General features: G+C 38.4%; 1 protein-coding gene and 1 pseudogene across 5 annotated transcripts; both read right to left on the bottom strand.

Annotated features, from left to right (window-relative positions):
- Positions 1-15,361: 15,361 nt before the first annotated feature.
- LOC136122891 (TP53-regulated inhibitor of apoptosis 1 pseudogene) lies at positions 15,362-15,581 on the bottom strand (annotated as a pseudogene).
- Positions 15,582-47,143: 31,562 nt separating this feature from the next.
- On the bottom strand, positions 47,144-268,095 carry TP63 (tumor protein p63). 5 transcript variants are annotated; one of them, XM_065876173.1, is made up of 14 exons: positions 268,034-268,095; positions 185,817-185,945; positions 184,924-185,056; positions 125,702-125,956; positions 75,979-76,165; positions 73,891-74,006; positions 72,741-72,850; positions 71,962-72,098; positions 69,984-70,066; positions 66,903-67,039; positions 55,373-55,530; positions 53,209-53,353; positions 51,809-51,902; positions 47,144-48,506 (listed from the first exon to the last, which is right to left on the bottom strand). In XM_065876173.1, the coding sequence occupies exons 1-14, from the start codon at positions 268,093-268,095 to the stop codon at positions 48,210-48,212; spliced, it is 2,043 nt and encodes a 680-aa protein (XP_065732245.1). In that variant the 3' UTR covers positions 47,144-48,209. The 5 variants fall into 5 exon arrangements, with proteins under 5 accessions (XP_065732245.1, XP_065732246.1, XP_065732247.1 ...); XM_065876174.1 differs by having other exon boundaries at positions 48,210-48,506; positions 71,974-72,098; XM_065876175.1 differs by lacking the exons at positions 51,809-51,902; positions 53,209-53,353 and having other exon boundaries at positions 48,481-48,506.
- Between the last annotated feature and the right edge of the window lie 20,263 nt (positions 268,096-288,358).

Here is a 288,358-nt window from a genome sequence, read left to right as displayed (position 1 = left end):
TGCTTCTGAGCAGGCCACTTTCTCTTTTCTTTCTTTTTTTGATAGAGATACATGGGTAAATCTTGAGAGAAAATTCTTTTGATAACAGTTATCATAGGATACAATGGTACAATGAAATAAGTCTGAGGAAAATAACATTTATATTTTTATCCTGGGACAAGCCTGATATATTTTATTATAGTTAGTCACAATTTGTTTACTAATGTATAATGAAATATTATACAGTCACTTAAAAGTCATGTTTTCAAAGAATGCTTATAGGCATGTTCATGGTGATAAATGGGAAAAAGGCAGCATGTAAATTTATATATATTATGTCCATACTATAAGATACACGAAAAACAAATTAATTCGACAAGTGTTTTTGAGCACTTACTATAAACAATGGTGAAATTTTCTCAGTCTTGGCTCATAAATATAACTTTTGCATGAAAAATATATAGTCATACCACAATTTGCTTGACCAGTCTCTCCTTAACGGCTGTTTTGATTGCTAGCGTTTATTGTTGTTACTTTAGGGTGAGATCTCAACAAAAATCTTCACTCCTCAGAGGATCTTCTCTGGGTCCTCTGAGCCTATACCTCACAATAAGCAATAAGTAATGCTGCAAAATGAGTGTGTGTGTGAAAAAAATATGATCTATTGCTTGGTATTAGAAAATTATAAAGTTATTCTTAGTTAATAGAGTAAGCATCTCTATAAACAGCCCGAGATGATGGAAAGAAGAGCATTAGTTTAAAACGTAAGCCACTCTGTTGAGATTGTGCCTAGAGGGATGAAATGTGAAGAGGGGTGGAATGATCTCAAGAACCTACAGAGAGAATAGAACCCTAATCTCTAACAGAGAAAGTCCACCTGGTAAAACCTAGAGCTTAGTGTCTTGTTAGCACTTGTCACATCAATGCTCTACTGAACTGAATGGATAAAAATTTTGACCAAACTACTCCAAAATGGGGCAGTTTCATAGAAGATTATCCTCCTTGAAACTCTTTGAAGAGCATAGCTTTTGTTTGTTTGTTTGTTTCTGTTCAGCTGCCTACGAGCTGTAAGCCTCCCTAGACTAGTCTTGTCACCCACAGGGAACTCCTTTCTTTGTCAGTTTAAAGACAGGTCACAGAATAGTTGAATGTCTTTCCTTTCTTTTGTCTTCCCTTTGTGGGAGGAGGAGCAAACAATTGAGTTCCTAAATAGATTAGGAGGTAAAATGTGTGCACTAAAAGGAAAGCGAAGGAATCTTAATTACCATCATTTTCAATTCAAGTTCGATATATGGTTCCATGAAAAAAAGATTATTCAGTAACCTTTCTTATACTTAGATATATACCTGTATATTTGATTAGATTCTCTAGAAGATTCTAGGAATTGAAAATTCTAGGTCATAGGGTATGATCATTTTAAAGCTCCTTGAACATGTTGTGGAGTTGTTTTCCTAAAAGATTACACCAATTCATATTCCCATCGAAGTGAATAAAGTGCTCATTTGACCTTACCTGTAAAATAAGTTAACTGTGTCAATTCATAGGCAGCAATCAAAAAAAGAAAAAAAAAGTTTTCTTGTTTTCTTCAAACCCTTTTTTACAACCAGCGCAGTTTTGTCAATTTCTCTTTTTACCATTAAGTATGAAGTTACTTTCTATTTCCATTGGAAATTGCCCTTCATCAAGTTAAAGAAAGTGTCTTCTATTTCTAATTTGAGGAGAGTTTTTATAATGAATGGGTATTGTCAATGTTATATCTGTATCTATTTAATGATAATCTTTTCTCATTTATTCTTTTTATATTATGAATCTGATTGATTAAATGTGTAATCTTCAACTTTGCATTCCTGGGAAAAGCCCCATTTGATGTAGTTTTTATATATTGCTTGGTTCAAGTTGCTAATATTTTGCTAAGAATTTTTGCATCTGTATTTCTGAAGAAGACTGGTCTTCCAGATTCTTCTTTTTTTTTGATAGTGTTTTAGTCTGGTTTTGGTATTAGTGTAATGTTGACTTCATAAAATGAGTAGGCAAATGTTTCCTCCTTTTTATGAAAAAATTTGTGTAGGACTTTTAAAAATAGTGAAGCCATAAGGACTAGGGTTTTACATGGATGAGACTTTCAAATTACTATTTCAATTTCTCTAATAGATATAAGGCTATTCATATTTTCTCTTTCTTTTGTGTTGGTTTCAATAATTTGTATCATTCTAAAAAGTTGTACATGTCATCAGCTGACAGAACAAGGGAATATACTAATCAGTGAATATATAATATGTGTAAGTATTTCTATTTGTAAACAACTATATGTATAATTTAAGCTAAACTTGAGTTCATATTGATGTCTCCAAATATAATCAGTTAAAACATAGATAACGGAAAGCGTATGAGGAGCCCTGAACCAAGATGGCAGAATAGAAGGACGTGCTCCCACTCCCTCTTGTGAGAACACCAGAATCACAACTAGCTGCTGGACAATCATCAACAGGAAGACACTGGAACTCACCAAAAAAATACCCCACATCCAAAGACAAAGAAGAAGCCACAATGAGATGGTAGGAGGGGCGCAATCACAGTGAAATCAAATCCCATAACTGCTGGATGGGTGACTCACAGACTGGAGAACACTTATACCCCAGAATTCCACCCACTGGAGTGAAGATTCTGAGCCCCACGTCAGGCCTCCCAACCTGGGGGTCTGGCAACATGAGGAGGAATTCCTAGAGAATCAGACTTTGAAGCCTAGTGGGATTTGATTGCAGGACTTTGACAGGACTGGGGAAACAGAAACTCCACTCTTGGAGGGCACACACAAAGTAGTGTGCACATCGGGACCCAGGGGAAGGAGCAGTGACACCAAGGGAGACTGAACCAGACCTACCTGCTAGTGTTGGAGGGTCTCCTGCAGAGACGGGGGATGGCTGTGGCTCACCGTGGGGACAAGGACACTGGCAGAAGTTCTGGGAAGTACTCCTTATCTTGAGCCCCCCCAGAGTCTGCCATTAGCCCCACCAAAGAGCCCAGGTAGGCTCCAGTGTTGGGTTGCCTCAGGCCAAACAACCAACAGGGAGGGAACCCAGCCCCACCCATCAGCAGTCAAGCCGATTAAAGTTTTACTGAGCTCTGCCCACCAGAGCAACAGTCAGTTTTACTCACCACCAGTCCCTTCTATCAGGAAAATTGCACAAGCCTCTTAGATAGCCTCCTCCCCCAGAAGGCAGACAGCAGAAGCAAGAACTACAATCCTGCAGCCTGTGGAAGAAAAACCACATTCACAGAAAGATGAAAAGGCAGAGGGCTATGAGCCAGATGAAGGAACAAGATAAAATCCCAGAAAAACAACTAAATGAAGTGGAGATAGGCAGCCTTCCAGTAAAAGAATTCATAATAATGATAGTGAAGATGATCCAGGACCTCGGAAAAAGAATGGAGGCAAAGATGAAGAACATGCAAGAAATGTTTAACAAAGACCTAGAAGAATTAAAGAACAAACAAACAAAGATGAACAATACAATAACTAAAATGTAAACTACACTAAAAGGAAGCAATAGCAGAATAACTGAGGCAGAAGAACGGTTAAGTGACCTGGAAGATAGAATGGTGGAATTCACTGCTGTAGAACAGAATAAAGAAAAAAAAAATGAAAAGAAATGAAGACAGCCCAAGAGGCCTCTGGAACAACATTAAAGGCAACAACATTCACATTATAGGGGTCCCAGAAAGAGAAGAGAAAGAGAAAGGACTCGAGAAAAAATTTGAAGAGATTATAGGCAAAAGCTTCCCTAACATGGGAAAGGAAATAGCCACCCAAGTCCAGGAAGGGCAGTGAGTCCCATACAGGATGAGCCCAAGGAGAAACACTCTGAGACACATAGTAATCACATTGGCAAAAATTAAAGACAAAGAAAAATTATTGAAAGCAGCAAGGGAAAAATGACAAATAACATGCAAAGGAACTCCCATGAGGTTAACAGCTGATTTCTCAGCAGAAACTCTACAAGTCAGAAGGGAGTGACATGATATACTTAAAGTGATGAAAGAGAAGAACCTACAACCAAGATTACTCTACCTGGCAAGGATCTCATTCAGATTTGATGGAGAAATCAAGAGCTTTACAGACAAGCAAAACCTAAGAGAATCTAGCACCACCAAACCAGCTCTACAACAAATGCTAAAGGAACTTCTCTAAGTGGGAAACACAAGAGAAGAAAAGGACCTACAAAAACAAACACAAAATAATTAATAAAATGGTCATGGAAACATACCTATTGATAATTACCTTAAACGTGAATGGATTAAATGCTCCAACCAAAATACACAGGCTTGCTGAATGGATACAAAACCAAGACCCATATATATGCTGTCTATCAGAGTCCCACTTCAGAAACAGGGACACATACAGACTGAAAGTGAGGGAAAGGAAAAAGATATTCCATGCAAATAAAAATCAAAAGAAAGCTGTAGTAGCAGTACTCATATCAAATAAAATAAACATTAAAATAAAGAATGTTACAAAAGACAAGGAAGGACACTACATAATGATCAAGGGATCAATCCAAGAAGAAGATATAACAATTATAAATATATATTCACCCAACATAGGAGCATCTCAATACATAAGGCAACTACTAACAGCTATAAAGGAGGAAATTGACAGTAACACAGTAATAGTGGGGGATTTAACACCTCACTTATACCAATGGACAGATCATCCAAAATGAAAATAAATAGGGAACCGGAAGCTTTAAATGACACAATAGACCAGATAGATTTAATTGATATTTATAGGACATTCCATCCAAAAACAGCAGATTACACTTTATTCTCAAGTGCGCATGGAGCACTCTCCAGGATAGATCACATCTTGAGTCACAAATCAAGCCTCAGTAAATTTAAGAAAACTGAAATCATATCAAGCATCTTTTCTGACCACAACACTATGACATTAGAAATTAATTACAGGGAAAAAAACGTAAAAAACACAAACACATGGAGGCTAAACAGTATGTTACTAAATAACCAAAGATCACTGAAGATATCAAAGAGGAAATCAAAAAATATGTAGAGACAATGACAATGAAAACACGACGATCCAAAACCTATGGGATGCAGCAAAAGAAGTTCTAAGAGGGAAGTTTATAGCTATACAAGTCTACCTCAAGAAACAACAAAAATCTCAAATAAACAATCTAACCTTACACCTAAAGGAACTAGAGGAAGAACAAACAAAACCTAAAGTTAGCAGAAGGAAAGAAATCATAAAGATCACAGCAGAAATAAATGAAATAGAAACAAACAAACAAAAAACAATAGCAAAGATCAATAAAACGAAAAGCTGGTTCTTTGAGAAGATAAACAAAATTGATAAACCATTAGCCAGACTCATTAAGTAAAAGAGGGAGAGGACTCAAATCAATAAAATTAGAAATGAAAAAGGAGAAGTTACAACAGACACTGTAAGAAATACAAAGCATCCTAAGATACTACTACAAGCAACTCTATGCCATTAAAATGGACAACCTGGAAGAAAAGGACAAATTCTTAGAAAAGCATAACCTTCCAAGACTGAACCAGGAAGAAATAGAAAATATGAACAGACTAATCACAAGTAATGAAATTGTGATCAAAAATCTTCCAACAAACAAAAGTCCAGGGCAAGATGGCTTCACAGGTAAATTCTATCAAACATTTAGAGAAGAGCTAACACCCATCCTTCTCAAACTCTTCCAAAAAATTGCAGAGGAAGGAACACTCCCAAACTCATTCTATGAGGCCACCATCACCCTGATACCAAAACCAGACAAAGATATTATACACAAAAGAATTACAGACCAATACCACTCATGAATATAGATGCAAAAATCCTCAACAAAATACTAGCAGACAGAATCCAACAACACATTAAAAGGATGATACACCATGATCAAGTGGGATTTATCCCAGGGATGCAAAGATTCTTCAATATACACAAATCAATCAATGTGATACACTATATTAACAAGTTGAAGAATAAAAACCATATGATCATCTCAATAGATGCAGAAAAAGCTTTTGACAAAATTCAACACTGATTTATGATAAAAACTCTCCAGAAAATGGGCATAGAGGGAACTTACCTCAACAAAATAAAGGCCATATATGACAAACTCACAGCAAACATCATTCTCAATGGTGAAAAACTGAAAGCATTTCCTCTAAGATCAGGAACAAGACAAGGATGTCCACTCTCACCACTATTATTCAACATAGTTTTGGAAGTCCTAGCCATGGCAATCAGAGAAGAAAAAGAATTAAAAGGAATACAAATTGGAAAAGAAGAAGTAAATCTGTCGCTGTTTGCAGATGACATGATACTATACATAGAGAATCCTAAAGATGCCACCAGAAAACTCCTAGAGTTCATCAATGAATTTGGTAAAGTTGCAGGATACAAAATTAATGCACAGAAATCTCCTGCATTCCTATATGCTAATGATGGAAAATCTGAAAGAGATTTTAAGGAAACACTTCCACTTACCATTGCAAAAAAAAGAATAAAATACCTAGGAATAAACCTACCTCGGGAGACAAAACACCTGTATGCAGAAAACTATAAGACACTGATGAAAGAAATTAAAGATGGTACCAACAGATGGAGAGATATACCATGTTCTTGGATTGGAAGAATCAATATTGTGAAAATGACTATACTACCCAAAGCAATCTACAGAGTCAATGTAATCCCTATCAAATTACCAATGGCATTTTTTACAGAACTAGAACAAAAAATTTTAAAATTTGTATGGAGACACAAAAGACCCCGAATAGCCACAGCAGTCTTTAGGGAAAAAAAACAGAGCTGGAGGAATCAGACTCCCTGACTTCAGACTATACTACAAAACTACAGTAATCAGGACAGTCTGGTACTGGCACAAAAACAAAAATATAGATCAATGGAACAAGATAGAAAGCCCAGAGATAAACCCATGCCCATATGGTCAACTAATCTATGACAAAGGAGGCAAGGATATACAATGGAGAAAAAACAATCTCTTCAATAAGTGGTGCTGGGAAAACTGGGCAGCTACATGTAAAAGAATGAAATTAGAACACTCCCTAACACCATACAGAAAAATAAACTCAAAATGGATTCGAGACCTAAATGTATGACTGGCCACTATAAAACTCTTAGAGGAAAACATAGGAGGAACACTCTTTGACATAAATCACAGCAAGATCTTTTTTGATCCACTTCTTAGAGTAATGGAAATAAAAACAAAAATAAACAATGGGACCTACTGAAACTTAAAAGCTTTTGCACAGCAAAGGAAACCATAAACAAGACGAAAAGACAACCCTCAGAATGGGAGAAAATATTTGCAAATGAATCAGTGGACAAAGGATTAATCTCCAATATATATAAACAGCTCATGCAGCTCAATATTAAAAAACAAGCAACCTAATCCCAAAATGGGCAGAAGACCTAAATAGACATTTCTGCAAAGACATACAGATGGCCAAGAAGCACATGAAAAGCTGCTCAACATCACTAATTATTAGAGAAATGCAAATCAAAACTACAGTGAGGTATCATCTCACACCAGTTAGAATGGGCATCATCAGAAAATCTACAAACAACAAATGCTGGAGAGGGTGTGGAGAAAAGGAAACCCTCTTGCACTGTTGGTGGGAATGCAAATTGATACAGTCACTATGGAGAACAGTATGGAGGTTACTTAAAAAACTAAAAATAGACCTACCATATAATCCAGCAATCCTACTACAGGGCATATACCCAGAGAAAACCATAATTCAAAATGACACATTCACCCCAATATTCATTGCAGCACTATTTACAATAGCCAGGTCATGGAAGCAACCTAAATGCCCATCGACAGATGAATGGGTAAAGAAGAAGTGGTACATATATACAATGGAATATTACTCAGCCATGAAAAAGAACGAAAGTGGGTCATTTGTTGAGTCATGGATGGATCTAGAGACTGTCATACAGAGTGAAATAAGTCAGAAAGAGAAAAACAAATTCGTATATTAACACATATATGTGGAACCTAGAAAAATGGTACAGATGAACCAGTTTGCAGGGCAGAAAATGAGACACAGATGTAGAGAAGAAATGTATGCACACAAAGCAGGGAAAGTGGCAGGGGGTTGGTGGTGGTGGTGTGATGAATTGGGTGATTGGGATTGACATGTATACACTGATGTGTATAAAATTGATGACTAATAAGAACCTGCTGTATAAAAAAATAAATAAAATTAAACAATTAAAAAAAAAACCCAAAACGTTGATAACTCTAGTCTCCTTAATCTGCTTATCTGTAAACCCTCATGCCAACAGTGAGAAATCCAGCTCCTACCATTCACTTACTTAATTGTTCAGTTTAAGTATACATATAGCAGCTTAGGAATTAATACCCTTACTCCCATTGAAAACGTTATTAACTAGAGTACAATGCTTATGTGCAATTCCTTTTGCTTTTAGTTTTACGCACTCAACTAATTTCCAAATTTCACCCAACACCTTTTCCCTTAAGCCCTTCTGAGACGTTATTTTATATAGTTGTAATACAATTAAATTTCCTCATCACAGTCTACCCTCCTTCCTGGGATCCTCCAATTTCCTAAGTGATTGCTTAAAATTGACATACCTTAAGGGTTATGTTATGTACTATAAAGTTCTATGGGTTTTGATGAACACATGATGTTATGTATATACACAATATCATACAGGATAGTTTCACTGACCTAAAAATCATCCATGTGTCAATTATTCAACCATTTCCTCCTCTCCCTGAGCCCCTGACAACCACTGATATTTTAATTCTTTCTATAGTTTTGCCTTTTTCAGAATATCATATAATTGGAATGATACACTATGTAGCCTTTTCAGACTGTCTTCTTTCACATAGCAACCAACATTTAAGGTTCTTAAATGTCTTTTCATGACTCAATACGCTACTTATTTTTATCATTGCATAGTATCAATTGCATGGATGTATCACAATTTGTTTATCCCCTCACCTATTAAAGAACATCTCGGCTGCTTCCAGGATGGGTGAAAATGAATAAAGCTGCTATAAATATTTCTGTGCAGATTTTGGAGTAGGTATAACTCTTCATATCAATTGAGTATTAACCTAGGAGTGCAATTGCTGGATCATGTTATAAGAATAAGTTTAGCCTTGTAAGAACCTAACAAACTGTCTTCCAACCTTTAAATACTATTTTGCATTTCCACCAGCATTAAATGAAAGTCCTATTTCTTTGCATTTGCAGCAGTGATCAGTATTGTCAGGTTTTGTTTTCAATTTTTAAAATTTCAGCCATTCTAGTAGATGCATAGTAGTATCTCATTGTTTTAATTTGAAAGTCTCTAATGACAAATTATGTTGAGCGTCTTTTCATGATTATTTGCCATGAGGTGTCTGTTCAGATCCTTTGCTCATTTCTATTGGCTTGTTTGTTTTCTTATTGTTGATTTTTAAGAGATCTCTGTACATTTTGGATATAAGCCCTTTATCAGTTATGTGTTTTACAAGAATTTTATCTAAATCTGTGGCTTGTATTTCATTCTCTTAACATTATCTTCAAAAGAGAAGCTTTTAATTTTAATAAAGCTCAATTGACTTTTTTTATTGAAGTATAGTTGCTTTACAATACTGTGTTACTTTATACTGCACTGCAAAGTGAATCAGCTATACTTATATGTATATCCCCCTCTTTTTGGATTTTCTTCTCATTTAGGTCACCACAGAGCACTGAGTAGAGTTCCATATGCTATACCGTAGGTTCTCATTAGTTGTGTGTTTTATACATAGTATAAATAGTGTATATATATCAACCCCAACATGACCCAGCAATCTGGCATATACCCAGAGAAAACCATAATTCAAAAAGACACAGGCACCCCCAATGTTCATTAAAGTACCATTTACAAAAGACAGGACATGGAAGCAACCTAAATGTCCAACAACAGAGGAATGGATAAAGAAGGTGTGGTACATATATACAATGGAATATTACTCAATCATAAAAAGGAATGAAATTGGGTCATTTGTAGAGATGTGGATGGACCTAGAGAGTGTCACACAGAGTGAAGTGAGTCAGAAAGAGAAAAGCAAATATCGTATATTAATGCATATATGTGGAATCTGAAAAAATTGGCATAGTCGATCTTATTTACAAAGCAAAACTAGAGACAAAGATGTAGAGAACAAATGTATGGATACCAAGGGAGATGGGGGGGTGGGATGAATTGGGAGATTGGGATTGACCAATTGATGATTTTTAAAATTTTATTTCATGGATTGTACATGTGGGGTTGTATCTAAAAATCCATCACATGGATTTTCTCCTGTTCTTTTTCTAAAGGTTTTATAGTTCTGCATTTTACATTTTGGTCTATGATTCATTTTGACTTAATTTTTGTGAAAGGTGTAAGTTCTAGCTAGGTTAATTTTTATTTTCCTTACTTTTTTTTTTTTGCATATGGACATCCAGTACCATTTATTGAAAAGCTATCCTTTCACTATGGAATTGGTTTTGTACATTTGTCAGTTGACTATATTTGTATGGGTCTATTTCTGGCCTCTATTCTCTTCTATTGATTGTAGTCTTCCTACTCTGTTCTTCCTTGTTCTGAAGTCTGCTTTGTCTGAAGTTAATAAAATTACTCTAGCTTTCTTTTGATTATAGTTAGCATGGTATGTCTTTACTTAATAACCTATTTGAGTCTTTATATTTAAAATGAGTTTCTTGTAAAAACAATGTACTCTTGCGTCCTCTTTGTTTTTATTCACTCTGACATTTTATTCTCTTCAATGTGTTTAGACCATTCACATTTAAAGTGATTATTGACATAGTTGGATTGATCTTTGTTTCTTTTTTCCCTCTTTTCTGACTTAGTTTAATTAAAACTTTTCCTGGTTAATTATTTTATATGATGGCATTTATCTCCTCTCTTAGCAAATCTATTATACTTATTCTAAATTATTTAATGATCACCCTATTGTTTGCAATATCCATTTCAAGTTAATCAAAGTCCACTGTCTAAACAACACTATACCACTTACATGTAATGCAGGTATTTTATAACAGACGATTCTTAGTTCCTCCCTTCTATTTCTGATGGCATTGTTGTCATCCATTTCACTTATCTATATGCTATAACTACCCAATACATTGTTTTTCTTATATGTTCAGCAAATGGTTATCTTTTAGATCAATTAAGAAAAAGAAAAATGTTTTATTTTGCCTTCGTTTGTTCTTTCTGTGATGTTCCTCCTTTTACAAATGTTTGAGAACTTTTACTTCTGAAGCCATTTGTGCCTGGCAAGTTTTTTTTGTGAGATGTTTTAAAATTACAATCTCTTTTTTAAGAATCAGATATTGGACTATTTAGATTTTCTCTTTCTTTCTGTGTCTGTTTTGGTAAATTATGATCTCATGAGTTTGTTCATTTTATTTAGTTTGCAAATTTATTGGTCAAAATTTTTTCTTAACACTCTCTTATTATCTAATATCTGTATCAATAATGATGTCTCATTTTTCTCCCTAATTCTGGTCATTTGTCCTTTCTTGTATTCTTGATCAATCTTGCTATAATGTTTATCATTTCATTAATTTTTTTCAGCTTTTTAATATTCTCTATTGTACTTTTGGGTTTTATTTGTTAATTTGTACTCTGAACTTATCTTCTTTCTGTTCTCTTTCTGTTTACTATAATGTTATATTCAATAATGTTATTTTCATATTATGATTTAAGTTTTCATTTGTATATTTATACAAATGAATATAATATACAACTTTCCTTTTCTAGTATCAATACATGCCATGCCTGTAGAGTCAAAAGTTTTTCTTTTACCTCAGTTTTAGCTGCATAATACAAGTTTTCATATGCCACATTTTTCTGTATGCCATTGAAAGTATTTTGTAATTTACATTGTAATTTATTCATTGACCCATGGATTATTTTAGAAATATATTGGTTAATATGCAAACATTTGAGATTTTTTACATTATTTTTGTAAGTATGCTATATTATATTTTTCTAGTAAACATACTCTATTATTTTAATACTTTGGAACATTAAGATCAAGTTTGTTAATTATATAGTTCAAATCTTCTCTGTGTGTACTGACTTTTGTCTGCTTTTCCTATCAGTTATTTAGAGAAAGTTTAAAATCTCTCACCTTGACTGTAGTTATATCAAATTTTACTCTATATATTAAGACTGTGTTATTAAGTACAGGCAGAATTATAATTGTTACAATTTTTATTTCTTATTATTTCTAATAATGCTTTTTGCCTTAATGCCTACTTTGCCTGAGGTTAATAGAATAACACTTGGTAAATTTTGGTTAATATCTTTTTCAACTCCTTTATTTTTAACTTCTCTACAGATTTATGTTTATGGTGTGACCCATAAATTGAATGTGCATTTTTATTTTTATCAAATCTGAAATATGTAGTCTGTTTACAGATAATTTATCACTGATATTTTTAAGTAACCTATCTTTCTATTTGTTTTTTGTTTGCCCAATCTGTTCCTCTTTTTTCCTCTTTTGTTGTCTTCTTTTTATTAATCATTTTTTAAATTATTATTCCATTTTCCCACCTATTAGCTTATTAGTTATAAATTATTTTTCTCTTCTTCTAAGGGTTACAGCATAAATCCTGGAATTATTAGCGCCTACTCTATACTAGCACTCTGTCCATCTCTCAGAAAAATGTGAGGAATTAGGGACAATTAAATTCTATTTTCCCCATTCAGCCCTTTATGTTATTATTGTTGAGTGTTTTAATTATACATATATTTAAAACCTCACATTATATTACCAGTATTGCTTATATCATCAATATTCATTTCTATTTACTTACTTTCCAGTGATTACTTTTTCCTATTTACATTTCTGTAAGATAATTTCCTTCTTGCATTTCTGTTTAGGGTCATTTTCCTTCTACTCAAAGGATACCTTTTAGTATATCATTTAGTCCCTGTCTGATGCCAGTGAATCTTCTCACTATTTATTTGAAAATGTCTCTATTTTATGTTTACTTTTGAAAGATATTTTCCCTTGGTATATAATTTTAGATTATAAGCTTTATTCTTCATTGTTTTTCAGTATCATTTTCTTTTCTTATGGCTTTCATAATTTCCCTTTTTTTTTGCATATAGTGCTGGCTTTATTTGTTTCTGGAATTAAAACCTTCCTGTAGCCATAAGAATTAGGAGAAACAACAGCAATACTTACAAAATCACCCTTAAAGAGCAATAAAATTTCCTCTTCAAAATGTAAAGCCCTTGAAATAGCTGTGATAGTTGGAATCATTTTATGGGCAGGATAAAGTCAAAATAGCATGAGGAACAATCAGAAAAAATATTCCCTCAGTAGCAATTACAATAAAATTTGTTTTATTCTCAAAGCTCAACCAGACAGTTTTGTGGTAAGATTCAAAACGGTGCAAGGTTTTGACCAACTTGTGGCCAGGCTTATTTCAGGACATATATAATTAACTCCAGCTGGCTGCCTGGCCTCCCTCAGCTGGGTTCCAAATAACTTTTGTATCATGGACCTTAACCTGTCAAAATATAAATGCAAAATGTATTGCAATGACAGTAAGGACTGGTCATGTTAAATATGAAGTTACTAATTGGTAAAGTGGAGAAGAGGTAATAGAATCTAGGCCTTCTGTAAATCAAGTTTCACACTATATGGACACATAAAAAATTGAACCACATTACTCAAGATATGCAATTATGGAGACTACATGACATTCTAAAGTGTGTAAGGGCCCACCTGACCCTGACATTTTTGGGGTGCCATTATATAAACAATTTAAGAAGATATTTCGGGACTTCCCTGGTGGCACAGTGGTTGGGAGTCCGCCTGCCATTGCAGGGGACATGGGTTTGAGCCCTGGTCTGGGAGGATCCCACATGCTGTGGAGCAACTAAGCCCATGCACCACAACTACTGAGCCTGTGCTCTGGAGCCCGTGAGCCACAGCTGCTGAGCCCACGTGCCACAACTGCTGAGGCCCGCATGTCTAGAGCCTGTGCTGTGCAACGAGAAGTCACCGCAATGAGAAGCCTGCACACCAAAACAAAGAGTGGCCCCCGCTCCTCGCAGCTAGAGAAAGCCTGCGTGCAGCGGTGAAGACCAAACGCAGCCAAAAAAACAGATGAATAAAAATAAATGAATAAATAGATTTGGAAAAAGAAAAGAAAAGGCATTGTAATAGCCCAGGGGAGACATGAAAGAGTCTGAACTAAGGCATTAAAAAAAAAAAAAAAAAAAAGATATTTGTGTAGCTTACTGTAGAAAGTTTAGAAATCAGTGAGGTTTCCATTTTTTATACCATACTACCTAGCTTAGATAAATCTTCATTTTTAAATTATAAAACTCCCCCCCCATGTATATATGGGATGTATGGGATTACAGGGCGATAGTTGTTCCATAAAGTGCACTGAGTTCCAGGGGCATATGATGGAAACTAAATGTTACAATTTTTTTCAGTCTTCATGACTACAGGCAGGGTGGGTAAACAAGGCAAATGAAGCAAACTCTTCCTACCTGCCACCCCTTAACCAGATGCAGCATTTTGGCACTTCTATGATATACAGGTTGACTTAATTCATTGACTTAAGTTGAAAGCTAGCAAGAGCAAATCTTTTAAATTTAGGATCTTCTTTCATAGCCACTCCAAGGATCTTAATTCCTAAACTACACCATGAGTTCTGAATTGGTGTTCACTGCAGTGTTCTTGAAGCTTTCACATCTTAATATGAGATCTGACACCTCTAGTTAAGGTAGGGAACAGTTAAAAGCTGTCTTCCTCTTAGCTAACCCAGTCCACCAGCAATCTTAACAGTTAAGTTACTATATAAAAATGAAACTGTGCTCTCAAGCACTGATCAAAACTGTTGTGCTGGGAATCCTTTCCAGAGCATTAGCTCCCTGAGAGAAAACAGAGATCCTAAGCAGTTGCTTCCATGAATAATAACCCCAGTATGGTATACATAATGTCCTTCAAAGCATAACTCAGGCAACCATGGTCGTCCTGACAAGCTTATCAGCATTTACACACAAGATATATTTAAAATTGATCCCAGACCAACTATTGCAACCATAATCCCATTATTTAGCACACTACGTTCCTGCTGAGATGCCAAAGCCAGAAATCTCAAAGCAAAGAGTGATGGTTCATCATCTTTTACAAGTGAGACAAAAATATCAAGAAGAAAGAAAGGTAACCCCCCTCCCCCCCCACCCGCCCAAATGCATCAAATCGATGTTATCTTCACAGCTTTAATTGACACGATCCAGAGTTCTCAATTTCCTGATTTGAGGAGTCCATTTTCAAGGTGACTGTCAAGGTCAAGAAGAGCCTTCAGGCTTTTCTTTGCCATGGCCCATGAACTCCAGTCCTTCAATAGGAATCTCCTTCTCCTTTATTGCTTTCTGAACACACTGCTGGTAGCACTTGAAGAGGTAGGTGCCCGGGTCCCCAGAGCCATCCCCCTTGAGGAACCTGTGCAAACAACTGATTGAAGAACTAATTGTACTCATGCTTCATGTTGGCGCAAGCCTCCCCTACGCTGTTCGTGGCATCTGCGTCTGTGGTGCTGGCAGCGGCTCTCAGATGTCCCATAATTTCCTTTGAAGAGTTAACTTATCAGTCTTTTACTTCCTTGAAAGAAACGTGTCTGTTTTTTCTGGATGCTTTTAAATTTTTCTTTCTGCTTTTGTTTTCTTTTTCGTAATTTTTCCCTGATGTGTCTAAGGGTGGTTTTATATAGAACTTTTTGAATCTGTGGATTAATTCCTTTTGTCAGTTTGGAAAAATATTTTTTTTTTCTGTGTGTTTTTTCACCTGTTGGGCTATGTTTTCTTTGTTTGTTTTTGTCTTCACCATTTTATCTTATTCTTGGCCTAACTGGTAATTTTTGACTGAATGCTTGGCCTTGTATATAAAAATTATTGCATCTCTGTATTTTTTTCTTCCTCCGAAAGGTATTTTCTTTTCTTTTAGCTCACAGAAAAAAAGGTTGATCATCTCAATTCTATAAGGGATTGTGATAATTTGAGACTCAATTTCAGTCTTTGTGAGAACTGGTCTAGTTTCAGTTTCCACTTACTCCTATCCAATTCATATGAGTAATCTTGTTCTTTAGCTCTCTTTTTTCATCAGTTGCCAGGAAGTTAATGTTACTTTTAATGCTCCGCTACAATAACTCTATTGACCTTGCTTTATATTTTCATTTCTTGTTCCCATAAAAATATTTCTTTTATTTGTAACTTAATTGTCTTATTGTATCTATATCTATTATTGTAAAGATTCTCAAATACTTTTTATAATCCATTCACTTATGATTTATTATCACCTGTCTACACTGCTTAGGGCACAAATTGGGCTCTAAGTAGGCCCATGGGTATGAATTCCACATTTACTGACTTAAAGGGGTTTGCAATCTAATAACAGGAAAATGACAGACAACCATGTGACTGGTATAGTAGAGAGTAGAAATAGTATGCAAAGGTGTACAAGCCACGTACTGCAGGAATGCAGACAGAAGAATAATATAGTTTTCCTAAAATGACAAGAGAGAACATGAGGGTGACATTTGAGTGCACACTTGAAGCAGGACTAGGATTAACAGGAGAGGGTCATTACTTCAGGCTAAGTAATAAATAAAAATGTAAGAAGAGAAAAATGGGATAAAGGATGGGATGAATAACATGAGAGATATTGCTATGGGAGTGAGCCACGGATGGGTAAGACTGATTCAAAAACTATATTCTGAGATTCTTAAGCCAGAGATTCTGTCACTAGAACTAGTTGTTATTCTTTGGTGATCTTAAGATTTCTGCTGGTTTTTTAATTATCTCACAAGAGATGTATTTACCAAGTAAAAAAACAAGAAAGAGTTGCTGCCTCCAGGGCTAAGAGTAACCAAGGAAAGAGAAACACACCTGCCTTTTTGGTCACCAATACTAATATTTTGTTTTCTCAGGTCTTGAATGGTAAGCTAAAGACTTGGGTTGGAACGGAATGCAGGCGCTCTAGGGTGATGATTCAGGCTGACTGTTAGACTTGCAAAACTGAATGTGGGTGGTTTTGTTGTGTAATCTTTTGCCTTAATCTTTCTGCTTTTGATGAAGTGCTTTGACTGTCTCTTTATGTGTATGCCTGTAACAAGTAGGACATGCATGGAGTTTCTTAATGGAACCTCATCAAATTTAAAGTCATGACAGAAAAATTGGTTTGCCTTAGGTTAAAAAAGTCCTCTTTAGTTATAGAAGAAAATTTTTTAAAGAAGAGAGAAAGGAAGGAAGGAAAAAAAGAAAGAAAGAAAAAAGAAAGAAAGAAAGAAAGAAAGAAAGAAGAAAGAGAGAGAAAGAAAGAGAAATACTAATCATTAAATCCAGGCTAAGCAGTCGGTATTATTTTATTTTGGGAATTTAAAGTCCATAAAATAAAAAAATGTGATCAAATTTGGTTCCCATTCCAAGTGAATTTCAGATCTGGAATATAACTTACAGAATTAGTGTTCACATGTAGTGTTGGAGAGCAAATTTGATATAAAGGGTCAAAAAATTTAATTATATAGTAATTAAATCACAGATTGAATTTTTGTTTGTCATTTTGAAAAGCAAGCAAAGCTAAACATTTCCCAAGCAGAATGTCATCACCTCAACTGTTTCTCAATATTTCAGTCAACATTCTTTCAACAAACATTTACTGAGCATCTACTCTACGTCAGTTTCTCTACTAGCCTCCAGAGACAGTGATGAGCAAAATGCAGACACAATTCTTGATCATTCAGAGATTAGAGTCTAGTGAGGATCATCCAACAGTTGTCAAATAATCACACATATGACAGAATAATTCCAAACATGAGAAAAATGCCCTGAAAAAAAGAAGCAAAATTCTATGAGAGCCATATCATAAAGCGATTGTAAATGAATACCTGTGCTCTTGGTGGGCTTTAGGAGTAGGTGGCATACCGGGAACTAGTAGCATGAACTGTTTGGTGCCACGGACAGAACTAGAGTCAGAGTCAGATTCTGACTCTGTTAGGGCTTTTCCATCATGCCCTGCATGGCCAGAGGTTCCTAAGTGGTTCCTGAAATTAGGTTTGTCTTTTTCCTACCTGGACTAGCAATTCCACTAGGCCTCTGATTTCCTCCAGTCCACGTCCACAGTGCTGTCAGAAATGTCTAAAACTCAGCTTCTAAAGTGCCTCACTCTTCTCAGCAGCTTCTGAAGGTTCTCCTTTACGTGGTTGCAATTCTCTGCTCCATGTTCATATAAAATTCAAAGTCCTAGCAGACGGGGCCCTCCACGATTTTCCCAGTCCTCAACCAGCCTTGCCTGATTTGTCTTTCATTACTCTCCTCCACACCCCTTGCACCCCAAGGTCCAGCCTCAGTTAATATTTTGTAACAGAGTCATTCACTTTCCTGAAATAGGTATGTGCAATTTCCTTTTTCTGGGAAGTATTCCCTCCCTTTTCTGCCTGGGAAGTCCCCACTAATTCTATAGTATTCAGCTCAAATGTGGCTTCCTCACTGAAGCTCTCTCCTATCCCCTAAGGCAGAGTTAGTTATTTCCTTCTTGGTGCTTCCTCAACACTTTGTACTAGTTACGTCTCTCATCACATCGTACTCTATTGGTCTCTGTGTTATTCATAAATTCGATTGTGAATTTTCTGAGGGTGATGGCTAAGTCTAAAGCACTTCTGTAATCATACTTTGGCTCCTTCTAGGTGGGTCCCTACTCTCGTGTTTTGCATACATTAATATATGATTGTGGAAGGAGAGAAAAGGTCTAGGGGTCTCGGCTGTCTGTTGCCTTTTTTTTCTTTAAACTAAATGGTGGCTCTTGGTGTATTCCTAAAGCCTACTGGTATGAATGAAATCAAGAGCTCAGGTAGTTTTTAAAAGCAAAACTTTGAGGAGCAAATTAGAGAGCCCCTAGCCTTTATGGCAACTGTGTAAATTATAAAATGTTGTCCTTTACCCAAGACCCTTTACTTCTTTCTGTTGGGAAATTGTCATCATATGCTGGTTTTGTTACAACAAAACACTTTTTTTCCCCAGCTCACTACAGTTGTTGTCACAAACATACAAGTATATGATATCTACAGTAAAGGTCACAACTTTGGAAGTTGTGCCCACGTTCACTGCATAACTACATGCAGTGCGCTTTGGGAAAGAAGAAATTCTGTTTATTCCAAACAACATCAAATTCCTGGTTGTTTTTTTTTTTGCGGTATGCGGGCCTCTCACCGTTGTGGCCTCTCCCGTTGCGGAGTACAGGCTCTGGACGCTCAGGCTCAGCGGCCATGGCTCACGGGCTCAGCCGCTCCTAGGCATGTGAGATCTTCCCGGACCAGGGCACGAACCCGTGTCTCCTGCACTGGCAGGTGGACTCAACCACTGCGCCACCAGGGAAGCCCCAAATTCCTGTTTTAAGAAAACAAAGAAAATTATAGTTGATCTTCAAATGGATACTATGACTATTGTCATTATCATGATATCTAGTATATGTAGTCAGTTGGGTGAAGCTTAGGGAAGACAAGAGACCATAAAGTGGAATTGATTTCTTCTTTATCTGAACATCAAGAACACATTATCTCTTCCTTATGTATAGTTTATCCCCATCTACTTTGAATTTTTTCATTTGTTTATCCATTCTATTTTTTTCAAGCAGAATCTTCTGGACCTGGTTATTACTGGACCTAATTTTAGGCCGAAGAGTTATCTTTGGCTTTGGTTTCATGTACAATAAGACCAATGGAGATGGGTAAGAGGAAAGGGTCTAAATTGTCTCCCAAGTTGATGAATCAGGTGGAAAAGAAGAAGTTTATGCTAGTTACTAAAATAATTATGATAGGATATTATTTTATACCCATGATCATTATTTTTCCTGGCAATTTATCTATATGTCCACACAACTGCCTAATCAAAACAAAAGTTGTTCTAGCCTTATTGCCTTAAGATAGAGAAGTTTCAAGGCAGAATTAGAAAGTGACTTGCTAATGTTTTCCTGGATTTTGGTTATACATCTCTAAAGGCAACTTAGAGAATTGGGGAAGAGACAAAATATTGGAAAGAAGATGTGACTTGGCTTCCTCCAGACCAAAGATTTCCTCACTCAGAGATGAAGAGTGTATTCTCATCCAGGGCCTTTGCTCTTACTGTGGCCTCTTCCCAGAACATTACTTCTCAGATCTTTTCATGGTTCACTCTTTCAACTCATTCAAGTCTCTGTTCAATTGTTCTTCCCTGAGAGGCTTCCCTTGACCATCATATCTAATGATGAGAAGATAGGCGTTGGTGGGCACTGCAGAGAAGAGCTGTGTTTCCTGCTGTAAGAACGGGTCCCTGAGAAAGTAGCAAGACTTCAGAATGGACATTACGTGTGAGTCTAGGCAGGTGGGGCCCTGAATAGCATCAGAGAAATTACCATGCTTCTGAAACTAGCAAGGAGAGAGCTCAGGCCTGGGATGGGCATTGGCATAGGAGAAAGCAACCTTTCAGAAATGACACCGCATCTAAGGACCAAATAGGGTCATGTCATGTAATTCTTAGTGGGTATCTGAGGGGACAGATGACTGAATATACTTGAGCTTCCCCAAACACAACTTAAACTAAACATCAGGCAAAGAAAGGAAAAAGCCTGAAGAGACTGAGACTGCTTTCATAATGCAAAAGGGGAGCTTGGAATAGAGATTAAGTTAAGGTTTCATAAAAATAAAGATAGATCAATGTCTTGCACAATTCAATAAAAACAAAAAAAAAAGTACAAAAGTAGGTGTGCTGGGGGTAAACAGACGTGTGAACTCAGCAGGATTTAACAATGATGAATCTGATGGGAAAGTCAGGTATAATAGGCAGAGTGCCTGGAGTACAGAGATGTGATCTCAACCTTGAATAAGTTCACAGATGGCCCGTAGAGATAAATGTGTTCTTCAAAAGATCGGTAATAATCCAAGGGATCATATGCAAAGTTTAGCAACTGTAGAAGTAGTTCAGAATGAGGGAATGATCAGTGAAGGATTGTCATGGAAGACCCACACAGAGGTGGGACTAAAACTTGGCATTGAGAGAAGCTTTATACTTAGACAAATAAAAGAAATAAACAATGATGAGGCAGTAAAACTGTGCATGTTATCTTTGAAAGACAGTGGAGAAGAACTGTATGATGGCAGGTGATTCCTTGTGTAAGAACGTGGTTAGCTGAGGCATGTTGGAGAAGTCTGCCCGGTTCAGGAAGAGAAGGAGTGGAACACTCAGCTAAGGACTGAACTTCAATCTGTAGTCAGTGAGGAGCCGTCAGAGGTATGTGAATGGAATAACGTCCTGTGAAACAGAATATATCAAAAAATTAATTTCTAACGGTGTATAATTTTGCTTCTAGCAAGTCAGGCAGGCAGGCTTAACTTAACTCCTAAAGGAGTTATTTTGATGTGAGAGACTATATTCCAAAAAGGCAGAAAAGCTAAAGATACAAACTGGAAACAAGCAAAATAGGAGGAACTAAAGGTTAAAGATACTCTGATGGTGCATCGGCAGCCATAGCTTTATATTAGAGATTACTTATGGAGAATTTCTTTGTAAATGTTGGACAGCATTACTATTATTTTCCAAAAGACAACATAGGGACATGAATAAATGGGTAGCTCGTGTTTGCTATTAGAGATTAGTTTGCCCATTGAGCTTGGGGATTGTGTGAGATCCAGGGCTGTTGCTAGGAAGTGATTTGCATAGACGCTCTTGTGCCCTTCAGGGGCACATGAGGAAAAGAGAAGTCTTTTACAAACATAATTCAGGTTTGTCACCGTCTATGTCACTGTGACCCTGTGATTTCCTATCACAGTCAGATTAAATAAAAGTCACTCTCCTGGGCTTCCCTGGTGGCGCAGTGGTTGAGAGTCCGCCTGCCGATGCAGGGGACATGGATTCGTGCCCCGGTCCGGGAAGATCCCACATGCCGCGGAGCAGCTGGGCCCGTGAGCCATGGCCGCTGAGCCTGCGCGTCCGGAGCCTGTGCTCCGCAACGGGAGAGGCCACAACAGTGAGAGGCCCGCGTACCACAAAAAAAAAAAAAAAAAAAAAAAAAAAAAAAAGTCACTCTCCTTACCATGGGTTACTTGGCTCTACGTGATCTGGTCTGGTCCTTGCCACTGTCTCTGGCTCTATTTCCTAGTACTCTTGGCCTGCTTCATTCTACTGTCGCCACATTGGATTCTTCTTATTTCTTTAACATGCTAAGTATATTCTCCTCCTGTGCTCTTACTATGATCTCTTCCCAGAACACTGCTCCTTGGCTCTTTCCGTGGCTCACCCCTTTAACACATTCAGGTCTCTGCTCAGCTGTTCTTCCCAGAGGGTGTTCCTTGACCATCACATGTAGTGATAATCTCCATCTCCCACTCCACTACTCTTCTTTACTTTATGCCCTGCTGCAGTTTTCTTTATTGCATTTATCAGTAGCTGATATTGCATTAGTTACTTGTCTGTGTGATTATTTGTTTCTCTTACCAGAATATAAGCTCTGTGAGGGCATAATCTTTGTCTAACACCTTTGTAATTCTTGGCCTAGAGGTGGCTCTGATACCTCATAGGTGCTTGATAAATATTTGTTGTGTAAATGAATAAATAAAGAAAAATATTATTATTGCTATTATCATTTTTGTTAAAAATCAATATTCATTGAGGCTTTACCCATGTGCCATGACCAGGTTATTAAAAGTCATACTTGGGGGCTTCCCTGGTGGCGCAGTGGTTGAGAGTCCGCCTGCCGACGCAGGGGACACGGGTTCGTGCCCCGGTGCGGGAAGATCCCACATGCCGCAGAGCGGCTGGGCCCGTGAGCCATGGCCGCTGAGCCTGCGCGTCCGGAGCCTGTGCTCCACAATGAGAGAGGCCACAACAGTGAGTGGCCCGTGTACCGCAAAAAAAAAAGTCGTACTTGGTTATTTCATTTATTCTTCACAACCACTTCCTTGAGTCACACAGAGGTAAAGTAACTTTCATAAATTTACTCAGCTAGTTCATGAACAAATCAAGATTTAAACCTGGGACTGCTAAGCTCCAATGGTCTTGCTATATTATATAATATATGCGGTAACAAACATGGTACCATAAAATGCATTAGCACAGTGCCTATAAATTAGTAAATGAAGGTAACTCTCTTGAACACAGATCTCCAAGTCAAAAGAAAACTTTGGGGAAATGTAGCTGGTAGGATACTATTGCGCTAAGGCATAGATACCTTCAGGCTAATGTGTGTTGTTTTTTTTTTTCCTTTGTTTGCAGATTAAAAAAATTTTTTTTTCTTAAATATATATCCTGGCCTTTGGTATATTTCAGTTCCAACAGCTTGAAATTGTGGCTGTGTTTGGAGGACTGCTCTTGCATTACAAGAGCCCTTTATTGGAAAACACAGATAGCTGGGGGCCTGGAGTTTATATACTCCTTGGAGAGCCCTTTACCAATGATGATAGGTACAGGATTATGAAACTCAAGCTCTCTGGCCTTAGTTTGGGACCTCTCTGAGGCAACTTGATATTCGAGAGTTCAACTTCAAGTTCAAGCTGAAGTTGCTCAGTCCAGGACTTTGCTTGACAGGTACCCTTGCCTGGTTGGCATTCTCTTCATCCCTGTCCTGTTTCCTGGACTCTCTTACTATTTTCTGTTGGAACACTTTGTCAATAAATCACTTGTACATTATGAATTTTTGTTTCTGGGTCTGATGGTAGAGAGTCTAACCTAACATAGTGAATCACCCAGTTTCTTTTAGTGCAAAAGCCGCTACTTTAGCCACACCTCAATTGCCTTTTGATAGGCATCCATGCCTTCCTCTCCATTCACATTCTTCCCAGACTCATACATGTGAAATTCCTACTTACTGGAGCCAGGGGCTAGGGAAGACTTTCTGTAAAGAAATAGCACTTTTTAGCAAAATCACCTTAGGCGTGGATAGATCTTTGCTTCGTAGAGCTCAAGCATAAATTTGACCTAACTCATTTCCTCCCCACATTCCTGGCTGGTAGACCAGGGCAGAGAGGAAAGAGGAGCTGAGTCATTATGGCTTAATTCACTTGTCCATTTCTCAACCCCTAGAGCTTGCTTTAGTTGAAGAAGCTTTCACTGGGATTAACTTTGCTGCAAAAAAGCTTCCTGGGTCTCCTTTCAAGGCAGACTTTGGCTGCACTGAAGCAGCATGAATACTTAAAGGCCTTTGAAGAATGCAGGTATTATCTAGCTCTGATGGGACTGTCTTTCCAATTGGGCCCACAGTGGTCACCTTCCTGTGTGTCATCTTCTCTGCAATAAAAATCTTCTAGGAACAGCAGTATATGGGCGTGGTGGCACAAGCTAATTTCATCAGATAACCGGGAGAGGCCCTTTCCCCTGAGGCCCAGGTGCGGTTACCAACACTAGGGAGGTTTGGGAAAGAACAGACTTGTCTCTTTACCACATAAGACCTGAGCAGTGAGGGCAGGTTGCCCTCATCGAATAACCTAGGAAGTAATTTTCACTCTCAGGATCTTGCTAGTGTACTATGGCTTAGCTCAAGTCAAACTGGAGCATGCTTTGCACAGGAAAATCAGAGAAGCAATTAGGAATGTTTTTACCGTGGGGTGATGGAAAGAGTTTTGCTGTGGCTGTGGAGAAGCACCTGGGAAGTCACTCCAGATTATCACTGGCTGGCTCTGAGACCTTAGGAGACTGACTTGAATTACCTGGGCAACAGTATCCTCATAAGCTCACCATTGCCAGTACTCTATGATTTTGTCATTTTCTCAGTAGTATCTCGTGTTTCTATGGACATCAAATGATTCCTGTATCAGCCAGCCTCAGCACACAAGACTGGACTGTAAGGCCAGCAGGTCCGGGGAAGGGCCCAGGGAGCCAGACGGAACCCCCGCCAAAGTGGCTGATGCAACCGACACCTGACATTGCCACACCACTCGGCCCCGGTCTTCCCGCTCCCTGAGGGGCGGAACCAACGGCTCTGAGGCTGATGCAACCGACACCTTACATTGCCACAACACCCGAGAGATTACCAAAAAAGGGCTGCTTCACACAGCAAGCACCTCCCCTGCGCCCACCCCTATAAATTTTGTTCGCGCGCACACCCGGGCGCGACTTCTCTGGCCCCTTTCTCTCAGACCAGTGAACCTCGCCCGGGAGCGATCCCAAATAAAGCTTGTTTAAGCTCTCCTCCGTTTCTTGGTGCCGTTCCTTACATGGACAACTCCCCAAAAGGCATTGACCCCAAGGCACTAGAGCGTTCCCGCTCATCACCCCATATCCTGTAAAGTGTTAAAACTGCAAGTTACTCCCGAGGCAACTGAGAAATTTTCTGAATGTCCCAAAGGGTGGCTAACCCCACTAGCAATTATTAAATGGTTAAGCTGTAAAGTACCAAGAGAATAGACTTTTTCTAAACTTCTGTAATCCTTTCAGAAAACAGAAAAAAAAAAAAAAAGCCCTGAAGAAGATGCAGTGGTCTCTTTTTCCTGGTCATATACAAATGTGACACTGCAGGTCTGCAGGTTCCCGTTCAGGTCCCCAGGCTAATGAAACCACCTGTTAACTGGCTTCCTATATTGTCATGCCTTGATCGTTTCGCTTGAGATGTTTACCACACAAGATAGTCCAAATGCTGCTTCTTTTCTGACATTGCCTCAGATATCTCCAATCAAAAGTGTTTCTTTTTTTGCTAGATTCTCCTAAGTAGTTCATACCACAATCTCACTCTGAAAATCCTTATAGATATTTGTTTATGCTTCTGTATCTTCCACTACTTTCTCTCCAAACTCTAGACTATATGCAACTAAAGGGCAAGGGGCAGGTCTTATTCACATCTATCCTGCTCCTAAAGACACCTCATAGAGTCTGGAACACATTTAAAATATATGTATTTCCAAGTTCAGTAGCATTGCCACATATTTTATTCAGTCATTTTAGAAGAGGCAGCAAGGTGCAGAGGAAAGAACAGAGATTTTAGAGTACAAAAAGCAGTGTTTCAATCATGGTCTTTCTACTTACTCTCTGCATGGTCTTGGTCAAATTATTTCAAATATTCAAAGCTCTGTTTCCTCATCTGTAACATGGCAATACCATCACTGACTTTACAGGACTGTATGAGGGTAGAGAATCTGGATGTAAAAATAGACCTCAATAAGTGGTAGCAGCTGATATGATCGTGTTTATGATTATTATGTGTCTATGAAATATACATATCTGTACTATGGAAAGTGACATAAAAATTAATCGGATCTAAATTTGTGATACAGAATGTTTTTAGCCCAAGGTAACAGGGAAGTAACAGAGAAAGATATATAGACCTGCAGATGGAAGATAAAGGGGACTTTACCTTTGTTGGAATGGTTGACATGTACACACACATATACATACATATAGGTTTGTAGTAAATTTGAAAAAATGTTAACAATCATACTTTCTGGGGTGTAAGTACAGGAATATGTATCACACTATTTTTTAAACCTGGCTATACAGATCTTCCTTGACTCACAAAAGGGTTACGTCCTAATAAACCCATCATAAGTTGAAAATAGCGTAAGCTGAAAATGCATTCAATACAACTAACCGACCTAACATCATAGCTTAGCTTCACCTGCCTTAAACATGCTCAGAACACTTAGCCTGATTTGGGCAAAATCATCTAACACATAGCCTACTTTATAATAAAGTGTTGAATACCTCGTAATTTGTTGAATACTGAACTGAAAGTGAAAAAAAGAATGGTTGTGTGGGTACAGAATGGTTGTCAGTGTATGGGTTGTTTACTCTGTTGATCATGTGGCTGATTGAGAGCTGTGGCTCATTGCTGTTGTCCAGAATCAAGAGAGAGTATTGAACCACATATCACTAGCTTGGGTCAAAGGTCACTATTCAAATTCCTAAGTATGGTTTCTACTGAATGCATATCACTTTCACACCATCAAAAAGTCAAAAAACTGTTAAGTCAAACCATCATTAAATCAGGGACCATCTGTATTTTTTAAAGTACAAATTCTGTGTATACTAAAAACCTCTGTACACATTAAGGGCTTAAAGTATTCTTTGTTGACACTAAATCATTTTTTTCCTTAATAGGAAGCATGTCTAGCAAGCCAATGGCCAATCAAGGAGAAGCTGGAGTACATGTTAGTGGAGCTTCAGACTCCAGGAGGAAATCCAGGTGAAGATGGAAAGAGCAGGTTAGATTTCTAATCCAAGAAGTTGTTTCCCAGCTAGAAATTGTCACCCCATTGTCACAGCTCTTTTCCTTCTATAATAGAAACGGAACCACAGTTAATGCCCATATAGTGTGATTGAAAAGGTAACCTTTAAGGAAAAAGTTATATATGCATATGAAGATAAATTTTAAATATCCTATCTAATATCTCCTTACCATTCTAGTTCCTTACACGGAAAGCCATTCAGAGAAAGCAAAACATATTACCTGCTTTTCTTTCTTGCATAGTGTTTATAACTTAGAAAATAATCTACCAAACTTTTATTAAACACTTCCTATGTTTTAAGCACTTTATTTAGGAGTTGGGATAGAAAATTTAATATTAATATTTAATATTAAATGGCCACTATGCAGGAGGAACTTTCAAGAGATATATGATCATGAATAAAAGAAGAGGATATATACAAACAATTTAACAACCCATACAGAATGAGCACAGACCACTCAGAAGGTACACACTGACCAGAATGGATGCCTATCCTAAAAATTAATGTTTAGGGTTCTAAGGCAAGAATGATCTTTCTATCTTTCTTGTGTCAAGAAGTACCTGGAGAGGGGGGACCTTAAAGATGGCGGAGGAATAAGATGTGGACATCACCTTCCTCCCCAGAAATACATCAGAAATACATCTACATGTGGAACAACTCATACAGAACACCTGCTGAATGCTGGCAGAAGACCTCACACTTCCCAAAAGGCAAGAAACTACCCATGTACCCGGGTAGGGCAAAAGAAAAAAGAAAAAAACAGAGACAAAAGGATAGGGACAGGACCTGCACCTCAGGAGGGAGCTGTGAAGGAGGAAAAGTTTCCACACACTAGGAAGCCCCTTCACTGGTGGAGACAGGGGGTGGGCGGAGGGGAAGCTTCAGAGCCACGGAGGAGACAGCAGCAACAGGGGTGCAGAGGGAAAAGCGGAGAGATTCCCACACAGAGGATCGGTGCCGACCAGCACTCACCAGCCTGAGAGGCTTGTCTGCTCACCCGCAGACAAGGGGGCGGGAGCTGAGGCGAGCTCGGGCTTCGGAGGTCAGATCCCGGGGAGAGGACTGGGGTTGGCTGCGTGAACATAGCCTGAAGGGGGCTAGTGCACCACAGCTAGCCGGGAGGGAGTCCGGGAAAAGGTCTGGAACTGCCTAAGGGTCAAGAGATCATGTTTTGGGGTGCGTGAGGAGAGGGGATTCAGAGCACTGCCTAAATGAGCTCCAGAGACAGGCGCGAGCCACAGCTATCAGTGTGGACCCCAGAGATGGGCATGAGACGCTAAGGCTGCTATTGCAGCCACCAGGAAGCCTGTGTGCAAGCACAGGACACTATCCACACCTCCCCTCCTGGGAGCCTGTGCAGCCCGCCACTGCCAGGGTCCTGTGATCCAGGGACAACTTCCCCGGGAGAACACAGGGTGCGCCTCAGGCTGTTGCAGTGTCATGTTGGCCTCTGCCGCCGCAGGCTCGCCTCGCATTCCATACCCCTCCCTCCCCACCCCACCACGGCCTGAGTGAGCCAGAACCCCCTAATCAGCTGCTGCTTTAACCCCTTCCTGTCTGGGCGACTGAGGGCTAAGCGTTGCCTGAGGGCAACCTACATGCAGAGGCGGGGCCAAAACCAAAGCTGAACCCCTGGAGCTGTGCGAACAAAGAACAGAAAGGGAAATCTCTCCCAGCAGCCTCAGGAGCAGTGGATTAAATCCCCACAACCAACTTGATGTATCCTGAATCTGTGGAATACCTGAATAGACAATGAATCATCCCAAAATTGAGGAGGTGGACTTTGGGAGCAACTGTAGACTTGGGGTATGTGACTGACTTGTTTCTGATTTTTTTTTTTTTTTTTTTGCGGTACGTGGACCTCTCACTGTTGTGGCCTCTCCCGTTGCGGAGCACAGGCTCCGGACGCGCAGCTCCAGGCTCACAGGCCCAGCCGCTCCGCGGCATGTGGGATCTTCCCGGACCGGGGCATGAACCTGCATCCCCTGCATCGGCAGGCGGACTCTCAACCACTGCGCCACCAGGGAAGCCCTGTTTCTGATTTTTAAGTTTATCTTAGTATAATTTTTAGCTCTTTTTATTATTGGTGGATTTGTTTATTGGTTTGCTTGCTCTCTTCTTTTTGTTTTAAATTACTTAAATTTTTTTTATTTTAATAATTTTTTAATTTTAATAATTTTATTCTTTTTATTATTTATGTATTTCTTTTTCTTTCTTTTTCTCTCCCTTTTCTTCTGAGCCATGTGGCTGACAGTGTCTTGGTGCTCTGGCCTGGTGTCAGGACTGAACCTCTGAGATGGGAGACCCGAGTTCTGGACATTGGACCACCAGAGACATCCCAGCCCCACAGAATATCAGTCGGCAAGAGCTCTCTCAAAGATCTCCATCTCAACACTAAGACCCAGCTCCACTCAACAACCAGCAAGCTCCAGTGCTGGATGCCCCATGCCAAACAACTAGCAAGAGAGGAACATAACCCCACCCATTAGCAGAGAGGCTGACTAAAATAATACTAAGTTCACAGACACCCCAAAACACACCAGACATGGCCCAGCCCACTGCAAAGACAAGATCCAGCCCCACCCACCAGAACACAGGCACCAGTCCCCTCCACCAGGAAGCCTACACAAGCCACTGAACCAACTTTACTGACTGGGGCAGACACCAAAAACAATAGGAACTACGAACCTGCAGCCTACGAAAAGGAGACCCCAAACACATTCAGTTAAGCAAAATGAGAAGACAGAGAAGTACGCAGCAGATGAAGGAACAAGGTAAAAACCCACCAGACTAAGCAAATGAAGAGGAAATAGGCAGTCTACCTGAAAAAGAATTCAGAGTAATGATAGTAAAGATGATCCAAAATCATGGAAGTAGAATGGAGAAAATACAAGAAATGTTTAAAAAGGACCTAGAAGAACTAAAGAGCAAACAAACAATGATGAACAACACAATAAATGAAATTAAAAATTCTCTAGAAGGGATCAATAGCAGAATAACTGAGGCAGAAGAACGGATAAGTGACCTGGAAGATAAAATAGCGGAAATAACTACCGCAGAGCAGAATAAAGAAAGAAGAATGAAAAGAATTGAGGACAGTCTCAGAGACATCTGGGACAACATTAAATGCAGCAACATTCAAATTATACAGTTCCCAGAAGAAAAAAAAGAAAAAGAAAGGGTCTGAGAAAATATTTGAAGAGGTTATAGTTGAAAACTTCCCTAACACGGGAAAGGAAATAGTCAATCAAGTCCAGGAAGCACAGAGAGTCCCATACAGGATAAATCCAAGGAGAAACATGTCAAGACATATATTAATCAAACTATCAAAAATTAAATACAAAGAAAAAATATTAAAAGTAGCAAGGGAAAAGCAACAAATAACATACAAGGGAATTCCCATAAGGTTAACAGCTAATCTTTCAGCAGAAACTCTGCAGGCCAGAAGGGAGTGGCAGGACATACTTAAAGTGATGAAAGGGGAAAACCTACCACAAAGATTACTCTACCCAGCAAAGATATCATTCAGATTCAATGCAGAAATTAAAACCTTCACAGACAAGCAAAAGCTCAGAGGATTCAGCACCACAAAACCAGCTTTAAAACAAATCCTGAAGGAAATTTTCTAGGCAAGAAATACAAGAGAAGGAAAACACCTACAATAACAAACCCAAAACAATTAAGAAAATCGGAATAGGAACATACATATCAATAATTACCTTAAATGTAAATGGATTAAATGCTTCAACCAAAAGACATAGCCTGGCTGAATGGATACAAAAACAAGACCCATATATATGCTGTCTACAAGAGACCCACTTCAGACCTAGGGACACATACAGACAGAAAGTGAGGGGATGGAAAAAGATATTCCATGCAAATGGAAATCAGAAGAAAGCTAGAGTAGCAATATTCATACCAGACAAAATAGTCTTTAAAATAAAGACTATTACAAGAGCCAAGGAAGGACACTACATAATGATCAAGGCATCAATCCAAGCAGAAGATATAACAATTGCAAATATTTATGCACCCAACATGGGAGCACCTCAATATATAAGGCAAATGCTAACAGCCATAGGGGAAATTAACAGTAACACAATAATAGTAGGGAACTTTAACACCCCACTTTCACCAATGGACAGATCATCCAAAATGAAAATAAATAAGGAAACACAAGCTTTAAGTGACACATTAAACAACATGGACTTAATTGATATTTATAGGACATTCCATCCTAAAACCACAGAATACGTTTTTTTCTCAAGTGCTCATGGAACATTCGCCAGAATAGATCATATCTTGGGTCACAAATCAAGCCTTGGTAAATTTATGGAAACTGAAATCATATCAAGTATCTTTTCTGACCACAATGCTATGAGACTAGATATCAGTGAGAGGAAAAAAACTGTAAAAAATACCAACACATGGAGGTTAAACAATACACTACTAAATAACAAAGAGATCACTGAAGAAATCAAAGCGGAAATCAAAAAAGACCTAAAAACAAATGACAATGAAAACACGATGACCCAAAACCTATGGTGTGCAACAAAAGCAGTTCTAAGAGGGACATTTATAGCAATACAATCCTACCTCAAAAACAAGAAAAATCTCAAATAAGCAACCTAAAGCAATTAGAGGAAAAAGAAAAACAACGAAAAAAAACTCCCAAAGTTAGCAGAAGGAAGGAAATCATAAAGATCAGATCAGAAATAAAAGAAAAGTAAAATGAAGGAAACAATAGCAAAGATCAATAAAACTAAAAGCTAGTTCTCTAAGAAGATAAACAAAATTGATAAACCATTAGCCAGACTCATCAAGAAAAAAAGGAAGAAGACTCAAATCAACAGAATTAGAAATGAAAAAGGAGAAGTAACAACTGATACTGCAGAAATACAAAGGGTCATGAGAGATTACTACAAGCAACTATATGCCAATAAAATGGACAACCTGGAAGAAATGTACATATTCTTAGAAAAGCATAACCTTCCAAGACTGAACCAGGAAGAAATAGAAATTATAAACAGACCAATCACAAGCACTGAAATTGAAACTGTGTTTAAAACTCCTCTGACAAACAAAAGTCCAGAACCAGATGGCTTCACATGTGAATTTTATCAAACATTTAGAGAAGAGCTAACACCTATCCTTCTCAAACTCTTCCAAAACATAGCAGAGGGAGGAACACTCCTAAAGTAGTTCTACGAGGCCACCATCACCCTGATACCCAAATCAGACAAAGATGTCAAAAAGAAAGAAAACTACAGGCCAATATCACTGAAGAACATAGACGCAAAAATCCTCAACAAAAAACTAGCAAACAGAATCCAACAGCACATTAAAAGGATCATACACCATGATCAAGTGGGGTTTATCCCAGGAATGCAAGGATTCTTCAATATACACAAATCAATCAATGTGATACACCATATTAACAAACTGATGGATAAAAACCACACGATAATCTCAATACATGCAGAAAAAGCTTTCAACAAAATTCAACACCCATTTATGATAAAAACCTTCCAGAAAGTAGGCATAGAGGGAACTTACCTCAACATAATAAAGGCCGTATACGACAAACCCACAGCCAATATCGTTCTCAATGGTGAAAAACTGAAACCATTTCCAGTAAGATCAGGAACAAGACAAGGTTGCCCACTCTCACCACTATCATTCAACATAGTTTTCGAAGTTTTAGCCACAGCAAACAGAGAAGAAAAAGAAATAAAAGGAATCCAAAACAGAAAAGAAGAAGTAAAACTGTGACTGTTTGCAGATGGCATGATACTATACATAGAGAGTCCGAAAGATGCTACCAAAAAACTATTAGAGCTAATCAATGGATTTGGTAAAGTAGCAGGATACAAAATTAATGCAAAGAAATCTCTTGCATTCCTATACACTAAGGATGAAAAATCTGAAAGAGAAATTAAGGAAAAACTCCCATTTACCATTGCAATGAAAAGAATAAATAGGAATAAACCTACCTTAGGAGACCAACGACCTGTATGCAGAAAACTATAAGACCCTGATGAAAGAAGTTAAAGATGATACCAACAGATGGAGAGATATACCATGTCCTTGGATTGGAAGAATCAACATTGTGAAAATGACTCTACTACCCAAAGCAATCTACAGATTCAGTGCAATCCCTATCAAACTACCACTGGCATTTTTCACAGAACTAGAACAAAACATTTCACAATTTGTATGCAAACACAAAAGACCCTGAATAGTGGAAGCAATCTTGAGAAAGAAAAATGGAGCTGGAGGAATCAGGCTCCCTGATGTCAGAGTATACTACAAAGCAACAGTAATCAAGACAATAAGGTACTGGCCCCAAAACAGAAATATAGATCAATGGAACAGTATAGAAAGCCCAGAGATAAACCCATGCACATGTGGTCACCTTATCTTTGACAAAGGAGGCAAGAATATACAATGGAAAAAGACAGCCTCTTCAATAAGTGGTGCTGGGAAAACTGGACAGCTACATGTAAAAGAATGAAATTAGAACACTCCCTAACACCATACATGATAATAAAATGGATTAAAGACCTAAATGTAAGGCCAGACACTATAAAACTCTTAGAGGAAAACATAGGCAGAACACTTTATGACTTAAATTACAGCAAGATCCTTTTGAACCATGTCCTAGAGAAATGGAAGTAAAAATAAACAAATTGGACCTAATGAAAGTTAAAAGCTTTTGCACAGCAAAGGAAACCATAAACAAGACGAAAAGATAACCCTCAGAATGGGAAAAAATATTTGCAAATGAAGCAACTGACAAAGGATTAATCTCCAAAATATACAAGCAGCTCATGCAGCTCAATATCAAAAATACCAAAAAATCCTATCTAAAAATGGGCAGAAGACCTAAATAGACATTTCTCCAAAGGAGATACACAGATTGCCAAGAAACACATGAAAGGATGCTTAACATCACTAATCATTAGAGAAATGCAAATCAAAACTCCAATGAGGTATCACCTCACACTGGTCAGAATGGCCATCATCAAAAAATCGATAAATGCTGGGGAGGGTGTGGAGAAAAGGGAACCCTCTTGCACTGTTGGTGGGAATGTAAATTAATACAGCCACTATAGAGAACAGCATGGAGGTTCCTTAAAAAACTAAAAATAGAACTACCATACGACCCAGCAATCCCACTATGCGGCATATACCAAGAGAAAACCATAATTCAAAAAGAGTCATGTACCACAATGTTCATTGCAGCACTATTTACAATAGCCAGGACATGGAAGCAACCTAAGTGTCCATTGACAGATGAATGGATAAAGAAGATGTGGCACATATATACAATGGAATATTACTCAGCCATAAAAGGAAAAAAAAACTGAGTTATTTGGAGTGAAGTGGATGGACTGTCTGTCATACAGATTGAAGCAAGTCAGAAAGAGGAAAACAAATATTGTATGCTAACACATATGTATGGAATCTAACAAAAAATGGTTCTCTTGAACCTAAGGGCAGGAAAGGAATAAAGACGCAGACGTAGAGAATGGACTTGAGGACACGGGGAGGGGGAAGGGTAATATGGGATGAAGTGAGAGAGTGGCATGGACATATATACACTACCAAATGTAGAATAGATAGCTAGTGGGAAACAGCCACATAGCACAGGGAGATCAGCTTGGTGCTTTGTGACCACCTAGAGGGCTGGGATAGGTAGTGTGGGAGGGAGATCTAAGAGAGAGGAGATATGGGGATATATGTATACGTATAGCTGATTCACTTTGTTATACAGCAGAAACCAACACGCCAATGTAAAGCAATTATACTCCAATAAAAATGTTAAAAAAAAACAAAGACATATAAGGCTATTAAAAAAAAAAGTACCTGTTTTTTTTAAAAGGCATTTTTGACAGATAGGTAGTGTAATTGGAAATATACTCTATTTGCTTTGTTTTCTTTTTTCTTTTCCATTTTTTCTCCCAGAGGATAAGGGAAGTATTGTTTATGTTCTACATCACAACAATTAAAATGCTGTTTTAACGTTCAGAAAAAAACCCCGGCCAAAAAAGAAAAATCAAACTGAATAGCAGAGGTCCTCCATACTGTATCATGGACACAGGAATGCAACTAAGTGCTATAGAGTCATTTCCATGATGGATACTCAAGGAAACCTTGTTGGGGAGGTGATGCTTGATTTAATACTTGAAAGATAGTTAGCCCTAGATGTAGGTTAAGATGCGTGAGGGAGGGCTCAAGACATTCTGTTGGAGAGAATAGCATAGCAGTGCACAGAAGTATGAAGATTCAAGGATTGTTTGTTCATTCTACAAAGTTATTGAGTGACTGCTGTATTAGGATTCATCAGTGAACAATGCAAAGAACCCTGCCTAGTGGAGATTACATTCTAGCAGAGAATGTTGGTTACTTAAGCTTGTTTGGATGACATTAGACTTAAAGCATAAACCAGTGACAGACTGTAGATGGACTTTATCTATTGGTAATGGCCAGCAATTGAAGGGTTATCCCTCCAACTGGGGTCTGGGTTCATTGAATATAATCTGTGGATGATAGATTCCGAAACTGCCTGGGATAAGACCACAGGCTTCAGCTTCCTGGATCTGTAGGAGTTAAGCCCAAGGGGAGTGACCCACTGAAAAATTACTTGCTTATTTAGAGATATGGAAAAAAGCTTTGAACTAGGATGGAAAGACTTGGTGTGACCTCTGATTCTATCACAAACTAGCTTTGTGAACCTGGGCATGTGTATAACTTCTCAGAAGCTCAGCTTTCTCAACCATAAACTATAGCGGATAATATTCGCTCTGCCTATTTTGCAGGATTGTGGAAGTCAAAAGAGATCATTTATATGAAATTTCTTAGAAAAGTTTGTATTAATGTATGTGAAAAATAGAAAGATTTAATACTTATTTTTGCAATGAATCTAAATCATAAGGACTTTTACCAGATTTTCTTTAGCTTTGTTTTTCTTGGTAATATTTCTCTATGTGTATGAATAATCTAGAACACTTCTATTGCCACTTCTTTTCCCTTGTGTTGACCTTGTCTCTTCTATTTCCTGAGAGATTAGAAAAGGGTGTCTCAGCTGCGAAAAGCATGGTATGAGGGGTTATTGTCATGGAAAATACCTATAGCTATTGCACAAATCTTTGCTTTTATCCCAGCGATTCCCATTAGCACCTCCCATGGATTTTTCCTAAACAGTGTTAATTTTTATGGTCTCTTAATTTTAGCTATGTAATGTCAGGATGTAGTCAAGTCCTCGTTATCTTTCTCAAATGGTGGGTTACCTCATGGAGAACTATATGTGTCTAGAATACTCATGATAGAAGAAAACTTAGAGCTCTCTACTTTCTTAGAGATGGGAATGACTGAGACTGCCGTGTCTTGTCCAAGGATTCCTGTGAGTTCATAGCAGAGGGAGCATCAGAACCCAGGCTCTGGACTCTCCTGTCTGTGTTGTCCCTACTCCCTGTAGTACAGCTCCTCCCATTTCTGTCTCTATTATCTCTGCATCATCCCAGACTGGGATTTATGTGATGTCTCTGAACATGAATGGAGAAAAAACACCTAGTGCTTTCCTTACAGAATGTGGAGGATCTTTCTCAGAGAAAACACTTTGCCAAACTTAGAAATTCAGATTAGGAGCCTTAACCTGACAGGTGCTCAGGACTCACCTATGACAGAGCTAGAGACGTTTTCTATTGAAAATATAAAATAAAATTGATACACAGAGACAATTCACCATGCTTAGGCTTTAAAAAAATACTTGGCAGGCATTAACAGAGTAATGAGGGATCACAACTACCCCATTTTACACATAAGGAAAATCAGGCAGAGAAGTTAAATAATTTTTTCAAGGTCACCAGGTGATGAGTAGTGAAGTCAAGATGAGAATATAGGGGTCAGACTGCAGAGCCTAGCTGTCATTCACCCTTCCATTCAACACATATTCTCTGTACACACTCTTCAGTGCAGAACACTGATTTTTTAATCTATCTATTTATTTATTATTGAACAGGTAATATAGGCACATGGTACAAAATTCTAGAATACAAAGTTATATACAATGAAAAGTATATTTCTCTCCTCCCATGCTCTTTTCCGGCCACTCCACACTCCTTCTCAAAGCCAAACACCATTACCAGTTTGTTTCTTTCTCTTTTTGGCCGTGCCACTGGACCTGCAGGATCTTAGTTTCTCAACTAGGAATTGAACCCAGGCCCGGGGCCCTGGCAGAGAAAGTGCCGAGTCCTAAACACTGGACCACCAGAGAATTCCATTACCAGTTTTTTATGGACTCCTTTAATAGTTGTCCGTGAACGTGGGTGTGTGTATACATATACGTGCCTACACGTATATATCTGTGTATATACGTATAACATACATACATACATAATATTACACACAATCTTCTATACCTTGCTTTTTTCACATAAGTTATTCTTGTAAATTTTTACACATAGATACATATATATCTGCTCATTCTTTATCCCCCTAACATTTCTTTTATATATATATATTGTTGTTGTTGTTAGTTTCTGCTTTATAATGAAGTGAATCCAGAACACTGATTTCTTGATAGTGTGAGAGATGTTATCCAAAACTGGTCAAGGAGAACCTAGGTTTTCCATTGCTAGATAGGCAATGGAACTGGCTACATATTTTTTCCTTAAAAAGAAATTTTGTGTAAGCAGAAATGTTCATTCTTTATCCAAGCACCACAGTGTGTCTTTGCATTCAAAAACAAATTAAAAGAAAAACAACCCAAAAGAGCCAACCAAGTGGCAGAGGCAGCAAGGCCTGATTTGCATAGCCCTGAGAACATCAAAGTCATAACTGGTTCTAATACCCCTATTATATGAATTACAGAGAGTGCTTCAGGTCAGGAGTCTTTATGGCTAAACAAAAGCATGGGGGTGGGAAAACAGTAAAGCAAATAGAGAGCTAGAGAAAGATCGACTTGTAAGCAGCATCCAAAGTTATTAATTGCCATGTTCTATCGAGAGAGAGAAAAACGAAAAGAATAAGAACAAGAGCAAGGGCCTTGCTGTGGTACGGAAAAGAGACCTTTTTGAAGTAGACACTGGGTTGTGTTGCACTGAAAGTGGGAAGGGAAGGTTCTTCCTTGCGATTGGCTAGTTGGATGCAGCCCTGCTGTGAGATGCTGGACAGTCCTATTTCCTGCCTGGACATCAATTTCCTACTCCATAAAATGAGGAACTTAGACTAGATGATTCCTAAGTTCTTTTTGGACTCCACTTCCAAGATCATAGTGCTGTGTCCTTCTCAACCATGAATTTCCCACAGTGCCTTGCACAGATCAGAAAGTATCAAGGGTAGCTGAGCAACCCCTTGGACAGGAAGCACAAAGGGAGTCTTCATAGCACCAAAGCCTACATGCTACCTCTGTGCAGATCTTTGTTGAGCTCAGCCTACCTTTTCAGATTCTCACACCTTAACAGAGTTTACTACGTCTGTTTTCTCACCAGGAATGCACCGACCCATTCAACACAAGGAGGAGAGCCTGGTATTGCATAAGAGTACCATGAAAATCATTGGAGCCGGGTTCATAAGAAAATAGGCTTTCAGCCAAGAGACGGGGGAGTGTTTTCCTCAGGGAAGGAAAGAATGCATTACAATCAGGGGAGAGAGGCAGACATTCACACTCCTGCTACCCTCATCCAGGGAGGTCAAAGTGTTACAGAGGCTGTGATGATGAGCAAAGACTGTGGTATTGTACCCCAGGACAAGAAGTAATGAGGCTAAGGAGATGAAAGATGGAGGGGAGAGGCGGCCAAGCTATGTTCTGTACTCATGGATAGGATATTATAAGAGGGAAGAAGAAGGGCAGTATCTAAGAAGACAAAACACCCATTGATTGCCAAATCCTGATTGAATACCAGCCAACCATGGGACATTATGATGCCTTCTGCTGGGCCTGGGTGAGACTACTTTTAGATGTGGCTCCTTGCCCTGCATGTGACTCTTGAAGGTATCACAAGTCTCAGGGTGAGGGTCAATAGGAATGAAGTGTCAAGCCACTATCTCCAAGGAATGGCTTGGAACACCTGGCCATGTGCAAATAACTCTGGTGCCCTATCCATTGTAGAGGGAATTACCACTTGCCTAGGAACATCAGGTTTGAGTGGAGAATGGAACACGATGTGGGTGTCTCCAGTAGAAAAAAAGAGAGGGGAACAGGCAGGGAAATAGGAATGTTCCAAAAACAACATTCACAGCATTTTGCTGAAAGTTTGTGCCGCTTACAAGTACATCACTTAAGATAAAACACCTCCAGGTCTCTGAAGAAGCAAAAGGCAAGAAGGGAAAAGGACACTGAGATGCCCCTATCTTAAAAGTAGCAAAAGAAAAAACAAAAACACATGTGTACTCAAATCCACACACCCACACACCTCTCAGTGGCCTGAGAATAGTATTGAACTTAGAAATCCTTTTCCAAGGGCTTGGTTTCTCCTGCCTGGGCGAGATTCACAAAAATGAATTTCCAAGAACATTCTTTTATAACCTTCCTGTTGGATATTTATGAATACCAAAATTTGCCATAATATACCAAATATAATATACCTTGATGCCACTGTAATTCTAGAACTCTTGAGAGCAAACATTCTAAACATATCCAAAACGTATTTGGCAGGAGGCCCTGTGGAATGATACAGCAGAATTTCTATTCATTTCACAGCCCAGAATCTGGCAATGGGTTGATCTTTGTCTTCTTCCTCCTTAAACTCTCATTTAAAATTCCAGCTCTCTGTACCCTAGACATAATGAGTGCTTTCTCTAATTTTTACTCATTAATGGAGCAGAGTAGTATTAGGAAGGTATTGGTAAGTTGAAAAAAAAATTGAATACAGCTAATGCGAACTTAGCTAAAATATGGTAGGGCAGAATGATCAACTTGTAAAAGACAGTACCTAGAGTTTAGGAATATAAAACCAATATTCAAAATCATCATAACTTCTTTTACAGATAAAATGGTGGTACTCCCCAAATTATAGAACAAATGTCAGATGAATTAAACTTCCATAAAATTCTTCATTTACTATATATTGTTCTGTAAGCCAAGCTCTCTTTGCTAGAAATTTCTTCTCATCTTTTGGCCCACTGTATCTAAATTTTACTCGAATTACAAAATGCTGTCCCTCCAAGATCCAAGGCCTAGAATTCTGATCAGAATCACAAAAGAGAAATTTACCTGCCAGTACTTGCCACTCACTTAGCACGTAGGTTCAGGATTAGTGTGAGGAGTTACAAATCCCATAAATTTCAAGCACACACCCAACACTGACTCTAAAGCAGCCAAAAATAAATACATTTAAAAAAAAATAATAAAAATAAAAAATAAGAGCACAACTTTAATGAACCGCTATTATCTGAAAATGTATATGTATTATACATATATTTTATATATATATATATATACCTATACACACATTTGTTGAATTTTCACACTATAATTTGTCTTAAAACTACAACCTCATATCTATATTGGCGGAGCTGTTTTATGCCATTCTTCAGCTCTCTCCTAAAGGAAATTACTGAAATAGTAACAAGTTAGGGGTTCACACTCCTCATTTTACAGATGCTGAAACTGTGGTGCAGAAAATTAAGCATTGGGCCGCAGTCATCAGACTTTGGTCCATTGTTCTCTCCACTCTCTCTTTGTATTTCCATGAAAATCTATACATGTGCATAACCATTTTTGGAATGAGTCTGAAGCACCAGAAAAAGAAAAAAAGCCTTGAATTCAGAAAAATAATAATAAACTAATAATAAATACTAAGGCCTTTATAGTTACAAAGAGGATGCTGGGAAATCTATACTCAAGGCTGGACGTATCCTATGTTCAGTTTACCTAGTAAGAGGACTGTGGAATATGAAAAGAGAAAGAATTGTTGAAGGGAGAGTGAATACTGTCTCTTGCCAGTCTACAGGTGTCCTGACTCAAGATTCCTGAGTCAGGAAGGCTCCAATGTATACCCCGCCACACACATACAATCATTTCATACTTTTATTTTGCTATCAGCAGTGTCTTGTATACCAACTATAATCCCTGGGTTACCTTCTAGAAACTTTGGACAGGGCACCAAAACACAGAAATATAGTCCCTGGATCTCAGAAGTCCTACGCAAATTTTAGATAATCCAAGCATGTTTAATCAACAGTAAGTCTTTGGTGTTCTGTATGTTTAGTTAAGTTGTTCTAATAACTAACAGTGTAACAGCAAAAAGTCATTGTCCAATATCATCTGCATCTAATTTCTTTTAAAAATATTTTAGTAACTTTATGAAATACAGAAGTGAAGAGTGAAAAACATCATCAGAAATTTTAATAAGAATTTAAATATAGTAAACCTAAAATTGTGTTCTTTGTTTTCATGATATTAGAGGTATGTATACACAAAATGAGAAATATCCTCTGAATGCAATTAACTGCTCACGAACTATCACTGCAACCTGGGAAATAACCATCCTGTATATACTGATTTCAAATACATCTCTGATACATTCTAGCTTATCATTACTTCTGATTGTTCATCTTGTATTTGCATCATTATTTGCAATACTTAAAAATAATTATAACATTTGATGGCTTATGGTTTTGTTGAGAGAGGATGACCATATTCTTTGCTCCAAAATTGCAAAATATTTTTATTTTTAAATTCATTCAATTAGAATGATCAATTCAGGGGGTTAAATTTCTACATCATCTAGTTTCTTCCAATTTATCAATACCTTCAATACATACCCACCTTCAGTATTTGTCCACTCGTGAAGCATATTGGGTAAATTTTGGTGACAAGAATCATCAGAGCTAAAGAATACTGTCACATGTCCTTTTAGAAAAATAGAATTGGTCAGGCTCTTGTCCCCAAATTTACATGATGAAATTTACCTGTTTAATAATTAACTATATAAGAGTACCATATATCCTTTTTCATCCTTAGAACTATATTGCTCAACCACTGAGCCTTTTGTTTGAGAAAGTTCATCTAAGATATCATCACACAAAGACTCAGTCTGAGATTTAACTTAGACAATTCATTTCACCATCATCGCTAGGGTCCCAGGTGGCACTCTCTATAGTTATCTTCTGATTTAACAATTTTGAAACATCTTCCTCTGTCAATTTTAATCTCTTGGACATTATGAGGAGAAAATTTTTTTAAAAATCTGAATTCTTATAAAAAAACTAAAAGCAGACTACAAAGATAAATGTCTCTCATATTATTCTATACGTTCTTGAAAGATGATGCAAAAGTTTTGAGCAACACAGTAGGAAAACTGGATAATTATACAATAGTAAATTCATTTAATCACCCTCCAGTCTTTTTACTGCATCATCTTTCTAAGCCAGTTGTCCAATAAAACTATAATGAAAGCCACTTCCATAAATTTAAGTTTTCCAAATTTAAGTAGGCACATACAATATAAAAAGAGGTAAAATTAATTTTAGTAATAGATTTTATTTAACCTGTAACATCTTTTAACACATATCTGCATCAAAATTATCAGTGAACTATTTTATATTGTTTATTTTTATTCTAAATCTCTGAAATCTAATGTGCAATCTGTACTTATAGCACTTCTCAGTTTTGAATAGCCACATTTTAAGTACTTAGTAGTCCTATATGTCTAGTAGTTACCATATTAGACAGCATAGTTTTGGACAATTCCACCATTCTTCCTTTTTGTAAATTTTAGTCTTTGGGTTCTTTGATCATTGAATTAATTGATAAGTTAGGATAAAGTAATTCCTAGAATGAGAAAAAGAGACAATGTCTCAAGATATGGGAAAACAAAATAACTAACTCTCCATACTGCACTTTAGATTTATAAAGGCCCTTTGATAATTACAATAGATACATTTTATTCTTTTTTTAAAAAGTAGTTTTGGAATTCTTAAGAACTTTTAAGTGTTCAGAGTTGAGAGAACAGACTGATGAAAAAATCAGCCAAAGACCTTAACAGACATCTCACAAAAGGGGTATACAGATGAAGAATATACATATGAAAAGATACTCCACTTAGGTCATTAGGGATGTGCAAATTAAGACATCGAGATACCACTACACACCTTTTAAAATGGCCAAAATCCAGAACACTACCACCACCAAATGCTGGTGAAGATGTGGAACAGCAGGAAGTCTCATTCACTGCTAATAGGAAGGCATAGCAACTCTGGAACACAATTAGGCAGTTTCCTACAAACTTAAACATATTCTTATCATACAATCCAGCAATCACACTCTTTGGTATTTACCCAAAGGAGTAGAAAATTTATGTCCACATGAGAACTTGCACACAGACGTTTATAGCACCTTCATTCATAATTGTCAAAACTTGGAAGCAACCAAGATATCTTTCAATAGGAAATGAACAAATAAACTGGTTATGTCCTGAGAATAGAGTATTATTCAGTGCTAAAAAAATATATATATATATTAAGCCATAAAGACATGGAGGAAATTTAAATGTATGTGTACTACTAAGTGAAAGAAGTCCACCTGAAAAGACTGTATACTATGATTCTAGCTATATGACATTTTTAAAAAGGCAAAATTATGGAGACAATTTTAAAAAATTGCCGGACAGTAAAAGTTGCTGGCAGGAGTTTTTAGGAGGGAGGGATAAATAGGTGAAACACAGGATTTTTAGGGCAGTGAAACTACTCGTTATGATACCATAATGGTGGACATGTCATTATACGTTTGTCCAGACTCATAAAATGTACAACACAAGAGTGAACCCTAATGTAAACTGTGGACTTTGGGTGATAATGATGTATCAACATAGGTTCCTCAGTTGTAACAAATGTAGCAGTCTGGAGGGGGGAGGTTTGATAATGAGGGAAGCTAAGCATCTGTGGTCTCTGTACTTTTCTCTCAATTTTGCTATGAAGCCAAAACTTCTCTAAAAAAAAAGGCTTAAAGTTAAAAAATTTTGTTTCCATGCACTTCAGAAGACCTCTAAGAAAGAATAAAAGTCATGAAGTACCAATCCATACAAATGGTTAGAACTGCTCAAAAAAAAGAAAGAAATGACAATTCAGTCCAAAGTGGGACTTTGAAATGACAATTCAGTCCAAAGCCCCACTTAATAGTAGGAGGGAGGGAGAGGCAAGAGGGAAGAGATACAGGAACATACGTATATGTATAACTGATTCACTTTGTTATAACGCAGAAACTAACACACCATTGTAAAGCAATTATACTCCAAAAAAGATGTTAAAAAAAAAAAGTGCCTTAATAGTATATCAAGGATTAACCATTTTCACTGCTTTTTCTTTTTCTGGCAGTGATTTTATCAACCATGTCATTTTGATGGATCTAACACCTAAATTTTAAGGAATAAGAACTGGAATCTTTTGGTACCCCTAATTTAAGCTGAAACTGCCTTGCCAATAGGAATGCATTTTTTCATCATGTGATTACAACTATTAATAGGAAAACACGTTTATATATGTAAATACTATATATATGTTATGCTGTAATTTATAAATCTAAGGTACTAAATTGTTTTCATGCCATCTAATGTCAGTCCATAAAAGAACAAACTTACTTCTTTAAAAAAAAATCATTAAACCGTTTTGATAGAAGATATTTCATTTGCTGAATCAATATATATAATTGAAAGGTGATATTTAACACTGAGTTTAATGGGGAACATGCCATAGCCCACCATCTGCAGTGCTGTTCCCACATAAAATCAGGGTGATCTGCATTCCAGCCTGCAGTCCTGAGGAGGTCATTGCTGAGCTCCATGGGAAGGTCATTAAATTAGACATTAGGAATATCTGCAGTCTAGTCCCTGTTCCAAAGCACACTCATTCTGACCTCAATCAAATAACATATTAAATCTGCGAGTATCTTGTGTACCAAATGAGGTGAATATTCCTGGTCTTTAGATTGGCTAAAATAAGAAAATAATGATACTTTGTTTCAGGATTAGAAGTATCAATATTTGAATCTCTCTAATGTTTCTTTCAGTATTTTTTCCTCTACCTCAGTAAAAATAAGGCCAAAGGATAGACAGGCAGGCAGACAGACAAACACACACACACACCCAACACCATTTCTCAATGCATTTTTATTGATTTTTAAATTGTATTGCATGTCCTGGCAAACATAAGTGGCTTGTGGATTTGCCTCTGGCTCACCAAAAGCCCATTACCCAAAATACCAAAAGACAAGCAACTGAAGCTTAAAAAAAAAAAAAAAAAGCATCACATCTATAAGAAAAACTTTTCAAAAACATTAATAAAGCATATAAAACATTTGGCATTGACTTAATTTTTTACAATTATAAAAATAATAAAAAAATGCAACCTTTTAACATTCAACATCCTGCATACTATACTTTAGGGGAATATCAAGAAAACAAAAGGTAAGTGGATTTAATGAAGTAAGTTCTAGTCTCCATTTCCATTTCTAATCAACTCCAAACAAAAATCTATCCATTCTTCAGCTAACTGTGCTGAACTGAGGCCACAAGAACTCCATTAAGCCCATGCCCCCTCTGTCTGTCTTAATATTCTTTCGCCCCTCACGCTAGCTACTCATACACTCAAAAAACGTAAGTCGCCACCAGGATGTGAGGCCAGTAGTTGTGCCTCACTTTGGCTCATGCCAAACCCATGATATACAGTGAAGGAATTTCTGAGTCCTTAGTGCCACCTGAAGAGTGCTGAAATAGCTCAGAGGATGTCCTAGGTTTATTCAAACACTCCTGATAGCCCAGGAAGCCATTTGCCCTCCTAGCATTGCCAAGGCATGGCTTTCATTCTTCCCGTTAATAGGTTTTCAAACCTGCATGCTTGTTCCACGTATTAACAGTGCTTATTACCATTTATGCAAAATAAAACTTTGAAATCAAGGACTCACTCTCTTTAACATACAAAACTAAAAAATAAAAAACAAAAACAATTTTTCCCTTCCCCCCATCTTACAGTAATGGCATTTTAAAATTTGACATTGTAGTCTTACTAAATGGTGTTTCCAGGAAAATACAAAAACAATAATAATAACAAAAAAAATTTCAACTCTGGTTCTGGAAAACCCGGTATCCCAAGAAGAAAAAGACAGTGAAACACAAAGTATGCATGTTCACACGCAAAGCATATATACAGTTTTCAGATGAAACTCATATATATTTTTAAGCCACATTAGTCCTTTTGCACTTTAAAATAAAAATGGAAGCTTATGTGCAATGATAGCCCTTTACCAGAAGGCACGGCAGGCTTTTAGAGCTCATTAGCATATATACAAAATACTTGTTTTATAGTTTGAAAAAAAGTATTTGCTACAAAGTATGTTTCTAAAAGATGTACAGCAATATCTCCATTTACACGTTTTTTCAAAGTCTGAAGACAACTCTTCGCTTATGTGGTTCAGGCAACATCTCCAATGGAAGGCTCATCCTCTGATCTGTCAGGACATTTTTATGTGTATGCACAGTCCAAAAGACAGATGGACGGGAAACTGGGTTCTCAAAGTTACTTTCCAACAAAGTGAAACTATTATTGTTCAAAAAGAAAAGTGATATGGTGATACAACTGATGCTTTAGGAAAACTGATCTCATAATTTTATATTTTCCAAATCGCTGCTCCTATTTTAAACCTTGAAGAGAGAGAGATCAACAAGCCTCTATATGCAGAATTTTGTAGAACATGAGGGTCATCAGAAGAAACATTTACCAAATAATACTATTTATGTTTCAAAAAGACCTCCAAGGATTTCAATTCATGGCTCACTGAGATCTCTTACTGTTTAGTGGAGATTCAATAACACTATACGATTCCTGTTTTTCCTGGATATTCTTAATAGACACTAAAGCTTTATTGCAAGAACTAGACAGATGGCGTTCATCCCAATCAAATCAACCTTAATTCTAACAAGGGGAGCAAATGTGTAATTGAGTTAATCAATCTAGTAGTGAAATTTGGTTTACAGGCATTTGTAAATGCAGCTAATGCTTTGCCAATAAATACTGAGAGTTAAGGTGTCTGGCATTAAATATGAGGAGATTGCTGAAATACCCAGACACGTGATACCAGGTGTTATTTAACTGGCTTCCATGACTTTTTAGGAATTTCAGCCATGACTCACATTCCCCAATCCCAACCAGAAGCAAAACAGAATATTTCCTTTCCTATGGTGAGTGATAGTGTGAACATGAACTTTTTCTTGTACTTGAACTAAATCACCCCAAAGGCAACCACTATCAGTAGTAGGGATATCAGTAACATAAAATATACCAACATAGAGAATCGTGTACATATGTATGCAGTCTCACCCATGTAATAACAAGCAGATCTAACCAAAGGTTTGATGTGGCATGTGTTTAGCATCAAAAGAACTGAAGGCACCTACATGTCACTGTCACTCACATGTCCTATCAAGATCTAGATACCTATTACCATACATGGCTGGCCTTGAGAGACGGGGTATAGATAAGCCATCCAAAGAGTAAAAAAAAAAAAAAAAAAAAGGCAATAAGTGCAACTCAATTTTTTTCCTTTAAATTACATTTTAGACAATACTCAATGCCCCCCACCCAAAAATATATACTGTATATTTATATATTTATATATATAGTCTTAGACTATAAGGGTGAAAATGCTTTATAAAAGTCAAGGAGAGACCTCTGCAGCTTAAGGAGACACCCACTGCTTTTTTGCTCACTTCTACCTAGCCATGACAATTTCAGTCCTGCAAGCAAGAGATCTGAAGGCTTAAAGCCAGAATCAGAATCAGATGCCAGGTTGTACATTAGGTAAAATGTAGCCTCTTCCTTCTCCTTCCTTTAAGAAACCTGACTGAAAAGAGGAAGGAGAGGAGCTAGGAAGAATGCTTGGCTGGTCAAACAGTGGTGCCTTGTAGTGGGGTTAGCGGGTGGGAAGACAGAAAGAGCTCGAACCGCAACGCTCATCTCACTCCCCCTCCTCTTTGATGCGCTGCTGCTTGTTGCGACGAGCATCCATGTCAAAGTTGAAGTCATTCCACTCATCGCGGGGTGGGAAGGAGATGGTCTGGCGGAGGGTGAAGCGCACAGCGTCAATTACACGCTCGCCCCGGGTCTCACTGGAGCCCACACTGACTGTGGAGGCACCACTTGGGGTCCGCAGGAGGTGGGGAGGGGACGAGAAGTCGTGGAGCTGCCGGTGGTCCAGGATGCCTTTCCAGATGGCATGTCGGAATTGCTCAGGGATTTTTAGACTTGCCAAATCCTGTGCAATAGGGAAGCAAATCAGGAAGAATTAAGACAAAGAGGCAAACTGACATTTAGTCCACACCATTCTGTCATTCCCCAATGCTTGGCTTTAACTGACCTGCATTTACTGAACTCTAAATTGGAAAATAAAATTAGCTCTTTATTAATCTTTGGCATATATGTAACCAAGCACAGATATACAGGCTTGAGGTGCCATCTCTTCTTGTAGGTAGCATTTTACTTATTCTCTATTGGTCTCAGTTTCTTCAGTGGTAAAACAGAGGTAATATTTAGATCAGAGAACACAAATCCCCAAACAAAAACATCAGATAAAGGAAACTTCCAACTCTCAAATCTACCTCGCTCTAATCACTGGAAGAAAGATATTAATGGAATGCCACCACTTCTCAAATGAGGAGATGGGAACAAAAGATTGCCAACAGATATTGAACACTTTCGACATGCCAGAGGTTGAACTAATTATTTTTTATTCATGATCTCATTTAATGCTAAGATTAGTGGTAGATACTATTCCACCTATTTTATAGACAGAAAAGACAGAAAAGCTGAAGGTCAGAGAGGCTGATAATTCTAAAGTTACACAATTAAGTGAATGAACTATGGATTCAGGACTGCCTCTGAGACTAAAACTGCCCTAATGGCCAAAAGGTCTCTTGGTGTTTGGATAAATCAGGGTATCAAAATACAGAGTACGTGTCCATGTTCTGTGGTTGGGGGTAGAAGGCATTACAAAGATGGTTGATCTTAACTAACTGTGGTAGCATCTCTGTTTACCTGCACTAGCTCCTCGTTAGCTTGTTTTAGTGTTGGCTCGCGTTTTTTATGGAGCAGTATGGTAGGTAGAAAGAACATTGTGCCACTCACTGGCTCTAGACCTTCATTAAGTCACTTATTTTCTACTGGCCTCAGTTTCCCCCTTGGTAAAATGGGATACAATTCCTTTTTAGGTCAACACATACTGTGGACTCATATGCAGCTGTGGATATGAAAGTATTTTGCAAATTATAAAGCACACTATGTAAATCTTAATCATCTGAATTATTACTATGTTATACCATGATTAACCCATCCTTGCATCTTAGAGGGAATACTTATAACAACTCCAAAATTTAACCATATTCCTTTTCCAGGGAGGTATGTGAAGTAACTGAGACTGGTGTTGAGAGACAAGAAGAAAAGGAGGTGTCTACTTGCAGTGATAAGCAGGAAGAAGCTGAAGTGAGGATGCGGAAACTAGATAGCCTCCCAATATTTCCTAATTTGGAAATGTGCAGTGTGGGTAGTCCAATTCCATGTGCAGTGCGGGTAGTCCAATTTGTACATACAGTACAAATGGGGCACAAAGCCTCCCACGGCCCGATCCCTTAGCTATTGCACTTGCTCTCAGCAGGGTCTGGCAGCCAAGCCACCAGGGGCATGAATGACTAAGAAGCCAAGGAAACAAGAAATAAATGGACAATGTTTCCACACTAGTCTAATATAAAATAGATAACTAACAAGAACCTACTGTATAGCACAGGGAGCTCTACTCAATACTCTGTAGTGGCCTATATGGGAAAAGAATAAAAAAAAAAGAGTGGATATATGTATATGTAAAACTGGTTCACTTTTGTTGTATACCCAAAACTAACACAACAGTGTAAATCAACTATACTCCAATAAAAATTTTTTAAAATAGTATACAGTATAAAGAAGTTATTCCACAAATAGATAAGTGAGCATAGCTCTTTACGCTTCTGAAACTCCCAGTAAGTCCAAAACTCTCTGTACACTAGGCTCCATTAATCTGCATTACTCTCTGGATAGATTTTAACTTATACTGACAGGTGAGAAAGCTGTGGCCCAGAGCCTGGCCCAGGACCTAGCCGACACCAGCAGAGACAGATTTGTGGAGGGCATCAGCAGGTCCTAGCAGCCAAAGGGGCACCCTGACGTACTCTCCAGTGGGGACGGTGAGCCAGTAGAAGGTAAAACTGTAAAACTATAGGGAAGGGACAAATTTCCTGTTCCATCATGTAAGGCTCTCAGACACAGGGCAAACACACTGTCTTGTGTCAAACTGCCTTCAATGGATGGACATCATTGTAAAGTTCTCTGAAACCTGTCGGAACGTACTCCTAAAGCTTTCTCTATAGCTTTTACTTATAATTTCTTCCCTCAGGGAGCAGCAGCCAGGGGTGATTGAGGGAGCGGAGAGGGGCGGGCATAGGGGCAGCACAGCACATACTTGTCACCAGAGGGCAGAGGTGTTCTCACGCTTGCAGGGACATCTCTAGCATCGGTGCTCAAGGGGGGGTGGGGGGCAAAAAGAGGTCCCAACTACAGAAGCGGCAGCAGAGACAGAGAACATCTTCTTCCACCAGCCCAAAGGGCCCTCTGGAAGCTAGAAAGGAGGATAGTGAACCCCAAAGACAGCAGCATAAAGAGCAGCCTGGGAGGAAAACCAGATTGTTGTAAACCAGAAAATGAGCTCCCACCCACGTGAACAGTAGTTCAAGAAGTGCTGTAGGAAGCAAGAAAATGTCCCCCCCATCCAGCTTGCTTCCAAGACTATCAGAGCCAGAAGGCAATGATTTTGAACCTGATTGGATTAACTGAGGCCCAGAGAAGCAAAGTGATAACCCCAAGTTCTCATTACCACTAAGAAGCATAGTTGGGACTCGAACCCATGACCAGTGATCTTTCCCAGTGATCAGGGATGGCTGGGCCCTATTCTGGTAGAACTGACCATGAATGAACATATGGCTCTAATCGAGAGGCACAGCTCAATCCTCTGTGACATCCTATTTTAAAGAAAGGCAGAAAAGGCCAATCAACAGAGTTAAAGACTGGAAGCTTACATCTCAGGGTTCTATTCCTGGTTCTGTCATCAACCCATCATGGCAAATGATCATACTGTCGTCTCTCCATGTTTTAAAGTGAGAATAACATCACCTGATTCCTGCTATCCTCCCTGGGGTCTGACGCCAATTAATGAGAACAACCAAAAAGTGCTCTGAGTTCTTTAGAGATCATACATTCCTTGAAGGTGGGAATCAGATCTCACTCCCACTCTGCATATAGTATGCACACAACAGACAGCTGCTGACTGATCAGAGAAGCTGAGGACCACTGATCCTGAGCATCTCACATGTAGAGGCGGAGGCCTGAGAATCTTTCTAATATGGTATGGGTCCCAGCAAAACTGAGGACCGGGGGTAGGACAAAAAACAGAGGGGATTCAACTACAAGGTGAATGTCACCAGAGGGAGGAACTTAAGGAATAAAACTCAAGAGAAAAGTCTAACGGTTACTTACATCCATGGAGTAATGCTCAATCTGATAGATGGTGGTCAGCCCCTGGGTCGTGAAATAGTCCAGACATGATGAACAGCCCAACCTCGCTAAGAAACTGCAGAGGGAGGAGGGAAGAGGAAGGAGGAAACAGAAAAAGAAAGTTCACCCCAACTGCATTGGCAAGATAAAGGAAAACCCAACATTTTGCCCTGGGATGCCCTACATAAGAGATTAGGGGCAGATAAAATATATGTGGGGCCTTGGATTGGAGGTCTGGGGATGATTAGGGACACGAACTTTAGGTCTATAAAATTAAAATCAACTGTTTAAAGATGCCTGCAGAGCAGAGATTTTCAAATGGTGACTGGTGGAATTCTAGGGATTCCATATCAGTGTCTTAGGAGCCATTGCAGGGGGTGAAAGGAAGGAGTCCAGTGCTCAGGTTTCCAGCCCTCTTGCCTCCTAGCTCTTCACTTCAAAAAGAGCACCTCTCCTTCAATTGTTTATATCTGGGGTTTCTGAGAATGGTTTATGTGGCTAAGAAAAAACTGTAGGCCACTCTACTGTGAAGTCGTTCATGCTTTTTGCTTGGTGTCCTCATCAAAACACAGACCCACTCCTTTACGGCTCTGGTCTCAGATCGGTGATGCCACCACCGTCACAGAGCCGGATGCTGGATGATGAGCCATGCACTTTGCCATCTCTCTGACACTGCTAGCACTGTTGCATCCATCACATGGGAACCAACACATATTATTCCAGCAGCCAAATGAGAAAATCATTCTGCACACGAAGCAGGGCACTAGGCATGAGATTTGGGCACCGATGCTTGCCTCTGTTGGAAAGAGAATTTTCCAGACTTCATGCCTCTCTTTCTTCTGGCTATCTGAACTCCCTTTCCTGGAATGTCCCCAGTTCCCATACGACAAAGCAAAAGAGGCCATCAGGTTCTTGAAAGTCCCTGCCATTTTTACTAACATTCAAACTTTTTTATGGACATCCAACTCCAAAATAATGATCCCATGGTGGCTGAGAGCTATGAGGCCTAGAGAGCAGGAAAGGGAGCGAGATAGCAAGTTGAGTGCCCATTTGGGAACCCCAGCCCTGAGCACCAATTTGAAGGCCACAGCTTACTGTAAAAATGTGATGGGGGGGGGGAGTAAGTGAAGATGGGGGAATCAGGCATGAAAAATGATATGCCTATCAACTCACATTTTCACTTTTTCCCATGCTGATCGTTGTGGTTTACTTTGATTAAACGCTGCTGATGACTCCATAGATCAGAGATAACAGTGGCTGAACTCCCACCACTGGGCTGCTTTGCTTTCTTTCCAACTGTGCTATTAACTTTGACGGTGTCCACCCTCCACCACCCAGAGATGCTTAGGACAGGCCCCCAGGGGCACATGCTGTGGACTCACCTGACAAGGCTGCAATCTGTGGGGTACGGAGGTGGGGGGGTGCAGTGGGAGGTGGATGGCATGGAGAGAGGGGGTGGGAGAGCCTGGGTGGGGCTGAGTCCATTCATGTCTCCAGCCATTGGCATGTGGGTGCCCATCATAGGAACTGAAGAGAAGCAGGAGGAACAGAGAGGGTTACTGCCGTCATCACATACCAGCATCCCAGTGGTCCATCTCGCCTGGCTTAATGTTACCAAGGGCCTAATCTACCAGCCTTCCTTTTCAGTCTTATCTCTCACTACACCCCTTTAAGCACCCTACATCTCACTGAACAGAGTAGTCGCCAAACTCCAAACTAATTACCTACTTCTTGACCTCCGTACATTCTCTTAGGACGACCTCTTCCCACTTTGTTCTCTACTTCTAATGCTCTGTCCCAATTGCTTGCTGCTCCTGGTGTTAATACAGTCCTTCTTGTATTTGTCTTCACGGGTTATGTTTCTGTCTCCCTCACTAGGCTAGTCTCCTGAAGCATGGAGATTAGACCTTATGCACGTCTGGGTCCCCACAGACCCGAGCACAGTGCCTGGCACAGAGCAGATGCTCAGAAAACTTAAGTGAACAAACCTTTGAATGAGAGAGGGACCTTTGGAATATTGGTTTGGGAATGGGAGGATTTATCGCAATATTTGTAGGGAACCAAACGCCTCATAAGGAAGGATGCAATGAAAGACCCCAGCTCTTTTTTCTGGTCCATTTCAGGATTATATTTGGGAACACCACCAACCTGGATTGGTTTCTTACTAAACCATAAACTGTAAACATTCACTTATAGAGAAGAAAAGCTCAATACCAATAATATTTATGAAACAAATTTTGTCTTCAGAGGAAAATTATGAAGCATAAGTAAGAAAAAGTAAGTAAACTGTAACACAAATGTGAAGGATCATTACCACTACCACTATTTTGTCATCTCAAAAAAAAGCTGAGGACTCTAAGACATCACCAGAAAGAAAGCAAAAAAATAAATGGTTCCTTTTCCTTTTACTCTCAAAGCAGCAGACCTGCCAAAGGGTCAGGTTTAGAGTCTTAGGATGTATTTGTCACTAGTGAGAGAGCAGTCTGGCTCTAATGTCTTCGTTGTCATACCAGGTAACCAAACTTTATATATCTCTTATCTCATTAAAATCTAAACATGTGCTATCAGAACCAGAAAGAGTCATAATCTTAGCCTCCCTTAACTTCTTTAAGAAAACCCAGTCTCTTCAAGGCAACAGTGAAATGCAAGTTTAAAGCCTTGATCAAAATAATGAACGATTTCTAGGACAAGACTGAGGCACTGTTTTGTGAGGGTGATTATAGGATACATGGACAGTATTTAGGCTTTTGCATCCCTTCTGCATTTTTACCATCTTTTTTTCCTTTCAAGTTTGGGTATCCACTCTGCTAGGTTAAGTTCTAGTGGACAAGCTAATTATATTTACAGAAAAGCTATGCACCACTCATCATCCATGTTGAGGCCCGATTCTCACATTGTCTCTTACAGTTATACTTAGTTTATATGAGGAATCTGTGTGTGAATAAATAAAAGGGAGACTCCCTTCCCTATGTCAATTCCTTAATAACTGTGTATAGGATGGAATAGATGAGTTGAGAAGCCCAAAAGTGTAGGGCCACAGACGCATACACTTGTTAACTGTGCAGAGTGATAATTGTATGAATGGAAAACTGAGCGTTAGAGCAGAGAGGTGACTCGTCCAGAGTTATGCAGCTAATGCTACTATAGAGTCCAGACTACGATCTATTTCTCTAGATTCTAAGTCCACCACACTATGCTACTTCCCACAAGTTGGACATATTTCCTTTTGACTATCTCAAAGAATGTAGAAGGTGGGTCCCCATCCAGGTTGGTAGGAAGTGGACTGTTCTTTTTCACAGAGATCCTTATCCCTACTAAAGGAACAGCCTTCTCTGTCTCTACCAGTGTGCTTTGTAATGAACCATACATCTTAAAAGTGAGAAAAAGTTCACCGTGAGGAATTTAAGCCACTCAACTTTGATCTGTCCTGTCTACTGGGCCTCTCACGTAGCTTCAGAGCAAGCCTTCCCCCCATCCCAGAGCAAAGTCTTCCCCTACACTAGCCCTATCGGTCCTCCGGCTGCAGCTAAAGGGAGATGCTCTTACTGTTGGCTCCCATGCCATCGGGAATGGTGGTGGGAGTGAGGGTGTTGCGCTGCTGAGGGTTGATAAGCTGGCTCACGGAAGGCAGCTTGTTCATGCTGTTCATTTTGTTCAGAGGTGGGGAGCTGTTACCGTAGGAAGACTGAGACTGCATCGAGGTCCTGGGAACACAAACACGGGAAGGATGGTGAGCACAGGACGCTGAAGAGTGGGGACTGGTCATTTCCAACAGGTCTCATATTAAAACATAGCCTTAACTGTACACTTGCAAAAATACTCCTCCAGAACAATGACAGGGACTTATGTGTGCTTCTATCTGAGAATCTCTCCTACCTTGGCAGGGATCACAAGGCTATCATCAAATCGTGTGTTTCCTACATGAGTAGAGGACAAAGCTGAATATCTTCCTAAAGCATCTCCTTTGTGAGACGGGAAATCATTGCATCTTCTTTTTCCCTCTATTGTTTTCTCCATCCCTTTCAATGTGAACATCAATAAGGGAAAAGAACTGAGTGAAGACCCAAAGGCTTATGAAAGACACGGAGACGCCATGCTGAACTGCAGCTGAGGTGTCTCACCTATAGCTTCCTAGGCCATTTGGGCATATGCAGAAAATAACCACAAAGCCAGTCAAACAGGGCATTTGGTAGCACAACCTGCCATCATGCAGAGGCCTCAACACGGAAACACGCTTTCTCAGCTTAGCTGTTCATGGGCCATGAGGGAACCCATGGGAATGTCAACAGCCTCTCTACACAAGGGGAACCCAGGAGTCCAAACAACCGTTCTGTTAAGTTTCCACAAGTCTCTTGAGAGACAAAGAAAAAGAACAAACAGTTTTCCATTCGGCATTACTTCAGTTTGTAAATTTACTAGAATTGGTTTGTCATACTATGTATTATATTACATACAACGTTCCCTATTCAACTGCCATGCCTGACTTTTCCCTTGAATATAGAACTAGTGATATCTACTAGAATCGGGGAAGGATACAGAGTCAGATAAACAACGTTTAAGTCTCCCTCCAGCATATGTTAGAAAGCTATAGGTCCCTGTGCAAGCCAGTAAATATCCCTCATCAGAAAACTAAAATATATAAAAACTTAAAATATATACACTTACTGCATGAGTTAGATGCTAGAGGTGGGAAAACTAATAAGAAATGGTCCCATCTCGGAGAAGCTCATAGAGTAGTGGATACATTGGGATAACAATCCAACCTACCTTGTAGGGCTATGGTGAGAACCAAATGGATAAGATGGGGAAGAACTATACACACTGTCGGGCATTTACAGTGAGTCATTATTGTGACCAGAGAATGAAGATTGGGCTGAGCATGTAAAAGGGGAAAACCTCCCCGTTTACACTCCTCAAATAAAATGTATTATTTTGTTCCTATTTGTCTCCTCCCTGCTGCAGCCATATTTTTATTAGAGAAGAGAAGAAAAATGTTTCTTTGAGTTTTATTTGCTTGTGTGTGTATGTGTATCAGACTTAGGAGGCTCTGTAAATGAATCCAAGTTCCAAACAAACATGGTATAATAATGTTTGAAAAAATAACAAGTGGCTCTAACACCTGAGTGCTACAGTCGTGCTAGGCTTGGACTTCAAAGCTGCCGCTCTGCATTCTCCATAATTACACAAAACAGGGGAGGCTCCATTCCATATCACTCAAGAGCCACAGCATTCAAACAATATGCTATATTTGCATAAAAGAACATGACAATTAATGAGCAATTGACAATTCAGCTGCATTTTAGAATCACTGTCTTAAAGTAGGAGGGTATTGATTTCTCACTTTAGCCCTTCTCAAGAAGACAGGTTTAGATCCATGTTGTAGAAATGGGTGTTTATATAATAAACTCTCCCAACTGTTAGATTCTTCAGGTTACCAAGCTCTCCTTTACCCATTTTCCAAATGAGTCTCACATCTCGTGGAGGAGGACATGGGATGGCAGGGTAGGGATGGGCAGAAATGATTATGCCTGTTGTACAGATGGGTAAATATAAGACTCTGAGAAAAAATGTGCCTAAGTTACACATTGTTAAATGATGGGCTGAGAGGTCTCTTGGCTCCTAGTCCAAGAGTTTTTCCTTTCATTCTGTGACACCTTCCCAGAAGTAAGACAGTGGAGTGCAGTAGGTTACATCAAGAAGTGGGTGAAGTAGTAAGAGGAAATAGGAGACCAAGATGGAACAGGGAGCAAGGGATATAGTAAAGGGAGACCCAGCTATCCTCAAACCCACTCCATCCCTGTGTAGAAGCCTTGCATAAGAGTCAGCACATTTGAATACACCTAGGAACCTCTGTAAGTCCATATCAAAGTGCAAGAATGTTCAGGGCAAGGTGATCAAAAGAAGCTTTGCTAGGTGCTTCTTCCTCTACCTTTGCCCACCACAAAGTAACAAAGATGCCAGGTTACCCAGACTCCAGAGGCAGGTTGGTCCTCTGTAACCTAAACAAATGTCTACATATCTCTCCCATCCTCGCAAATCAGTCAAATGTACAGCAAGAGCTAATGGAAGTGTTGCTTGAACCATTAATGCCTACCACTAGGAAAGTAAAAATGTATTTAAGAGCTATGAATTTTCCCTGGACCCTCAATTATAGTGAATGCCTTCTTCCAAATCCTGTTACAATTCCTTTCTCCTGTTTTTGGTGGTCTTTATTTTTGACCATTTTATTAGTTCATTTATTTTAAGCCACTTAAATTATTGCTGAGGAAGGTAGGTCACAAACCATAGACAAACAAAGAAGGAACATAAATTTTGGAGCCAATCGAAATATTAGAGTTCACATTCTCAATCTGACACAAATCAATTAAATGACTTTGGGTATCACATAGGTCTCTGGAGTCTCATTTACTTAATCTGTAGAACAGGCATTACACTCACTCCAGAAGACTTGCTGTGAAGATTAAATGAGATTATGTAAGTGCCCTGGACATTGTCCTACAATTTGTCCTAGAATTCCACCAAAGGATTCCTTCTTTGGCCTTAAATCTTCCATTGCTAATGAAAAAGCAACTCTCTAGTGGAATTTGGCAATACATCGGGGTGAATCTATTTTACCAAACCACTTTTGCATGGCGGGATCTGAGAAGGGAAAGGGATATTGGGGGTAGAGCAAAACACCGTGGATATGGGGCAGGTCAGAAAAAGGGAAGACATGAACATGAGAACAGGAATTGTTCCTCCTCGAAATTTTGCCCAGTACCTCCCCACATGTAACTTTTCTCTCTAGCTGAGGAATCTCGCTTCTAAAGACGAAAGGTAGCCTTTATTCTCCAGCTAGATCAACTGTAATTATAAAATATTTTCTATCAGTTCAAATGTATGCATTTATATAAACATCACTATAAACACATTAAAAACGTCCATAAAAATAGGGTGAAAGGGAAAAAAAAACTTCCAGAAGGAAAAACAAACATTAAAAAATTAAACATACTCACTAACCCTTTAAGGAATTTGTGCATTCCTTAAAAGGGATTAGAAAGTTTTTAGATTAATTGAAAACAGTGCCAATGTAACAGGATCATCTGATTTTACTATTACACTTTTATCTAAAACATAAACATGTTTTTTCTTAAGTATTTTTCTTGTTTTCCTTAAGTATTTTTCTAAGTGACCAAATTAGTTTTATTAAGAACGGTGGTTTATGAAGTTTTTAAAACTTGTTACTCAAAGATCAGAACGTATTGTAATTTTTTTAAAAACCTATGCACAACAGGTTCCACTACAGATTTCTGGATATTTCCTAACACCATGGTCACAGAAGCCAATTTATTTAATAAACTGGAATTTGATTTAAATTTCTTCTAGTGAACTTGGCAACTGAAGATATAACTCAAGGCTTATTCAGAGATGTGAACAAATGACGCTATAGTGCCTAGCTCTTTACGATGAAATTAAACATGCACAGGGCTAAAATAAATTTTCAAGTTAGCGTGGGCATTGAAATTTACTTTTAAGACTGATGACCTTGATACAGAGTATCTTAAATAAAAACACCAACTATGACAATAGTGTAGACAGAACCAAAGTGACCTATTCTTCTTGTTCTTTAGACTTACACATGGTACTTCAAGCACTTAAATGAAAATATTCTAGCATTTAAGGAATTTCAAAAAGCAAAAGAGACAGAAAAGAAAAACTGCGAGATAAACCAAGATGCAAAAGTTTATTGAAAATTAAAATCACACATCCATAAAGCAACAGCCTCAATAACAAGAAATCATTGCTGTGGTGACAAAGAATAAAGAGCTGGTGACCTGGTGTGGGGAGCAGATTTTTTAAGTCTTTATACTATTATTTTAAAATATGATTTAAAATGGAAATAGATTCTCTAAAGTCTTTGAACCAAAAATGAAAAATTATCTACTCTTCCTGTCTTTAATTTTTAGGCCAGGAGTGTTGATTTAAAAACATGTCCGCTTGGACATCACTTAAACAAAGCAGAAGTGTCCTGGACACAGCAATTTGAACAGTGTCAGTGATATGGCTGATTTTATGGAGCTCCAATCAAAGGGGTTAATTATAGATTTGGTGAGAGGACTTTGAATTCCATGGTGGACACGGAAGAATGATATATGACTGCCTGAAAGAATATTACTGGGGTAGTTTTACCCTCCTCTTAAAATGACAAAAGAGGTTTACCTGCCTTGGGGTCCAAACACAAATTTTGGAGGGTTTCCAAAAGCAAGGAAGACTATCACATCAGATGCTGACATGGGGTGGCAGTGGCAGGACCTGACACAGAATTAGTGAACTTTCTACTACATATGAGGGGAGGATACTGGTAATGCAAGTTCTCAAAAAGAAGAAAAAATCATTCCCCGCAGTGGCTACTCATGGTAGTTATTACCTCTCTGCCCAGCAGTACATTTGACACCTTAGCTTGTTACTATTTGCAGTATCATTGCATGACCAGCATTAAAAGGGCCTGAGTCTCTCAGTCACCTACAGTTCACTTCTGCCTAGACAATAACAACCTTTTTTTCTCCTTTTCTTAAAAAGACATCTTAAGTTTGAGACCTGCTCAAAAGCTTCTTCATGAGTTTGAGAAACACAACAGAAGGTAACAGAAAAGGGTTCCAATAAACATCGTAATGCCCCTCTTCCCAACCTGAGCTCCTCCCTCCCAAGAAACAACACAAAAGCTCACAGACAGACACATCAGGGGTTCCTGATGGACCAATGCTAGATCTAAGGATACAGAATCTGCAGAAAATGTCCTTTCTTGTACAGTTTTGAGTCCCTTCAAAGATTTTCTTACTAGTGGCTGTGTGCCTTTGAGCAGTTGGGTCTCTGAGCCAAAGTGTCTTCAAGTCCTGGCTACGAGGGCTTGATACACACACACACACACACACACACACACACACATACACACACACACACGGAAACACAACAAACACATACGCTCAAAATACAGAGATGGGGCTCTATGGGTACACTGATCGGTTTGGGGGGCTGGAATGTCTAAAGAAGACGTCAGATTGCCTCGGGCTTTCTCTCCGGGGCTCCACAAGCTCATTCCTGAAGCAGGCTGAAAGGAGACTGCAGAGAGGAACCAGAGAAAAGAAAAGATGAAGGCTTAGGACTTCATATATTCAAATCAACTGAATACAGAAACACATCCTTCTACCTTCATGATCATAGTATAGTCAGAGCAGAATGCCGCACGGCTATTTTTGTTCCTTCCTCTTTACCTTCCTTTAAGATTACTCAGAGATGACTTCCCAAGACTTTTATGAAGAAGAAATGAGAGAAGGCAATGGTAGCTATCTAGAACTATTAGAATCACCTGTGGAACTTTAAAAAAAAATGCATTTTCCAGGATCCTTTCTGAGACCAGGCTGGGACCCAGGCATACATACACTTTTAAGAAGTTCCACAGGTTACTTAGGTGAGGACTACTGAGACAAGGTAGGTCAAGATGCTCAATATGGTGCTTGGCATATTGGACTCAATTAATTGCAAAAAGGAATGCAGAGACAAGAAGTAACTTCAATCTTTTGTAAAATGTCATCTTCCCAATTAGGATACGTCATTACTGTTCCTGTCTAGCTTAACTCTGAAGTATGAAGAAATATGATCTTATCAGTCTGGGGGCTGTGTCATCATGCCTTTGTAAAGAACTACTAATGAGCATTTTGCATGTGCCCAGATTGTGATGGATAAATAGCCTAATACGTTCAGTCACAAACTTGGCCTAGAAATGCACATATCAAACTCACGAAAGCAACTTTTGCATAATGAAGAAATCAATTAGGACACAAGGATGCCAGGAACAAATCCTCTTATTTTCCTAAGGGTTGTGCAACCCCATGAACTGTTTGGGAATTACTGCCCGGATGGCTTTTGAATCACATTTGGTTACTCCTTGCAAAGAACAAAGCAATTTTCACTTGTTCAGTGCTGAGATTTAGTAAGCCATCTCACCAGCAAGAATTGGGATCATCTTAAAGAAGATGCCAGAATACAAATTAGTAGGGAAGCAGTTTATTACCAACTAAAGAACAATGGCTTCGACTTCTTGTGTGGATATTACATCTTGGGGTTTCTCTTGGACCAAGGATTGAATAAGACAACATGCAGAAATCATCCTTCACTTATGAAAAAAATGTCTGGACCAGAGAATTACACACTGAGACTAGAATTGAGACAAGTTCTGCAATGAGATGTGAGAAGTTAGAAAAGTGATTTAATCTATCTGAATTTAATTAATCTGAGGGTGTTTTTCCTGCATTGCCAATTCAGAGCTAATAAATCTCTGTCCTGACAACTTCCTAACATTTTCGTGAAGTTCTAAACTAACTGTGTAAACTGTAAAGGCTTGTGCGGTGCCATGACCTATAAGGTTGAACCCCATGAAACTGCCCATATTTACCTTTTTTTTAATCTACGAAACTGGCAATTTCAAACAAATATTCTGGAAGTGTGGAGAATTTCTAAGTCAGACTTAGAAATATGGTATTAGTCATATCTGTCAGTGAATGAGAGAAAGATTTGTGTCTTCTGCTTTCTTCTACATTGATAATTCTGAAAATATTACTTGCTTCCTTCTCAGATACATGAATCTGAGGAAGAATTATCAACATTCTTGAAGAAAATCGTAGCCAGATGAGCTTAAAGAAATAAGACTTTATGCTGAAACCACAAGGGTAAATACCAACTACCTGAAACAGGGACAGAAAAATGGGAATGAATGCTTGCTTTGTGTTTTCTTATTATGACTTTCTTAACTAATGAAGCAGCCCAGAATATTGTAAGGAGCTATGTCTTCCAGATCTGATTCTAGTCTCAGATTTATTATGAACTGGCTATGAAATCACAGGTGTAGTTCATTGGGCCTCAGTTTCCCCAGCTATAGCACAACGGGGCTAGAACTATAGTCTTGAAGATCCTGTTCTGCTCCAGTATTCTCTGACCTATATCATGGATACTAATAAGCTGCAATCATCAAGTGATCATAAAGGGGAAGGAAACACTAAGAGCTCCTCAGGATGTCATACATTTGTAGTAAAATCAAAGTACATCTATCCTGTAGAAACTTAAAAATAATTCTCCAGAGTTGGGCTAAGTAAAATTTTAACAAAGTAATGCTGCTCTCAGAGCAGATCTTACCCAAGAAGGAGGGTAAATTACAGAAGAAAAAAAATGAACGAGAGGTAGTATTGGTCAAAAGTACACATGTCAAAAGATTGCTAAAAAGGTCTCAAGTGTCTGCTGCAAAACTGTCTTAAGAGTTAATGTCCCTTGAAAACATGATGGCAAGGAGTCTAGTGGCAAGAATGGGTCCAATTTGTCCTCTCACTAGATTCTGGCTCCTATGAACGGAACTCCCTATGTTTATTCCAATGTGAGCAAGTCAACTAAAATCAAATTTCCTTATAAATGGAATAAAGCCTACTTATAGCTATAACAACTCGATTCACAAAAACTCAGTGTAAGATTTATCCTCCAGAAAGCCTATGATCATGAAGGTAATTGTGAAGGAATTTTTGAATCAGGAAAACCATGCATAAATGAAATGCAAGCAGCGAGAAAACATATAGTGAGGAACTAACAGAAGCAATTAAACTGAAAATATTTCATTGCTACCTCGTACAGAGTGTATTCTCTTCCCATTAATTTTCACTCTACTATAAAGAAAAGCATGAACTTGATTCCTTACCAGCATAAAATATCGGTACTAAGTTTTTGCAAAGGAAATCACAGGCTATCATAGGCATTTTCCAAGCTGATGTATTCTTTTCAAATGATTGCCAGGAATTAGATTTCCAGTTTTCTTTGTCTAATCATTCGTGCTCTTTCTTGGAGCTTTGTATAAAAATAAAAGAGCTGAAAAAAACTAAGCTGAAGAATACAGCAACTGGAGAATTTATATAAATGTATATCAATCATTGGAGGGAGACCCATGTATATATAATGTAACAAAGACATAATTAGACCAAATGTCTACATTTTGCAAAGAGTTCATTTTGCAGTCTGTTATATTTCCATGCACAAGTTATCACAGCTGAGGTTAGCTCTTATACACTGTGAGACAAGCACTCAAAAACATGCAATGATACATATAAATGGACGCCACAGGAAACTACGGGGCTACAAATTCCTCGCTATTTGTCTGTGACCACCACACATGCAGAAAAGTGAAAATATGTCTCTAAAATCTTTTGAGCTTCTTAAAATAATAATTTTAAGATATATGTTCTTCTTTGATGAAATAGATTGTTTTATGGAATATTAATTATAAATAAAACAATTTCCCTTTAGAGCAATGCAAGCCAATTAGGCTAGATAAGTTATAAGCCCTGGATAACTCATCATCCAGGGACATGGGACTATATATCCTCGTGTACTCCATGTAAACAAACAAATGCACATGTCTCCAAATGAAACAGATCATCTTGGCTTGTAAAGTCTCTAAAACTATGACAAAACTATTCCTTCTACTGTATAATCTATACAAGTTGTTTAAAATTGTCCTATGAACTTACATGATGCTGAGAATAAACTTCCAGAGATTTCTTAAGATTCAAAAGGTGTTCTAGTTAGGAATTCACCACCAAACCGTAAACTATAGGAAGGCAGGAACCTCATCTATCTCATCTCTATTTTTACTGCTTTCGCATAGCAGATCTTCAGTAAAAAGCTTATTACATGAGTCACGTCAACTATTCCAGTCTTAGATGATGATGAACCGTATTTTGTGCCTAGATGGGCATGTCTTTTTCAGCCAGAAGAAAGAGAAGAGAAGCCTCTGCTAAAGACTACTGTTGTTTTGTTAGATACTGAAATGACACCTTAAAAAACTTCCTAAAATCTTTTAATACCTCTCTACTTTAGAATATATAGATTAGCTTCCAGATACTCCTATCAAAAAATATGAACATCGAGAAGCCATGAAGGAGCCACTCTTTTATCTAGAAGAAGGATTGGCAAACTATAGTGACTGGGCCAAACCTGGCCCATAAACTAAGAATAGTTTTTATATGTTTACAAGGTAGGAAAAATTCAAAAGAAGAAGAATGTTTCATGACAAGTGAAAATTATATGAAATTCAAACTTCACTGTCCATAAAATAAAACTTTAGTGTAACAGCTGCTCTCATTTGTTTACATATTGTCTGTGGTTTGCTGCTGTGCTTCCGAACTGGGGAGCTACAAGAGACCATATATATGGACCAGAAAGCCTAAGATATTTACTACTGGTGCTTCACAGAAAAAAAAGTTTGCCAACCCCTGTGCTAGAGGGTCAGACCTTTCAAACCACACCATTTAATACTGACAGAACTTTTCCTGTTAAAAAAAAAGGCAGGAAATCACGGAGCAACGAGTTCAGCATGATCTGCTATGGAGTAGTTCTTCTGAGGTCATTTTCGCTAAGCCAAACATTTCCAGAGTGAACTGGTGACGATCTGAGAGTATGTCTTAATAGCGTGACATGCATATCTTGGAGAAGGCATTTATCCCCTTTGGGTTTGTAATTGATGCTACAAGTCTATTTCTTTGATTCCTCTTTTATGAGTTTATAAGAACTAAATCAGTTTTGCACTTGAATGTATTAATATATATTTCTATCTGATATCCTAAAGACTATATAGGATTGGCAATGGGAATTCTGTAACCTTGAATTCTAATTCTCCTTTGGAGTACCCTGTGTCCCCAAGGAACCGCCTGATTCAACTTTCCAGTCAGCCTTACTCTAAAACCTTATATTTATGATTTGCAAACTTTCGTGCCAGAAGTGAATGGTGAGATCTCTTCCAGGCAAAAAAGGTCTTAAATGCTCAAAGAGCCTGAAGTCCTTTAAAGAGAGAGCATACTTATTTTCTACTCCCCAGCTGCCCACCTCATACCTCACAGTCAGTAGGTATGGGCTCAGAGGATGCCTTCTGACTATCAGAAATGCAGTCCAACCTTCTCACCTACATTTATTTTGATTTAAAAAAGAAAAGCAATCTCTTTTTACTACACTTTCCATAGGTATCTCTCTAGAGTAGCTAATAATATATGAGAAAAGATCCACTATTTATTGCTCATTTACATTTCTATTGTAAAAGACAATCTTTGACTCGGCAAGATGGTTTGGGTTTATTTTTTTTTTGCCTGAAGAATAAAGTCAAATGCTTGAATTACTAAAATGAGCCCCAAATGTCTATAGTTTACATCTATCTGCAGAGACTCTGGCAATACTTCCAGTACAGACACAATAGTTTTTAAGCTAACAAGTGATTATTCTTAACCACAGAAGGGTAAGTATAAGTGGAGTCTCTTCCTTTTATAAGAGCTATTTTATTCAGGTTAGTCATAAAACAATTAACATAATCAAAGATCCAAGAATCTAGGTAAAAATTAACATGTAACTAGGTTGTATGTATATTCTAATATGGTTGCAAAATCTGGCCTCATTGATGTAAACATGTATCGCTGGAAGAAGACCTAGAATGGGGATGTTAAAACACGGCAATATGATGCCACTTTGCCCTTCTGCATCCAGATGTTTGCTAAAGGAGCATGCACTGGGACTCTGAATCCTCAACACAGCACTCAAGACACTTATAGTAAAACCTATGTGCTGTCTCTATAACAGTTTTCCCAAAAGTGGATTGTGTGCATCCCAGGAGAGGGACAAGATAGTCTATCGAGATGAGGAAGAGTACATGTTCTTAAACAGACACATTATTACTAGAATAGAGTGTGTACTCAAAGTTCTACTGTTGATAGATGTGCTTGGATCAGAGGCATAGAGAAGAGAACTAATTCTGTTAGTGTGAGTCTTTTTTGTAATTCACTTGAAATGGTTTGTATTCAATTTCAAAATACAGGTGGAACTTCTCAAAGGGAAGGTTATAAGAAACACAGAAGATTGTTGAAGTGAAAAAAGGTGTCCCACACCAGCCCATCTGAACCTACCACATTCTGCTCACAACCTCATCTTCTACATCACCCAACCGTCACCCTGTTGCTGACCTGAATAAACAGTCATCTTACTCACATCTCCTAAAATGACACAGGGACACACTCACTGTTTCTGAAGTAAATGCTGGTGCTGCTGTTGCTGCTGCTGCCTGTATGTTTCAATCGTGTGCTGAGGAAGGTACTGCATGAGTTCCAGGGATTCTTTGATCTTCAGCAGCATTTCGTAAGTCTCACGGCCCCTCACCTATGTCAAAGGGCAGAAGAAAAGTGAAGAAAAAATGAAGAGCTGTAGAACTATCAGGAGTCCAGTCAATGCTCATTATTCGTGGATTCTGCATGGACGAATTCGCCTACTTGTTAACATTTATTTGTAACAGGAAAGACAACACTGGCAGGCTTTGCAGTCATTCACAGACATGCGCAGAGTGATGAAAAGCTGATTCAACCATTGTGCAAGTTCCCAGCTGAGCGGGAAGAAAGTGATGCTCCGCCTTTTTGTTTCAGCTCTCATGCTAGAAACAGGTGTCCTTCTCATGGTCTAGTTAGGGCCACATTTTTCACTTTTTGTGGGTGATTTTTCCATTTAAAATAGTTCCCCAGGGCAGCTGCCATGCTATCTCATGTTCCTAAGTGCAAGAAGGCTGTGATGTGCCTTATGGAGAAAATATGTGTTAGATAAGCTTAGATCAGCCATGAGTTATAGTGCTATGGGCAGTGAGTTCAAAGTTAATGAATCAACAGCATATATTAAATAAGAAACACACATGAAACAAGGTAATGCATTGATCAGTTACTAAAAACATGACCAGAGGCTCACAGAAACCTAATCCTGTATTTCCTCTAGGAGCAATGATTCAGTATTTGCTAGTACAGTGTTCACAGTGACTTTATAAAGCATAAGTACCACAAATAACCAGAACTAACTGTAATTACCCCTAGAAGAACACAAGTTTTCAGTGGAGGTAAAATGCGCTTCCTTCTTTAAGAGAGTCTCTTAAAAGCTTTAAAAAGTCTGAGCAGCTATTTACAATAGCCAGGACATGGAAGCAACCTAAGTGTCCATTGACAGATGAATAAAGAAGATGTGGCACATATATACAATGGAATATCACTCAGCCATAAAAAGAAATGAAATTGAGTTATTTGTAGTGAGGTAGATGGACCTAGAGTCTGTCATACAGAGTGACATAAGTCAGAAAGAGAAAAACAAATACCATATGCTAACATATATATATGGAATCTTAAAAAAAAAAAAAAAAAGGTTCTGAAGAACCTAGGGGCAGGACAGGAATAAAGACACAGACGTAGAGAATGGACTTGAGGACATGGGGAGGGGGAAGGGTAAGCTGGGACAAAGTGAGAGAGTGGCATGTACATATATACACTACCAAACGTAAGGTAGATAGCTAGTGGGAAGCAGCCGCATAGCACAGGGAGATCAGCTCGGTGCTTTGTGACCACCTAGAGGGGTGGGATAGGGAGGGTGGGAGGGAGGGAGACGCAAGAGGGAAGAGATATGGGAACATATGTATATGTATAACTGATTCACTTTGTTATAAAGCAGAAACTAACACACCATTGTAAAGCAATTAGACTCCAATAAAAATGTTAAAAAATAAAAGTAATCCCAGTCAACAAACAAACAAACAAAAATGTCTGAGCAGGACCAGGACTAGAGACAGGCAAGTGGAGAACAAAGGGCACTTGCCTGACCCCGAGAGTGAGTGTCTGTTTACCCTGTGTACCCTAGCACATCACCTGTCTCCTCCCTGAGCATGAGAGGCAGAGTCTGTCAGAATTCAGAAATGGAAAGATTTTCTCTGCCTTTTGTTGGGTTAACTCCTACTAATCCCAGCTCTGGGATCATGCTCTTTGAGAAGCTTTTCCTGACCTCAGTCTTTTAGGCTGATTCTTCCATCCTTCCTATGTGCTCCCACAGTGTCATGCCTAGCTTTGCTGAAACACTGATTTCATTGCATTATGCCTATTTGTCTCCTCACTAGAACGCAAGATCTTGGAAGGTAAGAATTGTATCCTACCGATCTCTAAGTGCTCAGGGTCTCGTATTACTGCCACTCAACAAATACCAACCAAATTCATGGTAAATTAAGAGTTCTTTTTTTTTCTTTACACATTTCAGTTGGGCTAATTCTTCACTAAAAATAAGATGTAACAGAATACAGGGTATCTCCTCCATTAGTACAAACTGAAATTTCATGAGAAAAACAGCTCTTCCAGTGGTTTCTATCTCATCAGCTGAAAACATACTAGGTCTTTTGGAATATCTAGTATAGCAGGAAAATGTTTAACTTAGAGTCCGTATGTCAGTTTCCATATGTAGGCTGAGAAACAAGACACTGAGAATCTTAGCTAACTCACTGTCTAATTATTCTGCCAGCAAGCAGTCTAATTCCCTTACCCGACCTTCAGGGCCCGAAGAAGGAAGGGCAGCAAGCACGGCACACCCAAACCTGTGGCCTAGTGTTAATCCCAGTCAGATCTCCTGGCCTAGCTTGTCTGTGTCGCAAGTCAGTGTAGATGGCATCAAGAGATATACTGGTTACCCAAACTCTGCTACCACTCTAGACAGCAAAGACCTAAGGTAATAAGAATTCGATGAACTACAACCATAGCCTAAAACGGGGCACCTTGGTGACCTTGAGAGGGCTTATATTCCTTGTAGGAATGAAAAACCCTCCTGCACAATAACTGGGCCAAGTCTCTGGCCATTCCCATATAATTGAAGAGTCTGCCTGACTTGGATTTCTTTATAGCACTCCCTAAGAGAAATCCCAGGCAATTCACTATGTATTATCGACTTTGTGAATGCCTTCTGACAAAATTTTAGTCCTAAATTGGTATGACCATGCTGTCTAAAATCATCTTATCCCTCTTAAATAATGAAGTACAAATTAATTTTAAATAGTGGCATAAGAAAAATTTTATTAGGAAGGTAGCTTTGACTGGGTGAGCCGTAAGTAGAAGATCCCACACTGTTAATATGTTCCAGAACTGTAGAGGGAAGGAGTAATTTCCTAATTTTGCAAAAAATAAATTCTCTGTTTTATCTCACTAGTCTCCATCACCCTCTTCTCATTGTCACAGATAATCGAAAGATGACCCCAGAGTAAAAGCTCATTCAAAGAAGGTGAAAATGAAGCGATCATGGATACCCAAGGGAGACTCACTGGTAAGTATAGCAGTTCATCATCTGGGGATCTTCGTTTCTTGATGGATGTCATCTGGATGCCATGTGTATTTTGACGAAAAGCTGGTGGAGGAAAAATGCAAGTTTCATCCTGGGAACATTTCTGAAGCAATAAATACATTTATTACACAGACAGTAGCACAAGCAACACTTATGAGATTAGAATTTCTAGTTCTAAGCAGCCAGTAATTGGTGATGATTGCTTTTACCTTAGGTGTAAACCTAGCAATAATGAAGCGGGGAGGAGGGAAGGTGAGGGAAAACAAATGAAAGAAAACCCCGGGGGAGGTCGGGGAGGCTGGGAAATGGCCTCTGGCTTAAGTAGTGCTGCAGGAATCCTTGTGTCTTCCTGGCATGGGTCTGTGAACAGCTGTTCAGGAAAGGAAGATACATTGGTTTTGTGTTTTATTTTTCAGGTCATTTATCTTCCAAGGAGGTAAACGCATGCTATAGAGGTTGTCTTGCCAGTGCATTCAGCCTTGTGAGTTTACCCTTCCGATGTCAGTATGTACATCGCACAACTTCTGATAAGCAGTATCTCTTTCTAGGACCTCAGTCTTCTCTTTGGTAAAATGAGTGAATTAATCTCATAAATCCCTAAGGTTTCCACAAGGTAGAAACTACACCCAGGATCCAGGGTATAGAGAGGATTCTCCTACCAGAGTTCAAATAATCGTTCTTACTGAAAATTACTGATTTGTTGGTAACTGAGGTGCTCAGGGAAGTGTATGGAGCTAGGCCAACAGACAGACCCAAGAGGAAAATAAGGGTGGAGATATAATTATGGATATTATATGTACTATTGATATGGTATATATAATATAAATCCTATACATATGATTTTTTGAGGAGAAAAAGAGACTAACTGGAAAAGCAAATCACACTGAACAGCCAGAAGTTAATGGAGGTCAGTTGTTATAACACTGTTGTCCTGTAAAATGCGACAAAAATTTTTATTTCTTCTGCAGAATAATCAGTAAAAAGACTAAAACCTTTTTCACGATACAATTCATAGTGTGATGTTCTTTACAATACTTGCTGTAGTGATATCAGGCTTATGCAAGACACCTTCTAGAATTATGTGTCACGCTTTAGTAGCTCGTGTGGATCCATGGTTTTCAAACGCTTGTTACCTGAAGAACCTCTGTTACCTGAAGGCCTCTGGGGACGTGTACCTCATGGGCAAGAGGTGGTGTGAGTGGAGCATGAGACCACAGCCCACCCCGACTCCCGCTTCTTCAGCTACAGCAGCTCTGCTTTGCATTTTGCATTCTTTGAAATATTTCTTTAATAAAAGCTTTTACTGCTTAAAAAGACCAGTTGGGAAACAACTGACCTAAATCATTAGCCTCACTGTAAATGATGTAACTAAAGCCCCAAGTGGGTCCTACACATCAAGATTCAATGAAACCCAGATCTGCATATTTCCCAGACTGTGCTTTATAAAATGTGTTCTTAAATCTCACTATTCCCCCAGACTCATGAGGAAGGCAGGTGGCATTTTCAACCCTCACGCTCAATAAGAGAAAAGTAAATGGATACCAGTAGGCTAAGATACTGCTTCTCAAACTTTAATTGGCAACAGAATCACCTGCAGGTCTTACACAACATAGGTTCCTGGATCTCACACCCAGAATTTCTGATTCAGCAAGTCTGGGAACTAGGAATTTGCATTTCTACCCAGTTTCCAGGTGATGCTGACGTTACTGGTTTGGCAGTCATATTTGGAGCGTTGCTGACTAAGAAACCCTCACCGTGATGATTTGCTTTTGAAAAGCTATAGTGTACACCTGGAGTCCATTTCAGCGAGAGCTGCTCCCATCAGCTCTGGGGCCCTGGGTCATACTTGTCTCTAAAGCCCTTAGGTCTTATTCTGCAGCTTCTCAAAGATCACTCCCCAGCCCCCCCTCTCTGGAGAAGACTTAACCCTACCCCATTTGGCCACTACAGCTACTTACGGCGCTTCGTACCATCACCGTTCTTTGTGCTGTCCGAGACTTGCTGCTTTCTGATACTGTCTTCATCTGCCTTCCTATCTCTCCCTGGGCAAGCACAGATCCGGGCCTCAAAACAGCGGCGGCCCAGGACTTGCCCACTAGGAATTAGAGAAGAGGAGAAGAAAGGGTTAAATTAAAAGAATTTGAAAAGACCCCTGCTGGCCATCACCAGTGCACCACCACTACCAGCTCCCCTATGGCTGCTTTGAGGATGGGCCCCAAAGCATCTGGCGGAACACAAAAGTGCTTACACGCCATGAGCAATATTAGTAAATAGCATCCATTTGTTCTGCAAAGAACCTCCAAGCCATTAGCTGAACAGCTGTATTTAGCTACATATTTTGAAGGAAACTTGAGTTAAGCCAGTGGATGTCTCCAGATAAAATCCCCATAGGCAGCTCAGACTTATTCAAAGAAACTGTTAAATGCCTTAGGGGCCACATGAAAACAAACACTGTCGAATCAGAAACTATTCCAGTCAAATGTCAAGAATTCAGGTATGAAGCGACTTGAACACCTTCGCAATTTTTTTTTTCTCTTCTACCTTTACCCACCCCGTCCTGTCTCCACTTTCTTAGATCTTTTATGTAAGTGTTTGCAGCAAGGATTTAAAGCACAAAGGACAAATTCAAGGGTAGCTCTCTGCCGCACATGCAAAGGTAATGATAAAGCAAACACAATTTCACTTTGCCCTCTGCCCAGAGTTTCTACAGAATGACAATTCTGCAAATGCCACTTACTCTCTGGTTTCCAGAGTAACGATGATTAAAATTGGACGGCGGTTCATCCCTCCAACACAACTGCTGTTACACATGAAATTGTACAAGACTGTCGTGAATTCAGTGCCAACCTTAACACGGAGAGGGGGAAAAAACAGTCGGTGTTAACCATGGTTTGAACTGACGTTCTCTCTTCTCAGTTCTTCCTTCTTAGTTCTCACTTATTTAAACAACGCCACTTCTGAGGAAGCGATATGCCTTCTTCTACAAAGGCAAACAGTGAAATTCACAGTAGCTTCTTCTTTGCCTTGGATCTTGGGACGCTTAAAGCTAATATCTGTAACATTGGACCCTACCCAAGGTGAGACAGGCTTTTAAAAAATAACCATCTTTGACCCTACATATTCATTTGCAAGCTGATCATATCACCTAATTCAAATAGGGTTCATCACATATACGAAAAGAGAGAGATGAAAAAATTACTAACTGTAGCAGTAATGCTCCAGGGATATTTTCCTGAGGTGGATAAAAAACAGTACAACATATATGTGAATGTACACTTCTATAAAGTACACTCTGGAGCTTCAAAGGTCCTCAGAATTAAATCATCTAGTCCAGAATATGAATTTATGGGTGAGGCAATCTGAAGCCCAGAGATGGAGAGTTATAAGCTAAAGGTCCACAGAGTGAGTCAGCAAACGAAGAGTCTCTGTTCTCACTACCCCAGTGTTCTTTCTGCCACACCACTCTGCTTTTCTAACCTGCGAACCTGTACGTTCAAACTTCAGCTAAGAGTTCCATCTTAGGGTCTCCCATTTTCAGGCCACTGTAAAAATACTTGTATCCAGTACTCGTGTACATCCACTACTAGCTGAATTGCCAGTTAAGATCTCTGGGTAATAATGCCACGTATAAACTCAACTGTAGATTCAATTATTGTCTGCCTTTAAGATGGGAACATGGGCACAGAGCCACATTACCAAGTACAAATTTAGCACAAATTTAGGAGTTTTGAAGGGGGATAGAGAAGTGGCCTGTGGAGAAGAGGGAGAGAAGAAACACAAAAAGGTTAGTTGTTTTATAACAAGGACTAAAATAGAAATTGATGCTTGAAACACCCCCTCTCACCAAAACTAATAATCTCAAGTTTGCCCAATCCTTATCTGTTTACCTGAGGTGGCTCATAAGGTACAAGCACACTCTGTCTTCCTGTGATGGGGTCTTCTACGTACTGGGCATGGCTGTTCCCTTCTACTCGAATCAAATGACTAGGAGGGGCGATCTGTCCTGCAGAACGGAGAAAGAAAAAAAAATTCTTAGTTCTTCACTCTCAAAACAAAGAAAACAAAACGAAACTGTATGGACAGAACGTTGGTGGCCAAAGAAATGGCTTGTGTAATAGAGGCAATATACATCCTTGAAAAGAGGAATCGATCCTGTTGCCAGAGATCTAACACATGAAAGTATCACCACCCATGTAGCCACAGAAAGGACAGGAATGTTCATCTGTATTTAAGGGAACAGTCCCATGTTTCTGATGCTCAAGGTAAACAATTCAAGCGGTAGAGAACTCTATGACTACACCTCTGACCTGATCCATACAGGTGATTTTTCTAGCTTCTCTGGAAAATGGAAGAAAAAGGAGCAAAGTTAATTAAAAAAATATAGTAGCTTGAGAGAAAATACTGCTCCCAAATTGACCATTAAAAACACTAAATAGGAAGCTACGGATGGCAAGGATATAACTTTCAATTTGCCTATTCTTCTTTTCATCATGAAGTCTCCATCTTACTTTGGTCATAAAGCTGGGAAACTTACTGTTTTTATTGCGCTGCAAGAGCCCCAGGTTAGAGGGTAAGAAAAGGCAAGCAAGTTTTAAAAGAGTATAGGCAAAGTTTCACAAAATGTGATACCTGGTGGAACTCGAAAAGAAAGAAGCTGCTCCCAGAGTTAATGACGTGAAAGTGTTTTTTAACCTTTGGCTGCACTCATTCTACAAATCGGATATTCAATACAAGTAAAGAGCTAAGTGTATCAAGATGCTCTCTGCTCTCTGAAGCATCATCTATTATGGCAAAAACTAAAAACAACTATTATGTCAAACAGTGAGAAAAAAAAAAAAGAAATGCTTATGTCACCTTGAGGGATGGAGGGCAATTATGGAAACCTATAATGAAGCCTAGGGAATAACCTTTATAGCATATTGTTAAGTGAAAAGCAAGATGCAAAGGTATGGATAATGAGATCATATAAACAAGGACTAGAGATTAGTCTGTAAAATATAGTTGTATTAAGCTGGGAGGATTTTAACTTTCTCTTTTTAAATGTCTATTTTCTTTCTCCATTACTTTTTTCTCTAGCATCTATTATGTTCTCTACGTATACACATTGGCTACCTACCAATCTTTCTATTTTTCATATAATTTCTATAAAAAGTATCCTAACTCCCAACCCTCCTGCACCCTCATCACTCTTTGATGAATCTTTTTGCTTTCTTCTGTCCTTCTTTTCTATTTTTCTGTCTTCTTGACTTAGCCTGCCTTCAAAGAACTTTAGAACAGCAGATGTAAGGGGACCCTTGGAAATAATGGCCTCTTCTGTAAAACTATTACTGGATCTGAGGCTCAGAGGCTGGGGCCTAACTTACCTATGGATACAGCACTTAAAGGTAGCCCCAAGATACCTGCTGCTTGACTCCCAGTCCTTCACTTTACTGTTTCCTGTCCCCAGCTCACGTTCTAGATCTTCTATTAACTCGTCTTGTCCATTATTTGTCTTCATTTCTTTTTCTTAGTTCCTACTTCCTTCTTCTATTTTTTTTTTTTTAATATTTCTCATCTTTTATGCTCCTATCTCTTCCCCTTCTAGACCCTAATTGGTCTGGCCTTGACAATCACCCTGGGAGAGGCACTGAAGCCCCTAGCCAGGGCCCAACAGACCAGGGGCCACATGTTCTCCTTAAACCCTCCCATTAAAAAAAAAAAAAAAAAGAAGAAGAAGAAGGAAGCAGTAGTAGGGAGTAGAGAGGCAAGTCTAGGTCACTGAGCAATTACCAATATTAAAATAAACAGTTCAATCATTGTGAAAGCCTGAAATTTACTCATTATTCTCAGACAGTCTTGTCAGCCAAAAAGGTAGCCTGAGCTGCCATCAGCCAACAGAGGTTGGAACCAGGTAAGTGGGCACCAAACAAAAGTCTCCACAGGAGCTCCATTTCAAGGAACTTAGTTGAACGGCCACAGATCCCCATTCTCCTTACCCTCGTTGAATTCACGGCTCAGCTCATGGTTGGGGCACCTTTTCACCACTTCAGTGACATGCTCGGCCTTCTTGTAGACAGGCATGGCACGGATGACAGCGCCCTGAGGAGGTGGGGTCATCACCTTGATCTGGATGGGGCATGTCTTTGCAATCTGGCAGTACAGTTTCTTCAGTTCAGTGGAATACTGCTTAGAGATGGGCCAATGGTGGAGGAAAGAAAAGAAACAATAGGAGATACTGTTCAAAATACCTGTTCAAAATCAGAACAAGGAACATGTATCTACTTTCTGTAAACACATACCTTTATAGCTGCCTGTATGAAACCGAGCAGGACCCTGTGGGGCTCCTGGGCAGAGAAGCCTTTCCAGGTGCCCCGTTCCTTGTTTGTAGGGAACAGACTCTAGCCTCCATGGCCCTCCCTGAGCCCCAAAGGGAAGTTTCAAACATTTGCTAATCAGGGAAGGGAGAGGATGCAGAGACAAATGAGGAGCAGCCAAAAAACAATAGTGCAGCCTCGGGGCAGGTCCTGGTTCTGCCTCAAGGGATCCACAGAACAATATCTTTGAGCTCCTTACAGAACCAAAACCCTCAACAAATGGAGTGAGCATTCTTCATTCCAGAGAAGACCACCTGAGGCCAGATTAAAGCAACCAGAAAAACTCATCAGACTACCTGAGACCAGACTACAGGAGTGCAGCCTCTGCACACGCCCTAATCTTATCATCAACTCTGCCCTTGAACCATCACTATAAAACTCCTCACCAAATCCTCCAGGGTTGGGTCACACAGCTATTGAGGGCAGGAGCCCACTCTGCCCCTCCTTTGCCTGGCAAAGCAATAAAGCTATTCTCTTCTACTTCACCCAAAACTCTATATCTGAGATTTGATTTGGCACTGGTGTACAGAGGCTGAGCTTTCGGCATCGCGTTCACCGTTGGCTACTATATGCAGGACACCTAGCAATCTTATTCGAGGGCATTCTATTCATTGATCAAATTAATCATTTCTTTCCACTTTAAATAAAATCCTATGTCTACACACTATTTCACATTTATCAAAACACATTTATGTCATTATTTCCTGCTATCTTCTCTTTAGGATGAAGAAAGAGATTCTCAGAAATATCTCAATGATTAACGCTATGAACAGCTTTACAGAGCACCAGAAACTAAATGGAAAAACAATGTTCTCATGTACTGAGTATTATTAAACAGACTATAATTAATCCCCCCCTTATAATACTCAGAGGAATTAGGGTTTATGGAAAAAGATGTTTTAAGATAGAATATCTGGCAGATAGCGAAGACATTTTACCTGAGGTCAACCAACTAGAAAACTGCAAAGCAAAATTTCCCGCAAATGACTGCACTTATCTTCTAAGGTCATAGCCTAAAAGAATGAGGGATCTGGAAGGGGCCACTTGGTCATACGCTCTCATGAAAGAAGGACTGCTCTGCTACAACACAGCAAAAAGATTATCTTTTCACTCACAAGTGACTGAAATTTTTCCTCCCCACGCTACCTTCTGTAGGGAGAGGAATTTCAGTGGTTGGTTGACTGTAAAATTAGAAAATAGGGTGGAGAAAGCATGACACCTTGAAGAAAAAGTTCCATCCTTGTTTCCTCTTCCCACCTCTGAAACCATATAGAAAGTCTACATTCTAATCTTTATACTATAATCCTTAAACCTTATCACGCCTGTTCTCTGGGTCAATGCCTCATCACTGCATTCCTCCTCATTCTGATGTTGAGTGAAACCACCCAGGTAGTGGGATTGCTGGCCAAGAGCAGGGTACCCAGTAACACTTACCCAAACAAAGGTAAACAGACACACAGTTACAATCCTAAATTGGCAGCAACATCCTTCCAGGGAAAAGACACTGGAGAGCAGGAGCCAGAGTGGCAAAGGGATTCATTATTGCTATGTTCCAACCCAACTCTGAATAGAGGCAAATGTCCCATGGAAAAACACATTTAAAAGGGCTTCCCTGGTGGCGCAGTGGTTGAGAGTCCACCTGCCGATGCAGGGGACACAGGTTCGTGCCCCGGTCGGGAAGGATCCCACATGCCGTGGAGCGGCTGGGCCCTTGAGCCATGGCCGCTGAGCCTGCACGTCCGGAGCCTGTGCTCCGCAACGGGAGAGGCCACAACAGTGAGAGGCCCGCGTACCGCAAAAAAAAAAAAAAAAAAAAAAAAATTGCTTTACCTCTTCCTTTTGAAATATAATATTTATTTAAATAATTTTTTTTTTCTCCCAAGCATTTCATTATATGAAATTTTCAGTTAAAATTTTCTTAATACTAGACGTGTATTACATAATTGTTTCTCCATGCCCACAGGTCAAGGATTAAACACAGCAAAAGGGTTTTATATAGCGTGAAGAAATAGGAAGCATGCCATAGATCAACCACAGAAAAAAAATTCTACTTGGGAAACACTGAAAGAAATCTAGGTAGATATTTTTCCTCTAGTGTTTTTAACCGATGACTTTACAAATAAAGACAACGTCTTAAAGCATGTTATGAACTCATTTTTATTGAGAACTCTCAGAAAATAAGCATATCTGTTTGTGTTTTAACTAAACTAGGAGATGTACAATCTAAACATGAGTTTCATAAAATGCACCTTAGGAAAGATGATTGCAAAAAAAGTTTGTCAGCTAACACCTAAAGGCAAATAAGGCACCCATCCAAGCGTGTAAAGATTGCAAGAAAAGAAGGATAAGTAGGACAGTTAAGAGAAACGTTCTGTTTCAATAGCTGATATACTGTAAATCACACTTGACAGACTAAAACGTAAAAGTAGTAAGAACAATCTCAGGCTTCATCAGGTTAAATCTTCACTCATCCTTAAGAGGTGGGAGGGGGAATCTAATTTCTGTGTTTCAGTAATGATATGCAATAATAACTTCACCATTTTCTGAGCTCTGGAATAAGAAATTTAATCTTCACAGAAGCCTAATAGGAAGGTACTACGGATCCACAATCTCTTATCTGAAACCCCTGGGGCCAGATGTTTCAGAATCCAGAATTGTTTAGATTTTAGAAAGGGAGTAGAGTTCATATAGCGTATGTTATAAACACCTCCAGGAGGATTTAGTGGGCCACCCTATAATCAAATCTTAATATTTCTTCAGAATTCATGAAGATTCACACTAAGTAGGAAATGGCCATAAACTCTCAATGTTCAGGCCAGGTTTCACCACCACCTGAGTTTGCCACGAACTTATGAAATTAAAACAAAACCAAAGCAACTTTTGTTTTTCAGAGTTCTTTGAATTTCAGAATTTCAGATAACAGATAATGGATCAGTATTATTATCCCCATTTTATAGATAAGAAGAAGGCAGAGGACTTGCCTGAGGTCACAGAGAAGATCTGGTTAGCAACCAGTATATAGGAATCATCCATAGTCCTGGGACAGTAGTTCCTCATCTCTCATTCTCTTGGCTCTGCGGTGCATATTTCTGTACTTTTATTTTTTTCTAATTCTCAAACGTGTGGCTATTTGCCGAATCAACCTAAGAGGTATACAGTCTTCTCTAACATTCAAATGGAGCTCAAAAATGATCTACTTACCATGAATAATTCCTCTTTATTTTTTTCTCAATATAATAATGTTTGCTCATTTCAGTGCAGGGAGAAGCAGCAAGTGAGAGAAGGGAAACAATCCTGGACTAGGAGGAGGCCGACCTAGAGGCTAGGACCAGCTGTCTGTCAGTAATTCTATTACGGCTCTGGGGAATTCATGAAAGAGGTCCTGCTCTTTCACATGGTGTATGAAGGCCCTTTGTATTCTGGCTTTATCTTCCCCTCATTCCCTCCCCTCACCCCGCAAACACACACACTTCCCACTCCCATGTTCTACCCATGCAAACCTCATCATGCCTCAAACACACCATACATTCATCACCCACAATTCAAACATACTTTCCTTCTGTTCTCCACACCGTGCCAGGAAAATTTAGATATTACTCTTCAGCTAGGGCTGCATCTGGGGCTGTAAACCATATTTTCCAATTTTAGTGATGAGGGTTTACTACTGACTAAATCTAAATGCCTGACCAGGGCCAGGATACGTTCCAATTGTTGCTTCCAGTTAAACTTCCAGAACTGCTGTTCAGTAATCAGAGGGGCTGAAGTGGTCTGGCATGGTTCCTTCTTGACAAAGCCAAGTTTCTGCTACTCTATTTCCTTCATTATTTGCAAATTGGTTCTGTGATGACATTTAATATTTTTCCAGTACTAAATTCAGTCTCCCTGGCCTACAGTGTATTCATAATTCCTTAGACTTGCCCGCTTCCCCCACCAAATAGCCACTATCATCTTCACCAATTTTCCATGCTTCTACAAGATCACTAAAAACGGGAATCTAATTTATGCCAAGATTTTAAAATACCCTGGTGATTCAAGTCAGCAGAGACTACAAATTGGAATACATCTGGATTCTTTTAATGTCTCTCTTCCTCTCTGGGGCTTTGAAAATTGACCTCTAAAATGCTCCCAAACATTGACCTGAGATTCTGTAAATCTAAAGACCAATTTCTTCTTTTGGGTATGTATGCTTTGTTTTCCTTTAATCAGCTTTGAAGTGTAATTTACTATAAAAAAACACCAACTTTTAAGCGTACATGTTGGTGACTTTTGACACGTGTACACTCTTATGTAACCACTATCATGAGTAAGATACACACCATTTCCATCCCCTCCCCAGCCTTCCCCGAGTCCCCACCCCTCATCAAAATTATCTTTTTCCCCTTTGCAGTTAATCTTCACCCCAACCCATTCTCAGGCAATCTGTACCTGCTTGCCCTCGTTACACTTTTGCCTTTCTAAATTTTTATAGAAATGGAATAATACTGTACATTATGTGCCTGGATTCTCTCACTTAGCATAACGCTTCTGAGATTCACTGATGTTTTTGCATGTATCAGCATTCTATTTTATTATTGAATGGAATTCCATTATTTATCAAGTCACCAATTATTTCCAGTTTTTATTTACTATGAATAAAACTACAGTTGGTTTCCATATCTGTGGGTTCCACATCCACAGATTCAACCAAGCATGGATTGAAAATATATGGAGGAAAATTTTTCCAGAAAGTTCAAAAAAGCAAAACTTGGATTTGCCATGCCAGCAACTATTTACATAGCATTCACATTGTATTAAGCATTATAAGAAATCTAGAGATGATTTAAAGCATAAAAGAGGATGTATGTGGGTTAAATGTAAATGCTACACCATTTTATATAAGGGACTTGAGCATCTGTGGATTTTGGTATTCACTGGGGGTCCTGGAACCAATCTCCCATGGATATGGAGGGACAACTGCATTATGAACATTTATATACAAATCTTAGGACATATGTTTACATTATCTTGGATAAGTACTGCAAGCGTGATTGCTGATTAAGTGTATGCTTAACTTCATAAGAAACTTCCAAACTGTTTTACAAAGAAGTTGTACCATTTTACATCACCACCAGCAGCGTATGAGGGCTTCATATCCTTGCCAGCACTTGGTATTGTCAATTTCAATGCCATCCTAGCAGGTATGTAGTGGTTCTCATTGTGGTTTAAATTAGCATCTCCCTGATGTTTAATGATCTTGAGTATCTTTTCATATACATATATACTTTGTTTATATTTATATTTTCTATAATGAAAAGTTTAAAATATAAATCTATTTATATTCACTTTATATTATTTTTATATACTTATTTGCTATTCTTTGTTGAAATGTCTGTTCAAATCTTTTACACTTTTTAAATTTTCATTTTTTAATTGGGTTGCTTGTGTTCATAATTTGAGTGAAAAGAGTTCTTTATGTATTCTGGATACAAGTCCTTTATGTAATATAAGTTAAAAAATTATATATTTTCTCCCAGGCTATAGATTGCCTTTTTTACCCCACCTTCTGTGCTTTTCCAAAACAGTTAATTTTAAGAAATTATCAGTATTTTGCCTTTAAGGCTCATGCATTTTGTGTCCTAAGGAATTTTGGTCTAATTCAATGTTAGAAGGATTTTCTATGTTTTCCTGTAGAAGTTTGATAATCTTAGCTCCTGCATTTAGTCCTATATCTGCTTTCAGTCTCCTCTTTCTCTCCCTTCTCTTCCTCTTTCTCTTCTTCTTTTTAATGGATATTCAATTGTTCCAGCACAGTTTGTTGAAAAGATTATATTTTCCTCCTATTGAATATCCTTGGCAACTTTTGTGAAAATTACTTGACCGTATGTGTTCAGGTCTTTATCTGGACACTGCCTTCTCTTCTATTGATCTATTCATACATCAGTATCACATTGTCTGGATTACTCTAACTTTATAGCAAGTCTTAAAATCAGGTAATCTAATTCTTCCAATTTTGTTCTTTTCCAAAATTGTTTTAGCTATTCTAGGTCCTTTGAATTTCCATATAATATTTACAAGAAATTTGTCAATTCCCACAAAAATGCCTGGTAGAATTTTGGATGAGACTGTGTTGAATATACAGGTCATCTTGAAGAGAATTAATATCTTAGCAATATTGTATATTCTAATCCATGAACATGGTATATATCTCCATTTAATTAGAACATGTTTACTTTCTCTCAGGAATATTTTATAGTCTTCAGTGTGCAAATCTTGCACAAATTTGTTAGATTACTTTTTTAATACTTTGTGTGTGTGTGTGTGTGTGTGTGTGTGTTATGCGGGCCTCTCACTGCTGTGGCCTCTCCCGTCGTGGACCACAGGCTCTGGACGCGCAGGCTCAGTGGCCGTGGCTCACGGGCCCAGCCGCTCTGCTGCATGCAGGGTCCTCCCGGACCGGGGCACGAACCCGCGTCCCCTGCACCGGCAGGCGGACTCTCAACCACTGCGCCACCAGGGAAGCCCTCTTTAATACTTTTTAATTGTAAATAATACTTTAAAATGTTACATTTCTAATTGTATTTTTCTAGTACATAAAATATAATTGATTTTTGTATATTGACCATATATCCTGTCAATATACAAAATCTTTCTAAACTTATTAGTTCTAGTAGTCTTTTGTAGGTACAATTTTCTACATAGATGATGATGTCAACTGCAAGTAAAGCCAGTTTCATTTCTTCTTTTCTAACATGCATGACTTTTAATTTTTTATTCTTGTCTAACTACATTAATTGAACTATCATTCAATTTGCTATTGTTTTGTTTTTCTTCTTTAAATTGGTATCTTAGATCATTGATTTTAGACTTTCATATTTTCCTAACGTAAGCATTTAATTCTACAAAGTTCACTTTAAGCACTCCTTTAGCTATATCTACAACATTCTGATGTATCTAATTTTTAACATTGAGGAACACATGAAGCATTTCTTTTTGGGGGGTTGGGTTCTATTATACTTCGTATCCAATGTAATAAGGGACAATACAACATTCTTGAGAGAAATAATTCTTTCTTTAGGTTTTTGGTTTGTTTCATGGATTCCCCTTCTAGTTTGAACTTATTTCCCCTTTGCACATTTTCTTACCATTCTAAACAGATTTTTTTTTCCATTGTTCTTCCAAGGTTATATTGATCTCTAGCTAGGTTTTTCCTACTGACAGGTATCAAATCAAGAACCCAACTGATTTTATACCTGAAAAAAGAATCTACTATAACCTAAGAATTTCTTTGGTGACCCAAGTCCACTGCATTGAATTTCCAGCAGCTTTTTGGGTGGATATTAAACATTCCAAACTTTATGTTTGAAATTATAAAGTTTCTCTCCCTGTAGTGCTGTTGCTATTAGAAGCAGTTATGGGGATTAAAAACTTATCCAACTTCTTCTTTTTTTTTTTTTATAAATCTGTCTGTTTTCATAGTTATAACAACATGTATACATAAAAGAAATTATGGAAAAAAGAAAATATATGACATATTCCCCCTACCCAGAGATACATACCCCTAACATTTTAGACTTTTTCCTATACGTGCGCACACACACACACACACACACACACACGTGCACACACACGCACACATATACACCAACTGGGGCATATCATAAAAAGTTTGGTATCCTTTTTTATTTAACATATCATGAGCCTGTTCTAGTTTTAAAATATAATTTTATGTGGTTATGTTTATAGTATTAAAAAGGGATATACTATGATTTATTTAAGCATGTTTTCTTTTATAGTATAAATTACTCCATTGTAAAAATATTAAAAATAACACTGAAGAGCACATTTTAGTATACAAATCTTTAGTACATAAATTAATTTTAACTGAATCTCTTGAAACTGGATAATTGAGTCAATGTATATTTTAGCATTGTAGAAGTCTGAGGTCAATTTGAACTTTTTTCCTTTAAATTAAGCAAGCTGCTTATTTCTCCCTAGATATTTTCAGGATTTTGTTTCCTTCTTTATTCTGTTTTTGTTTTTGTTTTAAGTGAGAATGTTTCTAAATATGTCCTTTTTTTTCTCGAAATAACTTGGAAATTGGTGAGCTCTTTCAACTTACATGCTTGAACTCAAATCAGTAAATTTCTTAGTTTTTCCTTTTTTTTACTTGTGTTTTTGTTCCTTTTGCTCTTATTAGTTTCTAGAAACATATAAGTCTTACTCTGGATATCCCTCTCTATCCACCATACATTTCATATACTCAAACACTAATTGTTGACATCTTTTTATTTTATTTGCATTCCGGGAAAGCTTCTCAAATTTGTTTTCTCTACCATAAGTATGGCTTTCTAGAGTTAATTCTGTTCTATTCTACTACAAAGAATTGAAATTCTTCTACTGCATTTCAGTTGAACTTGCTTATCTCATCTATCTCCCTTTTTACCTTATCCAGTCATCTTTTCATCAGAACTTGCTATTCTAGGTTTATTATTTTCTTCTCCAACTTTACAGTGCTTATGTTTTATTACTTCGTACTGAAGCAACATTTTAAACCTTTTTTTTTCAGTTTTTTTGATGCTTTTGCTTTCTTTGGTTCATTAAAATCATGTTCCCTTATGCTTATTTTTTTTTAAAGACATGCCCTTAATTTGCTTTTGTAGTTTTCCATGAATATAGCAAGCTATAGCAAGAGCTAGTATGGGCATCCTTTGACATTTTTCAATTCAGTTCCATACTTTTTAAGTAATAAATTTGCTACAGGAGACTGTCAATAGCTTGAGTGTCTAATTTAGTTAGGCATTTTTCTGGAATTCATAATATTTTAGTGGAAAATAAAACGTTGACTACCTTAGAATCTGCTAAGCAGTTGCCATTGCAAACTAGAAATCAAATCTATTTATCTGCCCCTTTGCACATCATTCAATAACTATGGAACAAACATTTACTTGAGCACATACTATATGATGCCATGTACTCTATTCTGTACTAGGAACAGACAGAAATAAGACTTAAAAACCCTCAAGTGGAGAAACTTATGTATCCTCACTGTGTAGGATAGTCTTTAAAATGTAAAATAAATTGGAAGAAAAAATTACTCAGTCCTTACCCTCAAGTTTCTCACAGTTTAGAAGTAGAGTGAAATACAAACAATGCTATAGGTATGTAAAGTGTTATGGAATTACAGAGGATAGAGCAATTAACTACTAATTAATAAATTTGACATTTATTGAGAAAGTACTATATTCAAGAGTCTGTTTTAGGTTTGGAAATTCAGAAGTGAACAAAAGCAAAGGCTCTAAAGGTGCTCACATTCTAGAATAGACAAGTGAATACTATGTCAGATAGTGGATAAAGAAAATCAGAGTAAATTTAAAGGCAGTAGAGAGTCAAGAGCCAGGAGTTAGAGACCCTTATATGAGAAGGATATTATTTTATCTAGAGTTGTCAGAGAAGAATACTTTGGTAAGTTGATATTAAAAGAAAGATCTGAAGGAAGCATTGGTGTGAGCCATTCATACTCCTAGGGAAATTATGTTCCAATTACTGAAGACAGCAAGTGCTAAGGTTCTGGGGTGGGTATGTCTGTCATGAAGGCCAGTGTCACTGGAGAGCAGTGAACAAAGGATAGAGTGATAGGGGATATGATCAGAATTTAGAGAGAAGTTGGGGCCCAGATCATGCAAGATTTTTGGCCAGAGTAAGGACTTCAGTTTTCCTTGATGTGAGATAGGAAGCCACTGGAGAGGTTTGAGAAGGTGACATGATCTGATTTGCATTTTAATAAGATTCTGGCTGTTATGTGAAGAATAAACTCTGTTGACCAAAGATGGAAGTAGAGAGACCAGCAAGGAAGCTACTGCAAATAATCCAAGTGAAAAATATGAGAGTGGCTTAGACCAGCAGGGGAGCTGGTGAAGAGCATCTGGTTTCCAGATATATTTTAACCAGATTCGCTGATGGATTGGTTGGCGTAAGAGGGAAAGAGAAAAGTAAATATATTCCACTAAAGCAGAGAAGAAAGGTTTTATAGAGGTAGTGATATTTAAACTAGGCCTTAAAAAAGACAAGTTAATCACCAACTAGACGGTACACCAAAAAACAGGAGGAAGGAAGAGTCAAGAGGCAGAGGGCAGGCTCTCTATGAAGAAAGAACATCATGAGTACAAGCAAAGAGATGTTAATATGGCTGAAATAGAGATGCGCTGGGGGAAGAAGGAGGAGAGGCAGAGCAGAAAGCAATGAGGCTAAGCGAAGAAGGCAGCTACCAGATTCAGAGGAGACTTGGATGTCACAAGAAACAGGTGGACTCTACCAGCAGGCAAAGGAGAGTCACTGACGATTGCAAAGCAGGGGAAAGACCTAATCAGTGTCTATGTAGTAAGTAAAACAAAGCTGAGAGGAGCAAGACTGAGGCAAAGTAGGGAGAAGGGAGACTTATTAGGACCCATTCAGACAAGAAATGAGGGGAGCCTAAACTAGAGCAGTACAAATGAAGAAAAAGGTGAAGAGATGGAAGAAATGTTTTGGAATTACTAAAACTCAGTCTTCTAGTTTTCATCGTGAAAGATACGCATGGAAGTACCAAAACAGGCCAAGAACTATTATTCATTAGAACTAAAGATGCTTGCAAAAATAATATGTCATTTTCTTATCTCTTTTCTAAAGTCAAAGTAGAATGAATGAGAGTTAGTTTTAACGCAGGGCTCCCGACATTCAGGAGCAAAATGAGACAGGACTTAGTCATTGGACTCATCAACAGATAGAGAAAAGAAAAAATAATTTGTTCTAATTCCGGACAAGGAAAATAAAATACCATGAGGTAACACTGGAATTAACAGGCCAATTTTGTTGTAGAAGAGGAAAGGGCTTAATTCTTAAAGCCAAAAGCTTTGGAAAAGGACTCTTATCCCAAACCAATAATGGGAAGCAATATTACTGGACTAGGGGTCAAAAGATAAGATTTAAACTCTGCCTCTTCTATTTATTCCCTGAGTCTTTATGCAGTTATTTCACCTCTCACAAACATAACATAGAAAAAAAAATATAATATGCAATATACATCTCTTAGAGTGGAGGAAAAAAATCACAGATATGAGAAGGCTTAGTCAACAGCAAAGACCAACATAAAAGGCATGTATGCATTATGATTATTACTGAAGCCTCCTATTTCTAAGATCGTCCACATAAAGTGCTTAGTGTAGCTTAAGTAATCTTGGGAACACTGTGGAAACATGATTATTTCAACCTTTCAGGAACTGGTTGTTGCCACATAATAAAAGTCTGCTAAAGTTTGAAGATTAACCATTTGCAATGAATCACACAGTTCATATTTATCTGCTAGTAATCACTGGGTTCTAAACTGGATTCAAGTTACTAGATTCATTTGTGTAAAAAACTAATGGATTTTGTTGATCTGCTTCCACACATTTGTAAAATATGCATGCATATATCCATAAGTACATGTAATATAATTTTATGTGAACTTAATATTTACTTACACGACACTGCTCAAAATTTAATCTCAGTGGTCTGGCATTTCTATTTCTCATGTTTTTAAGACTTATTCATGTTCTTACATACAAATGTATTTCCTTCATCTTAATTGTTGGAAGGAAAGAAGGGATTGAAGTGGAATGGAGGGAGATCTTTTGCTTTATCTGCCATATTTTATTTAAAGAAAAGATTTGAAGCAATATGGAAACATTTTGGTAGATATTCAGATGTCTAAATTTACTTATTGTTTTTTATATGCTTGAAATATTTTTTTCTTAAATTTTCTTAAAATTTTTCTTAAATGAATTTAGCATGGGTAGCACCAACCTGTAAAATCATTGCAGACTTATGATTTTAGAAGACACAGAATATAGAAATAAGATGTTAGAACCCAGAAGAAACATTACAGCACATCTTGTCTAAACCTGCTTCTCCTCTTGATTTTCAGATACAAAAGTTAGGTTTAGAGAGGTGAAGTTAGGTCATTAATTCAACAAGTATTTATTAAGCACCTGCTTCATGACAGGCTCTGCCCTAGGTTCCAGGGAACTAGCAGTATTCCTTACCCTAAGGGAGTTGGTTTAAAGGAAGCACTGACATTAAATAAATTATTTCTAAAATTGTGACATATGTTCTGAAAAAGCAGAGGGAAACAGGATAAAACATGGGGCTCTACTTAGTCCCGAGGGTTAGGAGGGCATCCCTGAAAAAATGATTTCTACTGGTTGCTCAACTAAATCTAGGCAACATGGGAATAAACTCAGATTTTCCTACTTCTGAAAAGCGCATATTTTTTACAACTTTAACATACTCTAATGATTGAGTTTCCACAAAAAAAAAAAATTGACATTTTAAACCAAGGATTTGGTTCTATGCTTCTTTTATTGACTCACCTGTTTCAAGGAATTTTTAGTGTAAGATACATTTGCTAAGCTTTTCTTAGGTTAGATCAGGAAAAGCTTAGAAATCATTTGGTCCAGTCACTACAGTTACAGAGGAGGAGCCCAAGAGGAATTGATTCCAGAGAGGAAATGAGACTTGCTTAAATCCATTCAGCAATAAGGACCGTCTTGACATAAAGACCAGTGTTCCTCGCCATGCATCATGCAGTTGGTGCTCATTGTATGGGGCCAAAAGGGAACTGGTGTATTTGGTAGCAGAGTGAATTTATATAAATGCAATATGATTAGAAAAACAGATACAAAGCTCAGAGGTCATCTAAAAAATAAAATATGACCACCAATTTCCTACAGGATTACAATATTCCATAGTGCTTTTTCGACCCAATATCACATTCTTTTTAGTTTAGTAAACACGTTTCTCTAGAAATTGAGATCTTTCTTCCCTATTTCGTAACCTTATTCTCAGAATGGGATCTTGAACAAAAGAATAACATGAAATGCCCACCAGTTTCTTTAAGAACCAATTCTACTCCAGCTGATCCTAGGTTTGATAAGTCAGCAGTGGGCTGTACTAATCTTTGTGCCTAGTTAGGTAAGACTGCACGTGAACTTGTGGCTGCTTAAATTATGCAAATCTTAATGTGAAATTAGAAGATGAAATACTGTGATGAGAAGAAACAAGAAAAGAAAGCACATGTGAAAGAATTTTCTTCCAAAGATAGAAGTATTTGATCTCTCCAAAGAAGTCATGGACTTCTGACACTCACTCACTGAGGAATTTCAGGCAATGCATAGGATCTCCCTGAACCCTGAGCCAAGAATCCACGGGGCGAAAATGAGGAAGCTCTGTTAGATGATCTATAATGTTTCTTCTATTTTGAATATTTTATGATCTGGTACAAATCTGTTACAGACACCAGTTACCAGGTTCACACTGGCAAGGTAACTCTTTATAAAGAGTGTGGAAAACAAAGTATTGATCATCTTTCTGATTCCAGATCGAAAATATATAAAAGAGTAGGAGTCAATGTATGTACTTACGTGTATGTATGCACATTCGAGAGTGTGTTTATTCCTAGGAAGTACTAGCCTACAAGCAAGAATGAAAAGGGAAATTTTGGGGTGGGCCTCAACTAAATTTCCTCTTACACAGTCTTGAACATCCACAGGAGCAAAGTATTTCTACAGTGGTATGGAACAGAGGTGCCTCAAAACTAACACATGAAATAAACTCTTTGTTGCTATACACTATCCCTGACAAAATGCAAAAGCAAGCTTTGCCTAAGTTTTGTTTTGGAAGGGAAGGGGAGGGAAGAGGTTTGGTGTATTGAGGGGTGAGCTGCCTAAAGCCAAATATCATGTTCAAATAAAATAACTCCGGGAATTTGGGAAAACAAGAGTAAATTCAGCTCCTTTACTAATAACATGTTGCAAAGAGAAGGGGGGAAAAAAGCATTCCACTAACTATGGCCCACCGTCACCACCTGCCTCAGTCGACATACTATATTACACGCTCTTGGCTGCCAGACTGGTAATTCAGTATCACAATGCATAGAGATGCCAGCTAATATCAGCACACACCTGCGTAATTTTTTAACAGCTCTCTTTCCTAAAGGTGGAACAAAGACCCTTCCTCCCCACTCCATCAAACAAAACAAAAAACAACTTTACTCTTTCAACTTGTTCCAGAAGAAATGCCACACTATATGAAAATCCCAATTGCAAGGCTGCCTTGACCCACAATTCTCCAAGAATATGGATAGTATAAACAAATCAATAATTATATAATCCACCTTACTACTCAAGGGAAGCAATTATGTAGGGCAGCATCAATGCCATCCTGATGCTACAGTGCCAGCTTCCAGATAAATCCACATCTGGCATGCTGTCACGCTAAAAGAAAATGTTTTAAATTTTTTCTCATGTAATACTATGTACATTATGACCTACTACTGGCCGTTAGCCCACAGAACTAACCTTAGCATATAAAACCAGATGCAGGTGAGGTCCATTAAGACTTAGGGCAAATTACCTACTCTGAAGATGGCTGGGTCGCAAAAGGAGAGTTAAACCTAAGCTAATGCTTAAAAACATCAGTGACATTTCTGGCCTTCTGCAAGAATTTGGGTAGATTAAAATTAACAGAAAAAATAATGAGACTTACAAATAATCTAAAAGACAACTACCATTCACTAACAGGAAATGCTAGGTGCACTTCTAGTTTTTAATTCTTTTTTTCAGAGAGCTCAAAGAATACAAGAGGTGAAAGGTGTGGGTCTGTACTACCTTAAATAACATAAAATATTTGGCAGGGGGCAAAAAAAAGGCAAGCTCAAAAGCTGTCACGACAGCGTTCATCCACGCTCAGCGATCATCAAGTACAAAGCCTGCCTTAATTTAGACAGAGCAATCCTAAAACATTCAGTGACTTAAAATTTTTTTCTTTTCTAAACTGTATTCTTGGGAAATGCCAAATTTAAAAGGCCCTTTTATAAGGGTAAGAGGGTGATGAAATCAATAATTGGAATAGTCAGGAAAGAAAATCATACAAAGCAGACAGGGTATTCAGAGAGGACACGATTAAGTTATGGCAATTGCTTTGGCAGGGGAAAGATTAATAAGGGGGAGAGATGAGATACTTGAAAATAAAAATATAAGGGTCAAAACCTAATTTTTGATCAAGAGGCTTTGGAAAATTAATGATAAATAACCAATTCACTAAAATGGAAAAAGAGTCTTAGCTAGAAAGAAATAGACACAGCTTCAGGATGAGCTGCTTGAAATATACCGAATAACCTTATATAATTGCATACATACTGTATATATATTGAATAACCTTATATAACTGTATGAGCTAATTATACGCTATATTCCGGATTTGTTCTCTACAAATAAACTCACTTGAGAAACTTTATAAACCTCACATCTAGGAAGGGAGGCTTTAAAAAAAAATAATAATTAAAAAGTAGCCACTTCAAAGGTTTTAGTGAAGTAAATACACTCTAAACAAATATCAGTCTAATGTTCTGTGATGGATGGCAAACCGAAACACCAAAAATGAAAAGAGGGAGTGAATGAGGGTATACGGTTTGGGGCTGGGTTGGGGGTGTCCTCTTGAAAAGCCAACTTTAAAAGGTTCCGTGGAAAACCAAAATAGCATTCAAGAGCCAACTAATTACCCTCCTGTGACTAGACCACAATTTTATCACCTAATTTCTGAAGTGCATGTGTATACTGGGGCAGTAAATATTGCCTAGAGAGCTGTGGACAGGAAGTCAAGAGGACAGGGCTCTGATCCTCCACCTGCACCATGATTTCCTGCAGCATCTGAGGCAAATCATTTCCCCTCTCGGGCTTCAACTTCTTCATTAGCAACTAAGGTATTCCACTTCGGGCTACATCTACTTCAAAGGAAGGGAACTCTGCAAAGTGAGCTTGCAAACAGGACGCGGGCCACCATATCCTATTGGATCTATCCTACTGATCAGGCAGGTGGAGATCCCCAAATTGGCCCCAGAGTCGTCTGGCATGGTATTCACTTCTTCTCCACGTCTCCCTTCCTGCCACAGTCGTCTAGCTGCCAGACATGTACGATTTGTGCTCTTAATAGTTTAAGAGAAAAGAATCCTTCCTCCAAGCACTTTTCTTGATGGCCCCAGCCAAAGGGCCGCCTGTTGCCACCTGTCAGTTGTGGGGATTAATTACCTGAGCCGAGGCTGGGAGAGGCACATTCTTCCTGGGGCCGCGCCCACAGATGTTGACATCAAGCAGGTGGGCTGTCTACTACCCGCTTACCATGAAGACCAGCCGGGAGCCCACGGGGCCTGGCAGGTGGGGCTGAGGGGGGACACTCAGACTGCACCACAAAGCAGCTATATCTTGGCAGAGAGGAACATGCCCTGGGACCTCTCCAGGAGGCCACAGGCAGCTCTGTGGCCAGCCCTGGACACCAGCCTGGCCCAAAGGAGGCAGCTGCAGCCTCCCTGCTGGAGGGCAGCATTTTGGCACCGACCTTGGAAAGGGGTGGGGTTGGAGCCTGCCAGCCTTATCCTAGCTGCCTGAGGGTGTGACTTTGGACAGCCAGTTGAAAAAGATTTGACAGTCCTGATTGGTAATTCTGCAACTTTATCTCCCCAGGAGGGTAAACTCACCTTTCATTTAGTGTCTCTTGTCAGTGCCACCCCCTGCCAACCCTGCCTGACTAGTAATCCCATTCACAGTGACCTTCACGAAGCAGACACTGGAAGGCATTTGTCAGAGTGACTGGTATACAGCAGGTGCTCAATAAGTGTCAGCTGACCTTTAGTGTTCCCTGAAGTCACAACAACCATGAGGAGACGCCTGTAGTGAGAATGCTCTCCTTTTTCACATGTGTAGAAACTGGGGCTCAAATATTTAAAGTGACACTCCAATAAATGACAGAGCTGAGGATGAACTTCAGGGATTTTGTCCTCTTCTCGGTGCTGAGTAAACACCTGCAAACAAGTCTCCTGACTCCCTGTCATACTCCATGTCCCTCAATAAAACAAACCTGGACGTCCCCCAGTGATACAGGAAGATACAATTATCTGGGAAGTGAAAATGCTTCTAGCAACAACTATGGTGGGCAGAGAATTTTTACCCCTCGCCCCACTGGACAAAACTAGTTTAATTCTCCAACAGACAGATGAGAGAACAGACTCAGAGGAAAGGTCACACCAGAAGTCAGCAATGGGACAGAATTAGAGCCTGTGACTCCTAACTTCCAACCCCGTGATCTTTTCACTGCAAACCATTCATTCCTATACCTCTTCTCTCTAAGAAGGTGTGATCCAGGCTCATCGGAGAGCCTTCTGGGCACACACACACACTGTAGGCGAGAGACGATAATGCCAACCACCGGCTTCCCTTCCACTGCCGTAGTGGCATGCCTGGCTGACCACGCCACCCTCCAGGGCAGAGCTCTGAGTTTCAGCCATCACTTACCCTTAAGGGAGAGAAAGTGTCTTCCTTCCCCCTCAGGGTGACTCATTGTTCCCAATAGCCTGCAAAGCCCTGGGCTTCTACATCTGTCACTCCTCTCCCCTTGGGGCACAAACCTGATGCCCCCACTCCTTCCTCAGCTCCCACCTTCGCATATCAACAAGGCAGCCTCTGGGTTGTGAAGGCACCAGTCCTGCCCAGAGCTCAGGCCACTGCCCAGCAGGAATGTGTGCCAGTCCCTGGTCCAGGACACTGCCTCACACTGTGGATCCCAAACTAGCAGGAGTTCCTCCTCAGTGGCTGTCCTTCTTCAACCCCTGGACACTAGGGTTGAAGGTTATTGTCTGTAGGTCCACATGCATGGTCTGGTGTTCTCTTTTAAAAAGACTCACAGTGCACAGTTCCTAAACCTCTATTCCCTGCTGAAGGCTGTGTCTTTGCAGAGAACAGAAACACGTTTAGAACCCATTGACTGCTAGAGGCACTTAGAGTCCTACCCTACATCGTGGCCCAGGAATCCTTTGCAAGATGATACCCATCATATCTGGTCTGTTGTTAGACTCATTGCTCATTTTGGAGTCTCACTTGCAAATTAACCCTAAAAGCGAGCCCTCTATTCCAATCATTTTAATGTGTTTGGATCTGTGAGAGACTCTTTTTACTGGAAGGCTAGAGGAACCAGTCTTATGAGAAGACATGGGAGAATATATCCAGAGAGTATGGAGGGTGATAGCATCTACTGATTTCCATGAATGACACCATTGCTCACCCATTCATGGAGTCCTTCAGAGTTTATAGAACATTTTCATAAATGCTATTCATTTAACTCTCAGCTAACTCTGAGAAAATCACCTTTATCCCCTTTCTGTCAGAAGAAAGAGGCTCAAGTAGGTAAACTAGTTTGCTCACAACAAAACAAGGGTAGAAGACAGAGTCAAGCCTCTAGTCTAGGTTTTAACGTCAAATCCAGGGCACCTACTGTACTTGTACACACATCATATGGTGCACTGAACGATGTCTCCCTGTGCATTTACAGAGCCCTTGCTATGTTCAAGTCACTGTACTATATGCAAGGACGGGAGGAGGGGGGCGAGTCCCCACCCTCCAGAAACTTACCACTTGGGAAAGATATATATATCTTTATATCTATATCTATATATCTATATCTATATATATATATACACATAGCTGGCACAAAAAGAATATAAACTTAAACATTATTTTGTGAAATAAATAATGAAACAAAAAAATACGAAAATAATGAAACAACAAAAATACCAAAATAATGAAACAACAAAAATAATGGAACAACAAAAATACCAAAGCGCTTTCTGGCTTCAAAATCCCAGGTTATTGGGATGTAGGCTGATGAACATTGCAACAAATACCCTCTAAACCCTTACTGTATGTGCTTACCCTCCCCCATTTCTCCCTCCCTTCTCTTTCACACACACACATACAGCTAAACTGTTTTTAGAACATCAAGAGTTTAACAGATTTTTATTTTGAGAAGAAAAGATAAACAGCTCAATCCATTCCTAAAACGATGGTACAGCTTCCAATTTCAGGTTTCAATTAGTAGACTGAATTATGACTAGACATCTACAGTTTTGAGGATTACTACACGGAAAAGAAAATTTTAAGATCTGTATCTTTCAATGAACCACAACATTTGCCATCCCTAATGCTAAAATATTCTGAGTCCTGAGCACTGGTGATATAGCTGCAGGAATAGGACCCACATTTGATGTCTGTTAAAAAACAAACTAACACTTACTGACATTAAGCCTAGGCACTTCGCTAAGTTTCTTATGTCTGATATCATCTTCACGGTAACCTGTGAAGTAGATATTATTGCTCTCACTTCCCAGATAAGTGAATCGAGACTCAAAACGGTTAAATAATTTGCCCAATCTTTCAGAGCTACTAAGCGGCAGGGCCAGGTTCAATTCCAGGGCCCCCTGAGGGCAGTGCCCTCGCTCTTAACCTGTACAGCGACAGCTCGGGGTACTAGGGAAGCAACAGTCTGACCCCCTGCAAACCCCTGTGTGGTCAGCCGAGTGGTGCAACCTGCCCGAGCCTCTGGCTCCTCCTCTCTAAAACAGAGATGATGCCACCACCCACCGTAAGCTTGTGGTGAGGGTTAAATGGGGGAAACCCTGCAGTGTCTACAGCCCAGTGCTGGGTCCCGGGCAAATGCTTGACGAATAGCAGCTCTCAGCAGTTATTTCCACTGTGCAGCTCTACTGCTTGATCAGCGACCAGCAAAATTATTTTAGTGACACAAAGACTTCAAAACATACTCCTAAAGACTAATCTTTGACTCAAGTCCTAGCTAATGTACGGGAAGATATGTTTCTGGGGTGAATCAGGAAATAAAGAAAGTAGAGACGGAAAGACAAAAAATTGGAAGGAGGCTTTATCACTGTAACTGAAATCAATGAAACTGGATTCTTCATTTTATTTCTGAGGTTCCTAATAACGCATCATGTTTTATTATTGCTTCTGTGTGGTGGGAGCAGCGTCTCTTCTTGTGCTTCTATCTACGATATTTAAACTGTAATCCTACTGTCCCGTCCTTCTGACAGGAACTAAGTCAGATTAGCAAAGAGTTTTAAATCACTCCATGAAACAGGACCAACAATAATTGTTGAGAATCATTGTTACTCTGATATTTTATATCCTTCATTCCTTTCATCTCAGAGACATGGATGCCCAGGTGTAAATATAATAGGATTTAAAAATGAGGGAAATGAGTAGCAAACGGATTTCAAAACAGAGGCCATGCTTGCTGATCTCCTTCGACTTTCTGTATTTTTATTACAACTTTTAAGTTTGCTACAATGAACTTGAGAAAAGTTTAAGAGACTTCAGGGTTCCTTCAACTACAGCTGTCCCTAAGGTTCCAAGTGAACAACAATAAGATGAATTTCATTCAAGGCTACACCATCTTATAGACAAATTGCTGAGTTTCTTTATTCTACATAAATACAGGAAGTCAGCATTCTGGAATACTGAGATCCTAGGGGTATTGTTAAGATACTGCCAAAAAGGAAAGACGAAACTTAATAAATTAGATCAGATTTGCCCTTTAATACCTTTAGTTCAAGTCTTAAACTTTTGCTCTCCTCCCCCTTTTTAAATAAATCCATAAGAACTAAAATAATTTTGAGATGTGTATTTCCATGCTGGATAATTAGGGACTGTGGGAGCCACGAATATGTATGTGTGTGTGTGTTTGCCCGGGGTGGGGATAGGAGGTGGTGAGTGGGGAGAGATTTAAACAAACCTTTACCTCTACTTGCAACACCTCTTAAAAGCTTATTATAATGTTACTTCCTATTTCTTTAGAGTTCATTTGCTGAAGATGGAAACATGCTTCATCTTGCTCACTTTTTCTTCATTCTTCATAAACTTAATATTCTCGTTCGCCCCAATGGGGAAAAGAATGCAACCTAACTGTCTTAGTTACGCCTTGGATTTACAGAGTGTATCTATTAAAATGTTTTAGAAATAGCAGGAAAAATAATAAAACAAACCTGTTAAGAGCAGCTGCCCTTGCCAACAAATCTGAAACATTACCAGGAAGGAAAAGAGAGGAAGGAAACAGATACGACACTTACAAAGAGAAAAGAAGAAAGAAAGGAAGGCAGGAAAGAAGGAAAAAATGGAGGAGGATAGAGAGAGGAAAGGAGGCCCAAGAGGCTATGGAGGACAGTGTGATGGCTTAGTTTATATTTAAACTGATGTGCAAACTTTTGTCACGCCACTAATGCTGAACTCAGTATAGTAAGAGGGATGAAAACCTCGCTTCTGCTTAAAGAGTTGTCGTTTGAGCTGGGAACAGGATTGCCAGATAGAATCCAGCACACCCAGTTAAAATTTAATTTCAAAACCAATAAATCATTTTTTTTTTCGCGTAAGTACATCCCAAATATGGCATGGAGTGTACTCATGCCAAAAAAAATTTTATCTGAAATTCATATTTAACTGGACATCTTGGATTTTGCTTGTTTTGTTTTGTTTTTATTAAATCTGGCAACCCTAGCTGGCAGTAATCTACAGAAGTTTTAAGTTAGTATTATTGAAATTTTCAAATTTATTGAACCCCATTATCCATCACCTATCTTCCACAGTTATTAACATTCTGCCAATCTTATTTTAGGATGGAGGGAATTTTGACAGGCAGGAATGAGGGAAGAAAGACAGGAATATCTTAGACAGAAGGAACAGCAGGAGACCAGGCATGGGGGTCAGAAAACCAAACAAAAATCATCTTCTGATGTCTGACTGTGGGTCAGAGTGTAGATTTGGAATCACAGCGTACGGTGGGGAACACAATCCTCACAGAGGCAGAAGGCTTGCTCTCCTGTGTACAGATTAGTGTGTAATCTCAAGAAAAGTTACATAACTCTTCAGTTGAGAAGTGAGGATAATACCTGCCAACTTGACAGGTTTGTTATAAGGATTAAATGTGATAATATATATGTGTGTGTGTGTGTTGAAAAACATAAAGCATTTTACAAACAGAAAGGGATTATTGTTATTAGTGGTAGATTGGGCCAAAAAGGAACACTTTGATCAGAACGTGACATGCTTAGAGGTCAGTGTGAAGTCACCAACAATGGGCCATCCACAATCTTTGATCTGAGCTGTGTGTTGGAAAGATCCCTCTGCTGACCCTGAAGACAAAGAGTTGGGAGGAGCAGAGTTGGGGCCAAGTGCACTAGCTGAACCAGAGGCCTACGGGCTTGCTGCGGGATAGAGGCATTGAGAATAAGTATGAGAGATACTGCCAAAACCATTATCAGCAAGACGTCATTGACTCTATGACTAGGGGAAGTGAGATGAGAAATGGTGGCATACACTGGCTACTTGATGTCATTATTTCCACAGGTCACAGTGCAAAACGTTTTGGTTTGTCCAACCCAATACTTTCCAATCGCCTACTATCCCCAGTGCTAAAAGGTGTTTTCTGAACAAGTCCATCTCCCTTGGGTGAAATTGCCATTAATAAATGCTGATGACTCTTGCAAACCTCTAACACTTTGCACACATTCAGTTTCATATTATACGCCAACTTAACTCAGAAAATCTACTCTCCAAAGAGGGATTCCTGACATTCTAAGTTGCTCACATACATTTGATTTATCTCTTCAGGAGAACCAAATTAAAAAAAAAAAATCTCTTCTTCCAAAATTGACATTTTCTTTTTTTTTTTTTTTTTTTTTTTTTTTTTGACATTTTCTTGAATGTGGAATGTGGATAGAACCAAGAGTGAAATCTGTTGAAAACAGCAAATACTCATGGAAATAAATCACTATCCAATCAATCAAAGAAGTGTGCATTCTGAGTACTTCCTTCAAAGACAGCTCTGCTGACGGTAACATCTGACAAGTAAGCCAAATCTTTCCTAACCCACTTCTATGAAACATCTTACAAGCAAATATCTGAGACACCAGGTGGCTGGTATACACACACTACAGTCAATATTTCCACTCATTTTATCTTATTGGCCACCTGATTCATTTCCAGTTGGGACTTAGACAAAAAAAAAAAAAAAAAAAAAAAAATGCTCAAGGGATTCCCAATCAGAGGACTAAGGGGAGAGAGTAGGCAAAGATTGCTTGTTTTAAAGGCCTTCATAACCTACAATTTATTCTTCCCTCTTTTAGTCTGTTAGCATTAGGACTTGAAGTTTATCAAATTTAGCCATCCATCTGTACTCTGTCAAACTATACAAGTCATAGCTTCCTAAACTATGCAGAATCTGAGCTCAAAGGAATTTAATTAGTAAACCCTATAACTCTATGTGTGTGGGATCCCAATCTGGGCACAAGACTGGACTCCACCAAGGTCACAGTGAATCAGGGACATATCAGACTAAGAATTCAGGTTTTCTTTGTCATGGGACTCCTTTCATGGGACCAGACCACCCATCTCTATCCCAATCAAGGTGAAAATATTTTAAAATGTGTGATTCAGCTCTCAAAGTTGAAAGCTGTGTATCCTTTAACAAGTTTAGCAAAAAAAGAAAGGAAAAGCAAATATAAGAAATCAACATCTAATTATCATGTTTGAACAAAATATCAAAATACACATGATTTTTTTTTTCCAAAAACATGACCCATCCTAAGCAGAGAATTACGTTTCCGATGAAAGAAAGGGTGTGCTTGCTCTGTTTGGTGCACCAAACCAGTTGGATTATGGTCTTAATCACTATCGTAAATGAAAGCAACCTACAAGTTCAGGAACCCGCAGCCCAAGTGCTAGGAAGAATCTCTTCTGTGGCAACAACGACGGGACAGTCGGGGAGACACATGCACGGAATGTACACAGAATGAATGGTCTTTTATTTTTGTTGCTTTTCAGTAGAAATCTCTAATGAACAATTCCTGATTTAGACTAAGGAGCCCGAGCAATCCCATGAACGTGAACGGCACAAAGCCCACTCTCCCGGCCTTCACAGGACCAAGCGGGTAAGCTTAAGAATCTGTTTTCCAAATGGAATATGAATAAAGTCCCCCCAAGTCACTACTCTCCAAAACTTAAAAAAAAAAAAAAAAGGAATCTGTCAAGACTATCAAAGCATTGTCAGTGCCAGTAAAACACATCATTAAGGTGAGTAATTTTCCTGTTTACTTCAAACACTTTTTTTCCCAAACTCAAACCTGGGCAGGTCTGATCAGGTAAGGCTTTGGAACGAGTAAAAGCGTCCCCAGTTTCTACATAAATGCCGCAGGCCGTGGGCAAGAACAAGTCTCAACTGAGCACTCCACAGTAGTCGAGCTTCCCGGCGCCTCCGGTCTTGTCTCCCTCATTCCTTACAAGTATCGTCATGTCTCCTAACCTTCAAAATCTGTTTTATCTGCAACACACATGTACACATGCGCACACACATCCCACTTGTTTTCTCCCTTTTACCTGCATTAATATATTTGTACATTCTGAACAAAACTTCTTCAGGACAATTCTTTATTTCCTGTGCATCTTTCAAAATAAGATATTTTCCACTTGAATTCATGGGTTCTTCATGCGAAGACAAACGGCAGAGTGCAAAAGGACAATTCTTTTCCACCTGCTAAAACTACTCTGATTTCGAAATCCAGTGGAGCAGAGACTTAACTTTTGTGTGTGTGTGTGTGGTACGCGGGCCTCTCACTGTTGTGGCCTCCCCCGTTGCGGAGCACAGGCTTCGGACGCGCAGGCTCAGCGGCCATGGCTCACGGGCCCAGCTGCTCCACGGCATGTGGGATCTTCCCGGACCGGGGCACGAACCCGTGTCTCCTGCATCGGCAGGCAGACTCTCAACCACTGCGCCACTAGGGAAGCCCCAGAGACCTAATTTTCTGATTTTTTTTTTTTTTAGGAAAACAGGTACTATTATCTTCAACAAATATTTTCAAGATCTACCTTCTATGCAAATGTATCTACTATGTAGTTTGTGTTTTCCTTCTTAAAAAAGAAAAAGAAATTGGAGAAAATTGCTATCTTTGAGCTGAGATTAATACTCTAGATTGGTTTATATCTGAGACAGGAAGTTAGAGTTACAATTTAGTCCTAGATCTATTTTGTCGATATGGACAGATCAGTAGATCTTGAGTTGACTTCCCAGTCTATAAAATAGATCATTAAAAAAAAATGTCTCTAGATCACAGGGGTATTGTGAGTTCTACTGTTTGCAAAGCACTTTGCATTCTTTGGGTGAGAGGTGTTGGGCTTGTTATGAAGATACTGTACTTACATAATCCTAAACATGCTCACAAATTGGGAAGGTAGTTTTCAAGCCAAAGGCACAATGTTTTTTTATACTTAGAGATGAACTTATTTGCATACTGGTCTGAAGTTCTTATTCGCTCCTGTTCATTCACCCTGTTTTCTTCTGGATGTCATCACTGTCATCACTCCTGCTTTCTCCCGCCATACTTTCTTTGATTTAGGTAGAACAGGGAAATGGGAAGGAAATTAAATAATGATACAGGGCTTAAATTGAGTGGAAGTTCATATTATTTCCCTACCCCAGGGGCAGAGAGATGGGAGCAAAGTAAAGGAACCAGGAATGGAGGAGGGAGGGCTTTAGCAAATCTAATCCCATTTACTCTTTACCAATAGGGAATAAGGGAAGATCCAGCCTGCCTTTGCCCTTGCTCTCTTTATCTCATTAGGAGTGTTAAAATTTGGGTAGGCAAAAGACAGCTATAAGATAGTAACAGACATAAGATAGTGAAAGCCAAGATAATAAGAGGAAGGACACTTCATTCAAGGGTCATTCATTCCTTGGGACTTCCCTAGCGGTCCAGTGGTTAAGACTTTGCCTTCCAATGCAGGGGGTGTGAGTTCGATCCCTGGTCGGGGAACTAAGATCCCACATGCCTCACGGCCAAAAAAAAACAAAACGCAAAACAGAAGCAATGTTGCAACAAATTCAATAGAGACTTTAAAAATGGACCACATCAAAAAAAAAAAAAAAAAAAAGGATCATTCATCGCTGGATTGATAGGATCTCCATCGCTTTGCTATTTATTTGCTAGATGACTTTAGACCTGAAAGGTATGTAACTCTGCATCTGTGAAATGTGACTATTACTCACTTACCTTGCAGAATTCTTGTATAAATTGGTTACCATAATGTTAAGTATCTCATGGAGGTCTTGGCCTGATGCTCAGTAAATGGTAACTAGCAATTTCATCTCCACCACCTACATTTTGGAGCTGGCCATCAGTTGCCAACTCCTGACACCATAACACCATATTCAGGAGAACAAGCATAACTCACTATCCTGCTAGAGGTAAAATTTGAAGTCAAATAGTATGTTTTATTAGAAAAGGATAGAAGAAGCAAACAGGTTTTTATTTTACCCTCCCTTGCTAGGTCACTACTGTAACTTTTGGTTTGAGCTGGTAAGCTGTCTCTAGCTCCAGCTATTGTATCTGAGCCACTGTACCTGAGCTATCTACTCAGGATAGTTGTTCCTGAGCAGCCTCCTTGGATTCAGGACACTGGGTCTAACAACTGCCCACGTGCCAGTCCCTGGGGCTGACTATAAGAAGAACAGTAAGGCCCATCAAGCCCTGTGCAGAGAATACAAAGCTAACTTTCATATTTCCCATTTGCCAGTCACTTAGTAAAACCCACTGAGAAAAAGCAATTAGAACGATCACATGGTCTGAAGATTCATTTCTTCTAATGAGAACATGACAGATTTCATGGCACACCAAGTTCCACGCCAAAAATTAAAATGCAAGCCCTTGTACACACACGTACACGCTGCTATATTTAAAATAAATAACCGACGAGGACCTACTGTATAGCACGAGGAACTCTGCTCAATATGCTGTAATAACCTAAATGGGAAAAGAATTTGAAAAAGAATAGGAAAAAAATAAACCTCATTTGATCATGTTGGATTTTAAAAAAGTAATTAAAAAAAATAAAATGCAAGCGCTATGGATTGTGAATTTAAAATGACTGCTTATCAGCCGAATGCCCACTTCTTTAATTATAGTGCTCCTGTAACAGAGGAATAAGATTAGGAAGGGGGAGGGGGCCCAAACAGGGCAGATGAGGAACGGACTTGCACCACTTCGGTAACAGGAGCGCATGACCAGAAAACAGAGTCCTACCTCCACCATCTAGCAGCCTAGAGAACTCAGGCCCCTCACTTCACTTGTGAGCTTCTGTGTCCTCCTCCTACACAGGAAGATGAGGATAACACACTGAACATGGAGCGCTGTTGTGAAGCTCACATCGTGGGAGTGAAAATCGTCTGTACGAAGGGCTTCCCTGGTGGCGCAGTGGTTGAGAGTCCGCCTGCCGATGCAAAGGACACGGGTTCGTGCCCCGGTCCGGGAGGATCCCACATGCTGCAGAGCGGCTAGGCCCGTGAGCCATGGCCACTGAGCCTGCGCGTCCGGAGCCTGTGCTCCGCAACGGGAGAGGACACCACAGTGAGAGGCCCGCGTACCGCAAAAAAAAAAAAAGAGAACTGCAAAATTTTCTGCCTACTTAAACTATGCTCTGCAACAGATTGATATTTAAGCCAGTCCACTGGGTGGAAAACTAATAATACAGATAACTAATCAATTCAAGTAGAAATATTGAATAGGCACAGAAAGACTAGGCTAAGAAACCTCAAGTAGATAAATAACTATGTTCCACATCAAATTACAAGGATTTATGTTGTTGTTGTCAGAGATAGAACACCTCACTAGACTCTGAACCCCTATCAGTTTTCTTTTCAGGGGAAGCTGGCAGCATTGGCCCTGGAAAGAGAAACCACACAGACAACAGAAGGCCAGGCGGTTCCTCTGAGTTAGCACTTTGGGACTACCTCATCCAGAAAAAGCTGGTACAGGAACTTTGGGGTTTGTCTTTCTCATTTCCCTAGTACTGTATTACAACAATTTTACACAATAGTTTAAATCTTACAGTCTTACACGATTCTGTGTTTCAATTGCTACAGACCTTGTAAGTGATGTTCACTCCACTTTTACACATTCATTCCTTTATTCCAATAATATTTACTGAACGTGCTCTCTTACTCCTTCAATGCCCAGAAAAACTTTTTTTCTTGCGACACATATTAATTTGGTTCTTTTATTATAATTACAGATCTTCAATTGTCTTCCGAGCCAAAAGGCTATGAATTCTAGATGGAGACTTTACCTTATCCATCTTTCACTCAAGTGGTAAACATAATAAAACAAGAATAATCTTGCATGCTTTGTAAAGGGAAACGACACTGATACAAAGCAGGCAAATGAAAAATATATTTGAGATTAAGAAATATATCATTGAAGTCTGTGATACAAACTCACCATTAGGAAAGAAAAGATGCTAATGAGTTCAACTCCTGTCACTAAACTAGAAGTTTCTCACTCCAATAAAATTAATGTTCATATACAATTTCTAGATAGTTTCAGAATTTTTTTTTAATTTGATAAAATGAACTTTATCCTTAACCTTTGCCATGAAAATGGGAGCTACAATAAATCAAATTGAAAGGTAGATTTAAAAAAAAATATTTAGTTTTGTTCTTCAAACCCACGAGTTATCTATCCTTTGTATCAGGAACTATGATAGACTGATAAAAGGGTAACTCGTAACTACAACCTATAAAGGTCTAACTTTATCCACCAATTAGATTCTCTCTGTCAGATTTAAAATCTGAACTCCAGATATGCTGAACTGTCTTTGTGTCAACAGTTTAATGCTCTCTTACCAAAGCCCTCTTCCCCCATCCTATTCTAATCCCAGCAAATGGCCACTGGCCATTCTTTCCTAAGTCCAAGAAAATGAAGACTGACAGTGTAGCTAATATTTAATCAATATTAATACTTCCCAAATTGTATAAAGAGAGATTTTTATATATCAGGTGAGATGTGCCTGGGTAGTGAGCACAAATTTACCCCAGAAAAATAGTTTATCTTGGTTGAAAAAAGTTAAGGCTACATTTTAGTTTGCTAATGAAAGAATTAAAAGGGCGAATATTTGAAGAAAATTGTCAGAAAAGTATAGAGATCATTGACACTGAATTTAGTTAAGAAAGGCAATGAACTAATTTTCAAAGAAGTTGTTCCAAACACTGTCTAGTTATAATTTTAAAATAACACATGCACTCTTCTTTAGCTCTTCCATTCACTCCCTTAATATCTGGGTCAAAAAATTAGGTAAAGGAGAAGGGGACTTGGATTCTCTAATAATTGACAGTCAGCTTCTAACTTGTTTGCATGGATCTAGCTTTCAGAATGCTTCAAGCTCTTAATCATATTATATTTAGTACCAATTAGCACACTCCCTGTATTGTACTTCTCAGAACAGTATGTTCCAGGTACTAAAGCAGGAAGAACCATTGATTTCCTGATTCCTCTTTTCAGATGCTTGGATCTCTAGGTAGGTGATTTACAAAGTCTTCCCTCTTGGTCTAATTCCTACAGCTAGGTTTAGAAATATAGTATCTGTCAAGAAAATGTTGAATCTTTCTTTGGGTACAGGTAAAAATTAAAGTAGTTTCTGTTTGTTTGTGTTTTACCAGTTAATATCCTTTGTAACAAATTCACCTCTAACGTTCAGCAAAAAAGAATGGAGAGATTTTATAATTCAATTTACTGAACTGAATTGAGGGCCAGCCCTGGGTCAAAGCATATTTGTCCAGTTACTGATTTCTGTAAACTAGCATCGCTATTTTTTTTTCATAGCATTCCTGTTTTTCTTCTGCATTATACCCAAAACTGAAGTGAAAGATACTTCCACTTTCTGTGAGCTACTGTTAGATACATTATTTTTAATCCAGTAAAAGGCCATAAGTGTTCATTCTTATATTTAGGATAAGAAATCGGAAGAAGGATTAATGATCTCCTTCAATATGTTTTCTTCATAGATAAGGAAACTGAAGTCCAAAGCAGCAAAAGGACCTGGGCCAAAGCCATCAAACCAGTCACCGGCTCCCTGGCCAGGGCTCTTCCTTCTTCAATCAATAAAACTTCCTTCCAGGGGCTTCCCTAGTGGCGCAGTGGTTGGGGGTCCGCCTGGCAGTGCGGGGGCATGGGTTCGGGCCCTGCTCCAGGAAGATCCCACATGCTGTGGAGCGGCTGGGCCTGTGCGCCACAACTACTGAGCCCTTGAGCCACGGCTACTGAAGCCCGTGTGCCTGGAGCCCGTGCTCCGCGGCGGGAGAGGCCACCACAGTGGGGAGACCTCGTACGGCAATGAAGAGTAGCCCCCGCTCACTGCAACTAGAGGAAGCCTGCACCCACCAGCGAAGACCCAACGCAGCCAAAAATAAATAAATAAATTAAAAAAAAAAAACCTTCCTTCCAGACCCTTTCCATGCAAGGCAGAACCAGAAAGAACAGAAGGTGTTTCTTGATCTGGCCAACTACAGACATGTGTGTCCTCTCATAGGCAAAGCGGTAGGATACATAACCAAGACGAATCCTAAGAGAAGAAAGTAAAAGCATAACACCAGAAACTCCCCCAACACTTGAGGAATATATTCTTTGACTTGTTTATGACTGCAGTCCTGATGAGAAGTAGCTCTAAAACAACTGTGCAGGAAATGCTACAATGTTAGGAGTCAAAACAACCCCAATTGTGGGAAGTGGGTTTCCATCTCCGAAATGCACACTGCAAATCCGCTCCCAACCCCACACTCACCTTCGTTTCCCCTTACCTACTCTAGTATCCGAATTATTGCAATAGCCTCCCTGCCTTCAGTCTCCCCACCTCCACCCTGCTGCCGGTTATTTTCCTACGATAGAATATGATGTCGTCCCCCCTACTCAAAGCCCTTCCGTGTCTCCTCAATGCCTTCAAGACTGAAGCCAAACTCCTTAGGAGGGTTCAGAGGCCCGCTCCATCTGGCTCTGTGAACTTCTCTCCAGCCTCACTTCCTGCTCCTCTCCAATTCGTCCAAACATTGCACGGTCCGGGTATGCCAGACTCTTTCCTACTCCTAGACTTACACAACACGGCTACGTCTCCATGCCTTCACTTACCTGGATCCTCAACTTGGAATGTCCTTTCTCTTTTTCCCCATTGCAAGACCCTGCTCATCTTTGGAGAGCCAACTGTAAACGTGAAGTCCTCTGTGAAGCTGGACAAATCAGTTTGTTTTCTGTGCTGCATCACGCTTTGTTCAGACAAGGATACCATCTGACAAATATTTGTTGAGACCCATTATATGTGCCAGCACTAAGATACAGAGATGAAAAGACAAAGCTACTGCCTCTGAGTTCACACGGTAATGGAGAGACAGACAGGCGGTACACCGTGCTTCTGAATATATGTACAAAGTGTCATGAACGTAAGAAAAGGAACTCCTGAGTGAGTGGTGGCAAGGGAAGGCTTCATCTACAATTAAGGCTTTCAGTGAGTTTTAAAGGCTGAATAGGAGTCTGCCTGGCAGACAAGGAAGGTGGTGGGTAGGGGGACATTCCAGACAGATTATAGCACCTGTCACACTGAATTACGGCGAGGTTTATCAGTTTGCCCTGATGGATTGTGAGCCTTTTGAAGAAGGGCTAACTTACCTATGAACAGGATTACCCTAAAGCATCGAGCTCTAATAGTAACTAGCGTGATTTAGGAAGGGACTGCTCAGTGGCCAGCATTGGACTGAAGGCTTCCACACTGCATTCTCAACAACCTGCAAGGGAGATTATTTACACCTTAGAGAGGAGGAAATTGAGTCTCAGAGGGGTCTGGTCCCTTGCTTACACGTAAACTGTGGAGTTAATGTGTGTTTTTCTCCAAAGTGCACCTTCTGGTGCTCAAGAAATGCACTTTGAAACTAAAGGTGTGTTTCAGCGAATTGTAACAACTGAGACTTAATGAACGGGGTCATCAACCTAGCTTCAACAAAGGCACCTGGGGACATGTGTGCATATGCATATGATACAAAACATATAAAGCACCAAATGGGGAAATTCTATGACAGCTATGATAAGTGTATACTTGGTCATACCTGTTTGGGTGGGTAGTAATTCTGAAGCTTCAGAGAAGGTAAAACTTTAAATATTCCAAGAAAAAAATTTAACAAAAGGGAAATTAAGCTTCTGAATGTGAAATAATGCCTTTTCTAAGAAACCTATCAAATATAATCAACGCAGATTCACTTTAAGTGACAAAATATTTCTGAATTTTCTAAGATAGAGAACAACGCTTGTCCTTGCCACACACAATACTCACAGAAGCCTCAGAAAGTCTGAAAAGATTTGGTTTTATGGAGAAGAAAACTTTCATTATACTAACTTTACTTTTAGAAGCTCAAAGGATTCATTCTTCTAAAAAGAGCCACTAAACATTAAGTTTTGGAAGTTTCCTTCCTATTTTTCTTACCATTTCCTATCCTTTTTTTTGCTTTCTTTGCCCTTTTCACCACTGTAACTCATGTCTTTGACAGAATGAAAAAAAAGAAGAATGGGAAAGAGAAGGGAAAACAGGAGGGGCTGCAGAAGTAGTGGGGAATAGCAATCCATCTTGTGCACTCTGAATATTTGTTATAAATTACAGCACATACCCTCAACCTTCTTCCCCAAAGGGTGTCAAGAATGAGATCATGGCCATAAAACCCTACTACTTCTTAAAGTACACAGATTTAAGAAGGTACACATGTAACATCTACTAAAACAACAAAACAAGTAGGCTTCTCACTATTCCACGGGATATTTTTTATTACTCATAATTATATATATATATAAATATAATTATATATATGATCTACATATGATAAAGGACGGAGAGGGGTCAAGACAATTAAAAATACTGTTGTTCAATTGATATTGATAGTATTTAAGCTTATTCCTCCCATCACTGATTTCTTCCCCCTTTCTGTTATTTTCTTTTTGATCAAGTTTTGAGCAATATCTCTGAGTATTTGGGAACAAATATCCAGGTGCTCTTCTCACGCTTCTTTGCACAAAATCTCTACCACGAAGAGTAAAAAAACTGGAAACCATAATTTCTTTCTGCCTACTGGATTAATAGGCAGCTTTATGAACTATTCCTGACAGTCCTAATACTTTTTACATCTACTTCGTATTGACAACTATTTTGATAACACTTAGCTCAATATTACCACTGTCCACATACCATGAGGGTATATATTTTAACCACCAGGCAATTAACACATATACTTGCTATACGAAGGAATAACATGTTAAGAGGAATCCTCTAAAAAGTTTATAAATCTTTTAAAAATTAGACATGTTTGAACAGGCAATAAAACACAAACAAGTCCTGGCCCTGTCGCTTGCAGAATGGGTTGGTTACAGATGCTTTCCTGCAAGCTACATCTTGCCTATTACAAGAACATTCATCTCCCAAGCACATCATTTCACCTACCTTGCCTGAAGCAAAACAAAGCGCGCACACAAAATCACAGGATTTGTAAAAATATTACTGCTAACGCTTAAAGAAACTTACACTTATCTGACATCCTTACAGAGGAGAAGAACCAAACACCTGATTTCCAAAGTACCACTTTCTGACAACTGCTCAGTTTGCTTTCCCCCTATGCAAGCTAATGACGGGAGGGGAGTCTAACCTGTGTCTTCATTTTTCTTGCCTACAACACTGAGGCTGGGCCAGCACTGACTCACAAAGCTGGAGACATTAGCTCATGGCAATGATTCAGTCATGAGAATTCTGACAGACAAGGGCCTCTCCCCTCACTGGTGCTTCAAGGGGGAAATCAGTCCCTGGAAGGGATGGCTTATGACCTAGGCATGGATGTTACTGCATCTGTTATCAAGCACTGAGGGAAACGGGCAGTGCTGTCTGTGACAGCAGCCAACTTAATAGACAATAACCGTCTCCATAGGGAGGCCTCTGCAGTACACCCAGTTAGAAGAGCCTTACAAAAAGGTCCTTATCTCCTGCAACCAGCCCTTTCAATCAGTCCAGGAGAAGAGTGTGGATTCTAGTCTATAGACTACTTGGGTTTCTGCTCAGGGAGAGAAGAAAGGCAGAAGGGCCAAGTGTTCGGGAGCTAACAGGCTTTCAGCTTTTATTACTGGCGGTGAGAGAGAACATCTAGGAAGTTTTGAAATAGGCTGGATAAGAATCATCTCATTCAGCCAGTACCTTTAGCTTAGAGCTCAGGGTGAAAAAATGCGAATGTTCGTTCATTTTGCAAGACAGGAAGCTGCAAGCCTTTCCCGCCGCCTCTATCCCAAGGCAGCAGAAGCAGTTTGCATGAGGACAGACTTCTGAGTTTACAAACCACTTTCACTTCATTATCTCCCTGGATCCTCACAACAACACTGGAGAGTAGGTGTCATTAGCCTTGTTTTAGAGATAAGAGACACCACGGAGGTTAAGAGATTTGCAAAGGCCCCAGCTAGAAAATGGCAGCCTTTAGATCTCCGCTAGTAAGAGAGTTAATCACTTCAGCTCCTTGCCTGGCTCTCCATTCCTCCTCCCTGCCTTCCTGTGTAGCCTCTGGAAGCAACAACTTCAGCAGCTGCCTCTGGCCCTCTCTCATTTCTGTCCTCCCCACATCAGTGCACCGTGTCACTGAGGGAGCGAGCCCACCATCTTGTATCTGCACTACAGTGGCATGTTCCAAATTGCTTCCCTTCCCCCAGGCCCCCTCCAACCAACCTCCATACATTGCCGGATTAATGGGTTTTATCTACAGTCCCGAGCATGACAATTCCTGTGCTCAAAAAGTATTCAGTGTCAGCCCACTGCCCGTGGGATATAGTCCAAATGCCTTAACCTGCGTAGGCTGGCCCCATCCTACCTTTCGAGCCTTGACTTCTGCTGTTTCCTATCCGTGACCACAGCTTCAGGCAGAATAGCAGAGTCCTGTCTCCAGGCGAGCAAAGCAGGCTGGCCTCTGTGTTTTTGCTTCAGCTGTTCCCACTGCCTCTCTGGAAAGTGTACTCTTTTCCCCACTTAACCAACCGCTGGGTCAACCGCTGTCCTCTTCTTTCTTTCCGGACACAAAAGCCTTCTCTTCTGGGTGCACAGAATTTTTCATTCAAAGGGAACTTCAGAGGCCACTTGATCCATTCTCTCACCTAAAACTTGAGCCAAGGGTCTCCTTTCTATCTTGACTTGCTCCAGGGGCTGAGCGCTCACTATCACTGGAGGTAGCGCATTCCAGCCCTGTAGAACCCTGGCCATTCTTCCTTCTGAGCTGGAATCTGCCACCCAGGGACTTCCTCCCTTTTTGTGCTAATTGTGCCCTCTGGGGCCATCGCAACAAGTCTAGAATGTGGCTGGTTTCAGAAAAGCTAGCACTAAAAAAGGAGCTCTGGTCACCGATTAACAATATCACCCTTTCGGAGCATGCGTCCTTGTTCCTTTGGGGTTGAAGCTGCAAAAATAACTAACCTCCAGGGCTCTCTCCCAGAGCAAATCAATGTGTCTCAAAATTGTGCCGCTTAAATGGTTAAGGTACTTGTACGTCAGAAATATAAATGGCAGTGTGCCGGAGTATAACTCAAACTCACAAGATAAATATTACCCATCTTCCTGGAACTTTAATTTTAATGATGCTTTTTAAAAGAGGGAGATAAATATATTTAAATGTATATTTGTATTAAAATGCAAAATCGAAACAAGTTTTACAAAAAAATAAACAAATTATATTTTTTCTATGGAACCCTTCAGATTATAGCCTCAGTATGCCCGAGGCGGACATTCATTTTGCCCTGCTCCTAATTGGGGTACAAGTTTTAAAGGACTGTTCTAATATATCACCTCTTCCACATCGCGGAAGGCATCAGAAGCTAGAGGAACTCCGTAGATTGGATTCCCTACTGCAGTTCCTGGTGCATCTGTGAGAAGGGCAGGTTTAGTCCAAATTCTAATCTTAAATTCATAATTCATCCTAATAAAAATCACCATTTACCAGGCACTGTTATGCACTGCACATTCATTATGTCTAATCCTATCAATAACCCTGCTACCTGAAGATGTATTATCCCCATTTTAGGGTTGAAGAAACTGCCCTGGAGACAGTGTCCTGCCCAAGGCAACACAGATAGAAAGAGGTGGAATTCAACCCCAGGTCTATCTGACCACCAATCCTGAATTCTTTCCGCTCACCACTCTGCCTCCTTAGGCACTTTTGCTTGTTCTTTAGTACGAGAACCACAGTCCCTTCTTTCAGAAAAAGGCAAAGCTTTGTTGGATGGGTAAGCGCTAAGATAGGTCACAATATTTGTAACTTTCAGTCTTGCAAGGTAACTAAAACAGATACACGTGTAAGTATCTCTCATATTTTACAGGGTTATATATTTTATATCACATCTCATTGTAATTTAGCAGTTGAAATAGTATTTTCATTTTAAGTCAGGAATTTATGGAAAAAAGATCATTCCCTCTTCTGCTTACATGTTTCAAAGTATTATTATTATTTTTGGTTTCCGAAGCTTAAATTCTAATGCCAAACAAATTAAGAAAGCAATACGTTAAGAGCTAATCTATGCCCCACAAGCATATGCCCAAGTGACAACTTCAAAACAAATTTTCTAACCAATTAAAAAAAGAAAAATCCCTTGCTTCTAATTAACTTGTCTTGAAGCGTTCTCCATGTGCTGAGCATGGCTGACGCTTTTATTGAGACCAGCGACAAAAGATATCCAAGTAGCTCTGGTCATTTCTATATATATGTGGATACCTACTAGGATCCTCAAAGGCAAACAGGATGAATGTCAGAATCCAACCTAAGTTTTTTGAAGTTAGGCTGTGTTCTGAGTTAGCTGGAAGGAAGACTTATATTCAAAAGTAACTGTAATAAAAGAATACTTCTAACAGGTAGAAAGAATGTATAAAATTTTAAAATGCTTCTACATGAAGATATGGTTTCAATTATTACATTGTGGCACCAACTAACGAGTTAAACCTCACATCTGACAAAATAAAACCATCATTACTATCCTGGGAAAACGGACTTAAAATTTTATTGCTTAATTTTATTTTACTAAAACACAAGCAGATAATTACAGAGATTTTCTTTCCAGGAAATTTCAAAGCATTTTAGGAAAGTATATAGAATTATATTTACTTACCGTATATTTATTGACTAAGACCATCTAGTATTGTGTAAATTTTAAAGTAAGTGCCCAGTTCTCAAAAAGAAATAAGACTTGCTAGGTAAAAGAAAGTAAGAAGTCCCCATTCCTCTCCTTTTCTGACATAGCTTAGTCAGCGCTCCTAAAAAGACAACTAAAGGAAATAAGAGGTATTTTCTTATACGTCAAAGAAAAACATCCAGTAGACTATCGAATGCAGTAATCAATGAAGTGAAGATTTTAGACTGAATTTGAACATTCCATTTGAATTGGTTTGGCTCTTTTCCTCAAAGTAGAAGTCCATATCATGAAAATACACTATCAGGACTACAAAAGTGTCTTAGAAAACATTGAACTTACAAATTCGAAGTGTATACATTTTCCTTTAAAGAAGAATCCACTCACTACTTTCTTAGAAACCGTTTCACTTCCTCTCTCTCCTGTTCTTTCTTTTGAGTCTCCTCTCTCTATTCCCACTCTTAATCCCAAAGTATCCAAGAGGATAATTACACTTGGGTGAAGGCTGAGAAGATTCTATGAAAACTTAACAAAAAGACTGTTCCCAGCACAATTCTTACACCTTTTAACACCTATGTCTAAAATTTTTATGCAAAGAAAAGCATTATAGCTGAGAACTGAAATATGAATACATTATAGAAACTTATACAAATAGCTATATATTTAATTGCTTCATGAATAGGAAACTAGACAGGAAGAAGTCTATATTTTCTTCTGGTTCTGCTGCTGAATGAGACATCTTTTCTTCCCTAGATCTCAAGTTCCTCATCACTTGTCATTCCAACTTTTGCACCAAAATGTTCATGAATGAGTTACTATTTGTTAAATTATATGATGATTCTCAGACATAAAATATAAATACCTGCAAGATATGCCTTTGTTACAATTATATACAAAAGTGTAAGCTGTAGTCTTTGAAGATAAACATAAAACATAATCCATTACCAGTGAATATTATGAAAGGACAATATAAGCCTAAAGAATGAGTTATCCATGGTAACTTTTAGAGGCTGATGATTTTCTCTTGAAAGGCTAATTAAAATAGTTATTTGCCAAGTGTCTTCCTAAACTCAAAGGGAATAAAGTTAGACTAAAGCATTTAAAAAGAGTGTGCATTTATTTATACATGCATAACTTCAACACATGCTAGGCGTGAGAATAAGTAAAGGAAAAAGAGGTTACTTATCTATGTGGATTAGTTCAGAAAAGGAATTATTAATTATCACAACAGGAGACATTTCCTATGCATTGGAAGTACAAAAAAGTTATTCCAGATTTCTATTATGAAAGTGCTTTGTATTTTACATGTTGGGCAATCTGCTTTATCTAATTACCAACTAAACACAATTTCCCAAAGGCCTTCCCCACTAATTCCATTGTTTCATACAAAAAGGTTGGAAGAGTGAGGGTAGGTGATAAACTTGAATTGATAGTGTTTAGAGGGAAACACCAAACCCTGGGTCTAATACACAATTTGTGTCCTCAAACACCTCCACTATCAATCACTAATGCAAAGGAACGGAACTCTCTCCAGTAGCACTCCTAGCCTTTCTCCTGACCAGCTGCTTTGGGGGACAATTTTTCCTCTCAAGACCATTCCACTCTGGAGAGTACGGTGGCAGGCAGGGATAGTAAACATACACCAAAACTCTATTTTCAAATTCAAAAGGATCCAGTTTTTCTTTTCTTTTCTTAAGTGCAAAATTGGTAATCATATCTTTTAAAATTGATTCACTGTCTTAAAATAAATAATGGTCTATACTACAGAAATTTTTTGAATATAATTCTTAGCAAAAGGAATACATTTTGTAACTATTCATTCTAATTCCCCTATTTTGAGAAACATAGGCTTCTCAAATCATTACATGTCAAATGCATCAAAATTCTGGTCTGTCAAATGTTAATTTAAATGTTTATTACAATAGCATATCAGTTTTAGATAAGTCAAGTTTATAAAAAGAACTGTTAGGATTTTATAAGTAAACTTAACACACATAGGTCAAGGCATACAAGATATTCAAGCAAATTTTATAGAACTATGAAAATCATTTTGCTGTTTTAAACAATTACCGTAGCTTATAGAACTTTGCTTTTATGACATACAGTTAATCATATCTATGACTTACTTGATGACAATTTCTTGTTCAGAAACGTAATCCATAATTATAACATTGTTCTTATGGGAAAATGAAATTTGCTTTTCCAAGAATACAAAGTAGTAAAAAAAAAGAGAGAGATAGGCAATTTATAACGTTTAATGTTAGGGCTCTAGATTCATAAAATCTCAAATTAACAGATAGAGTAGAAGGAAAGAAGTAAGCAAAAGGGGGAGAGAGAAAGAAGGTATAGCTTTGAAGCCCAAATTATAGTAAATTAACTCCTTTGTTACTCAACAAGCGTAAAATATTTGTATTTATGTAAATACATGTATGTATTTTTGCATTTTTAATAAAAAGTAAATTTTTCTTTTAATGACCTAGTCAAAATGATCACAACTTAAAACTCTGTTACTGGTTTGCTGAAATATTACCAATAAAGCACTGAGACTCTAAGAAAAAAATTATCTGATTAACAATTACAGGATCTAATTAAACATGTTTTAAGAAGAAATTATTTTACAGTAGAAAAAAAATACACACATATGCAAACATATATATTTATCCTACACTTATTTCTAGGGACTTATAGATCTATACTGTTTCATTTCATGTCTGCTTATAAATGGAAAACCTCGAAAAACTGCCTGAATTGTAAGCATGGATATGATGTACTATTCACGCAGGTAAATCTAAAAACAAAAATGCAGGATCCTAAGATAATAACATACGGTGTTTTTAGAGTTTCACCTCTCAGGCTCCCAAAGTACTTTGTAAATTTTAATTAAGCCTCACAGCAATCCTACCAAGAAAATATTACAATACCCATTTAATAGATGAGCACAAACAGAGTCACTTGCCCCAGATCACAGAGTTTTTTAGTGCCCACAAGTTGTCCTTCGGAGTTCTGTGTTCTACTTAATGAGCCACACTCTTCAGGAGCCTGTCAGATGACTTCTCAAATTCAAATGAGGATCCTTAAGTAAGCAATCATTATTGTTTTGACTTAATACAACTTGGAAACCGCCCCAAGTAAAAGAAAAGTCTTTTGAAATGGTGTCCTCATCTTATTTGTTATATTTTCCACAAGATTTAGTGCAGATGATACTGGCAAAACAGCATAAAGAGGAAAACAAAAATGCAAACTAAATGAGTAACCCCCAAAGAACACCTGTTTGATGAACTTGAAGACACAGAATTAACTCTGCATAAAACAATTAGAAATTACATTCCAATTCTTCAGACCCTTCTAATAAAATAACAAGGTGGCAAATTATACTGTTTTATTTTTTTAACCAAGAAATCATGAGTCTTCATTATTAGATTCAAAGTGAAATGAGAAGGCTGATTCTATTTATAAAGTAAGAATCCCTCCCTAATTCACCTCACAGTAAATTAGACCTAGGGTCTCTGGCTACTCTCAATTTCCTTTAAATTTCAGCTGAGGGCAGCCTGATGATGGGGTCGTAATCTTTATTAAAAACCACAGGAGAGATGGCTGCTGAGATCAGTACCTTTAGGCCCCTGTGTGCCTAATTACAGGACCCCTTGTGCTAAAAACCATTCCACGTCTACAAAGCATCTGCAGGGCTTCAAAGAGTCTAAGATTTTCCTTTCTGTTCTACAATAAACTTTTCTTTAATTTCAAAGAATTAGAAGCTGTTGAACAGAGAGCTATGTTATCTCATGCCTCCTTCAGGCTCCAGTGACCTAACAGACATACTAATTGCTGCTGCTATAAAACCATGAGGATTTATTTCATATGTAGTTGCTTTTACCCATGACATGACAGCTGATTGCTAAATACCTCTCATGAGAAAAATACATATTCCCTTCTCCACCAGAGGGGGTGGGGACAGTTACAAGACTTGATCACACTACGGAAATGGTTAACATCAGGGAATGCAAACAGGAGAAGGTGTAAAGCTCACATATGGGAAGACACTGAGAGCAATAAATGGCACCCATCATTCAGGGATGACTTGAAGAAATCTCTGTCAAACTGAATGATATATAGTATTTTTTTAATGGCTCAAGAAAAATACAGTGACATTATTCTCTGTCTATACCTCAATTTTCTGGTGATTTTTGTTCTGCCACACCCTCTATGTGCTAATTACAAATGAGCCATTGGTTAGTGAGCTGAGAAAACTGATTCGAAGCACTTTCAATCTCACTGCCTTTTCTGGGTACAGCTTTGGCCAATTTTAGTTAAGTTATGGAGTCCCATAAATTCTCTAAGTATTAAGCATTAATTCTCTAAGTATTAAAGCAAAACAGGGTTTCCTTGGTGGCAGTGTTAGAATCCGCCTGCCAATGCAGAGGACGCGGTTCGAGCCCTGGTCCGGGAAGATCCCACATGCGGTGGGGCAACTAAGCCCATGTGCCACGACTACTAAGCCTGTGCTCTAGAGCCCATGAGCCACAACGACTGAGCCCGTGCACCACAACTATTGAAGCCTGCGTGCCTAGACCCTGTGCTCTGCAACAAGAGAATCCACCGCAAGGAGAAGCCTGCGCATCACAAAGAAGAGTAGCCCCTGTTTGCCCCAACTAGAGAAAGCCCGCACACAGCAACGAAGACCCAATGCAGCCAAAAATAAATAAATAAAACAAAACAAACAGAAGATTCTCTCCTTATGCCAAGGATCCAACGCGCAGATCATTACATTTTATAAAATAAATTTTATAGGAATATGAAGGTAGGAAGGTCATTAACTGCATGAAAACAAACTGAGAAAGATCTACTTTGATAATGTATTGCTTAGTTTATTGTAGGGGGTGGGAGGGTGCAGTCAATCTATAGGACTTTTGAAAGGAACAGAGAATTACTATTTCCAAATGGAATATATTTATTTGTAACTTTCCCCTTAGATGCTTGCTGTAGTTTCCAGTTATTTTATTTAAATTTTAAGGAACTGTCCCTTGTCACTGTTAAATATACTGCAAAGACAGCCTTCAGTCTGACTATTGTTTTGTTTGGTTTTTGGTTTTTACAACTTTTTTTTTTTTTTAAATGAATATACCACTTAAAGATCTGGAGATATTACATGCAAATCCAGGTTTCTAGATGCTCTTGAAAGTTTCATCTTTTAAACCCCAGCCCTACTTTCCCCCATGACAACAGGGTGGAGTTGCGGAGCAGATTCCCTCGCAGAGAAGGTGTGTAAACTCATTTCGCCACTGCCTCCATCCCCACCACTTGACTCATTTACACTACCCCCTAGTGCCACAGATATTTGGGTTTGCCACCTTCAAGGTAGTCCATTATTAGTGGAAGTGATTTTTTAGGGAAATGGGCCTGATGATCGGATCCCTGCTCTTGATGGAAATTTCCATGGTAATTTATTTACCTCCTGATAATAATCCACCCTTCTGGGAAACCAAAGCCACAGTGGAAAAACAGAATACCAAGTGGCTGGTAATATCTACAAAACGAAATTGACTACTATGAATAATAATATAAGTGAAGGAGAAGGAGAGAGAGGAAGAGGAACAGGACAAAGAAAAAGAAGGGGAAAAAAGGGGGGGTTGCTGTTATTCTCTTTGTAGTAGAAAAAGAAAGGCAAGTTTAGTTAAATTTGCTATTTATTTCTTCTTAATCAGTGGTCAGTTCTCGTAACATTAGATGCAATAAATAAATAAATATAAAATATTTTTCCTTTAAATAGAAACTCTACCGTGGATTCAGGAAATCACTGAGCACAGTCTGGGAGGGCCCTAAACATCAGATTAGGTGAAGTCGCCTTATCACGAATACATTAACCTAGAGTTAATTTAAACAAGTTAGGGCAAACTTGCTAAGTTATTCTGCTCTGGATGTGGGGACAACACCCCTATAGCATGGCTTACAATTGAAATTCACTTTAAAGTCCAAAACCTAGAGTCAAACAAGTAACATGAACCGTCCCCAAGAATCTCCAAACCCTTTATTTAGGACATTCTTCCTCAATACTCTCATCAACTAAGAAATAGCTTGGATAACAGGTGACAATGCTCAATGTTATTATTTTCTTTATCATGGGAGGAGCACAAAAAGACACTTCTTTATGTATCTCTGGAGATTTAGAGGATAGCTCTGGCAAGAAGTGAAAATAACCTTGTTATGATTAACAAATGTACCACTGGCAAGAGATAAGTCTACTGACTTCTGTCCCTCAGCAATGAAACCTAACAGCCACTCAGTTAAGACCAGCCCCAGTAAAGGCTCAAGCGTTGGTGAGAGAAGCGTTTCCTTTGTGCAAGGAAGCATAAATCATATTCACCATGGAAAAGTTTGTCTGTACATCATGTCCTTTGATGGGCTATTCTTAAGAGTCCCCAAATTCCAGAGGGCCACGCAATGGGCTGGCTTGCATTAGATTTCTGCAGAGCTGGCAGCCTTCTTCTGGAAGTCTTACATTACAGGTAACCTGATGACAGGGAGGGTGGGCCACAGGCAGGCATCTCAGCTCGCCTGTGGAAGAGCCAAGGGGAGCGAGCTTGCAAGACCCGATATGCTGGGATCAATGAAACTCTCCGGAGAACTGGCTGTTCCCCTTTCAAATGCCACCTCCCTAATCTCCACTTGCTCAAGTCAGAATCTTCAAAGCTCTGAACATGACATGAGGCTGGCATGATTAGGAAGGCAAAGAGGGCTCTCTAAATCACCGGTGGAGGCAAATGGCATCGAATTAATGGACAGTTAACAGTCAAGGTCAGAATGGAGGGATACTGCTTGGGACTGCAATTACTTCCTTTGGCCACGAGGAGAAAACAAAGTCTTTTCATATTTACTAAGGGCCTATTATATGCTGGACATGGCTCTGAGCACTAGGTCCAGGTGCCTGCACTACAAGACCTTGCCATCTATGAAGGGAAAAAAGTCACAAGAGCAAAAAGGGATGTATGTCCAAAGTCCAGGGTCATTATCTCAGACGGAGAGCACAACAGAAAAACACTAACCTGAGGATTTTCCCAGTATTTGCACACAGATTATACTGTGTGTCCTGGGTTGTGGGGAAAAGAGCTCTCAAACTGTCAAAGGTGTGTGACACTGATAATCAAGACCGATTGATCTATATTCACACACAAAAAAAGCCTTGTCCCTGGAGTCCAGCAAAAGAAAGCACTTTGCCCCCAGAAGTAGTGTCCTTACCCGTCCTCTCAAAGCTCAAGCAGGTGCCGTAGAAGGCTTATCTCATCCTCACCAGCAACTCCAAAAGCTTTCCAGATCGGTACCTATGATTCTTCTGAATGGCCATCGAGTATTCTGTCATGTGGATATGCCACAATTTATGGAACCAGTTCCCAACTGGTGAGTGTGTAGGTTGCCTCCAATACTTTTGCCACCACAAAACCACTGCTATTCTTTATTTAACACGGAGAATTAAAAAAAAAAAAAAAAAAAAGGACATCCCCATAAATGAGAAATAAATGCTGGAATTCAACAGGTTCTTAAAGCTGGAAAAGACCTTTCCTAGCGCCGGCAAGGAGAGCCTACATCTGCTTGGACAGACTTAGGAAAGCAGCTCGGCCAACCTGCAGAAGTCTGCACATGGGAGGCCTGATATCATCGTATGCCATCTATTCACACATCTGAGTAGTGGATAATATCACAGTCTTGTGGGGCTGGAGTATGCATGCTAATAGCCCAAAAGCACTAAGAAAAAACAAAAGGAGAAGACATTTTGCTTTGCATTCTCTCAAATTATTACTTGCGGCACAACTGAACCCTAAACAAAACTATAATAAGCTCGTGAAGCAAAGGGATTCAAATTCAGACTCAGTAAACACATGTATGCCTATGACTAGCCAGGTGCTGATATGTGCACCTACATGTGGCATGTAATCCTCACGATAAGGAAAGTATGAACATCCCTATTTGTAGGTGGAAAAAGTCAAGTTCAAAGAGATTGAACTCTCTGAGCAGGTCCCAGATGCTGCTAGTAAATTTCAGGGTTGAAATCTGCACCTAAGTTTCCTGCCATTTCCAAATTACCATACTGTCAACTGGCCTGTGGCTGATGAGTTCCAGCTATAATGCTAGACCAGCACTTTATAATAGTAAATGTTAGGCCTCTATCAGTAAGTAACAATTACACTGTGGAAATAAGAAGAAAATCTGAAACCCAAGCCCTAAATTCCGTGTTGGTTTGGGTCTGTGTGTGCGTGTGTGTGTGTGTGTGTGTGTGTGTGTGTGTGTGTGTGAAAGAGAGAATATGGAAGAATGTCACTGCTCTTCACTTTATTTCATTGGAAGAATTTTAAAATAGATACCATATTTTTATGGAACTGGGAACACACATTCATTATTGGAAACAGAGAAAACAAAGGAAATATGTGTATATACTTTAAATATATTAATTATATTTTGGCAGTGACTCTTAGTAAAACCAGAAATTGAAAGAGCAAACAACACAAAAGGATGACAAGTGATAAAATGGTACTAACAAAATTTTTACTAAAGAATTACCAGAAGAATATGAGGTACACGTGACCCTTCCTAATGACAGCTGCTTTTGCTGCTTCCAGTTTGTGGGCAGTTTTTAAAATATAGTGTCTTTATTTTGAAAAATTGCTTTAAAATACACAGATGCCTAAGAAATAGGTGTTGTATAATGTAGCATAAAAACTGTCCTTTGGGGCTTCCCTGGTGGCGCAGTGGTTGAGAGTCCGCCTGCCGATGCAGGGGACGCGGGTTCGTGCCCCGGTCCGGGAGGATCCCACGTGTCGCGGAGCGGCTGGGCCTGTGAGCCATGGCCTCTGAGCCTGCGCATCCGGAGCCTGCGCTCCGCAACGGGAGAGGCCACAACAGTGAGAGGCCCGCGTACTGCAGAAGAAAAACAAAAAACAAAACAAAAAATCTGTCCTTTGTCAGGTGGCTTCACTCCATACTACACAGGGCCTGCGAGTGTCTGTATCGCCTTCTGTCAATCAAGAGAAAGACAGTCTAGATAAGATGGTGGAGAGACTTGAACTGGGAAGGAGGGAGGCCTGGGTTCCTCTATTTCCTTGGCTGGTGATCAGCCATGTAACCTTTACTTCTCGAAGCTTCCTCATTTCTAAAACGGGGTAACAGCCTTGGTTCTGAGGCTCCAAGTCGCATGAGAGAACACTTAAAAATGTGAGGTCTGTGTATAAGTGTGAGGATATATAATTTGGCTCGAAGAGTTAGGTGCTGCTATGTATAAGACACTGGTGCCCATGGTTAAGAATTTACATATTTTTAGGTGATCTCAGGAGTTACTCAAACAAGGGTTCAAATGTGCTGGATTTAGATGAAATGTAGCTGGGCCTAAACTAAGTCTAACTGCGAACAAGAAAGAACATGAATAAAAATATAAATACCATGTGATACGCTAGTAGGATGGAATGGACATTTAATTCAATCATTTTATTCTGTAGTATCTATAGCATACACTGTAGACAACTGAACAGAAGCCCAAGAAAGGCAAACCAGCTTAACCAAGGTCACTTATTAATGGCAGGCAAATGAACTGATTAGAAGCTAAGTTCTTCTAAAAACTATGTTGATTAATAATACTATCTCATCTTAAGGAAAAGAAGAAGTAGTTTTCACCCCATTCATCCTCATCAGAGGCACAGACTGAATTCTAGAAAGATGAAGTAACTTGGCTAAGGTCACGAGGATGATCACAGTGAGAATCCAGGTTTTCTGGCTCTCAAGAGATGCTCTTTCCCATCACCACAGTGCCTACCCCTTTTTCAGGGTCCTGATACCACTGCTGTCACATGTAAGGAAATTTTACTAGGGTACTCTACAAAACATTTTCTTTACTTTTTTTTTTTTTTTTTTGCGACATGCGGGCCTCTCACTGTTGTGGCCTCTCCCGTTGCGGAGCACAGGCTCCGGACGCGCAGGCTCAGTGGCCGTGGCTCACGGGTCCAGCCGCTCCGCGGCATGTGGGCTCTTCCCGGACCGGGGCACGAACCCGTGTCCCCTGCATCGGCAGGCAGACTGTCAACCACTGCACCACCAGGGAAGTCCCTCTTTACTTTTTTTTATTAATTAATTTGTTTATTTATTTTTGGCTGCACTGGGTCTTTGTTGCTTCGCGCTGGCTTTCTCTAGTTGTGGCAAGCGGGGGCTACTCTTCGTTGCGGTGCACGGGCTTCTCATTTCAGTGGCTTCTCTTGTTGTGGAGAATGGGCTCTAGGCGCGGGCTTCAGTAGTTGTGGCATACAGGCTCAGCAGTTGTGGCTCGCAGGCCCTAGAGCACAGGCTCAGTAGTGTGGCACACGGGCTTAGTTGCCCTGCGGCACGTGGGATCTTCCTGGACCAGGGCTTGAACCCGTGTCCCCTGCACTGGCAGGCGGATTCCTAACCACCGCGCCACCAGGGAAGCCCCGTTTTCTTTACATTTAACCTACCACTTATGTAGGTATCCCCAACCGTTTTTTTTTTTTTTGAGACAGTGTACCTCTCTGAGAGAGGGGATTTGATGGAAGATGGTTCAGAACTGCACTGAAACTGAAAAAAAGTGTTAAGACTTCTGTATGATGAGGTGGGGAGGGAGGGGGGAGGAAGAAAGATTGATGTTCCATCATGCTCCATCCCCAAGGTTCTTAAGCCATTTTAGGAGGGCAGTGATTCTTCATTTAATGGCCCCAACATGCCCATTATCCCTCAGATGTGCTCACCCTTAATACAGTAGAACTCTGCAAATGTCAGATGAAAAACTGTTAGCTTTGAAGTTCAGTGATTGTAAACATCCAGTTGGTGTGACCCCTATTCAAAAACACATCAGTGATCCATTTATAAAATGGTTATTTTAGTGGTTCTTCAGCAAGATATTACTTAGATCAATCAACCAATATATCTTTAAGTTTACTCTAAGTTTACTCACCTGGAGTGTCCACCTCCACAATTATTAATATAAAAGAGACTAAATAGTATGACACAATTGACTAAAAAGAGCACATGGAAGAGAGATCAAGTTTTAAGCTAACACTTCTACTTTACGGTTGAAATACGAACCATGACAGCACCGCTTCTCAAACTATGGAAGAAACGCGCTAAGATAAATTTTTAGACAATTGTGGGACATCCTGATGTGAAATGGTGAAAAGAAAAAGAAAGGACATAATCTAGTGGAAGGAGGGTGGCAGAATCAGAAATAGGACCAGCTACACAAAAGTCTCTGTAACTTTAGGGATGCCACCGAATCCCCATGTTTTTTCAGCTTTCCTCACTAGTAAAATGGGAGTTGTGAAATGTGCCCTACCTAGCTCACAAAAAGAGTGAGGTCAAAATGAGGGGACACGTGTGAAATTATGTTGGAATTTAGTGTTACTAATGCAGATTATTTTATACACTGTACAACTGGAGAAGAGCCCGGATACTGTAACATACAAACAGAAATGATTTCCAAAGAAACCTATTTGCCAAAGAGGGAAAAATCTGTTAAAACAATTTGAAAGCTACTTCTCAACAAGACGATGACGTTTGGAAGCATTTCTATAATCCCAGCGAACATTAAATTCTTTGACAAAATGTGCGTCACTTTGGTCTTGGGCATTCTTTGATCAACCAGTTAAAACCAGTCTTATAGGTTTCCTCCCTTATATTTAAGCTTTATTCATGTTATAATAAAATAAACTCTGAAATAGAATCAACATTCTTGTAGCTTTTTTAATTTTTAAAAGTATTTCCATGTTTTCTTAGAAAAGTTATATATAAGATTTTTTTCAACATTTTTCATCAGAATCTCTTTGAAGCTAATTTAGGCCCCTAATGTGTGGTTTAGGAGGATTTTGGGAGGGAAACTTGCTTCTACATGTAATAGATACATATGTATCAATAAACTATGATTCATGTTATAGAACCCACATGCACAAATTTAACCCTTCCTTAATAGAGGAGATCTTAATTTCTTTTTACACTGTGTTTGTGATTTTATTCATTTTTTTTTAAATCGTACCTTACTGGGTCATTTATTTTTTCAAAATAATGAGACTGGTAACGCCTACATTCTGCAGACTGCAAACACATATCCTATGATTACGGTATTTTCCATTGGCGTAATGCTTTACGTTTTTCCAAAAAAAATCTTTCACACAAAGGACCTCCCAACAGCGTGAGGCAGGCTAGAACGCATCAACTGAAATTGCTAGGAGCCAGCCAGAACGCAGGTTGGTTCCCAGATCAGGGCTGTTCCTACTAAATGGCACTTTCTCTCTCTCTGGGTCAGTGTTGAATATTTCAAACCAAAATGTCCTTAGAGGACAGGGAGAAATTTTGCACCATTCAATATGGAGCTCTAAGCTTTGACGGGGGAGAGAGCCGGGGAAGGGGGGAGGGGTAATGGAGAAGACCCTTGTACTTGGGGATCAGGTTCAAGGACACATGGGTGCCCGGTGCTCTTACCGTCCAGGTGGCGGACTTGGCGGTGCTGGACTGCTGGAAAGACACGTCAAAGCTGTGTGGGCCCGGGTAGTCGGTGTTGGAGGGGATGGCGGGCGAAGGCGAGAGGGCGTCGAAGGTGGAGCTGGGCTGTGCGTAGGGCGAGGGCGCCGTGACGCTATTCTGGGCGTGGTCTGTGTTGTAGGGACTGGTGGACGAGGAGCCGTTCTGGATCTGCTGGTCCATGCTGTTCAGGAGCCCCAGGTTCGTGTACTGTGGCTGCGGGACACCCAGAAACCCCCCACGTTAGCCATTTAAGCTGCAGATCCTCGCTGCCAAAAAGGCATCATTTGGTGAGTGCCTTCTACAGAGTTCCACCTCACGTCCGCAACACTTCGCAATCAAGGGAAGATGACCGATTTGTCATGCATAGTTCGAAACTCCAAGAGAAACCCCAGGTGTGTGTATGTTTTGTAATGACCTGCACAGTTCACACAGCTTCATGGGCAAGCTTTGGAGACTGCAGTCTCCCCGAGAGCATTTGAAAGTGGATTACGTGCTCATTCGCAAACTGGGCAAGAAGTGCCAGTGCTCTGTAGCTGCTTATGAATTCTTTAAAATAAATGAATACTGACTGCTACTCTTTTTTTTTTCTTCTTCTTCTGTCCTGGTATTCAGAATGAAAAAGACCACTAGATAGATACGTTCTAGAGGAGACTTAAGCATCAAATTGTTGTTTACTGAGAAAAATCAGTTGTCCTCCAAATTTCCTTTTAGTCATCATTCTAAATTCTGTCTCAGGGTACCGACTTGCCCCCAGGAACTGGGTTCATGAAGACTGGAGGGGAATGAGTAGCAGGGATAGGGAGAGGCAACTATATATTTTAAAAGGTTACATGCTAGCAGACCGTCCAAACAGCCTAATTTTTCATCTGTTTTTTCATTTTCTTCGTAGCAGTTTACTATTTTCTAGAGTAGAACGTGTGTAAGAGAAACATCATCTAGTTATGATTAAGATTCTATGTTTGAAATAGTTCAGAAGTACATTAATTCATATAGCTTCTCTGCCACGTGTTTTATTTCTTCTAGGAAAACCGGCACCAAGTAGGTATTCAATAAGATGTTTATGGGAAGAATGATTTAACTTCTCATTTCATCGGCAAAAAATCTTTACTGTGTTACTGTCAGAGAGGGGAAGTGATTTGCTCAAGCATCGGCTAATAAGCAAAGAGTAGGGATTTTGAAACCAAATCTTCCGATTCCAAGTCCAGGGCCCTGCCAACACCATCACACCTGTCAGCCTGATAAGATAATTCAAGTCATTCCTGAGTCAAATTGGACACATTTCCAGAAGGGGCCACCAGCCTGTGTACCATTTTCCCTTTGTGAAATCTTCTGACACGTGGAAACCTCACTGTTTCTTCAAGTTAGCAACAGGAAAACAAATGAAAAGCAAAAAAAAAGGCAGTCCTGTGGGTACATATTTTATAAAGGAAATGAGGAGTCTGGCTCTTCAACTGAAACATAACAGAGTCCCAGATTAAGTCAAACTACAGAGAAGAACAAACTCACGAAGAAACGGATGCTTGAAAACAATTTTAATTCAACTTTAAGCGTAAGAAAATGATTTTACTAAACTTTAAGTATTTCACATGGGGAGGAGAAAGGACTCTGCCATTCCATTCAGTCCAGAGAGCATCTGTCTAAATGTTAACGGTTGCATGCCCATTCCATTACATGTATGCATTCGCATTCCACTGCCGAATGCCATGTCCCCATTTGCTCTTCAAATAACTATTAATCTCTTTACACTTATCCCCCTGCTGACAAGAGCAGCTGTTAGTCTCGCCTTCCCTCCCCTCTGACTTCCACAGCTCCTAGGCCTGTCCTCCATCTTTAGCTTCCCCTCTTGACAGGTGAGGCAAACTGCAGGTGAGACAGCTGTGAGAGACAAAACTAAAACCTGAGGCCCGGACGAAGGCGTACACACCCCTGGCTGAATGAAAGCTCTTAGGTGTCCAAGCCTGCGGCAACAGCCTAGAAAGGGGATTGAAATTATTATTTGTGTTCAAGTTAAGGGTCAGTATACAAAGCACTCCTGAGCGTCCTGTAGGAATCAGATAATGCTCCCAGAGGCACGTGCTTCCCTAGAGCAGTACAATTAGGGAGGTAGCCGCCCCTGACAAAGGGGACAAAGAAATTCGCCAGGCACTTTCTCACAGGCAGTAAAAAGCCTGTTGGGCCAACCCTTTCCTCCTCCTTCTAGCTACACAGAATGGAACAAGCTAATTGTGCGCTTGGAAGAGAACAAAGAAACATGGCCCTTTGAATTTTTTTTTCCAATAAATGTAAAGAGAAAAGTTTGGGGACCCAGCTTTAAAAGCCAGTGAGTAAACACTCAGTGCTGCTTGAAGGACATAAGAGAAATGGAAACTCCATTTACCTCAGGGGTACAAAGACGACGTCCCTGGGACAGCAGTGAGACTGAACATATGGGGTGGCACCAAAGAAGCAGAAACTGTATTTCAAGCCATTAATAGGTGTTGATGGCTATGCTTTTACATGCCATAATTTTTAATCCCAAAAAGTTCGGGTGAAATATTTTCTTCACAATAGGATTTGCTTCCAGGGCTGACGCCTCACTTTATATAATGTAAAACTAGATTTCTCAGGTTTGAGCAAAGAGCTGCTGACTATTCAAGAAAAAAATGGGAAAACATATTTCATTTTAAGCTTTCCTCAAATTTTACTTTAAAGAAACAAAAGCTATGTAGTATACTCAATTGTCTTTAAAAAAAAAAAAAAGCATAAAAACAACACTAACTTTGAATTAACTAGCCTGAAACACACAGCAACAAACCCACCAAAGTAAGAATTGTATGATTAGAAATCTTCTTGCAGACTTTCCACGGCCTTATTAAAAATTTATATCATAAACCTGCCATAGGAATTCGTACATTTGAAGTTAATTTTAAAAGCATTTAGTTGACAACGACCAAAAGAGTTTCTTATTTGCTTATTTCTTTGATTTGAAGACAGTGGACGTGTTGACAAAGTACAATTAGAGGCAGAGGGCAGACCGGCACAGCCAAGGAGAACAAGTGTTAGGTAGGTAGGACCAGCAAAATAATTCACAGCGCCCATCGCAAAATGAAAACACAGGGCCTCTTGTTCATAAATTATTAAGAGTTTCATAAGGGGGGGAGCAGAACATTAAACAAAGCACAGGGCCCTTTCATGACTGCGAACTTTGCAGCCTATGAAGCTAGCTCTGTGCCAGGTTAATGGGAATAATATTTATTTCTTCTTTTCCACCAAAGTGAAGCTGGCAGGATGAAGGAAGCAGTACCTGTACCCCTTGTTTACTTCAGTAGTTCCAGAAACACAGAAGGGAGAAATTTGTGTTTTGCTGGGATGCTAATGAGATGCCTATTTATGACGACAAGTAAAATAGTCTCCAAAGTTAAAACACGACACTCGTGTGAGTACCAAAAAGTGCCCTGAGAAGGACTCTGTGGGGTCCTCTGTGTCCCATGTGTTTCTTATGCAACAAAAGCTATTAGAACATTTGAAATGTAATAGGAAGTAGATTGTCCCTTTCCAGCAATAAGGTACCTTGATGTTCGAATAAGCTTAACATACTCTATAGGGACTCAGTGAATGAATGAACGGTGTTGTATATCTACCCTATCATGTCTGAAAGAGGAGACAGTCTTTTCTCCACAACATATAAAAGGTGAAAATGAACACGATTTGCCTGATATCTGTTATAAGCCTGATAAAGTAAAACAGTGGATTTCCTTTGAATTCGAACAGATGCTTCAGTTCCTATAAAATAACTTTGAAATAGAAGACACTGCCTGGACCCTAGAAAATTACCAACATCTGTAGCTGAAACGTACTCAACTTCATCACAAACTAGCTGATCTGCCCACAGAAAGGATAAAACACACCTTGGTCACAGAAACTTCATATACTCCGGGTAATCACAGAACACTCTGGGGGGTGTTCTAAAACATGGAGCTGGTATGGTAAGTGTAGGGATACCAGGGGCTGAATCTCAAACTGCCTGCTTTCACCATTAGGAAAGAGCAAGTATAACTACCATTCCCAAATATAGAAAGAGGGTTTCCTTGTTGTTTGTTTTTCTCCTCCCGTAAGTTCTTTCGCATACCCATAGTCATCTACAGACTGATTTATTTCTTCAGTTTTGATGATTAGTATTAAAAAGGCAATAAAGAATAGGGATTTCTCCTGACTGGTCGTTGTTTTAAAAGCGTACTATATAAATGCAGTTGCTTTAGTTTCGTTTTATTTTTCCTTCCTGGGTTACATTGTTAAATGATCTTAAATTCTGAATATACCGTGGGCCTGAATTTTCTTCTCATCAGCTCAGCAATAACGTATATCAGAATATATCACTGTAAACAAAACTTAATATTGAATTAATATTGAATATAAACCTGGGTTTATACCTAATTAAAGTTGACTCTGTAATTACTTTCCTGTAAAATAATTTAACATCAAAAAAGAATTCCAGTCAAGCCATATGACCAGTGCAATGAAACAGGAACATAGATATAATTTGCATTTCTGAAAATCTCTCTCCTCCAATGTATCTGTGTAAGAGAAATTTTATAAGTTCTTTTTGTCGCCTTTCTTAGCTATTACTATCTGTAATAGCTAATTTATGGCAACGATAGTCAATAATATATGGCAAGAGATTAATAAAAAATGGGAATGCAGACCACATCAGGCATAGGAGAGGTTACTTTGGAAACATATAATCAATTTATTTACCTCAATTCAAATGGATCCTTGTCACAGGAAACAATAACTTGCCCAAATTTCATGTGAAAAAATTTATGTTTATAATCCTTGACAGACTGTTAGAGATGGCTAGGGAATTAAACATTCTTCAGTGCTCCTTCGATTCGTGAATGGATTCTAGTAATGCAGAAGAACTCTGAACTTAGACTTGGGTAACGTGGGGTTTAAGGCCCAACACTGCCGCTAATTTGCCATCTACCCCTGGGCAACGTACTTAAACAACCTGGACCTTAGTTTGCTATAAAGTAAAATCTGTATAAAATTGAGGAGATTGAATCTGATGATCAAACATAAATGGTGCACCAGTCCTAACATTTTTCTAGGGATGACCATTCTCATCTACAATACTATGTAAAAATAATGCCATGAGGTTGCTTTCAAAAAAATGAGATAACTGTTTTTTGGGGGGTTTTTTGTTTTTTTTTTCTTCATACAGATTTGCCAGACCAAACCTACAAATCCAAATTATTTCAGGCAGCATATATAGTTTCCTCAGCTAATAAAACCTTTCACCTCAGGCTTCATGGAAGAGCTTTCTGAACACTCTAAAGCCCCTCCTGGGAAAAGAAAACAGCTTTCTTCATGACCCTGGCTTTGCAAAGCATCCATTGGATTATGCTCTAGCAGACAGTACTACATTTTTATCCCCAAATATTGGCAGAATAGTGACTTTTAAACAAGCACTGCCTGAGGGAGAAATGCTTGTCATTTTTTAGCCTTCTACCACCTGCCTCACCTCAAAGAATGATGGTTTGTTTTATGCTAGAATTAAACACAATTGATTGAATGTGCTTCATTTGAGGTCAAGAAGATATTTGGATTCTAATGTTAAATTAAAGCACCATCTTTTCACCTTAAGAATGTATTCAGCATCGCGTTTTTCTCAAAACCAGGTTTTGTTAGATATAAAATATTTCACTTCTTTTGTCTTCCAAATGATCCTAGAAAGTGAGTGGAGGTAAAATATACTCATACCTTACAACGAACAAAATGTAAAAATAAAGCATTAAACCCCACAGCCTAGAAAGACAGCCTGCAAAGAGTTTACTAGAATGTGTTATGCTCTGACACAAAGTGTCAAGATTCCTCTGAGGTCCAAGATCCCATAACTTAGGAGAGAGCTCCCTAAAAGCTCCAGCCAAGGCTGACAAGGGCAGGTGAGACAAATAAATACAAAGTTGGCTAATCAGGTAGACAACAGTGTCAACAAATATTAGCCATAGTACTTGAAAAGCTAGGAAGTGTGAAACGTAGAGAAGCTAGAACTCAATCCAAATTTAGCTAAATTACACTGTGTAGAGCTCAATTAAGGAAAAATAAACTTTAAATTCTATGATTTCATTAAGTACTCCCTTTTAGTAATAATGACAAATAAATAAAATTATAATCAAGAGCATCTCAATTCTAAGAAAACCTGACCTCACCATTACATACCAAGGAAGCATTGGGCTTAGCAGAAAGGTATAATTTAATATTCAGTAATTCTTGATCAAAATAATAGGGAAAAGTATACAGAGTTTCAGTTTCTTTAAAGTGAACCAGGAGTTATTTATTAAAGTTGGGTCAAAAATGTGTTTGAGGAAAGTTTCAATCTATAACAATCCCTGTCTTAATAGTTTTTTAAGCAGACATGGTAATGCTAAGAGAAGAAAGTACACAGTAATGGAGATCTTTAGAGATGGGTTTTACCATCTATATGGAAAGCATACCATGGTCACTTTAGAAGATTCATCAATAATGCTTTGCTGGTTTTTAAAGTGGGTTTAAAATATATAAAAATAACTTTGATAATGTATCTGTCTAAACCATATAAGAAATTATGACTTAAAACACTGGGGTGATTAAATGTGATTAATGTTTTATCACAGGAGGTAGTTTTGCTCACCGTGATATGAAACTGAAGACATATCAATTTCAATAAAATAATGGTGACCATCAAGATTAAAAAAGTCTGAACCCTATTTAGCATCCATATTTTAATCCTCTGGGAGAAGAATCTTAGCTGTTACTACTACCACTATCACTCCTCCTCCTCTGCTACCACCACTAAGTTCTCTCTGAGTCTTACTATGTTCCTCAGTGTTTAAGTGCTTTGCACATATTTACTCATTTAATTCTAATGAGTTAAGTGGAATTATTATCCCACGTTTTACACATATTTTACAGATGAGGAAACTGAAGCTCCACAAGATGAAGTGCTCAGGGTAGTAAGTGACAGAGCTCCCAGATGTGAAACCAGTCAATCTGTCTTGAGATTTACCCACTTTCTTAAGTATCCTTCACTCGGAGCCACTCAGATTTCTGCTTGGAATATTTATGTAAGAGTTACAGTCCCAGAGATAAACCCACGCACGTATGGTCAACTAATCTATGACAAAGGAGGCAAGGATATACAATGGAGAAAAGTCTCTTCAATAAGTGGTGCTGGGAAAACTGGACAGCTGCATGTAAAAGAATGAAATTACAACACTCCCAAACACCATACACAAAAATAAACTCAAAATAGATTAAAGACCTAAATGTAAGATGGGATGCTATAAAACTCTTAGAGGAAAACATAGGAAGAACTCTCTCTGACATAAATCATGGCAAGATCTTTTTTGACCCACCTCCTAGAGTAATGGAAATGAAAATAAAAATAAACAAATGGGATCTAACGGAACTTAAAAGCTTTTGCACAGCAAAGGAAACTATAAACAAGATGAAAAGACAACCCTCAGAATGGGAGAAAACATTTGCAAACGAATCAACAGACAAAGGATTAATCTCCAAAATATATAAACAGCTCATGCAGCTCAACAACAAAGAAACAAACAACCAAATCACAAAATGGGCAGAAGACCTCAATAGACATTTCTCCAAAGAAGACATACAGGTGGCCAAGAGGCACATGAAAAGCTGCTCAACATCACTAATTATTAAAGAAATGCAAATCGAAACTACAATGAGGTATCACCTCACACCTGTCAGAATGACCATCATCAAAAAGTCCACAAACAATAAATGCTGGAGAGAGTGTGGAGAAAAGGGAACCCTCTTGCACTGTTGGTGGGAATGTAAATTGATACAGCCACTATGGAGAACAGTATGGAGGTTCCTTAAAAGACTAAAACTAGAATTACCATATGACCCAGCAATACCACTACTGGGCATATACCCAGAGAAAACCACAACTCAAGAAGACACATGCAGCCCAATGTTCATTGTGGCACTATTTACAATAGCCAGGACATGGAAGCAACCTAAGTGTCCACTGACAGATGAATGGATAAAGAAGATGTGGTACATATATACAATGGAATATTACTCAGCCATAAAAAGGAATGAAATTGGGTCATTTGTAGAGACATGGATGGACCTAGAGACTGTCATACAGAGTGAAGTAAGTCAGAAAGAGAAAAACAAATATCGTATATTAACGCATATATGTGGAATCTAGAAAAATGGTACAGATGAACCGGTGTGCAAGGTAGAAATAGAGACATAGATGTAGAGAACAAATGTATGGACACCAAGGGGAGAAAGCGGGCGGGGGCAGTGGTGTGTGGTGGTGGTGGTGTGATGAATTGGGAGTGTGGGATTGACATATATACACTAATATGTATAAAATGGATAACTAATAAGAACCTGCTGTATTAAAAAAATAAAATAAAATTCAAAAGAAAAAGATAAATAAGAGTTACACTCAATGAAAGCATACTTATTTTATACGTAAAGAAAATATTTTCCACTCGTTAAAGACAGTATATAAAACTTCAGCCATTCTTTTGGAGACCCAGCTCCTTGGAGCTAGCACCAGAAACTCCCTGAAGATCTGATCATGCCACCCTCATGCTTGAACACATTGAGCAGGTTTCTAATCTCTTAGAACACAAGCCTCAAATCTCTAAACTGCCCTACACCATACTATTTGAAACCGTCCTCTTTGCTCACTAAAGAATGGCATTCCTTCAGTTTTTCAAAGGCAAACGTCTTCAGTCCTCAAGCCTTTTGCACCTGCAGGCTGTTTCCCAACTCATCTTTCAGTTTTAGCTTCAATGTCATTTCCAAGTCAAAGCCTTCCTGGAGGGCCCAGATAGGTATTCTTGGTTTCACACGGTCAGGGCACAGTAACTTTCCCCTTTGTATCACATAATTATAATTGAAAATTAATTATCTGTATAAGTACTTTTTTTTTTTTTTTTTTGGTACGCGGGCCTCTCAATTTTGTGGCCTCTCCCGTTGCGGAGCGCAGGCTCAGCGGCCATGGCTCACGGGCCCAGCCGCTCCACGGCATGTGGGATCTTCCCGGACCGGGACACGAACCCGTGTCCCCTGCATCGGCAGGCGGACTCTCAACCACTGTGCCACCAGGGAAGCCCCTGTATAAGTACTTTTTAATGTTGCTCTTCTCTGCTAAACAATTATGAGAGATGATATCTGTTTAGTGCTGAGTATAATATCTGCAACCATGCCTGGGACATAGTAGGTGTTCAGCAAATATTAAAGAATAAATGCAAAACATTTCAAAATAAAAATCACCTTCGGAAAGTATATTTTATTCTAACTCAACTATGACCCAAACAAGTATTGCTTTTTTACTCTGAAGTAAGTCTGTCTCCAAATCAGAGTCGCCTCTTTACATACTACTGCCCTTGAATGTCACAGTGCATCTCCAAATAATCTCAGTGACCTTTACTTTGTGTTTTGATTTGTTCTGGTAGGTGAGAATTGTGCTTTTAGCTTCAGCTGTTATGGGAACTAGTAGCAGAATAGCCAGTCCTGTCACTCACAAGGCCATGAGTAATACTTGGTAGTTCACACCTAGCTGGGAAGTTTATTAATGAGCTTCTACTTCCTTGAAATAAACACATACACATTTTTGTGCCAAGGCAGTGTTTCTTACCTGATGGTCTAGATTTTGTTTCTCATGCATCTAGGTCAGCAATAAGAATAAAAATCTTTGTGGTCATATAATGATTTACTTCCTGCAGATAGAGAAACCACCCAGACACAAGCCTCGAGTAAGATGTTAGTTTCTGATAGAGAGGCCACAAAATTGGTCCCTCCCTCTCTAATTTCCATGATTTTCTGCCCAGTTAGCTAGAATTCAGTTTAGAAGAATGCCATAATTAAGGGCTTACAAAAGTATGTTTTGAGGAACTGAGATTGTAGTTTATCAGACTTACAAAGCATTTCTTGTAAATGGTCTAAATTCATGACTTCATTTCCCAGACTTTATAACACACACACACACACACACACACACACACACACACACAGGTTGAAACACTAGCCTTTATTTGCAAATGGAAAACTAAAACATGAAATAAGGACTATACTACTCAATCTGTACGTATTCAAATGAGGAACACTGTTTTTAAAGTTCTAATTTGCTTTTGCTTGTCAAGTTCTTTGCTGATTGCTACACTTTTCATTTTATTTGAGATAAAGTTTTCAGTGACTTACTATGCTTTGTAATTAGACATGGTGACTTATGTAACATTGAAGTGTTCCTTTAAGATTCACTTTTAACTGCAAAATAAGACCAAAGTTTCCAGCTATGCCAAAGACATGCCTTACTTTGAAAAGACACTCATCTATTCATTTCATTCTATTTACCCCATTATGAAAGTAACAATCCATCAATCAGTTTAATAATTACAACAGCTCATTAGTGTCTTATTTGGACAGAAAAAAAAAAAAAAACCTGGGGCACCACGTTTAAGAACAAAATGACTTAAAGTTTTCTCAGGCATCCTTTAGTAATAACACCATAGAAAATAAAATGTGAAAGTGTTTGCAAATCATCAAGCTTATTCACCCAGAGCAAACCACCCACATCCCTGGTGATGATTGAGAGACATCAGGAGACAAAATGAATGAAGGGAATGGTGTGGAAGCAAGTAAACACATTTAAAAAGTGAGTGCAAAGCGAGATAAAAATCTAATCGGTTCCGTTTTGTAGAAAAATCAAACAAATTCCCTGTCCTCCCGAGTAATCAATTAAGTGAAAGCAGTACACTTTACACTGTTTACCTCTGCTAGAGAACAAGTCATTCCTTACTCAGGAAACTGCCCTGTGTTTCAAAACCTTTCTTGCCACTTGAAATAGAATGGAAATAAATATCTGGACTCATTAAAAAAAAAAAAAAAAGTCTTACAAGATGTCAGAGAAAACCATATGATTCAGAACATCCAGGCGGAGACCAGGCTGCTTTGCTTTCTGTACAGATCAGTTACAAACAGCCATTTCTGTAGGTATTTATGCCACATTTTTATCTGAAGATAGCCCTCCGAGCAGCAGCAACAGACGCATGCTTCCGTCACATTCAGGAATATTATTTGGTGACCCCGGGGAGGATACAGAGATAAATACCACATATCCTCTACCCTCCAACAGTTTCCAGTCCAGAGACCGGGAGACCAATGAGGGAGGAACAGAGAAGTACAAAGAGTTCAGAGGAAGTCGGGTGATTCTGAATGGGGGGGTGGGGGGGTGGTGGAATCTGAGACATTTTTAAGAGTGAAGCAGGCCCCTAGCAAGGCTTTAAAAACTGGAAAGGATCTGACCTGAAGGTAAATATTTGAGGGGTAGAGTTGGCGTATAGAAAGAAGGCAGGAAAAGTAACTTCTCTGAATTCTCACTATTCTGATTTTCAGGCTTTCAAGCACTTTGGGATTATCTACTGAAATAATTTCCCAGGCCTAAGGCTTATTATGGGCTTTCTACTTTACCCAGTGTTACCGTTTCTCTCTGTGTAGATCTTGTGGAGTCCTCAACTTTAGTCTGGTGACAGAGTCTCAAATGGTCTATTTAAAAGTAATCAAGCCATTCCCAAAACATCTGATGTTGCCCTTTGAGAGAGTAATGGTTTTCCTTTTAATTCTGATTCCATCAATAGAGTGACACTAATCCAGACTGATTTGAGTAAACAGGGCATATTCCCCATTGTCTCTGTGATCTGAGAAAGAATGAACTTGAGAAAGATCGCTGCCTGGATTGGAAATGGCCCCTTTGGGTGTTTTGCGCAAGCTTAAAAGGAAAAAGAAAATGCCTGTACAGAGTTCCTTCCAAGGCAAGCTCACTTTGGGGGTGGTAATGCTCATGGGGGTATTATATTGGACTACACCTATCAGTGGCTTTAGCAGCAATAAGAAAGTCGAACTATTTCTTTTGTAGTGTTTCCAGAAGAGCTGACGAGAGTGTTTCATAAATTTCCGCCCCTGGCAACACACCACAGCTTGACTCAAAATTCCCTCTTTCAGCTTTTATAAGGAAATCTTTTTTTTTTTTTTTTTTTGTCCCATTTAAGAAACACAGACAAGATGCAATTCAGATCACAAGTTTTGCATAAGATATCGGTTTACACTCTACACACATCCACTGCCATTCCAAAAATGTTTTATTGTTGCCAGTTATTCCCTTAGCTAGAATCAACGTGTGCTTTATCTTAACACTAGTTACTGAATTTTACATTGACAGGTAAGTACTATCTGGGGAAGCTATCTCAGAATTTACAGGACGGTTCAATTTTACTATGTCTTTGGAAAAGAGACTGAAACAGAATAAAGTTAGTCATTATTTCAAACATGAAATAAATTTAGAAAGAAGAACTTTCTAAGCCTTTTTTCCCGCAGAAAATGGAAAGGAATGCTTCGGGGATAGGATAGGGGTGCTACAATGTCAGACCAAATAAAAAAGTCAAATGTGCGGAAGCATAAGGTACTGTTTCTGAAAAGACTTTACAGACATTTTAGGTAACTAATCTTTTCTGAAAAGGAGGTTGAATAGCAACAGGGTCATCTGTGGAACTTCACTGCTTCCCCTAATATTTGCAGAGTTAAAGGCAGAACAAAACACATTTCAACAAAATTCACTTTGTGTTAGAAGAGGATTAAGCTTGGTAAGGACGAGAAAGGAATGAGATACAATCTTGGACATCCCCCCATATATCACAGAGCATCGTTCTCCCTCCTACCCATTCCCTTTGCCTTTAAATCAAGTGACTGAGTTACCTTCCCCAAGAACCTACCCTTGCCTACCCCACCATTATCTTTTAAATTGCCTACATTTTCTTCCTGGGTGAAATGGACGTGATGAAGGAGATTGTGGGAGGCGATGATATGAAGAGAAGTAAAGACATGCCTTCCCCCAATATTTTCTGTTCAAATCTTAAATGAAAATGTATATCCTTGTCCAAAGTGAAATTTGACAAATTTATGGCAAAGATTTTTAAATTTGTGATACCAAGATCTTGATTTTGTATTGTTATTGTTTTGGGGTAAATTGGGGGGGGGTTGTTTCTTAAATGATACATTCATATTCAGGTCTGCTCTATTATTTCCCAGTTGGGATTCTCAACTTGAACAAAAGTCATACTTGGCATATTGTGCCACCTTTAGCTCCAGGATCACTATCTGCTTTTAGAGCAGTGATCAGGGAAGAGATTTGTCGCATCCTGATGCTAAGATGACTATTTAATAAGTAAAGTTAATCCTAATTAACATAGAAAATCAGTCTAGAGTTTGTTCCTAGCTTTGATTACTTTAAGTATGTAATTACCAAGTCCCTGTAAGAGCGAGACACCTTATCTACCTCTATAGAGGTCTAAGGAATGGGAACAGGAAACAATTAACTTTGCCCAGACCAAGCAATCATTTGGACTAATTTTTCTCCCTCCTTGCAGGATGACACTTGTCACTCCTAGAGCATGTAGAAAAAGTTTTGAATCTCGAATTCCGAACACTGCCCACGCTTTCAGAATATTCATGGGTTCTAGCTCTTAGTGAGATAAAAGCCCTTGCCATGTTTTCTTGCTGTTTCTTATAAAAGCTTTCCATTTTGACATACATATTAAACATAGATCAGTGTTTAAATCAACATTCTCTTTTCAAGTCAGTATAGCGTGCTCCTTCATTTGGTCCTGTGCAGTTATTCTTTGTATTTTTATTAATTTTCTACCTTCTACCCAGAATGACCTTCCTTCCTCTCCCTGTGGCTAAATTCTAGTTCTCAAACTATGTGAAATATTACCTTCGTCATGAGCAGGTTTGACCCATTTCGCTGTCTTTGAGAGTCTTTGGTGTCTCTCACCACATTCTGTTTTAAACTGGAGTCACTTATGAATACCTTACGTACACACTAGGATTGTGAATTTTCAGAGGCCAGTGGCTTGCAACTTACTTATTTCTGCTTTCCTTCCAGTGTCTGGCACAAGCACCGTGACTGCACTAAACTAGCTCTCAGTAAGTGTTGAGTTGTAAGGAAATGCTCCTTTTCGTGAGGGAAATAATCGAAATGATTTGTGGCTGGGATATCAAAGACACTGTACCTAGTTTATAACCAAATATATACTACTTTTTTTTATTTTGGGGTGGGGAGTGGGGAGAAATAATAAAATAAATAGTGGATCTTTACTTACAGGATGATCATACATTTTATCTTCGAAGTGGAACACTTTTGGAAAATAAAAGGGGTGCTATTAATAATTACACTTAAATAGCAAGAGTAAATAGGGACAAACCAAGACCAATAGTGCCCAACTTCTCTATGGCAGGAACCATAGCTATTAAAGAGAGCTATGGCAGGGAAAACACAAGTTTCATGAGACTTTAGAAACAATCCATTTCTACCCTTTCGAAAGGTTCCAGAGAAGTGATGAATATTCTTACAAAACGAGCACCCAATGTGCCGTTCAGAGAAATGCATTTTTATACTTCTAGGCAGCCTTGAACAAAGCCATTTATCCCCCGCAAGTGCACCTTAGGGCAGCCCCAATTACACCATTCCTCTGTTTAAAACCTTTCCATGGTTTATCATTGCCACTATATTAAATGTGTTATGGTGCTCCGTGAGCCGCTCTACCTTGCAATTCTCCCTTTACTTTCTAATTCTTTCATCCTTTCAGTTCCATCAGAACTATCTGACATTTCTGAGTACCCCAGTATTCACCCTACTTCTGTGCCTCTGCTGGCGCCTGTTTCTTCGCCTGAAATCCCCCTTCCCTCTTTTATTTCTAAAACTTTAGAAAGTTCTACTTGTCCTTCCAAGTGTGTCTGCATCACACATATACATGTAGGCTTTTGTGATCTTCCTGCTTTGAGATACTCTCTTTCTCTTTGATCCTTTATATTCTCTTGCTCACATGTCTCATATGACACTTAAGATCTCTCCTGTATTAATTATAACTGTATGTATTCATTCCCCCTATGAACTGTAACTTATCAGTGTAGGAACTGTTTCTTACTCATTTTTGTATCCTATGTACCATCTTATATGTAACTGATGTTCAGTAAACATTTCTTTACGAAGAGTGAGTCTATAGTTCTTTTTCTAACCTACGTTTCTCTTCCTCAATACTACTCCTCATGAATATTAACAAATTTCAACTTAATTCAAAGGTATTAGTGAAAATTATAAAATGTTTATAGAGATAACACATTAATAAGCCACAGGTCCCTATTTTCTTGTGCCTCCAAATTGTGTTCTTAAGAGAAGATCTGGAATAAGATTTAAGCTTAACTCTTGTATCAACTGTTTTACCTTGACATTTCAATCCATTCTCTTCCAGAACCAAAATCCACTACCCTACTGGACATCCTTCACAGGCAGCTCATTCCCTAAACTGACACTGAACAATAATGCTGTATCAGTCGTCTGACTTTTTGCTTATCATATATTTAAAAGAAAATTCTGAGTCCATTGGACTTGGAAAAACTTTCATTTTCAAGACAGTAAGACATTTATGGAAATAACCAAGTCATTTTCCACTGAGGTGTCTTTTGGGTATCTGTGTTCGCTCTTCCTTATCTACTGACATAAAACAATTAGAAGTTTAAAATGTATTCGACAGAGGAAAAGTTTAATTTCACACTGTTACTGTGAAGGGAGGATTTTTACCCATTCCTCTCTATCTCACAAGCACAAGTCCCTCCCAATGCAATTACATGCACCTCAAAGAAAGCTTGGGTACACTGTGGTAACATAGTTCTCAACTGTTTGACCCATATCTTTCCTTGATAAACATAAAATCTCATGACCTCAAATATATACTCCCTCCCTTAATAGGAAGAATATAGAATCTAAATTCTGTAATTGGAGTGGTAGTGGTGGTGGTGGTGGTGGGATGAACTGGGAGACTGGGATTGACATATATACACGAATATGTATAAAATGGATAACTAATAAGAACCTGCTGTATAAAAAAAATACAATAAAATTCAAAAAAATTTTCAAAGTGGAAAAAAATAAAATACATGAAACAATTGCTAATATAAAAAGAAACCAAATTCTGTATATGCTTATTGTCTAAGAAAATTTTAACAAACTTTGTATTCAGAAAATATATGTGGTGTGATGAAAGAACAACCAGTATTTTTTTGATTGCTATAGTTAACCAGCCATTCATTCATACTTCCTACTGTACACTCCACACCCCCGTTGAGGATCACTGCTCTTCTAGAAAACAAAACAAACCAAACATGCTTTTTCCTTATCTAGGTAAAGGATAAGTGATTTATTATCACCACTCATTTTTCCAATAGCAGTGAAGGAAAGTATGATCTATGATCTGTGATCTGAGATCTCTTTCTCCCAGTCCCCTCTGGGCTTGAGGGCAACCAATTGTAAAACAAGTAGTGCAATCTAAGACCACAGCATGGAGTGAGGAACGTAGCCTGGCTGACACCCGAATCAAGTCTGCTGCTTCTGCTTCTTACCTACTGTGATTTTACCTATGGTGCTAAGTATCTCAGAGGTGCAACTTGGGAAAGCTAAAAAGAATACATTTATTAACTATAAAGAGAAAAACCGCTCCCATGGGAAAAAATGTGAGTCAGCCTTTGGAAACAGTATTGGAACATGAAAGACTATTTCCCTTGCCAATGCAGGCCCAGAGGTCAATTAATTGGCAATGACCTGAACACTCCGAGTTTATACTGCTGCCTCAGCGCTTTTCTTCTCACTCTCAACTAGATTTGCATACCAGTTCTTTACGGAAACTTCTTTTTGGAGCACTTACCATGAATCACAGTGGCCCTTTTTAGAGTGTATTTCTGTCTAAAGAGAAAAAGTTAAGTAAACAGGGACTCATTTTTATATCTATAGCTCTCTCAACTACAAAAAGAGAAATCATTAACCTTGATTTGTAAAATGAGGTGATTCATTATATGAGTTGAAGTCCTGAATGTTGTAACCCATTCACCAAAGTACCTTTCCATCTTCATACAGAAGCCCAGATGGGGATTTTTTATAAAATGTCATTCTTCTAAGGAGGAGTTTGAGGGCTCTCAAACACTCTCTCCCTCTCTCTCTCTCTCTCTCTCTCTCTGTCTCTTTGTCTGTCTGTCTGTCACACACACACACACACACACATACACACACACACACACACACACACACACACACACACACACACAGCCCAGGTTTTCTGGCAAGAAAATGGAACTAAAATTTAATCTATGAACAATTTCCTTTCTTTAGTGCCTCGCTCTCCAAGTATGAGACCAATCCCAGAGGCTGTATCATTCCACCCCGGCGCATTGGAAAGGTGCTTGCTTGAGGCCTCCTCATTGCAACCCAAGGGTGGAAACTTAAGCCCTGCCTGTTATATCCTGCTCACCTTCCCCTCCCTTCCAGACCCTTTCCTCTTCAGTAACAGCTTTCCCAAATCCAGCTCTGCTTGCGGGGGGAAGAACTGGAAAATTGTGGAAAAGGGGAAAGGGGAGGAACGGTGTTCTTATATCGTTTTTGAGTTACCGATCCAAAGAATTTGCTAGCAAATTAAATTCAAAAATTATTTGAAGTCAGAGAACAGGTTATGGTTTTCAAGTAACTTTCACTCTTACGGCGAGTGACATGCCTTTTTATTCTTAATCTGACCATTTTTGAACAATTCTTCTGTGATAATCATAAATGGCTGGTTCCATATTGACAGTTATTAATCAATGTTACCAGAAGGTAAACGCTAAAGCATTATAACTTGTGTATGAAATTTCTGGATTCTCAGGGCCCTGTGGTCCCAGGCATTTTATATACCTACATGTAGAACTGCATTTCTACAAAGGGCTAGTTATTAAAAGATAACCCTATGCAGAAAAGAAAACCGGTCTAAGCAATAGAATGGAAACGAAGCCATGGGGATAACGCATATTACACACACTAGCAGACAGATACAAAAATCATGATAGAAATACACGAGATGACACAGGAGGGTAGAGAAATGCCGCCATGTTTCTTCATCAGTAGCCTCTATGTACATTAGCAGCATTTCAAGAGAAAACAGACAGCTGCTGCCTCTTGATCACATATCCCTTAAAGTTTTGAAAAACGCCGACTCATGTAAAGGTATTTTCTTTCACTGTGCGTATGCCGTACTCTCACATACAGCATGACACTTTTACCTCCATAAAAGGCAGTCATTACTACAAATACCTTCTCTTCACAGTATTCATGCAATTTTTTTCCTTTTATGAGAAATAATCATTTCTTTCCACTTTACATCAACTTCATACTTTTCTACAGTTACTTCTACATCAACTTTTGCTTCTACCTTTCTTTACCTACATACACAGAGATCCCAGCCTGTGTATAAATGACTGCGCGTGAAATATCTCATGAACGCAAAGTCAGATATGATATGACCGACAGATCTTTTTTTTAATGATCAAAACTGGACAACATTGGATCAAATAGAAACAAGATCATCATACAAGTTGCCTCCGTTTTTTAAAAAAAAATATTGCTTAGAAACATTTTAAGCTAACTTTCAATATTAAAGCAAAAACAAGAAACTCAAGTTTCTCCACTGAGGACAAGCAAGCCTACTTGCATGTTTTAAAGGAAAATAGGCACTTCCTTTTCCTTCTTTAGATAACTCGATATTTCCCCTGCTATATTTACATAGTTCAGGTGTCTAGACAATAGTGTGGTCAATATGTGATAGCGCTGGCCTTGCTTTGTTGTCTGTTGGGGACGCTTCCTTGTGCTGTCTGTCCGAGTACTATACACTTTGTTTTGATTTTTAAGGAGCTCTATTTGAGTACTACAGTCTACTTTTCCAAGCATTCACCTGCAAACATTTTCATCTGAAACACTGAACTAGCTCTCTCCACACTGCATTCTCCCCCTCATCTGATTAGTGTCAACACAGCTGCCCTATTCTGAGGAATGTAAACTAATATTGTTGTTAGACCTCCCTCAACCCTAGGAAACTTCCTCAAAGCCTTACAGTCTCGTTAGGATTTTTTTCTTATCCCTTCAGAGATTTAAATCCCTGTGACAAACGTGTTGAGGAGAGATCAGGGAGGCAAACATCAATTCCATAAATAAAATCCTATATGCTATAACATACATTTACATGTATGCATGTATAAATATTTAATAAAGCATTGCTCCAAAATAACTTTGTCATCTTACAGTGAAAGTCGAAGTCAATCACCAGACAATAGGGACTTGAGTGAAGTCCCGTCAGGATTTAAGTGGGTCTCTGGATTGACAGAATTCAAAATGAAGATGGCTTAAAAACATCTCACCTGATTACTTTAAAAAAAAAAAAAAGCATCATTTGCTTTTAAAGGATGAAGTTTGAAGATAGAACTGAGAACTTAACTGAGTTGAGACACAATCAACTAATCTGTCTTAGTGATACATGAATACCCAACAGAGAGGAGTCAGGTCAGTGTATCTGGCAGAATGTGATCTGCTCTCTCAGTCTGTTCTTATACAAAGTGATTTTATAAACTCCTGAATATTGGGCTTCCTCAAATGCATAACATCACCCAGAAATTTTTCTTTTCCCTTTTCTCCTACTGTTTCATCTTTTACTTAAAGAAGAATCTTACAGTCTCCACAGAAAATATTAACCAAGAAAAGAGATTCCTATACACAGTTTGCAAAAACATTACATTGGGTGACCAAGAACCACCAATATGTAAGCTCTTATTTAAAAAATAGAAATGAAATAGCATCTCTAAATGGAGTGCTAAAATCTAAAAGCCTTACCTCACTAAATTGAGCCTGGGCATTGTTTTCCAGGTACAACATGTTAGCTGTAAGATTGATCAATGCCGCTGTCCTCTCTTCTGGCTCCAGGATTTTGCCAACCCCCCACCCCCTCTGAGACCCTTACAGTAGGAATCTACTAAGAAGATAACAGACCTCAAGTCCCTCTCTGTCTTTCTCTCTCTGTACATAATTCTAGGTTCCCTAATATATACCCAACTATAGGCATGAGGGGGCGGGACTCTTCTCTTTACCTGTCCAATCCATCAACTTCCACCTGGACTCCTCCACTCCAATGGAGTGAGGCCTCTCCCATCTCATTAAGTAGTTAGAATTCCTTATCACCAATCTTTAAAAGAAAAAGAAAGAGAGGGGAGGAAAAAAAAAAAAAAAAAAACAGGAGAGAGACAGGTAAAACTTTCCCTTGTCTCTTTCATAAGAAAGTACACTCTTTCCTGAAAACAAAATCTCCCCAAACAAACCACAAACCGCACCACCACCAGGACTTACAGAAGGCACTTCAGAAAGTTGTTTTACACTCTGCATCTGAAAAGTAAAACTTCAGGGAAAGCTTCTGAAAGTTTTGTTTCGTTGTTTTCGCTTTTTAAACCTAGATGTGGAGTTTCAAGAATGATTACACAGTTGGAAATTTGGGGAAACCATGCTTATATGTCCTTAATATAAAAATTAAAATCCACTGCCTGATAGGCGAAGGGTTTTCAACTTCTTCTCCCAAAAGAAACGCCAGTGGTTTCATGAAAAGCTATGCTAACATAAGCCACTTGATCGTCCAGAGCATGTTTCAATAACAATTTAAACCATTGGTCCCGTTAACTTGTGAAAACAAGCAAACATCCACATTATGTACAGGAAATAGAAATCCTGGGGAAAGTGCCCATTTTTTTAAAGCCCTTTAAAAAAGAACACCTGTTTCTTTCTATCATATTTCTTGAAACATGGAATCAATACAATAGCTAATCTATTTGAATATTTATTTTCTCTACCGTATCTAGTTTTTATGAATGCTCAAAGATAATATTTTTATAAACAGGTAATTACTAATAAAAAGAATAAATCTTAAAGTCTGAAAGACCAATTAGCTTTTGCCTTAAAAATATATTTACATAAATACGTGACAACATTCATGGAGAATCTGGCCTTGCTTACCATGATTTAGTGAAGATGAAATGCACACTGATGGTTATTGTGCGATCCACTAAAATATGCTCATTGCTGTCGAGTATTCTACATAATTCAGTTAGATTTATATCTAAACTTCACTCCTCTCCCCACACTTGGGAAGCCAAATTCCCTGTCCTGCGTGAAAGTTATAACTGGACAAGATATCTGTACAGTAAGTTAATATTTAGATTTATTCTAAATTTAGACAAAAATTAGAAGCCAGAATAGGTTAGTATATAAACTTTAAAAATAAAGTGTGCAAATGCATTCATGACCTTAGATTTGCCTCCTCTTTACTTCACTTTTTGCATCCATAAAATGCATGCACATAAGGGATAATACGATCATGGGGTGATATTTACTTTTTAGCCCCTAAGTTACTGGTAAGAATGTTTCTTTTTCTGCAAAAATTTTTCAGTAATATCATTTGATCTCAAGTGTCCAAGAATATGACAACACTAATGCTACAAATTTATATCAGACAAAATGTTCATTTCTTCACTGAAATATTGGAAAGATGATCTCTTACTACCTGTAATTAACCAAATAAGCTGTAGCTACAAGGCAAAAAAAAAAAAAAAAAGACTTGAAAAATGCAATTTCATTATTTGTACCATGAATTTAAATTATACACCCACTGCAAGCTTCTGGGTCAATAGTAGAAAGCAGTTAGCTGTTTCCTTAAAGCTGTGCTTAGTTAAGTGGTTCAAAAACTTGGATGACCCTGAGAATCATCCAAGGTGCTTTTTAAAAACAGATTTCTTGACCTGGCCCCATATCTACTGAATAAGACTCTCCAGGGATACAACACCTACATCTGTATTTTCTATAGCCCAGTAAGAAGTTCTGAATGAGTCAGGTTTGGAAATCAATCTGGAGTAAATGCCATTAGCACAACTGCCCAGAAAGTCATTATTGAATTCTTTTTTACATGAATAGAGTAGTGTAACCACTTGAACCCCTAAATCTAAGGTCCACAGTTTCAGATGTTGATGATATTCTATCAAATGTAAGCAAATTTCATCTTTCGCGAAGTCAAAAGATTCCCAGCAGAATGTGATGGATTAAAAAGATCAAATTCTTTCTATCTACCACCTTAGCCTTCAGCACATGCCAGTCAGACTATGATCTCTATCTACATAACTACCAAAATCTAAAATACGTGTATCTTACACGTAAGATATGATAAATCTGCTGAGGCTACTTGTGTGTTTTGGGTACATGAGGGGAAGGAGTACTGGACTGGGGGTTACAGGAGTAACTAGGAGGTACAGGAACTATTACCAATTCTGTGCCCTTGGGGCAGGTTACTTAACCACTCTGGATTCAGGTTCCTCGTTTGTGAAATGAGAGGCAGAACTAAATGATTTCTAAAGACCATTATAAAGATAAGAGTCTCTGTCCAGAATTCATGGAAGTGATTTAGAGGATTATTTACATTTCTCCTATTTTGCTGGGATATTTGTACCTCAGTTTGCTCAACTTTGAACTGTACAATGAAGCAGTTGAGTTGCACAGATACTAAGATGCTTAAATGACATAAAGAAAAAGGTACAATGTACTAGGGGGAAAATCCATGCTTTTTGCTCTAGGATATCCTCCTATTAACTTCACTAATAGCTACTAATCCATTTAAATTTGAATTTAGCACAAACATTTTCATAAAAGAGTGAATCAAAGTACATCAGATAACGTTTGATTTCAGAATTAGTGTGAATACCTGATGTAAACATCATGCATTTACTTAAGCAAAAGGTTACAGAGAAGCAACCATTCTCTGTATTCGCCATGCAACAATGCTAATCTTGGATCTCAAAGGTTTATTAATATGCATTAATTTTCCTAATAACCTAATGATATAGGTATTATTATCCCCATTTTACAGGTAAATAAACTCAAAGATTGTAAGGAGGTTTCCCAAGTCCTCAGGAGTCAGAACAACTTTATTTAACTTTACTCACAGCTCACAGTTTTTCATTCTCAGCCATTTCCCTCAAATTCCTCAAAGCTTCATGGCCTCAGAATCAGGAGTCAGCACTATCCCTTGAATGAAAATGCCACTGCTGTAAATCTAGTGCATTGGAAGGAGAAGTCATTCAAGATGTAAGATTAACATGTATGTTTTCCTGAAATAATACTGTTAAAATTCTGTTGAATATCCTTCTTAACAGATACTCATGTAAGAGCTCTTTGTATATTAAAGATATGAACCCTTATCATAAGTGCTGCAAATATTTTTCCACTGTGTGTATTCCTGTGTGTGTGTTTCTGGTGTTTCAACTCGTATATGGATTTATGGTTTGCTTTTTGGTGTAGAAGAATTTTATTTTTTCCATAACTGAATTTATCATATCATTTTTCTCTTATAATTTATTACTTTTCAAAAATAGTTTGAAAGGTCTTTGCCAGCCCAACATTATAAAATCCTTCAGCCGTATTATCATTTCATATTATTATCGGTTTTTGAATTGTTTCATATGCAAATCTTTTCACTCTCTAGAATTTGTATTGGTATGAGAAATAAATGAAGATACACTTCCACTCAAAATATATAACTTATCTTCATCATTTTACTGAATAATTTTCTCTCTAGTTTGACATGCAATCTTTATAATATACCAAATATCAATGTCTCCATTTTATATCTTTATGTAAGAAAGTTAAGCAAGTATATACATCTTCAGCACACAGGAAATACTTGTCTGAAGTTCTTAATCCACACTATGTAAGCTTGGGTAGGGAAAACAGGGTACCTATAAAATTCTAGGAAGTAAAAAGTGGAAGCAATTTTGTCTTTCAGATCTATGCCTGCTCCCCGTGGCTTGGGGTAAGTATAGAGAACAAGGAAATGTTTAGGTTTCATGAAGCCATAAAAATGGAGATAAGTGTTTTAGTGGGTTCGCCTCATGAAGACTCTAGTTCTATTGAATTGAGAGAACAGAAAAGTTAGAAGAGGCTTAGTTAGTCATTTATTAAAGTAAACAAAGACTGGTGACTTGTTTTTATATTAGCAGTTGAGATTCCAAGAAAGAATATGTGCCTGGTTCTAAACTTATCAACCCTCTATGCTTTCACCAAAAATTTACCTGAATGACGTAGGAAAATGAACATCTAGCAATATCTCTACATTCTCCCCTCCCTCTAGAGGCCCCTCACCATCACTTTATCTTTCCTAAAGAACAACTATGATCATGTTACTCCTCAGGATGAGTCCATGCCATTGGGACGCGGGCCTCTCACCGTTGTGGCCTCTCCCGTTGCGGAGCACAGGCTCCGGACGCGGAGGCTCAGCGGCCATGGCTCACGGGCCCAGCCGCTCCGCGGCATGTGGGATCTTCCCGGACCGGGGCACGAAATCGCGTCCCCTGCATCGGAGGCGGACTCTCAAACACTGCGCCACCAGGGAAGCCCAAAACCAATTATTTTTGTAGGCACTCAAGATCCTTCTTCACAGGCTGGTCCCAAGCTACCCTCTCAGCCTCATCATCCCTATTTTCCACTCTGCTTGCTACATGCTGGCCCCAGCTGACCATTTCTGTCCCTCTGCTCAATCTGGTCCCTCAGTTTGAAATGCCTTCATTCTCTTTATCTGATAAATTGAAACATTTTCAAATTCTTCCAATGAATCTGAGTTCTCCAATTCCTTAGTTGAAGTTCAGTCTTCTCTTATTTTATATGAATGTGTATAAAATAATAATAAAATGCTACCTGTGTAATTGTCTGTCTCCCCTATGAGGCTATGAATTTTGAGGTCAGAGTACACTTCTGGTCATCATATCACATTTCATGTCTAAAAGCTTGATGAATATAAGTCCAGTTGAACAATTTAGCTCCGTAAGAAAAAACCAGAAAGTTGAAAATGGATTCTTTACCCAAAGTATTTATTAGGACATGGATGCCTTTGCTATAGGAATCAATAAACAGCACCTAATTACAATAGAAGAGAGAGAAAAATGATGCTTTCAACCCAAGGATAGTATGTCAAATCTTCAATAATTATTTGTCAAGAAGGAAAATTGTCAGCATGATAAACAGGCAAAAAATATTGGGGTTTTATAGAGCTTGTGTGAAAGCTAAGAAATGTTGGGACTTTCCAAGCTGCCCCAGAACAAAATCAATCAGATCATTTTAATACCACCCACCATAAAGTCAAAGGGTGACCAGCAAGACACAGTGAGTAACTTTCACAGCTCTAATCTTTCTCAAGTGATTTCCTTCCTTTTCTGCTCCAGACAGGTAAGAAGAATTCGCATTTGTAGACGCTATTGAAGGCCACTAAATTAATTCACCAAATCAATTTTCTCTTAAGTCTAAAGCTAAATTCCAAAGCAAGATAAAAAAATCATATCCATTTTAGGGTCCCTAGTGAGGCTCTGAAAGATGAGTAAGCCTCATAGGTACAGAAGGGGAGTTAAGTTCTGTCCTAAATCTTATAGATGTACTCAAGCTATATATATTTTGTTGTTGTTTGGTTGGTTGTTTTTTGTTTTTTTCTGTAAACCTTCAAGTAGAAGGTAACATAGTAGACAGGGTTTAGTTTCTCTCTTTGTATATTTTGTGGATCAGATACTCTTCAGAGCACTTTATATATAACAAACTCATTTAATTCTCATAAAAGTTTGTGATATATGTGCTGCTATTATTCCTGTCTTACAGATGAAAATGAAAATACTGAGATGCAAATAAATACTAAATGGTGAAATCGAGATTTGAAGGGATCCAAAACAGTCCAAGTAAATAGGTGTGCATATGCAAAGAGATAAGATCATCTTTCATACTGTCTTTAATTTGCACTTAAAAGTTTTAGATTATAAAAATAATGTGATATTTACAGCCCAAAACTGAAAAATAAAAATAAAAAATAGATGCTATCTATAAGCATAACACTCATAGAGAACTATTGCTAAAAGTTTCCTTGGTCTTTTCTCTATGTTTATATACATATTCTGTAAGCAAAATTGGATTATATTCAACATTTTTTTTTTTTTTTTTTTAGTTATTATGGTATTATGAGCATTTTCCCATGTTACGTATTCCTACATCTAAAAGTACTGGGTCAAAGTTTATGAACGTAAGTCACTTGATAGGTACAGAATCAAGTTATTTTCCAAAGGGCTGAATCAAATTGCATTTGCATGAGGTTAAGAACCACAGTATTAGAATGATCTTTTCCAACTATACAAATGAAAACAAACATTTTCTTATTTTAGTATGAATCCCCTTGATTGTGAGCAAAGTTAAATGTATTTCAATATGTTTCTTAGCCCTTTGCATTCCTTCTTTAGATGATCTAGTAATGTCTTTTGCTTTCCCCTCCAATCCCTACCTCACTGGAGTAGTAGTGTTTTCTTTAGTAATAAAGATATTAACTCTGACATAGTTGTCATATATTTTTCAAGCTTCTTTGCTGTTTAGTATTATATATATTGAAATAGAAATTCTGATTACTTTATTATATAAAAATGACTTCTTAGCCATTTATCCCAGAACCTAGAGGTAACCACTGTTAAAATTTTGGTATTTTCTCTTCCAAAGATATATATTCCATATATTGTATGCTTTACAAACTGAACATATGATAGAACATATTAAAGATATATTTTGTTAAAAGTGTGTATATGTGTCTGTATAAATGTATGTATGCATATAGTTATTTTAAAAATTAACCTATTAATATGATTGCATACTCAGGTCATTACTCAGGTATTTTAATTAAACCCTGTTTTTAAATTGCTGTATAGGGCTATTGAATTAATTTAGCCATTTCCCACTCATTGGGCATTCGATTTGTTTCCATTTTTCTTTAACACTATAATCTTAAAGCTAAACTGTACTACGCGGGCTTCCCTGGTGGCGCAGTGGTTGAGAGTCTGCCTGCCGATGCAGACGACAAGGGTTCGTGCCCCGGTCCGGGAAGATCCCACATGCCGTGGAGCAGCTGGGCCCGTGAGTCATGGCCGCTGAGCCTGCGCATCCGGAGCCTGTGCTCCACAACGGGAGAGGCCACAACAGTGAGAGGCCCGCGTAACGCAAAAAAAAAAAAACTGTACTACGCTATTAATTAAAATACATTATTAGAAGCTGCATTATTTGATTATGAGATATTTAAATATTTTAAAGGCCAATAGATACTACTAAATTGATTTCCGGATATTATACCAGTTTCTCTTTAAACCGTCAATATAAAAGAGCTCACCCTGCCACAACATCATTAGCAACTATAATTATTTTCTATATTTTTAATATTTTAGAGTAAAAATGAACAAACAAAATTAACTTTCTCCTACTGCTATTATACATTATTTATTAAAATGAACATACTGATCTCCATCCCCATTAGTTGGTCACCTTTGGAAAGTGCAGATCTTTAAACTACACCGACTTGTATTTGAATATTGGTATGTTTACTTATCTTCTTTGAACCTTCATCTATAAAATCAAAATATCACCCTACAACATTAAACTTCCTAACCAACCTATAGGAGTGATTAGTTTATAATAGGTTCTAAATGGATTTCAGAACCCTTTTATCCTTTTATTTATTCATATCTGTAGTCTGGACATGCTACTAAATACCTCCAAAAATTCTTTTTTTTTTTTTTTGTATCTTTTTTTTTTTTTCCTGGCTGCGTTGGGTCTTCCTTGCTATACGCGGGCTTTCTCTAGTTGCAGTGAGCGGGGGCTACCCTTTGTTGCGGTGCACGGGCTTCTCATTGCGGTGGCTTCTCTTGTTGCAGAGCACGGGCTCTAGGCACATGGGCTTCAGTAGTTGTGGCTCGTAGGCTCAGTAGTTGTGGCCCACGGGCTTAGTTGCTCCACGGCATGTGGGATCTTCCCGGGTCAGGGCTCGAACCCGTGTCCCCTGCATTGGCAGGCAGATTCTTAACCACTGCACCACCAGGGAAGCCCCAAAATTCTTATTTTTTAAACACTAGATTTTCTAGTATTTCAATAGATACTCTGATTAAAACTATATTTCATTCCTTTCCTTTCTGCTTACTGCCATACCCTCCAAATAGCTGCTGCTGCAGTTAAGTGGTCATAGACAATTCAGTCAATTGCCAACTTGGAGGAGCGGAAAGAGCACTGGAATCAACAGCAGAAACCTGGGGTCCAGGTCTCAACTCTCATTTAGAGTTAGTCCTTTTCATTAAGTGGATGGATAATCAACAAGTATTCACTCAAGCTAATTGCATAACACATCACCTTTCCTTGTTTCCATACTGGGATATATTTCAGTATGATAATGGGTTTTAAATAATTTACCCTACCTAATAACTATAGGGAAATCAACCCATCTTGTCTTTAAGGATCATGCATGAAAGGATATTGCTCCAAGAGTCATGGACTCTGGGTTAAGTTCTGGCTCTGCCAGTAAATTGATTATGTTACAGGAAACAGGACATTTCCCCATCTATCTTGCAGTTTTCTAATCTGTTAATTGGATTTAGGTTTGTTACGCATTTCGCATCCTATATTACTGTGATTCTAGTCTCCTTGGTGTTCACGTTTTTCTGTTTAACCATCTTCTAAATTTTACTATTGATGAAGACAGACAACATCTCTATCAACTTTATATCTCACATCTTTTCCTTGCAGTATTTCCTTTTTAAAGAGCTGGTGAAAGCAGTTGATTTTATAGACCAGTTGATTTCTATCAAGCTTTCAATCTTTCTATCAAGCTGGAGATTTTAGGCTTCACTTTTAGTTCCTCATTTTTTCTCTCCTCAGCAGGAATATAGGTTGGGCAGGGGATGCCTCATTCTTCCTGGAGGCTGTATTTTGAGGCAACTCAGCTTTCTTTCTTACATAAGTCCTCTCCACCCTTTCCAGGAAAAAAAAAAAAAAAAATCCATAGGCAAAATAAAAAGGAGGTGCATTTACTCTGGAGTCCTGGACGAACTCCAGGGAAATATCACATTTTGTCTCTTTTAATTCAGACTCTCAGAGACAGTGAGTTCTAATGTCTTTCTTTTATTTCTGCACTCATCTTCAGTTATAGGAAATGTCTCTCACTGTTAAACACGGTATAGCACCAGGCAACAGAATGGAGAAGTCACTGGTTTGTAACTTTGGGAAAACTTCAATGATCTCATCTCTGAATCTCCCCAGTGTGCACACTACCTTTGTATCAGGGACCGTGGGGGTTGAACTGAGCCATTCTTGGAGCCCTGTTTTCACTCATCCTCTCTGCTGCATTGCTCACACTTGCACTACATCTAGATCCTAAGTATGAAAAAGTGGTGTACGTGAACATGGTGTGTGTGTATAAAATACACGTAAATATATATATATATATTTTAAGTTCCACTTTATGCACCCTGTGACTTGCTATCTGACCTTGAAGTAGTTATCTAGCCTCTGTGTTTCTTAGCCCCCTACAGGTACGGCAAAGGGTTGGCCAATTCCTATGGGATTTCTAAAGTCCTATCTCAGCCTGACAGTCTCAGATTTTCCATACACTTTTTTTTTAATTGAATAAAAGATTCTTTAGATTCTATAGTGCTTCACAATTTTCAAAAGTTTCACACACACATGACTCTATATAATCCCATAATAACCCTTTTTCTCCCCCTACCCCTATATTGCCCCTTTCCCCTTCTGTCTCCCCATTGGTAACCACTAATTTGTATTTCTATATCTATGAGTCTGCTTCTTTTGTGTTTTATTCACTACTTTGTTGTATTTTTAAAATTCTACATACAAGTGATGTCATACATTATTTGTCTTTCTCTGACTTATTTCACTTAGCATAATGCCCTCCAAGTCCATCCATGTTGCTGCAAATGGCAAAATTTTATTATTAGTTATGGCTGAGTAATATTCCACTGTATGTGTGTGTATATATATATGTGTGTATGTGTGTGTGTGTAATATATCTCACATCTTTATACATTCTTCTGTCAATGCAATCTCTATCAAAATATCAATGGCACTTTTCACAGAACTAGAACAAATAATTTTAAAATTTGTATGGAAACACAAAAGACCCCAAATAGCCAAAGAAGAAGATCATGCGCCCTGACTTCAGACTATACTACAAAGCTATAGTAATCAAAACAGTATGATACTGGCACAAAAACACATGTATAGATCAATGCAACAAGATAGAGAGCCCAGAAATAAACCCACACACTTATGGTCTCCATACACTTCTAAGGGATACTAACTATACTCTTACCATGCAACTGTTGTGATAATGTCTGTTTGGGCAGAAAAATGCTACGTAAAATAAGGCAAGTTACACTTTAAAAAGAAGTCAAAATGATCAGGAAAACAAGAAAGACTGAAGTCCTAGCTGGACCCAGTATAAATGATGTCCCTAACTACCTTCAGCAGAGGGGTAAAAGTAATTTAGGAATGACAAACTGTGGTGTTTTCTCAGAACTGAGAAAGCAGCATGCACTGGCTGCTCTTTCAGACAGAGATGTCACCAGGCTGCTGTAATCTTCACTCTGTGACAGTAGGCCATGAGAGTAAAAGTACCACTCACTGTAAGTGTGGGGTACAATAAGCCTTGGTCCAAAAAAATAATAAAAACATTAAAAAAAAGTGGCTTCTTGGTGTTGTTTTTGTACCAGAGACTCTGAACACAGAAGAAAGTAAAGCATACATGGAATTAGAAGTCTCATAGGTAAGGTTTGGAGGTAAACCCTGGGGATTGCTTATCAAAAAGGAAAACCAAATCTAACATCAAGAGTACATACATGACAATGTGGTGGTATGGATCCCATGATCAATTCTAGCTTTAAAGTAGTCTATGTTTCTGTCTAGGAGTGCCTCTATTTAAAAAGTCCTATTAATGGACAAAGAAGGGTGCAGAAGTTTAGGGGATTTATAGTAAGAGCCTTAGGATGTATATCATACATTGCAGTTTAAGAGCAAATAGATCTTATATTTCCCAATGCTGCAGCTTTGTACACCCTGGCTCCTCCATCCTCTCAGACAGGCAAACTCAAATGCATTTTTCAACTCCCATATAACGTGTTTCCTCTATTTTACTCAACATTTGAGTGTCTGTTATGTACCCAGCATGGTGCTAGCACCTTTGGATCATTCCTTGTCTTCTCGAAGCAGCCAGTTACTTTGGCCTCTTAATTTTTACCCAATTCTATGGATACCTATATTATTATAGCTCTCACCTCATTGCTTTTTAATTCTGTTTTCATGAGTCCCACACTAAAATATGAGGACAAAGGTGATGCCAGATTTAGTTCTGCACTTCTGCAGCTTGGGAAGTGTACAGAATAGGCACTCAAATTCTGTTTACCAGATGACTGTTCTGGTTTGATCCATCAGACACATCTGCAAAGCAGGCCTGGAATTATTACTCCCACTTCTCAGATAAGGAAATCAGGTTACAGAGGGGTTAAATGTTATATTCAAATTCACACATAAACTATGCTTAAGGTTGCATGTGCTCCTGTTCCGTACAAGTTGCCTCTCACAGAAGAGATTACCCTGTCACACACAGGCCTTAACAATGCGGATGAATTCAGCCTCAGAGTAAATCAATTTGTTTGCATGCTAGGCAGGAAAAATGAGCGGTCCTGTTGCCACAAATGACTCCCAAAGATATTCTTTCCCCTTTAGCAGCTTTTTCCCCTTCATGTTGATCTCCTGAGCTTCCTACTATTACAGACACAATGAACTGACTTAATTTCAGCTTCCCAAGCTTGATTCACCACTTGATTAAAAAGGGGTGCAACTAAGTAGGTGTGCTTCCGTGACCTGAGTGGTTAAGCCAGATCTTCTGGCCCGAGGAGGCCACGAGTTTGATTTTGTAAGCAAACATTATCTGCATTGATCATTAACTGGACAATTCTGCAACAGCTGTCTCAAAGAGATTAAAGAAAAAAAAACACTCAAGAGGAGAGCTGCGTCTAAAAACTCTAGGTAATTTCCAATAAAGACTGACACTGACTTCAGGATTCAACTATACGTTGCTTAAAAGTAAAGAGAAACTCAGCATAATAGCATCCTAATAAAGAAATCATTTCTTCAAATGGAACCCAGTGCAATTGTTATGTTCAAATCACAGAAAGAAATGTGCAAAGTCAGACGTCATTATACATAATCTGAAAACACACACACACACACACACACACACACACACACACACACACACACACACACGCTATAGAGTAGATGGAGCAGCTGCCCCAACAAAATGAAAATAAAACTGAGGCATTACTTGTAACTCAGTTGCTCAGTGAATGAAATGCATATATACTACTCCCATCTTAATCAACTACTTATGCTCCTCTTTTAAAATTATTCCTTTTTATGCACTAGATTTTGTAATTCAGATAGATTCTCTGTGAGGTAAGGAGTTTAAGTAACATTGTCAAAGGGCTAAGTCAATGACAGTATAAGTGGTGTGTCCTGAATCTGTGAGTAGGATTATGACAGAACCAGGATACCGATACTTCAGTCTGAGCATCTCTTTAAAAGATAACATTCGGGCTTCCCTGGTGGCGCAGTGGTTGAGAGTCCGCCTGCCGATGCAGGAGACGCGGGTTCGTGCCCCGGTCTGGGAAGATCCCACGTGCCGCGGAGCGGCTGGGCCCGTGAGCCATGGCTGCTGAGCCTGCGCGTCCGGAGCCTGTCCTCCGCAATGGGAGAGGCCACAACAGTGAGAGGCCCGCGTAACGCATAAAAAAAAAAAAAAAAAAAAAAAAAAAAAAAGATAACATTCATCTTCTTCTCTCCCAACTCATTCCTCAAATGGTTCATATTCTTACAATTTTTATTCAGCAACCATAATACATTTTAGACATGGTCAATAGCTAGAAGACTATTTAGGTAAACTAAAACTCATGCATGATCCTCAAATAGCAGATCACCTCCCCTTTTATCTCCACTGTTACTCTAGAGAGGAATAGGTCAAACATTCATGTTGGTACACCTCACTGAGAAAATGGTCAGATTTGAGTATTACTTCCTCTCCCTTTCTAAATAGGCAATCTAGATAGAAAAACAAAAGTCAAGGATAACATAGATAGTAGCTGCTTAAAAATTTGTTGATTTGTTATTATCTTAATGTGAAATAATAGATCCATTGGGGGTACACTAATGCTAGAAGGGATATTTGAGACCATAATTTAGAGACCATATTATTTCTTTCACACATACACACATATACTTTTCATGTCTAATATTAACCGAATCCTTTATTGTGCATGGTCTTGCAATAGGACTCAAAAAAAATAAGATTATCTGTCCTCAGACTTCCTGATCCAGTGGAAGAGACATATGTAAGAAAAATTAATATGTTTACAAATGTATGCAAACTAGTAACTAAAATAAATACTAAGTGATAAGTTACAAGTAGCAGTTCTATGGAAACACAGGAGGACTGATTAATTCCCCATTTGAAGATAAGGAGTTGAGTCTTTAAGGTTGAGAAGGATTTGGGAGGAAGAGAAAGGAGACATTTCTGAATGAAAACAAAAGCATGGGCCAAAAGACAAAAACATGAAATTATGTATTCAGAAGAATAAGATGGAGTTAGGTGAGCTTGGCGAGATATGGGAGATGGAAGGTGGTATAGGAGAGATATGTTCGAATACGATTGTGGTGGACTCCAGTTATCTTTATCTTTCTCATACTTAAGGGAACTAAGCCTTTATGATTTATGAGTTGATTTATGAGTTTATGTCCCTGAAATTATAGTTCAATCAATTTGGCTTTTAAATTAAATTAAAAAAAAAGAAGGAACAGTTACAGAGGTGTATACATTTGTCAAGATTCATTCACATACTTGGATGCCTTTTTGTACATAAATTATGTTCAATAAATTTGGCTTTTACATTTAAAAAGCAAAAACAAAGAAGCAAAAATCTTCCCTGAAGATAAAGGTTTGGGCTAGATCATCTCTTATTTCCTGTGACTCTATCTCTCTAATTCCTTGGATTAAAAATGGAAAATCTCCACATGAATTGAAAGGATATCAAAGAGACTCTAGAGTTTAAGGGACAGTCTTCTGCCACTGCTATCACCAAAGATCAACATCAACTATTCTTCCCTCTCTCATCCCCTCCAGAGAAGTGTGCCTGCCAAGTTCACCCAACTGTCACAACAGCATTTGCCCTCTGACCTTCAGCAAACAATGCACAGAATGCCATTTTAAACTACTAGATGCTGTGCCCTTACTTCTTTAAAGACTGACCTGCAAGGCTAATTAGAGAGTTCAGTGCTCTGCCTATCTGGGGCTAACACTTAAATTTAGAACTGTAAAGCAAAACCAGTCCTCCAACAGATCCACTGGCTTGGAGGACTCTAACCCAGCTGGGGCTGGCCTAGAAAGGATATTCGAGTTTGTTCTCAAGATGGTTTAGGGATTCAAACACAAGGACCCATTTCTTCATATGGGTCTCAGTAGTTAGCAAGCAATTAAGAATTTGCTCATAATTCCTTTTCCCATTATTTCCTAGGACTATAGGTAGACACACTTTCTCTTCTCTTGCCCCATCAAGAAGAGCAGGCAAAGGACAAAGGGTCCCATCACTTTCTCTGGAGAGAAATGTGGTATTCTAAAGATAAGGGATGAAAGACAGTGCCTGACTTTTAGTGTTGGCAACAGGAGCAGTGATTCTAAGCACTGGTAAAAATAGAACTAAAAAATATCACATCATTCAGAAACTTCAGAAATCATATAGCCCAAAGTTTTCATCTTAGAGACAGACGATATAAAACCCAAAGATGGAAAGTAAGTTTCTCAAGCTTTGCAACTACTTTGTGAATATGAAGTGGCACTCCTCATTCTTAGTACTGCATCATTTGAAAGAATTACATTACCCATTGCATTTAACTAAGAGAAATATGTGTTTACATATGTTGCCATGGCTTGCATTCTAAGGGTACCAGAATTGCATCTCATGGACTCCATTCAGCTGCCTCAAGTTCTGCTTTGAAATCTGTTAACTTTTGGTCACTATGATGGGTTTTCTAATAAACATATGAAGGTATTAGTAAATGTTAATCTCCATTAATCGCTGTTTCTCTCTGGTGAAAAGTTTTTCAGTTTTAAGTTTGAGCCTCCTAAAAGGTAAAAGAAATATGAATTAAGTGAAAGAGGCAAGTTAGATATCTGTAAAAACTGATGACATGATGCTTCAGATACTCCAAGAAGTATAATGGGTACTCATGTATATTGAAAAGTTACCTCACAAAAGCTTGGAAGAAAAGAGCACGCTCAAGCAAATAGAAAGACAAAACTAAGAGGAAACAAGGAGAGGGAAAAGTGACATCAGGGAGTTGTGTAGAAGGTAGTTTTCACTTTACACTGAAAGGACAAAACCTGGCATCTAGCAAGAGAAGCAGCATCCCCTGGGTTTGGGCTGAAAAATAAAAAAGGAAGTAAGACTGACTTGAGGGAGAAGAGAGTTTGGGGTTATGAAAAGCTTGTCTACCTAGTAAGCTAAAGTAAGTGAATTCAGCTCGTGGCAAATGACTTATTTATACATAGGTTTAAACTCTATTTCCTTTCTGTAGAAAGACTTGCACCCAAAAGGCCAATTGAGGACATGGGTCTTGAGGATATATTTGATGACAGTATTTACTAACATTTGTACAGCCCTTCATATTAACAGACTGATGTGCTATGTCGTTGTTCCTTGGTATCTGCAGGGGATTGATTCCAGGAACCCAAGGAATACCAAAACCCCAGATGCTCAAGTCCCTTATACATAATGGCATAGCATTTGCATATAAGCTATGCACTTCCTCCCATATACATTAAATCATCTCTAGGTTACTTATAACAGCTAATACAATGTAGCCACTGTGTACATAGCTGCTGCTGTGGCAAATTCAAGTTTTGTTTTTTGGAACTTTCTGGAATATTTTTTTCCTGAATATTTTTGATCCCTGGCTGGAAGAGCAGCAGCTCTAAGTCAAAAGGCCTGCCTTAAAGTCCTGGTCCTGATACTTGCTAAGTCTGTGGGCTTGGCAGAGACCTGAAACTCCATTTTCACATTTACTAATGGGGATACCACCACATACATCACCTCAGTTACAAGGTAACAGTGAGAACTGTCAAATGAGACAATGTGTTTTACAAACTTTAAAGTGGGAGGGAAAAAGAAAAGAGATGAGGATAACCAACAGTAGATTGAGATTGCCAAATAAGTGATACATGCAATCATCTGTGGGGTCTCCTCATCACACACTTTCCCCCAAACACCCAGATGAATACAACTGCTTTCACATTTTCTCTTTCACTGTCTCAACCCATGAGCTCACAAAAGAATTTGGCCACAATGAAAGATGTCTGTAGAGGCACTACTGAATATATAGTTATTTTTTATCTTCTGCCAAGTATGAATTTTTTTTTTTTTTTTTCCTGCGGTACGTGGGCCTCTCACTGCTGTGGCCTCTCCCGTTGCGGAGCACAGGCTCTGCATGCACAGGCTCAGCGGCCATGGCTCACGGGCCCAGCTGCTCCGCGGCACGTGGGATCCTCCCGGACCGGGGCACGAACCCGCGTCCCCTGCGTCGGCAGGCGGACTCTCAATCACTGCGCCACCAGGGAAGCCCTGAAATTTGTTTTAAAGGAAATGCTGTTTGTTAAAAGAAAACAAATTTGTGTTTAGACAAAACATGAAACATCTAGCCATGAATTTAAGTGGTTGTTTTTGTTTGTTTGTTTGTTTTGTTGTTTGTTTTCCATATCAAGTGATATTTTTCTGATCTTCAGGGGACACAGACTGGATGAATCTGTGTCCTCCTTTCCACCTAAAATTAGGCCAGTTACTTTCATACTGTAATTATGGAGCTAAAGGCCAGACTACTTTCGTGGTTAGATGTATGATAACTTTTGAGACATTCACTCACCCTGAGTTTTCTATAATTAAAGAAAAACAACAACAAAAATCTCCTTTTCACACAACATAGTCAACTAGCAAACAAAACAGAAAAAAAAGAACAAAAAAAAAATAAGATGGAGAAGATGACTCAACAATATTTTCAATGTCCCTTAGTATATATGCATGGTGGTTTAACATCTTGAAAATTATTCTAATCTCTACTTAATAAGGAACAAAGTTACCTAACGTACAAAAAACATGTGGCAGTCAGTATTGTTCTTCAGCTCTCCTAAGGACTGGCTTCTGAATTTTGAGTCATGGTCTGCTAAAAGGAAACAGTTTTGGTTGGCAGCTCACCCTCTTTGTCTGAATTAACAAGATGTGTACAAAATTAATGAAGGCATACTCAAAGAGATATGAGTCCATCCACCTTATTAAACACAGCTTCACTTCACAATGGTTTCTTGGAGACATAATGGCTTGAAGCTGTCTGAAAGATTTATGATATAAGGATTTAGACCTAAACTAAGATTCACAAGGGAAATTTCTCAGGAGTAAAACAAATGCAAGGATGAGACTCAAAGGGGGTATAGTCTGACATGATCAGAAGGGATTAAAAAATACAGTAAATGTCTTAGTTGATACAGTAGAAGTTTCTTTTTTCAGATACAAACATTGTAGGGGAAAGTGCATACAGAACATTGCACCAAGATCAAGATAACATTTAGAGTGATTGCTTCATATCCTGGTGACTTAGCTTCCCAGAGAAAGAAAAAAAAAATTACCACTGGTCTTCCTTTGGAAATCTTTTCACTGATTTATTGATCGTGGAGGCGCCCGCTGAGTAAATGGAGAGACCCTATTCTCTCTTTACACTGAGGGGCCTTGATGTTTGAAGATACAGCTGCCTTCAGATGCTCAGATAAAAGACACTAAGTGCAAAGTAGTAGTATTATCTACTTATTACCCCCACTTATCTGCTTATTCCTTCCTTGAAGTCCTACTTCTGTCTGCAATATCAATCACTTCTCCGGCAGCTTGTCTCACTACAAAGGGAGGATTTGATCCCCCGCTTAGCCCTCCAGAAGCAGCAGACTCGTGCAAGACGAATTCATTACACCACCAAGGCTGCAGGACGGGATTATCTGGGGACTGGGGGTGGCATGCTCTTAGAACACAGTTCCTGACAATGCGGCAGAAATTCAATCTACCTTTCCATCAAACATGACGGTCTAGGCACTAAACTTGACACTGAGTGAACACCAAACACATTAGAGGAAAAGTCTCAATACTTTCTCCAAGTAAATATGAGTTGCAGTTAGGCAAAATTGACAATGTGAGAGCAACTGTTTAACATTATCCAAAAAAAGTTTGATAGTCTCAAGTTGGTACATATTAATTGGTGAAATACAAAGTTAGGTTCAAGATATATTATATATGATTAAAACATTAAAGGCAAGCACCATAGTGTGGTGGGAACAATCAGAAAACATGGATTCTAGGCTGGCTCCTTCACCAACTGGCTGTGTAATCTAGGGCTTGTCACTTCACTTTTCTGAGCTTCGGTTTTCTTATTGGTAAAAAAAAAAAAAAAAAAAAAAAAGGATTAACTAATAGATGATCTCGAAAGCCAGTTCTAGCACTGACATTCTAAGTGAGTGATAGACAATCTGGTTTTCCATTAAATTCAAAATAGGTGTTCCTCTTGGGAAGAGATACATAAAAGTTTGGGCCAGGTACAAGAAGCAAATTAGCAGAGTCTGTCTGTATGAACTCCTAGATTCATTAGAAAGGTTTGTTTATTTAACTGTCTTCATTAACTGCTCTTAGTACATCAAAGGAGTGTTTCCAAACCCTTACAATTAGTCATGTAAACAAAAGCACAATTTATCACTTCACTATGCTCAACAAACAAGGTTTTCAATACACTATCAAATCTTACTGAGGAAAATACCCCGACTAAAACCATTAGGTTGGGCATACAAATACTAAACTGGGTCTTGTACAGAGAAAATTTTCAACATATTTTAAGTGACTCAATGAATTTGCTGAACGTTGATGAGAACTGACCTACTGATCGACATGAAAAGATGTTGCCCAGACGTTTTCTGAGTTAGTTGAATTACACCCAAGATCTCACTCTCTGATAACCAGCAATCAACCAAGCAAACCCTTATTCATTCTTAAGTAGTACTGATACAATTGAGTATGCCCAAATATTTAACTCAGGAGGTCTAAGAGAGAGTTTGTAATATTATCGAAAAGAAGGCAATCATGAGTAATAAAGTGATGGTTTCTTCAGGACCAATTAGGTGGTCAGTGCCGAAAATATCTTTCACGGTTATATTATATATATTATAACATATAATATTATAAATGTCACCTGCAGGTAGACTATGAAACAACGTTAAAGAAAATGTGTCTTTGAGATCCTATTCTTTTTAACTTGGAGCTCCAGAACAAGAGCCATAGTTTCACTTGTTTAACAATATAAAATATTATGGATGCCTTTTATTTAGTCATACATACTAACCTGTACATTAATGAAGTTAAATGGCTTTTAATAACACTTAATTACACCCAAATCCGAAGAGTTAATGTACTTTGAATGGCACTAGATACACATTTCATGCAGTTGTGAAGATCAAGAGTGATAATGGTGTGAAATAACTTTTTTAAATTGCAGAAGGTTATTCAAACATAAGATATCTTATTTATTTGTCTGTTTTTGATGAATATGTATCATTTTCTAAATCCTTACTGCATTTAGTTTTGATTCATTCAAACTAAAACCTCCAGCATAGAACATAATTTATGCAGTGGAAGTGACTGATTAATTTCAAGAGAAAACTTGCAACATTAAATGTTTTGTCCTGCCTAATAATCTTTAGCGATGACTTGGATTAGCCTCTTCAAATTTGCATGAAGTCAGAGAAAAATGTTGTTCAAAGAAAAAAAGAACAGCCTTCTAGGCACAAAACTTTTTGACAATTGCCCAAATGTCCAAACTTCTGTTGCTTAAATCTATTGCAAACCATTTAATAGATGTCAAAGAAGCATTTTAAATTAATATGTACACGTTCCAGATGAACAAAAAAAGCCATAGAAAACATAGGGGGATGGCAAACTTCCAAAAAGGATAGACAAGAAATTGTTAGAGGGATTGTATCTAGTTTTCAAAAGTTACATCAAGACAATGAGAAAGTAGGACTGACCTGATTTTAAATTAACAGATTAAGGGTCACTTAGTATAGCGTCTTCATCAGGTTCTATGCGGCATACAGAAGACTCAGATCATATAACTAACTTCCTTAAGGCGCTCACAATTTAAAGAGGTGAGCCCGCTGCATCTCCAAACCATTCAAAAAACATTGGCCCAAAACTAAATGATGCCAGGCTTTGTAATGTTTTTAAAGAAAAGAAAGTAATGGTTCCTGCTTTTATGGAACTTTGAGCCTGGTGAACAATCTGTTGTCATTTATGAATCAGTTTGTAACTCATTATTGGAATGTAATCAGCGGTGACAAATTTCCAACCTTTAAAAAAATGAACCAAAAATGTATTCAGCACTGCCAAATTTAGTGTATAAAATGAGTGATCAAATTGGATAAGATGATTCTAATTCAGAAAAAAAGTTAGCGTTAGAATAAGGACACATTTTCTTATGCTCCTGCTAAGCTTTCATTGAAGATGAGTGACAAAGGAGATGGTCCAGGAACAGAATTGCCCAAGGTGGCCACTTTGAAGTGGAGCATGTTTGAATGTCTAAATGGGTACAGTCTTTTAAGAAAAGTTTTATTTCTCTTTTGATGCATCTCAGAGAGGGTACATCAACTATCTATAGTATATATTTATTATAATCACATTTTTACTCAGAGACCATATTATTTTGTCTATTGGATTAAAACTAAACAAATGATTATGCTTCAAATGAATACCAACTAAGTGGGAGAATACCAAGGAAGGAACAAACATAGCTCTTGCATCCACTGGGCACATATCTCTAATCCAAACAGATGGAAGAGCTGGTTTCTCAGACATGAATTGCAACAAAAATACACACATATATAACAACATCCATAACTTTGTTTTATGCCCAGTATTCTCAAAGGGACTGACTATAGATAACATTTAATGAAATAAAATTTTACTTTTCTTTTCACCCAGAATAAATTTCTATTCTGCTTTTTAACTTTATCATTACATAGAATCAAAATTTTAGAGAATGGTATGGATAGATACATACCTACATATATAGATCTTTCAGGATTTTGGAGCAATTTGATGAACAGTTATCCAGAGATTGTAAAGGGAGTTTAAAATAATAATTTGCAACTACTTATTATCTTTGGGATTCAATTGTTTTTTTAAAAAGAATTACACAATAATAACACCTATACCAAAATAAAAAAATGGATCTTGAGGCTGGTAAAGCACTATAATTTCTATACAAAACTACCCCTTAAATTGTGCTTATTTAAAACAATCCTTTGTGTTCCATGACTGCCATAATAAAAAGTAAATATTTTAAAAAGCCAACATTTATTGAGCAATGCTGTTGCAATGATCTCTTTATATTTACTATCTCATTGTTTTCACAGTAGTCATATTAATCCCATCTTACAAAAGAAAACAAAAAATAACAACAGCCAAAACGCTAAAGCTTAGAGAGAGTTAGTTATTCAATATGCCCAGGATATTTGAACCCAGAGCCCAAAGTATTTAGCCCTTGACATAAATCTCTAATAATAAAATATTACTTGATTTGTTGTATGTGATAGCATGAGAGTTCAGTTTTATGGGTTATTCTAAGAAACCCTTGATATCTAAATCTAGATATCAACTTATCTAGATTTGAATATCAGTTATCTAGATTATTCATAAGTGAAGAAACTGAAACTAGAGAGAGTTAGTGACATGTGTCAGATCACTCAGCTAAATAGTATAGAATTCATGACCAGAATTTAGGTTTCCAAACTTCTAAGGTAGCATCCTCTTCTCTGTACAATAGTCTTTTTATTTGTATAGACTGCACAGTCTACAGGGATATTTGAACCAAGAGTCTCTTTCTTCTTATAATTCAGTCATAAGATAATGGCTTGTTTCTATTGTCTATCAGATAATTTAGCACCCTACACTCTTCATGGTAAAAACTGAGACTCGTGGTTTTCCAACCATGAGCTACTCTTTAGATGAACTTCTTGATAGACGAATAGGATAGTTTCATTACATTGTTACAGGACAGGAACTAGAAATCAAAACTACACTTCAAATTTGCCAAACCTCAAATGATTCTGAGAATTCCTTCAAAAACAAATGCAGCAAAGAAAATGCCTATTTTATCCTTCACCCTTCAGACTTTCATCAGATACGGCAAGAAATTCAATTTCTAGGACACTATGAATAGCATCCTATTTTCACTACACAAATTGATAGATTGGCACACTTTTACTTTTTTTTTTTTTCATGAATTCAAGTTACAAACCATCCCTATTTAGTTAGGAACTGTACACAATCAGAATAAGAAAATGTTATGTGACTCTTTCCCACTCAGGGTTTTTTGGTAGAACTAGATAGGCAGTTGGATCAGGAAAAAAAAAAGGAAAAAAAAATTCACTGACACCTTGGTTATTGCCTAAGATGCTATTATACAAAGAAGAAAAGTTTTGCAGTACGTACTCAGTAATTATTAAATTTCTCTCCTAGATTAAGCCCTTTTTATATGCATATGAAGGCAAAACTTGTTATAAGGCAAGATTTGTGTTCATCCATAGTTTATAAGTTTTGCTTCAAATTTTATTGTTTGTTAATTAAAAAATGCCAGCAAAGATAACATGAGTTAATATTTTCATAAAATCACCCTTAGGCTGCAGGATGAGGGATCACGAGGCATGCATGTGATAAAGAGGAAAGACTGCATCAAAAGAGCTTAATTCCTGTCACCTTAAAGAACAAATGCAACCAAGAAAAAAGTCTTCTCTTTAAAAAGAGTAAGGTGACTATCGTCCTAAATGCTTTTGTTTTTGCTATTTCAAGGAGGGGTAGGTAGGTGGATTTGTGCATTTTTTAAAACCAAAGGAGAAATTTTGTGTGCAACATTTACCACTTTTTTTTTTTAATGTGATTTATGCTTTTAGAGAGGTTCATTTTCAGAAGAAATCTGAATGAGGAGACAGTCGGCAGAAAGACATTCCAATGAACTGGTTAGGCGGGTAGTTGTTTGGAAGGAACACTGCCTCCGGGACTTGTGAGGAAGACAGAGGTAGCACATTAGAGGGAGTGAGAGAATAACAGAAGGAGTGAGTTACTTCTCCTTTCACCAGCTCCAGACAGCATTCACATTTATGACTAATCTTATGAGTGCAATCCCTCACTGCCCACCTCGCCTCCACAAAAAAACAATGATTAGGAAGTATTCATTTTCTCAGACATAAAAGTGTTGCTTTTGTGTTCTGTTTTTTACCAAATCCCCCCAACCTCCTTGCCCTTAGAGAACCAAAAGAAAAGAAAGATCGTAACAAAGTCTTTAGATTCCATGCAGCAGAGCTACTGTGTAGGACAGGTTTTGTTCCACGTTTCAAACAGAACACACTGGTTTACAGGTCCTTTCAGGAATGGTTCTGGAAAATGTGCTTGCTTGTGCTACGTACCCACATTAAGACACAAGAGGAGTCCTAGCAAAGCTGGATTCAGAAGCAAGGGATTGGTGATTTATCTATCACAGAGGATGAAAGGGTTGAGTAAGCAGTTAGTCTGGTTCCATGTTTTTACACATAAGAAAACTAAGACCCAAGAAGGGGAAGTTATTTGTCCATCAACAGAAAGCCAGTTAGGGACGGCAGTGCGAGGCAGCAGCCAAGGCTCCCGACTCTCAGGCCACTGTTTTTTCACTAAAACTCATGACTGCTATACGTCTGAGTGCCTTTCAACATACAAAGAATAGTAAATTTTTAAAGCCCCATATTTAAAACCCTAAATTTCCTTCCTATGCCAAAGGTCCTCCAGAGAGCTTAATTTTACATGTGATGTGTTAATTCTTAAACCTCAAGAAAAAGAGACAACATTTTGGAATACATTTGTTTCCCAGTATTGATTATTCACAAAACAGATTTTGTTTTTCTTCTTCTAGATCCTCCTTAGTTTTTCTTCTGGTCAATTTCCCACAGCTGAGCTGTCTCTTTTTCTAACAGACCCTTCCTGAAAGTCAAATAAAATATCTCTGAGCCACATCTATTTAATTCAATGGCAGAGATGGTTTGTGCTGATTCCCTTCATCTAGAGAAGCTGACATCACTAAATCCGTAAGGTTCCACTATAAACTTGAGGTTATAGAAGAATCATCTTGATACTCTACCTAACCACTGAAGAGAGGGCTATTTTTAAAAGCCATATTTTATAGAACCATCTAGCTCTCATTTGAAAGAAAGCAGATAGTAATGTCCATCAGAACAAACCATACCCTATTCCAAGACAAATCATATGGGTTTTATTTCTAAATTAGTTTCTGATTCACCACCCTGTGCTATGGAGGTACAAAATTGAGGTGGTAAAAATACTTGTTCTTTTTCTACCTCTTTAAGAGGGTGTGGTGGGAAATGGCTTGAATAATATCCATAAGAGCTCTCAGCTTCTTGGGAGGATGACAAGTAAACACAATGAAGTAACTGTTTTTTTAATCTATAGGTGAATTATATGTCTTTCCTAAACACAAAGAATAACTTGGATAGACAAAAGGGACCAAAAGTAAGCTCACATCACTGCAGACAATATACTTCTGATAGGCACCCCACTCAGCTAACCTATATCCACAAAGGAAGTGAGAGGGTCATACTGCACAAAATAAGAGTCTCTCTCTCTCTCTCTCTCTCTCTCACACACACACACACACACACACACACACACACACACACACACACTTACATTTTACCTTTTACCAGAGGAAAAGTCCGATAATCTTTCTAATTAGAAATAATTAATTCAGGTAAGGTTTTATCAGCCTTGTTTTATATCTCTAGTCCAACATTTTGTCAACATGGTTCTTGTTTTCTAATTAGTGGGATATGCACCTTTATCTCCCATTAGGCTGTAAAGTGAAGGGACTCACTATTCCTACTCCAAGAACTGGCCCTTGATATATTCGGAATAAATGTTGGGGAAGAAAAACTAGACAGTTGAACAAGTCCTTATCTGAAAAGAACAGTCATCCAGAGAGACTTAATCATAGTCCCAACACACTCACGTCTCTTGACAATGAGCACACGGCATGGCAGAGTCTGACATCACATGAGCGCGCGGGCGCCTCCACGCCTCCAACCACCCATCCTCTAGTCACCCACATTCTGTACCCTATAATCAGTTCAGCAAGGCCACCAGGTTAGAATGTACTACTGTTTTCCTTGAAGTGAACCCAACTCAACTCTTTGTCTATTCCCATACTCCTCTTGCTTGTTGGGTTTTAGCCAAACCAAACTGACCCTCCTCCCATGCTACAATTTACCAAATTCATGTCTACACTTAAGTCAAGGGGTCTCAAACTGACAGTGGATACATATGTTCTGTGGGTCCAGGAAATTTTGAAAAATAATAATTTGCATTACTCCAAGTGAGGCAAGTATTCTCTCTAAGCATCACAATTTCCTGTTTTCTTCCACTGAATGTTTCACACGCTTAAGCCTTTAACCTAACTAACTTGAATGGTTCTCTTTACCTAGAATAATTTCTTTCCCTGCTCTTTCACATGGCCAATATATTTCCTGAGCTTTGAGATAGAAATGATCAACAGAATTCCTCCTGAAGTTTATCTATACTCTCCTCCGGTACTTATTTTCTATCTTGAAAAGATTTGTTTGTATGTGTCTCCTGTCCCATAATAAACTGGGAGGTTTGGGGGATAAGAATGTGCTCTTTGTTTACTTGTTAATTCCCCAGATTATCTCAAGTATAGCAAGCATCAAATGTGAACTAGATGGCAGAACTACTGAGCTACTCATAAAGAGCACGATGTGAATATTGCCACTGAACTTATACAGCGCAGCAATCATTGCTGATGACCAAACTCTGGCCTGGTGTTCAATATCTTTTCTATTTATCCCTCAGTAGGTATGATCAGTTAGCTCATTTATAATCTAGTTCATTAATTTCATATCTGTCTCCCCCACCAACTCTATATTATAGGTAGTGATATACTCAGCTCTTTTTTTTTAGCTCTTTTATTAAACATGTACCCATAGCAGAATATCTTGAACTTAGTAAATAATCAGTAATTTCTTATTGAATTGACAAGAATACAAACTTGACATTTTCGTCATTTCGCCAGGGAAAAGATTCTTATGAACGACCTTCACAATTAAAAAACAAACCAGGTGTGCGATCTTGTTTAAAAATATCTTACTGATAAAGACATGTAGCCAACCAGTTAATAAATATGTTTACTTCTTCTAAAGTGTTACAGTCTAACTTTTTATTTTTGAAATGACATAACCCAGCAGAGCTTTCTACATGTTTTAAGATGAATCACAGCTAGAAATATCTATTTTAAAGTAGACACTGACCTAGAAGTTTTTTCTCTGTCATTATGGCTGTGTTCCCTTGGGCAAGTCACTCTCCACTCAGAGCCTAAGTTTCCCCACCTATTAAAATAGGTATATTAAAACAATGGATTGCACCAGTGTTTCTCAAATAAGAGAATCAACTGGAGGGCTTATTGAAAGATTGTTGCCCTCTCTCTCCTAGTTTCTGATTTAGCACATCTGGAGTGGAACCCAAGAATTTGCATTTCTTAACAAGTTCTTAAGTAATGTTGATGCTGCTGGCCTGAGACCACACTGAGAACCACTGAATTAACATGTCTGGGAATCCCTGCAGCTCTGACCTCATTATCACACTAACATTTAAACCCAGGTATACCCAAAGTGTGTGCTTTTAACTAGTAGACTGGAAAAGGTAATATTTTACTATTTTAAGATTACTGAATGACAGCCAAATAACTGAAAAACTAATAATATTTAATAATTAAAGTGAAAATGTTTTCTTGAATTCTATGAGCAGCTTTTAAAAGAAATATGCTTCAAAATTCTACTTTAACTTGAAGAAAACTCAACTCTAGTTTCAAATGGGAAAGGATGGGCTAGACAGATTCTTACAGCATGCTAGCATATCTTCAAATATTACTTTCTTTTTATGGAAATACAAAAATACAAATCTAAGCAAATTTGATTTTTTTCCTTCATCAGGAATTGCTCTACTTAAGATGAATAATTTCTGGTTTCCAGATTATCACGTTCTAAACAGTAACAGCAACAACCAATCACCATTGAAAACTGACCACATGCAATGTATTGTGCTGACTGCTGTACATGTCTTCTCTCAATTCTCTAAACAGCTTTTCTACGGTATGTCACCAAAAGCATCATCTTCATTTTGCAGGTGGGGAAATCGAGGCTCAGAAACATACTAGAATCAGAAACATACCAAGATCATCCAAATAGTGAATGACAGAACTGGATTGAAATGCAGGCAGCCATCTACCTCCAGAGGCTGAGCTCTTCACGTATCTCTAATAGTAGATAGAGGCAGGTTTAGAAAACCCAGAAAACTGAGTCATTCCTGACTCTCTCCCACAAACTTTACTGGAAATGTTGGAGGAGCCAGCAGTAATCAACTTGGATCTTAGTTTTCCTATCTATTAAAGGAAGGCTGGACTAGGACTAGATCATGTCTATAGTTCCTCAGTCTAATATTCTAGATTGTTTCATGTTTTATAGATTAAAACTATATTAAATAAACTGGTGACCAAAGGAAGGACAGGTGACTAATAGTATGAGTATTATTTCAAACAAATCAGATTCTCTTTAAGCCAGCATGCTAGGATTTCAACCTGATTGGTTTTTAAGAGGATGCAAGGTCAGAATCAGCTCCAGTGTTTCTGCTGAAATCCCTTTTTGTTTATCTGCCCTCTTCAACTTTGTCATTCTGAATGCATACACACTGAGCACAGTGTCTTAAGTAACATTGCTGAGGTTACACCAAAGACAGGTGTTAGGGGAACTATTTCCCCCCTGGCTATCATTTCCAACTCTCCCTCCTCCAAAACCAAGGGAGGGGATAGCAGGAAAAGGGTTTCTTTTCAGATTAAACACAGTGACTGCAAACACCTTCCCCTAGGCAATAAATTCTCTGCCAGTGCGTGCTGCAGTTTACCCAAACACCAAAGCAAAAAGCAAACAGCCCCTTTTGTAAGGGAGGAGTTGTCACCTGTCAAGTGATGTTTGTGAATTTCTAGAGAAGAGAGAAAAAGAAAACCCTTTCCCTTATTTTATTAAGCAGACTGTTTGTTCAAGGTTTGAAATGCATACTTAGGTTTAAGGTAAAGTCCCTGGCTTGGCACTCTTGAACAAAGTGGTGCCTTCCGATTGGTTACACTGTACAAAGAAGGGAACAGAAAAACAGTCTGCTCTTCTGGTGACACCTGAACGTAATCTAAATGGAGTGGATTCTGAGCCACCTCATAAGCAACATAAGTAACTGCAAACCCATCTTCCAGAAATTAGAGTGCTTTCGCTCTACAGAATATATGTTCTTGTTCGTTTCATTTGTGTCCATAGAACTAATACATAAGCGCTTATATGGCACAAATTATGGTTGATGATTGTTTAATGGTACTAGCCAAGGGGTAAGAATGCTAGGGATACTAAAAGCAAGGGTTAAGAAGTGCTGGATGGCAAAGGAGAAAATACGCCCAGTCCCGTGTTCTGCACTAATCCTAAGGTAAAGCTTGGAAATATACTTTGTATATCCCTCTTTTACCATCTCTTTCCTCACATGTTTTGTATTCTAATTAGGTCTACACACCCCACTCATAGATGCTCTATTAAGATGTCTTACTCATCTCCAGGCAAAACTACCATCCCTTTTGCACTTAAAAATGTATCAAGAGGGATTATTTCATCTTCATCTGCAAATGACTGGAAACTCCTTTAGTCATGTAGACATATTTGCATTATTTAGAGAAGAGATTGTATAACCAAAATTGATTTCCACTTTATAGGCACTTTTGCACAGTTGGTGTGAGTGTAAGTTGTAAAAATATAAAAACTCATGAAAAGAAATTTGATAATATATATCCATAACACTGGTGTTCATACATTTTACTTAATAATTACACTTCTAAGCAGCTAGCACAATAGGGTTCTGTATGTACATATTCTTCTTTAGGTTTGACATAAATACACGATTATGTATAAAATAGATAGCTGGCGGGAACCTGCTGTACATCACAGGGAGCTCAGCTCAGTACTCTGTGATGACCTAGATGGGTGGGATTGGGCGGGGCGTCCAAGAGGCAGGGAATGTATGTGGCTGGTTCCCTTTGTTGTACAGCAGAGGCTAACACAACACTGTAGAGCAATTATACACCAAAAAAAAAAAAAAATCTATGAGTAGAAAAACAGATAAATAAATCATTACATACCTATGTAATACCTATGTAGTGATATATAATACATACAGTGATTAATGTTGTTTTGAGGATTAGTGAATAAGAGAAAAATGTTCACCATAGAATGAAAAGAAAAAGCAGGTTACAAAATTTATATATGACATGATCCAAATATGTCTTATAAAATCTATTTCTTTTAGGAAAACAACTGGAAAAAACCCTAAAATTTTCATAATTATTATCATTAGGTAGGAATTCTATACACTTTTGATACTTACTTCTAAAATTCTTTTTAATAAGTGTGCATTGCTCTAATAATCAGAGCTATCTTTTAATTTGTATTTTATTATAAAATGTAACGCGTATTCACCTACCTCACAAGAGTTGTTATGAAAATCAGCATAGGCAAGTAATAACAAAGATAATAATTTTTAATTGACTGTATATTTATACACCAGGAACTCTGAATGAAAACAAATCAGGTAATGAAAAAAAATTCACAGTTCTCAAGGTTGATGATAGATATTATGTCCATCCATACAAAAGAGGGAGGAGAGACTCATAGAGATTATCAAGTTCACACAGCTAAAATTGGTAAAAACAGAATTCCAATTCTAGTGTGTCTGACTATAAATCTCATGCTGTAATTCTAAAGTAAGTAATACATTGTAAAGCCCTATATTAAATAGCAGGTAGTCAGTCATCAAAGTGAAAAAAAAAGTTGTTGATCAAATCTGCCTGCACTAAACTCTAGTGGTTTTCTGGAAGACCAGAAAAGGGGGAGGTGGAGATGGGAAGGAGCAAGACACTTGGAAAGGAGCAAGGGAATGTATAGAAGTAAACAAAGGAGGACAGTAGGGGTGGTGAGGGTGGCTCTGGAAGCCTAAAGGAGATCAAAGTAGGAAGTGAATAGAAGGAAAATGGAGAGCTTGATGTGAGCTCTTCATATTAGTGTCAGACTTAGAGTTGGGTAACATCGTGCGTTTCTGGTGCCTAAGAGACCAGGACACATAGAAAATTATTGCTACTTGTATGAAATAGCCTTTCCACTTTTTGAGCCAAGAGAAGACATGCAGGAAGGAAGATTTAGAATGTTTGCGTGACTCAGGTAGCAATGCTGTTACCCAGTCCCTCGCAACTTGACTGGAGTGACTTACTTAAAAACACTTTTTTCACAGAGTATGTGCCATATATATACATATATATACATAATTCTATAATGTTAGAAAATATCTATAGATGTTCAAATTGAGTTATATGTGAGTCAATGTGTGTGCATGTGTGCACGTGTGTGTGCACGTGTGTGCGTGTGTGTATGTGTGTGTGTAGAGACAGGGAGAGAGGAAAGAATGAGCGAGGCATGGAGGGAATGTTTATAACCTTTTGATCAATAAAAATTCAGCAAATTAAAGCTTTGACGTGGTTTATGGTCCTGCTTAGAAAATACAGGCATCTCTTTTTCTTTGAAAAAAATTCATTCTGATGAACAAAAGGATACTTGGAATTCCCTGTTTTTTTCTGATAATAATATCCAGTCAGAACTGTAACTTTGTTACAAAGGAAGAACAATATCAATGATAAATACCATGTTCAATAAAACAGACTATTCTCTTGAGTTCTTTGAAATGCTTGCGACAGTTGAAAGTAAAAATTTTACCACTGTCTGAGGCAGCATTCAATGTACATAGATGAAATATATATGACAACTACAACATCATGGGAAGGGTTATAATATCAATATTGTGGTAAGTTTTCTGCATTCCGTTTGAAGTGGTAAAGTATTAATTCTCAATAGACTGTGAAAAATTATGAATATTTCAGTCTCTAGAGCAATCACTAAAAACTGTTTAAAGAGATATAGCCAGAACCAAAATAGAACAATTAAAATCAAATGCTAAAAATAGGTCAAATAATCTAAATGGCAGCAAAAAAAAGGGAAACAGAAGAACAAAGGACAAAATAAGCTAAAAAATAAATGTTAGGTCAAAAAACTCCATATCAATAATTACATTAAATGTAGATGATGTAAATAAACCAATTGAAAGAGATTGTCAGAATGGATAAAAAATGATACAACTATTTACTGTTTAGAAGAAACTCAGTTCAAATATAATGATAAATACAGGTTAAAAGTAAAAGGATAGAGAAAAAAATTTACCACGCAAACATTAATCAAAAGAAAGTTAAACTGGCTATATTAATATAAATAAATACAAAGTAGACTTCAGAGCAAAGCACACTACCAAGAATAAGGACAAATATTATACAATGATAGAAAGAAGATGTACCAAACTTAAATATGATGCACCTAAAAACAAAACTTTCAAAAACATGAAGCAATAGCTGACAGATTTGAAAGGAGAGACAAATCCATAAGTAGAGTTGAAGACTTCAACACTCTTCTCTCCATAGAGAGAAGTAATTGAGTGCTAGTAATCAATAGAATTAGTAGACAGAAAATAAGCAAGAATATAGAAGAACTGCATACCATCATAAACCAACTGGATATAATCGACATTTATAGAACATTGCACCCAGAGAAAAGAGAATACACAGTCTTCTCAAGTGCCCATGGAACATTCACCAAAATAAATGATATTTTGTCTCATGAAACAAAGCATAACAAATTTTAAAAATTTGAAATTATGTTTTCTAATCATAATGAAATTAAAGTAGAAGTCAGTAATGGAGAGATAACAAAATATCTAAGCACTTGGATACTAAGCAACATGCTTGGAAATACACATAGGTCAAAGAAAAAGTCTTAAGGGAAATTAGAAAATATTTTAAAGTGAACAAAAGTGAAAATGCAACATATCAAAATTTATGGGATGCAGCTGAAGCAGTGTTTAATGGAAATTTTATAAATGTAAATACTAACATTAGAAGAGAAGAAAGATCTCAACTCAGTAATATAAACACTCAATTGAAACAACTTTAAAAAGAAGAGCAAAATAAACCCAAAGAAGCAGAAGAAAGGAAATAAAATAAGACCGAAAATAATGAAGATAAAAACAGAAAGACAATACAAAATAACTGTAAAATTCAAAAGCTGAACTGGTTCTTTGAAAGATCGATGCAACTGATAAATCTCCAGCAAGACCGACAGAGAAACAGAGGACACAAGTTACCAATATTGGAAATGAAACAGGAGGATATTACAGATCCCACAGACATTAAAAGGGTAATAAGGGACTACACCAAACAATTCGACATACATAAATTCAAAAACTTTGATAAATTTAACCAGTTCCCCAAAACCCACAATTTATGAAAACTTACCCAAGATTGAATAGATCATCTCAATAGTCCTGTAACTATTAAAGACACTAAATTTATAATTAAAGAACTCCCCAGAAAGAAATATTCAGGCCCATATGGTTTCACTAGCCAAAGTCGACCAAACATTTAACAAGAAATAATATCAATTCTACATAATCTTTATCAGAATATAAAGGATGCCTCACATAAAGCACAAATACAGAAATCACACTGAGGTTCATGAATAATAGCATTGCCGAGATGAAAAAGACTACACATCATAATTACTAACACCATCTCCCAATGGTGGGCTTAACCTTCATTTGCTTTAAACTGCAGTTTCCTCTCTCACAGTCCAGAAACTTTTTCTGACCATGCTGCACAGCATGTGGGATATTAGTTCTCTGACCAGGGATCGAACTCAAGACCCCAGCAGTGGAAGTGCGGAGTCTTAACCATTGGACCACCAGAGAAGTCCCCCAAAACTTCAAAGTCTATAGAATTCTATCTGGTCATATCATTTTGGATATTATAAACAATGCTGCAATGAAGCCTTCATTGCTGTATATGTTTGTGTGTGTGTGTTTGTACATATACTTACTTATATATTTTCGTTTTGTGGAAAAGACTTCTAAGAAGGGCACTTATAGACCAAAGGGTAAGTACATTTAACATTAAATAAATGAGAATGGGCGAACTGCCCGCCAAATATACCAATTTATACTCCTACCAGAAGTAAAAAGGTTGACTGTTTCCCAACACTCTCACCAGTACTGGATATTATCAAGAATTTAAATCTTTGCTGATCAAATAGATGATAAATAATCTTATTGTTTCAATTCACAATTTTTTATTATTAGAGAAGTTGAACATTTTATATATGTGAAACATCTGTGAATCACTTATACTCTTTGCCAAAGGGGGAGATTCATCTTTCTCTTATTATTTTATTTTATTTTTTTTGGCTGGGCTGAGCAGCTTGCAGGATCTTAGTTCCCTGATGAGGGATTGAACCCATGCCCCCTGCAGTGGAAACATGGAGTCCTAACCACTGGATTGCCAGGAAATTCCCAGTTTTTAAGTGTTTAGTTTATTTGGGCAATTAAACCTTTGTCATGTGTTATAATTTTTTTAATTTATATTCTGTCTTTCTTTTCTATATACATTTCCCCTTACCCAAAATTTTCAGTCTTATCTTTTAAAACTTGTGAGCTTCACATTATAGTTTTTTAAATAAATTACTTTCATAATGGATACCTAAACGTGAACTACTCTTTGCTTTCCTCTTTTTGATCAATTTGACTCGTATTTCAAAGCCTAAATGAAAAGCACCTCCTCTGTAACATATTGCCAGTTTTACTCAGGCACAATAAACAATTTCTTTTTTATGTGCCTTAAAAAAATACATACATTTGAGTACTTTTCAAAAGTAATTTTATACACAGTTGACTTTCTGCTATATTATGGTCTTCTTGAGGCTAGAGACCATGATTTGTTCATCTGTATCACAAAGAACATAGCATACAGGAAAGTAAATTCTAAAGAAATGCCTGTGGCTAGATCTCATTTATACAGTCTACTTGAAATCTTATATAATCTTGGGTCATAGAAGATACAGGGTATTATGCTAGATGCTGTGACCTAAGTCTTTTCAAATACAAAAACACTGTTTTTTGGTATGTACAGGTGAAGACCCTTCATTTATAACTGGTTGCTACAATAATAATTTACAAAAATGGATGGTTTTAGATAATTACCATGAAAATCCCTAGGGAAAAACCCAATTCAACTAAATAGGGTTTCCTTCAAAGTACAAAGAATAAAGAAATACAAAAGTACAAAAGTAAGTGTTATATAGTTTCCATCCATCATTCCAGGAAAACATTTAAGTGTTAATATCATCATCCACCTCTTAAGGACATGACAGGCATGCTTAGACAGCTTATAAATAAGGCAAAGCTGAGATATAAAGTAATATATTAGGCAACAGAATCAAGAAACAGTAAGGATCTTGGAAACATAGCCTAAATTATAACATTTTTTGAGAAATCTTGTTCACCTCCATTTGCTAATCCAATGTAGTTCATTCTTCAGTGGCACCAAAATCATCCTAATGATAGAGGCACACACATTCCTTGCAATTCATATTCCCTTTGTTCATAATCAGAGCAAAACATTAGGACTCCTCTTCATGACTAGTTCTTAAGGTGAAGGTTGTTTCAAAAATCAATAAAAATGGGATGACATTCTCAATTTTAAGATTTTTGTCCTTAATAATCTGACAAGTCATTTCAAGTCCACAGATTCATATTTCTTGCATAGTGAAAGAATGCTTGGCAGGGATCCCAAATTTTTTTTTATTATATGTAAGAGGAAGGTAATTTATGTACAGAGATTTGGAACTATTTAGTTATTAACTTATACACAGAAAAGTGAAAATATGCTACCAAGTAATGGAAGAAAAGAGCCTCATACCAGTTGCAGCAGCTCTCAGTTTAGAAGGACCAGGAATCTCAGAGGTTCCTAGTTCTTATTTTCCAAACCAGAACACCAGTTATTACACCCTGAGCTAGTCCACTATTTTGCCATTCCTGTTGCTTAGGACTATCATTGTTACCTAGTCTCACCCATGTGGCCTCCTCACATGGACATCTATGAGGATGTTGGAATGGTCCTAAGACAAGGGAAAACCCAGGATTCATATAGAACTATACTTTAACAGCAATGTCTCAGTTCTATGGCGATGAAAACAGACCAGCCACAGACAGGCAAGTTTATTTTTTAAGTTCAGTCTCACTCCACTTGTACACTCCTCTCAATGCAGTTGTTCCCAAGTGACGTATTTTGTTTCCCCTACTGGCAAAACCCCATTTCATTTTGTTTTCCAGCTTTTCCTGAATCACTTCAATCCCTTGCTCCTTGCAAATATTTCTATCCTGCTCTTATTTCCTGATTTCTTGTTACCCTCAATCTGACATACAATTTCAAGTTCCAGGTTGCTAGTAAGTGATGGTAGAACTCTGTTCCATCTTTCCTAGTTAGCAGTGGTGTCCTGTGCCTCTCCAGAGGAGGGAAAGGTGTGGTGACTCTCTAAGGCATGACTATCTCATGACGGAGGCGTGGAAGTTTACCCACACAGATAAACCTCAATTTCATAGAAAAAGAGGTACTCAAGAAGAAATAGAGGTCAAGTTCCTCTCAAATACAATACCTTAGAGAAAGATTGAGAAGAGAAAAGATTGTGCCCAGTGAGGTGGACAAAATACTGACACTGCTGCTGACTACACATGTCATCCTAGAAAGGTTTTTAACCCCCTTTTTTTATTTATTAATTTATAAAACAAGGATAATAATTGCTATCTCACAAAGTTCCGGGAAAGATTAAATAAAATATCAGACGTGTTAATCATCATCCAGTAATGAAGCCTAAGAAAGCCATAGCTTCGAAAATTTGTAATTCAGACATCCAAGAGGAAAATTTAGATCAATTTCAAATTGAATACTCTCAGTTTCAATCAGGCCACTGCTCTTATGAGCATAAGTAAAAATCAATTCCAAATGAATCAACATCACGTGTATATATTCATAGCTGATGCTCAGGAAAAATTTTGAATACCTATGAATAATCGTCTTAAATATTTCTTAAATAATAATAACCTAAAAAACCACAAGGCAGTGCATTCTTAGCTAAACAAGATACTTATCACAAGAGCAATTATATCTATGAATTTTCTTGGCTTTCTCTCCTTCATTCTTACCCTCTTCTAAGATCATTGTATAACTTAGCTGACACTTTCTCAGATACTCCACTAGGTTTTCTCCAAAGATTCCTTTAGCTATTTTGTGAAAGCACCAAAATGAACTTTAAATGACTGAAGTTTTAGAACTCAAATGGCAGATCAGGGTACTTTCAAGCAGAACTGGGGAAACAATGGAGATAAAGAAAAAGCGTAACACTTTTTATACTGACGCACTATAATCAAAAGGGCAGGAATACACGAGGAGGACAGGACAGGAAGTTTTGCTGCTGTGAATGTTGAAGCAGAGAATGGCCCCCTGATTGGTGATATTCTAGAGCTGTGCTACCCAATAAACTACCAACTAGCCACATGAAACAATGTAAATTTAAATTAACTAAAGTTATCGTTAAGTCCCTCATTTGCACTAGCCACATTTCAGATGTCCAAAGGAGCCATGTGGCTAGTGGCTACTCTGTTGAACAATAGGAATATAGGACATTTCCACCGTTGAAAAAAAATTCTTTTGAATAGGACTGTTTTAAAGAGAACATTTTGACTTTTTAGATAACTCCCAAGTCTCATTTCTTATGACTTCAAATTCCTGGACTTCCTTGGTGGTCCAGTGGTTAAGACTTTGTGCTCCCAATACAGGGGGTCTGGGTTCAGTCCCTGGTCAGGGAACTAAGATCCCACATACCACAACTAAGCCCGCGCGCTGCAGCTACTGAGCCCGCATGTTCTAGAGCCCGTGCGCCACAACTAGAAAAGCCTGTGAGTCACAACAAAGAGCCCGTAAGCTGCAACGAAGACCCAGTGCAGCCAAAATAAATAAATAAATTAATTAATTAAGTAAAAAAATTCCTGAGGTCCTACTATGGGCCAAACATGGTAACAAATACTGGGCATGACAAAATATGGTTCCTGTCCCCTTTAGAGACAGAGAAAGAAACAACTATAATATTGTGTCATAAGTAATATGATTAAAAATATACCTAGGTTTCTTCAGAGGAATAGTCTCTAATTTAGACTGGTAGAGAACAGTGACATGGAATCTTTTTCTAGAGAAGGTAAGGCAAGCTTGGTGTTGAGGGATGGATAGGGATTGGCTAGACAGGAGAAAAAGAATGAGATGTTCTCAAGGAGAAAATGTCTAATAAAACAAAGGAGAAACAACATGGAACATTAAGAAACCACATGTTTCAGTATGTGAAAAGATAATAAGAAGAAGAGCTGTAAATAAGAAGGCTTGATTCTGCATTTTAAACTAAATAACTTGGTTTGCTTTTATGAGAAACAGAAAATCCCTGCCTGGAGAGAATATAAAAAGATAGGTAGCACCAGCCTAGGCAAACCTGTTAGCTTAGGAGGTGATATTATTAAATGAATTGGGAATATCTTAATTTCTAAGTCACTGTCAAATCAGAATTTATATATTTATAAATATTTATATTTAATTATCACACATTCCAAGGCCTTGCATTACCTGCCCCTTGGATTTATCTGTCAGTTTCCTTCTTCTAGCTCAAGGATAATTGAGACTCATATCCATATTAAGATGGAACGGGCCAATGAAGAAATGTATTTTTCACTTATCAATTTGGTGACAAAATATCAGTGCATTTGAAAAGTTACAATTTCTATTTTTGGTTGTCTCCTGTCCTCTTCCCCCACTTCCCCTTCTCTATATTAAAGAGTATATAGTGAGAATTCCAGGAAAATCTTACATCAGACCAGAGAGGCAAGGCACACCAAAACATCTTTCATCTGTACCATCTTTCAAATAAAGCAATTTGGTGACCACCCCCTCCCCTGCAAAAAGAAAGTCATGGCACTTTATAAAGTGCTCTTTTTAATCACATCAGCAGACACTCTATGACACTCCACCCTCTTTCTAGCTCCTTTTGTTTCCATTTTTCTACAAAGTTTTGTTTTTTTATAGAAAACACAGGAGGGCTTGTGTGGTGAATGAATGATTAAAAAAAAGAAAAGAAAACCCACCGGTTAGCATGATGGACTGCACAAATACAAGAAATTTCATCTAAACGCCTCAGAAAAATGTTTTACTATCCTTAACCCGTACACTCCTTAGCTGCCTGGGAGGTGTATGCATGTAAGATTCTGCCACTTTATAGAGGAAAAACTGAGGTCTAACGTCATGAGGGACTCAGTGGTAAAGCCAAAAAGGAGCCTATTTTATATATTAGTTAGCTTCTTTCCTCTTACTCCATTACTTGAATCTGTGTGTTTGCGTACAATTTACCTCATCCCCCGTCATTAAAAAAGGATAATTCTATGAGACAGCCAGTTTGCCATAGTGGAAAGTACTTTGTATACAATTCAGATCTTGGCTTTGGTTCTGACTGTCTCCACCCACTGTAAAACATTGGGCTGGCACCATCTGCTCTAAATTGGGATAGACATGAGGAGCAATTTACATAAAGAATGCAAGGAGGGCTTCCCTGGTGGCGCAGTGGTTGAGAATCTGCCTGCCGATGCAGGGCCACGGGTTCGAGCCCCGGTCTGGGAAGATCCCACATGCCGCGGAGCAACTAGGCCCGTGAGCCACAACTACTGAGCCTGCACGTCTGGAGCCTGTGCTCCACAACAAGAGAGGCCACGATAGTGAGACGCCCGTGCACCGCGATGAAGAGTGGTCCCCACCTGCCACAACTGGAGAAAGCCCTCGCACAGAAACAAAGACCCAACACAGCCAAAAATAAATAAATAAACAAACCAATGAACCGACATTAAAAAAAAAAAGAATGCAAGGAATTATCTCCAACCCCCTTCCCCATACCAGTGGAAACGTATGCTTCATGGAAAGTTGAAGCAGACCCAGATCCCACAGATCCTAATTATTTTTCTGCTAACCACATTGACTAGCTTTCCAATGGCCTTGCCCATTCAGAGCCACCTGCCTTTTCATGTGCCATGAAAGAGACAGGTATAACAGAGACGTGGATCGCATGGCCCACAGATTTAAAGGGGAAGCCCATGCCACTCACCCACATGGGGTCACTGAGGTCTGAGTCCTGCATGCGAATACAGTCCATGCTAATCTCGATCTTGTTTGTTGCACCATTTTCTGATGGTTCATCCACAAAGTTCAAGTCAATGGGCTGAACTGAACAGATGGGCCTACCATAAAGGAAAACAAAAGTGTGTTAAGTGTGGAAAGGGACTAAAACACACTCATTCAGTTGGTAACAATGAGTTCTATTTGCTTTAAAGTTGGCAAGGCTTGTTGACTGGAGTCAAAAACCCTAGGATTGAATCCTGGCTCAACCAATTACCAGATGTGAAATCTCTGGCATTCCAAATCTAAGCGCTATTTGTAAAATGGGAGTCATGATCCTTGCCCTCATCAAAGGACTGCTAGGTGGAACACAGAATAGAAGGAAAGTATCAGGGATACACCCTAACCTTTTGGGTCCCCAATGCTCTGATATTGTTTCATCTTTCCCTTAATTTACTCACATCTCCAAACCTGATCTTGAGAAGGAGATCTTTTCCTAGCAAGGCATACAGACCAACAAAATTTAGTGTTTTACTTTCTCAGAGGGTATTTGCAACATAACAGTAAATGAGAGTCTTTAAGCCAAAGGAACAAATTTCAGTATCAGAGAGTCATTGGGGAAGTTATTTTGGGTTAGGTAGGAGAGGCTTCTGATCCTCCAAAATTATACCACCTTAGAACAATAATGATCTTTTGGTGCTAGAAACTGAATAAATCTCCACTGAATTTTGAACACAGAGATACTATTGCAGGGAATATTTTTTTCCCAACAACATTAACTGATTTTTATTGATTCTAGAAACATGCCCTAGTAAGCAATACTTCGATCATCCACAGTTACCTGTTTATAGTTCAACAGTTTTTTGCTTATCTGATACTTACTGTTCCAGAAAATCCCAGATGTGCTGGAAAACCTCTGGACTGAGGAATTCACTTGTCTGTGTGCTCTGGGACATAGTGGATCGGTAATAACTTTCTTTCCAAGAGAAATGGGCTGGGGTTTCTACGAACCTTAAAAGGACAAAAATGAAACTAGGATTATAGTTTCTGTACTTAGGATACTGGATATTAAAATTAAAGTATAGTCAATCAAAAAAATCAAGTGAATCTTCAAAATCATGCAGGGATACACAGCAAATTTTACAAGTTACACAACCGGTGTTTCTTTAGGCAGTGGCAAGGATCCCATTTTGCCATAAAATCAGGCAATCAAGTCTTCTATCAAAGCTCTTCATTCTTAAATAATAAAGTTGCTATGCTCTGCACCTCCACTATCCATCTACGTTCTGCCGATTTCAAAAAGAAAATAAACATTCCCTCATTAAGTCTGACAGCGAGTCTGACCTATTATTAAATCCGTTTCGTAAATGTCTCAACTGATTATCTGCCCATTCAGCCTCCAGCAGGTAAAAAGTAAAATCAGAAAATGAAAATGAGTTCAGAAAACTTAAATTTCACCCTCAGATACAGAAGAGATATAATGTATATAAACTTAGTTTGTAAACTGTAAAAGGGGTTGTGTAGATAATGGTGTTGTTATCACTATTAACAATATTAATGTTAAAGTGTGAATAATAACAAAAAAACAAGATAAAAAAAAATTTCACCCTCAGCATAATCACCCCCCTCATAACTACCATCTTAGCATCAGGCCCAGGGACAATAAACTCAAACCTCTAGAGCCAGTTTTTTTTTTAATCACCTGTTACATATCTTAATGTGTGTGTGGGTGGTTTTTAACCGGAGTATAGAATTCCACGTCAGACCAAGGGATAAGCGAACATCTGAATAGATTGCAAATGAAAGGTATTTCTGTTTGTTTCATTTTGTTGTAGGGTCCTCAAGTTTGCCTTTACTTAAAATAAAAAATTAACCTTGCTCCCTATACATGTGAAAGAAAACACTAGCTTTCTCAGGAGATGCCTTCTCCAAATCTGCATTTTATGTGCATATCTCATCTTAGTATGTGATTCATTGTGATTATCAGTAGACTAATTTTACTCCAGGATGAAATTAGCTAAGCTCTTAATCATTACTGTTATTATTATAGAGAGTTAAATAAACAGTGTAATAAGATAGTCAATCACCTTAAATTTGCAAATGAATGATCTGGTCTAGTTACATAATAGAAGATAATGGCATTGGATTTATTGTCGATGATTTTTAAGCTATATGGAGATGCACATTCATTTACTAAAGTCAGATATATAGAGAACATCTATTATTTGCCAAGAAGATAATGGGCACTGGAGATAAAAAGTGAATAAGACTACGTCACCTTCTAGAAAGTCCTGGTAGAGAAGGTAAAGCAGGAAAACAAATCTCTAATAAATGCATTAAAAGTGTGCATAATATTATAAAAGCACAATGATGAAATATATCATCTCATCTGATGGATCAAGGAAAGAGCCCTAAATAATGAGAAGAAATCAGTCAGGCCAGATAAGGACTAATGGTGCAGAGCGATCAGTCTATGGCACTGTTAGCACAGTGTAAAAATTTGGGGCAGAGAATGCCAGGAGATAAAGCTGGAGAGGGAAGTAGAAATTTATGTGATATGTTTTTTAAAAAGCTTAAATATTTCAATACGCCTAGTGAGTACTGAAGAATTTTTTGTAAGATATTTTAAATGAACTTTCTATTTTGAAATAATTGTAGATTCACATGCAGTTGTAATAAAAAATATAGAGATTATCCATGTCCCAGTTATCCAGTTTTCCCCGATGGGAAGTAACATCTTGCAAAACTATCATATAATAGCTTGCAAAACTATCATATAATATCAGAACCAGAATATTAACATTGATATAATCTACTGATCTTTTTCAGAAATTCCCAGTTTTATTGTACTTTACTACATGTGTGTCTATGTGTATTTACTTGTATATAATTTTTTATCACATATGTAGGCTAGTGTATCCATCCTTACAGTATTAAAGGATTTGAAGCATTAGATTGAAATAGGATATGTCTTACATTGATAAATCCAGAAGTTGTATAGAGGAAGGATTTATAGCTTATTGGTTTATGGGCAAAGTTATTTAGGAGGTTGTTGCACAAGTCCAGGTAAGACAATAGGATGATAGAAGTGGGGATGGAAAAGATGGAGAAAATTTTAATTATTAGTGAAAAGGTTGTCAGATATTGTTTATGTTACTGACAGAAGAAGAAGGAAGAGTAGAGTCAAGGATGACTTCAAGTTTCCAGCTTTCTTGGACTGAGTGGTTGATGATTCCACTAACTAAATCAGTAAACACAGTTGGAAGATCCAGCTTGGAAAGAAAGGAGTGATGACGAGATCCATTTTAGCATGTTAAGTTTGAAGGACCAATGGGATATACAAAAAGTGAAGCAGACAGTTGAATAAACTTTAAACTCTGGGGAGAGAAATGGGCTAGAAGTTTAGAAACAGATATCTTCACCATAGGGTGAAAATAAATCCATGAGCGTGAATACAATGACCTTTGCAGAGCAGGTGCAATAAGGAATGAGAAAGTTTGCCTTGTAGAATTGGAAACAAGAGTGGGCTATCAGAGTTTATGATGTCCCTGATGGGCATCTAGATGGGCATATAGACATCTAGAAAATCTGTCTATAATTAGAAAAGCATCTGAAAATCCAATATCTTTAAATTGAAAGGGTAAATTAATTTTCTTTGTTTCTTTTTTTGGAGTTGGAACCCAGACTTGGTTTATACACTCCCAACTAGTGAGTAGAAAGGAAATAAAATTTAATAGATCTAATACTGACTGACAGTTAAGAAGATTTCTCCCATAGATGGTACTTTTGAATATGTTTGATTTACATTAAAATTTTTCTTCAAATAAGATAGGAGAAGGAAGTGGGGAGAATAAAAGTAAAAACAATTCCTAACCAGTGACAAAAACGGAGGTGAACAAATATATGAATTATTCAAACTCCAAAAAGTAAACAAACTGTCATATGGATTGTCATGTACGTGGACCCATAAGCATATCGCTAATACCCAAAGACCTTAACACTATGACTGGTAGCCTGACAGCCAGGTGAGCACTAGAAGGTGAACTCAGCAACATGAAGTAGATTCTCAGTAACAGTGATGTTCAGTATGTGACATTCAATACAAAAAAGGAGAATTTTTTCTTAAAGTTGGCAGAAACATAGGTGTAGTTTCTCAGAGATTGACAGTTAACATAACCTAGATCTTAAGTAACAGGCAAAGAAAGAAGGATCTTAGATGGAAGTAGACACTGTCACTTTCCTCTAAAGCAAAAGAGAGAAAAATACTGTTGGCTCCATAGTCACTTAGTGTTTCTACTTCTTTCACTATTTCTACATGGAAGTTCTGGTTTCTTTTTGTGCTTACTCTGCTATTTCTTTGTTTCATATTTTCCCTCTAGTTTCTCTTTGACTTCTGAAAGACCTTCCTTGTATCTCTGACGTCACCATTAACCAGCTCCAACACCTTGGAAATGTCCCTCAGCTCTGTGAGCTTCAGTTTCCTTGAATGTGACATACGGATCATCACGTCTACTCCACTGCCTCTCAAATGCCTACCCAATCCTCAGTGCTCTCCTGCTCACAACGTATTTCCTGGTTGCTTATTTGAAATATAATCTTTTTTCTTTAAATTTTCTTGGCCTCTTGGTTGGATCTAGTCAATGCTAGCTTTTTGCCTGTGTTACAATTACTATAGAGGATTTTAAGTAATTCAGGGCTAAGCCTATATCTCCCATTTTTGCATTTCTTGCAGTTTGATAGTTCCTTGAGGTTAGAGTGGAAGGAACATGGGTTTTGGAGTGAGACAGACTTGGATTCAAATCTCAGGTTACCGTTGGCATTCTATGAGGCCATTCCCAAGTTATTTAACGTTTTTGTACCTTACTTTTTTCAACTATGTTTCCTTCACAGGGTGGTTGAAAGCCTTACTTGAAAGGTTTACTTAAAGAAAATGTATTATACATGTTCACATTTATACAATCAATACATTGGTTCTATTAGGTCAAATACTATATAATTTGTAACCAGGCAATACTTACTGAATTGAGCTAATTAAATAGTGTATTTGAAAAGTCTGCTAAAGTTGCAAAAGTGTCACACAGAAGTAATTACATTAAACCAGAATTATCCCTCATTTCAATCCAGTTCAAACCTTTCATCCTGTATCTGTGTCCTTGGACCAAAACAATGCCCCCATCACCTCTCAGTTTCTCCTAGATCACCTTTGTCTCAGGCTTGCTACATTAAACTGGGCAACTTCCTCCCCCAGGACCTCAGGCATCAAGAGGGCTTTATAACAAAAGATGGGGGTGGGCTGTGGGATAGGTTGGTGGTTATCAAATTGTGTTTCATGAAACCCTACGTGCCTCAGTGTATTCACCAGATGTAAAGAAATGGCCATACTGGTAGATCTCCTCTCTCCTTAACACCATGAAGTTTGTCTTTTGCCTGTCTTAGGTGTATTAGGGCTCTGAGCAAGATTTCATTTGAAGAAAGGGTTCCCTTAAAAAAAACAAATCAGTGGCCTAGGCTTGAGGATCTTCAAGGTCTCTTCTTTGCAAACCCATTACTGATTTCCATTTCTGAATAAATATGTAAATCATTTTTGAGAGAAAGGAAGGAAAGTGATCCGTTGGTGTCATAGGGCAGGAAGAATGAGGTAAAGTCCTACATATCTTCCAACATTTTGCCTTTGGGTGAATCTCAGTATCAATTCACTCATAGACCAATCACTGTTCAAGTGGTTTCATTAAACCAGCCGCATAGCACAGGGAGATCAGCTAGGTGCTTTGTGACCACCTAGAGGGGTGGGATAGGGAGGGTGGGAGGGAGATGCAAGAGGGAGGAGATATGGGGATATATGTATATGTATAGCTGATTCACTTTGTTATACAGCAGAAACTAACACACCATTGTAAAGCAATTATACTCCAATAAAGATGTTTAAAAAAAAAGTCACACCCAAAGACAGCAAGTCTTAAGTCTTTTTTTTTTTCTTTTCAGCTTGTTTTTCCTGGAAAAGAAAGAGGAAGGAAGGAAGGAAGGAAGGAAGAAAGAAAGAAAAGAAAGAAAGAAAGAAAGAAAAAAAGAAAGAAAGAAAGAAAGAAAGGTCCTACTGTGTAGAAATGACCTGAAAACACCAAGGGGTATCTGATAACAGCCTGTATTCCCTCTCACTTTTCCTGTTCTTGCCTAAAAGTCATCACTGGAGTCTGTCTAACATTTAGGTTCTTTCAGCTCTCCTGAAAAGTCTCCAAATCTCTAAAATTTCAAAGTTCAAAACAATCTTAGTGTTATAGATGGATTTTAGAATGAATAGATCTCAAAGACCATCCAGCGCAGTTTTTCATATATATATGAAAATACATATATATATAATAAATACATCATATATTATATGTATTTATATAATATATGGAAAAGCTGAAATCTGAAAAGAAATCAGTTCATTCTGCTATATTATACGCAACGTTGGTCTTTATTCACAGTCCAGTAAGAATAAATTTATGTATCAGATGTTAATTCTCATCCTGAATTACCCAACTCAGCTTCTTGCAGCAGTTCCCATTAATTGTTCTGAATATTTAAAGCCTCCTTAGTTCCCTTTAGATCATCTAAACTTAAAGCTATAAAACTAGGAAATATACTTGATTCTAGACAAACGTCCCCCAATTCACTTAATGAAATAAAACAGCAGTTAGTAGTGATGCAGATGAGAAGAACATGGGCTGTTCCTAGATTTCCTGACTCAAAGGTCCCCTTGACTGGGTGTCAGCTGTTCTGCTAGAGAGAGAATCTGGCACCAAAAATCTCCATGAGAACAGACCTGGAGGGGCCGCCTCACCAACTGCTCTCACAGGTGGGAAGATGGGGTCACACATGAGTTTAAATCTTCGAGGACCTCATAGAATGTCAATGTTGGCTGTGATCTCAGAGTCTGTCTAGTCTTGCTCCCTTATTTCATAAGGAAACTGAGGTCTAGACCTGAAGAACTCACCCTAGGATCCACTGTTGTGCTGGAGTATTGGCCAATGAAAGCAGACTGCTAAATTTTCTGGAATTTTCCTAGCTAGTTGTTAAACACAATTATTATTATTATTTATTATAAAATATTAAACAAATAATTTAGAAAAAGAAAGATAACAAATACTCAAAACTGATCACTTCCTAATTATTTTACCATTATCTCTGTTCCTGAAATACATTTAAAAAAATAATGTAGTGAAATTGCTCAGATTTTTAAAAAATAATAAAATTTTCTGTAAAAATTTGTTGCTGCCCTTCTTTAATACCGTATCTCAAGTAAAGGTTTATGTGCAAATGATTCAACAATATATATGTTGAGTATCTATTATGTAGGGAATGAATGAGACGTTACTTTTTTGAAAGTTTTTCATAGTTTAGTGTTGGAAATAAAACACCTTCAATGTTTGTCTAACTTTTACCTTTTGTGCTCCAACTCCTAATTTCCCACTGGACTACGGCCTTCCCAAGGACAGGAAAGCCAGACTGGGTCGTTCATTTTGGCCTGTGCTCTACTTGCTTGGTGACTAGCAGGAAAGAACTACCATTGGTTGTGCCAGGATTTCAGTTCATAGGCCCTGCTTTTCCAGTTTACATATGACCATCTTTAGGCTCAGAGAGGATAGGGAAGTTGTTCAAGGTCTCTCAGCTAGTGATAGAGCTGGAATTTAAATTTAGGATTGTATAACTTCAAAGCTCATTCTTAAATAAATTACATATATGACTTCTAATTTTCATTCACAATATGAAGGTTTTTTCACAGAATGTTTCTTTTCTATAAGAGAACAAAATAGCCTACTAATTCTGTTTCATCACAATAATTATCCTTGGCACTCAAAATAAGCAAGAAGTGGTGTGGGGAAATTAGTACTAATCCGTGAGTGATATTATAGAATATCTGGCCTTTCTGCAGATTTTCCATCTTGCCAGGAGTAGCTGACAAATGTAGTGTAAGAAAAGACAGCTGAGGTCTCTGTTGCCCACACTAGAGTACTCAGATACTCTGGGAATGTCCCCAGTTCACAGATAAATGTTGTTAAAAACTCTGAACATGGGGAAAGGGGGAGGAGGGATACATTGGGAGATTGGGATTGACATATACACACTACTATATATAAAATAGATAACTAATAAGAACCTACTGTATAGCACAGGAAACTCTACTCCATACTCTGTAATGACCTATATGGCAAAAGAATCTAAAAAAGAGTGGAGATATATCTATGTATAACTGATTCACTTTGCTGTACAGCAGAAACTAACACAACATTGTAAATCAACTATACTTCAATAAAAGTTAATTTAAAAAAACCTCTGAACATGGCTTCTCATTCTTTCTTCCAACCTTACTTCCATCCATCCATCCAATCGATCAACCCATCAAATTATGTCTTAAGTTTGTATTACCATCCTCTCTGGATCTTTTCCAGAGCAAGTCTTCTGGTTGGACTCAACAGCATTCTAAATCACACAATTTCTTTTATATTTTTCATTCAGAAACATTCCCATAGTTTCAGTTTACTCTGCTATTATTATCATTATCATTATTAATTGTCATGCTTAATTTTAAGGATGCTGAAGAACACCCAGATGTCTTTTAGTAAACTGCCTCTTTATTGTACCCAGCAGTGCCCAAGAGCCCTGGAGGAGTAAATTTATTCAAATACTTGAGATGAATCCACCTTCGGGAAGTCACTCACATAATCTAAATCAGGCCCATTAAGAACTTTTTGTTGTTGGATGGAAATCTTTTCTTTTCAGCTTCATGTTGAAAAATGATTGGTCTCTTCCTTATCTATTCACCCCAAAGACAAACCTATATCCCAGCTTCATTTTTGGCAAACGAAATTTAAATGAGTAAGGAGAAGGTAGGGAGGGGGGTAATTTAGGAGCTTGGGATTAACATATACACACTACTAAATATAAAACAGACAACCAACAAGGACCTCCTGTATAGCACAGAGAACTCTACTCAGTATCTTGGATCATTCTATAAGTGAAAAGACTCTGAAAAAGAATATACTATATATATATATATATATCTGAATCATTTTGCAGTGCACCTCAAACACAATATTGTAGATCAAATAAGAAAAAAAGGAAAAAAACCTAACAAAAAAAATTCAATGGGTAAATTGCATTTAGAGCATATCTTATGCCTTAACATTTTTGATTTGTCACAATTTAAACAACAAAGTAACATAACCAAGGAATTCCTTTTTATATAATATTACTGAACTGATAAACTTAATTCTTAAGAAACTCTTGTATTTTTCAACATTCATTTCTTCTCCTTTCTACCATAGTTAATTAACCACCCTTTCATCTTCAGAAGACTTTTCTCTTCTCATCGCTACCTGTCTGAAGACCTGATTGCCCACAGCTCGTTTTCCTTATAATTCTTTACTGAGCACCCCAGGCCCCAAATTCTCTCATCAAAGTCTGTATATCTAGTGTCAATCACCAGTTTTTAACTCTGAGGTGAATTCTTCCTCTCTTAAGAACCATATCCTCTAGGATTCATATTTTGTGTCCCACTCTTTGTCCTAAGCATTTGCAGCCTTAAAGGTAAGATTTCTCTGACTTATAGCCCCCTTCTCTCACACTCCCAATTCCCACTGAACCTTCTTCCTGCCTTCATTTCTTTTGTCAGAATTCTCTCCTAACCTATGTATGATCATCTGTCTAGACAAACAGCATTTTCATCAGGTTACATTTCCCTAACTCAGAATTTATAGTCTCTCATCTTTGTGCCCTGAACAAAACCTAATCAGACCTTGCCCCTCATATCCTTTATTCCTTTGGGCTGAACCCCTTTTGCAAATCATTCATCCAGCTGTATCCTACATGTTTTCAGCCAGGAGCCTTTTCAAATTACAACCTCTTATACTCCACTATATTCCCCCAAGCTTTATTATTTACATTTGTCAACACCCAGTACAAAACTCAGCTCAGAAGGGCTACTGAAATAGACTGAATGTCCGTGTCCATCCCAAAATTCATATGTTGAAACTTAATCCCCAATGTGATTGTATTTGGGGGTGGGGTCATTGAGAGGTGATTAGGTAATGACGGTAGAGTCGTCATGAATGGTATTAGTATTCTTATAAAAGGGGCTCCGAGAGACTTCTCCTGCCCCTTTCACCATGTTAATTTTCAGAGGCATGACAGCCATCTATGATCTAGGAAGTGAGACCTCATCAGACACTGAATCTGCTGGTGCCTTGATCTTGGACTTCCCACCTTCCAGAACTGTGAGGAATAAATTTCTGTTGTTGAGAAGCCACCCAGTTGGTGGTACTTTGTTATAGCAGCCCAAATGGATTCACAGAACTACAATTTTTTGTTGTTTTTTGTTTAAGTTCATTTCCTCAATTTGGCACGCTTTAAGTATTTTGGTCCTTAGTCCATTCTATTGTAATTTACTCATGTTGAAATGGCATTGCCCCAACTAACAAGTGAGGAAGTGGAAGTCAAGAACGATATTTTTGATCTCCTGGTTCTTACAACAACAACAACAACAGAATAGGAAAGGACTTTACTTCTCAGCATGTATACTTTATAAGTGAGGACTCATGGGGATTTTATGGATAGTCCCACAGGAAGTCCATAGGGCCTTAGTGCTAAGCCCCAGCCTTCCTGGATCCCACTACAATGCTCTGCAGAAAGAAAGCGTACATTTAAAATTTTTCACCAGCTGAGCTGTCTCTCTAAATCCATGAACTTAAAAAAATGCTATTGTCATGCGTCACTCTCCTATAATAATTTAGCACTTAATACTCTGATCAACTCAACCTGAAATCTGGCATCTGGTAGAAGATCATGATGAGGGAGACTTGAGTCCACTGTACTTATAATATCATTTTTAGCATTACAGCATGCAAACATAGACACATGCATGCTTACACCCAGGCATTTACCTATAAACCGCCCCCAAATTAGAATTTAGGAGATATTTGAATAGATACAATAACCATGACATCAGGTTTTGGATATGTTATGGTTTTGCACTAATGTGAAGTCCAGATGGGAAGTTCGTGTAACATCCGTGGCTCAGACATATGAGCACAGAGCTCTGGAAGGACTATGGGGAAATGGAAACCAGAGGCGTTTTCTTAGGATTGAGGAAGGTACTAGATTGAATTTAGACAAATAAATGAACCCAAGAAAACGCTTCATTCTCTACACACTTCTTCTATATATTTTTTAGATCACTTATCTGCAATTGTATTATGTATTTATTGGATACATGTCAGTCTCATGTCAGTCCTCCATCAGAATTCAAAGTCAGTGGGAGCAGATTGCCTTGTTCACTGCTGCATCCCAGGACCTAGAACTGCACCTGGAAATACAGGTTTCCCCTGCTTTCTGAAAGTACCTCATTCCGATGAAACTTTTCATAAGTCGAACTGGCATAAAGCAAAGAGTATCCCCTGCTTTCTGAAAGTTCTTGTTATGTCACTTCGCTCTCACTAAAGAACTACATTAGTGCCTGTTTTCGTGAACTGAAAGAAATCTGAAGAAGATTTTTGCTTTTAAGAAAAAAGCCATTACCGTACTAATATAGGTATTTTGTACCCCTCTCCTACCACACCCCCAAATTCCTGACATTTCAATGTTGGCTATTGCCTTAGCTCTACTTGAGAGATGTGAGGAAACTATAGTTATAAATGGTTAAGAAACTTCCACATTATAGCCTCTCAAGAGCAAAAACTTACATGAATCTATCTTTGTATCCCCATAAATAAAAATTCCTGACATAATAGGGCATTTATAAACATTTGATGAATGAATGAATGGCCTTAGTTCCTGCAGACTAGCATGGTTAGTATACAAATACCGGTTGGATTAACTCTGAAGTTTTATTCTTTCTGATAGATCACAATAACCTCTGTAAGGAAGGAATTGGATGTTTTGTAACAATAAAAGAGAAAAAAATTTAAAACCAAAAACAGGAACAAAGAGACAGGTACACCCCAGAAGCCCCTGAGGACTTTGGTGTGATGATACAACCCAATGAATAAAGTTTCCAATGGTACCCTTGAGTCATCAACAGTTTTCATGGTACACACTATTCTTGGTTTAGAAGGACAGCAAAGTAAGTATGTCTTATTTTCAGAAATATCTATATTCCAGTATAAAAAGAAAAAGAAAATGCTCTTTAAAGGATTTATCTAAAAAAACTCACCCACCCAGAATGACATATTTTCTAAGAGAGCCTGGTAGATAAGTTTTGTTTTTGCTAAATCATTACAGCACTTCATAGTTTCTTTCTGATCAGGATCACATCTTTTCTTACAGTATAGTCTCCTATTTACAGTTTCTACTGAGTGGTTGGTTCTTTGAGATAGGAATCTCATTTCTTTCAGTTTCTGGCTTTTGTGGTTTCACAGTCTAGCAGAGTATCTGGTACCAAGGGGGTGTCAAGCAAATGCTTGTTGAAGGAAATATTTGGGAAGTTGGGGTAAAAATAACAATGCCAACATCTATAGCAGAAATAACAGTTAATATCTGATTGCTTCTACGGGCAAGGTACTCTGCAACATGCCTGGCGTGCATTCATTTTTCACAACATCTGTGATGCAGATACCAGTATTACCTCATTTTATAGATAAGAAAACTGAAGCCTAGTGGTACTTTACTTCCTCAAGATCACGTGATAACTGGGAAGATGACAACTCTGGGGTCTTAAGATCTGGCCTCAGAGTCTCTAGTCTGTTATTTACAAAGTCAGTCACTTTAGGCAAGTTATTCAGCCTCCCTGAGCCTCCATTTCCGTATCTGTCACAGTGAAAAGAGAATAGCACCTATCTCTCATGGAGAGGGGAAGGCCTTGGATCCTGACCATAGGAGGTTATTCCACTTCCCCAGCAAGGGGCAGTAGGTGTCACACTTTAACATTCAAAAGAATCACCTGGTCCACATTTGGAAAATACAGAGCTCCCGTCCCTGCCTCCAAGAGATTCTGTTTCAGATGGCCTGGAATGAGGCCCAGGAATCTGCATTTTAACAAAACCGCACATGAGAACACACAGCTTTGGAATTCACCTGAAATCTATCCCTTTGGAGTTGTTAACAAAAATAGAATACCTTGAGAAATCTGCATTTTCTCCAAATCTGTATCCTTAAATAGGCAAGGTATTATCACAGTCTTGTCCACTAAGATGGCTTTTTATCACTTGAGTAAAACAGTACAGTGTAGCAATTATAATTACTATCATAGAACACAGACTACATGCTACGCATTGTTGTTCTAAATTTATGGATATCAACTCTTATTATCTACCCAACAACCTATGATAAAGTAGACTCTCATAATCCTCATTTTTATAGATAAGGAAACTGAGGTACAAAGAGCACAAGTAACTTCCCCAAAGATACACACTTGGTGAGGGCAGCGAACCCAGCAGGCTGTGCTGTTAACCATTACACTGTGCTGACTACACCAGGACAGACAGAGGTCAGAGCCCCGGCTTCCTGGTGATCTTAGGCAAGTCCCTGACCCTCTCTGGGATTCCAGTGCCTCCCCTGTGAAGTGACAAGGCTGGCTCTGATGATCTCCAAGGCCCTTTGGTCCCAAGATTCTATTATTCATTTTACAGGAGACGTTTGAACTTGTTATCTGATGGACAAAGGCCTTAGCATTTCTGACAGTAAAACACACTCCCACTTCTAGAACTGCCCCACTATTATCTTTTCTTTACCTGCCAATTCAGAAAACTTCCTTCTGAGTCATCTGTCCTCTGCCGTTCCTTCTTGCTGAGGAAACCAAATATACTTCAGCTCAGAGCTGGTAGATCTGTCCTCACATTTTCCTTGGAAGCCCTGACGTCTTTGTTTAATCAGGCTTGCCGAGTGCTTCCACCTGAGTCTGTATGAACCTCATTACTCTCCCAAATAGGCCTCCCAGCCTGTTGCCCTGCTTTCCTCCTCTCCTCTTGAGCAATGGCCCTCTTCTGGTCTAATTCATCCTCAGTAACATCTCTCCAAACTGCTACTCTTACCTCTCCACTTGTGTGCTATTATCCCAACCCAGGCCAAAACGTTCAGGCTTCTTTTGGTCTCCTATTTCTCAAACCTGGCTACATATCAGGAGACATGAGATGCTTAAAATATAGATGGATGGGCACTACTGCAAACCAATTAAATAAGAGTTTTGAAGAGTGGAATCTGGGCAGGAGTATTATTGAAAAATTCAGAAGTTCCACAAGAGCTGCTAATGTGTGTCATGGCTAAGAACCATTGGCGTCTAGCTCTGGTGATTCTCAAGTGGGGAAAATAAGCAAATCAGAATCACCTGGGTTGCTGGCTGATCCTTACTCCCAGAGAGAGAAGTCTGTGCATGTGAAGTAAACATGGAGACATCTTCCAGGAGGTTTGGAGAAACCACTTTATGAAACAAAGTTCCAGCTGAACTTCTAAAGCAAGATGGCTCACCACCCTTTCCTGTTACCCATCTTCACAGAATAACTCAAGGATCCTATTGCATTCCACACCAAGTTAATATTTCTAATCATGAAGAGCAATCCGGAGGAAAACACACTTGATGGTAAGATCCATATTCTTTTTCTCTGTGTAGACTAACAGGGTAGGTAACTTTGGGGGAAATCCCTTTTCCTCTCAAGGCTTGATTTCCCCCTATGTGTAAAAGAAGGTTATTGGATTACTAGATGATCACTAAGCTTCCTTCCCATTTTACTATTCTCCTATTTTAAGGCCCCAAACCTCTTGACCCTCAACTGTTACACAATCGGCCCCAGTTTTGCTGCATTCAGCTGACACCAGACAATGCATCTACACAAAGCTATTCCTGACCCCTGGGGAAGACTGCCCATTGCAAGTCAACACCACGGCTGCAAAGACTTCTTTCTTAAAATTTCCTACCTATAGAAAGAACTACCTCTGCCCCAACTTCAGTTCAGGCCTCCGAATCTCCACAAAGATCTTCCCTCTCGATGCACTCTTATAGCAACCCCATCTGATGGCAGTTGCCTTCTTCGCTTCTGGGCATCCCACCTCCTGCAGGCAGCCTGCCTTTACGAACATTGCTTGGAGAGAGCAAACTTGTCTACGCACGGGCTCTTGGCCTTACCCGCTCCAGCTGTCCAATGATGCTCAGAAGGTGGCTACAGAGTGGTGGCGGTGTGGTCCTGTGAGCCTTTTGTGTTTGTTTGCCTGCTTTGTCTTAGCGTGAGATGGCCAAGTCTTCCAGAAGGTGCTGGCCGGTGAATGGGTAGCAGGGAAGTTGTAGCTGGAGTCTCTCCCTTTCCTCTCCCTGCCAGCTTCCAGTCTTTAATGAAGAGATGCACTCTCTAAAGGGGTTGAAGGTAGGACGGCTTCTGAGGCTCCTTACAGTGTTATTCTTTCTGGGTACTGTGTATAAGTGTGTGTGTTTTACAAGTAATTGAGATATATTGATACTTAAGCTAATAATGATCATGAAAATCATAAAGGTAATATTTGACAGGGTAAAAAAACAATCAGGAATGTTCATGGGTTTTGACCTGGTCTCCAGTAGCCTAGATTCTCCCTCTTTGTCCTAGTTCTTTGACTTCTGAATGGAGGAAGGAGAAAAAGGGAAGAACAAAGAGGTGATAGGGTAAAAAAATGAAAATTTTGTGGGTTGAGCTTGGGGGTGGGGGGATTTGGGATAGGTTTTGGTGGAGAAGAGATGAATAGAGTGTAATGTATATGAAAATGGGGGAAGAGTAAAGAAGAAAGGAACTTATCACTCAAAGTTATGGATTGGGTCTTTTTTAATATCCTTCCAGAGAAAAAGAATAAATTAGAATTTTTAAAAAATGAAATGAAATGAAAGAAAATTCTTTTAAGTTTGATTTGATGGCTCTGTGCTTCTTAAATGGCAACCAACTTAGAGAACAAACCCAGGTTGGTCATAGATTCAAAGGTATATGAAAAATGATCATATTAAAGACATTTATCTACATTTCAGGAAAAGATATTTCAAAAACAATAAGAAAAGGAGAGGTCATAATGCCATAGAAAAAGACTCTCAAAGGAAATTTTACTCAAGAAAAATAGAAGATTCTCATCTACAAGAGAGGTCTATAAACTACTATCCACAAAAACTACCATCAACTGTTTCTGTAAATGAAGGTTTTTGGAGCACAGCCCTGCTTAGGTGCCATCTATGGACAATGTCACACCACAGTGCCAGAGCTGAGAAGTTGTGAGAGAGGCCATGAGGCCTGCGAGGCTGCAAATGTTTACTATCTGACCTTTTACAAGAAAAATTTGCTGACCCTGACATACAAAATAAAATTTTAACAGCATAATCCTCAATACTTCAAGTTATAAAGGAGAGACTGGGTAAGTGAGTCAGTCAGGTGGAATGTTTATAAAAATGATATGAGGGTAATAACAGGATTTCTGATAAATTAGATGTGAAAGGGCACATATGAATGTGTGAAGTACGGACATGTAATCAAGGGAGAACAGATGAGCCTGATGGGGGCTCCACAAACAGATTAGGAAGCTGAGGACTCAGAACAAGATAAGTCCCCCCCCACCCAAAAGCTACGGATTCATTTTAAATTAGAAGATGGAAGAGCACATATAAAAGAAAGTTATGGTTACCAGAGGGAGCACAGCTTCCCTAGGAACAAGTCCCCTCACTGCCACCAAACCAACTCAGAACACTGTTTTATTTTATTTACATATTTATTTATTATTTTAAATTTTTTTTCAATAACCATTTTTTGAAATATAAATTACAATGTTATGTTAGCTTCCAGTGTAAAGCAAAGTGATTCAGCTTTATATATACATATATGTGTGTATATATATACACACACATATATATATATTCTTTTTCTGATTCTTTTCCATTATAGCTTATTACAAGACATTGAATGTAGTTCCCTGTGCTATACAGTAGGCCCTTGTTGTTCATCTATTTTATACATGGTAATCTGTATATGTTAATCATCGAAACACTGTTCTCTATGGACTGTTTTCTCCCTCTTGCATCTACGGGTTTTGTCTTTGCTACTGTTTTCTCCTGACCATCCTCTTCGATTGTGGCAATTGTGTAATCTTCCTCTTCTCATTCAGTCATGTCTGTGGCTGAGAGACATCCAAGTTCCTCACATGGAACATTTAAACAAGAGACATCTGTTCATCTAAATCCTCCCTATATTCCTATTTATGTTAAATATGCCCCTTTCCCAGGGGTTTGTAACAGCTGCTTTTTTTTCCCCCTAAGGTAAGTGATTCAAGGTAAATTTCAAAAGCATTTCCACATTCAGTCTCACATTCATAGATTCTCTGTCCCCATGGAAAACCAAATCACTGTTAGTTGGCTAACTTCAAAATGTTATGTGTTTCTTTAACCATATGATTATCTTCTCTAGTAACCGTTAGATTTCTAAATAATATAGCAAGGGTCTTCACTCTTAGCCTGTTTAATGTCATTTATGCAGTATTCTCAGGTTAATTTTTCCCTGTAAACATTTTATTCCAAAATAAACATAAAATCACTCCTATTCCAGGAGTTTGTGTCTTCTTCAATCTTGGCTCTCTGGTCACTGCAAAGCTGTCTCTGGGAATTCCCTCCAGACACTTGGAAATCAATATGGGTTTTTTTGGTGTTTTTTTTTCGGTACGCGGGTCTCTCATTGTTGTGGCCTCTCCCGTTGTGGAGCACAGGCTCTGGACGCGCAAGCTCAGCGGCCATGGCTCACGGGCCCAGCCGCTCCGCAGCATGTGGGATCTTCCCGGACCAGGGCACGAACCCATGTCCCCTGCATCAGCAGGCGGACTCTCAACCACTGCACCACCAGGGAAGCCCCGAAATCAATGTTTTTGAAGTCCATTTCTAGATCTGCTCACGACAGATTCTTGTAGTTTATTCATTACAGATTAGCACTGTTTTTCCAACATGTGTGCCCTGTCCATCGGATGATCCCCTTGTGCTGTTACCTGCCTTTAACAATTTTTGATTTTAGCTTCCTGGAGCCTGAGGGAAACAGCAGATGACAAAGAGCTTTCTCCTTTTCCACATTAACTCATTCTTTAATTCTATCCCTTGCATATAACCTGTTGGCTTTTGCTACTAATTCTGTCTTCCCTTTCCAAGCTTAGGGCAAAACTGACTTTTGGAGGCTGGATCCAATTTCAAGTTAACAGGAAAACAAGAACAGAAACAGAGAAAACTGCTCTAAAGGAAGGTGCTTATCCAGTGCAGAACATATATATCCTCAGGCCTAATTCCCAGATTTTATGGAAGCAATAAACAGTTTTAGGGATTGGACAAGCATGATTACTTTAGATTAATGAGACCAACCTCATTTAAACAGGATATCTGTCACCCTAATTTCAGATATTCTCTATGACCTGTAGGCTTGTGAGGTCATGTTATTAGTGTATTGAGCTTAGGAAAATTTAAATTCAGCATATTTGTATTTAAAAAACTACAACTACAGCTGTATGAAAGCAGTGTATCTGTTTTCAATTCCCATTTCATCCAGATCCTTCTAGGAGCAGTCAACTGCTATCTGTAGTTATGTTCTCCACATCTTTCTTTTCATAAAAACTTCATTTATTTATTTTTCAAAGTTACTACCTAGTCACAAGTATTACATGACACCCTGTCTCAAATGAATACATGATTTGATCCATGTGAAAGATAATATTTAGTACATTGTTTATTATGAGATGACCTATAATTGGTCCAAATAATAGTAGGTATTTGTGTGTTAGGAAGGTTATTGAATAGTAGTAGCACCTATTTAATTTCAGAGATGCTGAAACATAGGAGTAGCTTTAGGGCAGAAAAAGCTACTGCTTTTTGTGTGTGTGTATACACATCTGTTGGTTTGTACAAGTGTGAGATCATGTTTCAGAGGTTTTTGCAATCTGTGGTTTGAATTACATCTAATGATACTTGGAGATTCTGGCAAATGCTTTTGGGAGGAGACAAGTGGAATGATAGGTAAAAATTTTTCAAAAAAATAGATTAGTGCCACAATGGGAAAAGAATGTGAATGAGATAATTGTTATTTTATTTTGGGTCATTTTCAAAGGTTTCTCTGCAAAATTCAGGTTATCATAACATTACTCGGTCTAGTCACAATAAGAGCCATAGCTTTCTTGCATCTCCACTGTGTTTAGTGATGTGAAAGCTGAAAAGTTCCTTTTCTAATAGGACCATTCCAATGTTGGCATTGAATGAAAAAAAAAAAAGCAGTAAATTCTATCTTTTTAAAAGGGAAGTGATCAGGAGTAACATTTCCATGATCTTTCGAGTTTCAAATTCAAAACAATTTAAGGAGAACATAAAATGTGCAAACGATCACACTGTTTCCATGATGTATCCAAAGTTCAGTGACTGAGAATCTGAGAAAACTTTTACAGTGTCAACTCATTACAACAAAATATTCATTGCAGCACTATTTACAATAGCCAAGACATGGAAGCAACCTAAATGTCCATCAACAGATGAATGGATCAATAAGATGTGGTATATACATACAATGGGATATTACTCAGCCATAAAAAGAATGAAATAATGTCATTTGCAGCAACATGGATGGACCTAGAGATTATCATACTAAGCAAAGCAAGTTAGACAGAGAAAGATAAATATCTAATGATATCACTTATATGTGGAATCTAAAAAAATGCTACAAATGAACTTACTTACAAAACAGAAATAGATCTACAGACATAGAAAAGAAACTTATGGTTACCAAAGGTGGGTGGAGAGTAAATTAGGAGTTTGGGATTAACATACACACTACTATATATAAAATAGTTAACCAACAAGGACCTACTGTATAGCACAGTGAACTATACTCAATATTTTGTAATAACCTATACGGGAAAAGAATCTGAAAAAGAATAGATATATAAACATGTATAACTGAATCACTTTGCTGTACATCTGAAACTAACACAACATTGTAAATCAATTATACTTCAAAAATAAAATAAAAGTGACAAAAAATATATTCATGAGAGGGACATTATATATAAAAGGGAGGTATTGAATACAATTAAAGATAATCTAAAGGTCCATATGTCCATAACAGGAGGCTGGGCACTAGTGGAAACAGGAATTTTGGAATTCTGGTTTTGCCACACTACAGATGGTTGACCTTGAGCAAGTTCCTTATGCTTCCTAAACCTCCGTTTCCTCATTTGGAGAACAGGAAATACAAACACCTAATGTGTTATGTTGCTGTAAGAGTAAAGTGTTTAGTACAGTACCTGGCAGGTACTCAATAAAAGGGAGGTAATTGTTATCCCTGTTCTATACCGTGGTCTAAAGTTAAATCCTCATCCCCTTGAGAATGATGAGTCACAGGGGTTATACGGAGGGGCATGGTTCAGTTCACAGAAGCCTCAGTATTCACGGAGACACAGAGTTATTTCTCAGACAATTTTATGGTCTCTTGATTTTTTTAACAAAAGAAAAACAAACCAAATCACTGCACAGAGATTTATACAGTGATAAATCTTTACCATTCTGCATTAAGGTTCACTGTGGTTTAGGTACAGAACCCAAATTCTTCACATGGCTAACTGCTCTAATTTTAGTGCCAGATTTATATACCATGGTGGCTGGACCCCAAACCACCGCAGGGATGGTGTCAGACTCAGTACTTGTGACCTTATTAAAGGTATAGAGTCATTCACCATCAATGGCAGTAGGAAATTGTAATAATCCTGCTGACTGTACATATTTGGCAGGTCTTCTTGTTGATCAAGGCATATTCCCTAGAAGAACAAAAGTAGCACATTCATAGAGATCAAATGTATTCTCCCTGAGAACTTCATCTTTTGGCTGACCGGAACATACTCTACATGACCCTTGTTTTAGAGTAAAAGCTAACTACAGTGAAAATTAAATGCCATAGTCTCAAAACAAATGACACAATCAAAGTTTAGTTCTCACTACACAGTCTTAGGAGGATATATCCTTTCAGGCTACTCTCCTGTGCAGGTTTCCTACAAGTTCTAGACAGAGATCTTGAATTCTTCCATCTAGTAGCCAGGCTATCCTCTAGGGCTCAAAAACTCCTCTGGGTCCTATCTATCCAACCTGGAAGTGAAGAGAGGAGGAGAAGGGAGAAAAATGAAAGGGAGGGGGGGGAGGAAGGGAGAGGGGAGGCGAGGGGAAGATAGAGAGCAAGCAAAGGCTCTTTTTTTTAAAATTTTTTTCATTTTCACCATCTATTTATTTATTTACTTACTTTTTTTTTTAACATCTTTATTGGGGTATAATTGCTTTACAATGGTGTGTTAGTTTCTGCTTTATAGCAAAGTGAATCAGTTATACATATACATATGTTCCCATATCTCTTCCCTCTTGCATCTTCCTCCCTCCCACCCTCCCTATCCCATCCCTCCAGGCGGTCACAAAGCACCAAGCTGATATCCCTGTGCTATGTGGCTGCTTCCCACCAGCTATCTACCTTACGTTTGGTAGTGTACCAAAGCGAGAGAGAGGCATAGGCAAGCAAAGGATCTTCTTGTAACCTTAGGAAGTCTGGAAGTAGCATGCAGCGCTCCTGCTCATACTGTACTGGTTAGAAACAAGTCACACGGCCACATCTAAGTTTAAGGGAAGCTGGAACATATATTTAACTATGCCCAAAAGGAAAATAAAACGGTTTGGTGAACACACACCAAAAAAATCTTTCTTGGATTTATTTTATTTTATTTTTTTTGGTTTTGGTTTTTAGACAGCACTTTATGCTTTTTTAATTTAATTTAATTTTATTTTTATACAGCAGGTTCTTATTAGTTATCTATTTTATACATATTAGTATATATATGTCAATCTAGACAGCACTTTAAAAAATGCCTTTTATATAAATGGAGGAGTGTGTGTGTGTAAAATTGACTCATTAATTCTGAGAATCATATGCTGAAGGAAATCTTTGGCATCTCTTTACTCCTTTCTCTCATACCCTCTCCTAAGAAACCAGTGACCTCTCATTTTTGAGAGTACTTTGGAAAGGTGTAAGGATGATCCCCAAGCAACGGGAATCTACCAAAGACTGTGGTGTACACCAAGGAGAGAGAAAGTCTTAAAAGAGAGGTCTCTAAGACACAGAAGAAATCATTTAAGCAGCACTAAAGCATGTAGAATTTCCAGGCACTTGACTGTAAATGCACACTTTATCAAATCTCTGCCAAAGCAAGATTTTTTTCTATACTCATCCTTTGATTGTTGATATATCTACATTATTCTCTGATATATTCTATGGCTTGAGCAATGAGCCTACACTATTTGAAGGGACCAGAGCTGAGTCCTAATCTCTTTGCGTGTGTCTCTGCAAGCTTTCGGGACAAGCAGAGCACCAGGGTTAGGAGAGAATGCTGGAAACATGACCATCTTTCACAGTGGCATGGCAGGGAAGAGATGAGCCCAGAAATTGAAGGGAGAACACTTAAAAATGTAATAGTGCCTCTTCCACATTCCAACTTATGAGGGTCTGGTCCTGTGTTGTCATGCATTTCTCTCTCTCTCTCTCTCTCTCACACACACACACACACACACACACACATGCACACACACAGACAATTTCATTTACATGGTGTCTTTAATATGTCTCTAGATAACAACAATATATCACTGAGTATCAGGGAATGCCCCATATAAACTGGAGAGTTGGAAACCAAACTTTGCCCAAATTGCTTTTTGATTTCAGATGTGTCAAGCAAAAATGGGAAATATTAAAAACATACTTTGTAGAGAACAAAGACTAGACTTTAACCACTCTTTCCATGGTGGACAAAAGCTTTTCACTGATCAAATATTTCCTAATTAGTGATTTGTAATATCTCTTAAAAGACTTAAAAATTGATTTGCACTTATTATAATATTATTGACTTGTTTATTAATATAATATACAATTATAAATATTATGAAAGCATCAACTGCAATTATGAAAAGGAGTATAAAAATTTTCCAGGTAATATATACCTAATATAATATTAAGAATTTAACAATTATCTCAGAAAATTTGTTCTAGGTAGGAAATTGTAATTTATCTGTTCAACCTTGGTATTTATAAGATAGTATTTTTTTGGAAAAATTTTAGTTGTTTTATGGCAGCCTTCAAACTCTGATCCTTTCAAAATTCGAAGAGGAAATAAATTGGGGAGATGTGAAGCTTGACTTTCTGAAGCTGCAACTGGCTCAGTCCATTGGGGGTAAAGCACAGTGAAGAGTGTTCCCTAACGATTTCAAACGAAGGAGACTCACCTCAGGAAATGAGTGATTTATCCAAGTACTCAAGGACAAAAGCGAAAGAATCAAAGGCTAGTCTTCTGTCCTGCTCAATACGAGATGCTCATGTACAGATTGTTTACTCAGGCTCTGATCACCAGGCTCTCGCTCACTTGTTAAAATAAATCAGTAGTTTGTTCATTCAGCAAACATTTATTGAGTACTTATTACTTACCAGGCAGTGTGTTAAGTAATAGAAATAGGAGAGAATAAATAAAATGCTATAAGAGCCCACAGAAGCAGGTGGGGTTGGAGAAGGAGTGGCCATCAAACCCATATTAAGAGCTAAGCTTGTGCATCTCAATATATATCTGACCCTTAAGCCAAATAATCAATAATTACAATCCAGTCCTATCTCCCTAGGCTATGGTTGTCTGGGGAATTCTTAGACAAGCCTAGCTCTATCTTAGAGCTATAAGCTGTGGCAATAATGGAGCCCCCCAGCACCCCTGAGTTTATACATAGACCTATACTTCACCTCTCAGATATCTTCAATGATCAAGTTTTAAGTCCAAACTCAATGAAATGGCTTTGAAGACACTTGATGATCTGACCCTAATCTCATCTCATAATAAAATATAATTCATATCCTAGTCTTAATTCTGAAATAGTACTTGCATTTTATGGCCTACTCTTTATTTCAATCAAAAATACCTTTCCACATTTGTTTAGTAATCAACAACCCAGCTAATCTTTGCATCTCACCTCAAATATAATTCTTCTTAAATGTGTCTTATCCCTCCCCAGTCAAAATAAATGTCTTCCTCTATACTTTCATGGCAAACTACTAGCACTTACTGAATTCTATCTTGTGCAATAGTTGCTTACATGTCTGTCTCTGTTTCTTGTAGTTGGAGACAGGACAATATATTACCGTATCTCAATATCCATGCTGTATCTATTGTAGTGTTTGTGTAAGTATGTGCTCAACAAATGCAATTAACTTGAATTACTCTGTTTTCCTTGTCTGGATTGGGTACTGAAATTCTCTAGATGAAGGTAGACTTAAATTCTGCCTAACAGCTAGCTACTAATTTTCTTCCAGGGACCTCCAGACCCTTCACTTTGATCCTTCACATTCCTGTTCATCCTCTGTCCATCCATCAACAACCATACAAATATCCTCCCATTACAGAAGCTCCATCAATCTGCCTATTTCTCTCATATTCTTTATTCAAGTCCCAAGGGTCACAAAGTTAAATGCCTATATGTGCAATGAACATAACATAAATACAAGAATACACCTGGTGTAAGATAAGCTGCAGATGGGCCTGATTGGAGACAAAAATGCCCATATGAAGACAACTACGTTAATTTTTAATTGCCAAACAATACTGATTGTACTATAATGCAGTTATATAACGCTACTACTTAACACAAGGCAACAGACCATTCTAATAATCCACTAAACTCCACTCTCTGTACCTTTGTTTATACTTTTTTTTTCTCCACTGTAAGTGCCTCCATCTTTATCTATCCTTCAAAGTCTTGAGGCAGTGTTACCTCTCCCTTGAAATTTTCCAATCCATCCAAGTGAAATTTGCATTTTCCCCCCATATGCCCATTGTGCCTTTTTAAAAGCTCCAGCATACCACTCATCAGAGCTTCCCTCACACTAGCCCTATTAGTGTATATTAGTCCATTCCTACTTATGTTGTCATCCTCTACTTCAGTCATGACAGTGCCTTGCACACATCCACTTTCAATATACATTGTTGAATTAAGTCATATCCCTTTATCCCTCCCCTGACCAGTAGTAGCAACAGGGTTCTTAGCCCTAAATCCCATAAGGCAGATTCTGACAAGCACTACACCCAAACTATGAATGGGAAAATCTGTTTCAAATGATTAGGTAATTGTCCCTGACTCAACTGGAAGACTAATGGCAACATCGAGGTCAAAAGTCTCATATCTGGCAATGCAAGACCCATACCATGTTGTGTTAGACATCGGCACATTTACCAATGTATCTACAAGATGTTTCAAACTCTCCAAGAGAACAGAGAGGCACTATCCTTGGTGAATACACTCGATATTGAACCTATCTCTAGTTTTTGGAGGGGAGGGAAGCAGTTTGGTGAGTGTGCTGTTAAAACTCTAGGAACTTGGCAGCAGCCAGTGTACAGGAATTCCCCCTGCTCTGCATTTTAACCCTGCTGTGATTTGTAGGCATCTCTATTTAATGAAGCACACAGCTGTGCAAGAAGAGTCGGAGGTAGAGTTTGGTAATAAAGGGCCAGCAGGAAATCTGGCAATCCCTGTCATCTGGAATTTCCCTATCTCCATCAAGCCTCCCCTCCTCTCATCAATCTCCAGTCCCTCTCTGAAATGACCATGTTAATTACATAAATAACCAAGCAGAGAAATTGCAGTATAAGTCCTGCCCTTTCCCTCATGTTTAGCAAGTATATTTTTGTAAGCTCAGGAACTAGAGTTGGGCAAACCAGCAAGATAAAATAAGAAATGATCCAAATCTTCAGCTACAACTGTCATGGCAGCATTGAGAGAAGCTAAAAAAGAAATTGCTTTGGGTAATATTATAAATTATTTCTTTTAATTAAATTAGCCCTGCCCTTTCCTATTTTAGCTGTAAACAGAAGTTTCCAGAGCAGCAATTTGAAAGTTGAGAAACCTCGTGGTGTCCTGTAGAGCTGAGTTTTATAGTTGGGTTCAAATTGTAGCTTAGGAACTCATCAATCGGGAGACATGGGCATGTTATTTGCTCTCGTTGAGCTATATTTTCCTCCTGTACAACATGGGGGTAATAGTGTATACCTAGCAGCGTTGTTAGGAGAATTACCTGAGAAAGTATATTTACAAGGTGTAGCACATAAGGACAAGTTAGTGCATTTTCTCTTTTTCTTTCCTCCTTCATCAGTTTCCCCCAACACATACACAGATCTCCATGACTTAATAGTACAATGTAAGTCCAGTGAAAAATAGACACTTTTAAAAACATAATAGATTTAAATAAGTATTTGATATCCGGGTGTTACACAACACATTTTTCTTGCTATTACTAAATAAATGATGTGTCTTTATTTCAAGACTTTGAAGCACTTATTGACATATATATTTATTCATTTCCAAATATTTCTATGAAGTATAAGCAAGGTCACAGGTATCCATTATATGGATAAAAAAGATGGGAACAAAGGTTAAGTTCTATGGCCCAACTCTTTAAAGAAGAACCACAATCCCTTTGTTTTATAATTCCTTACTATAGCTTTCCCCTTATTACATTGTCTCAAGGTATCCTCTTTGAGGTTATAAATCGAAGACAAGGCCAATGATCTACAGAAATATTTAGTAAAGATATCGTAAATAAAAAAGCAACTGTAATTCTTAAATAAAGCAACAACAACAAAAATCTGCAACTGTAATTCTTTAAAATACACCATGAACAACAAAAATCAATGTTCTCTTTACTACGTTTTCCATTAAGAGTTAATAAAATAAAGCTATATTAAGTAAGGACTAATTTAACATAAAGACAAAGTTTTAACATTATACTTCAGTTTTAGATTTTGTCCCTATAATGGAAAAAGAACAGAAAAAATTAAGACAAAATGATGAAATGTTTATAGAGAAATATAATCTTGATGTTTGCTAAAGTCTTTTGAAGCAAAGCTATAACTAATTCATGAATTCAATTCTTTTGGAATAAAAAAAGGCTATTTAGTTTAAAAGTAGGAAAATATCATAACAATTTGTTATAAAAGCAAATTTAAATCCTATCAAAAGGGGGCAAGTAGTATTTTATTTAATATTGTATCTTCCTTGCTTTCAATAAAGCCAGATAGTAATTACTAACTTAATCATGTGGGGAAAAAAAATCTATATTTCAGCTGAATTTTAAATTTAAATGATGTACAAGATAAATAATGTATTATATTATAATGGATTAAAAATGACATAAAGGAAAAAAGAAAAAACAGGGCTGAACACTAAATAACTACATGGGGACAAGTAACTACATGGTGGAATGTAATAAGACATACTATAATAACTTACATTCTGCATACATGAGATGATTGCATTTTGTAGGAACATGGGAAAAAATTAGCTGGCACTCTACAATTTCTTGAACAATGGAAAGGTTCATAACTACTCTTCTGTCCATATCTTTAAGCCATAGAGCAATTTGTGGGTAAAAAGAAGTCTATTAGCAGTAATTATATTTTTAAATATTCTAATAAGTGAATGTTATCCCTTGCATGTTATGCTACTTTCTAGCAGTTTAAGCAATGTTCATTGTAGTCTAGTAAAATAGAGGATAATGAAAGAATCAATGACTAAATCTCTGAGTACCAGGTGGTCTTGGGGATTTAAGCCCCCGGCCAGCCTACTCTAAATATTCCTGCATACACTCCCTTTTACAAGCTGTCCATTTGTAGTCAGCAGACACGTTTTAAAGGTCTTCTTTATGTCAGACATTGCTAGCTACTTTGGCATACCATATCTCAGTAAGTACATGCCACTTGAGTTTTTCCTCAGATTTATTCATGCCAGAGAAGAAATTAAGCAACCAAACTGAATGCTGTTACATGCCATGAGTCAGAGTTTAGATTTTGGTATAAAATGTACAAGCGACAGAAATAAAAATCAGATTCTAGCTAATGAATGAAAGAGGAAACAGAAAGATAGATTATGGTTTCTTTTATACTTTTGTTCACAGAACAAGTTGGTTTCCTTTACTGAATATATTTCTTATGACTGCTACCACTGGTAAGGGATTATTTGTTGGTGCCAAATTTGAAGTTAAAAGATAGTATATATAGGGCCTCCCTGGTGGCGCAATGGTTGAGAGTTTGCCTGCCGATGCAGGGGACACGGGTTCGTGCCCCGGTCCGGGAAGTTCCCGCATGCCGCGGAGTGGCTGGGCCTGTGAGCCATGGCCGCTGGGCCTGCGTGTCCAGAGCCTGTGCTCCGCAGCGGGAGAGGCCACAGCAGTGAGATGCCTGCGTACGGCAAAAAAAAAAAAAAAAAAAAAAAAAGATAGTACATATAGATATTTGAATTCAATGTTAGTAAGTCATTTTTTAGTTCTACATATTGCATATTGGCAAAGCTGCTTCCAAAGGGTATTTATTAATCTACTGATCAAGATCATGAAATAAATTTGGTGGGCTACAGCTAGCTTAAGGAAAGAAACGGGGCGGGGGGGAGAGAGAGAAAGAGGGAGAATGAGAGCATGCAATAGATGACTCTGGAATGAAATAAATCACAATGGAACAAATGGAATAAATCAGATCCCACTGCATGTAGTATGGGTAAGTATTGTTTTATGAAATTTTGTGGTGCACCTTATAGATATTTATGTGTTTGTGTGTGTGTGCACAGTGTACATATGCTACCTAAACAGCATGTTTTTATTATGGCTACTGATCAAAAATATTGGAAAGTCACTCTAAAGAATAGTTAAGATCCACTTTTAATTACCAATAAATTTCTATTTATATAAGTACAGTACAATTTTTGAACGTTTTTATTTATTTATTTAGTTTTTAATTTTTATTTATTTATTTATTTTGCGGTACATGGGCCTCTCACTGTTGTGGCCTCTCCCGTTGCACAGCACAGGCTCCAGACGCGCAGGCTCAGCGGCCATGGCTCATGGGCCCAGCCGCTCCGCGGCATGTGGGATCTTCCCGGACCGGGGCACGAACCCGCGTCCCCTGCATCGGCAGGTGGACTCTCAACCACTGCGCCACCAGGGAAGCCCTTTATTTATTTTTTAATTTTTAAAATTAAAAATATTTTTACTTTGAATTAATTATAGATTCACATGCAGTTTTAAGCAATAATACAGAAAGGATCCCGTGTATACTTTATCCAGTTACAGGCTTTAAATTTGCTTTACTGATGTTTTTTCAATTTAATTTTTGATTGAGATATAATTGGCATACAAGATTAATTAGTTTCAGGTGTAAAACAATGATTTGATACTTGTATATGTTGTAAAATGATCGCCACGATAGTTCTAGTTATCACCACACATAGTTATGGAATTAGTTTTGCATGTGAAGAGAACTTTTAAGATGTACTCTGTCAGCAACTTTCAAATATACGATACAATATTATTAACTATATTATAGTAATATTATCAATATAGTATTAATATATATCAATATTATTATATATTAATTATGTATTATAATAATTAATAATATATAACATTAATTAATAAGATATAATTATTATATATTATATATAATTAATATATAATATTAATTAATAATATATAATATTATTATTATATATTAATTATATATTAATATTATTAACTATAGTTGCCTATAGTTAACTATAGTTGTATAGATATACATTACATCCCCATGACCTATTTATTTATTGTATAACCCTTTATTTTGTAACTGGAAGTTTGTACAGTTTGACTGCCTTCACCCAAATCTGTTCTATGTATCTGAGAGCTTGTTTTTGTTTGTTTGTCTGTTTGCATGTTTTAGATCGTACAGTATTTGTATTTCTCTGTCTGACTTATTTCACTTAGCATAATGTGGTCAAGGTCCATCCATATTGTCACAAATAGCAAGGTTCCACTCTTTTTTATGGTTGAGTGACATTCCATTTTGTGTGTGTGTGTTCTTTATACATCCATACATCCATCCACCAATGGACACTTCAATTGTTTCCATATCTTGGCTATTTTAAATAATACTGCAATGAACATGGGAGTGATGCATCTTTGCAAGTTAGTGTCTTCATTTTCTTTGAATAAATATGCAGAAGTAGAATTGTTGGATCATAAGTTAGCTCTATTTTTAGTTTTTGAGGAGTGTCCATACTGTTTTCCATATGGCTGTACCAATTTACATTTCCACCAACAGTGCACAAGGGTTCCCTTCTTTCCACAGGCTCACTAATACTTGTTGCCTGGTATCTTTCTGATAATAGCCATTCTAACAGGTGTGAGGTAATATCCCATGGTTTTGATTTGCATTTTGAATTTATAATATTAGTAATTATACTATTATGATATATTCATATTTATAATATTATTTTGTCTTTTAAAGAGTAATCTTCCAGGGTAATCATCTGAATTTCAAATTAGTGGCATTCTGCCTTAATAAGGTTTTACTATGAAATATGTAAAAGAGCAAAAATTTGCATATGCTTTAACCATAAATACATCCTTACCCTCTGATACAACAAACCTACCCCTGAAGCTACTTCCAGAAAACAATTTTCAAAACAAAGAAAATACATGAACGTATATAGATGATGACTACAGAATTGTTAATAATAGCAAAACGTATACAACTCACCTAAAATCAACGTAACAGACTGGTTTTTAGCGTATGCTGGCAAATCTACACGGCACAATGATATGCGGTCCTTAAAATGATCACTCTGAGGCAGATTCAGAAAAATGCATACATGATACACTTAAGTAATACAATTTTGTCTGTGCTGTGATTACAGCTATTCAAATATTATGCAAGCATCTAGCTAGATATTGGAAGGGAACAGGAAAATAAAAATGTTTAATTTGCTGGAGTGATAAAACACAGAGGCGTTTTTTAAAATTCTGTTTTTAGCTGATGTTATAAAACTGTGCTATTAAAAATTATCATAGCATGGTTCTAAAATGCAATCAGTGTTGACAACAATTATCAACAAAGCTGAAATGCTTCATCCACATATATATTGCTAAAATCTAATGAAAGCGAGCTAGCGGGAGAGTGCTTTCAAGGAACCAAAAGGAAACAAAATGAAATGAGACTTATTACGTACAGTTGGAAGATCTTTTTATGGGTAGAAGAGATTATGCAGTATGTGGAGGGTTATTCCTTCTGGGTTTGGGTGGCCTATTTGGGTTTTCCATTTTAGCAGCAGGGCTCTGGGGTCAGAACTGCTGCTGCTTTAGGCAATGTTTCAAGCCCTCTCTCAGGTCCTACCTTACCTATTAATCAAAGCTGGTGATAACCTATGTTCCATGGTCTTAGAGAGCTTTACCTTTCACCTGGCTGATATGTAGGATCTAGGTAATCCTGGATCTGATTTATAGGTGTTGGATGGGTGAGAAGTATACCAGCAGCAGGTGTATGGCTGGATGTCACAGAAGCTGAGGGCTCACAGGCAGAAGATAGGAGGAGTCTCTAGGGCAAAAACCAGAATTAAGGATTAAGGTCATAGTGGCAAACTGATCTATTTTCTTGCCGAGATGTTTGCCATAGTTGTCATCTTGTGTGTGAAGGGGGAGGGTGGAGATGATATTAGGGGGCAATTGTGACATATTACAATGTGATAGAGAGATTTTCTCCATATTTAAAAAGCACATTTCAGAACAAGGTGCGAGCAGTCCATGTCTGGTAGACGTGGTGTCCAAATGGGCAATATGGAATTAATCACTTCTTCTTTAGCTCTGCAAGTCAGTCGATCTTGCCTTCTTTTCAGATCTCCCAGGCCCAGCAGTGTCACAGCTACTGTGAAAGGGCTGTTGGCATGGTTAATCCACAGCAGACTGATACGTTCTCCAGAATATAAGCAACTTAAAGTGGCAAATGATCTTCTTCCAGGTCTAAACCAGTGTTCCTTTACACCTTTTGACATACAAAAAAATCTTTCACACACCTGGAGAATCCAGTGTACCCTCAAGAGGATTTTCCGTTACCCAACATCTTGAAAGCAATAGGTTCCTTTTCAATTTTCCAAATATGAAATTCTATATTATATTAAATCTGTTTCATGAACTCAACATGCTCTCCAGGCCCGCTAGAGGTTCTGATTTAACTTGAGGGTGGAAGGCATCATCCCTCCAGGTGAGAACGGCAGTTCTGTGCTAAGGTGAAACTCCAGTTATAGTAATGATATGCGTTAGGTAACACCAACAGCAAGCTAAGAATGAAGAACAGAGCCAGAATGCTGAAGTGAAAAAATACATATATATTTATATAAATATATGTATATAAAATATATATTTATAATACATATTATAAATATGTATTTATTATATATATAAATAAATAGCTGTTTCTCCACTCGCATCGAGAACAGTTCAGCTTGCATTCGTTTAAGTTGTCTTTGTTTTCTAGTAAAATTTCATTTGAAAAAATATAAGTTCAGAAGTAAGGAGGGGGCTTCCCTGGTGGCGCAGTGGTTGAGAGCCTGCCTGCTGATGCAGGGGACACGGGTTCGTGCCCCGGTCTGGGAAGATCCCACATGCCGCGGAGCGGCTGAGCTTGCGCGTCCGGAGCCTGTGCTCCGCAACAGTGAGAGGCCCGCATACCGCAAAAAAAAAAAAAAAAAAAAAAAAAAAAAAAAAAAAAAAAAGTAAGGAGGAAGGAAGATTAAAAAAACCTAGACCAACTAACCCTCTCTTTTCATCAACAATGAAACTAAGACCCCACAGAGGGACACTTCCTTGCTCAAGTCTGCAGTGATCTAGGTAAGAGCAAATCCATAGTTTCTTTATTCCCAGGGCATAGGGTTTTTTCTACTCCCCAGCAGTGCCTTGCTGTAACTCCTCTGCTTCAGTGGAAATACGCAGAAATTCATAAATCCAATTACCTAGAAATGATGATACCACTCTTGTGGCATTGATATTCCTATTACAAATTAAGATGTCACCATATGGAATCATTTTATGAATGATTCATTTTTGATGTAATATTGATTATTTGAGGACATATATATTGTACACTTATTGAGACATATAACTTACATCTTTTTGATTACATGGTCTCCTCTTTTCTGGCTTCAAAGTCCTAAAAACAATAGTTACTCAAATTCTTTTAAATAATAAAAACTCTATTATTGGGAGAACATTTTTTGAGAAACTGAGATAGCTAGATACCTTTTATTTTTTAGCTTAAACTTGTTCGCTGAACTTATTACTATATGTTAGACACTGTGCATTATTAACCCTTATTACCATTTAACCCTTATACCAAACCCATGAGATGGGTGCTATTATTACTGAAGGGCTATGTTCTACTTTGGTAGAAATAGGACTGAATTGATGCCCTGCCATTAGGCCGTAGTGCTGCTAGGATTGCATCGATCTTCCTGTTTGTACTGTTTGTAACTATGGCCCCATCTTAAGTATTCCTAATTGAAAAACAAAGCCTCAGGAAACCGAAACTTAACCAGCCGCTCTCGCTTCTGTAACTATGCTTGCTGAACCCCCTTTTGCAACCATCCAACCAATCAGACGGTGACTAGTGTCTTTGTTTAAAAGTTAACCAATCAGTGACTAATGCCTTTGTTTAAAAGTTAGCCAATCAGTACCCCCCACCCCTGAAGGTCGCGAGCTTGTTTGTACCTGTCTATAAAAGAGCTGTACTAAACTCCATCGGGACCTCTTAGCGTCACCGGCAACGAGTGCGCGGAGGTCCAGGTTCGAACCTGCAATAAATGACCCTTGCCATTTGGCTTTGACTCTTGTCTCTGGTGGTCTTGTGGAGGGGTCTCGTGACCGTGGGCATTTCAATTACCATCCCTATTTTACGTATGAGGAAACTGAGCTTCAGAGTGCTTAGACAATTTTCCTGAAGAGCACACCCAGAAAGTGGCAGAGCTGAGACCATAACGCATTCTTTTTTTTTTTTTTTTTTTTTTTTTCTTATTTTGGCGGTATGCGGGCCTCTCACTGTTGTGGCCTCTCCGGTTGCGGGGCTCCGGACGCGCAGGCTCAGCGGCCATGGCTCACGGGCCCAGCCGCTCCGCGGCATGTGGGATCTTCCCAGACCGGGGCACGACCCGCGCTCCCTGCATCGGCAGGCGGACTCTCAACCACTGCGCCACCAGGGAAGCCCCATAACACATTCTTTATACCAAAGTCCAAGCCCTTGAGCCTTTACTATGTACCCTCCCAGACAGCTTGGGGACAGAAAAACCTGGGCTGTCAATCATGAAATTAGATTTTTAATGACCTTATGTTATATATAAAAACACGATACTGATGTGGACAACACTTGAGGGAAGTCATACAGCTGGATAAATGTAAATCTAAAAATCATAACGATTTACAAATATTTGGGACACTAGATTTCTGTGATTTTTATATTTTTCCTCTCAGAGGAAAACGTCACTCCTAGGAATTTTTGTAGCTGCCTGGATTTATCGAAATTTACAAAACTTCCATGGGGGAGGGATTTTAACCAATTTTATCCATTTTACTCTTTCAAAAATGTTTAAAAAACTTTTTTTTTAGCATTTTCTAAGTGTCAACACTGTGCTAAACCCTAAGGAAACAAAATTCAATGGTAGTGCCAGAAATGCGAAAGTTATATACAATGCAAAGGGACACAAACTACTCATTCAGTCAAGGAATATTTATTGAGTGATTCCATGCTGAGCACTATACTAGGTCCTGAGGAATTAGAGCTCTGGACCCGAGAGACCTGTGCCTCCTTAAACTTAGAGTCTAGTGAGGGAGATAGACATCAATCAATCTAGTAACATTCATAGAACTCTGACAAGTGCATGAAGAAAGGAATAGAGGGCACAGAAAAAACATGTATTAGGGGTGCATGAGGCTAATATCAAGGCATTTCCCTGAGACAGGGACAATTAAACTGGGATCTGAACACTGGGGAGATGTTATATAAATGTTGGGCTGTCTAGAAAGCCGAAAAAACTACTTTATGAATTGTGGGTAGCTTCACGTGGGAAGTAATAGGAACTGGGGTTTAAAAAGTTAATTCAATATTGCCACATAGAGAACCAGAAAATGTATATTCTTGAAAGAAAAAGAGCATGAGCCCACATGACATCACCACTTAACCTTTTAAGTCAGAGCAGGACAGAAACCCACACACATGCATCCACACATCACATACCCTCCTGCATCCTTCCTACTTTCCTGCCCCCACTGTAGCTCTTCTCTCTTCCAGCCTACTGCACAGGTAGCCTAACCTATAAGTAAAATCTGGTTGGTAAGTAGAAAAAGGACATGTTGCCTAAATATGAACCCAGAGAAATGTTCTCTGGGACAGGTAACAACAAGATGCCTTTAATCCACACTAAAGTGTCAGTGATAGCTAGCAGGTTCCTATCAGTGTCGGGGATCTTGACGCTATCTCATTAATTGTGGTTCCTTCTTTAGAGGCCTGAATGAGGGTGCCTGAATGAGGGTGCACAAGGTGTGGTAAACTGTTCTCCCAACTGACTTACCTCACTCTGGATAAGTCATGATCACTTTCTGAGCCTCTGTTTCTTTTTCTTTTGAGAAAGAAATACAAATAGCAGAGCTCTAAATTCTCCTATGGATCACTGATGACTGTGTGACCAAAGTAGAGAGCATTGAGGCACTTCCTGGTTCTTCTCTGCTTAGGATTTAAGGAACTGGATTTTGAAAACTACTTTTATTTAAAACCCTAAACAACCCTGCTCTCTACCACTTCTTTCAATCCCATCACATGCAAACCCTACGCAGAGAGCCACGTGCCTCTTCTTTTCCTTTTCATACAGACAGAACTTTGAATTGGGCCCATGAAAACAGAAGCAGTGAAAGGGGCTTATTAATATGAGACAGGCTTTGGAGTCAGTCCTGGTTCCAGTTCTGGCAACACCACTCACCAGCTGGTTGGAAAAAAGTTACTGAAACTCACCAATTCTAGTGTTTCTCATCTGCCAAGTAAAAATGACAATGACACTTACTTTGTAGATTTCAAGGGGCTGAAATGTGAAAATACATATGGAGCACATAGACGGTGCCTGGCACACATTGTCTGAGTCAGTGCTCAACACCTGTTGTTAATGATTTGATTTGTTAATTTCCTACTATTCTTTATACATATGTTATTTCTAATAATATCAGTAACACTTCAAGATAGAAATTATTCAGTGCACTTTACAGAAGAGGAAAAGGAACATGAAAGTTTATTGAGTTTCCCAAGATCACATTTCCAGTGACAAAGCAAAGATTCAAATTCAAGTCTGTGCTTTTTGCTCTACTCTATCCTGATTCTGTACTTAGCTAAAAACAGTAGCAGGCGTAGCAACCCCCAGCATCACTCAACCTCATCTTTCTCCTTTTGTTCTTTCCCTGTGGCATCTGCCCCGCTCCTTATACCCTTGGCATGGCTCGGGCTGGTTACCTTGGGATCCATGCAGGGGAGAAAGCTTTGTGGAATGTATTGTTGGAGTCCTACTTATCTTCTGAATGAGTAAAGAATTTCAGGCCCTAGGGAAGAGGCGACTTACCAATCAAATCTCCCCCTCAACAAGTCAAGAAACAATGGAGAGATAATCTATGACAGCAGGTAAAAAGCTCCCTAATTCTCTAAAGTCCGGGAGAGGCCCCTGGAGCGTTTCAAATCTGAATCATTTTGAATAAGAAGGAAGTTGGTTTCAAATGAACTTTTGGAAAGTTGAGATTCATTGTCAATAAATCTTCCCTACAGTTTCTGTCTGATGTTTCACATCCAGCTAAAACCTTTAATTCTTCCAGGGAAGCTACTAAAACAACAAGCGGTCCATTGGAAGCTTAGTAACTAACCCACTAATGTAGTTTCAGATCCAAGGAACCCCCAAAGGCCAATTCAGCAGGACTAATTCTCAAGCACAGGTCCCCCAGGGCTAATTCAAGGAGAGTTCTGTGGCCAACCCTATACTATGAGGGATGCCCCGTAAAATAATGCATCACAGTCAGGAATTTCAAACCTGCAGAGAAGTTACCCACTTACTCAGTTTATTAAGGGTAAATCCTGAATGTGGTGTTGATCTGGGAAAAGAAGAAGAAAAAGGAAAAAACCAAAACCTAGTACCAAATCAAGAGAGGTAGTTCAGACTCAAAGAATGCATTCAACTAACATTACTGAAAATGACTCCATGCCAGGCATTATCACCCCTGCTTTGCAAAACAGGAAAATAACTGTAGACACCCTGAGCAACCCAACCAAGTTCATTATCTAGTAAGTGACAGAAAAGGAATTGGGCTCCCTATCGGCAAGCTCAGGTCCAGGCTTTTTTTCCTCTGAGCCTTGTGAATCTTTTATTTTTTTGTTTTTCATTTTTATTCTCCATAGGAGTAAATATTATCCAAATAATTACTGTTTTGTATTTCTCCCACACTCCCTGCTCAGCTTAAAAATTATACATATCCTCATGTTACTGCAAGTCTGTTCCCATACACCCTTATCTCTGACTTCCTGAAAGATGGTTTTCCGTAATCAGTAGGACTTCCCTGATCTCTCATTCGTGTTGGGTCTGCCTCACTTAAATTTCTGTTTTATCATTTATTGTGATTTTTAGAAATGTCAAGAGAGGAATTTTCATAGCTTCATCTCCTCACAGAAATAGACAAATTCTTAATTCTGTTTTGACACATATAACCCTTAGGAGCAATTACTAGAGTCATCTCCCTGTAATACAAGGGTTTTTTTGAAGTACAATACAATACTACTACTTATAAATAATATTTACTGAGACTTATTCTGTGCTAGACTCTAAACACTTTTATATACATTTGCTCATTTAATCTTCACACTAACCATCTAAGACAGGTACAATTTATTTTATCTTTTTTTACAATCAAAGAAACTGAGTCCTGGAGTAATAACTTACTCTTAGCAGCTAATAAGCTAACAGCAGGAGGTAGCGAGTCGTTTTAAACTAGACTCATCTCTAGAGTCTTATTTAATCCACTTTATCGTAAGCCATGGAAAGATAATAAGCCCATATATCATCTTCCCATTATTCGTAAACCTAGTTCCAATCTCTAATTTCAAACTCTATTGCTCTTTTTAGACACTTGGAAACCAAGATTAACTGTGCTTTATGGAAGTCACAAATCACAGATTCTCTGATTTGGATGGACCTTGGTAAACTGCCTAACCACAGTTTATAACATCACTTCTGTACTATATTAACTGTCAAAAAGATTTGGAATGAGTTAATATGACCCAAGCCTTCTTAGGCTCCTAGAATGGAATAATGTGATTATTATCATCACCATAATCATTATCCCTGAAAGATTTAGAGGGTGTAAAAGAACTCACTATCTTAACTTCAGGAAGTGAAGAAGTCAGTGCTACTAGACGGTCCTGTTCTCTGTGTGTCAACTCCTTTCATTAGCGCGCATCAGCCAAAAGACGAAAATGGAAGTTTTACCCTGACCACCTCAAGGCGCATAAGACATGTTATTTTGTCATAGTTGCCCAGTCAGTAATTCCTAAGAACTTCTGATCCCGAATGGTGATACCTATCTAACTATATATCCCATACTGGAGTTTCTGCATTTGCAAGTAGAAAATTGCCATGTTATTTATTGGTCTTCACCACGTGGGGCTTCCATTTTTTATCGGTAATTTGGAAATAATAATAATGCTTAAGCAGCAACACTGTAGGGAGAACCAAATGAAACAGTGTAGGGGAGCACCAAACACTGAGCCCACCCCAGAGTAAGGTGTTCAGTAAGTGCTTATTGAAACAGAATCTGTGAATGATGGCACCATTTTTTCATAAAGGCTCTATTACTTAAAACGGAGACATATCAGAAAACCATCCTGCTAGTTTTCGCTCACCACTACAGCTGCTGTTTAACAACCTCAATTAGAAAAATCAAAAGAATCATCTTTAGGAGCCTCTGGGCAGGCATTTAACCTCAAGTTACTGCACAGCCTGTTGATCCGCCTTTTATCAGGTCTCACTCCAGACACTTCAAATGTCCATGCAGATTAAGCTACTAAGTCTTCTGAAAGGTACAAGGGGATTTATCTTCTCAGCACTGCAATCAGACAAGTGTTCCCTAGTCACCAAACAGCATCAGCGCACATAACTCTTCCGTATCTAAAAGCAGATACTGCCCAAACTGGGATGACTTAAAACACATTCCTTTAGTAGCTAGAATCCAAATTGGTAAACATTTGTGTAAGGTATCATAACTCAAGCTTAATTAACCCACTTAACATCAAAATTTTAAACGTGAAGGCTAGTTTCCTTTTCCCTTTTTCTTTCAGGCCAAGGAAAGAAATTAAAATTCTCTCTGTAATAACAGAGGCAACTTTCAACAAAATCAATGCTATTATGCGTAAAGCTATGTCAAAATACCTAGATTTATATATTTGCAAACTCTAGAATTTTTCATATATATAATAATCCTTTTTTTTTAACTCAAAGATCAAATCTATGTTGATTAAGTATAGCTGTGTTCTACTTAGCCAACATTTGGTCATTCTGGAATTTTTATATCATTGCCTTGGAAAAAAACAACAGACAACTGGATAATTAACTGATGGTACTTGCATTCAAACTCAATGTTTTAGAGTCACTGAAATGCAGTCTCCAGCTTTCTTTCCCATCCCAACACAAAATAGGAAAAATACGTCCAAACTTTCAAAAGTATTTTATATTTGTTGAAGCGAATGCCAAGTCCCTAAAGAAACAAATTAAAAAAAAACAAACTCATAGAAGAAGAGGCCAGATTTGTGGTTGTCAGAGATGAAGGGTAGGGGTGAGGAACTGGGTGAAGGTGGTCAAAAGAAACAAACATCCAGTTATAAGGTAAATAAATTCTGGGGATGTAATGTACGACATGATGACTATAGCTAACAATACTGTTTTGCATATTTGAAAATTGCTAAGAGAGAAGAAGATCTTAAAATTTCTCACCACAAGGGAAAAATTTTTTCTAATTATGTGAGCTGATGAATGTTAACTTATTGTGGTAATCATTTAACAATATATACTTATATCAAATCATATTGTACACCTTGAACTAATACAACATTATATGCCAATTATATCTTAATAAAGCTGGAAAAAAGATAATACTAGTGTAGAGATGAACTCAGTAATTTGTTAAATAGTCATTTCAGTATCAAATTGTAGCTGGTGTTTATCAATGAAATAATAGAGATGTAAAAATAACACCCTTATGGTAAGATTAAAGATGCTTCTGAAGATGACAATCCAAAACCATAAAAAAAAAATTGAATTATGGCAGAAAGAAAGGGTAAGAAAGCTGTGTTCCAGTCCTGGCATTAACAAACTTGACCTTGAGCAGCTCACTTTCTATCCCTGGTCTTGATTTTCACACTCAAACATGAGTGTCTTGGGCAAGATGATCTACTTCAGTGGTTCTAGCTCTGTAGTTCTGCATTTCTGTTAGCCACCCAATTACAACAAAACTGGGTTGTTTATATAGTAAATAACAATAGAAACCCAAGGGATGATAGCAGGAGAACAAGAGAACATTTGGTGCTGTAGACTCCAGAGGACAGTGGTATAGACTCTTAGACTCCTTGAATGGGAGGCTGCTTTCCTTTTACAGATGGGAACCCTGAAGCTTAAACAGAGAAAGGGATCATTTAAAGCAATGGTACTTAACCAGGGGTGATTTTGTCCCACAGGGAATATTTGGAAATGTCTGGAGACATTTTTGGTTGTTACAGCTTTGGGAATAGGCATACTATTGGCATCTAGTGGAAGGAGGCCAAGGATGTTGCTAAACATCCTTTAATTCACAGAAGAGCTCCCCACAATAAAGAGCTATCTAGCCCCAAATGGCAATAGTGTGAAGGTTGAGAGACCCAGAGTTCCAACACACAGCTAGTTGCCTTTTTATGTGTCAGAGGTTATATTAATAAATATACCGTGAACAATTTAAATCACTTTGTATTTTGCTTGTCATGATGGACCAGAGACTGAAAATTCATGATAGTGCCAATGCCAGTCAGCTTTCTATTATATAACACACTGGGTTCAAGAGTCTGGTCAAACAAACATCATCAGGACAAACTTCAAACACGTGGAAATGTGTTTCAACACTAGTTGAAAGTACAAGAGATCATACAGAAGAATTAAATATGCCTCTAAAAATAGTTCTGTAATTATCAGAAACTACATTAATAGAGGGATTCTATAAAAATGGATAATACAATGAGTTGGTCTAGACCTAGGCAAAAAAGAATATAATAGAACAGTTAAGGATGCCAGTAACAGTCCTAAGGCCTCATTCCTCACCTCACCACCCCTTATTCCAGCCAGGTTTGGGTTCCTTCTTGAAGAACTTAGTTCTTGGATTCTGAGGGTATCACCCAAAATCAATTCAAAGAAAGGTGTCTGTGGGAAGTTATACGAGGTGTGGCTGGGGGGATATCATGGAATGACAATAATTTTCACAGATCCAACGAGACTTCATTGTCAGCTGGGGAGACCACAGAATGTTAGAGCTGGAAATAAAGGAGAGATTGTTTTAATGACCCTAATTTTCAGACAAGGAAACAGAGGTCCTGAGATGGGGGATGGAGGAGAGTGACTGATCCAATGATAAAAAGCAAGTTATGGCAGAGCTAGAATCCTGTTCTCATGGATAACCTGACCTTCATTAGATGGATGGTAGATGTGCAGATTAAGTTAATAGGTACTCTACCTACTCTACACAGTCTTCATTGGGTTTTGTATCTGTATTTGATTTTACCCACATAGTAGAAAGCATCTGACTTCATTTGACTGAAAGGTTTTCCAGGAGATTGGAAGTCTGAAAAGAAAAACAAGTTTCCCAAGGTCACAGAACTCTCAAGTGGCAGAGCCTGAATTTGAAACCCACGCCGTCTCGTTCCAAGTGCAAGATATTTAACTGGTTGGGTGACTCATTGTGGCAGGGGGAGTGGCAAGGTAGAGGAAAGAAGGCAAGGATTACCATTACCAGACGAAAACACCAAGGACTTTCCCTGACAAAAATATAAAGACACAATATATGAGTTTAGAAAAGAAACCAGCCTTACCTGTTTTCGATATCCACCATATTCTCCTTCAATTCCTCGTCCCATAAAGTAGCTGATAACGTCTCAAGTGGACCCTTCAGTATAAATATCACTTTAACAAGGAGATAAACTACTGGAAAGAGTTTTCCAAAAATTCAAGACAGAAACTCTTTCCTATGTATGGCCGTAAGACATTTTTAAAAAACCTTAACTGCCACGAAAAGTGGGTAATCTAGGACATATTTATTCTTTCTGAAAATCTGATGAAATTTATCAGTGTTCTCAGAAAAACGCATACATTTGCACACAGTTTTGACACGCTTTCACATACGAACAGTCCATGGAATCCCTAGAAGCCCATCAACGGACTCAAAATTTTTAGGTAAAGAATTGTTAAGAACAAGCTCTGCCATTAAGTAGACGTATGACCTTGAACAAGTTAAATGTACTTCAGTGTCTCGGTTTCTCCACCTATAAGAAGGAAGGTATACATGTTGGCCAATCTATCATTCTACGTCGCTGATGGATGCAGTAGAGTACACTGGAAGGTATTCTAGGAGTCAGGAAACCCCATTTGCCATGGCAGATGTGTGATTCAAGGAGGTTTATTTTCCCTCTCTGGGGCTTAGTCTCTGCCAATTTTAGAGTGAGGAATTAATACATGATGACCTGGAAGGTACTTTTCAGCTCTAATGTTTTTAGATTCTTAATTCGAGAAGGAGAAATGTAGGGCTGGAAACAGCTTTATCTCTCTAATAAGCATTTAGAGCTAGATTCACCTGCTCTAAACAGAAACCATGCTGGACCTCTCAAGTCACCGCTTACATAGACAAGACATCGTGTTTGCTCCTGGCTAGGTCCTAGGGTGTGACAGTTGAGTAGGGTTGCTAGTAGTGGATATCAGTTTTTTGATCACCTCCCTTGCCAAGCTTTGGGGCCATAAACCCCTAGAGGATTGAACCCTGTCAGCAGTCATATCTTCATTTGTTAAAGAGCACAGTGATAAGGACTCAGTTGGGTTTAGGGAGAGAATGGGTCAGGAAATAACTTCAGAACAAGAGGAAACCAAACAGCTGTTTCTTGGACGTAGGGGTGCTATAGCCAATATTTTCAGTGTCGGAAACGAATGTAAACTCCATCTTCTTAAGCAACCAAGTGTTTGCAATCAAGGAGCCTTCCCCAGGCACAAAAGCATCAGAATAAATCTTTCTTGTCTCGGGAAAGATCACACCCTATACTCACATTCACTGGTAACATTTCGAAATATTTGAGACCTGGAGATCTGAAGACTTGAGTTAAAGTATATCTCTTTCTAGTTCTCAAGTTACTCATCTCTACAATGGCAGGGGGCAGGAGGGTGGGGGACGTGGGGAGGATAGACAAGACTACCTCTAAGGCACTTTACAGTGTATTTCTCTCAAAATGAAAATATTTCTTTAAACTTAATACCCCCAACCCCCAATTCCTTGTAAGGAACTAGACACTGTATCATATTTTTGGACTTTTTGATCTAATCATTGCTTCACTTTGCCTCTAATAAAATTGCAGAGACCACACAGCATTGAAAGTTTCTCTGAAATGAAAAGAAAATAAAGAGCAATAACATACTCTAATACTGATAGATATCCTTCCAAAGAGATCTCCAATCGTCTGCTCCACAGTTACATGTTCACTCAGTTATTTAACAGACATTTTTTTGGACACCTGCTACATTCCAGTGCATTGTGAATAAGACACCATTTCTACTTTCAACATACTCATGGTAGCAAAGTATCCCATACTCATGGGATAATGGAAATACAATGCTCACAGGCCCTCTAATACAGAGTTTTAGAATTTGAAGGCACCTTAAAGGGCATCTAGTAAACCACATATGTGAAGTTTAATATTTCTTTATAGTGACCCTGCCATTGTTTTGTTATCCCGTGGGCAAGTCACATCACTGACAGTCTCACTATTTCTTGTAGTAGCCCACTTCATTTTCATGCCTAATTCCAAATTCCTTTGAAATTATAAAAGAAGAGCACAAACTAGGTTCCCAGTTTTCAAAGGAAGTAAAGACGTCAATGAAGAAAGAGCTGGGAAGGGGCCATCATAATTCTGCAGCAGGCTGCCATTCAGGGTAAAAGACAAAGGGACTCCTGACACAGAGATAAGCCCCTTCAAACCTGGCAAGTGCTTCCCCATTTCTTGTCTTGGTTTTCCCAACTCTAGAATGAAGGGGTTGGATTTTGTAAAAGGAAAGCTTTGCATTTACATGAACATTAGTTTAGGAAGTATCAAAACAGTTCTATTTCATCACAACTAATTCAAACCCAGTGAGCCAGTAAGGGACCATGGACTTTGAGGGATCCTGCTTCTCCAGACTCTATTAAACCTGACTGAAGACTCTTTCCTGACCAATGAATGATGAGGCTTATTTTGCCCAACCGTGTACAGACCTATAGACTACTTCTCCCTTACCCAGAGAGCAAATTTCCACTCTTTCAGTAGCCCAATCACCATGAAACTTCTCTTTCTAGCACTTAAAAATCAGGAATTCCCCTTTAATAACTTTTCAGTGATTTTTTTTCGGTAGCAGTATGCTCCCTTGCCTGGAAAGTTAGTGAAATTTGTAATTATTTTTCAGTTCTTTAGTGCTTTTTTGATTTATTTTCAATCAGGTGGACTCTAAAATCCTACTTAGCTCTAGTGGTCCATGAATCTGTTTCTGAGGGAGCCACAGTGAAAGCCATCTGCCAATCACTCTCTGAAAGCCGAGATGTGAGGGTCTATGGTCCCAAAGAGTCGAGAACATTCTGCTACACCTCGTCTCAGTTTCTTTGCCAAGCATTACCACCCTGCCTCTGAGAGAGTTCCCTTTCCAGTCAGTCTTGTTTAGATTACTTCTTACTCACTCACTCTCTTCCATTCCCTGCCTATGTTGAGGAGAAGAAGCTGCAAATACTGCTTCAAGGGGAAAACTCAGAAATCAGTGCCTGGAGTGGACCTGGACCTGGACACTCAAGCACACATTCCTACTTGACTTATTTTCCTCTCCTGGAAGGACTAGTCACAGCTTTGCACCCTCCCTCCCTGTCCTTCTACCACAAAGATCAAACAGTTTAGAGCCTCAATAGTCAAACTCATTTTACAGGGGAAAAATTGTGACTCAGAAATGTGAAGTGCAATATTCTAGGCTGCAGAGCTATTTGGTACAAGGTACAAGACTAAAATATGGAGTTTCCAAGCCCCAAAACAAGGCTTTTCTCACTGCTCCCTTCTCCTTCTCCCTATTCGTTTTTTAGCTACTCTCATCTTTTTTGAGATCATATTGTCTCACGGTGGTTGTTCTTTGAAGAAGAAATATACAACTTCTCATTCACCCCTCCCTCAACCCTTTCAAGGTAAGACCACTAGGAAGAGAAAAATGCATTCAATAAGCATTGTTATCACATTGTTATCACAATTCTAATTCTATAGAAAAAGCAGCTGAGAGAGGAAGAGCTTTCTTTTCCTTCTTTCCTCTTTCCTATCCTTCTCTCTTTCTTCCACTGAACACAAACTTACTGAAGATCAACTATGAACCAGTCCTAGAAATAAGCTCCATGTTGGTTGTTATCTAAGACTTTTATGCTTTTATGAAGCATATAGGAAGCCATGTACTACAAGAGAAGTTCAACAAAGGTGCTAGAGTTATTCGGAGGAAGAAGACCTAAAAGAAGTGGGCTCTAGAAAACTTCATCTGGTTGGGCCTTAGAGCATAGAAGAAGCCAGGTGAGAAGAACAAAGGCAGGAGAAGTGAAAAGGGAGTAGCACTGAAGACCAAGAAAGAAACTGCTGGAAGTATTCAAAACCAAGGGAGCCAGAGGAAGGAACACATGCAGGGGACAAAAGCAGGGAAGTAAGTGAAAGAAGGGACAAAAACACAACATCTCCAGTCCATTTGGTGTTTGGTCTTTACAAACATACTCATGCAAGTCCCTAAACACCCTCTTCACGCCCTTTTCTCCTTCCCCACTACCCAGCCCCCCACCACGCAATCTCCTGCCCTTTCTGAGGTCTCTTCTGTGCTATGGCAACCTATTCACTGGTTCCTGTCTTTGGCTATATTGAAAATAATCTCATAGATTTTTAGGAAAGTCTTATTTTCTCCACATTCTGTTCGGCTCTCCTCATTTCTAGGTTCCTTAGGGCCTGTCATACTTATGGTCTTCTTTGTTCTCTTCCTTTTTTTTCTCTGTATTTATTTGTTTTATTGTCTTCATTACAGACATACTACATTAGTCCATGCTTACCATGGAAGTTAAAAAAATATAGATTATAGGGCTTCCCTGGTGGCGCAGTGGTTGAGAGTCCGCCTGCCGATGCAGGGGACGCGGGTTCGTGCCCCGGTCCGGGAAGATCCCATATGCCACGGAGCAGCTGGGCTGGTGAGCCGTGGCCGCTGCGCCTGTGCGTCCGGAGCCTGTGCTCCACGGCGGGAGAGGCTGCGGCAGTGAGAGGCCCGCATACCGCAAAAAAAAAAAAAAAAATATATATATATAGATTATAGAGTAAGACATGAGAGACTCCCATTAACTCACTACCATTCCTCTCCTCACAGCACATTATTAACTAACAGCTTTCCATTTTACTTCTACTCTGCATTTCTTTATACTTCCATTTCTTGAGAGTAAATAATTACGTAATGCCCTATGGATACACAGATTAAGTCTAAGCTCGTTAACATTACCCACAAGATGGCATATTTCCTTTCTGCCCTATTCCCATTTCCTGCCATCAGCCTTGGACACAATAAACTACCCACAATCTTCAAAATACAGCCATATTCTCACTTTTATGTCGACTTACATGCAGTTCCCGCTTTCTGAAATTCCCTTTTCCACAATTCTGACTTTCTAAAGGGGAATTGTTTGCTCTGTCCATATTACCTTCAAAGCCCCTTGTCTAGCTGTCCACCACAGCATTTATAATGTGTAGGGCAGTTGTTTGATTAACTCTCTCTCTTCCCTACAGGATGTTAGGTTTTTGAAGACAGAGTGTATCTTTCTCAGCTTTGTATTCCTGACACCTAGCAAAGTACCTGGCACATCATAGGTACAAAATAAATGTTGAATTCCTAAATGGAAGATAATGAAAGAATTTTTTTGGGTGGGGGCAAGATAGCTGTATTGTCTTGAGGTTGTCACATTTCTAGAGGAAGACCACGTCATTCTATGGGTTCTCTTTCACCCATTCACACCGCGTACTACAGTCAGAATATTTCACCAACTGCTGTACTGCAGTTGTTGAAACTGCAGATGTCTAGGATGTAATCAAATCTTGTTAGTCCCTAAAACTTTGAATGTAAAACCTTAGGGAACCTATTTTTTATCATAGGTGACATGTCTGAATTCTGCAGATTTCCTTCTGATGAGAACACTGGGCACTTTAACACTTTGAGAGCAGGTGCTGAGACGTGGCTATTCCAGGTCATGCAAAACAGAGATTCTACAAATTCAGAAGTAGTGAGATGGGGGTACGACTGGCGGGCTACTGCGATGACTTCATGTTCAAGTATAAAGAGGAGACCGTGTTCCCAGTGAAGGAACAGAAGATGAAGTCATCATTTTTGGCTGTGTTTGGGAACTGAAGTTGTCCGACTATATGGTGGGATATTCAATATGCTAAATATGATAGGGAATGGAACTGATTCACCAGATGCTAAGGAAGAAATATAGCCCTTCATGTTTCAGAAGTGGCATTTCTCATGGTTCCTACTGTGTCTGCTGCCCTGACATTTTATATTTCAGAGACTGGGTCTTCAAAGAAAGATTTGTCTCTAAAGGAAGTGAATGAGTTGACCATGTGCTATAAATTGTTATCAAAGCATCATACAAATGGTAAGAACTTTACAAGACAGCAAAGGGTAATGGATGCCGCTTCATTCTAGCTCTGTCACTCATTAGCTCGGGCCTTGGGCAACTTATATAATTGTTCTATGCCCCATTTCTCATCTGTGAAATGGGTATAATGGTAATACCTATCCCGTGAAGTTGTTAAGTTTAAATGAATAGATACATATAAAGCACTTAATACATGGAACGTGGTTATCTATTACAAGTTAGATACTATTATTCTTTTAGATAATGTCTTTATAATCATTAAGAATTAGAGCTGTGGATTACGATCAACCTAGGCTTGTATCTCAACTTTACCACTTAATAGCTACATGGACTTGGTAAATTAATTAATTGATAATCCTGAATGTTCTCATCTGTACAATGGAAATGATAAAAGCACCTAAAGGATAAGATTTTTATGAAAATTAAATGAAATAGCATATGGAAGTGCCTGGCATGATTCCCAGTGCTCATTAGTAACATTTATAATACTCTCTATGTATCATTCAGTAACTGAGCCTCCATGGATAAAAAGACCCATCGTCTCTAAGAATCCCAGTCTAGTGTGGGAAGTGGGAGGATGGTTTTGGTGCAGCGGGGTAAGTGGAACCCTTGCAGTATGTAGGGAACACCATAAGTTCACAGAGGCAGGACTGATGCCTGTGTTACTTCTGAGTAGGAATTTTCAGAGAAGAACAAGGGCGAAAGGCATCCTAGGCAAAATCAATTAGCTAAAGCCAGAGAGGACATTTCGATATTGATTTTCTTTGGGTTGTTTTCTGCTATTATAAATAATACTTCAATTAACAACCTTGTACACAGTCTATATCTGTTTTTTTCCCCTTATGAGCAATTCCCAGAAATGAAACTCATAGGTCAAATGGTGGACGTTCTTAAGGCTTTGGCAAATATTATCGTATTTTCCCCCATGATGTTGTAACATCTTTAGCAATATAGGAAGGCACCCACTTCCTAAGAACCTCTATGACACTGAGTATTAAATTTAGAAAAGAAAAGAAAAGGGCCAACTTATTCAGCAAAAATGGCAGCTCATCCTTAATTTGCCATTCTTCCCATAGTCTCTTCCTGAGCTTGGTAAGCTCAGCTCTTAGCCAGAGAATTGATAGAAGCACCCATACAATTTCTGGGATCCCCACTCAGCTCAACTCCTCCCTCCCTGGTGCCCTCTCCTACAGATTCCAACTGCTGCAGCAACTCTTAATTCTGATTTCTCCTCTAACTTCAGTTGGACCCCTGAAGTCCGCTTAGGCTTCAGCTCCCTCTGTCACCGTTAAGGAAATCGTTCCCTGGTAGAGAGCCAGGACAGTCATGGAACACCCTTCGTAAGTTTTCCTTCTTTCAAGAACGGCAGGCTTGCACTATTTGTTGTCCAATATCTAAAAAGAGTTTTCTCATGTTTTGTCCAATGTTAAAGTGTTGTACATGGTCACAAGCATAAGTTCCTCTACTGTCACTTTAAAATACCAAATATATTGTTTTTGCAAAAGCATATGACTGAATAAACACATGAAAACATTTTATCTTTTAATAGACCTGGAGCCAGTTAGAAGATGATACTCAAGCTATGTTATTAGAGAACTACCCATACAGAATAAACTTGAATTTAGGGTATTACATCATTCTACTCTTCTCCTTAGAAGCTGCAAAGAATTTCTTCAGCTGCCCTCCAGATCCTTGACATCCCACAGGGTAAATCAAATAGTATATTAACCTATATTGTATCATGTATTATTACTTTACTCTGTTTACCTGTTCCAAATCATTTATTAATATTCATCTCTCTCTCTCTTCCTCTAGTTCCCTCTTTTTCTCCCTTCACTGCAGTATTGGAATTCAGACTGTAGGTTTACTTTGAACATTTCCAATTTTATTGTTTTTGGTAGAATATGCGGCACCATGCTTACCATAGAAATTCATTTCTCTATCCTCTGTCTCTCCACTGCATAGAAAGAATGACCTCCTGTAATCAGTCTTTTCATACTAGCTGGTCTTACTTTTGTGTAGCACTCCTCGGGGGGTTTTGGGTTATAGTAAAGTGCTTACTTCTTCTTTATTCAACCAAAATGGACTTTATCTGTTATAGGGTCACATTTTTCATAGTATAAAATTGGATCACTAGATGTTGTTTCTATAGCTATTAGAATTTCCAAGGAACTGAAAAAATGATGTTTAATTAGGTGCTACTCATCAGTTTATAACTGGATTCATGCTTACTGATAACTTTTTCCATAAGTATATTACAGCTATAAACAACCTCGAAAAATGAGAAAGGCTCAGTAAATCTTGGAATAACTGGCTTCTGCTGTTACTTTCTTTGCTAAGGAAAACTAGTTTAAGTTGGATATCAGATATTCATCATAGTCATTAGTAGTCATAATTATATAAACATATATTTGGAGTGTTCATACTTTTAAAGGTTTCCTTCTGGTTACATTTCACATAAAGAACCTAGGTTCAAATAACACTTTCATATACTGGAGGCTATAATTAAGTCAAAGTTGTACTTAAAATTTAAAAACCAAGCCTTTAAAATAGAAGTGCTAATAAGACCTTAAGTGAACTTTCCTAACTGTTTCGTCTGTAATTAGCTGACTTTTATCTATAAAAAGGGTAATTGGTATAACAGTTAGATTGCACTCTGCTACAAGTAATAGACACCCCAATCAACAGTGGCTTTAAAATAATACACTTTTCACATAACCAGATGTCTGAAGTGTGATTCTAGAATTCATTGATTCAGTGAGTCAATAACATTATCAAGGACTGGAGTTCTTCCCTTCTTCCTGCTTTGCTGCCCTCAACACATTGGCTTATGCCCTTAGACATGTCCCCTCACAGTTTGAAGATGCAATGGCAGCAAGTATCACATTTACCTCATCCTCAAGTTGCTTAGACTCCAACCTATTTGGGATTTTTACACAGAACATACCAAACTGGGACCTGATCCAGTACCAAAACAGTTTAATAGGTATAAACGCAAGATTATAATACCTGACTAGGCTTGACTTTGTGGCTAGCAGTCGTTGATCAGTATTTGTGATATTCCCCTATTCCCAGTGGCATGCTGATACATGTCTGTCAACTGAATCTCTGGGGAAAAATACCCCTGAACTGGAGCATATGTCAATTTCCATAGTGTAAGTACTCCCATTGTGGCCAGTTTTAAGCTATAAAAATGATGCCATTGAATGCAGAGTTGAGAAGAGATGGGTAGTAACACACTCTTAAAAGGGAGTAGTTTCACCACACAAATGCAATTAATATAAACATAAAAAATATAGATAATAGTAAAATGTAGTAAAATAATTTAAAAATAATGAGTTTTGATTAATTGCCTTTATTTTTAGTATTATTTACAAAATTCATTACTTTTTAATTATTTTACTACATTTTACTATTATCTATGTTCTTGTAGTAAAATAATTAAAAAGTAATGAGTTTTGATTATTAATTGCCTTTATTTTTAATATTATTTACTTAGTTATGTTAATAGGCTTTATTTTTAAATAATGGCTATGTTTAACAACTGATTTACAAAATTCCTAAAAATTTAATAACGAGCTCTTCTGAACAGGTATGAGCTAGCTCCAGCATGCCACTGTCTCCCCATCAGCCATCTCCTTTCTGCCTTTGTTAAAATTATAGCCTTCTACCACATGCACACATAAAAGGGTAAGGATTTTATTAAAATTATACAGAAAGAAATATTATTATTTCATTCATTATGAAAGTAGATGAAACTTTATTATATTTACTATCCAAGGCAGAAAACTGCATTGACAGGGGACCCCGGTTCAATCCCTGGTCCGGGAAGATCCCACATGCCACAGAGCAACTAAGCCCATGCACCACAACTACTGAGCCTGTGCTCTAGAGCCCACGAGCCACAACTACTGAGCCCGTGTGCCATGACTACTGAAGCCCGCACGCCACGACTACTGAAGCCTGCACTCCTAGAGCCCATGCTCCACAACAAGAGAAGCCACTGCAGCGAGAAGCCCGCACACCTCAATGAAGAGTAGCCCCTGCTTGCCGCAACTAGAGAAAGTCGGCGTGCAGCAACGAAGACCCAATGCAACCAAAAATAAATAAATTAATTAAAAAAAAGAAAAGAGAAGAAAACTGAAAAATGACATCTTGAATAAACTTTAGAGCCAGAAATCTTGAATTCTGAGTCAATATTCCTCAAACTACCTCTGATTCTTGTGTGTTCTGGTCAAGACATATTTCACTGCAGGAACAGGTTTTTCTCAGAAAATAGGGAAGCGATAACAGGTAAAGTGGAAGGTCTCATCTAGTTTTAAACTTTGCCACTGTGATTAAAAAAAAAAAGTCTTTCTGTATGCCTTTGAGTATAGCTCTTTTGAACTTCCTATTTCTAGCTTACAAAAAAGATGTGAGTAATGAGATAGGCCCTCAATAAATGATTTGTTGAATTTGTGTTAAGTAATTTTGCTAGATATTATGCTACTGTTGTTGCTGACATGTATATTATTGTTTTATGTGTCTAGTTCCCCCCACCCCAAAACTTTAAGTTTGTTAAGTGCAGATTTTAAGAGAGAGAGACAGGAAAGGTGAAAGAATATACTCTTAGAGGGGCAGTCAGATCTGAGTTTGAAGGCCAAATCTGTAACATACCATCTCTTTAGCCTTGGACAACTAATGTGCAAGTAATGTCTCTTAGTCTCCATGATGTTAGGTCTTTAAAATGTTTTGAGAATTAAGTGAGCTAAAGCATTTTAGTAGGTATTCAAGAACTGTTATATATATATACACCAAATGGTATAATACATATATATATATATATATATATTTTTTTTTTTTTTTTTCCCCCTGTATCCAAAGCATGTAAAATTGTGCTTGGCCCATATTAGAAACTTGCTGTTTGCTAAATGCATAAGTGAATGAAACAATGAATGAAATGAAATATTCAAACTAAGAATTAGATAGTTAGTTCATCTTGCCTAGAACTGGCCCTTAGATCCTTTTAGATCTGTAGCCTCTCATCTCTGTGGACTGTGAAGAATAGGGTAGAAGCTTTAAGGTGAGATCCTTTGGTATTTCTGTAAATCCATTCTTCTGAATCTAAATTTCCTCCACTGATGTAACGGGGCTTAAAAGACCTGGATTCTATGGTGCTTGCCAACTCTGAAGTCCTTCCATACTCTATTCTATACTTTTAACTAGAGTCACTATTGTAAAGAACTCAAATTGTATTTTAAAAATCATTTTGGTACCTACTGACATTTGTAAACATTAGTCAAGAATACCATCTTCCAGGTTTCCACAGAATGAGTGTTCAAGCTACGGAAATCAGAAGGGTCAGAGAGCCATTTTATGAGTAACAGACACATAGTGATTTGGTCAAAACCATAAATTTACACCCTAGAAAAATGTCCATTTTACGATAGCTCAATCTGCAATTTCAGAGGCCATAGAGAAGCCACAGATTAGGGTAAAATCACTCAATTTTACATGGGAAAAAAATGAGTCCCAGAAATCCCTTGGTAGTCAAATTTAGATTCCAACTATGTTTCCTCATTTTCAGTACTATTCTCTTTAAACTATATCCTAAATCCACATATGTTTAAAAAATTGAAGTAAAGAACCATCCTAACCCCCCCGCAAAAAAAGACAAGTTGAAATGGAAAGTAAGACATTTGCTTAAAAATAATTCTTTCCTTTTTCTTTCAATGTCAGAATAAGATAAATAACTTATCTAACAAGTTTGTTTTGTTTTTTTAGATTCTACATATAAGTAAAAACATACAGTATTTGTCTTTATCTTAATATAATACCCTCTAGATCCTTTCATGTTGTTGCGAATGGCAACATTTCATTCTTTTTTATGGCTGGGTAATATTCCATTGTCTAAGCACACCACATCTTCATCCATTCACTTCTTCATCCATTTGATGTATACTTAGATTGCTTTCATATTTTGTCTATAGTAAATAATGCTATAATGAACACTGGGGTGCATATATCTTTTCAAACAAGTGTTTTTATTTTCTTCAGATAAATACCCAATATTGGGATTACTGGATCATATGGTATTTCTATTTTTAATCTCTTTAGGAAACTCTATACTTTTTTTAATGTAGTAGTTGTATCAATTTACATTGCCAGCAACAGTGCACCCTCTACATCCTCGCCAACACTTGTTATTTCTTGTCTTTTTGATAACAGTCATTCTGACTGTCATAAGGTGATATCACTTTGTGGTTTTGATTTGCATTTTCCTGCTGGTTATTGATGAGCATCTTTTCATTGCCCATTGGCCATCTGTATGTCTTCTTTGGAAAAACGTCAATTCAGGTTCTTCTGCCCTTTTTTTTTTTGCAGTATACGGGCCTCTCACTGTCGTGGCCTCTCCCGTTGTGGAGCACAGGCTCCGGATGCGCAGGCTCAGCGGTCATGGCTCACAGGCCCAGCCGCTCCGCGGCATGTGGGATCTTCCCGGACCGGGGCACAATCCCATGTCCCCTGCATTGGCAGGAGGACTCGCAACCACTGCGCCACCAGGGAAGCCCCTTCTGCCCATTTTTTAATTGGATTGTTTTTGGATATTGACCCTTATCAGATATATCAATTGCAAATATCTGCTCCCATTCAGTAGATTGCCTTTTCATTTTGCTCTTGGTTTCTTTCCCTGTGCAAAAGCTTTTTAGTATGATGTAGTCCTATTTGTGTATTTTTGGTTTTATTTCCCTTGCTTAAGGAAACAAACCCAAAAATATATTGCTAAGACCTTTGTCAAACATCTTACTGCCTATGTTTTCTTTTGGGTTTTATGGTTTCAGGTCTTAAATTTAAGTCTTTAATTCATTTGGGGTTTATTTTTGTATACAGTATAAGAAAAATGCACTAGTTTCATTCTTTTATATGTCGTTGTCCAGTTTTCCCAACATCATTTATTGAAGAGATTGTCTTTTCCCCATTGTATATTTTTCCTTCTTAGTCATACATTGATAGAGCATATGCATATGGATTTATTTCTGGGTTCTCTATTCTGTCCCACTGATCTATTTGTCTGTTTTTGCACCAATACCATACTGTCTTGATTACTATAGCTTTGCAGTATAACTTGAAGCATGATACCTCCAGCTTTGTTCTTCTTTGTCAAGATTGATTTCGATTTCCCACATCTTGTGTTACTCAAATTGTTCCCGCTTTGAGCATTGGAAGCTTCTCAGTTAGTGCTTTTGCCCCTTTGGAAAAGCCCATCCCTGTGTTTTGTGGTTCATTTTGTTTTTATTTTAAGCAAATCTTTACTTTCTAGAACTACAAAATGCTCCAGGTTTATCTTGTATATTTTTTGCCCCAGTTCAAGAATCAGCCATTTTTCCAAGAGACATTAATATTAGAAATAGGTATTAAAAACAAAGTCCTGAGTACTAGGTGTGCTCATTGCTACTGCAGTGTTCTTGCTTCTATGCCTAGTCCTAGAATTAAGGAGTGTGCCCATTGCTACTGAGATATTATTGCTTCTTGTTTCTCAGCTGATAGAGCAAGGAGATGTATAGGTTTGTGCTAACCCTTAAATATACACATGTCCATAAATATTTCTATATGTGACCATCTGTGTCTATATTGACCTAAATATACATGAATTCATACCGATGTCTCCAACTTGAATGCATTATTACATGGATAATTTTAGTTTCCTCCCACTGCTTATCCATAACCTCCACTACATTGTTGGGAAATCTGGTTCTACTATGCACCATCCATTAATTTGATTATTCAATTCCAGTATACATATATAGTGGTTTCAGAATTGTTAACCTATATCTTCACAGGAAACAACTTTGTCAACTAGAGTACAGTTTCTATGTTCAGTTCATTTTCCTTTCATCTTACAGACTCATTTCTAAAGTTACTTAGATCAGCACCTTTCCTCCATCCTCTTCAAAGAGAAGTTCTATACAATTCTAATATGGGTTTGTCACATTCCACATTCCATTGGAAGATTCTTGATCTCCTAAATGATTTTTTTTAATTTGTATATATTAAGATTAATTCTTTGTCCTATAAAGTTCTACAGCTTTTGACAAATGCATCATTATCATGTATCCAGTACAAATGTATCCAAATGTATCTAGTACAAATGTATCCAGTACAAATTTGGATACAAATGTATCCAAATGTATCCAGTATCATGTATCCAAATGCATACATTATCATGTATCCATTTCAGTAGCATGGGGAATAGTTTCTACTGCCCAAAAGAATCCTCTATGCTTCACCTATTCAGTAATATCCTTAACCCAAATCCCTGGCAACCACTAATCCTTCTTTTGTTTCTATAGTTTTGTCTTTGCTAGAATGTTGTTTAATTGCAATTATACACTATATAGCCTTTTCAGATTGGCTTCTTTAACCTAGCAATATGAATTTAAGATTAATCTATGTCATTTTTTCATGCTTCCATAATTCTTTTTTTTTTTTGGCTGACTAGCATTCCATTGTATAGATATACTGCAGTTTATTTATTTAACCATTCACCTATTGAATAAAATCTTGGTTGCTTCAAGTTTTTGGTATTGAAATTTATAACTATAATAGTGGATTCATCTATTTCACCTTTTAATTCTATTACATTTTGCCACTTGCATTTTGATGATCTATTATCAAGTATATACACATTTAGTAATATTACGTCTTCTTGGAGAACTGAATCCATTATTACTATGTAACGCCTGTCAGACTTCCTTGGCTTTGTCTGTTATGAATATAAATGTTCCAGCTTCTTTTCCTTCCTTACTTTTTTTTTTTGGATTAGTGTTAGCATGGTATATTATTTCCATACCCTTACCTTTAACCTATCTGGGTCTTTATATTTAAAGTGAGTTAATTGGGACTTCCCTGGCAGTCCAGTGGTTAAGATTCCGCCTTCCAGTGCAGGGGGGTGTAGGTTCCATCCCTGGTTGGGAGCTAAGATCCCACACGCTTCGTGGCCAAAATGCCAAAATATAAAACAGAAGCAATATTGTAACAAATTCAATAAAGACTTTAAAAATGGTCCACATCAAAAAAAAAATCTTTAAGAAAAATAAAGTGGGTTGGGTTTCTTATAGATGACATACATTTGGGTATTGGTTTTTGTCATTGCACTCTGACAATCTCTGTCTTTTAAATGGTATGTTTAGACCATTCACATTAAAGTGATTATTGGTTTAGGTGGGTTAATAGTGACCATGTTTGTAACTGTTTTTATTTATTGTGTTTGTTATTTGACCCTTCCTAACGACCCCTATTTTATCTCCTCTATTTGTGTATCAATTATAATTTAACATTCTTTTAGTGGTTACCCTGGAGTTCACATTACATTTTTTCAACTAATCTAAATCTGTCTTCAAATAACAATATACTACTTCATGTAGTAGGTGCCTTACAACCAAAAATTCTCAATTCCCTTTTTCTCATCTCTTGGGATACTGCTATCACTCATTTTACCTAGCTATATGTTTTAATCACACAGTACATTGTAGCTATTATTGTTTTAAACTATCTTCATTAGACCAATAAAGAATAAGAAAAATATTTTATTTTACCTTTATTTATTCTTTCCCCAACTCTCTTCCTTTCTTCATATAAGGAAGATACTTAAGCATCTTACCTATATTATTTTTCTTCTGCTTTGAGAACTTCTTTTAACATTTCTTATAGGCAGGCTGATGGCAATGAATTCCCTTAGTTTTTATATGTCTGATAAAGCCTTTTCTTTCACTTTTGAAGGATAATTTCACTAGATGTAGAATTCTAGGGTTGTATTTTTTTTTCAACACTTTCAGTATTTCACTCTACTTCTTGCTTGAACAATTTCTGAGAAGTGTACTGCAAGTCTTATCCTTGCTCTTTACAGGTAAGAATCCCTCTGTGCCCCCTGCCCCCTCAGCTTCTTTCAAGATTTTCTATCTTTGGTTTTCTACAATTTAAATATGATATTCCTGCAGAATCGGTGCATGTTGTGTGTGTGTTCGGTTTTGGGCATTTATCCTGCTTCTTGTTCACTGAACTTCCGAGATCTACAGTTCTTTGTTCCATTGATTTGGGAATGTTCTCAGCCATTATTGCTTTAAATATTTTTTTCTGCTTAGTTCTCTCTTCTTCTGGTGTTCTAATTACAAATATGTTACATGTTTTGACATTGTCTCACAGTTCTTGGATGATGGTTTTTTTTTTTTCCTTTGTTTTTTTTCTCTCCATGAATTTCAGTTTGAGAAGTTTCTACTGACATCTTCCAGTTCACTGCTTCTTCCCCTGGCTGTGAGCTGCTGATGACTCTACTGATGAACCCATAAAAGGTAATCTTCATTCTTGTTATACTTTTTGTTTGTTTTTAAGACTTTATTTTTTAAAGCAGTTTTGGGTACACAGCAAATTTAAGCAGAAAGTACAGAAGTTTCCCATATATTACCTATTCCTATATATGCATAGTCTCCCCCATCATCAACCAGAGTAGAACATTTATGACACGATGAACTTAACTTGGCAAATTATCACTCAAAGTCCATAGTTTATATTAGGGTTCACTTTTGGTGTTGTACAAACTATAGCTTTGAGTAAATATATAATGATAAGTATCCACAATTATAGAACCATACAGAATACTCTCATTCCTCTAAAAATCCTCTGTGCTCTGCCTCTTCAACCCTCGGTCCTCAAAAATCCTGGTCACCACTGATCCTTTTCCTATTTCCATAGTTTCGCCATTTCCAGAATGTCCTATAGTTGAAATCATACATTATGCCACCTTTTCAGATTGGCTAATTTCACTTGGTAATATACATTTAAGGTTTTTTCATGTCTTTTTTTTTTTTTTTTTTTTTGCGGTACGCGGGCCTCTCACTGCTGTGGCCCCTCCGTCGCGGAGCACAGGCTCCGGACGTGCAGGTTCAGCGGCCATGGCTCACGGGCGCAGCCGCTCCGCAGCATGTGGGATCTTCCCGGAGCGGGACATGAACCTGTGTCCCCTGCATCAGCAGGCGGACTCTCAACCACTGCGCCACCAGGGAAGTCCCTTCATGTCTTTTAATGTCTTGATAGCTCATTTCTCTTTAGCATTTAATAATATTCCATTGCCTGGATGTACCACAGTTTATCAATTCACTTACTGAAGGACATCTTGGTTGTTTTCAGCTTTTGACAATTATGAATAAGACTGATATAAAACTGCTATAAACATCCATATGCAGGTTTTTGTGTGCATATACATTTTCAACTCATTTGGGAAAATATAAATGAGCACAATTGCTGGATTGCGTTTTAAGAGTATGTTTAGTTTTGTAAGAAACTGACAAACTGTCTTCCAAAGAGGCTGTGCCATTTTTTATTTCCATCAGCAATGAATGAGAGTTCATGCTGCTCCACATTTTTGCCAGCATTTGGTGTGTTTTGCTTTTTGGCCATTCTAGTACATGTGCAGTGGTATCTCATTGTTTTAATGTGCAACTCCATAGACATATAATGTTGAGCAACTTCTCATATGTTTATTTGTCATCTGTATATCTTCTTTGGTAAGGTGTCTGTTCAGGTTTTTTGCCCACTTTTTAATCAGGTTATTCATTTTATTATTGAGCTTTAAGAGTCATTTGTATATATTAGGTAACAGTCCTTTATCAGATGTGTCTTCTGCAAATATTTTCTCCCAGTCTGTGGCATGTCTTCTCATTTTTTTGACATTGTCTTTCACAGAGTGGAAGTTATAATTTTAATGAAGTCCAGCTTATCAATTATTTCATGCATCACACTTTTGGTGTTATATCTAAGAATTCATTGCCATACCAAGGTCATCTAGATTTTCTCCCGTTTTTTTTTTTAGGAGTTTTACAGTTTTAAGTTTTACATTTAGGTCTATGATGCATTTTGAGTTAATTTTTATGAAGGGTATAAGGTCTGTGTCTAGAATATTTTTTTCTTGTGTATGTGGATGTCTGCTTATTTTAGCACCATTTGTTGAAAGACTATCTTACTCCATTGTACTTACCTTGCTCCTTTGTCAAAGATCAGTTGACTATATTTAGGTGGGTCTATTTCTGGGCTATTTTGTTCCACTGATTTATCTATTTTTTCACCAAATACCACAGTGTCTTGATTACTTTAAGTCTTAAGCTTGGGTAATGTAAAGTTCTCCAACTTTGTTCTTCAATAATATGTTTACTCTTCTGGGTCTTTTGCCTCTCCATATAATATTTAGAATCAGTTTGTCAATATCAACAAGGTAACTTCCTGGGATTTTGATATGGATTGTATTGAACATACAGTTGACTCTTGAACAACAAAGGTTTGAACTGCTTGGGTCCACTTATGTGCAGATTTTTTTGCAATAAATAAGTAGTATGATACATGATCCATAGTTTGTTTAATTAATCTACAGATGCAGAACCACTGATATGGAGGACCATCTGTAAAGTTATACACGGATTTTTGACTGTGTGGAGGGTTGGAGTCCCTGACCCTTGCATTGTTCAAGGATCAAATGTATAGATCAGGTTGGGAAGGACACAATATTAAATATTTCTGTGAGCATGGGTTATCTCTCCATTTATAAAAATTTCTTTCATCCATGTTTTATAGATTTTCTTATATAGATATTGTACTTATTTTGATGGATTTATACCTAAGTATTTCTCTTTTTATGTCCTAATGTCAATAGCATTGTTTTTCATTTCAAATTCCACTTGTTCACTGCTGGTATACAGGAAAGCAATTTACTTTTGTATATTAAACTTATATCCTGCAACCTTCCTTATAACTGCCTATGAGTTCCAAGAGGGATTTTTGGGTTTTTTTTTTTGTTTTTGGTTGATTCTTTTGGATTTCCTACATAGATAATTATATCATCTGCACACAAAATGTTTTATTTCTTCCTTCCCAATTTGTATGCTTTTATTTCCTTTTTTTTTTTTTTTGACTTACTGTATTAGTTAGGACTTCAAATATTATATTGAAAGCAATGGTGAAAGGGAACATCCTTGCCTGTTCCTGATCTTAGCAGGAAGGCTTTTAGTTTCTCACCATTGAGTATGATGTTAGCTGTAGGTTGTTTGCATAGATACATACAAAAAATATCTATAAAATATATTTTTTATCAACTTGAGGAAGTTCCATTAATTCACCATTTGCTGAGAGTTTTAAAACATGAATACATGTTGGATTTTGTCAAATGCTTTTTCTGCATCTATTGATATAATCATGTGATTTTTCTTGTTTAGCCTATTAATGTGACTGATTACATAAACTGATTTTTTTTTTTTTGCAGTATGTGGGCCTCTCACTGTTGTGGCCTCTCCCGTTGCGGACCACAGGCTCCAGACGTGCAGGCTCAGCGGCCATGGCTCATGGGCCCAGCCGCTCCGCGGCATGTGGGATCTTCCCGGACCAGGGCACGAACCCGTGTCTCCTGCATCGGCAGGCGGACTGTCAACCACTGCACCACCAGTGAAGCCCCATAAACTGATTTTTGAATGTTGAACCAGACTCGTATACCTGGAATAAATCATAATGTTACATTATTTTGATTTCTATCATTTCCTTTTGATTCTTAAATTTTCCATGTCCCTTATATTATTCATCTGCTCTTGCATGTTTTTGACTTTTTCCCTTAGAGCCCTTAACACATTAATCTCCTCTTGGATAATTTCAACTCCTGTGTCATATCTGAGGTTATGATTGTTTTGTTCTTCAAACTGTGACTTTCCTACCTTTTACAGGCTTTGAAATTTTTGTCAAAAGCTGGACATGTAAAAGTAAACTTTCCTTTAGTTTAATGATTTATGTTAATATTGCTAGAAGTCAGACTGTGATTAAACTTTCCGTAGGTATAGGTGTCAGAGGCTTCAAATTTCTCCAGTGTCCTTATTTTTAGCTCTTGCTTCGATTTTGGGCATCCCTTTGTGAAAGTCTCTTACTCACAGATCTTTCAGGTGTAATCTACTGATGTTATACTGGAGTCCATTTGGTATAGTGATAAGGTGTTGGGGAGGAAAAAGGTTCTATTCGATTCTAATTAAACCTCAGTCTTTTAGTGGATCTGTACCACAGGGATGTGATCTTCACAAGTGTTTCTCCACTAGAATAGCTTTATTACTCCTGACCTCTATTCCGTTTTCTGACTCCAGTTTTCCCAATCTATTTTCTTGAAACCCTGGCCCCTCTCAATGATGTTATTTTTCCTCCTTACTAAGATATTAAGGGTGGATGGGACCTGAGAGGGAAGATTACCAACTGATGAGCCTCTGGTAGTCTTTCCCTCTAGATAATAGTCCTTTTGTGATGTTATAGAGAACACTTTATTTCACATTGGCTTCTCTTTCCTTTCCCTTCCATGGGGGATCTTACTCAGATCCTCATAGTAAGAACCTGGTGGGGTTCCCAGTAGGAGCCCAGGAAAGTGTGGGTCTCTTCCAAGACTGCAGTTCAAAGGGTCTCTTGCTTTAAGCTAGTGGACACAACCTCCAGCAATTAATCAGTTAAATGATCCCACCACTTTATGGCTTCTGATGCAGCTAAGCAGATCTCTACTCTGTTTCTCTTTGCATGAACCTATCTCTTCAGATTTTATGGTGGCTATTTGTCTTGCAACCTCACTTTTCTAATAGGTACAAGAAAAGTTGTTGATTTTTCAGTCCAGCTTTTTCTTGTTGTAAGAGAAGTTACAGTCTCTGAGATCCTTGCATATTGGAGTTAAATTAAACCATAAGTCTCTCTAATTTTTAAAGATTTTACAGAAGCAGGTATCTCAACTTCCATTTAATTTTGTTCCAGTAGACTAAAGATAGCTTTAAAAATTATGACAAATGTTCCTTTCACTTCCACAAATTCTGTGAGTCTATGAGAAGGTTAGCTATGGCATTTCTTGCTAACTGATGATCAAGGCTTGATATTACTATAAAATTCATTGCAGGGTGCTACATTTCAAGAACTGTCCCATGACCTTCCCATTCAGGTGTTCTCAGTGGAATGCAAAAGCAAAAATTTGGCTTCTCTCCACTAACTCAATTAAGATCCCTTCTAGCTCATCAAGCTGAACAAAAAAGTACGTTGAGGGCATGTGACCATGGAAAATAAGAGGACATGACACAAAAGACTTGGGCCAGGAAATTTTATGTTGAAATCTGAGTGTGAGGTATCTCAGTACATGAGATTTCTAAATACGTAGGTCATTAATGCAAATATGAAAGGGCTTTATGATTTCTAGATTTTCCAACTTATTCTATTGATCATTTCTTTAGGATTTTTTTTTAGATAGATGTTTTTGGAAAAAAGCCATTGCAACATTGGCATATCTGAGAACTCTAGTCTCTTTCAAGGTAAGCATTAGTAATATATCTCTCCCACAAAGATTCAGCTGAAAAATACTTCTTAAAATTACTTTATTCAAAAATAATTATATATATACCAACAATTTGTACACTTTTTACCCTTTAGTAAATATCGTAAAAGATATGAGTATCAAGTAACCTCAGATACTTTTATGTTCTAATATTAAAGCCAGTAAACAAAATAATCATGTTTTGATTTTAAGATTAAAATGATTTTATTGTCCTATAGCATGTAAAGGAAAATATAACTCATCTTCTTTAATATACATTTCCATTTTAATAATCTATATTTTCACTTTGTCATGAACAATCCCTTGTCATTTGCTTCTTTAGAATGGTTACAAATTAAAAAATTCAAAACCTTCATGTTAACACTCTTTTACTTAAGTAACTATTTCATATGTTTAGTGGGATACTTCAACTGGTTTTTTACTGTAAGACACACTGCTGGCAAATGGGTCTTACGCTTTCCCAGGTTTAGGTAATAAGCACAAAGATGTCTCATAAATAAATGGGAGATTAGGTATATAGAATGTTCTATGAATAACAAACACGCATAAAGAGAGGATCTAATCATCATTTGATTATTTAATCTCTTCAGCCCTAGGGGAGGGTGGGCTGAAATTTAACCATTTCTCCCCCAAGTACAGAGAACCACATGAAAGACGTGAGATGCTTCTAACATACTCTTTTGGGTTTAAAATAACAAAGACTAGGGCTTCCCTGGTGGCGCAGTGGTTGAGAGTTCGCCTGCCAATTCAGGGGACGCGGGTTCGTGCCCCGGTCCGGGAAGATCCCACATGCCGCGGAGCGGCTGGGCCCGTGAGCCATGGCCGCTGAACCTGCGCGTCCGGAGCCTGTGCTCCGCAATGGGAGAGGCCACAACAGTGAGAGGCCCGCGTACCGCAAAAAAAATAATAATAATAACAAAGACTAAGAATCTGTTTATATTTAATCATTAAATATATAAAGGTTATAGACAAGCATCTTATTATAAATAAAACATGGTTTAGGGCAAAAGCTTTAAGAAAATTAAAGGAATTTTTGCTTAATAATTACAGCTCATAAAAACTATCATACCATATATCCAAAAAGGTCTAGTTTTAGGTAGACTGAACTGAGACATCTGGAAATTAGGTTATTTTATTATTATAATAAGAACACCACCACCACAACAGCCAGCAGGTACCATGATTTGAAAAGAAAACTGTATTTGTTTCGATTCAATTGGTCTAAATTTAACAGATAATTATTGAGCAGAGTTTTAGGAGAATTATATAAGATAGCTTATAATAGTAACTAATAATGGGGACAACTCAGAAACTGAGAAATAAGATTAATTGCCTTTTGTGAGCAAAACAAAAATATACTGGATCTCATTGGCAAAGTCAAGAGACAGAAATGATCTTAGGCCAAAAATAGAGTGAAATCTGATCAAATATACTAACATATCTAAAGGAAAAATGTGTAGTCAAGGATAGAGAATTTGTTGGTTATTGTCAGGGCTGAGGAACAAGAAGAGAGGTACATTTTATTGGGTCTCCAGCTTTGTCCTGACACATGTATATTCTGGCTCAAGAACATGAGTATCTATATGGTTCTCTCAGTGTGTATATCTTTATGGAGTTAGCTATATGGAGATGGATTTATCAGGCTATGAAGTTATCCATTGACCTCCATTTTTCTGCCATGTCATATTCATCTAGCAACATCCTGAATCTAATTTGCTGTCCCCTACAATATGTCTACAAGAAAAGAATATGCTTATCAGCCGAAGGAAGCTTATTCAAGATGGCCATATTTCCCATTGTGAGAGATGATACATTGGCTTTCTCATTTTCATATATCAGTCTGAGTGTTAACAAAGAAATGATCTTGTGCTGAAGCATCAGGCCTCTAAGCTTTCAAGTTGGAGAGTTAGCTTTGAATTGACATGAATTCACTGAGGTAACACCATGCTGTGGAAGCCAGATGCTCTCTATGGATGACACTCAAGCCCCAAATAAGGTCCTTCTCTATAAGCTTCAACAATTCTATTGGTCAGCTTTTGAAATGTATCCTTGATACTACCACTCTTTATCACCTTAGTACAAAGAATCATCAATTCTCATCTAGAGCAATAGCCCCTAGATCTGGTCTCTACAGTCTGTTTCCCACATAGCACACAGCCAAAGTAATTCTTTAAAATGTAAGACAATAAAATTCTTATGAGAGAAAAGTCAACCCTTTTTCACATCTAGACGCTGCAGCCCTGCCCCCTAACAACTGATCTCATCTCATCTCTCCATTCTTGCCGACGCTGTTTCAGCCACTCCAATCTCCTCACATCCTGGAATTCTCTCTTCCCCAGATTTCTTCCTTATTCTCTCCAGATCTCTACTCAAAGGTCGCCTCTTCTGAGAGGACTTATTAGATGATATCCCATTTCATATAGGATTCCTTCCAAACCTGTCATTCTCTCTACATAGCCCTTATCCTGCCTCGCTTTTATGCAGAGACTTAGCACTACCCAGCACATCATGTGTTTATTTGTGAACTGAAGGTATCAGTTCCATGACAGCGGGGATGAGTTTTTGCTCACTAGTGCCTGGAATAGGGCTTGATGCATAGATGGTACCCAGTACATTTGTTAAATCAACAGTTGCAAGAGAAATGTGTAATAACAAAGGCTATTAGATTAGCTTCCAGGAATCTAGTCCTGCCTTTGCCCTCAATTAGACTTCTGTGTGATATTTGACAAGTCACTGGCTCCCTATCTTCAGCTTCTTTATCTATAAAATGCAACTAATAATAGCTCTGTGGCTCAAATGCTATATGTGAAAGGGTTTTACATAATAAAACCCTGAAAAATTATGAGAGATTTGGACAAACAAGATATCCAGGCTTACAAACAGGATAAGCGGCGAAGTTTAGTGAGAAGCACACTGAATCCTGAGTGCGAAATGCTAACTAAGTCCCAACTCTCCCATTGACCAGCTCTATGACTTTGGGTCGCCACCCTTTTAAGCCTCATATCCCTGATGAAAGAAGAAACTCCTTTTCTCAATCAGATTTTTTCAGTCATTTTAAAGAAGTTGTACCTTAGCCATCAGGGAAAGCATCAGCGACTAAGGATTTTTAAATTAACTGCTTCTCCGTAATTTTTCAATCAACAAGTTATTCACTGAGCATCCACATGTGCCAGGCTCTTTTCTAGGTGTTTGGGATAAATCAGGGTATAAACCAGACAAATATCCTCATGGAGCTTACCTTCCACTGTGGAGAGACAGGTAAGAAACAATAAACATAAGTAAATGAAGTAGTATTTTGGAAGGTGATGTGTATTATACGGACAAAATAGCATAGTAAGGAACTGGGGATTGGAAATGTGGAAGGGGAAGGGGATGAGTTTGCAATTAAATAAGAGGCCATGACATCTGAGCACGCACTGCCATTGAAAGACTTTCTCTCCTCCTCCTTCCTCTTTTATTTTTTTTGCTCAAAAATTTGATACTATAAATATATTTTGCTTAAAATTATAGAAAATATGTACTCCCACTGAAGTAGCAGATTATAATAATAAACCTTTGAAGAAATATTGTAAAAACCTTTGAAATTAATCTTTCCATGCAGAAATCTGTAAGCTTCTTAAAAAATGCAGTTGATCTCATAAGGTTTCTTAATACTGATTTCTTTAAAAGAAGCAAAATTCTCATTGCAAATGAAATAAATAGTAATATCTTTAAAACTCATACATATTCTTTAGTCCACTTATTTTGAAACTCATGAATTTTAGTGTTAACTTTTCTATTCTGGAAACTGCTAAAGCAAGATGGTGAGTGGAGGAAAGGTAGAAAGGCAGAGGCTTTTTTTATGTATGTAAGACAATGTCCCATCATTTGGCTTTTGCCTTCCTAGGAAGGCTGCGTGCACAATGACCAGGCAACCATACCTCGTAGGATCAGGAAAATGGCAAAAGGGATGTTAGGCTTCCAGAGAACAACCATGTAGAGTCTGAAATGGCTTTCTAGGCAAACACAATCAATTGATCCCCTCCATCAGCCCTCTGGATTGTAGTGTGTGACTAGAAAAGCCACCAGAGGAAGACCTATTGAAGTGGGCACTCTATGAGGGAGACAGTTGGAATTAGTTTATGGGTCATATTTAATGACCTTGGTGAACTGTTCATCATAGAACTGAGACATACGAAGCAGTCATTGTTTTAGCACAGATATTCACTATGTTAGAAATTTTTAATGCCCCAATAAAGACCTAAATTTTAGGGCATGACTAATAAAGAAAAAGTCCAAAATGACAGAATAGTCATTTTTAGCCTAAAATCTTAAACTGAAGAACCACATCATTATTTGAGTTCCTATCTGGTTACAGCAGCCCTCCTCCCTGAGTATACAAAACCTGTATGTCCACCTGCAACCTGGCATAGAACATTGGTGTCTATTTGTCAGTGCTTCTGGAGTTCTTGGAAGTGACAAAGTGTGATACAAATGCTATTATTTATAGTCTGTCCCTGTCCAATGAAAAGAATCCATGGGCTGCTGCTGCCAAGAGCAGCATTAGTTACCCAGCCTGACAATTTCATTTCAGGGTTCTCATTGGTTGAGACTGAACAGAGTTCTTTAGGCAATGAAAATCATAGACCTCCCTTATGACTAGCGAAGCTTATTTCAGACCCAAGTTGCCTCTGGTTTCTAGTAGTGTTTGCACTGCACACATTCTCACATGGTTTGACATGACAACCAAAGCCATTTTGTCAGGGGATAGATTATAGGTGTGGCCAGCCACCACCTCTAGTCTCAAACCCAATTCATTTACCTTTTTCACTTCTATCAACTTTTTTTTCCCTAAGATTTATTTCTGTTGTTATATGGATATGAATTCCAATAGGTCAGGTCCCTGCCTGCCTTGTATCTCCTATTTGGTCCTTTACTTGATCTGAAACAATGTATCAAGTAAGGGAAAGGTAGATAAGGAGTGAGGGAGAGAGAACAAAAATATAAAAATGTAGAACAAAAACATTCTAACTGAATTAAACAATTATTGAATACCTACTATGTTCAGGACTCAATATTAGACATGGTATATATTCATAAATAATTAAGAGCTTAGTTTTTTAAAGTAAATACATATAAATACCTTTACAGAAATATAAATAAAGTTCTATGGCATATGAGAAAAGAAATATAGCACATTATTTGCAATGATAAGCAAAAGCATTATTCACTCAGCCATTCACTTCTTCATTTATTTTGCATTTGTAAAGCACCTTCTATATACACTCAAGGAATATCAAAATAAACAAGACAGTCCCACCACTTGAAAGTTGTATAAGTAGGTTCTCAAAATTCAGTGTTATCAGAATCCCCTAAAGAGTGTGTTAAAATACAGATTGCTGGGCCACAACTCCAGGTTTTTTTTTGATTCAGTAGGGCTCAGATTGGGCCTGAGAATCAGCATTTCTACCTTGTTCTTGGGTGCTGCTATTACTGTGATCTCAGGATTATACCTGGAGAACTACTAGGCTAGAGCAGTGCTTCTCAAATTTAGTGTCCATGAATCCCCTTGAGTTCTTGTTAAGATGTAAATTCTCATTTAGTAGGACTGATGCAGGACCCCAGATTCTGTAATATTCCATGTACTTCACTTTGAGTAGTGAGGGTTTAGTAGGGGGACAGAAACTTGTAAGGAAATATGCACAGAAGACATTATGAAATAAACAGTAATTAAGACAAACCTTGAAGAAGGGATGGGGTTTTTGCAGGGGGCCTGTGAGAGTGTGCAGACAGAACAGGTTCAGGGCAGGCTGGGGGTGTGAGAGAGGGAAAGGGACAATAGATTTTGATCAGAAATGGAAGTGTGAGGTGGTATGATTTGGGACTGGAATAACTTACAGTAATGAGGAAGTCCAGGACATGGTTATATGGGTCAGTAACTGCAACAGAGCAGAAATGGGAGTTCCTTGAGTTAAGGAAGCCAAGGAAATGTGAGACTACATTATAGGAAGGACATCAAAAGGGTACTGAAGTTCCCAAAGAGTTGGCAGAAGTAAAGAAGAAAATGGAGCCAAGTTACCGAGGAGAAGCTCCTAAAGTCAGTGTATTGTCATGAAGTTCAGTAAATCACTTTGATGGAAGAGGTTTCAGAAGACATGAAATTAATGAGTGATGGTGGGTAAGCAATGATCTGAAAACAGCAGTGTTGAACGTGAAATATGTTAGGTCCATCCCTTGGCCCTCTGAATAAAAAGACTTTGCTTCTACTGAAGAACAATGGGTAATATGGGTATTTTCAGAGAAAGAACAGCTTTCAGTTAAGATGAGCTAGCAGAGGAGTACAAGGAACAAAAGGTCAAGGTGGTGGCAAGTCAAAATACCACACTGGAAAAAATGTCACATGGGTAGTGGAAATGGGAAAAAAGGCTGAATTAATTTGGATAGAGTTGAGAGAATGTGGAAGAGGATTCTATTTACGTCACCAAATTTCATAACAGAAATTAGGGAATGAGGGATTTGTGAATTATTAACAGCAATGGGGGAGCAAAAGTAGTGATTCAAAATAAACAACAACAGTTAGAAAACAATTAAACTAAGGACAAAATTCATCCCTACATAGAATCTACTGAGAGTTAATTAAGGTATGACCATAAAAAAATAATGTTATAGAAATCAGGATCCTACTCATCTCCACCAGTGTCCAGCTATTTTAACCTGGGCAGATTACACAGCCTCTCTGTGCCTCAATGTCTTCATCTGTAGAATAAGGATAAGAGCTATCGCCTATACAACACTTACTATGTGCCAGTTGCTGTCTCTAAGTCCTTCGTACAATTAACTCATTTAATTCTCAAAGCCACTCACTCAGGTAGGTGGACTATCATCATGCATGAGAAAACAAACACAGAGATTAAGTTAGGAGATCTAACAACTGGCAGAGAATTTGAACCAAGGCACCCTGGTCACAAAAACCAGTCTCTTAAACATTATACTACTGTCTCTTGGTTAGTAATAGATAATACTAGTAAATACCTCTTAAAGTGATTTGAGAATTAAATGTGTAAAGTGCCTAGAACAGTTTCTGACACATAATAAGAATTCAATAAATACTAGATATTTAGTGGCTTATGTCTCATCCTCATTTTTGAAAAATACAGGATCAGAAGTTGAGATCCTAGAAAATTAGTAATCGTGGTTTCTGTAGTTATCCTAGTTAATAATAAAAAAGTGCTAATTAAAACCATATGTCATCTACTAAATTAGCAAAATTTAAAAATAATATCTAAAACTGGAACTCTTAGGCAAAACTTATTGGCATACCCTTTTAATGAACAATGTTTTCCAGAAACTTGAAAAAGTATATACACTTTTATTTGCTAACCCTCTTACTTCTTAGCTGGTAGCATATTCTGGGGGAAACAGAAAAGACTTTAGATCAGGTCGTCCTGGTTTCAAATTCTGACTCAGGTAAAAGTGAAAATACAAAGAGTTCCTTCCACATACTAGTTAAGTCATCTTGGTTCAGCTAGTCATTTCTCTGAGCATCATTTTCTCATCTGCAAACTGGGCATATTACACAGCTAAGAAAAAACAGATTACATGAGATAACAAGGGTAAATTACACAGCAATTTGTATAGATTGAACATGTATTAGTTGCTTTCCTTAAATATTTGGTTCATGAAATGAACCCAAGAAAATAACTCAAAAAAGGTGGCTATATACTATTTTTAACGTATAATAACCAACCTAAATATTCAATAAGGGAAATAAATGTATTAAGTTGCATTGATACGATGAAATCCTTATGCAGTTACTTATCATAAATACAAAATATATGACAAATGGAAAGGTCTTATGTAATAGAATATTGAAATTATTCTATGATTATAATTTATATATAAAAATTATGGAGGCAGAAGATGACATGGAAAACAACTGTTTTACTAGATTTGTTTTTTTGGCTTCTACTATTGTTGAGAACATGTCATTTCTCTAATAATTTTTGATATCAATAATATCAAGTCACAAATACTTTTATCTGAATATTTCATCTGAGAATATCTAAAGTGCTTTGACATTTATGTTTCGACCTGAGCTTCAAAAATCTTTCTTTAACTTGCACTTAATTCAGATGGTGCTAGAAGATCTGATATAGCAAAAACCAGTACTTAAAAACTTTGAATTGGGCTTCCCTGGTGGCGCAGTGGTTGAGAGTCCGCCTGCCAATGCAGGGGACATGGGTTCGTGCCCCGGTCTGGGAGGATCCCACGTGCCGCGGAGCGGCTGGGCCCGTGAGCCATGGCCACTGGGCCTGCGTGTCCGGAGCCTGTGCTCCGCAACGGCAGGGGCCGCAGCGGTGAGAGGTTCGCGTCCCGCAAAAAAAAAAAAAAAAAAAAAAAACTTTGAATTTTTAAACTTCTTATCATATATTCATTTAATAAATATTTACTGAACATTATTGAATAATTTTGTAGTTTCCAATAAGATTGGACTATTTAAGCCTTTATCATTTCCTTTTTTCTATTCCTCCTTGTCATCCCAACAAACAATATCTATCAGTTTATTTAAATATTTGCTAAGTTACAAAACTCCTTTAAAATCTGCTTAGCAACTCAGATAAACTAGATATCAATACTAAAACATATTTTTAAATAAAATCCAGAAGTTATACATTTTGTCAGTTTTTTGATATGTGGCTGTCATAATTTCTCTCACAAAATGCCCCAATTTTACTTCTGCAGAGCAAAGCTTGAACTAGTTTTTAAAAAACTGTTTTGTGATATTTTTAGTGTTTTCAGGAATATTCTATATTCCCAAGAAGCAAAGATACACAGAGCTTCTATGAAAGAGAGAAAGAAGAAAGGGAGGAGAAAAGTAGAGAGGGAAAATATTCAAGATTTAGAGGTAAAACTGTATATACATTTTATGTAGGAAGATAAGGTGGGTCCTCAAATGTCAGATAGAAGGGCAAGTAGTGCTTTCACAGACAAGCCTTTCACTCAGTGAAGACATGATTCAACATAAGATTCTATAAAGTGTGCCACATTCACACCAATGCTGATGTGAAGAGAAGTCATCCAGTGAGATCTCTTCACTAAGCTTGAAATATTCATTAAAGCCACATCAGCCTCTACAGGATACTAAAAAATAGCTTGTGCAGGTGCATAGATATATCACATTAGATTGAAATGCTGACTTTTGATTTCTCATAATCTAGTTTGAAAATCCTGTCAAGAAGAAAGTTTTTCATTCATTGCCTGAGATAAAAGTGTTCAAAAGAAAAATAAAATGGAAACATACATCTTATTAGCACTTTTTACTTAGGGGAGGTTGCAATGAAAACAGTTGGAAGAAAGTGAGTTTTCCCATGGAAATTTTCAATAAATTATTTAGGTAGTTAAGAAGTAAATGACACTACTAAGTTCAAGCACAGAAATGGAAAAACTGAGTCAGAAAAGGAAAAGAAAAGCTAATGCTGAATTTCAAATAAAATATCTAAAGCCTGATATTTTTAAGGAAGCTCTAAAAATTGACCACCTTGATGAAATGTCAGGATATGATTGGGGGATAAGTTAAATACAATCAACATGGGGGATAAGTTAAATACAATCAACAATCTTAAGACATGACACACTTAACTTTAGAGGCAAAAGTCTCTATTGCAGTGTTACCCCTATCATAAATTTGTACGTATTCTATTATTTATTTCAATCTATATCACCATCTGTAAAAAAAAGCTTACATTAAAAATCTACTCTAGGGCTTCCCTGGTGGCGCAGTGGTTGAGAGTCCGCCTGCCAACGCAGGGGACACGGGTTCAAGCCCTGGTCCGGGAAGATGCCATATGCCGCCGAGCAACTAAGCCCGTGTGCCACAACTACTGAGCCTGCGCTCTAGAGCCCGAGAGCCACAACTACTGAGCCCGCATGCCACAACTACTGAAGTCCGTGCGCCTAGGGCCTATGCTCTTCAGCAAGAGAAGCCACCGCAATGAGAAGCCCGTGAACCGCAACGAAGAGTAGCCCCCACTCGCCACAACTAGAGAAAGCCCGTGTGCAGCAATGAAGACCCAATGCAGCCGAAAGTATATAAATTTTTTTTAAAAATCTACTCTAGGTAACCATGTGGTTGATTAAATTATCACACTAGCTTCCAATTTCGTACTTCTTTTTCTTTTTATGTATTTATTTATTTTTGACTGTGTTGGGTCTTTGTTGTTGTGTGCGGGCTTTCTCTATTTGTGGCGAGTGGGGGGCTACTCTTCGTTGCTGTGCGCAGGCTTCTCATCGTGGTGGCTTCTCCTGTTGCGGAGCATGGGTTCCAGGCGTGCGGGCCCCAGTAGTTGTGGCTCGCGGGCTCAGCAGCCGTGGCTCGAGGGCTCCAGAGTGCAGCCTCAGCAGCTGTGGCACACAGGCCTAGCTGCTCCACGGCATGTGGGATCCTCCCGGACCAGGGCTTGAACCCGTGTCCCCTGCATTGGCAGGCGGACTCCCAGTCAATGTGCCACCAAGGAAGTCCCCAATTTTGTACTTCTTGACTCGAAATGCTTTATCAGTCTTATTATTATAATGCTGGTATTGCCCTCAATTATGAGAGAGATGCACGAGTTCATGGAAAGTGCGAACGGGTGCTGTTCAACTTGAGAAATTAAGTTTGCTCATTTGAAACAAAAGAAAAAGATGTGAGAAATTTAAAAGTGGCAAGGAGATTTTCAGCCCTCATAATTCTTCTAAGCTTAATTATTTCACTCTGAACTTGAAAGAGTCTAATTCATAATAAAAAGAGTCAAATGTAAGTGAAGATTGGAAGGCAAATGATAAGAATAGAGTGACAACTCTCTCGTCTAAATTATCCCCCAAATATTATGGCTTAAGGTAAAACAGAAATGTTAATAACTGTCATTTCCCAAAACTTGACAAACCGAAAAGTACACACCACCCCATGTCCATGTCTCATCCTATTTTAAATGGAACAAAGTGACTTTCAGAGGCTGGGAACTGCATAATTACATAGGCTGGAGTCTTTGGACTTTGATCATAATTATAGTGCTTTATCCATCCATCACTTGTTGCTTGAGGAGTATTCCTTGGTGAGTTCTTTAAAGGAGATAGAAACCCTGTCAGGACAAATTTGAGCTACAAAACAGCTAATCAAAAACTTGGCTCTCTTGACTTGAAACAGATTGAAAATTGCCACTTTAATCTCACAATCCATTTGGCTTTTAAGTAAAGTGAGAACATGAAGTCTGCCTTTGGAAAGGCACGTGGTCTCTGCTGTTCATACCACTGGGGGTACCTTTTTACGAGCTTCAACTGGGACATTGGGTCCAAGTTTGTCTCACTCTCTCAAAATTGGGTGTGCATACAAACCAATCATCTGGTGTGCTTGATAAAAATGCTGCTTTTGCATTCCTTGCCCTCACCCTCAATTTCTCAGAGGGAGGCATCAGTGTAATTTAAACCTAAAATTAACTGGGAAACTTATACCACCAGAAGGCCTGCAGCTGTTTTTTCCCAAGAGTGGTCTGAGACGTTCATGAATCAAAATTGTTTGTTTTTGTTAACAATGCAATTCCGAAGCTCCACCTGGACTTATCAAGTCATAGTCTCAGGGTATCGATGTAACAGCTCTCTGAATCCCTGACAGCATCAGAAGTGAATGTGTATATTACTATATTTTCCTGAATCTGAATTTGGGCATCACAGTTTCAGTTACCTCCTAAGAGTCAAATGTATTTCACTATGAAGCATTTTGAGAAACCTTAACAGAGGCTACTAACCAAAGTCACCCTTCAAACTTGCTGCCTTCAGAGGGGTGCTTCGTACTTGCAGTCCCCAGGCTGCACGGCCAGGGCCTTCTACCCTTCCTTGCACCTCACTGTAGTATTTCTTCTTTTTTTTTAACATCTTTATTGGGGTATAATTGCTTTACAATGGTGTGTTAGTTTCTGCTTTATAACAAAGTGAATCAGCTATACATATACATATATCCCCATATCTCTTCCCTCTTGGGTCTCCCTCCCTCCCACTCTCCCTATCCCACCCCTCTAGGTGATCACAAAGCACCAAGCTGATCTCCCTGTGCTATGCGGCTGCTTCCCACTAGCTATCTAGTTTACATTTGGTAGTGTATATATGTCCATGCCAGTCTCTCACTTTGTCCCAGCTTACCCTTCCCCCTCCCCATGTCCTCAAGTGCATTCTATAGTAGGACTGCGTCTTTATTCCCGTCTTGCCTCTAGGTCCTGCATGACCTATTTTTTTTTTTGATTCCATATATATGTGTTAGCATACAATATTTGTTTCTCTCTTTCTGACTTACTTCACTCTGTATGACAGACTCTAGGTCCATCCACTTCACTACAAATTACTCAGTTTCATTTCTTTTTATGGCTAAGTAATATTCCATTGTATGTATGTGCCACATCTTCTTTATCCATTCATCTGTCGATGGACACTTAGGTTGCTTCCATGTCCTGGCTCTTGTAAACAGACTTGCAATGAACATCGTGGTACATGACTCTTTTTGAATTATGGTTTTCTCAGGGTATATGCCCAGTAGTGGGATCCCTGGGTCATATGGTGCTTCTATTTTTAGTTTTTTAAGGAACCTCCATAATGTTCTCCACAGTGGCTGTATCAATTTACATTCCCACCAACAGTGCAAGAGGGTTCCCTTTTCTCCACACCCTCTCCAGCATTTATTGTTTGTAGACTTTTTGATGATGGCCATTCTGACCGGTGTGAGGTGATATCTCATTGTAGTTTTTGTTTGTTTGTTTGTTTGCTTTTTGCGGTACACGGGCCTCTCACTGTTGTGGCCTCTTCCGTTGCAGAGCACATGCTCCGGATGCACAGGCTCAGCGGCCATGGCTCACAGGCCCAGCCACTCCACAGCATGTGGGATCTTCCCGGACTGGGGCACGAACCCACGTCCCCTGCACTGGCAGGTGGATTCCCAACCACTGTGCCACCAGGGAAGCCCCCTCATTGTAGTTTTGATTTGCATTTCTCTAATAATTAATGATGTTGAGCATTCTTTCATGTGTTTGTTGGCAATCTATACCTAGGAATAAACCTAGCTAAGGAGACAAAAGACATGTATGCAGAAAATTATAAGACACTGATGAAAGAAATTAAAGATGATACAAATAGATGGAGAGATATACCATGTTCTTGGATTGGAAGGATCAACATTGCAAAAATGACTATACTACCCAAAGCAATCTACAGATTCAATGCAATCCCTATCAAACTACCAATGGCATTTTTCACAGAACTAGAACAAAAAATTTCACAGTGTGTATGGAAACACAAAAGACCCTGAATAGCCAAAGCCATCTTGAGAAAGAAAAACGGAGCTGGAGGAATCAGGCTCCCTGACTTCAGACTATACTACAAAGCTACAGTAATCAAGACAGTATGGTGCTGGCACAAAAACAGAAATATAGATCAATGGAACAGGATAGAAAGCCCAGAGATAAACCCATGCACATATGGTCACATTATCTTTGATAAAGGAGGCAAGAATGTACAATGGAGAAAAGACAGCCTCTTTAATAAGTGGTGCTGGGAAAACTGGACAGCTACATGTAAAAGAATGAAATTAGAACACTCTCTAACACCACACACAAAAATAAACTCAAAATGGATTAAAGACCTAAATGTAAGGCCAGACACTATCAAACTCTTAGAGGAAAACATAGGCAGAACACTCTATGACATAGATTATAGCAGGATCCTTTTTGACCCAGTTCCTAGAGAAATGAAAATAAAAACAAAAATAAACAAATGGGACCTAATGAAACTTCAAAGCTTTTGCACAGCAAAGGAAACCATAAACAAGATGAAAAGACAACCCTCAGAATGGGAGAAAATATTTGCAAATGAAGCTACTGACAAAGGATTAATCTCTAAAATTTACAAACAGCTCATGCAGCTCAATATCAAAAAAACAAACAACCCAATCCAAAAATGTGCAGAAGACCTAAATAGACATTTCACTGTAGTATTTCTTTTTTTTTTTTTTTTTTTTTTTTTTTTGCGATACGTGGGCCTCTCACTGTTGTGGCCTCTCCCGCTGCGGAGCACAGGCTCCGGACGCGCAGGCCCAGCGGCCATAGCTCACGGACCCAGCCGCTCCATGGCATGTGGGATCCTCCCGGACCGGGGCACGAACCCACGTCCCCTGCATCGGCAGGCAGACTCCCAACCACTGCGCCACCAGGGAAGCCCCACTGTAGTATTTCTATGTGTGAAGCTCTTCTTTGGATTCCCTGAGGTCTAGGATGGTATCTCACTCATACCTTCTATCTTCCCCACTCAGCACCAAGAAAATAAATAAGCTCATGGAATATTTTAGTTAAACAAACAAATCAAAACAAAGTTTTAGTTTCCATACCTACAATTTGAGGATAAAAATCCATTAGGTGGTGAATTCGTTTCCTATTGCTGCTGTAACGAGTTACCACAAACTTGTGGCTTAAACCAACCCAGATGTATCATCTCACAGTTCTATAGGTTGGAAGCCTGATACAGATCTCACCGGGCTGAAATCAAGGTGTTGGCAGGGCTGTGTTTCTCCTGGTGGCTGTAAAGGAAAATGTGCTTGCTTGCCTTTTCCACCTTCAAGAGACAGCCAGCCTTCCTTGGATCCTGATTCTCTTCTATGTTCAAAATCTGTTGAATCTTTTCTCACCTCACATCACTTTTATTCTTTCTCTACCTCCCACTTCCACTTAAGGACTCTTGCGATTACATTGGGTTCCACATGGACAGTCCAAGATAATCTACCTATTTTAAGATTGGCTGATTAGCAGCTTTAATTCCATCTGCAACCTAATACCCCTTTGCTGTGTAAGTTAACATATTCACAGGTTTTGGGCATTAGGATGTGGCTATCTCTGGAGGCCATTATTTGGCTTACCATACCTGCCACAGTGGATCAGCTATGTACTGTGTTGAATAACACTTTGTTAATTATAAAGTTCTATACAGATCTAATAAGATGTTATGTTCTGTGGTAGAAATAGCACTGAACAGGGAAGAGACTTGAATTCTAGACTTGGTTCTGCTACTATTTTTGTGTGTGTGATTTTGGGCTAATCACTTAACCTCTCTAAGGTTTTAGATTTCTCAGTTCTAAAGCAGAAGAACTGGGACAAGTCAAGGTCATGTCAAGACTCATAATCATCTTTGTGCTTAATTTAAAGATGATATAGAGCAAAATGGAACTTAAGGTTTGCCTCCATGAGGACACAATTGTCGCTGGGAAGGAATCTCCAGTTCACTGTTGTGCCATACCCACAAGAGCTGAGCAATACCCTACGGGGATGCATTTCAGACTTTGGTTGGGTTAATATTTAATTCTCAATGTCTTAGTTGTGAACAGTTGGCCAGAAGTTGTTATCCCTACTTATCTCATGAAGAAACTTTGACTTAAATAGCTTAAGTGATTTTGTGAAGGTCACATAATCAATGAGTGGTGGAGTTAAGACTATTGGATAATAGTCTTTTGACAAGTCCTATGTGCCCTCAGCTGACACACTTCCCTGCCTCTCTGCCATTTAAATGCACTCACAGCTCAGGAGCAGCATACAGAATTATGATACATCATACTTTTGGCTAACTACAGTGGGTCATAAAGGTCTTTTGACATGTATTCTTGTGAAAATTATAAGGGTTGGAGGCAGATTTTTCTTGACTACAACTGGTGGCTACATTAGTCCCTGCTGATAAACTGTACCTTTGTATTTCTTTATGAACCAGCCCTTCCTGTCCTCTGCCTTGCTTCATTTCAAGTACTGACATAACAACCTACACAGACTGCAGCATGTCAGCTCATTCCTTTCAGTCAGACAGAGAAACTTAGTGACTCTGGAGCTAGCTAAAATTAATGGATTAGCCTCATTAAAAACTGGCCTGCTCATTGAAATGGATGGCTACATCCTTAATTGGCATCAGCAATTATATTATTAAATGTTATATCAAATTTTGAAGTTTCCATGTGCACATAAACAACACTATGGGCACATTTTTCACGTGTTTTTCTACTGGGTATGACCTTGGGAGGAAAAAGAGCATTTGATAAAAGAGCAGTTGGAGATAGTTTAATAAAGGAACTATTGATCAAGGGAGAAGAGATATGGTATGGCTTTTTGGAGTTAGCAGTGGCTAGAAATTGTTACCACTCCTATGCTCGAAGGAAAAGGAGAGAGCAGTTACTCAAACTCAAGACGTCCGGAACTGTGGTTAGAGCCCCTACAGGACCTGCAGCCTTTCGTAGAAAACCTAGCAGAACAGCAGGGAAACATATACCCCAAATTCACTCTCCTCCTGCCCTTCGATCTCCTACTAGAGGTGCCCACTGGTTGAACCCAAGAGGAAACCAGAGGAGAAAGGAACTGTCAATGCAATCTTCATAAGTCAGCTTCCTGGGATTCAGAACAAGAAGGATGTAGGGTGGATGTGGAGAAGCAAGTGGAAGACGCTCAACACAGGACTACATCTGTCTTTATGCAATTGCATCTGACAAATAAAATGATCCATTGTAAGTTCGCTGTCACCCACTCCCCTCCTCCTCCTTTTGGAATATATTTAGAAAATACAGTTAATAAAGTTGACCTTTAAGCTAGTAAAGCATAAAATTCACAATCAATATGTAATTTACACAGGAAATACTTCTTACTCATCCATACAGTACTTTAACAGTTCAAGCTTCTTTTGAGTAGAGGGTGACTGAAAAAAATAACTCAAAATCATTTTACAAGTGGTTCAGATAGTAATATGTTTTACTTTCTCTTATTTTTAGTCCTCAGCTATCACAGTGTTTCAAAATTTAATCTGGATTCCTTTTTATCATTTTAGCTGGTTTATTTTTAAAATGATATTTGGAGGAATTTAATCTGTCTTTTAGAATTACTTGGTTAAAGAGATTTATGTTAAAAACTAGGCGGCAATTCTAAAAACTAAAGCGTGCAAGAAGACCCAAATTATAACCCAAACCATAAATTAACAAAAGTTTAACTTGTAAAATGCTAAATTTTAGATTCATTTTGAATATTTACTAATAAAAAGTAAACAGAACTCACTGTATATGGTTTTAATTTATAAGGAAACTGTATCTTACCCTTTGGCTCTTATTTATTGATTTTGCATAATTTCATCTATTTTTGTTAAAATTAAGTTAGCAATAAAATGACAAAACTTGTGATTTGTCCACCTTCTCTTCTTCTTGTAATGGTCAATAGCATCAAAGGGGAGATCTAAGCTCTATAGCTTAAGTACTGTTTTGATTTTCAGAAAAGTTTTTGTAAAGACTACAGTAAATTAGCATCCACATCAGAGCACAACTAAATCCATAATGTGTCAATATGTTCAGGTGCAAAGGAAAAAATAACAGAGGGTGAAATCTCAATTTTAACTGAGAGAATGATTACCATCATACTTTGAAATGTATATTAAAATTGGCTTTTGAGGAATGGCATTGACATTCAGCAGTAAATGATAATAGCAGCTCTCATTTATTCTATTTTTTGATAAAAAGAAATTTATGCATTAAGGTAGCTTAGAGTTAGAAATAACAAGAAATCCTGTTCTTTCCTTTTTTGAAAATTCTCTTTTATAATTTCTTTCTAAAGACAAGGTCAGGAAAAAGACAAATTTAACTATGTAGATGACTATGATTATGGAATGATTAAATTTGGTCTTACTTAAAATAGATTTTGTAAACTGAGAACTGCAAGGGTTGTCTGCTTAGAAAAAACAGCTCAAACTCATTCACTCCTTAGGTATCAAAGAGAATATTGTTTGATTCTTGCTTCGACAATATATATTATTATAGATTTCTTATAGTGATATCCCACTTATTCATTCATTCATTCACTAAGTAGTCTAGAAATATCTGACAAAGCAGTTAAAATATATGAGGCAAATATATGTTATTAAATATCTAAGTACTATAAAGTTAAATAAATAAGCATTACAGCTATATCTTACTCATTTTTGTATTTCCAGTGCCTTGCACAGAGTAGATGCTTGGCAGGAAATACTTTTCTTTCGTTTACTTGCGGATTAAGTTTTTATTACAAATGGAAAGTACAAAATCTTGCCTAAAACAATTTATTTGGCAAATAAATATTCCCTGACCACCCTGCACCACCATCTCACAGCTCCCCAACATGCCCCCCCTTCCCCAAAAGTGACACTCACCATGATTAAAGTTCAGGAATTCAGCAAAATTTAAAATATTTTTAAAGTACTATTATTATTTTAAATTTTACAATCTGACAAAAACTGAGGTGATATTTGCTCCATGAATTAGCTGGTTTCCGGGACACTCCGAAAAGCAATTTCCTCATGTATTTATATTTACAGGCTTCCCTCATCAATCACTAGAAATACCTCTGGACAGAGGTGTACATGATTGACATGTGGGTTGCTAGTCAATAGAAAAAAATTTCTTCCAGAGCTGAGATAGATCCATGTACCTACTTTAAAAAAAAGATGCCATCAAGGGAAGCGTTATACAGCAAATGTTTCATCACAATTATCCTCTTAGAAATAGTATTTCAAAGATTTTATTGAAGTAGAAAATTTTGAGGCTGGAAAAAATTTTGAGAACTAGAAAATCTTTAGTGTTTTGCTTTTTATCCACCCACTCCCCAACACCAACGAAATCTTATGTAAGAACGTGAACTCCAGAGCCATTCATTTTTGCTACTATTGTTCATGGCACACAGCAAGGCAGGAATCAAATCACCATTCACATTTCCCGTTTCAACCTGGAGGACCACAAACTTGCTTCCTCTCTCTCTTTCTTTTTCCTTCCTTTCTTTTCTTACTCTGTCAACCATTCCATTTACATTTCTCTCTTACTTTTCCTCTTCTGCTGTCTCACACAGCCCACCAAAAATCTCCCAGGAAAAGAAGCTATGTCTACATAGTCCACATTCATATTTACAGGGTAACAAATCTTATTAATGAAAAAAGATCACACAGTTTCCTTAACTGCCTGAGCAACGTGACCCGAGTCCTGGCCAGAGAGCCCACTGGACTGCTGGGACGAGGCTCTAATAGGCACCATAGTGAATGACAAGTTAACCCCTTTGGACCCACACCATTCTCAGCCATCAGAGGACCTCCCTCATTAGTCTCAGAAAGTAAAGTATGAAATTCCAACATCAAATCTCATACTGTTAAATTAACATCACACTGCTACATACGACTTGAATATCTCCCATAACTTTATGACTGGAAAAACACTGTTCAGATTTCATTTACCAGTTTAAAAATAGCAAACTCTAATTTGAAACACACACACACACACACACACACACACACACACACATCGTGCATGCTCACTAATATTCCCTCTTAGTGCTAGGCAAACGTTCCTTCCTATAAACAGAAATAAAATTGAGTGTAATTGTTAAGTTTTAAAAGTCAGATTTGTCAAAAGATGCTATTTGTTATGAAACAAATCAAGAAGAAAATATGCCACAGAGCCAAAATAACAAGCCACAATCTGTTTGGTATAACAATGGCTATTTATCTATTTTTAAGGTATAAATCAAAATTATTCTGTGTTTCTTTTGACTTGAAGATCATCCACAGACTATTCTATTCCTGTCCAATGAAATGTCTTCTTCTTGGGTTGGTGAGCGCTGATCCAGACAAATAACAGGTTTTAAACATCTTAAAATGGTGTGACCATTTTTTAAGAAACCATGGGAAGATGGTCTACAAACTTTGTTACTTTGTACATCCAGATAGGAACTAAAAAAGAAAACCAGAAGAGATGCCCACAGACCACTTTAAGTCCACAGAAAGTGCAAAATAATATCACTGTGCTCATAAACAAAGAGAGGCTGCTCTTTGTACACAGCAGAAACACTCATCATACACAAGGCACTCCAATTAAGTTTTGATAGAAGTTACGTCACGTTTAAACTCACCGCTGGATGTAAGGGTCGGGACAGTACTGTAGGGTGGCACACCGTGAAGTTTCAAAATTCATTTCCTTCAACTCTCTTTGATATCAACAAATGGAGAACAGTATTATAACATATACCTGTGTATACATAGATATAAAGCCAGAAGGCTAAAAGCAATAGGGTCAAATGCTATCAGACATAGAAGTGTAGACACTTCCCCCCTTCACACACATTTGCAAAGAGGCGGAGCGTTTCTTGATTTGAGCCAATGAGATTCATCAAGGGACTAAAACATCAGAAACAGTCGAATCTTACCAGCTGGGCATCCTCTCTAAAGTTGTTCTTCCCCCTCTACCACGGCTTTAGAGTCCTTGTCGTATAGTGGCCACACTTGTTGGCAACTTGGAGTCATCTCTGAACTTCTGGTCTCTCTGGTGATTGGATGCTGGCATGAGTGGCATCAGAGTTTAATTTCAGCAGCCTGGACTTTCACAACAGAACAAGAGCTAATGAGTGTCCACCCTGCTCCAGCTAATTAATGTTTCCTTGTCTCTGAATACTGATTTGATTTGAGGGCTTCTGTAACTGCTTCTGGAACTAAATATTTCACAGAGCTGCTTAGGAAGTTGTTTTGTTTTTTTTCTTCATCTCCACCTCCACCCCCCCCCTTCCCCCCACCCTTCATTCTCCCTTTCAGCCAACCGCCTGTTGTGGTCACAATCTCAAATAGCAAAGACAGGGAAATTCCTTGATTATATTTAACCTAGAACTCACTCTTCGTCTCAACTAAAAGAGATACCCATTCACATCCCCTTAGCTTTGCTTTCCCTAATTAAAAAATAATAATAACCTTTACTGAGTTTTTCAAATATCCTACCTCAAACACACACAAATAATTTTCTTAAAGTTATATTAAAATGGAAAATAATGCACTATTTTCAACTATTTTAAAGCTTACAAAATTATTTCAAATTGCCTGTTACTGAAAACATTCGAGTTCTTTCCATCTCTCTCAGTCTCTCCCACTCTCTTATTTATGTCATTGTTTTTGCTGGTTTTGGTTTTGCTTTGGCTCGAGCTACTTTGGAGTAAAACCGTTAACTTGTTCATATATCCAAAAATTAATATAATATCAAAAAATCTACATACAGAATAATTCACTTCCTTTCTGAATACAGGCTGTAACCCTATCATGGTTTTGTGGATTTGGATATTGAATGAAATATGTTTCAGAAGCTAAATTAAAATAGACTCCAACAGGAAAAAAAAAAAAAACAAAAAACAACAGCGTGCCCAAGTGTCACTAACATGGCAAGTTCATAACCTCCTTTCACCCCCAACCATAGGTTACCTGTAAATTGGTGACATCAGAAGTTATCAAAGTTGTAAGATAATCTAAAGTCATTTCCAGAGCAATTTGACATCTCCTTTTGAGAAATCTTGGTTCAAAATATGTTTCATAAAAATATTTTATTTGTTGCTTCAGCCAGGATAGAAGGGAGAAGCTATTTAAAACTCGACATTCTCTTCCTTACTTAGCCTGTGTCTAACATCTGTGAATTGTGAAATTCACAAATATGCCGGCCTGAGCCCCAGCCAATTCAAACAGCTTGTTCTACAAAATGGGAAATTTGAGGGAAGATCATTTTACTAATTAATTATAGATTTGTTAATTGGAGTTAAAGTATTTGGCTTTATTCCCTGCTATTAGCAAATACAGATGACCGGAGCATATAGAGTTCTTAAATTAAAAATACTCAATTTCCTTTGAGCATGGCCAAGTTCCATCAAGTGCCTGGCCTTTCCCATTTATAAAATGAGAGGTGAAATAATGGTCCCTAATGCAGTGCTTCTCAAATGTTTATGCACCTGCGAGTCACCTGGAAACTTTGTTAATGCAGATTCTAGTTCAGTAGGTCTGGGGTGAGGCCTGAGACTCTGCATTTCTCACAAGCTCCCAGCTGCTGCTGGTCCTTGCATCACACTTTGAGTGGCAAGACCTAGTGCTCTTTTCAGGCTTTTTATATACTTTTATATACTTCTAGGAAATAAGCAGCGTTCTTCCAAATATTTTAACTTACCAACAGAGGCTCTAGGCTCCCAGAGAAATTATTAACTCGCAAATATACTTAGTATGCTTTTTTTTTTTTTATTCCTGCAGTACGTGGGCCTCTCACTATTGTGGCCTCTCCCGTTGCGGAGCACAGGCTCCGGACGCGCAGGCTCAGCGGCCATGGCTCACGGGCCCAGCCGCTCCATGGCATGTGGGATCTTCCCGGACCGGGGCACGAACCCGTGTCCCCTGCATCGGCAGGTGGACTCTCAACCACTGCGCCACCAGGGAAGCCCTAGTATGCTTTTAATTTCAAAAGTTTTATAGCCTAATTTATAAAAAAGACCATTTAAAATGTATGCCCTGACATCAATAGCTGTTATTTTTAAAAATCCTAAAATTATTAGGTAAGAGGGACAGATACTAAATGGTAAATAATTATGAAACATATTGGTTCCTACTGCACTGTGAAAATAAATGCAGAGAGCTACCCTGACCAAGGGCAAAAGGCAAACTCTCCAGGATTCAACAGCACACCCATGGCACACAACCATCCAGAACCTGGGAAAATAAGTGACAATTATACTATCATTACCGTAATTGCCACTTACATTTATATTACAACCCTCTTCACCCAGCGGGGCTCAGGTCACTATACAAATGCATAAATTATTTCTTTGCTGTGCAAGTTAGATGCTTTTCCAACACCTTAAGTCTTTTAGGTAGAGACTGTAATAGAATAAGTTACGCATTAGGCTGGGAGAAGGTAATTGCCTTTCTGACCATGACCTACATCTTTGAATTATGTTGTTTGTGAAGATTTTTGATTTGTAGGAAGAGGAGGAGAAAGTAAAGAGCTTAGGGAAACAGTAACATTGAGGGCCTGGAACTCTGGACACAATGTAAGATAAAAGTACACTTTTTCCTTTCAGCGCCTAGCAACCAAGTATGTGCATTTTGCTAAACTCAGGTATTCAAAACACAAACCTTTCTCATTTATATCCATGTGAATTACTTCTTAACTGCTCTCCTTTATGCACTCTGTCCACTGGGTGACATATTTTTCTGTTTTGTCCCCCACCTTGGACCATATTTTGTCTTCCATCCAGAATGTTTTTAAACCCCATGTGCATATATCTCACAAATACTTCAAAGAACAGGAAGCCTTTCTCATCCCTCTAGGTAAAAGGAAGCTACCCTACCTCTAATGTCTTAAATCATGATATTTTCACTTGTGAAAGGGCACCTGCTACTTTCTTCCTGGATTTGAGCTATTTTTGCATAAGACCCATCTCCTGTACTGGACCGTGAACAACTTGAGGGTGGGTTTGCTATGATTCATCTCTGTATCTCCAGGGACTAGCAAAATACGGTCTAGTGGACAAATAACATGTTTATATCTTTGCAAAAACACATCTAGGGGCTTCCCTGGTGGCGCAGTGGTTGAGAGTCCTCCTGCCGATGCAGGCGACGAGGGTTCGTGCCCTGGTCCGGGAAGATCCCACATGCTGCGGAGCGGCTGGGTCCGTGAGCCATGGCCGCTGAGCCTGCGCGTCCGGGGCCTGTGCTCCGCAACGGGAGAGGCCACGGCGGTGAGAGGCCCGCGTACCGCAAAAAAAAAAACAAAATAAAAAAAACACACATCTAATAATTATTATAAGTGGTTAAAAAAGTACTTCCTAGATAGCTAGTGGGAAGCAGCCGCATGCACAGGGAGATCAGCTCGGTGCTTTGTGACCGCCTGGAGGGGTGGGATAGGGAGGGTGGGAGGGAGGGAGACGCAAGAGGGAAGAGATATGGGAACATATGTATACGTATAACTGATTCACTTTGTTATAAAGCAGAAACTAACACACCATTGTAAAGCAATTATACCCCAATAAAGTTGTTAAAAATAAAAAGTACTTCCATGAAACACTTGACTTTTTAGAATCAACTTTATTGAGGTATAATTTACATACAATAAAATTCACTAATTCTACCGTTCCATTTGAGGAATTTTGACATAGTATATACCATATAGTCTTTACCACAAACGAGACATAGAATATTTCATTATCCCCCAAATCCCCTCATTTCCATTACCTTAAAAACTCCCCTTTGTGGTTAATCCTTCTTCACCACTGACCCTAAACAATCACTTTCCTGTTTTTTTGTCATTATGTATCAGACGTATGTTTTCTAGAACAACATTATCCAATCGACCTTTCTGTGATGAAGGGAATAGTCGACAATTTGCACTGTCTGACATGGTAGCCACTAACCACATAGGGCTAATGTGACTGAGAAACTGCATTTTAATTTTTATTTAATTTTGATCAACTTGTATTTAAAAAGCCACATGTGGCTAGTGGCTACCATGCTGGACTTCACAATGCTAGAATGTCACATAAATGGAGGCACATGGCATGCATTCTGTGTCTAGTAGGTTCTTTCATTCAACATATTGTTTTTGAGATACATCCATATAGTTATGTATGTCTGTAACTGGTTCTTTTTTATGGCTGTTGAACATGTGGATTGCTCCTTTTTTTTTTCATTGTTAAGAACAAATTCTGGTCTCATATCCTCAATGATGGCCCAAAGCAGAAGTCCAATAGACTTTTTAAGAGCTCAATAATGACTCATTCCATTGAGTCCCTTAATGATGTGGAATAGTTCATTCCTTCCAAGGCTGCTGTAGCTCTAGAGAAGGCAGCAGATGTAGAGAGAAACTGACTAACCTTGGTTTGGTTTGGGCTCTGGTCCCAACTTCCTCCCTGACTTTAGGCAAGCAGCCTACTGTCTTTGGGCCTTACATTCTTGATCTTTAAGAGGAAGGATGTACCAGTGAGGATTCTTTTGTTATTAGCAATGGAAACTAACTCCTGCTAAGTAAAACTAAAAATATAAAAATAGATTAAAATATGAAAATTCACAGACTGGAAGAGAAAGTTGAAAAACAAGATTTAGGAAAAGGCTGGAACCAGAATAGCTTCAGAGATCTAAGTAACAGGAACGAATAGAGTCATTTCGTAGTGCCACCATAGCAATAAGTCAGACCCAACAGGTTTCTGTTTTTTGTTTTTTAAACTTGAGTCACTTACCTTAAGATTCAAATTCTCAGAAGGAAGATGCCATGTTAGGCCAGGAGAAATCTGAATGCCTTGATTGATAGCCCTACCAAGACTGGAGCAAAGAGAGTTTCTGAAAGAAAATAGAGGTTCTATTAAGTGAGGACAGGGCAATAGGTTCAGGGCAACAGAAAACAACAGATGCCACCACGAGGGGCTTAAAGTGGATGATCTCTCACATTCCTTAGAGCTCTGGCTGTCTGTGGCTGTGTGACTGGAGAAGCTGAATTTCTTGTCAGGGTAACTGGACCTCAGGTCCTCTCTTCTCCAAGTCATCCTGACCTGCCCTTCTTTTATAATATGGGGATGAGGAGAGAACTTTCTAGCATAAGAGGTGGCCGAGTAAATTCATCGAGTGTCACCCAAATCAAAGGGACTGAAGAGTTTAATGGTTTTTAGTTTTAAAACACTTTTCTGGACATAACTTCAGTTCAACTCCACAATCTCTGTTTCATAGAAGTAGAAACCAGGTTCTGTTTTTGGGGGGATCCTAGCAACCCTCCCAGCTTTATGCTCTATTAATCTAATATTTGCTGAAGTAGGACATCTAGTAGGAGTAAAGCTAGGCCAAGAATTTAAGTGTACTGGATTAGGGTCAAATGCTTTTTTATATCAATGAAAAAGCAAGTGCATTGCAAGCTTAGCCATGTACTTCTTCTAATTTGACCTCCACCTTCTTACAGGTCACCGGAATTCATCAAATAGAACAAAAGTGCATAAAGCTTATGTCTCAGAGTCTACTGAGAAGAAAGAAGATGCTTTAGAGAAGTGTCTGAGGAAAGGGACACTTTTCTAATCAGAGGGCATGCAAGGAAACACAGAGGCCAATTGGGGAAGGAGGAGGTTGGCAGTGTCCCTAACAGACAAACCCGATACCCTCCAAGTCACACCCAGTGTTCCAGAGCAATGTGGGTGGGCTTCTTTTCCAGACATCCCTGAACAGCTGTATGGGGGCTGCTCCTGACTCCCACCCCTCCTTTGCTCAGTGCCCACGTGAGAGAGAGATAAATAAGGAGACACAGGAAGTCCTTATTTGGCATTTTGCATTTTTTTTTTCCTGAACCATTTGTCAGATGCAGATATGGTGCACCTTGACTCTAAGTGTCTTGGTGCATATTTTCTAAAATGAGACAATCTCTTATATGATCACAGTTCAGTTAAAAAATGAAGAAATTAACATTGATAAAATGCGATTACTTTCTCTACATACCTTATTCAGATTTTGCCAATTGTCCCAATGATATTTTTTTATAGCAACAGAAAATTCTGGATCCTACATTGCATTCCATTGTTCTGTTTCTTTAGTCTTTAGTAATCAGGAACAGTTCCTCAGTCATTGTGCTTCATGACAGATTTTTTTTTTTAATTGAAGTATAGTTGATTTACAATGTTGTGTTAGTTTCTGGTGTATAGCAAAGTGATTCAGTTATATATATATATATACATATATATGAAGAAGAATATATACGTATATTTTCATACTCTTTTCCATTATAGTTTATTACAGGAGATTGAATATAGTTCCCTGTGCTACACAGTAGGACCTTGTTCTTTTTTTTTTAATAAATGTATTTATTTTTTCATTTATTTATTTATTTATCTATTTATTTTAGGCTGCATTGGGTCTTCGTTGATGCGCACGGACTTTCTCTAGTTGCCGGGAGCAGGGGATACTCTTTGTTGTGGTGCGTGGGCTTCTCATTGCAGTGGCTTCCCTTGTTGGGGAGCACGGGTTCTAGGCACACGGGCTTCAGTAATTGTGGCACGCGGGCTCAGTAGTTGTGGCACGCGGCCTCAGTAGTTGTGGCACACGGGCTTAGCTGCTCCGCAGTCTGTAGGATCTTCCTGAACCAGAGATTGAAACCGTGTCCCCTGCTTTGGCAGGTAGATTCTTAACCACTGCACCACCAGGGAAGTCCCAGGACCTTGTTCTTTATCCATCCTATATAGAATAATTTGCATCTGCTAATCCCAAACCCCCAATCCAACCCTCTCTTGTCTCCCACCCTTCCCTGGCAAACGCAAGTCTTTACGGCATGACAGATATTTTTGAAGCATGCAAACCAGTTATTTTGTAGAATATAACTTAGTTTTGGTTTGACTGATGTTTCCTCATGATTAGATTGAGTTCTCTACTTTTGGCAGAAACATCTGTGATACTGTGATATTGTGTACATCTCAGTGCATCATATCAGGAATTGCTCAGTTTTTAAAGCCCATTGAAGGGTTTCCTCCAAGCCTCATTTCAGGTACAGATTTACTGTGAACCTAAGAAAGTTTGAATCAAGACCTCTTACTTACATAGTCCCCTCTAAGGTTCTAGGAAATATCTTAGTAATATGTATACATGGCCATTTTGTTTCTGTAAAATATACAAATGTGAGATATTTTAAATACAGTCTTCTAATATTACCATCTCTTTCTACTCCAATTTTCCCTTCATCACCATTCATCTCACACAGAGTGGTGATAGAGAGGCCGTGGGACTTCTAAGATCCAGGAAAGGGCAGGTTGAATAGAGGATACTTTTAGTTTGGGTTGGGGGAATACATTGATGTGGTCTGTAGCTGGGTTTGTGTAGAGTTAAAGTATTGCTACTCATCCTGGTATAGGAATGGCTTCCAAGTATATACTCCTCCTGCCCATGACACTAGGCATGGTGTCACTGAAGACCGAGGCTGGAGGACACATCACAATATGCATGTCCCCAACAATAACTGCCCCGGAAAATGTGTGACTAGTGGAGGAGGGTTGGAACTGCACAGAGACTGAAACTTCTCTGTGGAAAGTTTTCCTCCTTTTATCAGGCATACAAACTTGAAAGCAGGGGAATCAATATCAAAACCAGGTTTTCCCTGTCTATTGTTCAGCATACACAATTATAAATGCCCCATACATTATTTGGTCTTTTATGATGAGAGTTGCATTAAATAGTATTTATCCTTATACTGTGTGTGTTTGTAGGAACACAGATGTCTGTCAGTGCTGTAAACAGCAAGTGTGTCTGTTAATTCTTATATTGGGGCTGCAGAAGATAAGGCTGAATATATGATGTTAAGATTCTGTCCAATCCTGAGAGTCCATGACTATAAACTTGTAGGCTCAGGAGTTCCCTGGTGGTCCAGTGGTCAGGACTCGGTGCTTTCACTGCCCTGCAGTGGCCCAGGTTTAATCCTTGGTCGAGGAACTAAACTGCCACAAGCCTTGTGGCTTGTAGGCTACATTTACAGAGAGTCCATCTATCTATCATCTATCTATCTATCTATCTATCTACCTATCTATCTATCTATCCATCTACACGAAATCACTTTGTTCCAGAGTGATTTGAGGTAGCTTATAAAATACACAGAAGGAGATTTAAAAATACATATGCAGGGCTTCCCTGGTGGCGCAGTGGTTTAGAGTCCGCCTGCCGATGCAGGGGACACGGGTTCGTGCCCCGGTCCGGGAAGATCCCGCATGCCACGGAGCGGCTGGGCCCGTGAGCCATGGCCGCTGAGCCTGCGTGTCCGGAGCCTGTGCTCTACAACGGGAGAGGCCACAACAGTGAGAGGCCCGCGTACCGCAAAAAAAAAAATAAAAAATTTAAAAAAATACGTATGCAGGGTAACCAGGGGCTGAGAGGAGGAAATGAGTTGTTGTTTAATGGGTACAGTTTCAGTTTTGCAAGATGTAAAAGTTCAGGAGAGTCATTGCACAACAATGTGAACGGTACACTTAAAAAATGGCTATGCTGGTAAGTTTTATGTTATGTGGTTTTTACCACAATGAAAAAGTTTAAAAAATTAAATATGTAGGTAAATGATAAAATCAATAACCAGTATAAACATCAAGAGAAAGAAAAATAGGAGGAAACCAAGGACAATATTTGCCCACAAAAATGTATTACATGATGTTCTACACTTGTGCTAAAGGGCCATTTATTTTTCTGTGAACTTCTAAGCAACCAATTACTTACATGAATTTTTTTTTCATCCACAGTAATTGCTTAGGCTCTTGTTACACACAGCACATCATAGGTACAAAATATATATTTGTTAAAAGAATGAGGGGAAAAGATAATATGTAAAATAAATTGACCTTCAGCTTCTAGACTCTGAAGCTAATGCATTTGTTTGATTACTTATTACAAATAAATGAGAAGGGATGATATTGTAATGAGACCTGAATTTCTAGTGGTTTCCAGTATAATTCTCTCGCAAGACTCTATGGTACTTACTCACTGATTTGATGTTTGATTAATAGATTCAACATGCATATTCCTTAAAGTCTTCCTCTGTGTGCCTGTCAGCGTCCTGGGAGCTGTGGGCATAAAGTAGATCAATAAGATCCAGTCTCCGGCCTCCAGTAGAGTTGAGAACGATCTTCTTTGCCTTTTTGCATCTTAAGCTTCACAGATTAAAAAAACAAAAGACTTTTGCAGAGCTGTGTCCCTGAGTTGCCGATGACCAGCTTGCTCGCTGAGGTATGTGGTGCCTGATTAAATTGATGAGATAAGAATATGTTTACTAGAATTCATGAAACATGTGTGTAGGTGGGAGAGGATAGAATGTAGCATTCTTATTTACTTTCCTGAGGTTTGAGCCCAAGGGAGACAGCTGTGGCTGAACCTTCCCTCAGACACACATTCAAAAATGTGCGCCTTATTTTCTGAATCCTGATTATCAGGAAGCCACAAAAGCCATCCTTTGTGGAAGGAAGAGGAGTGGGTGCGGGCCAAGAAAAAAAAGATCCGATCTGTATATACTAGTGACAACCAAAAGCTATGGTGTGATGATTTCCTAAACGAACGGCTGCTTTTCTGGTATGTAGCTGTGTGAGATATACTGTTTTCCAATGGAGCACAGCTCCCAACAGAGGAACTAGGAGACATTTAATAAATGCCTTTTTAAAAAAAATAAGCTATACTCAAAGTTAAAAAGGAATTTAGTGATCATTTGCTTCGAAAAACACCCCAGCAAATGACTTAAAAATAACAATCATGTACATAGTGATTCAAATTTTACAGAACATTTCCATAGAAGTTATCTCATCAGTCTCCCAAAAGTCATGTAGATGTATTAATACTAGGACAAGAGGTGTCATTTCCTCCATTGTATGCATGAGGAAGCTAAGACTCAGGCAGCTTAAGGAACAAACTCATAGTCACACAATCACATAAACATCAGTGGCAGTGGACCCAGCTTCACTTACTCCCAGACATTAGTCCATTTACTCAATAAAATAACATGAATTAAATGCCTTTGGTATGCCTTGTATTGTGCAGGACTCTGGGAAAATAAAGGTAAATATAAACTGCATCTTCTTTCCTTACAGCACCTCTACAAACCCAAAATTTTTATAGTGTTTGGCATTTATTAAATATCTCATGTCCATTACCTATCAATAGATAACCAATACAAACTCTAGGAATTAGACAAGTTAGGTCTTATTATCTCTACATAGTTAGTGACTCTGCATTCATCACTCAGCCAGGTAGTGGCAGACTCATGATTGAAACTCAGGTAAACCTGTTTGCCTGAAAATATCACCATACTTTTGACAGCCCGCTCCCCTGCCAAAAGATCCAGAATGCATTGTGTATATTTTTATGTCTTGGAGGGCCATGCATGGTCTCCAGCACATGTCTTTTGGTGACTTTTCCCTGGGCCAGTCAGCCTGTGATAACATAAGCACCACAAATGCCAACTCCTAAAGGAAGGCTTGAGTTCATGACGAGCACCCACATGTGGGCTGGGAGTCAAGAATGTTTACTCTGCTTATTTTGAAATCTGGGTTGTGTACACTGTTTAAGCATGTGGGAGTGGATGCACTGATCAAATGCTTCTGTGGGATGGAAGTGATTCTCAGGGTATCCTTACAGGGGAATCCACATGGGATGACCCTTGAATGGGTCTTGTTTACAGAAACATCTCTGTGCCAAGTTTCTAAGGAGTAAATTTAAAGCACAACCTTGCAGGAATAACATCAGTCTGAAAACACAACTACTCTTGGCTGCCTTTGGGTACGTAACATATTGTTCTGCTACTCAGCCACTGATCCACTTAGACCATCTGGATCCCTACTCAGTATCACTTATGTTATACTTCCGAAGAGAGTAAATAATTTTCCCCATGGGCCTGAATGATCATTTTTGTTAGAATAATGATTGTGAGACATATATTTTCAAAGTAAAAATCATCTTTCTTTTTCAGATTATGAGATCCTTATAAAGAGAAATATGTGGAGAGAAGAAAGAGAGAGAGAGCGACAAGATATAGTGATGATATTTATACAGAGATATATGTATGTCTATATGTATAATATACAGATATATGTGTATGTGTATATTTACAAATATATATGTTTACAAATATTACCTATAATATGTGTATATACTTATATATACACACACATATACTTATATATATATAATATATTTCTAATAAATATATATTAATATATATACACAATAATTATAGACAGAGAGAGTATTTATTAGACTACATTCTCCTCTAATTTGCTTATTTTCCTCCTAATAATCAAGACAAAACATCAAGACAAAATTATTTAAAAAGTAAATTTTAAAAGCCCTTTAATAGAAGAAATAAAACAATGTAGGCAATGTATTCTCATGGTGTGGAAAAATGTACATGGACCCTATCACAAATGGAAAACAAGGAAAGGAAGTTAATAAACTCTTAACAGCTATTATTTCTGAGTGGATGGGGTTATGGGGTGAAGAAAATATTTTCTTGCTGATACCTTTTTGTAGTTTTCAAATTTTGTACAGTGAAAATACTACATTTTGATACTCAAAAGAAGAAAATAAAACCCCACCATTAATAACCATTAAAAATACCTTCCTGTAGAATTTGTCTCTGGAAGGTGTACACAATAAGAGGGTGACACAAATTATGCCAGGATGAATGGGTGTCAAAGAATGAGTCTCAATTTCCTGATGGATTTGTTTCTATGTGGAGAATTTCTACTAAGAAATGGGAAATAAATGCTCACCCTGATTTGAAATATGCTTAGAAGTGTGGAATTCGAGGTTGAACGGAACTCAGAGAGTTTACGTGGGTTGGCGGATGAGGGTGGAATGGTGTGGCCCAGAGTCACCAAGTCAGGGTGCAGTGTTTCGCAATGAGTTCTGTCCATTGCCAACCACTGGCTCAAGAGGGGAAAAAAAAGGATTTTATGAGACATTTGTGATGCGAATGTAGCGGCCAAGGAAATACACAGCTCAGCTCTTCTAATGTGGAACACATCACTGACTGACAGCCACAGCTGGTGCCCCTTCCATCCTTACTGCTTTCTCACTGAGGCCATTGTACATCCAGGCTCCTCCCAGCCAAGCACTGAACCTAGTGGGGCTACCAAACCAGGACCATTCTTGCAACACATGGGACACCTCCAATGTGATTTTGAGTCAATAATACCTCATTGGCCTGACTAAACTTTGGTCTGAAACTCTTTCTGCTGAATTCTCCTAATTTTCTCCTCTTCTTGTTTTTTCAGAGAGAGTTTTTTATCACCCTCTGACATAACCCCCTTTATTCTGATTTCTTTTTCTTTATCCTCCAAAGACATTCTTCCTAGTACATCTTTTGCACATCTGATTCCATCTCGGGGTCTGTTTCTCAGAGAACACAAAGTGATACAAGTGGTCCTGAGAGTGGTCCAAGAATGCAGACAGAAGTTGAATATTTAGGACTGACTCATTCTCTACACGTCAAGCAAACAGAATGGCATCCAGAGCTATGTGGAGTCTGGATTGTTTCTGCTCCAAGATGGAGGCCCAATTGCTATAGATTACACCAATGTTGACCTGGGAAAATACCCACTGTAGGGGAAGACTTGCAGCTTCTAAGACTCAGGCTTTTAGGAAGACACAGGGAAAACAGTTCCTACAAGGAAGTAGAGTTGTATGATTACTGCTCGGTTGTATTGACACTCTGCAGAGGGATATTGAGAAACAAAGGGCTCTTAACAGGCAGTTAAAGGCTAAGTAAGAGAGTCAGATTGCCTCTTTGATAGCTTACACAGACGTGAGGGCCTCTTTGCAAAAATAAACAAGCTAAGCAAGAGACTGAGCTCCTGATCAAGTCACAGAGCTCAAGAGACATTTGAATGGTCAGCCAAGGCTGGCTGGAAATACCTGAGACCCTGAAATATGGACTGGGGACATTAAGTGGATGCCTCTGATAAGCTGGTTCTGTAGGCGTTTTGGTCTTAGTTGAGGCTGTTATAACAAAGTACCACCGACTGGATGGTCTATAAACAGCATAAATTTATTTCTCACAATTCTAGAGGCTGGAAGTTTGAGATCAGGGTCCCAGCATGGTCGTGGAAGGGCCCTCTTCTGGATTACAGACTTTTTGTTGTGTCCTCACATGGTGGAAGGGACTACGGAGCTCAGTGGGGTCTTTTTTATAAGAGCGTTAATTGCATTCATGAATATTCCAGCCACATGACCTAATCACCTCCCAAAGGCCCCACTTCCTAATACTATCACACTGGGCAGTAGGATTTCAACATATGAATTTTGAGGGGACAGAAATATTCTGACCGTAGCATTCCCCTAAACCCTCAGAGCTTGTAGAATGGACTACCCTTTCCTAATAAGAACTTCCTTCATATTGGAAGTTGCTACAGAGGTGTTTCCTATAAAAGCAGTAAACATTCCACATCAAGAATGCTTTTACCTTCTCTCTTGGCTGCAAGGACCCTAAATACAGTTAAAGCACAGCACAGCATAACCCAGCTGGTCATAATAAGGGAAAAAATTAATTATATACCAAAGGAGTTACCAGAATTATCTAGCTTGTACCAACAAAAGTCAGGGAAATATCCCTGGGATTGGGTTTTGAGAATTCTTGATTGAGGGGGCTGGAATATAAGACTACATAAGAAAGAGTTCATTGACCTAGGTGTACTTTCTCATGACAGGGGATTTAAAACCTTGGTAAGAACCATCGTGGATGGGGCAAGATCACTGCTGGAGTGGTTCTTATAACTCTGGAAAAAGTGATGAACAATGATGAGTAAAGAGGAATTGCTTGAGTTTTTCTGGCAGATGGTAGGAAGGAATAAAGAGTCTAAGGGAGGTAAACATGCTAGAAGAAGGATATATTGTGAGGAGCCAGAAGATTCCCGGGGGAAATATGTTAGATGGGCCAAGAAGACACACAATCCTCCAAGGCCATGAGAAATGTACTAAGTTCAGTGCTGGCTCTCCTCTGCAACCCAAGGCTGCTTGTAGGAGAGATGCTCACAGAGCTGGGCTCAATGATATTCACGGCAATGATGTCCATTTACCACCAGGTAATAGAGTCCAGATAGTGGCACTTAGCTGCCAGATTCCAGGAGATCGTAAGTACCATAATGACCAGAAATGTTGGAGGTGCGGCCAAGGGGGTTTGGCCTGCAGGGAGTTTGTGGAGATGGTCATGGCCAACCTAGGGGAAAAATAAATGGACAGGAAAAATAAATTTAAGCCAACCAGGGTTCTGCTTAAATCTACAGCCAGAGAAAAGCAAGATGGGGGAGTGGGAGGCTAAAGGTGGTCATCCAACACAAAGTCACAGTCTCTTGCTTGATTTGTGGACCTGAGTCAATTTTTAGATACAGAATCCTTTGACTGAAGAGTTGGCTGGATTCCTGGGAAAAAGTAACCTCTAATGCTACGGCAAGTATGTGCCATGGCAATGCCTTTAGGTTCCCCTTAAGAAACCTAGAGCCAGGGCCGGCCTCAAGGGTGTGCTCTGTATTTAGAAGGGTTCCTAACTTGGTTTAATGCTGTATTGTCACCCTGTTGAAATTTTTAATAATTTTAAACAAGTGGCCGCACATTTTCATTAGTAGTGGACCTTGCAGATTATATAGTCAGTCTTGCTTACAGCTATTGACCTGAGTACAAGAAATCTGAGTTGACATTGATACCCAGAGACCTTAAGTTAGTCACGGTACCCTGTTGAAGTGGGAGCTCACGTGATCAGGTCATATATGGAATTCTGGTTCAAATCCACCAGACAATGGGTCCACTGTGTCTGGAGACCCACCCAGTGGTCATTTACCAAGTCATCAAGTACTTGGAATTAATATACTTGACTGAGTAATGCCCACATTGGGTTTTTGGCCTGCGGTGTAAGAGCTATCAGAGTGGGAAAGTTCAAGTGAACACCTCTGAAACTGCCCTCTCCTTCACTTGGCCAAAGAGTATATAAAAAGTAATATCACATTCCAGGAAGGATGGTGACTAGTGATCTCATTAAATAGTGTTAGGAATGGAACAGTGGTGGAGGGAGTGTCCTGATCATATCTCTGTTTAGGTTCTCAATGTGTGCAGAACTTAGATGGGTCCTGCAGACTAAGCCTAGACTCTTGAAAGCTCAATCAGGTAATAGCTCTGATTGCAAAGCTATGCCAGAGGTGATATCTCTGCTAGAGCAGGTTAACAAGCTCTCGGGTATAGGAGCTGTAGCTATTGATCTGGTAAATGCATTCTTGCCTATTCTGATTATAAAGGAAGAAAATAAACAGGTCATACTCACATGGGACATGCAACAATCTTCATTTATAGTTTTGCCTCAAGGCTATGTGAACTCTCCTGCTCTTTGCTGTATTGTAGAATGAAGGTATCTGGACTGCCTGGTCAACCCACAGAACATCACACGGATGCTTTATATCAATAACATCACGCTGCTCAGGCAAGACGAATGAGAGATAGCCTTGCTGGAAGCCTTGATAAGGCACATGCTCCAGGGCATGGGGGAGAAGCCCTACAAAGATTCAGAATCCTGATAATTCGGTGAAGTCTTTAGGGATCCAGTGGTCAGGAGTTTGCCAAAATATGCCTTCTAAAAAAATAAAATAAAAAATGCTGCACGTTGCATCCCCTACCATAAAGAAGGAAGCAAGGGAGCCTGATAGCACTTTCTGGGTTCTGGAGGAAACATATCCCATGCCTAGGAATAGTGCTCAGGCCCAAGTATTGGGTAACACTGAAGACTTCAGGTGTCTGGTGGAAAAATATGCAGCATGAAACTTATGGCAAGCCCCGAAGAGAGAATCACAATGCAAACCCTAATATTCTGGAGTAAGTTTACACGACCCACGGTAGATAAAATAATACGTCTTTTGGTAAAAGAGCTCCAGGTTTTTACCAGGTCTCGAGAGCCACAGAATACTTGACCATGGGGTACTAAATGGCCATGTATCTATAACTTCGCATCATCAGCTGGGTGATTTCCATTCTTCTGAATCATAAAGTCAGCCTGGAATCAGTCAAACAAAAGATGAAAATGGTACACCCATATTGGGCCTGAGCAGGACCAGAACTAGGTCAGAGCCATGAGAAGGTACCTCAGACACACCTGTCAGCTATAGCAGTTGTACCAGAAAGCCTCCTCAACTTTGCACCTAAGACCAGCTGAAGGAGGTGGAAGAGCTTGTCGATGCCCTCTAGCCACAGACCACACAGTTCTGTAGCTGAACAAGTAGGACTTATTGTTATAGCAAGGAAGAAGTTACACCATGGGGTTCATTGGACATCTCAGTAAGAGTGTTAGAAAGAAATTACTCTAGAATCTGGGTTTGTGTTAGCCTATTTGGGGGAGTGTTCAAGGGATTGGGACTTTGCTATGTACTGGATGCTGTCAGGAGGTGGGACAATCCTATGAATGGGCATCTTGATAAATCTTATCTATAAGACAGGATGAACGAAGTGAAGCTGAAGCTATACTTGGGCAAAGAAGCCACACCATCCTATCGGCTGTGATAAGGGGCTGTGTGGTCATTTTTGTGGTCTGACCAATGTTCATCTTTTTTACAGTGTTTGTAAGTGATTACAGACTGGTCTTACTTTTGTCTTGACCCATCATAGTCATGGGGAGGCCTTGTCTAACACTGATGCTTTGTGAAATTGTGTTGGTGTTTAATAGGAGGACAGCAAGGCGTAGATGTGAGTTCCAGGCCGGCTTCTAGCAATACCGAGGTTTGGCTGATGGTGCCCAACCAGTTCCTGGCAGGAACTGCTTTCCTCTTCCTCAAGATAAAACATGATTTATGAACTGGGTAAGTGGATGAAGGCCAAAAATGGACAAGTGGCTGCTTCCAGCACATTTGAAGTTGGCTTTGAAAGCCACTAGGGAGGAGAAATGTTACCAAAGAGTGGAGTTGTGACTAGTAAACCTGGTCACCCACTTTGTGAGGAAGAAAGAAGAAATGACCTGAAGTAATAAAATAAATAGATGTAAAAAACATGTCTGGGCAGTGAGCAATGGCCTGACTCTCTTGTTAGGGGTCTGGAAAGAAAAGAGCAGGAAGATAGGAGGCAAGGAGGTCTAGCACAGGGGCACGGACATATGGATTTGGGCACAATGTGTGAAGATTTTTGTGTCACGTGCTAACTTCCATCAGAACTCAGGAAAGGTGACCAAACAAGTAAACAAATAAAATTATGTAAATGTGACAAGTACCATTAAAGGAACCAGTGAAGAGACTGAATTATGAATAATGGGAGGGAGAGGCAGTGGCAGTGATATGAACTACTTTGGATTAGATAGGTGGGAATGGTCTTTCTGAAGAACCAGTGTTTACTTAAGCTGAGATCTGGGGAGCAAGGAGTGAGTCATGTGAAGTGGAAGGAAGAGCACGCCAGGTGGAGGGAAGAGCACACATAGGACTTTGAGGTGGGAAACAGGCTGCACTATTTAAGCGATTGAAAGAAGACAGTGCAACCAGACCAGGGCGAACAACAGGCAGATGGCACAAGAGGAGAGTGAGATATACAGAAGCCAAATTATACCAAGCCAGGAAAGGAGTCTGGGTCTTATTCTAAGAAGTAACAAAACAGTTTTGAAAGGTTTCACATAGAGATGTGATCCGATCCAGTGAAAGTTTTAAAAAAGATGACTCTTTCCTTCCTGTGGAGAATGGACTGGAGGTGGGGGAAGAGGGGGATGGGAAGATTAGTTAGGAGGGTATTGCAATCATGTGAATTAATACCAATCCAAATCAAGACAGGCTTTCACCTACCTTGTGAATGGGTTACATTGTCTATCCTTGAGTGGAAAGTAGCTGTGTAGGTGGATGACACAGCCTCCCTCTTATAGCTGACAGTGCAGTGTCTGATGTTCTGACCAACTCCGTTCCCAGTTTACAAGTGATATGTTATTTTATACATATGGTTCAGCAGAATCAGTACAGATTTAATGTTAAGAGCTTACCTGCTGCTAGATGGCGGAAGAGTAAGACGCGGAGATCACCTTCCTCCCCACAGATACACCAGAAATACATCTACACGTGGAACAGCTCCTACAGAACACCTACTGAATGCTGGTAGAAGACCTCAGACCTCCCAAAAGGCAAGAAACCCCCCCACGTACCTGGGTAGGGCAAAAGAAAAAAGAATAAACAGAGACAAAAGATTAGAGACAGGACCTGCACCAGTGGGAGGGAGCTGTGAAGGAGGAAATGTTTCCACACAATAGGAAGCCCCTTCGCAGGCAGAGACTGCGGGTGGCGGAGGGGGAAAGCTTTGGAGCTTCTGTGGAGAGCACAGCCACAGGGGTGCGGAGGGCAAAGCAGAGAGACTCCCGCACAGAGGATCAGGGCCGACCGGCACTCATCAGCCCGAGAGGCTTGTCTGCTCACCCAGCGGGGCGGGCAGGGCTGGGAGTTGAGCCTCGGGCTTCGGTCGGAGCGCAGGGATAGGACTGGGGTTGGCGGCGTGAACACAGCCTGCAGGGGGTTAGTGCACCACGGCTAGCCGGGAGGGACTCCCGGGAAAAGTCTGGACCTGCCGAAGAGGCAAGAGACTTTTTCTCACCTCTTTGTTTCCTAGTGCGCAAGGAGAGAGGATTAAGAGCGCTGCTTAAAGGAGCTCCAGAGACGGGTGTGAGCCGCGGCTAAAAGCGCGGACCCCAGAGACAGGCATGAGACGGTAAGGCTGCTGCTGCCGCCACCAAGAAGCCTGTGTGCGAGCACAAGTCACTATCCACACCCCCCTTCCGGGAAGCCTGTGCAGTCCGCCACTGCCAGGGTCCCGGGATCCAGGAACAACTTCCCCAGGAAAACGCACGGCGCGCCTCAGGCTGGTGCAACGTCATGCTGGCCTGTGCCGCCGCAGGCCCGCCCCACACTCCGTGCCCCTCCCTCCCCCGCCCAAGCCTGAGTGAGCCAGAGCCCCAGAATCAGCGGCTCTTTTAACCCCGTCCTGTCTGAGTGAAGAACAGACGCCCTTCCACGACCTACACGCAGAGGCGAGGCCAAATCCAAAGCTGAGCCCCTGGGAGCTGTGAGAACAAAGAAGAGAAAGGGAAATCTCTCGCAGCAGCCTCAGAAGCAGCGGATTAAAGCTCCACAATCAACGTGATGTACCCTGCATCTGTGGAATACATGAATAGACAACGAATCATCCCAAATTAAGGAGGTAGACTCTGAGAGAAACATTTATGATTTTTTCCCCATTTCCTCTTTTTGTAAGTGTGTATGTGTATGCTTCTGTGTGAGATTTTGTCTGTATAGCTTTGCTTCCACCATTTGTCCTAGGGTTCTATCCGTCCTTTTTTTGTTGTTGTATTTTTAATTTTCTTTCTTTTTTTTCTCTTAATAATTATTTTTTTATTTTAATAACTTTGTTATATTTTATCTTAGTTTATTTTATTTTACTCTATCTCCTTTCTCTTTTTCCTTCCATCCCTCCTTCCTCCCTCCCTCCCTCCCTCCTTCCTTTCTTCCTTTCTTTCTCTCTTTCTACTTCTACTAATTGTTTCTTTCTACTTTTTCTCCCTTTTATTCTGAGCCGTGTGGATGAAAGGCTCTTGGTGCTGCAGCCAGGAGTCAGTGCTGTGCCTCTGAGGAGGGAGAGCCAACTTCAGGACACTGGTCAACAAGAGACCTCCCAGCTCCACATAATATCAAATGGCGAAAATCTCCCAGAGATCTCCATCTCAACACCAGCACCCAGCTTCACTCAACGACCAGCAAGCTACAGTGTTGGACATCCTATGCCAAACAACTAGCAAGACAGGAACACAACCCCACCCATTAGCAGAGAGGCTGCCTAAAATCACAATAAGTCCACAGACACCCCAAAACACACCACCAGACGTGGACCTCCCCACCAGAAAGACAAGATCCAGCCTCATCGACCAGAACACAGCCACTAGTCCCCTCCACCAGGAAGCCTACACA

Source organism: Phocoena phocoena, chromosome 4 (genome assembly GCF_963924675.1).
Source record: "Phocoena phocoena chromosome 4, mPhoPho1.1, whole genome shotgun sequence".
Classification (NCBI taxonomy): Eukaryota; Metazoa; Chordata; class Mammalia; order Artiodactyla; family Phocoenidae; genus Phocoena; species Phocoena phocoena.
This window is presented reverse-complemented; position numbering and strand designations above follow the sequence as displayed.

Bases quoted from the DNA above. Each gene is read 5' to 3' on its own strand.
- TP63 (XM_065876173.1), bottom strand. From the start codon at position 268,095: ATGAATTTTGAAACTTCACGGTGTGCCACCCTACAGTACTGTCCCGAC. The intron at 125,957-184,923 runs GTGAGTGGCATG...GGTGTCCCGCAG, and splicing joins ACCTCAGTGACCCCATGTGG to CCACAGTACACGAACCTGGG. The intron at 55,531-66,902 runs GTGAGTGTGTCC...TTGTGTTCCCAG, and splicing joins CAGCATTTACTTCAGAAACA to GACCTCGATGCAGTCTCAGT.